Source organism: Ylistrum balloti, unplaced genomic scaffold (assembly GCF_031769215.1).
Source record: "Ylistrum balloti isolate Yb309-2 unplaced genomic scaffold, AGI_CSIRO_Ybal_v1 Utg370272, whole genome shotgun sequence".
Lineage (NCBI taxonomy): Eukaryota > Metazoa > Mollusca > Bivalvia > Pectinida > Pectinidae > Ylistrum > Ylistrum balloti.
The window spans coordinates 1-204491 of NW_026782211.1; the positions used below are offsets into that span (position 1 = coordinate 1).

Here is a 204491-nt window from a genome sequence, read left to right on the forward strand (position 1 = left end):
ACAAAGTGTATAATCAAGTCATGTCATTTTTGCTAGAGGTCACGTGAACATATCCACAGGAAGGATAATTTTATATAACTAAGCAACACTTTTACACTTCAATATAATCTTCAGTTCATAAATAATTTATTTACAATCTCTGGTCTAAACAACTACCCGGCAAAGAAGAATGAATCCATTGTAAAATTAAATGAAAAATCGAACAGATAATTTCAGACAATGAAAACCATCTTTATGTAAGTGTGAACCATTATTTAAGAATGTATTACTAGTAAACAGCTGTGTTTCTGTGTGACAATGGGACATGACTGAGTCCTATACATCACGGTGCACATCCTAGGAGCTTACAGAGCGGGTTAGGTGTCTGACGACAACGCCAACATACGACTTGTCTCGGAATGGAACCACCCAGACCTTTAACTGTGAAAAAAATGAGCATTAGCGAAATTAAAATTTCTCATTTCTCTTTGTACTAACGTACATGCAGTAAGATATGGTAAACAAAGTGATCTGATTTTATTTAAATTCCATGGCAGTTCTACAGATCTAATCGATATCATCAGCACCTTTCTGATCTCAGTAAAAGTTGCAACGATAGCTATTGTTTCCTAGGACCATAAAACTAAAAAAAAAAACTCCAGTGTGATCATTTAAATCAGGTTTTGAGTAATCCGCGTAAATATATATCCACGAAATGATTAACACTATTCATCGTTTATAGTATCAGTGTATTTCCTAATATTTATTCATGTATTCATGTTAAATAATTTTATCGCAAAACAAGTAATTTCTGATTAAGAAAACCTATATTGCAGTATGTCAAGCATTCAGTCTAAATGCAATATGGTATTTCGTCAAAACTCTAGGTATAGGTGTGAAGTATAGATCTTGTATTTATGCAATAGTATTCTCTTTGATGTTTCCTTCGGGTTGGCAAGAAAATATATATATAGAATAGAAGTTCTCATATCACAAATGATAAGAAAATTGTGTGAAGTTTCGAAGACCAAACTTTTAACCTCTTCTACTGTTTTGAAAGAACATTTTAATTTCTCAACAATTTTTCTTGCTTTTAATACCGAAGGAAAAAAATGACAACAGAAAGACTTTTGATCTTGTAGTCAGTATTCATGGTCAACCAAGAAAAAAATATGGAGGAATATTTTATGTTCTACAGTTTAAGAAGCTGGGATAATAATGTCGGTTTCGTACATACGAACACACATCCATTGTCTAACAAACACATATCAATAAACTTGAAAATATCACACGGAACGATGTGATGATATACTAACGGAAAAAAGAAACGCAAGTTTTTGTCCGGTGGTAAATATTTCAAATGTTTTATGGATGATCATGGCATGGATAGCGTTACGACACACCCTGGCAACGTGCGGCCTCGCATTATCCTGCTGCAACGTAAGGTTTCGCGCTTGGATTAATGGAAGGACATGAGGAATGAGGACCTGATCCCGATATCGGACGGCTGTAAGATTGCCTTGAATAATCACGAGAGGTGTTTTCACGCCAGGAAAAATCCCCTCTCAAACCATAACAGACCTTCCCCCGCATCTGTCGTTTTCTTTAACGCATGCGTCAAAATATCGCTCACCGCGACGTCGACAGCAACGTTTTCGTCCAACTGACCTGTACAACGTGAAACGAGACTCGTCCGTGGATAACACACATCTCCAGCGGGCCAAACTAAACCGATTTGGTGTATGTGCACGCAGCCATTGCATTCGACTTTGACGTCGCCTGGGTGTAAGTTGCGGGCCAACGTAGGGACTTCGTGACCTTAAATTCAACTCCCGTAACCGATTCCTAACTGTTCTTGGACACACACGGCGACCATGAGTGCCTACAATATGACTTACCGTCTCCGTCGCTGTCTGAAATCGGTTACGTAGGTGTGAGAGACGTATGCCCTGATCTTGACGTGGCGTCGTAACGCGTGGACGTCCGCTCCTGGGACGGTCAGCTAATCTTCCGGTGGCCCTGAGACGCCCAACTAATCGAGCTATCGTTGAATCATCGACTCCAAATTGCTGGGCGACGAGACGTTGCGATTGGCCCTGTAGAATTCAGGCAATAGCCCTATCCCTATCAACTTCGGACATTCGCCTTAATCACCTTGGAATGAAATGTTGTGCACTGGATGTGTGCTGTTCAAAACTTGGATTTGGTATGGTTTCAAGTTGTTAGCACGTGGTAGGGCTACGGACGCACGCTTTGTTGGAAAATCTGTTCAAATCGTGCAGCGTCGCCTGTGGTCACGGTTGACCGAATTTAAACCGACACTTGCGTTTCTTTTTTCCGCTAGTATATAATATAGGATAAACAAACATCAGTTTCGGTAAACCTTGTGGACGAGATCGATTAAGATATCAAATATCTGTACATATTAAAAAGAGTGAAATTTACAAATACAATACAAACCTCCTGGTGTCTGACTACCGTATCCTAGCTGGTGATGACGATTAACAGACGAGGTGACGGATGGTGCAAAATTGATACCATAGAACAGAAATATTAGTAGTGAAAATCTCCACATCTTATGAAATTGGGACAGCATTCTGCTCATTACCTGTTTCATCTGACAAATTTTGGACTTATAACTGTGTGTATTGTAAATTTGTTAATGTGATGGATTATATCACCAAGTGCTCGATCACGGACTTTGCCAGTAATTGATGACAAAATTTTCAGAGCACAACTTAATGTAGGCTATAGAAAACAAAACAAAAACAAAAAAGTGAGATCACAAAGTTATCCGTGAAGTGTAAATGTTTTCATCTTTAGTGTTGTTTGTTCTGTCTACAGTTGGAGTTTTTACTTCACTACGCTGTTTCTGTAATGGCCGAACATATGAAAAAGCCGCTACGTCTTTGTAGACTCGTGCCTGGGGCTAGGAATGTTATTCACAATTTAGTCAATGCGTTGGCATTTTAATGTTTTAACAATGTACCTATATGCAGCTTTATATTTGTTTGATGCACTATATACATGTATATGCTAAATATATACCTAACCAATGTTCTTTTGCGCCTACAAGTATATCTACATTATACAAATTCAATCTGCTGTTGTGTCATTACACAATACTATAAAATCAAGAGACTGCCAACATGTCCATGTTGTGTCTCAGTTGGATTGGAATTTTAATATCTTTATTCAAACTTAAAATCGAGTACAAGTATAATGGCTAGGAGATTCACAGTACTGTGCACCTACTTCTCTACAATTATCTGTGGTCGCACCATAGAAACATTTCATTTTCAGCAGGCGGCAAAACTGAAAAATGAAACTGTATATCGTTTATACATCTACACCTTAAAGATATAAGTTAAAAATCCCCCAGTTTGTTTTAACTTTCTCTTGAATCCTAAACGATTAAAAAAATCAGCTCATCAGTATATAAAGTTAGTCCTAAACACAAGCACATCAATAAGTAAACCCGTAAAACAATCTAGGACATTACTTTGTCTTAATTAAATACATAGTTTCAACCATGCACTGTGGTGATAAATGATCAAAATTAAGTATTATTAAATTCCGTCTGAAATCTGTAGTAAGGCAGATGTGCGTTCAAAATCATATACAACGCCATATTGATGTATCATATGTTTATTCTAATAATACATTTCAAAACAATGTTCATTATATCGCAATATAAGCACAAGAATCAATTACTGTTTATATGCATGTGTCTCTATTGAATATGAGATTAGAGACGAGTTTCTGTTTTTTTTTTTATTTTTCCGAGCCCTTGTGATGTAAAAGGAAACACGTGTAAACTCAGTACGTTTCTTTAATGTCATTGAAAATAGCAGCAAATATAAGTTTCTATTTGTAATATCACTTCTGAATTTTCGCAAGAAATGCAAATGACACCATGTTATGACGTCACAACTGAAACAGCGATGCCCCTAAGTCAATAACAGGTCCACTATGTGTCATTACAGGTATGATTTTATCAAATTCATATAACGTGTGTTTTCACACAAATACTAGTTAGATGTAAAAGAAATATAAAACAGAATATACTAAATCCCCTCAGGTAGTTCTTCTGGTGTTGACAATGGCGAGTAAAACACTGGTCATGGTATTTTAATGCCCAGTAACATAGCTGCTCAATGTTTCCTACTCGCTGTACGCTTTCTTCAATCACTTGTCACGAACTTAATGTATTCTGGAACAAAGAATCGTGCGGTATTATATACATTTAAGATTTGTTTTGTTTTACTCCCTACTGATATATGTGGTCAGTTAAGGACGGATCGTAGAATGTTCTAAAACTTAGATTAAACAAACGTAAGATCAATATAAGATTAAAACAAACACGTGTTGTACATATATCACAATTATAGGATTTGTACCAACGCTGTAACCATGATAAATTCAAGCTTTTTAAGGTGAACTCATGTATTAGTGTTTAAGAAATAAGCTCACCCTGGCTACCTTTAGATGTCTGGTTGATTCAGACGTATTTCTATCTTTATAAACTCTACAATTGTAATATTTTGTTCAGAGATATTTTGATTATTCAAATTACTCTTCGATGCTGCAGCAATGAACGCTATGATATTGTCATTAGTGTGTAGGATGTTGTTAAGAAAAATTAAGATCGATAATTCGATATAGATTTAATCAGATGATTAATAGTATGGCTTGTGAGTACCGACATTGTAACAGTACACCAATAATGATACCTTTAATGTCTACACAATAACCGTAAATTTAATTTCTTCATAAATACTACAAATAACTTAAACAAATACCTAAAATATCATAATAAACGGTTGACTGGAGAAAAAGATCCGCGTCGTTCTTATGTAAAAGTAAGTTGTCATAATTGTGTATAGATCGTCACTGTAAGCTGATATGTACATTTATCATCAACATTCATTGGACAACTATGAAAGGTACACGTGAATAAACATGTTTAAGGAATATTTAGTGTTAAAAACCAAACAGCTTAAAATTCCCCAGGCAGACTCTCCTGGTAGTAGCTAGTGTCTCTATCACTTAACACACTTAACAACGGCCTGTCACATTCTGTGAAACTAAAACCTGTAACATGTCCTGGCAATCGAAAAATCCATCACATTCCTTGATCCCTGTTTCTTTTTAGAAATACAAACCTCCTCACGTACTTCTACGTCATAGCTCATTATATTTATAATGAAAACAACCAATGAGAAAAGAGTAAGGTACTTACCCTTACTGCGAATGACTCCACCCGCGCCCATCTCTGTCATTAAGTCCTTGAACTCTTTTTCAGTTAGCCGATACTGCCCTTTATGTACCATGATCTGTTTGAACTCGTCAATGCTTAGCTCTCCATCAGTATCAATTTCATCAAACGCTGCCCTTAAGGTTTTGTCATCTTTAGGTTGTTTTTCGAAAACTACTAGAAATTCTTCATAACTTAAAGAGCCGTTCTCTGCAATTCAATAAGGTAAAAAAAAATAGTGTATTTATATCGTATGTAATAGTGTGTTTACCAAGGACAGAAATATCAGAATCGGCATACTGATATCACCATTTATGTTGTCAGATTTCATGAAAGTGTGAAGAGATATCTTAGTGCTATCCTGCACTTTGACCAGTGTTATGACAAATTAAAGAGTCGTTCTCAACCACGATATCGCATTCTCATTATCACACACAGTGAAAATTGTCATGACCTTTTGTAGAGACTAATTCTCTCTGTCTAGTTAAATTGACCTACATTCTATGTCATGACAAATGCTACTGAGCTACTGTCACTGGAATAGAAGTTCTTATAACACAACCAGTAGAAGATTAGACTGTGACGTTTCGATGACTACACGGTCACCTTCATCTTATAACACAACCAGTAGAAGATTAGAGTGTGACGTTTTGATGATTACACGGTCACCTTCATCTTATAACACAACCAGTAGAAGATTAGAATGTGACGTTTCGATGACTACACGGCCACCTTCATCTTATAACACAACCAGTAGGAGATTAGAGTGTGACGTTTCGATGGTTACACGTCACCTTCATCTTATAACACAACCAGTAGAAGATTAGAGTGTGACGTTTTGATGACATCACTGTCACCTTCATCTTATAACACAACCAGTAGAAGATTAGAGTGTGACGTTTTGATGATTACACGGTCACCTTCATCTTATAACACAACCAGTAGAAGATTAGAGTGTGACGTTTTGATGACTACACGGTCACCTTCATCTTATAACACAACCAGTAGAAGATAAGAATGTGACGTTTTGATGACTACACGGTCACCATCATCTTGTAACACAACCAGTAGAAGATAAGAGTGTGACGTTTCGATGACTACACGGCCACCTTCATCTTGTAACACAACCAGTAGAAGATAAGAGTGTGACGTTTCGATGACTACACGGTCACCTTCATCAGATTAATGTTGTGTTATAAGAACTATATTCAATTGACATAACCACCTATTGTAAATGTTAAATGATAATAATAATAATAATAATAATGATAATAATAATGATGATAATTATTGTAGTAGCCACCGGCATGTTTTGATTTCTCCAGGTGACTTACTATCCTTATCTGCCTGTTCCATGAACGTTTTCATTTCCGATGGTGTTTTTGATACTTTTAATAGGTATAGTAACCTTTTCAGTTCATCTGCGTTTAAAAATTTGCTACCATCCGTGTCAACATGGTTGAATTTTTCCTTCACGTCTGAAATATAAGAGATAAATATTTAAGTATTTATGTCAGGACGAGTTTTATGTGTGTCACCTGTTCTCCATGTCAACAGGATAAAAAAACACACGCGATTTTTTGTCTCGCGTGTCCTCACTTCACCATATTTTCAGGATTAAGCAAATATGTAGAAATACATGATTTAAGTTCCATGAAGAGCTAAATGGAATACTTTAACATTATTCAATTAATAAACAGAATCCAGTATACGGATCTGTTAATTACTTGAGCCGTGTGAAAGGTTACCCATAAAATATGAATATATTTCAGGTTTGGTTATGACAGGTTAACGAGAGAAATAAAGCTGAATACTGAACTTAACAGATAAAAACATGTCAACATAATCATAATCCAAACCCAAATTCAATAAAACTAGGGCAACATATAAACAAAAGAAAGATGTACTCGGAGGCTCCTTAAAAACATAAGGAAATGAAGATCAAGTATTTAACAAAGAGATACTCATTGATTGACTAAGTGAAGATCAGAATGCAAATCTGTGATTGGATGGTTTTATATAGAGAAATTGAGGCAGGGGGGGAGAGAGAGAGAGAGAGAGAGAGAGAGAGAGAGAGAGAGAGAGAGAGAGAGAGAGAGAGAGAGAGAGAGAGAGAGAGAGAGAGAGAGAGAGAGAGTATAGAGAGAGGGGGAGCGGGAGAGAGAGAGAGAGGGAGAGATAGAGGGGAAGGGAGGGAGGTAGATAGAGAGGGAGAGAGAGAGGGAGAGTAGGAGGTAGAGAGAGAGAGAGAGAGAGAGAGAGAGAGAGAGAGAGAGAGAGAGAGAGATCTGTGTTAATTGTACACTCACCATTCCTCTCTGCCTCGCTTAGTGTTGACTGAAAACATAAAAGATATAACATTAATGGGTCTGTGAGGAAAGAATTGTATGTTACAAATTTTAGTAGTTATATCTCCAAATAACCAAAATTCCTAACGTAAAAAAATATTGAAATTTAGAGTCTAGATATAAACCAATCTCAAATATAAGCCTTACTTGGTCTGCAGTTACACACGTCTTGAAAGTTAGGCTAAATGTATTCCAGTCACAAATATAAGCCTTACTTGGTCTGCAGTAAAAATATCTTGAAATTTACTATCTAAAATAATATCAATAACAAGCTTGAAGCAGTAGATAAGCCACGATTGAAGGAAACACTGTCAACACCAAACTGGTAAAAGATCCTATCCTTTCATTTCCATTATCTTTCTGTTTCTATCATTTATCTTTCCGTATCCATGGCAACCAGTATTTCAAAAACGAAATCATTACAACGGAAACAACGGAAAGACATTAATGAATATGCACGAGAAAAGATATATGACAAGAGAAAAAAACTAAAACAGTAAAATTTTCTGACACACTTTTCTGGACGTACAGTATACCGCCAAACAGTAAGTGTATTTACCTGATCGTTCACCAACTGGTTAACCTGTAATCAGTATCAAAATGAAAAAAAAACACCCAGACATACTGATCGTCCTGTTACGCACTATTTTTGGTGCGTAGTTAAACTAACCATGGGGTCGATAACATACCACTTCGCTTTATCATTATTTTTTTTTTAAATATGACAGTTGAGGGACAGATAAACTTGCTCCACAGTAGTACAAACTAACTCTCACTCCTTCGTGAATTTTGTTCCGAAAGTAGACGAGACAGCGTCACCACACAGTAATAATCAAGATCTTGAACGCTCACAGCTTTAAAGACATTGTCCCAATTTATATTGTATTGAATGGAAATCCAATAAAAAGATATAAAACGCACGTGTAATACGCGCTACATTGATTGTTTTTTATTGTTTGTTTTTTTGTTGTTTGTTTTTTTGTTGTTTGTTTTTTTGTGGTTTTTTCCCTCTACGGTCTCCAGTTCAGCACTGCTTCACTGTACATTCATATAACCGATAAATCTGTAATATCGATCCCTCAAAGGATCGATTTTGGGTTTTCGATATCAGTTTCTGAAAACAATAATTTTGTACGATGATAAATTTAAGGGGTAGGTAAAACAATCGAAAGGATAAATTAGAACTAAGAAAGCCAGTTGATGGAATAAAGCTGATGTATAAATTGTATGGTACTGAACATCCGTATCGTTCTACATGTTCCATACATAAGAATATCACCGATATGCGTTCATTGTGGCTTGAAGGTTAGATCTATGCTTTTCAATCGCTATATTTATTGATATCTTGGAATGTTTCCAGAAGTGCTGTAGGGGTGAGTGATCAGGGTAACGTGTGAAATAATTGCGATCAGGTGTTATGAATGGAGACAAAAAATTCCCACTATTACACTGTGCCAAGCCTTTTTTGAAACATCAGAAAAACTGTTAAACAGCCGTGAAATATTGTCAAAAGACCCGCATGGAAACCCGAAGACAATGGACAAAAATGTATAGAATGTGTTTACTTGTCATATAATTCATTTGATGATACAACGTTGGAAATTCTTGATAGTGCTGAGAACAAAATTTCATATCACTTACAGGGCAGATAGCTGTATCTACCAGGGCAGATATCACTTACAGGGCAGATAGCTGTATCTACCAGGGCAGATATCACTTACGGGGCAGATAGCTGTATCTACCAGGGCAGATATCACTTACAGGGCAGATAGCTGTATCTACCAGGGCAGACATCACTTACAGGGCAGATAGCTGTATCTCCAGGGCAGATATCACTTACAGGGAAGATAGCTGTATCGACCAGGGCAGATATCACTTACGGGGCAGATAGCTGTATCTACCAGGGCAGATATCACTTACAGGGCAGATAGCTGTATCTACCAGGGCAGCAGTGGAAACTACATCTTGAGAAAACCATTTTTTATAGAAGGTTGAAGAAGCGGCAAATTCGTTTCGTAAACATTATCTGTAATGGAACTATATGTAAGGTCTTTAGCTTGAAATACCTCGTCAAATAATGTCACATTTATCTACCAATCATCACAAAATTTCTCAAATCAAAATATAAGTAAATAACCTATATTCGAAGGATCAAATCCCTTTCCTATAGATAACACAGAATAGTGTTAGATATAATCTCGCTTGATTATTACAGCCTAAAATGCCTGACAATTATTAAAATTCGTTTTTTTATTGAATTAGTTGACAAAAGAACATTTGATCGAGCAGAAAACATTTCGGGAGACAAATAATTTATTGTTACTTCTACCTATTTCTGAGAAGGCATTGCAAGATCGATTTGTTTTTCTTCAATTTTCATGATTACAAGAATTTACCAGAAAAATACTGTTATTTACGGAAACTGGAAACTATATACAGTAATATGTACAATGAAGAACTCAACTTACCATCTTCCTTGACACGAAAAGTAGTTCTCCTTTGGAAACTAAAACACAGTGAAATATGCTCAATTGATTAAAGTCTTATGAAGCATAATCATTGAATCTTTCCACCAGAATACCAGCCTTCTCGTTGTTAAAACAGTCACCATAAACATTAGTATAATAACTCTGTATATCTATTGTAAATAACTGAATGCCTAAAATACATACACAGATACCTTCAGATCAATGAACTTCGTGTCCTGATAACAATCACACGGACGCTTAAACAGTACACATATATACACTTATATACACACCTTATACTACCCCGGTCCCTCTACATACACACCTTACACTACCCCAGTCCCTCTACATACACACCTTATACTACCCCGGTCCCTCTACATACACACCTTATACTACCCCGGTCCCTCTACATACACACCTTATACTACCCCGGTCCCTCTACATACACACCTTATACTACCCCGGTCCCTCTACATACACACCTTATCATATGTTTGCTGCTAAACTACCAATCAAAGTTATCACATTTGCTTCAGATTTGCAGAATATAAATTGTCAAAGATAAATGATATATGTGATAATTATAAGATAATAACAAAATAGGATTCTGCTAATTTATAGCAGTAGAAACAGATTTATTGTCCCTCTCTTGTTATCTGCTTGAGACATTGCAAATAATGTCATCTGCTGGAAAAAGTGTAATCTTCTACTGCCTGAAAATGAAAACCCCCAACACTATTAAGGGCATCTACTGAGAGATTTTGAGACAGCACTGCTTCTTGCCAAAGTTCTTTATGTCATAAATACATAAGCTACTGAGAAAGGTCATAAAAAGCATAGTCCGCCCAATGCGAAGAGGAGCAGGAGACGACCTTAGAACTCAGTGTAGACGCTGGTCTTCCTCGTAACTGTCGGTGTCGTATTTTTTTTTAAAACATATTGACAAAATTCTTCATTGCAATTTGATTATTTGTTGTTTTGTAATTTTGATGTGTCACATAATCGTATTTTGCCCGAGTAATAATCTTTAATCATTATCTAAATGTCGGATTACGTTTATACGCAATCCATTAGACTTGCACAAGTTCTAGTATCAGCAGATTTCGATTTGCTCAAAATATTGAAAACAGAAATATAATCATTGAATCTTGCTTTTGTCGATTTCATGGGGTAATGAACTGAGTTGCTCTTGAGACAAATTTAACATGGACTGCTTTGCACTTAATTAAATTTGTCTCGAGAGTAACTCAATTCATCACTCCGTGAAATCGACAAAAACCAAGATTCAATACATAGTTAAAACAGACAACTATGTATGAGGGTTTGAAAAATTATTTGAAACTATCAGGAAAAATTATCTGAAACTATCAGGAACACTGGACAAGATTTACACCGACAGGAAGTGTCAGAACTCTTGTTGCCCCTTACGTTCATCAAAATTTTTTTTATACAAGTGACAATTTAATAGGGTACACAGAGTTATGATATGAACACTGAATTAAGGTTCTTTTTTCTATTTATACTGAACATATTTCAGTGATGGCATACAGTACCTGTGTAATCGACCTTTATCTGAAAATCAAATTTTAACTGCTTAATATAACAAGTTATAAATCAATACTCGTTTATCGTTAATTCTCTCGTATTATTGGTAAGCAATACGGATATGTTTTTAAATTTATATATTGTATTTCTCAGTTTCCTTGTGAAGCAAATCACATTTCGATATACCATTCAGAGTTTTGTTGTAATTATGTACAGCAAACAGTTTGGCCAATATGATAATCCGGCCTCCTCCTCTACTGGAACATCTAGGTAGGATGATCCCTTTGCCCCCACTGCTGTAAGTTTCTGTTTTCAGAAGATTAAAGAAATACTGCTACGGTTGTCAGTTTTCTACTGCTTGCAATCTTCATGTAGCTTATGACTGACATACTGGTAAACAGTAATAATCAAATCTTTTCTTGCAAATAAATCGTATAATGAGTTTGATGGTTAGATTTTCTATTTACAAACTGACCATTCTATGACGACATGTTTGGAAGTAGTAGGTGATAGCTTTGTAAGAGAATGTTTCCCGTCTGACTTTTTGAACGCCACTGTCTTGGCTGTTCATTTCTGAGACTGATGTAGTTGTTAACGACCTGAAGCCAACATGTGTAATGTGTAGTCCTCTGTTTAATATGTAGTTGTACGATTATCGATCAATATCGATTAATGATCAATATGTTCATTCCTCTACCTCATAGTTTGGTTGTGAGATTATCCACATGAACATCAACATGTTTGATGTTTATTCCTGTGACTGGTGGTGTGGTTGATGCTAACCTATTTGTTACTTTAAGAACGAAACTTTGTTTAAAATGACCAAATTTTACCAGACGAATTCCGCTGATAAAAAAACCCGCCTACATCTCTAGAATATATACTGCCTTCATATCTTGTAGTTCTATAGTCTCCATACAGGTATTCTGTTTTTCCCTCAATTGAATTTGAATTAAGTTTTTCTTTTAATTTAAATATTTCATTCCTATGTAAAGCATTTTATTGGCTGCCTTACACGACAATATCCTGTTTAACTATAAAACAGTGTTATGATATAAAACATTTATATTCATTGGAGTTATCGCCCCTTAGCATCGAACATAAGCTTTGTATAATAGAAATGACCAACTCCAAAACAGACACCTGCGAATGATTGATAACAAATCAATATTTCTACTAGAGTATATACGTTAAAATCACAAATATAAATAATGATAACATATACATCACGCATTGAAAATACTATGTCTGGATAGTGTTACAATTTTACCTGTAATCTAAAAGTTTATTGTATATAGATATCGGAATAATTTAAGTCTACCAATGTCTGCGTGTGATAATAGTTTATTTATTGTAGAGTGTATGAAGTGTGTGACATGCTCACTTCATGAGTTACTTCCCTTTAGCTTTTGTGTTAATCTGATATAGTTTGTGTTTAATTTTTTTTTCAAACGCCACACTAATTCATGAATTTGTTTATCACGGTTTATTCCACTTTTGTTATTTGATGGGGACATGTTATATAGGATTCACCTGTAATTCTATCTTAGGTCATCTTATCATCAAAATAAATATACAAATCACATATATTATAGCAATGGCACCAGTAGAAACATAAGTTTACGATATGATGATAAATAAAAACAAATTGATTGACTGATGATATGTTCTCGATGTTGAAGGTATACAGCAGACACTTTATAGTGTACATATACTGTTAATGATAGGTGTAGTCACTGTATATTTGTATTGCTGAATCCTATTCATAAGATACGATATGTTTTGTAAATAGTTTACAACCTAAAGAGAAACAGTTACCCACAGAAAATTACGTTTGTTTACTTTGTTTAATGAAGGCGATTTTAAGTAAACAGTAAATAATGTTATTATCCAAGTTGTATTGACGTGAATCAAACATGATAAAAATAAACAATTAATTGTCAATCTCATCCACATCCATTCTTTAGATTCCAATCGCCCAGCTGTATACAGTATGCTTGATATATCATCAGTCGAGGGGTCTCATACGTATACTGTTAAATTTTCATATCCCTCTCTGGAAGATAAAGAAGAACATATCCTTTATTTTTCCTTAACTCATAATTATGCAAATTAGCAATTAATATAACTAATTAACTCATTAGTGTTAATTGGCAAATTAGTGTTACTTTAATTACCGATTCCCTGTATCATTAAACATTCAGAGGAACATGAGGAATAATTATCGTTGTTCATGTCATCAAATTACAGGTGATAATTATTGCGGTAAACTGAAATACGGACATATTGTGACAACAGATATGTATATTTTCTGTTACATACATGTGTATGTGGTAGATATCATTGATTAGCAGTCGTTAGTATACATCGGCATGAATCATGGGAGTACGAAAATATTCAAATACCGCATTTCTTAATTTATATTGTCTTACCTCTCCCTAGGTATGCATCATTTTCACAAATTCTGTAATATAAAAATAAATATATGCATCAGAAGGGAAATAACTCTAGATATTTTAACTTCCTCGGTTGTTTACAGGTAGAAATAATGCTATCTATACATCGTACAATACACCGATCATATTTTAAAGACATAATCTTCCTTTTTTTCATTGCCGATGACCTTCAAATTTAATAAATATGTCATCCTACACTTAATGTGATATACTCAAGTTATGAGATTGTTGTCCATATACAAACACTTCTTAAATTTGAAATCTGAATCTGAGTTCCTTTTAAAATTGTAATAATGATACTTTGGAATGAAATTGTTTACACAACTGTATTTAAATGAAGATGCGCCTGTTGTACGACATCAGATGTCAAACATATTAATGCTAATTTATATACAACCCATGACTTACTAAAGTAACACGAATCATAAAAATCAACCGGTTTCATATCAAGTGGCAATCATACCTTCATAATTGACTTGACCATCTTTATCGATATCCGCCTCTCGTATCATTTCTTCCACCTCCTCATCCGTCAGCTTCTCCCCGAGGTTTGTCATCACGTGGCGTAGTTCTGCAGCACCGATAAACCCATTTCCATTAGAATCAAACACTCTGAAGGCCTCTTTTAATTCTGCATCGCTGTCATCATCAAATATCTTTCTTGACATCATAGTTAAAAACTCTGGAAAATCTATCGTGCCGTTTCCTGCAAAAGGGATATCAAGAATGAAAAGTGCGATGTGTTGAAGTCTTGGCGCTTGTATTGCATAAATAAAAGAATTGACTTCATAAAAAACGCATTACAAATTCACATCTGTTTAAAAATTATGCAAAACATACACATACTTAAACGACACACAATTGTGTTTTCAATCTTGAAACATATCACACTTTAAGTTTAAAATGTTGCATGCTTCTGTTGAGCTGAAAACAACATAAAGGATGTGCTGGAAATAATTCGTTTTAAGGTAGAATTCAAATCTAGATTATATTTATAATGAAATGTATTTATCTTCCAACATTTACGAAACAAGCTTTAAGCATATATCAAACCCGGACGCCAAGGTGAAAGGCGAACAGGATATCATTGCGCCACCTCACCACCCAAATCTAAAATGCTTTAAAATACTGAAAGAACATATGCAATTATTATTAAAAAATATATATTCAGTCATTCAAGTACCCATTGAAGTAAAGCTTGTCTTCATTGGTAGGTAACAATAGTTTCACATCATATTTTGGTGGAATAAAAGCATATTATAACCATTGTATGATATGACCGTCACATCTGCTGTAAAAATTGGATTTCTAACCCCTATGATTAAGATTCTAGCAGAATACTTTACCAATACTCCATTTTTGTACTTAAGTTTTCAATAATTACCATCAGTATCCACTTCATTGATCATATCTTGTAGTTCGGCTTCTGTTGGATTCTGTCCAAGGGACCTCATCACTGTCCCTAACTCTTTAGAAGATACAAAACCGTCTCCATCTTTATCGAACAAGCTGAAGGCTTACATAATATTTATATATAGGTGTATAGGTGTATGTATATAGGTGTATGTATATAGGTGTATAGGTGTGTGTATATAGGTACATTGTATATGGATTAAAAATATATGTATATAGTACAGCATATAGGTGTATGTATATAGGTATATATTGTGATGTAATGTCAGTATATATGTTGATGATACATAATATTTATATATAGGTGTATAGGTGTATGTATATAGGTACATTGTATATAGGTGTATGTATATAGGTATATAGGTGTATAGGTGTATGTATATAGGTATATAGGTATATAGGTGTATGTATATAGGTATATAGGTGTATAGGTATATAGGTATATGAAAAAGACGTACATATATTATATAGGTATATGTATATAGGTGTATGTATATAGGTACATTGTATATAGGTATATAGGTGTATGTATATAGGTGTATGTATATAGGTATATAGGTGTATGTATATGGTATATATTGTATATTTAGATGTAATACAAAGATCAAGTAAATACAGCTTGATGAGTTTATTAACGTCTTTAACCAGAATGATGATCATTATAAAGAAAAGTAATACATTACCTTCAATATGCTGTTCTGTCATTTGATCTGCCTGTAAGGGAATTAAACAATTATAGTAAGTTAATATGACGTTTATTTCATATTAATAAATAGGTTTTCCAAATCCTGATAAGTCTTATAATAGATTAATTATATAACAATGCTCACACGTTTACACGCATACAAACTGTAAATTCCATCCACGCATACAAACATAAAAGATTAAAGAAACACTCACATAAAAGAATTAATCAATTATATATAATTGTAGTCAAAGCAATGTTTACATCAAAACAATAGAGATACATTCAGCGTGACCTCACAATACTTATCATGTAGTGGCTGTGAAATAACTGACACTATTATAAAAACAGTATTTAAACACAAAAGATATTTTTGTTCCAAGAAATCAGAAAGGCTACTTGACTCCCTTTGATATCACGACAGAGGAACTATTTTACGACTTCATGTTTTATTTTAGGAGACAAGAATAACTCTCTTGATGATTTGTATTCAAATGAAAAAAACGTATTTCTATTGTAAATTTATATTGAATTATAGCTCCATGTGTGATTCCACTTTTCGCTATCTGTAAGACGTAATCTTTGACATGTGTAGCTCCACATGTCGTCAAAAATGTTATCAACATATTTCTTCTTATTACAAGTAGTGTTGAAGGTCAACACTGTTTAATTAACGATCTAAATATGACAATATCATTTAAATTAACATATGTTATGAAATATAAACAGAATGCTTACCATATTTATTGTGGAGACGGCTTCCGCTCAATGCGCAAACAGGATAAATATTTGTACAGGTTAGCGCATGGTTCAGTTGTTTGTGTTAACCTCGACATCTTCCGTTTAAAACATGTTTTGATTTGCAGCAAAGTTACACATTGGGTTTGGTGTCGCTACGGTATACTGGCGATATGAAGACATTGTTTCGATAGCCACTCAATGAGAACGCCTTAAGGTCGATCGGGTTGTTGTTAAAATGTACCAAAGTCCGTGTATTTTATAAACCAGAACAGCCTCATGGCATCTCATATTTCTAATGCATATAGGAAACGACATTTAACATAGATGAAACATTTCTAAAAAAAACGATAAAAACTCATCACACAGCCGATCCTCTTCTGACAAATGCATGTTATTTAAAAGTAAAGTCAGTTGAAATTTTCGGACAAGGAAAAAAATAACCCCGATTTTATTCAGTAAACCGTTACCAGTGATAGAGTCAATACTATTATAATAACTAGTTATGCCTATGGTGTTTAAAACAAGAGAATTATATTGAACGTATATTCAATCTGACACATCATTCGCCTTAAATCAGACACAGGGGTCGTCATGTATAATTTGGATAATGCATTATGTCCAACTGTTTGATATGCAAATAAGTTATTAAGCTTAATTGAATTTAAATATTCCTACTGTAGAGTTCAACGAAGCTACATGTCAAAACCTTTTTATTAAAAACAATGTTTAGCTTGTTTTAAACCTCACGTGTCCATGAGACACGTTTCCGTACATCAACACATAAATGATTATAAATGTATTGTTATTCTTGTTCCAAATAGATAAACGGATTAAAGATCCCCTACTTGTAGCTGAACGCGTACCAGCTCGACCCTAATGATCTATTTGAAAGGGTAGTTTAGTTTGTTCATTTATCATTGCCTGCTATCTTCATGGTCTGTGACTGTTTGTGAGAGAACAATATTGGTATGGTAGGGCCATCAGCGTGGAATCTATACGGGTGTCATAGAAGGAAAGACAAAACAACCTTAACCTCGGTGGAACATGCCGTCTCCGCATGATCAGATACTCTACCTTATATTTCGTCGTTCATATCAAATTCGGATGTCTTTATCTACTTCGTCTCTGCTCGTTATACGTATAACAATTATAATGTACAGTAACACTTAATCATATTTTGTTTATTGTTTAAAGTTTATAGTTCCGCTTCCAGTATGTAGTATGAACTTTTTTTTGGATTAGAGTCACGTGTTTATTATAGAAAGCACAAAATCGTTAGTCTTGAGAATGACTTATCAATAACATTTTACAACAATTGCGAACAGGCTATCATAGATCACACAAATCACTCTTGTTGGCCGTGGGGGACTTACTGTAGGAGGAAACCGGAGTATCCGGGAAAACCCACGTGGTATCGCAGGTTACCCCCTACCTTTTCACTTACGCTCGGAAATCGAACCTCAGACGTCTTAGTGAAAGGCAAGTGCACTACTAGGCCACCAAAATACGTACTTCCAGGGTTTCCATGTGATTCAGTGTTGTTTCTTTTCTCCCGTCTTTCGTCGAATTTGAGCCCAGGTTAAACTTTTCTGATTTTTTGTTTGTTTGTTTATTTGTATATTTTTTTTGTTTATTTGTATTATTCATAACATATGTTATGTATGTATTCACATATAAGATCTTACCTTTATGTCCATTACCTTATCATATCGGATTTTGGAAACGATTCTAAGAATTTTCTGAATCTCGGTAAAATATAACATTGGTGACAAGTGTCATAAATTTCCTTTGAAACTAAAAAAGTTTGTAAAACCTCAACAGAGTCCATCAGTAAAATATCACAATGGTATATGCATTGAATAACACAACAATTTTGTTGTGAATAGACAAACGGTACTATACTGATATACCTTAGTTCAGTATTAGGCCCCACGGCTAATACATACTGAAAGGTACTATTCAACTGTATGTCTCTTACAGTGGAGCGAGACAATAACTCTCGTCTAGAAATATGAAAGGCTTATCAATGTCTACATCCAGGATATTGAAATCACCCTGAGTATCCTGAAACGTCTGTTATAAATGTTACAGTTTTTTCCAAGACGTCTTTATATGTATGTCACCTGCCACAAGCATAGACTAAGCTGTCATAACAGCGACTTTCTAATATTTCAGACACGGACCTAAACTCATGTTTGACGTTTCGCTTGCTCAATTATACAGAGATGCTCGCTCAATAATACAAAGAAGGTCAAACAATGATACAAAGACGGTCAAACAATGATACAGACACGCTTAAACAAGTACACAGCCACGTTCAAACAATTACAAAGGCACGCTCAAACAATTACACAGACAAGCTCAAACAATTACACAACCACGCTCAAACAATTACACAGCCACGCTCAAACAATTACACAGCCACGTTCAAACAATAAACACAACCACGTTCAAACAATTACACAGACACGCTCTAACAATTATACAGCCACGCTCAAACAATTACACAGACGCGCTCAAACAATTACACAGACACGCTCTAACAATTATACAGCCACGCTCAAACAATTACACAGCCACGCTCAAACAATTACACAGGCACGCTCAAACAATTACACAGTCACGCTCTAACAATTATACAGACACGCTCAAACAATTACACAGATAAGCTCAAACAATTACACAACCACGCTCAAACAATTACACAGCCACGCTCAAACAATTACACAGATAGGCTCAAACAATTACACAGGCTCGCTCAAACAATTACACAGCCACGCTCTAACAATTATACAGCCACGCTCAAACAATTACACAGACAAGCTCAAACAATTACACAGGCACGCTCAAACAATTACACAGCCACGCTCTAACAATTACACAACCACGCTCAAACAATGACACAGACAAGCTCAAACAATTACACAGCCACGCTCAAACAATTACACAGACGCGCTCTAACAATTACACATACCCGCTCTAACAAGTACACAGACACGCCCAAACGATGACACAGAGCAATTTATCAGATGTGACTGGATGATGATGCTGTTTTTCATGTTGACATTTGTTAAACAAATACAACAAGGACACTTTTACATTATGAAAGTATACTGACTTTATATAAACAACATATAAATAAAATATGAGAATGATTCATGAGTATTCACAGTATATACTTGACCTGCTTCAAAGGCTTCTGTGTTCCTTTAACCAATTTCAAAACACACTTGTATGATAAAATATGTACAAATGAAGATTTCCAATGGATACTGGTTTTAAAACTCTGCTACTTAAATAGCAATCAATATGATATAGAAAATCCAGAACACCTTAACACTAGACATTCCTTAAATGGCCTTGATGTCCATCATTTTGATCGTTACGGTATACGATGGACGAATGCCGTATTATATAATCAACATCGTTATTGAGCGTTGGGTGTTTAGTAAGCATTTCTTAAATACCAATTTGTATCATGGCTGACGTCTGTTTTAAATCCAAGTTTGTCCATAGATTCACACACGTATTCGTAGTCCTGGCATTAGTCCTGTTTATCTGGACGGGTCAGTTCCTCAGGTCTATAAATAGAAGAAATGTAAGTAGCATGATTAAATAACGATATATTTCGTGGAAGTCAGTTTTAATGCTTTTTTTTCCCAAAAATATACAATTTCGTGGTCAGTTGATTTCACAGATAAATAAATCTTAATCAGCTTAATCATATTCATTTTAAACAGATTTTTGACATTTGAATTTGTGGATTAAAAGTTTCCTCGAAATCAACGAAAATAAATCCCCCAGGAAAATTTTTAATTTTACATTAATTTATAATTGTTAAGTGTATGCTTATACTGCCCGTCCATATATTCAAAGAAATAGATATTTCACGTTTATTTCGATTTGATCAGTGTCGTAGCATCTGCGCATGCTCAGTCATATAGGACAAAAATAGTGTTGTCATGATACCGAAGGCGTCTTTAAGAAAATGTGTCACGATATTTATCACGCCATGTCGACTTAATAAGACGCCTTAACACGATATTACATGTTTCATGACAGGTCGTGTTACCATGACGACTCGTAGCGATAAATTACCATGCCAACACAAGTAGGTGGCAGTTGCATGCAACCACAGAAATGAAACAACAAATAAACAAATGTAAAAGAGCTTCAGTTTTATGTCAATCACAAGTTTTAATAGACTTACAACATCCATGATTATACCTCAGGGAACATGGTTTTATATACATATGTACAATATACACACTCTGATGTCACTCTGCTGTCCATTTAAAGGTTCATTTAATTGTTATATGTGTACATTATCATTGTACTTTCGGGTACCTATAAGCCTCAGATATTTTGTTTCACAAATAAATTGAACAATGAATATGTATGAGCGGGTGAGTGTATGCTCGTTCGTGCGTGTGTGTGTGTGTGTGTGTGTGTGTGTGTGTGTGTGTGTGTGTGTGTGTGTGTGTGTGTGTGTGTGTGTGTGTGTGTGTGTGTGTGTGTGTGTGTGTGTGTGTGAGGGTGTGTGTGTGTGTGAGGGTGGGTGTGTGTGTGTGCGAGTGTAAGCGTAAATGAGTGGAAGTACATATATATGTATTGTATTACATATGTTTATGTATTTGTATTGCTTTTGTGCCTATGAGTCGTATGGCTCACAGCAAATAAAGAATCTGAAGTTCAGCGTTTCCCTTGAGCGATTGTCGGAGGAAAACTCAATGGGGACAACAAATGTGACGTCATTGTGGAAACAGGCCCCAACCCCTGAGAGCTTGTTTCAAACCAATGTTCCAGGGTGAGTGGTCTAAAGCTAGTTATACAGTCACTGAATTGGGTCACTGAATTGGACTGAATTGGGTCACTGAATTAGGTCACTTACGTGATCTAGGTGTTAACATGAACACAGATTATCATATGTTTATAAAAAATAGCACACGTTTGTGTCAGAATACCGAGATATCCATTAGCTGTAAGGTGTATGTATAACAAATCGTGCTTTTATTTTTCTGCAGAAATCAACTACCTCGTATATTTGTATAACGCTCCCGCACACTTTGGATAAAAAACTTCATACCAGCTTCAAAGCACGCTCAAAAGACAAATAAACAGATGATTAAAAAAACCAAAATGTTGATAATATAAAACGTTGAGGCAATATGTAAGTTTGGTGAAAATCGCCTGTCACTAGCAGTCAGTATTTTCTTCATTAATGTTGATAATTTTAGGGACAGAAGAATTTTTGAATTAAAAATGGAGTATAAAAAGAATCAATGGATTTGTTTCAGACTAGATTACAATGAAAAGACTTACGTCGGTTTCTTTATGAACCTGCCATCATTTTCGCAAATTCTGCAATATTAAACAAAACAAATCCATTACGTCACTTATATACAGCGTATAAGAACATACGTCATAGTTGGAAGGGTCACGTGTGTTACATCTACTTTGTTTGACCATATATGGAATTACCGGTTTTATTTGAGCAATTAAATCAGAAAAAACATATGATCTATGACAATAAGTATATTGACTGTACTTTACTTTTGTGATAAGACAAACATTATTTACCTTCATAATTAATTTTTCCGTCCCCATCAACATCTGCCTCCTGAATCATAGAGTTTATTTCTTCATTGGTGAGTTTCTCGCCGAGGTTAGTCATTGCATCGCGCAGTTCATCGTGTGTGATATACCCGTTACCGTCGTCATCAAATATTTTAAACGCTTCTTTAAGTTCTGCCATTTGAGTTTCCGAACTTATATCCTTTGTATATCCTTCCATCATTTTAAGGAATTCCTGAAAGTCGAGCTTGCCGTTTCCTGTGTAAATTTTTTATTTCGTTTAACATATATTTCTTCGATGATCTTGTTTATGCATGTTTAAAGAAATCATGTGCAGTTCCCATGTCACGGTTCAAAGCATCTTTATACATTCAAAACTAACATTAATATAAAATAGCATTCGCCTCTCATTAATTAAGTATTGCAATGAAGATACCTGTATATTTACCGCATCGATTACGTATCATATGTGTAAACATTTCATATTAATTCTATCGCTGGTAACTACTTGGAAGAAGATCGAAACTTACTATCGATGTCAGAATTGTTAATGATATCTAATAGATCAGCATCCGTTGGATTCTTTCCCATCTGTCGCAGAATTGTACCGAGTTCCATCGCGTCGATCACACCGTCCATGTTTTTGTCGAAAAGAGAGAACACGTCTTTGTATTCTGGAATGTGAATCAAGAAATGTCAGGGGGTGTACCAAATGAAATGTTCTTATAACACAACCAGTAGAAGATTAGAGTGTGACGTTTCGATGACTACACGGTCACCATCATCTATAACACAACCAGTAGAAGATTTGAGTGTGACGTTTCGATGACTACACGGTCACCATCATCTTATAACACAACCAGTAGAAGATTTGAGTGTGACGTTTCGATGACTACACGGTCACCATCATCTTATAACACAACCAGTAGAAGATAAGAGTGTGACGTTTCGATGACTACACGGTCACCTTCATCTTATAACACAACCAGTAGAAGATAAGAGTGTGACGTTTCGATGACTACATAGTCACCTTCATCTTATAACACAACCAGTAGAAGATTAGAGTACCTTGATAATCTATTTTTATGATCCTTAAAGGATCTAATGCATTTCCGAATATACTCGTGACGTTATATTGTTTGATAACCGAGATCCATGGACTTTACAATGCCTCCAATAGGAATCTAACCTGGGATTTCCAGCTTGCCAATCTTATCCTGAATCGATCGAGCTAAAGATGAAATATCTCTTGCCGAACGGTATATAACGACCAACGTTAATCAGGTTCCAATCACAAAAACCAATGTGTAACATACAGGTTATTTACATAACAAAGACAACAATGTGTAACATACAGGTTATTTACATAACAAAGACATAATGTGTAACATACAGGTTATTTACATAACAAAGACAACAATGTGTAACATACAGGTTATTTACATAACAAAGACATAATGTGTAACATACAGGTTATTTACATAACAAAGACAACAATGTGTAAGATACAGGTTATTTACATAACAAAGACAACAATGTGTAACATACAGGTTATTTACATAACAAAGACAACAATGTGTAACATCCCTGACACCTGTGTAACAAACACAAGAGCAATTGACATCCCTGCCATCTGTGACACAAACACAAGAGCGAGTGACATCCCTGTAATTTGTGTAACAAACACAAGAGCGGGTGACATCTTTGCCATCTGTGTAACAGACACAAGAGCGGGAGACATCCCTGTCATCTGTGTAACAAACACAACCTCGGGTGACATCCCTGTCATCTGTGTAACAGACACAAGAGCGAGTGACATCCCTGTAATTTGTGTAACAAACACAAGAGCGGGTGACATCTTTGCCATCTGTGTAACAAACACAAGAGCAATTGACATCCCTGCCATCTGTGACACAAACACAAGAGCGGGAGACATCCCTGTCATCTGTGTAACAAACACAACCTCGGGTGACATCCCTGTCATCTGTGTAACAGACACAAGAGCGAGTGACATCCCTGTCATCTGTGTAACAAACACAAGAGCAATTGACATCCCTGCCATCTGTGTAACAAACACAAGAGCGAGTGACATCCCTGTCATTTGTGTAACAAACACAAGAGCCAATGACATATTTGCCATCTGTGTAACAAACACAACCTCGAGTGACATCCCTGCCATCTGTGTAACAAACACAACCTCGGGTAGTGACATCCCTGTCATCTGTGTAACAAACACAAGAGCAATTGACATCCCTGCCATCTGTGACACAAACACAAGAGCGGGAGACATCCCTGTCATCTGTGTAACAAACACAACCTCGGGTGACATCCCTGTCATCTGTGTAACAGACACAAGAGCGAGTGACATCCCTGTCATCTGTGTAACATACACAAGAGCAATTGACATCCCTGCCATCTGTGTAACAAACACAAGAGCGAGTGACATCCCTGTCATTTGTGTAACAATCACAAGAGCCAATGACATATTTGCCATCTGTGTAACAAACACAACCTCGAGTGACATCCCTGCCATCTGTGTAACAAACACAACCTCGGGTAGTGACATCCCTGTCATCTGTGTAACAGACACAAGAGCGAGTGACATCCCTGTCATCTGTGTAACAAACACAAGACAAGATCTGTGTAACAAACACAAGAGCGGGTGACATCCCTGTCATCTGTGTAACAAACACAACCTCGGGTGACATCCCTGTCATCTGTGTAACAGACACAAGAGCGAGTGACATCCCTGTCATCTGTGTAACAAACACAAGAGCAATTGACATCCCTGCCATCTGTGACACAAACACAAGAGCGGGAGACATCCCTGTCATCTGTGCGGGTGACATCCCTGTCATCTGTGTAACAGACACAAGAGCGAGTGACATCCCTGTCATCTGTGTAACAAACACAAGAGCAATTGACATCCCTGCCATCTGTGTCACAAACACAAGAGCGGGTGACATCCCTGTCATCTGTGTAACAAACACAACCTCGGGTGACATCCCTGTCATCTGTTTAACAAACACAACCTCGGGTGACATCCCTGTCATCTGTGTAACAGACACAAGAGCGAGTGACATCCCTGTCATCTGTGTAACAAACACAAGAGCGGGTGACATCTTTGCCATATGTGTAACAGACACAAGAGCGAGTGACATCCCTGTCATCTGTGTAACAAACACAAGAGCAATTGACATCCCTGCCATCTGTGACACAAACACAAGAGCGGGAGACATCCCTGTCATCTGTGTAACAAACACAACCTCGGGTGACATCCCTGCCATCTGTGTAACAAACACAAGAGCGGGTGACATCCCTGTCATCTGTGTAACAAACACAACCTTGACATCCCTGTCATCTGTGTAACAAACACAAGAGCCAACGACATATTTTCCATCTGTGTAACAAACACAAGACAATCCCTGCCATCTGTGTAACAAACACAAGAACAATTGACATCCCTGCCATCTGTGTAACAAACACAGACATATTTGCCATCTGTGTAACAAACACAACCTCGAGTGACATCCCTGCCATCTGTGTAACAAACACAACCTCGGGTAGTGACATCCCCGTAATTTGTGTAACAAACACAAAAGCGAGTGACATCCCTGTCATCTGTGTAACAAACACAACCTCGGGTGACATCCCTGCCATCTGTGAAACAAACACAACCTCTGGTGACATCCCTGTTATTTATGTAACAAACACAACCTCGGATGACATCCCTGTCATCTGTTTAACAAACACAAGAGCGAGTGACATCCCTGCCATCTGTGTAACAAACACAGAAGCGAGTGACATCCCTGTCATCTGTGTAACAAACACAAGAGCCAATGACAAATTTGCCATCTGTGTAACAAACACAACCTCGGGTGACATCCCTGCCATCTGTGTAACAAACACAACCTCGGGTGACATCCCTTTCATCTGTGTAACAAACACAACCTCGGGTGACATCCCTGTCATCTGTGTAACAAACACAACCTCGGGTGACATCCCTGTCATCTGTTTAACAAACACAACCTCGGGTGACATCCCTGTCATCTGTGTAACAAACACAACCTCGGGTGACATCCCTGTCATCTGTGTAACAAACACAAGAGCCAATGACAAATTTGCCATCTGTGTAACAAACACAACCTCGGGTGACATCCCTGTCATCTGTGTAACAAGGTGACATCCCTGTCATCTGTTTAACAAACACTAGCGCGAGTGACATCCCTGTCATCTGTTTAACAAACACAACCTCGGATGACATCCCTGTCATCTGTGTAACAAACACAAGAGCCAATGACAAATTTGCCATCTGTGTAACAAACACAACCTCGGGTGACATCCCTGTCATCTGTGTAACAAGGTGACATCCCTGTCATCTGTTTAACAAACACTAGCGCGAGTGACATCCCTGTCATCTGTTTAACAAACACAACCTCGGATGACATCCCTGTCATCTGTGTAACAAAGTGACATCCCTGTCATCTGTGTAACAAACACAAGAGCGAGTGACATCCCTGTAATTTGTGTAACAAAACACAACCTCGGGTGGTGACATACCTGTAATTTATGTAACAGACACAAGAGCGAGTGACATCCCTGTCGTCTGTGTAACAAACAAAGGAGCGGGTGACATCCTTGCTCTCTGTGTTTCAAAATCCACAAAGTGTGACATCCCTGTTTTCTTTGTAACAACATATGACATCCGTGTTATCTAATGAAGGTAAGTTTGGTATTGAAGGCTATTTACAAAAGTTCTTTTGTTTTAACAAATTTTGACATAGTTATATAAGTATTTGTGACACGTCTGTCTTTGATAGTGTTGTCAGAAGATGAGATCACGTACCTGCAATCTTTTCATGTGATAAATTCTCCACCTAAAACAATAATAAAATAATTAATTGCGAGAATCTGATCGTCGATGTGATATTACATTTACGTAATATCAAGACTGATGGTTGTACTATTTAAGAAGGAAAAGAAATATTACAGCGGTACTCTAGTAAGATACTGTGTTCCGCTTCATTGGTTGTCGCGATGACGGAACTCTAGGCCTATAAAAAATACATCATCAAAATTCACCTTGCAAAAATTTCGATATTTTTGAATGTTTTACATAAAAAAAATCTTTGTTAGTTTTGCTGATCTTACAAGAGAATTCCTGTTAGAACGGCACATTAAAACTAGAAAAGAACGTAAATGAGAAGGGCGAGAGATGTAAACTGTATATATTACAGAGCAGTATATAAATTATTTACGTGGTGTTTTTCAATTCTAAGATAACTGCAGTTTATTCTGAATGAAATTTAGTCGTCTTAAACATGAACATGTTGAAATGCAATATATACATCCAACAATTATATTTCGTGTAGATGTGTAATTTCCTAAATAAAATAAAAAATCTCACTAAAATCAACTCTATGAGAAAATCTGGGTGTTTTGTCCTTTTATCAACACTACAGGTACCACTACTAGTGAACTTTGAACTTTAAATGATTTATTTCATTTAAAGTCAACAATGTCAGATGCTACAATGCAGTATTTGTAGCGTAATCGAGTTAAATTTTCAAACACACAGATACGTGTATCAATAATGTTTAAACTTACCATTTCTATGGATTTATAAGCACAGAAACCTTGTAAAACCAGAAGCGGATATCATAAAATAACAATATATTGTAACTAAAATCGCACGGGGTGTAATGAGCACGACCATTTAACCGACATACCATGCAATCACTGGCGCGAGGTAAGCTGAACAGTAGTAATTGTTTACAATTCAGTTACAATGTATTCGGTCAGATGTTGATACGTGTGACAAAAGAAACAAAGGAAATAGTGAACAGAGCTTGTGTTGCCATAAATAACGACAATAAAACACATCTAGATACTTACAGTAAACAATAGCAATAACCATACTTAATTATGAACCGTTGACATGATTATTGAGAAAAGCTCTACTCCTGAGATATACATAAGTTTTCAGTACTGGAAAAAGAAAAGGTTTAAGCAATATGTATCATTTAGTTTTCATTCATAAAACAATACCAGTTACCAACAGTTACTGTACCGACGTTCCACCGTCATAAACGCAACGTCGATGTTTCGGGCACTCTAAAATCTAACGATTCATACTGACACGTGCATAAAGATTGTACCAAAGACTCATAAAGTGAATAACACCTTTTAACACAAACTAGAATAGGTTATTAAGACAAACAATAGACCATACTGCATCGTACAGCTGTCTCGTCCTTCTAAGACTCAATACATCATACATCTGTTCCGTCCTTCTAAGACTCGTCAGTGATGCTAAGGGCTAAAATTTTAAACCTAGGAGGCGACTAAGAAAAACCCAAAGTTATCGAAAGAAATATTAAAATCTAGATTGGAAGGTGCACTAATCTTCTAATTCAGTGATTTTCGTAAGTTTCAAATACGTTATAATTTTAGAAGAACGTCAGATATATATGAATATATTCTGAACATTCCCACAAATATGGATGGTTAATCATCGATTTCTTATTACATAGTTTCAAATAAATAATAATTACACTGCTGTATCAAAGAACGTTTACAGTGCGTGAAATAATTCTACCCTCTAAATATGTGTGTTATTAATCATAATGCATTGCTTTGTTATGTAGACACAATAATAAAACATGTTATGACTTTACTTGACGGTATTAGTCAGCTGACACTTGTTTGAGACTCGGTATATCATGATATGCCCTGTTATTCCTGATTGGTTATCTGATTTGATCGATTTTAGGATCGATTGACGAGCCTCGTTGTCAGAAACAGATCCGCTCCTTCAGGTCAGCAGGACGGGAAGGGCTTTGTTTCAAACAACATAATTAATCTAATGAGCTTGCTTGTTTTCCTAAGAAACAACAACAACAATACTAGTTAAACGTTAGCCCACATATTTCATTCGTCGTATTTCAATATGCTGGTAAGTCATTTGATTCAGGAATAAAAACAATGAATTGAAATTCAATAAGCATTGTAACAAAAAAAGAGTAAAGCTACTTAACAACGTTTGATATCTTATTTAAAAGTATTCGAGATATAACACATTTAACATGTAATAAATGATTGGAATAAATTTAATTTAGTTCCTTATCTAATAAATTATGTTTTTGATCATTTCGGAGACGAACGATGAGAGAAAAGTGTGTTATACATTAACAGATTGCACTAAAGACACACAAGCGAAGGGCACTATTTAGCATAATTCAGACTCAAAAACAAAAGTGACAAATATGAATTAAAATGAATTACACAGCTGTTTTGTCCCTCTGTGGCTAATGATAGGAGCTTTATCGTGAAAACGTAGGAGACGACTGGTGGATTTTCATAGCGATCGAGTCAACATCTAGATAGGGGGGTGCACTAGCCCCTTGTTGCAGTAGTTTTTACAATGTTTGATAATTTCAGCAGAATTTCAAGTACTAGTTTATGTTCTGTCATTACGGAATATTTTCCAGCTCCTCGTTGATGACTTTGTGAAACATATGAAATTGATTCCACGTTTATCCAGTGAAGAATGTTCTATGCCAATTACGACCATAAGACGATAATATTTGGCCTACATTTTCATGACACCATAAAGTATTACTGAACCGTGAGTCTGCTATGTGATAGGACTTTAATATTGTGTATATGTGCTTGTGTCATTCTTGATATCACAGGGCCATATCATAAAACCTTGAAGGGAAATAATAATCAGTTCTTGTTTTTTTTTCAAGAGTGTCTTGTCTTTATTTCCACAAAGCAAATTGTAATTTTGAGATTTAATTTCGGTTTTCCTGCACACGCCGACATTGACATACATTACATCTAATAGAGATTGATTTAAGTTTTGATAAGTTATTCAGAATTACATGTGGTAAAATAAATTTAGAAATATGAATTAATAAAAATAATTTCAATTTAAAAATCTAACACATTTCTGAATTTCGTAATCTAGTACGTCTCCAAATCTAGTAATTTCGTACTTTTCCGAATTTTGTTATCTGTATATCTCTAAATTTGGAAATCTAGTACGCCCCTGAATGAAGTAAGCTAGCCCATATTTGAATTCAGTAATGTAGTTATGTCTCTAAATTTGGAAATATAGTACATGCCTGAAATAAGTGCATCTCTGAATTTAATTGAAAACCCTCTGAAAATAAAGTTAAAACTCCATTGGCACTGAAGATTCAAAACGCTTCGATGGGTTCAACAACACTGTCAGTGTGCTCAACATGGACCCAAAAAACGTCACGATATCAGAGCTGTGAAGTCTATTCCTCACTGTTTGTGCAGAAATTCTTTTTCCAGTAGCTTGACAGAAGTCGTTATTCAACCTGATTTCGCCTAGCAAGGGTGCTTAAATAACGACTCTGACGGGCTGTCGTACTCCATAGTCTACCTGATCGAGGTTTCTCGGTGACGTTTCCGGTCATCTGGAATCGATTCCACAATCGAGAAATGACACTCTATAATACATTGAAGTGTGTAGCCACAATTTGTTGTGATTGTTCTACTTGAAGAATCCCGACTTCTCGACCAGCCTCTGCAGCTGTTATGGGATGTCTCAAGTTATTAAATGTTCAAAGAAGGGTGCAAAATGACAGGACATTAAAAAGAAACACACAATTTCAAAATTTAGTGATTGATTTGACGTTAAGTCTACAAAGACTTTCACTAAAACCACAATTGACACTATAATTCTAACTCTGTGTCACATGATTTCTTGCCGCACGTTTACTGTAGGTTGCACGGGTAAATCGTTACTGGATAGTTATTGTGTATAAATTGGTGATAACAGTGGCCAAGGAGTGTCAAGCTGAATTTATTCTAATGACAGAAAAAAATCTATATATCTATGATGCTTAACTTTTTGAGTCCCGTATATCAAGACTACTTTTCCGAGAAATAAAAAAAATCCAGTATCAATTTTTTTTCTGAATGTGTTTTTTGAAAGGTTTTATTTAGAAAGTAGATTAGAGGATAAACAAAAAACTTTTTTCCGGTACAGACGTCGTAGTATGTGTAAAAGGAAACTATTCATTTCAATATACCATTATCATTTTTTCCTGATACAAATGATACAAAATAATATTCAATTAAACTATGACAAAATATGAGCAAAAGAAAGATTTACACGGAGACTCATGAAAAAGTACAAGGAGAATAAGACCAGGTGTTCCCAGAGAGTAAGCGTTTTTGTTAGCTACGCGTAATGCTCAATGTTAGGAGTCGTTAATGTCAGAAAAATATCTCATCAATAATGGTGGTGGAAATGAAACTACAGCACAAAAACTATTAGCTGAAACAGGATAACAGAAAATAGACACATAAGGTATTATATGAGTTTTTTATTATTGTTATAACAGTTCAATAACTTAGTAACAAATTGCTGCATTTGCACATCGAAGTTGATCTTCTGAAATGACGTCTTTCTCCATGATTTGAAATCCATGCTTAATGAGGAGGAGGAGGAGTGGGGCCTAAAATACATAAATAATTCATTTCAGTCACATGACATCCAGTATTGTTGTCCATGGTTACTTGAGTCACTTTCTGTTTGTGTTGGATTTATTCAATGAATTAATGAAGTAAAATTATACATACTACTCACATACCCTAGTATGTGAAATGGAACTGTTGTTTATTCTCTTTTTAGTCGTGTTACCTTTCAGTACTTGATTTGACTGGCTGTTATCATCTTCGCGAATTCTGAAAAAAAATAATGAAAAAAAGAAAAAAAACTTGTATTAAGTTTTCGAAGTGGTGTGACATTGTGTTTATATTGTTAAATGATCACGATATATCATATTCGTTGCTCGTATTTTTTAACAGATACTTTTAAATTATACGCGATACTAAATTAGCATTATCAATTCAATGCAGCATTAATGTATCAGGTGTATGCCAGGTGTGAACACTATAAACAGTGTATTTGACGTTATCCAGCACAGCAAAAAAGGTAAACAAAAACATACAGAATAAGCATTTACCACAAACCATTATCAAAACATCGGCTACTGTTCGTAGTGTATGAAGTCAGTATAACAATCTTATTGTGATTCTGGTTTCTCAAGAAGCTGGAATTGATGAACCACTAAATACTTCTTCCGCTTTGTACCCTACCAGACATCATTTTAAACTAAAATAAAATTTTCCTTCTTTTATTAGGACAAATTTCTTTTCAAACATTGGTGAACGATTTGGTTGTAAACTATACGGACGGACATGTCGTGAGAAAATTATGTCCGGGTCAATCGAGAAATGTCGAATTTCTGGTTTAAAAAAAATTCTTTAATTATGGCGGTTATTTTTTCCAACACACCCTGGTCATAGCGAGGGGACAAAACAACAAAGAAAGCACCAACATATCAACATAATTACAATTCAAATTTCATAAAACTATGTTGAAATATGAGCAAAACGGAGATTTACACTGCGACTCTTGAAAAAGTACAAGAAGAAGAAGACCAGGTGTTCCGGAAAAGTAAGCGTCCTTGGCTTTATCGACGACACCCGATATGTCTCGTTCTCAAATGAGAAAAAGGTATACAACAATGATACCAACAGGCAAACTAACGAGCATCAATCACGTCCAGCTTCATGTCACACAAAGAAATATTTCTCACTGAGATCACTATGGCGACCATAAATATCACGTATAGTCCATCACTGTGTGAGTTCACATAAGTATAACGATGACTTCTTCTCTTAAACCACAGTTGTATTAACAATGCCCATTATATGTACCAAACAGAAATAGAAATTTCAGCGATACCAAGAAGGAAAATTTTCCACCAAGCTGTATGATAAACATGATAATTTGTGAAATTTCCATTTGTGAATAGTTGCATGCCTTCATCCCCAACCCATGGTATTTACGATATCACGATTTCCATGCAAAATGTCAGCAATTGACAGACAAAGTCACTACACATCGTTTCGAAAGACGAAAGTTGACGAAGAATATAGTGGAGTTTTACGGTCGCCATGAGGTTATTTTACCGTTGTGCGATGAGACGTCGGACGTGTTTGGTGCCCGATAGTGTGCCTGGCCGTTCCGTTATTTTACCGTTTTCTTATTTGGTCACGACATAACTTTGTTCATATTTGCTCCTAGTTTCATCGAATTATACTTTGAATTAAGAAACTGTCTGTGTTTTCTTTGATGTTTAACGATATTTTTTTATTTTCCTGAAGAAAAAGTCGCTTTCGGTCTCAGGCCTCCTTGTAGGACGACCTCGTCTCCGGCGTTTGCTTTACTTATGGTTATTTCATCTTCGTCTTTTGTATCATAAAGCATAACTTGAATATAACCATTCAATGAAATAAAATGTACATCTTTACTTGGGTAACAACAACTTACCCTCGTAATTTATCTGACCTTCCCCATCCACGCCAGCCTCTACTAACATCTCGGTGATCTCTTCGTCCGTTAGCTTTTCCCCTAAATTTGTCATAACGTGTCGCAACTCGGATTCTGCTATGAAGCCATTGCCTTCCCTGTCGAACACTTGAAACGATTCATGCAGCTCCTCGTTCGAGTCCTGTATTCCTGCTCGTGACATCATGACCGATTTAAAATCCGAAAAATCTATCCCGCGACCTAAACAAAATGTGCGAAAGACATAAATGTGAAGAACATCTACAATGCGAATTTGAAATAGACTAAATATAGCCCAGTAGTCCTTCTAGGATTCGTCAGTGAGGCGTCAGAGGGAGACACCTAGGAGAGTACTAGGGAAATTAAGAATTGATAGTGAAAACTGTCAAAACCAGGTGCACTAGAAGTAACTAACTCACACTTTGATTTTGTCATTTATCAACATGATATTTTCCTGACCAAGACAGACCTTCAAAAGGAACCTTCATGATCATTGTTACACCTATGTTATATGCAGATATGTATACCAACACATGACATAAATCTACACATTCTTATTTTGGCAAACTGTTTCTGTGTTGAAATTGCTATATATCTAAATATACATTATAACAGGATCACAAAAACCTATTTTACTACATTATATTTTTCAGTTTGATGGAACACTTCACTCACCATCCGGATCGACTTCGTTAATGCAAGCCATGACCTCTGCCTCTGTAGGGTTGTGACCTACGGAACGTAAAATCGTTCCTAGTTCTCTGGAGTCAATGGTACCACGTCCATCTTTATCGAATAATGAGAAGACTTCCCTTAATTCTGCAATGTAATGAAAATACGTGGTCTGTAAGTGAAACCTTTGACCATCGAGATACTACATGATTAACGACGATAAGTTAGAGGAGTCTGACTTCTGGTCAATTATAGGGACGTAACTGTATATATAAGCATTAAAAGCCAACGATTCTTGCATTTGTAAAAGAGATGTTACCTGTCAAGTGTTCTTCACTCATCTCCGCCTGTTAAAAGAAAGAAATGCGAGGCACATTATTCATTTATCAATGATAATAGAGCGAAACAAAATGCCGACATATTTATAAAATCTTAATTAATTCAGACCCAATATCGATGAAACAGAAGCAAAAGAGAAGACATAATACATGGAGAGGTTTGGTTTTCAAATGAGAATAAGACTTCTGATATTTCGTTATTGAGTCGAATGCTGTTTGTTTTAATATTCAATATGGATATTCATTTTACTTTTTCCAAAATATGTTAACAGCAACACTGTCCTCCTTTGTTATAATTATCATAAGATATATTGTCATCTTTAAACTCTGTCTGCTTTATCCGTCTGTTTTTCTTCTTTCATCACTCAATAAAAAAAAGAAACATCATTGATATATATGTAATGTTAAACGTATTGGTGACATTTGTATACAATTTCCCTAATAATGTGAACATGGTTGACACTTATATTACAGACGTATTATTCATATCAATTACATTGCTACATTCTATACGAATATTTTTCATATTAATGATATGTGTACATTGTATTATTTTTCAATTCGTATTGGTGACATATGAATGGAAGCCATTTCTTACGAATTGCAAAAAGCGGTGAAACTATTCTAGACACATCAACAGGTTGAAAACCTTGCCTTTCACTTCCACACTAATCACAATAATATTGTATACAATGTAATATAATTACCCATTTCCATGTACTTAAAATGAAAAAAATAACATTGTTTAGCAATCAATATTCTTGTGTTGACAAAATATTTGTTCAAAGAGTGATCGTTCATATTTCATGAATTATACTATTCCCTTTGAAACTTACCACATTAATATTCAGTATTCTACGAGCACATTTAGGTAAAAATTGATATATGTTGAAAACATTGGGAGCCTACACAAATATGGCATACGAATAGTGCACTGGCATTCAAGGATATAAACTTACACGTGCTTACAATACTTAACAGGAAAGATCTTGTCTCGTGAAAAAAACCAGATATCATACAAACCGATATCAGATGTCACACCTCATATAATATAACCAAAATATAATTTGCTTAAATTCTCACCCGCACCCCAAGCTAACACAGTTCCTTTCTAATTCAATTCCTTATTACTCAGTACTTTCAGACTTATAAAATCAGTACCTTAGAGTTATGTTATGCTAGTGGTGTGTATTGATATCTATATGGAAGTAATGACAAGGAAATATTATCATTATTTAAATATTAAAACATCTCTCACGTGAATTCTATATATAGTAATCTCGTACCTGTTGCATTTTGCTCCTGTTCCTTTTAGACAACGTGAACTCGATGGTACCTTCCAACCTGTGTCGATAACACTACAGGGGCTCATGTGGGGTAATTTGTGTGTCGATAACACTACAGGGGCTCATGTGGGGTAATTTGTGTATGTATATAACAGTAAAAACAATAGCAAACTAAGTTCTAGTTTATAAAATATCAAGTTTTAGCTAGATGTAAGTTGTCTATTGTCAAATCTTGTCATTGTTTATATACTCGAACAGATAACAGGGAGGATTGGTGAAAATCATTGAGTGTAAACAGTAATATAGAAAGATGTTTGAACATTATCCACCGACTTCTGCATGAACAACAACGACCCTTTGATAAAATAATAAGTTAGCTGTAGTATACCTTTTGTTTGAGATGTGTTTGCCTTATTATTGAGATGAAAAGTCAGATATGTTATTTCCACAGATCCATGTGAAAAAATAAGTGTTATTTGTTTTTTTATCTGTTTGTCTTTTCTTTCTTTTTTGTTTGTTTGTTTTTTGTTTTTATTTTCCATTTATTTGACATCATAATTTATTTTGGTTTACAAACACAAACACGTGTTGTAAAGAAGCTTACAAAATCCCATTATCCAGGAGATCGCATTGTTAATAACTAGCTAGTGCGGTGTAGTCTTTCGTTAAAGTTTACGCACAGAATCAAACTTTGACCTCTCATACAAATTATTGCATGACTGATTCTCTAAGATGTTTGAACCACTGTTCGTTTGTCCGCATTGCAGGTAAACGATCGGATTGTCAATCAAAGTCACCAAATCACGTGGATTCTTACATGTACCTATACATATGTGTCAGACACCCTTCCTCGGCGACACCCACATACACATGCGACACTCAAACGTTTATTTGGAGATATAATGCTTCTTGACATAAAGAAAATGAGACCAAATAGCTACACGTACATCACCAAGTACCGACTGACGAATGTGTATCAAAATGTTTCTAGCTTATAAAATTATAAATGTAATTAAACAACATAGTACAGAGATCTTATTGTAAACAATCATTAATATAGAGGTTTGTCTATGATTGTTACTTATATTTTAATACTTTGCATATTGATGGCATTTTATACGTAAACGTTTACACGTTGGTAACATTTACAGATTTATAAGTGTGTGTATTGAGATAAGGGTTGGATTCCTACATTACAATGTTGAGTATATTTATCTATTTCTTAATTTCTACAGAAGGTTGGTAATCAGTCGTAAATTTTCTGTTCAATCTTTGACATACATGCATGGTGGCTTATTGTTGCCATTTCGACTTTTCGCCTTGCAAAATGGCACAAATCAGCCACCATAGATTTCACTTTCATATAAAACTCTCACTCTTCTTCGCCCAATAAACGTTTGGTAAATTCGCCCTAATATGCATAAACTCAGGCCCTCAGCTAAAAAAAAGTGTAGCTCAGCTTGAACACATGTACCTCAGCTGAAACACAGGTATATCAAATTATACACACGCATCTCGCCCTAAACACACGTATCTCAAATCAGACACAGAATCCCTGCTTAAACAAGGGTATCTCTGCTTACACACAGGTATCTTACCTTACACACAGGTATCTCAACTCAAACAAGTATCTTACCTTACACACAGGTATCTCAGCTTACACACAGGTATCTTACCTTAAACACAGGTATCTCAGTTCAAACAGGTTTCCTAGCTTAAACACGGGTATCTCAGCTTCAACACGGGTATCTCAGCTTACACACAGGTATCTTACCTTAAACACAGGTATCTCAGCTGAAACAGGTGTCTAAGCTTAAACACAGGTATCTCAGCTTACACACAGGTATCTCAGCTCAAACAAATGTCTAAGCTTAAACACATGCATCTCAGTTTTAACACATGTATCTAAGTATGAACACATTTATCTCAGTTTAAACTTTGGAGATGACACAGTGTTCAGAAAAAAACAAGTCAAAAGTGATCAACGTTTTATTGTTATTTATTGGATAAGTTCAATAAATCCTTGTTTGTGGAAGGTGAGACACTTCCTCTGCATAACAACAATATCCAGCTTATAGTTTTACCAATATACATAGAAAACCATGTATTCTATTGGTGAACCTTGAACTATGAGGATTCGAAATGTTCATTGCCGCGGGCATAAGGAATAGTATGTGTTAGGCTGCATACGTACATCTGATGCTTTGGTATTCTGAAATAAAAACGAAAATAAGATATCAATAACGTCTCATTTGTGAGTTAATCTTTATTGGTGTTTTATTTCTCATTTATTTATTGTTTTATTTATATATTTGTTTATTTATTGTTATTTTTTTTAATTTTGGAAATTTAAATCAGTTTCATCACAAAGCTGACCCTTTGGACTGTTATGATAGGCCATGTCATAATATCGTAAGACATGTGTAATGCCACTTATCTCGATATTGAAAATCGTGCCGTCAACGTTAAAATTAATCCTTTTCTTTCTTCGAAATGAAGATTTTAAAATGCTTGAAATAGTTGCATAATCAATCCAACTTCATGCTAAAAAACTGAAATCATAATACGTTATTTCTTAAAAACATTAACTTAGTAAATAAATATGCATGATTTGTGTTTGAATTTCCTTTGGAAGAAAGAGTTATCAGTATAAATAAGACAAAAAAAAAAAAAAAAAAAAAAACAAAACAAAAAAAAAAAAAAAAAAAAAAAAAAAAAAAAAAAAAAAAAAAAAAAAAAACAAAAAACAAAAAAAACAAAAAAAAAAAAAAAAAGCCCAATGCTTCATTAATAGAATTCCATCCGACTGATTCACAGTATATTATTGTTATTATTAAATTTAATATTTAGGAATGACAAAGTGAGAGGGATATGTGGTTCTTTTGTTTTCAAGATAAGAAGATAAAGTTCTACACTGCCTTACCTCATGTCTACTTCATTGACATCATAGTGACAAAGGCTGGAATATAGAATTATATACATACACTATACATAATTAATGCAAACTAAATATGATTTAGTAGAAGATTTATTGCACAATTTTCTATTCTCTATATTCAATCAGTAGTAAACATTATCGTTCTTTTTTCACGTTATGACATCATAGTAATTCAGTGTGAAATTTGAAATGGTATAATGTTTGATCAGTAAACGGAAGCATGCACCTCAATATCAAACCACTGTACCCGCCGTAACAAGCTGTTTCCTCACACTTCACACAACTTTCCCCGATGTCATTAATAGGCCACTCCTTGCGACATTACATAAATCTCCCCACCGCAATTAATCAGAATTTTTCTAACCTTATCACCCTCTCAACTCTCAATATTATAATTGATCAGACTTTTTCTAACCTTATCACCCTGTCAACTCTCAGTGTTATAATTAATCAGACTTTTTCTAACCTTATCACCCTGTCAACTCTCAATATTATAATTAATCAGACTTTTTCTAACCTTATCACCCTCTCATCTCTCACTATCATAATTGATCAGATTATTTCCATTCAAATCACCCTCTCTGATCATTCCTCACTATCAAAGTAAATCGTCAAACCATCTCTATCCAGACCAGCCTCTATGGCCAACGTTTAGCTTCACCGTTTATCAGACAATTTCCATCTAGATCAACGTCACTGATTAATTCTCACCATCATAAGCAATCAGACCGTTACCATCCACACCAGCCTGTCTCATCAACTCTCACCTTCACAATTATTCAGATCATTAACATCCACGCCAGCCTGTCTCATCAACTCTCACCTTCACAATTATTCAGATCATTACCATCCACGCCAGCCTGTCTCATCAACTCTCACCTTCACAATTATTCAGATCATTTCCATCCACGCCAGCCTGTCTCATCAACTCTCACCTTCATAGTTTATTAGACCATTCCCATCCAGATCAGCTTCTCTTATCATCTCGTCAACTTCCTCATCCGTTAGTTTGTCCCCTATCGATGTCATCACGTGACGAAATTCCACAGCATTAATGAAACCAGTCCCTTCCTTGTCGAAAATACGAAAATTTTCTTTCATTCCCTCTTCATCTTCATCGTCCTGTTCTTCTAATTTTTTACTCATCATTACCAGGAAACTCGCAAAATCGACCATCCCCGTGTCTGTAATATACAATGCCATGATAAATGATAATGGACAATCACCATACACAATATATTGTTCTCCTAACAGTTTATGCAAGGTCTATTCTCATTAACAACAATTTTAAGCAATCCCACAACATCTTCTCATGACGTCATCATCAAGTCGAACGAAAACGGTCTTTTCACTTCACTATTTTTGAATCATTTGAACTCTTACGCACGAAAGAAACACCTGCCAAAATAACAGATATGAACAAATCTGCTCGACTGAATGTCGATAACTTCGTCATCTTAGTTTAAAAATGAGCAAAGGACTGACTTGATTTCCAGCACTGCCCTAAACGTGAGACTGCCGATACAGTATAAGGAGGAGGCTAATAAACATTGGATCTCATCTTTCTATTCTCACATAAGAATTGCTTTATCTGTCTGATGTAAACTTCAAGTACCACTGTAATTCACATTAGCCGCATTTCTCAATCTTTTCCTCCCTTGAAATCGCCAAACGTTTTGATAAGCGTGGTGATTTTAGTTTCCTTATTGTGAATTTTCCATTTCTGGTTAGCAACTTGCCTGCTTCCCCAGTCTATGGTGTTTACATGTTCAGGGTGATTCGATATTCAAGGACTTGTTCCTATTATCACGATCCCGATTCTGGGTTCCTAGTTCCAAATTTATTACGTAGGCGGTAATAGTGATTAGATTTTATGGCTTAACACTGGTTCAATCAACTTATTAAGCACTTTAAAGAATTATTATCTCAAAGTAAATATTAAGCCATTATTATTCCCATCAATATTGTTTAGACTTCAAAAAAAATCCTGGCACCAAAAACACATTCATGTTACTTCGAGTTTTACTGGTTTGGTTGATTAACAGGACATGCTTAATCTGTGCCCTTGATGCTGTTTGGTCAACATGAACAGATATGGGGATACAAATGAGATTTCATACTCACTGTCCCTGTCTGCCTCTCCCAGCCATACTGTTAGCTGTGTAAGTGTTGGATTCATCCCTAGCGATCTCATCACTGTTCCACAATCTTTCGACGGAATGGAACCTTCACCAGCATCAAACGCCGAAAAGGCGTCTTTAAACTCTGGAATATCATTGAAAAAATGATAAACATTGTACAATCAAACAGAACTATAATATGTATATATATATATATAATCACATATTTGTCCATTACAAATCTATATAAATTAGTTAACTGCCGATGTGTAGCTAGAAATAAGAAAATTGAATTCATAACACTTATCATATGGATTCATGGAGAACTACCGTACCTAAAGTTTGCATAAGTTAACACGGCGGGTGTCATTGATGAAGCAGAAGATGCTTACTCTTCTGGGACACCTGGTCTTATTATCCTTGTACCTTTTCATCTCTGTGTAAACCTTTCTTTTGTTCATATTTTGCCATAGTTTCATGGAATTTGAGTCGATTATAGTTGTGCTGCCATGTTGTTATTTTCTTATTATTTTTATTCATTTATTTATTTTTTTGTAACATGTTTGGAGGAGAAAATGGTCCACGTGGAAATAATGTAACTCACCGTTTACCTGCTCCTCTGTCAAATTCTCCACCTGTAAATAGATAAGTAATAAATCTAATCACAGTTTAATCCGCGCAGATCAATGCCACCTCTCACTGGATACAAAATTGTTGACATCGTGAACTTGACATTCAAGAGCAATAACAAAAACATAACAAGTAAAGACCATGTAATACTCTCTTTTGTCTAATCTAGTTATAACGTACAGAACAACAGGAATTAGCTATGGTCTTTGATATGTATGTACTTACACCACACAGTCCACATGTAAATCGAAAGTCAGATCATTTATTTACCTACAGAAGAATTTAAGGTCAAATCTGGAATCGGGTTTAATCATGTTTATGTCAGGTTTCATAGAATGTGATAACGGTTCTTCATTGATAAAATCCAGGAGTTTAATAGATTACATATTTGTACAGAAAATATGGTACGTACTTAAGTCAATCTGACGACATCACAAGATACCACAACACTGTACAGTACACAAACCTTAGCTATCAGTTATTCTATGATAAATGTATAAACTGTTCCAGCACATACCATTTTTAGTCGTTTGTAGTATCTTCATCCACGTCTTTTACTTCGTTCGGAACACTGTAATCAATGGCGGTAGTGTTTTGATTTACGAAACAATGACGTTTTAACTAACCACTGTAGGGTAGGCGGTGCGGCGTCTTTCAGGGAGTAGCTTGGATAGATTATTAAAAAACAATGTTACTTCACCTTGATGGCGCTGAACTCTAGATAACTTATTTCTACGTATTTTATACAAGTATACACATAGAATTAATATGATACTTTAAAAGTCATTTTGTTTTCCTTGAAAATATTTTTGTTTTCTAAAAACAGGTTTTTCATTTTGATTTTGAGATTAAAGTTTTAAAAAAATGTTCCAAATTAAAATGCTGCAACTATTTTCTTCAATTTCGTTAAAGAACAACGTGTTAAAAACATTTTTTTTTCTTAATGAAATGGACGCGATAACCGGTTAAAGCAATGGCGTACGTACTTGTACAATTTAACTACTGGCGACTATTCGAGGTGAGGACTCAGAAAAGGACGGTCTGTGCTCATCTGGTCGTGACTTTGAGCTAGACACTTACTTGCTTTGAATTCGAGGTGACAGGATTCCCGTATACTGTTCAGTGTGGTAGTCACCATATTCACTACCAGGACATAACGCCTTAAAATGACACTGGCTGTTGACGTTGGGTTGAGGTTAAACCAAGGAAACAGCTTCATAAAAAACATCTATAACGTATTTCTATCTGTGTTCGCGTTACTTAACAAAGGCATCAGATCAATTAATGTTTTAATATAAAAGTACAATATAATTAGTTATATGTTTCAGCTTCTTACTTAACTGCATTTGGTACCAATATATTTTTTGCGGATATTTGTGACTTAAAATTTACACTTCAACGTTAGCTTATTGTCGTGATCCAGTAGGATACCGGAGATAGGGCGTCGCGGGTTGAGCGAATTGAATTCTAGAATGCAAAGAATTTGGGATATTCTGGGTCCTTACCGTTGTTCATCAATGCACTATCATATATATAATGTGTAGGATTGAATAAACAATGAACTTAAATTAATGTTTTTTGGACATCTTCATTTGCAACCGAGCTCACATACATCAGTATTGACACATGGTTTGATGTGACAAAAGTTAGAGAGACATTAAAGTGACACGTTCCATGCCTGCCTTCCTTGGTATTTTACAAGCAGTCCCGAATTTCTCAGTTAACGGGGGATATGAGAAGATAAGTTTGTGATAATGGGGTATAAGTTCTGTCAGGATTTTAAATAAATTTTATTGTATCCGGAACAGACACTCGTGAATGGCATGTTTAACGAAGTAGACATATTATCTACCGTCGTTCTATTGTTCAACACAGTTTGTTTGTCCGGGTCCTTTAACTACTAAATGGTACGCTTGTATATTACAGGGAGGCCATTTTATAACTAAATGCTGTGATACCAAGGCCTTGTCACCAGCCAAACATGTCTCTTTCAAATTAACTAAAAGGTCAAATAAATAAAACAAAAACGGTATTCGAGATCAATTAAGAGTTTACGACAGAAACATTGTGATAGCCAAGCTTAGTTATATTTGACAGATAAGCACAATAGATTGAAACATAGCCTAGTATGTTATCCTTAAAATTTAAAATTCTTTCAAAATTTTAAATAAGAAAGGGCTTTTAGTGATATCGCCCAAACTACACATGAGGATGAAATATGCAGTGACATTGTTTTTAAAACCTACTCATCACTACCTCCACTTCGGATCCCGCTACGTCAATACTTTATAATGTAGTGTGGAGAACTACAGGAAGCGAAACCTCAGTGAAACGTTTAAATCAGGTGAAATCATACCACAACGGTACCCTCCTCATATCATACAAGATGGGATTAAGAAAGCTTTACATCTACAAATAAAGCTAAAATCATTTATTCACCAAGAAAAGAAAGCCAAAACTAATTTGTAATAATATTAATAACAACTCACAACACGTGATATAAAAGCCTCTCTGTTACAGTACACCAGATGCTGGAATTATTCAAACAGGATGAAGCATTGAATGAAGTTTGAAAGAAAACCATATTTATCGACAGCAGAAGAGAATACCGATATGTACTTTTTATCATTTTTTTTTTCAAGCACTAAACTACAATGTTTCAAATGAATAATTATTTTCCATTAAATTATGACGTCACATTGCTGCATTTGTTATGACGTCACAAACAGTGTCAAGTAACAATGCATTAAAACAAATTGTGTAATTAAACATCATAGATATGCAGAAATGAAAACGCTAAAGCTTAAATACACCAGTTTTTTCAAGTTTATTTTGAATTGAGGAAACAGTCGCCTGAAGATGGCCTCTAGGCCTGAACATGTGTTTATTCCGTATTATGTACGTGCTATATTGTTGATTGTGACGTCATTAAGATATTAAAAGATACAGAAATATACAACTATCACTTTAGAGAAATATATTTGGATATAACTAACTAAATAAGTTTATAAATATTAGGAATGTTATCGTTATAACATGTGGAATGAACAAAGAGAGATAATCCATTTAAATGTAGAATAATAATTTAACAAAACGCAGAGAAATGAGCACTGCTGTCCAGATTCGCGCCAAACTGTCACACCAGCTTCACGAGATCCCACGGTGTCTACGTCACATTGCGTCTGTAGTTACCACCAAGAGACTGACCATCAGATCGTTAGAGGTGTTCCGCTCTCCACAAATTCCATGATCAAAAGACAAAGCCTTGGTGAGTAAAAGTGTAAGTGGCCTGGCCTCCCTAACACAGGTTCCCTACAAGATGACTGATCCCTGTGGGAAAGGCGGCTTCCATCCCCCCCACCTCCAAGTCTATCGCGAGGGAAAGTCCCTCCTACCGTTCTCGTTCAACGTCGTCAAATGTATCTCGGACTGATATGACGTGTCGTCAGGACTATCCCGGAGTAATGGCTGTTGTCCTGTTACGACGTGTCGTCAGGACTATCCCAGACTAATGGCTAGTGACCTGATATGACGTGCCGTCATGTTTATCTCGGACTAATGGCTGGTGTCCTGATATGACGTGTCGTCAGGACTATCCCGGACTAATGGCTGGTGACCTGATATGACGTGTCGTCAGGACAATCCCGGACTAATGGCTGGTGTCCTGATATGACGTGTCGTCAGGACTATCCCGGACTAATGATCTGGTGACCTGATATGACGTGTCGTCAGGACAATTCCGGACTAATGACTAGTGTCCTGATATGACGTGTCGTCAGGACTACCCGGGCTAATGGCTAGTGACCTGATATGACGTGTCGTCAAGTTTATCCCGGACTAATTGCTGGTGTCCTGATATGGCGTGTCGTCGGGACTATCCCGGACTAATGGCTGGTGACCTGATATGACGTGTCGTCAGGTTTATCCTTACTTTGACCACTTACACTACGCGATACTCGAAATCAACCTCTAGACCTCAAAGGTTTTTGGGAAATCGGTTTAGTTGAAATTTAGTATCCTCATTCTGGGTTTAACATGAATGAAGGCGAATTGTGGTTAGAAATGGTCGTCGGCGGTAGTGAAAACGTCGCGTCTGTGCAGTTCGATCCCGGAGCATTGGCGAGACTGCATATGAAAGCAGGTTATTATTCGACTGTGAAAGGCCTATTGGGATATCTGAGGAAAGGAATGGTATCATGTTCAGAATGAATGTCGACGATGTTGTTAGCAGAGTTACGTTAACGATATCGGCTAGCTTACGCATCGTCGTAAGCGAAACATCAGCGAAATTGTTAAGTTTCAAGAAAAGGAGATTTTCAGAAGGAAAACACAAAGAATTACATGACAGACGTCAAATTCTTTTCCATCTACGTATTGTGTGCGTAAGTAGAACCCCAAATGGTAGGTAATATTGCTTACGTTTCTTATTCATTAATTCGTATGTTAATCCCTTCAAGAATGAAGAATAATATGGATCATGGAAAAATAAGTAGATGAAAAATTGATATATTTACAAAATAATGTAGTGACTGAAAATGTAAGCTTGTCACAAGGTGCAATGTATTGAATAACATAGCCACCCAGTAGGACACAAAAATAACAAGAACTCGTGTTTTACTGAAAATGTAAGCTTGTCACAAGGTGCAATGTATTGAATAACATAGCCACCCAGTATGACACAAAAATAACAAGAACTCGTGTTTTACTGAAAGGAATTTTGAACAAGATTGAAATAAATGATGGTATTTGAATATTCTGTCTCGCCTTCTCAAGAATAACACAAACGTAAACAGATCAGTCTTGGATATATTTAGTGAAGACATGCTGCAGAGGAGGCTGGTCAACATACAACGAGTAACTGCGTCGGCTACAAGCTTATTGCATTATGCACATGCTTATTCACAATCTGGAAAAATAAGAAAACATTTTTAATAAAAGCAAAATAAATGAAGGACTGATATTATACTACAGATACGTACATCTAGTGAGGTCTTTGCTGAGACGCTGTCTTCAGTCACGTTATATTTACACAACATAACAATTTCTTTTGATGTTGCCGTATTTGTTTAAGAGGACCTATCTGGTTTGTAGGAAGGTTAACATTACACCGTGTAATCCATTTATTTCAAACATTTGTAACAAAACGCATTGATGAATTCTTAATTATGTGTGAAAAAGTAGAAGCATGAAAATTTTTTCCTGAAGTAAAGTATGTGTCCAGTCCTTAGGCCTTTAGAATGTATTGTCTATTTGTTATTATAATGAGTATACATAGACTCACAACGCTTTATATCTAATTATATAAAATATTTCTCATTATAAGGACGGGCTTAGATAAAAGATATTTGTCATTAAAGATATTTTGTCTCCAAACATTGGATTAGAAGTTCATTCCGTGCTGCAGTAAAAGTTCCGGCGACCAGCTGTTCAAAGTGATCACACATGCAATTTGTTGGCTTTGTAGGGTATTTTCACCAATTACGTCACCATAAAGTGCTCGCGATCAGGTATTTATGATGCACTATATATTTGTACATTAATGAGACTTTAGATAGGACTATATTTGTTTTATCGCGGTCACAAACTTTTCAACAAAACAAAATCCCTCAGTTGATATAATGATCTCCATCAGTCTCGTATGAAGTAATACACCTGTTATCTGTCAGATCTCCTCTAGAATACCAAATGCCTGACTTCGAGTCATGGCTGATAAACAACATGGACCCTCTCAGCAGCGCGTGCTATATCTCTTCAATACATTTGTAACACTGTATCATTATGTTTTCCATATTTTAATTCAATACAATTATTGTTACCGAAGAAAATCACCATCAAAACACAGTTCAAGACATGTTTAGGTTAAAAATGAACAGGATGATTTTTAACGCAAGTTTCATACATGTATGCTAGGTCATGAATAAAGACCGGTACTTGGCACAAGTAGGTCAATATCTCTTCCCGTATGGAATGTCAGATTGTCATTTGAACCTTACCCACTTGGGATATCAATGCAGCTATATAATTAAGTGTACCTGTATATGCTACCAAGATTTCGTAGATGCTGCGATAGAATGACGCCACTCTCCGTGTAACAACTTACACTGAAAAATAACTGGTAAGTACATATCACATTGCTTTATACCAGGACTATACAGATATTCTGGTTTTAGAATAAAATCTGTTGCTTGAAAAAATGGAAAGGAATTGGTCACCGGTAATGACAATTTAGATTTTGTTCATTTCCGTCAATATTAAACAATGGAGTGTATAAACATCTATTGTATAACATTCATTTTTATCACGTAATCCGCCTGTTATCTAGTAAATTCACCCAATACATACTTTGTATATGGAACTGGTATATCCTGATATGTTTTGCATTTGTTGCGTCAGTCCGAAATCAATTATGATGTCACAATGTGCACAATGACATTACGTCACGAACTGAAATGAACAAAACGGCTTTGTCCTTCACAATTTTGCTTTAAACCAGCAAAATGTAACTTTTCTGAGTTATGTGATAAAATATATCTTAAATTTGTTTCTAATAAGATTTCTTTTGAATCTTGTATCGAAGTTCGATTGTTTGCTAGCAAAAATATAAAATTCATTATTTATTTTTTTCGATAGTGGCATGGTTCAGAATATATATATTTACTGTTTTTTTTTTTAATTTACCAGATAATGCAAATTACACAATTCATATCCATGTATCGAAGTGTATTGGCATCAGGTTGTTTTCAGATTGCCCAGTCTTTGTAGTAACATTCCTCCTTCACTGACTTTGTGTAACGTGATGTTACACTTTGTCATGACTCCATTTCTCACCTTTTCAAAGAGACATTACTTGATTTGGGGAAAAACGTAAGATAGGTGACGTCGCCGACAAAGATGCCTGCCTCTCCAGAACAAGTGACATCTGTGTACATGTCGGCGTTCGTTTCATTTGACAGGTTTTTATAACAAATCATGGCCGAACTGAAGAACATTACTGGAACTATAAACTCAGATGTCCAAAATGACGTCATGCCGTCTAGTGACGTCAAAGATACTGAGCAGGAAATGAAAAACTTGGAGTCGACGTGCAGCAAGGCTTTAAGGACAGTTGTACTTGTCTGTGTGTGGATATCAATGGTGAATATGATTTCTTTATCTATAATATCTAATTTCTACTGTGGCTGAGAAGGATAAGGGAACACATCGTATTATTTCCGTGACTTTGTAGTATTTAGTTTAAACCCAATAAGATGCCACCACATTGTACGTTATCTAGTAGTTTCATTCCTTGCGAATTCATGCGACTACACCACAGGAGATGAGAACAAGCTGTAGAAACACCAAATTATACAGTTAGGTCTAGACAGGCTACCTAACTTCTGTCGAGAACAGTCACTGAGCGGATATAAGTTCCTGTCAGATAATTGTTTATTGAAGGTAGAATGTTTTTGTTTCTTCCCCTAATTTGTTCTAAACAAAACATACTCTGGAGGAAAAACACCTTTGTTTCAATCCTATTTCAAACGGTTAACTAGCAATACCGTTCACACATAATAAAATGGATTCTTTTGTTATATGACCTAGATGTACATCAAAATTGAATCTTGTATTAATATGGTGTCAACAGTTTCTTCAACTTCGATGTCCTTTCCCAGCCACCGTTGTTTTTTTTTTATTATTTTTATTTATTTTTTTTTTGGGAGGGGGGGGGGAGAGGGGTGTTTTTTTGTTTTTGTTTTTGTTTTTCTCTTTTTTTTTTAAGTCTCATCAAAGCAGAAAATGACATTGTACGTGACATCATTTTCCATGGTCATAAGCAACGGTTAGGGTTTAAGAAATATCTTTCGAAAAATAAATGAATAAAAACCAAATGAATCTTCATGAACCGACAGTCATAACCATTTTTGTACAGGGAACATATATGGAAATAAATGGACCAACGTTAAAAGACTTGATTTTGAGAACAAGAAGTAGTTACGAGGATGTCACAAGTGCTGTTTCCGGTCGTAGCGTTGGGAAATTTGTTGGTGTGGTGATTGGTGGGTTGATAACAGACAGATTTGGCCGTTACTCTGATCTCTTCATTGCTCTGTCACTGACTGTAGCGGCAATAACTGTGGCCATTGTTCCGTGGATCAACCACACTGATGTTCTCTGGGCGTTCTACCTCCTTCTTGGCATTACAATTGGAACCATCGACATTGGTGAGACAAACACTTAGCTCTAAGACACGTCCTACTTGTTACAGTGTAACACAATTTTCATGCCAATATTACGTATCATTTTGTGACTTATTTCCAAATTATTCATTTAAAGATTGATTGTTTTAAAACAGCATAGTTTAAAAGTGATAGCGTCATACAAATGACATCAGTCAAATAATACCCAATGCTCTTTTATGAATTACTCAGCGACGCTTTATATTATGTTTTAATAGTGTACTAGAGATGTAGCGAATTCGACCACCTAATATTCTTTGGTCTTCGTTGCAATTTCAGCTGGACAGAGAATAGTGTTGGTCAGTTGGAAAGAAAAAGCGGCTTCTCCAATGCACATCGTCCACCTGGGCTACGGCGTGGGTGGATTTGTCGCTCCTCTCATCGCAAACCCCTACCTAGCTGTCACAGAGACTGTGGGTCCTAACACCACAAACTCGTCTATTTCAAACACATCCATGATACCGACTACCACTATCCCAACCACCACTACAACCAGTGTTATCTCCCCTTCTCGTATAGAATATGCCTACGCCATTGTAGCTGGAATAGCTGTTGTTGTAGCTAGCGTTCTTTACGGATATCAATGCAGAACCTCTCTTTTAAGCCGCAAGCATGAGACAATGAAAAGTGACAACCAGAACCTCACCAGGACTAGAAAATGGCGGGAAATGTTAAACCCGGCCTCCTGTGCTGAAGGTCACTTTTGCTTTGGGTTTCTTATACTGGTTGCGTTGTTCTTGAAATATTTCGTATACACAGCCTGTGACAGAATGTTCTCGACGTTCATTAGATCGTATTCAATCGACCACCTAAACTTCAATAATGATGATGCCAGTTATCTTAACACATTGTACTGGATCTTTTACGCTGTCGGTAGATTTGTAGGCTTCGTGTCCGCCAGATGGGTCAGTGTTAAGGTTCTACTGATGGTTGAATCAGCCTGTTTGTTAGGTGTCAGTGTAGGCCTATATACAATAGCAACCTATTCTCAAACAGCGCTCTGGGTGTTAACAGCAATGGCAGGGTTCTTTATAGGACCCATTTTCCCGTCAGGAATAGCATGGGGTGACCTCCACATTGAATTGACAGGACTGGCCATCACATGGGTTTTACTTGGAAGTTCCTTTGGGGGGCTGGCTTTTCTAAGATTCGGCGGTTATGCCTATGATCATCTTGGCAACAAAGCTTTTGTGTTTATGTTTATGATATTAACGATAACAGTTCTCTGCGTTGATATTCTGCTAACTGTCCTGAGTTTGGCTAAGAAACGTATTACTGGTCGGAAGGGTTAGGGCGGATCCACAAACTTCTGGTGTTTTATACGTATGATTAACCAACTAATGTACAAAATAAAAAAAATACAAAACATAAAATAAGAAGTTACGACGACGTTCCTTAAGATACAAAGATTTTCTTAGGATTCAGTTAAGAAATAATGGTAGAGTGTCGGTGTGAAATGTTTACACATGGAGTAAAATCAGAATTACTGGAAATGTGTTTTTATATATGGAGCAAAACCGTTTGAGCTACAACGAGGAACTGACATGTTGGATATTGTATATTATACGTACAACAAAATAAATTGTAATGGTCCATATTACACAGAAAACATGAACAATGTCTCATTTTTATATCAACAGCTCGATGACAGATCCTGACATCGCATTACTTACATAATATATACAATGTATATTATTGGTGTATCACGTGACATCAAATGACATACATGTGTACCACGTGACATCAAATGACATACAGGTTTACCGCATGACATCAAATAACATACAGGTTTACCACGTGACATCAAATGACAAACAATTGTGTATCACGTGACATCAAATGACATACAGGTGTACCACGTGACATCAAATGACATACATGTGTACCACGTGACATCAAATGACATACAGGTTTACCGCATGACATCAAATAACCTACAGGTTTACCACGTGACATCAAATGACAAACAATTGTGTATCACGTGACATCAAATGACATACAGGTGTACCACGTGACATCAAATGACATATAGGTTTACCACGTGACATCAAATTACATGCATGTAATATATACAATGTATATTATAAGTGTACCACGTGACATAAAAATGACATACACGTAATATATACAATGTATATTATTAGTGTATCATGTGACATGTTGTGCTACCCAGTAGGAGTAATAATGATGTTTATGTTAATATCTGTCAGCTATACCAGTGATATATGGAATACTGAATGTTAACTTGTCTGTCAAATTTGATACACTGATAATTCTGATCTATTATATTTTTTGTTTTTATTCTGCATTTTCATATGTCGGAACAAGGTCACGTGTTCTACGATTTTTATTTATATTGCACTGTAAACTAGATAATTTATCATATCGCACCGCTTTTTAATAAAACAATATTTTTAATAAGAGGGAATTTCTATTCACGTCACGCATCTTTTTTAACCAATTAAAAACAAAAAAAAATCTTCAGCGCCCATCATTTGTGATTGTAAACATGGAGGCAGACGACTGGCAAGTTTTCAATGGGATTCGCCGAGTTTCTGTAATGTTTGTTAAATATGAGATTGCGGGGTGAAATAATCAAATGAAATGTAATACAACCATTGATTCAATATGAGAATTGATTAATATCGACCTCGGTCGGATGTAAAATACTTTCTCATATATCAACAAATGAACATTGGGTGGTGTCTGTGACAAATAACTCAGTATATAGAAAAAGGGAGTTATCTGTGTCTCTCTGCTATGTATAACTCGCCCTAGAGCCTATATAAATTACATTTGTATATTTTACAACAAAAAGAGCAACATGACTGATAATCTTGTTTTCCTGTGCAAGTCAGAAAGATTGTCAGAAATAGATATATGTTAAAAAAGCAGTGTTTAAGAAAAAAAAATTCGAAAATAATAGAAGGCTTGGGTCTGAAGTTGGCGACTGTATATACAATTGTAGAAAGGTTAGAACCATTTGTTATTTTAACCTCCCCGTCCAAGACGGATGCCAGCTAAAGGTCAATATTGTTGATTACCTTACAGTAAAACAAGATTACAACAACACCGGTATTAGGAGAGCCTTGCATTCCTCAACAGATTCACCAGTAACCGATTAAAATGCATCTCATTAGCAGTTTCCTGTTGTAAACCCATGATGTCAAAGGGGGGTAACTCTTGCTGCCCTATCAAACTAACGATTAAAAATGGAAAACACGGAAATTAGTTAAGTAGATTGAATTAATAAGACAGCATTAACAGAATGGGGCACATCTAGCTGTGCTTAATGATTTAAATACTAACCCATTATTTAACAAAGTTTATGTCACGATCGGTAATTAATTTTATTCAAAATTACCTAAAGGTGCTGTTGTACTTGGCGATGGTGGCGTTAATACGCGTAACTACAACAGAAACATGTAAATGATATAATGTACATATAGAAACGGTTTCTGTGGTCAACACTTCTGTCGTAGAAGTACTTAAAGCAGGTCGTTAAAATTATATTTCGTTTTACTACGTTGTAAATTACCAAGTCTCTCGATTACACTCAGATTTAATCCTTCTATTTCCCTCCTCAAGTTCAATATCTATCCCCTCCTAGTTCAATCTCTCCATTACCCTTCTTCCATTCAGTATCTCGACCCCCCTCTCCCATTATCCCTTAGTTCAGCCTCTCGATTCCCTTTTCCTAACAATGTAGTTCAGTTTCTCTATTCTCTAGCCTTAGTTCAGCCTCTCGATTTCCTTTTCCTAACAATGTGTTTCAGTTCCTCTATTCTTTGGCCTCAGTTCAGTTTCAGAATCCCCGGCTTTTGTACAAATCTCTCTTTTAGTTGCTTAATACTCTCCACTTTTCCCATCACTCGATTCCCCCCTTCCTGGTTCAGTCTCTCTAAATCCAATCTCGCTACCCCCCCCCCCTCCCCCCACCCCCCCCCTACCCCACTCCCCCAACTCATCCTCACACTTCCCACTTCCCTTGATTTCCTTCCTTTTGATATTCTCTTCCTTTTTCCTCCATGCTTCAGTGTTAGGATTTACTCAATCTCTTTACAATCGAAAGTCTGACCAGGCGTAAAGCCGGACAAGTCTACCAATTAAGCTAGAGAAGAGGGGAGCAAATTATACACCAGCGAGCTAGGTAAACAACAGGGCAGACACCTGATAATCAGCTGGCAAACTGGAGCTTCAATGGAGCGTAAAAGTATGGCAGCATAATTCACCAGATGATTTTTTATATATATTAAGCGGTATGTCCGTGACACAGTCCTGTCAGATGAAATGATAAGTGGGCGTGTCTATAGGGAGAGAACTGGGATAATATGCAACATATAAAACTTTATTCCGAAAGATAAAAATAACCATACAAATGAAAATAAAATCTTACTCGATGAATTCTCCAGGAATGAAGTATTATTAAAGATTAAGGCATTTTTCTCCACTTCACGACGTGTGTAATGTAATTAATAGATAAATGATAAGCTAATAGACTACACGGTTCTTGTAATCTACAATGCATTTATTATTCAGGTCGTTATGTATATATCGTGTATGTAGCGAGCGTGACGTCAGTCTTATTATTATAACCTCAAATTTAATAGCAAGGGGCGTGTATTATCAAGGTCAGGGGTCACTGCAAAGCGTTACGATGACTATAGCGAGAGTCTATATAGGCTAAAATGTTTTAAAGCACCCTATGTACGGAGGGGAAGCCGGGTTTAGGCAGGGCAATGTTTGCAAGAAAATCGGATGATTTTGTCAAACATTGACCACTTGTTTCGTGTGAAACGTTGTAAAGTGAGTGATTCATTCAAAAGATTGACCATAACATTAGCTGATAAATCAGTATTAAGAACGCGTTATCTTATTCAAAGTTGAAGATTTTTATCTTGGAACGCTTGGAGTACTTTACATTTCTGTCCGAAGTGAATTTACCAAGATGCCACATTGGAATAATGAAAACGGTATGCAGAGGGACAGCAAGCTTGAACTTACGTCTGTAGAACTAAGGTAAGGATTTCTTAAGTTGACGGTAACACTTTCTAACACAACCGTGGCAATAAGACGACGAGATAGCTATGCAGATTGAAAATTAAAATAAGTAATAAAACCAGAAAATATACGATAGTGAGATAGATAGACAGGCGTAAAATATTTCTTAATAAACAGGCGTAAAATATTTCTTAATAAACAGGCGTAAAATGTTTCTTAATAAACAGGCGTAAAATATTTCTTAATAAACAGGCGTAGAATATTTCTTAATAAACAGGCGTAAAATATTTCTTAATAAACAGGTGTAAAATATTTCTTAATAAACAGGTGTAAAATGTTTCTGAATAAACAGGTGTAAAATGTTTCTTAATAAGCAGGTGTAAAATGTTTCTTAATAAGCAGGTGTAAAATGTTTCTTAATAAGCAGGTGTAAAATGTTTCTTAATAAGCAGGTGTAAAATATGTCTTATTAAATAGGTGTGAAATGTGTCTTAATAGACAGGTGTAAAATGTATCTTAATACAGGGGTGTAAAATATGTCTGAATACACGGGTGTTAAATGTGTCTTAATAAACAGGTGTAAAATGTGTCTTAATACACAGGTGTAAAATGTGTCTTAATACACAGGTGTAAAATGTGTCTTAAAACACGGGTGTAAAATGTATCTTAATACACAGGTGTAAAATGTGTCTTAATACACAGGTGTAAAATGTGTCTTAAAACACGGGTGTAAAATGTATCTTAATACACAGGTGTAAAATGTGTCTAATACACGGGTGTAAAATGTATCTTAATACACAGGTGTAAACTGTGTCTTAATACACAGGTATAAAATGTGTCTTAATACACGAGTGTAAAATGTATCTTAATTAACAGGTGTAAAACGTGTCTTTATAAACAGGAGTAAACTGTATCTTGATAAACAGGCGTAAAAGGAGTCGATACGATAATGAGATAGACAGGTTCAAAATGTGCCTTAATAAACAGGTGTACAATGTGTCTTAATACACAGGTGTTAAATGTGTCTTAATAAACAGGTGTACAATGTGTCTTACTGTAATCAGTAAAAACAGCAAGTACAGGATAGTCGGATAGTTATACGAGTGGCATGTGTCTTAAAAACAACAACTGAACGATAGTGGTACACAGTATTTATGTAGGTGTAAAATGTGTGAGATACTTGTGACTCACATGAGAATATCAGAAAAAAAAAATTGATATATTTTTTTCTGTATCTTACAAAGTCATCACCCACATAATCTAAGACGCGCGGTATGATTGTCATAATACACTATACGACATAGTAAAAATAAATTATGCGCGACTATTTATTTCTGGAAAGTTGACACATTTCATCTCTACACAGGGAAATCCGTTATTAAAAAGTTATGCATCAATGACCCACGTTATACATAATTATGTCTATTTGTTGTCGTTACCTGGTTTTGATATGTCTGACAGTTGTCTCGCACACACGGCTTCCTTCTTTCTTAATTAATATTCAGCTTGTCTCTAGCGGACAGGATGAAAAAGATAGCGAGCTCATCACACAATCACGAGCGCACCAATACACGTGGTATCATCACATAATCACGAGCGTACAAATACACGTGGTATCATCACATACTCACGAGCGTACAAATACACGTGGTATCATCACATACTCACGAACGTACAAATACACGTGGTGTCATCGCATACTCACGAGCATACAAACACACGTGGTATCATCACATACTCACGAGCGTACAAATACACGTGTCATCACATAATCACGAGCGCACCAATACACGTGGTATCATCACATAATCACGAGCGTACAAATACACGTGGTGTCATCACATACTCACGAGCGTACAAATACACGTGGTGTCATCACATACTCACGAGCGTACAAATACACGTGTTATCATCACATACTCACGAGCGTACAAATACACGTGGTATCATCACATACTCACGAGCATACAAATACACGTGGTATCGCGAAATAATCACGAGTGTACAAATACACGTGGTGTCATCACATACTCACGAGCGTACAAATACACGTGGTGTCATCACATACTCACGAGCGTACAAATACACGTGGAGTTATCATATACTCACGAGCGTACAAATACACTTGGTGTTATCATATACTCACGAGCGTACAAATACACGTGGTATCATCACATACTCACGAGCGTACAAATACACGTGGTATCATCACATACTCACGAGCGTACAAATACACGTGTTATCATCAAATACTCACGAGCGTACAAATACACGTGGTGTTATCAAATACTTACGAGCGTACAAATACAAGTGGTGTTATCACATACTCACGAGCGTACAAATACACGTGGTGTTATTACATACTCACGAGCGTACAAATACACGTGATAACGTCACATACTCACGAGCGTACAAATACACGTGGTATCATCACATACTCACAATCGTACAAATACACGTTGTATCGTCACATACTCACGAGCGTACCAATACACGTGGTGTTATTACATACTCACGAGCGTACAAATACACGTGGTATCATCACACTCACGAGCGTACAGATACACCTGGTGTCATCACATACTCACAAGCGTACAGATACACCTGGTGTCATCACATACTCACGAGCGTACAAATACACGTGTTGTTATCATATACTCACGAGCGTACAAATACACGCGGTGTTATCATATACTCACGAGCGTACAAATTCACGTGGTGTTATCATACCACTCACGAGCGTACAAGCACGTGGTGTCATCACATACTCACGAGCATACAAATACACGTGGTATCATCACATACTCACGAGCCTACAAATACACTTGTTATCATCACATACTCACGAGCGTACCAATACACGTGATATCGTCACATACTCACGAGTGTACAAATACACGTGGTATCATCACATACTCATGATAGCCACCTTCAGTGATGCTTTTGTAACATCGAACCACGATAGTGCACGAAATGTTTCGGATACTTAGAAAAGTAAGTTGTTGTACCATGTTAGAGACGTGGGAGTTGGAATGCTGGGAAGAGAGACACTGATAACGAACGCTTCTGTGTGCGACCTCTACTTAATATATGTCTGAGGGAGCGATATTTCCTGAAATATTTTAAGTTAATGACATTTGTCTTCTGAAGACGGTTCGTGATTCGTGTCACCTGATCACAAACACCTATCATTGGTTTTTAAATAATGAGGTCTTGAAACACTCATTAGTACATATGGTTGGAACTGAATTCCGAAGATATTAGAAATAAAGTAATTCTAAAAAAATATAAGTAAATAAAACAAAATAAAAAAAGATGAAAACAATAATTAATATATGTGATACTATTTATCGTGTGATCGGATATCTGACAGAATTTGGTCCTAAATGTTAAAAGCATTTGAAATAAAACGTTTTTACCATATCGAGTTATGTCTCATGTCTTACTTCCGTTCAGTGGCAGACATATTTACATAGGACTACGATATGCGGTTTTTGATTCCATGTGTTGGTGTCTACCAGTCAAATTATTGCAGAAATTTTGTATTAATTCCCAAACCTAAGGTTGGAGATTTTCCTAATTTGTTTGCACATTACAACTCCTAAATCGTGTTTTATCCATTCAATCTAATTAAACTTTAGATTCATTCTCAAAACTTTGTATAAAGTAACATATTCTTATAAGGAAATGTAACCCAGTGGATTGTTCATCGTCAGAAACAACCAAATGCACTTGTCTGTTGTATGATTCTCTTGTCAAAATTACCAACTAGTCACGACAGAGAAAATGCCATGCTGACAGGATCGTTGAATATCAAGATCCAAAATGTTGTAGTGGGGATATCAGTTTGCGACCTGGACTTGGACAGTTCCAGAATAGGAACGATTCACACGCCCCAGATCTTCACTTGGGACTACAAAGTTCAACGCTCTACCACCTGAATAATCACGATCTTTCCTTAAATCAAAATGTGACACTGTACTTAATTATAACAAACGATTAAACCAGAGAGACTCTCGCTAATTAAAATTGACAACATGTCACAATTTTCACACCTAAGTGTCAAAGATATTTACACATCAAACAAAATAGGGGGGGGGGCGCTCTAAAGCGCGCGATTTTTTACTGAAACTTTCATAACCGGCGATGATATTTCTATCTCGGGGTAGTGATTCACTGCAGGAAAACCTTTATATCTAATCTTCTCTTAATGCACAAAGAAGTACATTATGTAAAATCAGTGCCGTGTATTTTGATAAAAAGAAGAAATTGCTGTGTTGGGCTCGCTCTTTTTAGTGAATTATGTAAACAGTATTTGTCCAATTCACCCTTTTTAATGACAATTTTAATGCTGTGATATTTCACAGCGGAGATATCACATCAGAAATTACGGATGTCGGACAAAGACGGACACCCAAAAATAACATATAATTGACAAGTAATGTAAGCCTATACAGGACAGACGGACGCATATCTTCATTTAATTTTGTCAATCTTGAATTAATCAATTCAAAATACCGGTCTACGTATCCTTAACACTGATCCTTAATATAAATGTAAATTTTAACAAATTCCAACTTTCAGTATTTAAAGGAACATAACATATACTCTTCTACAAAAGTTGGGTTTTTTTTATCATTGTAAGACGATAATTTCTTCCTGTGCCGAATGTGATCTCCATGTCCATGTACATAATGTACATACTACTATTGGTGTGTTTATTTAACCTACTCCACGCCGGGTTATAAAACACAAACAGACGGAATAGTTGTGTTTCACTTGTGACCTTTTTAAAGTATTTAATACGAGAAAGCAAAGTATTTCCTATTTGTGACATTTTAAAATAGATAATAAAAAATCTTTACTGATTAAATGAAACAAAATGATACATATTTGCATCGTCAAGTCTATCTTAGATGTAAAGTATTTGATTTGATATGAAAATATTATGTGTTTTCAGTTTACCACAATAAAACGTGAACACCGGTATTGTCTTCTATTTATCATTATTGATCCAAACTTTAAAGTACGGTATTTAATGTACTGTTCTAAGATAACAGAGCTCTCAGTACGTGACCAGAATAATAGAACCGAAGAACCTCCAAGTACCTGAAAATTTATTTGATCCGGTTCTGAATAAATTACCATACTAAACAGAATATACCCGCCCTAAGTATATGCACTCTCACTCACTTGAGCGTTTCTTCAATGAACATGAGTAATACCAATTACGTGTTTACTTAACGTGTTTATAATCTGTTGTATGTGTATACGTCTTGTCCTGATATCTCTGCATAAATTGCATGGTCACATGCTAAACATGCCTGCATTTTGTGGTGACTTACATTTAGAAATAACACTGTCATGTGGTGACTTATATCTAAATATGACTGTGTCATGTGATGACTGATGTTTAAATATGGATGTGTCATTTGATGACTGATGTCTAATTATGGATGTGTCACGTGATGACTGATATCTAGATATCACTGTGTCATGTGATGTCTGATATCTCGATATGACTGTGTCACGTGATGACTGATATCTAGATATGACTGTGTCACGTGATAAATGACATCTCGATATTACTGTGTCATGTGGTGACTACTATCTATATATAACTGGGTCACGCGGTGAATAATCAAACAGTATGATGTGGTTTTCCATACGTAGACAAAATTGTAGAATAATTAATGTTTAATTAATCTTGGTTACACACAATCTGTATAACGGTAACATATAAATATGGAAATGAGCCGAAACGATCTCGTGAATATTTTTAAATGAATATACCATTATGATAGTATGAAACGATAATCAACCCACAAAGTATCAACAAATATCACCAACAGATTGATCATATTCAACACTAATTTAATGGTGATATAGGGAACTACCTGAGTTTGCTTATATCTATGAGAATGTTTACAAGACGTACAAGTATATAACACCTTCATTTACAACTTTAGAACACAATGGATCAATACAATGAATTAAATTGTATCCTACAGCTACTTGGTGTTTACTAGACTCGTTAGTAATGGTAAATATCTAAATATTGAACCCTAGGTATAAGGGGATGTACACATTTTCAAAGATCTGATAATTTTAGGTCCACCCCATGTACATGTGCTTATTATCCGTATGTATGCTATTATACAAAACTTGGACATTCTTCAGAAGTCATACCTAGATATATCAGCGAACTATGGGGTTTGTACGTCCCTCCCCCGTCAACACCCTCACTTCGCCATTCTTCAGTAAGCCTATAATTTTCAACTGGATTTATTTTGACAATGTCACTGCATTACTTGTAGATCATATCTAACTAGAAGTTAGCATATCAGAAATTCAATTGTAACTAGTTCCTTTGTGACTTATGCGTATGTGACCCGTATAAGTGTGACCCACACCAGTATGACCCACACCAGTAGTGTGACTGATACATGTAAGACCCACACCAGTAGTGTGACCGATACATGTAGGACCCACACCAGTGTGACCCACACCAGTGGTGTGACCGATACATGTAAGACCCACACCAGTGTGACCCACACCAGTGGTGTGACCGATACATGTAAGACCCACACCAGTGTGACGGATACATGTTAGACCCACACCAGTGTGACCGATACATGTAAGACCCACACCAGTGTGACCCACACCATTAGTGTGACCGATACATGTAAGACCCACACCAGTGTGACCCACACCAGTGTGACCCACACCATTAGTGTGACCGATACATGTAAGACCCACACCAGTGTGACCCACACCAGTGGTGTGACCGATACATGTAGGACCCACACCAGTGTGACCTACACCAGTAGTGTGACCGATACATGTAAGACCCTCACCAGTGTGACCGATACATGTGACAAATATATGTGTTACCTGTACTTGTTTGACATACGTGAACCGAACTTGTGTTGTCCATACCTGAGTAGGTAACGTGTTGTCCGTATGTTGTTGACCTGTAAGATCCCGTATGGGCAATACACGTGTGACCCTCAGTGACCATCATGGCTGATCCCATGTGAGCTATACATGAAAGATACTATGTGACTCATACTGTATGATCCTGTGTTAGTCATACATGTGTGACTCATACTGTATGATCCCGAGTTAGTCATACATGTGTGACTCATACTGCATGATCATGTGTGTTATGTGTGTCATGTTGTGTTACATGTGTGACTTATACTGTATGATCCTGTGTTAGCCATACATGTGTGACTCAAACTGTATGATCCTGTGTTAGTCATACATGTGTGACTCATACTGTATGATCCTGTGTTAGTCATACATGTGTGACTCATACTGTATGATGTTGTGTTAGTCAAACATGTGTGATGATCCCGAGTTAGTCATACATGTGTGACTTATACTGCCATACATGTGTGACTCATACTGTATGATCCTGTGTTAGTCAAACATGTGTGACTTATACTGTATGATCCTGTGTTAGCCATACATGTGTGACTCATACTGTATGATCCTGTGTTAGCCATACATGTGTGACTCATACTGTATGATGTTGTGTTAGTCAAACATGTGTGACTTATACTGTATGATCCTGTGTTAGTCATACATGTGTGACTCAAACTGTATGATCCTGTGTTAGCCATACATGTGTGACTCAAACTGTATGATCCTGTGTTAGCCATACATGTGTGACTCAAACTGTATGATCCTGTGTTAGTCATACATGTGTGACTCATACTGTATGATCCCGAGTTAGTCATACATGTGTGACTCAAACTGTATGATCCTGTGTTAGTCATACATGTGTGACTCATACTGCATGATCATGTGTTAGTCATACATGTGTGACTCATACTGTATGATCCTGTGTTAGTCATACATGTGTGATGATCCCGAGTTAGTCATACATGTGTGACTTATACTGTATGATCCTGTGTTAGCCATACATGTGTGACTCAAACTGTATGATCCTGTGTTAGTCATACATGTGTGACTCATACTGTATGATCATGTGTTAGTCATACATGTGTGACTCATACTGTATGATGTTGTGTTAGTCAAACATGTGTGACTCAAACTGTATGATCCTGTGTTAGTCATACATGTGTGACTCAAACTGTATGGTCCCGAGTTAGTCATACATGTGTGACTCATACTGTATGGTCCCGAGTTAGTCATACATGTGTGACTCATACTGTATGATCCTGTGTTAGCCATACATGTGTGACTCAAACTGTATGATCCCGAGTTAGTCATACATGTGTGACTCATACTGTATGATCCTGTGTTAGCCATACATGTGTGACTCATACTGTATGATGTGTTAGTCAAACATGTGTGTCTCAAACTGTATGATCCTGTGTTAGTCATACATGTGTGACTCATACTGTATGATCCTGTGTTAGTCATACATGTGTGACTTATACTGTATGATCCTGTGTTAGCCATACATGTGTGACTCAAACTGTATGATCCCGAGTTAGTCATACATGTGTGACTCAAACTGTATGATCCTGTGTTAGTCATACATGTGTGACTCAAACTGTATGGTCCCGAGTTAGTCATACATGTGTGACTCATACTGTATGATCCCGAGTTAGTCATACATGTGTGACTCATACTGTATGATCCTGTGTTAGTCAAACATGTGTGTCTCAAACTGTATGATCCTGTGTTAGTCAAACATGTGTGACTCAAACTGTATGATCCTGTATTAGTTATACAATGCAATTTTAACATCTTTTCATTTTGCACCAGACTGATGATTTGTTTATTTCCTGCAGAGTTCAGGGTAAATATAAAGAATATTTTTATCACTAGTTCTATTTGCACTACCCAAGTGGACCATTTAGTGACTGTGATATTTTACACTAGTGTTGTTGTACCTGTATGACCTGTTGTGGTGATACCTGTCTGGTATTATGTAATCAGTATATTTGCCAACATTCACATCTATTAGATTCACTACCTTATCTGTGTAGATGTTTTTAGTAAACATTTGATATATCTTATTGCGTTATTTTTGCAGTGTCCTTTTATTTCCATACACCATCAGCTTTTAACACAAGGAGTTAAGCTGTGAAGAGACAGGAAATGTTTTGAATTTAAATATAATGCAGGAATATATTTTCAGGTTCTAGAACCTTATCCTCAATTTCTTTCAGCTGAATACTAAATACCCAGACCTCATCTCCTATAGTCTGTATTTGAAATATCACGTTTGCAATTGTCTCGTATTTAATCCACGTTAATTTCAATTTAAGTATAGTATTTTTCGTTAATCATTTTTTCCACAAATTTAGAATATATATATATAAGTGCCTGTTTCATGTCCGTCTCTATATATATCTTCATTTACCGTACTTTAAATCAGGTACGGCCAAAACGAGGGCACAGTTTGGTCAAAAACATACATATATTGTATGGATCCTGTTACACTGCATATTTCCTGGATTAAATCGCTGTTCATACATTATTTCAAAGGATTTCGTAAACATCCATATATAATTAAATTTCAACAAATATCTCAATCACATCCAAATGAGGCAGATGTAAATATCACCCCACCCTGAAGGCGCCGTCAACGTTTTACTACAAACTGGTGACATGGTCGTCCCATTTAAAGGACACCACAACCACGTTCCTAACAATATGTGGTACAGACCAGTTCTCGTATGTTCATACTTTCTTTAGCGCGTTTAACTGATATATTTTAAAGAAAACATTTGAAACTAATTTGCTGGAAAAGTACATAGACTAAACGAATGTCGATGAGAAAGAAATGCTTCGGAATATATAGTAAAGAAATCCAAGCAGGATCTTTTATCCGGAAATTTTCACTTTACATACTAAACACACTGACAATCCTCTTACCCCGGATTTTATATCCTGGAGTGAATATTTTTTTCTGTTTACTCTCCAGCTTACCTCCACGTGCCCACGTATATCAGCTGAATCATCTTCAAAAGCGTTTATATAGATGTGTGGTTTAACATACTTTTACAATGGTAAATAAAAACCTTAATTAATGAACTTCTGTTGTTTACTTCTAGTTACACATATTATCATTTTTTAACGATAAGAACTAACATAAAGATAAAAGTCATATACGAAGCCCCGGGTGTACATTAATGTTTACTCTGATTGAAGCCGCACCTTCGTGTAACAGGCTCACATCGTTACTTAAAAAATGTTTTTTTTTAAATATATATATCTATATATATATCAAGGCATGTATATATGTTACAAAGTTTTCAAACTCTTCACCCCTTCGACATGGGTCCGAGGATAATTGTATTCTGACGCAGGTTTTGAGGGTTCCCGTTAAAAATACGAGTGAAAAAACTATAGTTTTTTAAAAGTCAAGCCGCCTTGACACAAGCATTTAAAATTTGTTCGTCGTGTAAAGTGTTTTGTTAAAGAAAGTTAAACATTTTTTAGAGTATGTTTCTTTTAGATTGACTTCTGAAGAAGCCATAACGCTAAGGGAACACGTTGCTCTCTTCATTTTTCGACATTTATATGTCACTGCTAGCTACATTATACGAACCGAACACTAAATGTACATGACTACAAACACAGGACGTGATATCATCCATGTTTTCTAGTTCATTAATTAATTAATATATACAGGTTCAAAAGTAACTATATGTGGTTCTGTCCTCTTATTCTCACCAAAACGAATCACTTTGTCTCTGGGTACGGATATGTACAGTCATCATTGTCACGTTTTGTTTCAGTTTTGAAAAGAAAGGATGGTTTGGGAGGCGATCGGTGATGGAGAAGGTGATGCTTCTTCTCTTGTTCTGTCTAGTGGTGACGGTCATAGTTCTAGCAGTGGTACTAGCTGTCAATCAAGCCCAGGATGACGATAAACAAGGTATGTAGATAATGATACCTATATACAGGGTCATTTCTCGTTAGCGACATACCAACTTATTTTCTGCACGGATTCTGGTCAAAATCTATACACACGTGAATTTATAAAATGAAAATTTCTTGACCAAGTTAAGTTTCCATGTCGTTACGCTCAGCGTAAGTATCATCGTTACTATTTTTTAGAAACACGTTGTTAGCCCTGAATTGTAAAATGGATCATTAGTTTACCTGAACAAATAATAAGATTGTACAGAACAAGTGAACAGCAGGTTTCATATCAGTATATCTCTGAATAATAAGTAAGGTTGCGTAATACAATATTTCGTACTTCTGGCACTTCTCAGTGATGGGACTGAAATAGAAATATTTCTTGGACTGCGTGCATCCATAAATAGAGGGAAAAGACAATCCGCATCGCTAAGAGATGTAAATCTGTTGAATTTTCTCTACCATCTGTAATTCTATCGTACATGTGTCCGAACTCATAACTACACACGAGTATGAGACGATTGTGAATTAGACACCCTCCACCCCCCAAACGCACCCCCCACTCCACCCCACCCCGTAGCAATAGAAAAAAGATGATGACGTAAGAATTTTTTTAGTGACGCAATGGAGGTTGGTCATACTGAAACAGAATGTATCTATAGCGTTGAATCTTTTGCCGTAGAACACCTTATTTTTTCAAACTTCATTATGGAGTCAACATGTAATTGAATAATGACTTTTGGCTTTGGGCCCCCATTTTCCCACTTAAAGGTCGCAAATAGTTCTTGTTCATATCCGTGAATTATTTTGAAGGGATAAGATTCCTACATACACAAGTATAAGTTATGATAAACATGATGAAACATTTTAAATGTACACGATTATAAAATTATTTTAATATGACATGATGCTCATATCATAAAATATTTTAAAGATGGTAGATATTTTGAATTCTTTTGAAAGATGGAGGCTATCTCGGACTCGCAAAATAATAAAACATGATTTGGACTCAAGATCATTTCAATGGTTGACTTAAAATTCTACCAGTTTAATTTAGAAAAAGTTAAGAATTTTAAAAAAAGTTCTCATTTCTAAATAAGAAAATAATAGTATTATTTACTCTAGAGTGGTTAAATGAGATTTTGAATATAAACTGACTTACAATAACGACAGAAGCCAAACTAAGCTATATCTAAAGGTTTATTCGATACAAAACAAATATTTTTAAATTAACAAAAATGCTTCTTTATTTTCTGTACTCAGTACCAAGCTGTGTAAGTATTGTGATAAGTAATCTGCAGTATAATCCTACCTCGTCAAGAATATGACCCAAGTTCTGATTAATTATCTCCCCTTTTTATGGAACCGTATTTTCCCATTGGATCAATGTATTAACGTAATTAGTATTTCACATGAACGTATACTGCGTAACCAGTAGATATACAGTTATCTACATCGTGATATGTAATTAAAACACATATTTTAATGAGTTAAAGATTTATGATTTCACTCTCCTCGTTCACTCAGAGTCTCTAAGTAGCGCGGACAGCTAAGAAATGTTCGTTTTTTCAGACTAGTAATTCATCAAAATGATGAATCATGCAAATTTCCAAACGAAAATTACATATTGATAACTTGTTGAATATATTTTAAAGCTAGGATTAAATATAATCATTGTGTAATTCGGTTTTATCATATATATACTTATGTACATCGGAACATGGTTAAAATGACCAAAAATGACCACCTTTCAGTTTCAGTATAAGTTGTACACGATTCCACATCTGCCGAGTAATGAATAATTTTGAATTTAACAGTTCTTAATTTTCAATTCAATTCAATGTCCCTTGTTCTTTGCTAGTTACAGAGTAATATGAAGATAACTAACACAATACATTTTAATAAGAAACATTACATATACATAATTATAAGAATATACTTCGATCTTATTTGAATCCCCTGTCCCCAACTCTAATGACTGATTTGTTGATAACCAAGAAGGCTATACAAATGTCCTCCTATTTCGGCATCCAGTATATAAGTACTTAGTCTATAGCGCATGTGATAGGATTTCCCAACTTGCCGGTTTAGATAAAAACAGAAGTGATCTTCATTTTAAACCACATGATATTTTTACACAACCTTTTTATTGCCTGGTTATACTATTCAAGCGGCGCGTAGCCAGTTCCTAGATTGTGGCCACATATTCCAACTTTTATGAATAGTTTTCTTAAGCTGTAGTTTGTACATTTCAAGTTTCTAGTTTGAAAACCGTAAACGACTCTTATTATCACTATTTCTTGACAAGCACCCAATGAATATTTTTTTTTCAGATTTTATGTCTAGCTTTCTCGTTGGTCCTTAATCTTGCACTGCCACTTTTTGGGAATGACAGGCAACCGTCTTAGATTTTGACTATTAAAGTTTGTCATTGCTATTTCTGCAGAAGAACCGGATGAAATTTTCAGAGATTTAATCAGCAGTTTGCCCACTGTCCCTAGTTGTCCTCCATTGACTGATCAGAATATACAAGCGGTGATCCTGGGTCAGTGAAAGTGTGATATTGTTATTTATTTTTCATATTTCAAGCTCCCCTTTGGTCCCTAGTTGTTCTGTTTATTTTAGGACGGATCAGAAAAAATATCGACAGAAAAAAGTGACAATTATCTTTGATTTTACAGTTAAACTTGATTGTCACTTTTTCTTAAAAGGAATTTTCAAAATTCATAATCAAAAGCAAAAACAAAGTAAAGAAAGAAAAAAATGTCCGACAAATAAAGATCAAACAAACGGATGTTTTGTTGTTGTAATAATTACAGTAAACAAAGGCCATTAATAATTAGAGTAAACAAAGGCCATTAATAACTACTTAATTATTACAGTAAAAAAAGGCCATTAATAATTACAATACAGAAAGGTCATTAATAATTACATTAAAAAAATGCCATTAATAATTACAGTAAACAAAGGCCATTAATAATTACAGTAAACAAATGCCATTAATAATTACAGTAAACAAAGGCCATTAATAATTACAGTAAACAAAGGCCATTAATAATTACAGTAAACAAAGGCCATTAATAATTACAGTAAACAAAGGCCATATTTACTTTGTAGATAAGTAACCAAGTTCAGAAGGGCTTGATTTATAAATCTAGTTTCTGGACAAAGTATGATGTTTGTGAATTTTTATGGGAAATGTGGCGACAGACTTAAATTTCCGACATGAAGGGACAAGCAGAATCTATTTGCTCCGATTTCAATTTGACCAGCTCTTCCCGGGATTATAAACACGATTTGATACCTCATCTGAGTCGGATGAAGTAAGAGCTACAGGTTTTAACAACCACTCGTTGATAGCCATCTTCGAAGAACAGTTCACCGGGTTTAGACTTACTCAAGTTCGGGAAAATAAAAGGAATTATATAACGAGTATAGATGCTATCAGATTTTGCTACACCATTGAAAACATGCATCACAGAATCTGGCAACTTTTACGAATAATTAAGGGAAAGATGTTCGTCAGATTTAGGTTCACTAAAATGCCTCTCAATATATATTTACATCTTCATTAATAAAATAAAACCAAAGAATGATGATAATGATAAAAAAAAACCCAAAAAACAAAAACAAAACAAAACAAACAAACAAACAAACAAACAATAAAACAAACAAACAATAAAACAAAAGCCACAAGTGCTCTTTTGTTTCAGAGTATGAAATTTGCATATAGTCCAAACACTGAAGTATTTCACTACAGTATCGAACAGCTGCATTTCAACTCACAGGCAGTACTATGTGTTTAACACAAATTAGGCTTGTTGTCTTGATCTTCTGAAAGTTTGTCGGAGATGCGGAATATGACAGTATTTTAAAGAGGTGAAAGGCTATTGTTTTTATCAGTAAAATGATTTCAATCTATATCGTTTTATCTTTGATAATATCAATTGAAATACCGGATTATTAGGTACTAAGATCTATTAAGGTCGCGTCATACATCAATATTGTTTTATGACGCGCAAATGAAAATTGATATATCACATTGACAGGTATTGATAGAGAATACATCACTGTCCTTATCATTTTAATAAAATTGTTATATAACTAGAAATTGTTGGCGAACAATTCGACGGACTTTTCACTTGCAATAGGAAAGCAAACTAAAGTTGTTTGTCTAGTGCACTGGAATGTACTATAAAAGTGAATTCCAGTGCACTAGTGTGTGCTGTAGTGTCAAGTAGTTCATTAGATTGTGCACTCGAGTTAAACATTGCAGTGCACTCGAGTTCACTAGCTCATGCACTGGAGTAATACATTGTCATACACTCGAATTCATTATCTCATGCACTGGAGTTGACATTGTCATACACTCGAGTTCACTATCTCATACACTGGAGTTGACATTGTCATACACTCGAATTCATTATCTCATGCACTGGAGCTGACATTGTCATACACTCGAGTTCACTATCTCATGCACTGGAGTTGACATTGTCATACACTCGAGTTCACTATCTCATGCACTGGAGTAACACATTATCATACACTCGAGTTCACTATCTCATGCACTGGAGTTGACATTGTCATACACTCGAGTTCACTATCTCATGCACTGGAGTTGACATTGTCATACACTCGAGTTCACTATCTCATGCACTGGAGTAACACATTGTCATACACTCTAGTTCACTATCTCATGCACAGGAGTTGACATTGTAGTGCACGTGAGTTCACAAGCTTTTGTAATACAAGCAAAATTCAGAATAGATCTTGTACAAAACAGTACAGTGTATGTTATTACATGTTATTGTAGGTCTACGTATACAATGGGTTTCCCCCTGGACCTGCTTTATCTAAATACACTTTTTGTCAAAATAGTGATCTAATCCATCTGGGACACAGAAAACTGGGAGGTTCAGCTACATTTCATTTTAGCGCCAGTTACGTTTTGCACATAATTTTTTTTTTCATTTTCTTACTATTTTTTTCATATATGTTTTTAAGTTTGATGTAAACGGAGGAAATAAATCTATGTGCGTATGTTTGATATTTCCACTCATTCTAATTAAATAATAAGTAGGCGTGTATCTTGTTAAAATCTTGCAAAATTTAAGAAAATTTTAAACAACCGCTCCAGCGATGCCACGAATCATGCAGTTCAAAATGGTGATTAACTTGTTCTTACTCTTAGGGAGTGTAAATTTCATTTTATTGACAATTTGATTTGACAAAGTTTGTGTTCATATATATACCACTCGACTTACTAAGTTGATGTTATCGTTGTCATTTACTCACACCAATGATTTTGCTGAAAGCAATCGGCGACAAGACTACGACAATCATTGTGTTCATATATATGTTATGTAATACTGTTTTAACCAAATGCCTATATCTCTAAGGTAATGGTAAATATATCTTGAACATCTCCAATTTCACCCATACATACTCCCAATACTTTTATTTATTTTATTAATTTTTATTCATATATATTTTTTAATTTTAAGTTGTCAACATCAAGTGCAGCCGGTCTTCCTAATTTTCCTCATTATGAAATAGGCAGATTGCTTTTAAGACCTGACAAAAGTGTACTTAGTAATGTCTTGGATCTTGGTGTTTTGATAGGATATCGGTATTGGAGTAGACCACTTGTATACTTACACAAATACAAATACCGATATATCATGTTGAGTGGGCGGGGCTATTTATTTGAGACACGTACTATCATGCAGTGGCTATCCGCGTTTGTCTATATATGATGTTGAGTGGGCGGGGCTATTTATTTGAGACACGTACTATCATGCAGTGACTTTCCGCGTTTGTCTATATATGATGTTGAGTGGGCAGGGCTATTTATTTGACACACGTACTATCATGCAGTGACTTTCCGCGTTTATCTATATATTTGAGACACGTACTATCATGCAGTGACTTTCCGCGTTTGTCTATATATTTGAGACACGTACTATCATGCAGTGACTTTCCGCGTTTGTCTATATATGATGTTGAGTGGGTGGGGCTATTTATTTGAGACACGTACTATCATGCAGTGACTATTCGCGTTTGTCTATACAGATTGCTTATTTAATTATTCAATAAGGTATTTTTCCACAGGGAAAAGCAATGAAAACAGAGGTTGTAATGTGTATGCTGAGCCACCTAATTCCTACCCTATTATTTCTTTATCAACTTTATTATTTATTACTAAAAAAAAAATCACCTTTGCGTGCCTCTTGGTTATTGAGAAGAAAAAACTATTAAGGATTTTTGACAGAATTGATTGCTGTGACCATAGAAGTGGGTCAAGGTTATTAATATTAACAAACTTGATAGTAAGTCACCAGATCATCCTAAATTTAAAACATCAAGACCCTAGGCCTTGCAGATCCCAATTAAGAACAGGGAGTTGAAGTTTCAGACAAAGTTTTATAAATACATTTAATAGGAATTTATCACGGTATGATACTGACAAAATTTCATCAACTTCATTGAGAAAGTGATATTTAAAGATTTTGACAAAAGTGTATCTTGTGTCTGTGAGAGTCATTATTACACTTGATAGCCAATCATCTGAAAAATTCATTTGACATTTTATGAAAAATGTATATTGAGAAATGTTATTTAATTATTTAGTTTTTTGCGTAACGTATCCAAAGATGAATTCAATACATTTAGGCGTTAATGAGATATGGCAATCAAAGATGGCGCGCAACGGTCACGGTAAGTGCTAAGGAAAAACTGAAGACAAAAATTAAATACATTGTAATGACATTCTGCATCGATCTGTAAAAGATCTAACAGCGAACTTTTTTATTTGACATATTTCGAATTATTGTGTAACGGTCAAACGTTAGATATGGAAAGTATCAACTATGATATAATAACACAAACACTGTACAATTAACGATGTTCGAGTTAGGGCTATTTTAAAGTTTTTCCCGTATGACGTCATGACAGCCATATTGGAATACTGACATACATAAAAGAAGAGACAATGACACTTTCAGATAGTACCAACTATATACGATATAGTCTACAAACGTATCTCTTAAAAAAAAAACGATTTAGAGTCCACAAATCTTATAACAATAATAATAAGAAGAAGAATAAGAAACATAACAATAACAATAAGTCTTTAACCAGATAGTGAAAAGTCTGATTAGACAACCAGATAGTGAAAAGTCTGATTAGACAACCAGATAGTGAAAAGTCTGATTAGACAACCAGATAGTGAAAAGTCTGATTAGACAACCAGATAGTGAAAAGTCTGATTAGACAACCAGATAGTGAAAAGTCTGATTAGACAACCAGATAGTGAAAAGTCTGATTAGACAACCAGATAGTGAAAAGTCTGATTAGACAACCAGATAGTGAAAAGTCTGATTAGACAACCAGATAGTGAAAAGTCTGATTAGACAACCAGATAGTGAAAAGTCTGATTAGACAACCAGATAGTGAAAAGTCTGATTAGACAACCAGATAGTGAAAAGTCTGATTAGACAACCAGATAGTGAAAAGTCTGATTAGACAACCAGATAGTGAAAAGTCTGATTAGACAACCAGATAGTGAAAAGTCTGATTAGACAACCAGATAGTGAAAAGTCTAATTAGACTACCAGATAGTGAAAAGTCTGATTAGACAACCAGATAGTGAAAAGTCTGATTAGACAACCAGATAGTGAACAGTCTGATTAGACTACCAGATAGTGAAAAGTCTGATTAGACAACCAGATAGTGAAAAGTCTGATTAGACAACCAGATAGTGAAAAGTCTGATTAGACAACCAGATAGTGAAAAGTCTGATTAGACAACCAGATAGTGAACAGTCTGATTAGACTACCAGATAGTGAAAAGTCTGATTAGACAACATTACCAGATAGTGAAAAGTCTGATTAGACAACCAGATAGTGAAAAGTCTGATTAGACAACCAGATAGTGAAAAGTCTAATTAGACAACCAGATAGTGAAAAGTCTGATTAGACAACCAGATAGTGAAAAGTCTGATTAGACAACCAAATGAAAAAATACACCACACAACCAGATAGTGAAAAGTCTGATTAGACAACCAAATGAAAAAATACACCACACAACCAGATAGTGAAAAGTCTGATTAGACAACCAAATGAAAAAATACACCACACAACACATTGTCCTATTCCTATTTATATACTTATTGATAGATATTTTTTTTCTTTGAGAAAACAAAAAAGTAGGCGAATGAAAACTACAAAATAGAGAGTCTGATCTATGAGCTTGGGTGACCTTGACCTATTGATTGTTTTCACACAGCAACCAGAACGTGAAAGTCATCTTATTGAGTTTATTTGGGATATTTAGATAATACTGCATGTAAAATAGTAACGCCCATGATAGTTACTCTTATGTTTAATAGGTACAGTATCTTGTGCATTAAGTATTTCTTGACGTTTTGTCAAACCGATCTAACACACTACTGCATTACGTAGTTCACATTATACTCAGCTGCGATGATGGTAGCTAGAGGAAAATTTATTGGAAAATAAGAAGACAGTGTCAATGTTAAATAAAAATCGCTGAAAGATGTGGATTATTAAATTTCACTCAATTTCGTATTATTATGAAAAGAAGAAGTTTTTTCAAACTTTTTTTCAACATTTGCAGTAACGGGCGTTCTTCTATCGTAAAATCTAAAGTATTTCAATATAAAAATTGTTTAAAAAGCTCATTGTATTCAATAAATAATCTTATTTTATTATAATATTTATAAATAATATTAGACTCTAATCAAGTTACCTGCTAGGATCTCAGAATACTATTTAGGCATTAGTTTATAATGGTTGAATTGGGGTTCGATGGAAATTCACTCGATTCATTCTCGCACATTTTTCTTGACCACTTTAATTTGATAAGCGTTATGTGTTAGACCCTTTTTATCAGCCGCTTGTAGTTTCCAACACAAACCTGTTACGTCATCAGCAGGAAGTGGTGGCACATTCTTTTACCAAAGGAGACTACCCACTAGCACATGGATTTCCCACTACATATATTGTACATGCTGAAAGTGCGGTAAGCTTTCAGACACATAAATTTGTGTTACATATTTCGGTCAATTGATAGTCATTAAATCATTTCTTTTTCGTTACAGCAAAAAATGGAGAATACAGAAGAAAAGGAATATTAACTAGACACGACATTGTTATTATTTTACAAACAAACATTAAATTATTCGAGTAGTTACATCTGTGGAGCTTGATATGCTTTACACGTGAAGACAATAGCCTTGGGTATCGCTTCACATCTCTGACCGTATTATCTAACCATCGTAATTTGTGTGATATGAAAATAAATCATAACGAGAAATAATGACACCTGCTCTTAAGGTAAATTAATTCAAAATATTAGTTTTTGCTATTTCATGATATAATTGAGTTTACAGCGGGAATGGAACAGATTTCATTTTGACCATGAAAAGGGTTTCATGAATTCGGCACCAGCGGTTTCGATAAGTATGTAGCTTTGCTATTTAAATATTTCAATTCCGAACGATATTACGTTTTCAAAAGTAGAATTAAGGCATTTAAGATACCGCACAATTATAAAATAAGGTTATTTTGGTTGTTGTTGTTGTTGATTTAGCCATGCTCTCAAATTCTCCGTTGATAACAAAACTAACACTTGTGTAGTCTCTTGTTTTATTATCTGTTGGCTTAGTCAAGTGTCTATGTGTAAATATTTGTTTTATATCAATGATTTAATTGTTTTTGACATGGAATGAAGATTTCGTTTACGTGTCAAATTTTCTCGTGACCCCTGAGGAAATGATATTAGATTTTAAAGAGCCAGCCAAGAGCAAGGTAAATATGTAAATAAGTCAATTATGCAAAATTTCTAAATTTTACAACAGGCAAATCGACATTTTCATTCCTATTTTATATACATCTTACTAATATACCGTTCTGTAGTGTTACATTTAGCAATAAAAGAGTGTCTGGTGTTCCTGAATTCTTGAATCCATGCCCTTGCTGATAATATATTATTTTAATATGTAAATATTGTTTATTATTATGGTATTGTAAATATGGATGGAGATATAGGTGGCGTGTGTACCTTGTCTTTCTTTTGATATCAATATCTATAAGCTGTATATCTAACACGTAACAATCCCTCGTCTTTAGTTTACCCAGATATATGTCGTGTTTAGTTAACCCAGATATATGTCGTGTTTAGTTAACCCAGATATATGTCGTGTTTAGTTTACCCAGATATATGTCGTGTTTAGTTTACCCAGATATATGTGGTGTTTTGTTTACCAAGATATATGTCGTGTTTAGTTTACCCAGATATATGTCGTGTTTAGTTTACCCAGATATATGTCGTGTTTTGTTTACCCAGATATATGTCGTGTTTAGTTTACCCAGATATATGTCGTGTTTAGTTTACCCAGATATATGTCGTGTTTAGTTTACCCAGATATATGTCGTGTTTAGTTTACCCAGATATATGTCGTGTTTAGTTTACCCAGATATATGTCGTGTTTACGTCTTTAGTTAACCCAGATATATGTCGTGTTTAGTTTACCCAGATATATGTCGTGTTTAGTTTACCCAGATATATGTCGTGTTTAGTTTACCCAGATATATGTCGTGTTTAGTTGTTTAGTTTACCCAGATATATATCGTGTTTAGTTTACCCAGATATATGTCGTGTTTAGTTTACCCAGATATATGTCGTGTTTAGTTTACCCAGATATATGTCGTGTTTAGTTTACCCAGATATATATCGTGTTTAGTGTACCCAGATATATATCGTGTTTAGTGTACCCAGATATATATCGTGTTTAGTGTACCCAGATATATGTCGTGTTTAGTGTACCCAGATATATATCGTGTTTAGTGTACCCAGATATATATCGTGTTTAGTGTACCCAGATATATGTCGTGTTTAGTGTACCCAGATATATATCGTGTTTAGTGATACCCAGATATATATATGTACCCGTGTTTAGTGTGTTTACCCAGATATATGTCGTGTAGTGTACCCAGATATATATCGTGTTTAGTTTACCGAGATATATGTCGTGTTTAGTTAACCCAGATATATGTCGTGTTTAGTGTACCCAGATATTAGTTTACCCAGATATAGTTTAGTGTACCCAGATATATCGTGTTTAGTGTACCCAGATATATATCGTGTTTAGTGTACCCAGATATATATCGTGTTTAGTGTACCCAGATATATGTCGTGTTTAGTGTACCCAGATATATGTCGTGTTTAGTTTACCCAGATATATACCCAGATATATATCGTGTTTAGTGTACCCAGATATATGTCGTGTTTAGTGTACCCAGATATATGTCGTGTTTAGTGTACCCAGATATATGTCGTGTTTAGTTAACCCAGATATATGTCGTGTTTAGTTAACCCAGATATATATCGTGTTTAGTGTACCCTGATATATATCGTGTTTAGTGTACCCAGATATATATCGTGTTTAGTGTACCCAGATATATGTCGTGATATATAGTGTACCCAGATATATATATGTCGATATGTTTTAGTGTACCCAGATATATGTCGTGTTTAGTGTACCCAGATATATGTCGTGTTTAGTGTACCCTGATATATATCGTGTTTAGTGTACCCAGATATATATCGTGTTTAGTGTACCCTGATATATATCGTGTTTTGTGTACCCAGATATATATCGTGTTTAGGTTACCCAGATATATGTCGTGTTTAGTGTACCCAGATATATGTCGTGTTTAGTTAACCCAGATATATGTCGTGTTTAGTGTACCCAGATATATGTCGTGTTTAGTGTACCCAGATATATGTCGTGTTTAGTGTACCCAGATATATGTCGTGTTTAGTGTACCCAGATATATGTCGTGTTTAGTGTACCCAGATATATGTCGTGTTTAGTGTACCCAGATATATATCGTGTTTAGTGTACCCAGATATATGTCGTGTTTACGTGTTTAGTTAACCCAGATATATGTCGTGTTTAGTGTACCCAGATATATGTCGTGTTTAGTGTACCCAGATATATATCGTGTTTAGTGTACCCAGATATATGTCGTGTTTAGTGTACCCAGATATATGTCGTGTTTAGTGTACCCAGATATATATCGTGTTTAGTGTACCCAGATATATGTCGTGTTTAGTGTACCCAGATATATGTCGTGTTTAGTGTACCCAGATATATGTCGTGTTTGTACCCAGATATATGTCGTGTTCGTGTTTAGTGTACCCAGATATATATCGTGTTTAGTACCCAGATATATGTCGTGTTTAGTGTACCCAGATATATATCGTGTTTAGTGTACCCAGATATATGTCGTGTTTAGTGTACCCAGATATATATCGTGTTTAGTGTACCCAGATATATATCGTGTTTAGTGTACCCAGATATATGTCGTGTTTAGTGTACCCAGATATATATCGTGTTTAGTGTACCCAGATATATATCGTGTTTAGTGTACCCAGATATATGTCGTGTTTAGTGTACCCTGATATATATCGTGTTTAGTGTACCCTGATATATGTCGTGTTTAGTGTACCCTGATATATGTCGTGTTTAGTGTACCCAGATATATATCGTGTTTAGTGTACCCAGATATATGTCGTGTTTAGTGTACCCTGATATATATCGTGTTTAGTGTACCCAGATATATATCGTGTTTAGTGTACCCAGATATATGTCGTGTTTAGTGTACCCAGATATATATCGTGTTTAGTGTACCCAGATATATGTCGTGTTTAGTGTACCCAGATATATATCGTGTTTTGTGTACCCTGATATATATCGTGTTTAGTTTACCCTGATATATGTCGTGTTTAGTTTACCCTGATATATATCGTGTTTAGTGTACCCTGATATATATCGTGTTTAGTGTACCCTGATATATATCGTGTTTAGTGTACCCTGATATATATCGTGTTTAGTGTACCCAGATATATATCGTGTTTAGTGTACCCAGATATATATCGTGTTTAGTGTACCCAGATATATGTCGTGTTTAGTGTACCCAGATATATATCGTGTTTAGTGTACCCAGATATATATCGTGTTTAGTGTACCCAGATATATATCGTGTTTAGTGTACCCTGATATATATCGTGTTTAGTGTACCCTGATATATGTCGTGTTTAGTGTACCCTGATATATATCGTGTTTAGTGTACCCTGATATATATCGTGTTTAGTGTACCCTGATATATATCGTGTTTAGTGTACCCTGATATATATCGTGTTTTGTGTACCCTGATATATATCGTGTTTTGTGTACCCAGATATATATCGTGTTTAGGTTACCCAGATATATGTCGTGTTTACGTCTTTAGTTAACCCAGATATATATCGTGTTTAGTGTACCCTGATATATATCGTGTTTAGTGTACCCTGATATATATCGTGTTTAGTGTACCCAGATATATGTCGTGTTTAGTGTACCCTGATAGAGATCTTGGGGTCTGGTTTATTGTGCTGATTTAGATGCTCCTAATCTTATTGATGAGTTTCGAGGACTAGAACTGAGTGTTAGCAACATTTAAAATTAACATATGCAAACAGAATTTAGAAGTCTTTATCAAGATCTTGTCTGACTTGTTTACACAACTATTATAAGATACCTGAGATGTACATAAACACAAGACGGACTGGAGTATGTACAATTTGTTTGTTAAAAAATCTTCTTTAAGAAATAACATGTTTGTTTTGAAATGCTCTGTTCGTGACTAGGAGTGCATCGCCCCGTTTATATTCTATACTTGTGGTGGTGATTGATGGATGGATGGGGTGGGGGAGAGGGTTGGGTCAAGGGAGATTACAAAAGCCCGTTCTATCCTGCCTTCCAGCACGTCATGTCCCATCCTGTCTATTCAGGTGTCAATAGAGCTCAAGTTTGTGTCTTTTTCCGAATAGATGTTACATCTTGTAATCAAATTTGGTTTATATTTACACCTATCACATTACATCAAGTTCTACACCTGATTTGATTCTCTAATTTATTTCTATTTCTATGTCTCTCGTCACTATTTTATCAGCTTTCATCGAGGTATAACGCCATCAAAAGACTGCGCATGCGTGTGTACGTACATTACGTCACGTGAATGCTTATTGCATTTTTTAAATATCAGACGTACAGTCAACAGGAAAGTATTCTAGGTCAATATCAGACGTACAGTCAACAGGAAAGTATTCTAGGTCAATATCAGACGTACAGTCAAAAGGAAAGTATTCTAGGTCAATATCAGACGTACAGTCAACAGGAAAGTATTCTAGGTCAATATCAGACGTACAGTCAAAAGGAATGTATTCTAGGTCAATATCAGACGTACAGTCAACAGGAAAGTATTCTAGGTCTTTATCAGACGTACAGTCAAAAGGAATGTATTCTAGGTCAATATCAGACGTACAGTCAACAGGAAAGTATTCTAGGTCAATATCAGACGTACAGTCAACAGGAAAGTATTCTAGGTCAATATCAGACGTACAGTCAAAAGGAAAGTATTCTAGGTCAATATCAGACGTACAGTCAAAAGGAAAGTATTCTAGGTCAATATCAGACGTACAGTCAACAGGAAAGTATTCTAGGTCAATATCAGACGTACAGTCAAAAGGAAAGTATTCTAGGTCAATATCAGACGTACAGTCAAAAGGAAAGTATTCTAGGTCAATATCAGACGTACAGTCAACAGGAAAGTATTCTAGGTCAATATCAGACGTACAGTCAACAGGAAAGTATTCTAGGTCAATATCAGACGTACAGTCAAAAGGAAAGTATTCTAGGTCAATATCAGACGTACAGTTAAAAGGGAAGTATTCTAGGTCAATATCAGACGTACAGTCAAAAGGAAAGTATTCTAGGTCAATATCAGACGTACAGTCAACAGGAAAGTATTCTAGGTCAATATCAGACGTACAGTCAACAGGAATGTATTCTAGGTCAATATCAGACGTACAGTCAACAGGAATGTATTCTAGGTCAATATCAGACGTACAGTCAAAAGGAATGTTTCATAGGTCAATATCAGACGTACAGTCAACAGGAAAGTATTCTAGGTCAATATCAGACGTACAGTCAAAAGGAAAGTATTCTAGGTCAATATCAGACGTACAGTCAAAAGGAAAGTATTCTAGGTCAATATCAGACGTACAGTCAAAAGGAAAGTATTCTAGGTCAATATCAGACGTACAGTCAAAAGGAAAGTATTCTAGGTCAATATCAGACGTACAATTAAAAGGGAAGTATTCTAGGTCTTTATCAGACGTACAGTCAAAAGGAATGTATTATAGGTCAGTGAGAGATTATATCGTTGAATCCTTACTAATGTAAGATTAATGTTTGAAACAAGATATTTTGGAGGTCCTTCAACCCTACCTTAATCCTTACCGGTGCCTCGCAACCCCTGTGCACTGATTAAGCCTTGTTCAGAATGTTATTCATGAGTTAGTAACATTTAAAATTAACATATGCAAACAGAATTTAGAAGCCTTCTTCTAGATTTTGTTCGAGTTGTTTACCTAATTATAATAAGATACCTGAGAGGTACATAAACACGAGACGGACTTGAGAATGTACAATTTGTTAGCTAAAAAATCTTCTATAACAAGTAACATGTTTGTTTTGAAATGCTCTGTTCGTGACTAGGAGTGCATAGTCTCGTTTTATTAATACTCTGGGCTAGTGAAAATGAAGCTTAAGTTGGTCAGCTTAAGTTCGTGCCCCTTCCCTATTCAATGGTATATCTTGTGAATCATTCAACAGATTTATCGGGGTATAGCGCCATCGAACGACTGCGCATGCGTGAATACGTGCATTCTGTCAGGTGAATGCTTTTTGCATTCGTTTTAAATAACAGACGTGCAGTTAAAATGAAAGTATGCAAGGTCAATTTCAGACGTACAGAAATGACATTTCAATTTTTCACTCAATGACAGTAAAAGTTTTTTGAGAATGGATTTGAAAATCTGAGCTTAATGAATGATGATTGTGTATCTCTGTTTTTTTTATTTGCCATTGATTGTTATTCCACGTATTGACATTGATTGGTATTCCACGTAAATACGTATTGACATTGATTGATATTTCACGTATTGACATTGATTGGTATTCCATGTATATTCAGACGTACAGTCAACAGGATATTCCAATACGTCAATATCAGACGTATTATTGACATTGATTGATATTTCACGTATTGACATTGATTGGTATTCCACGTAAATACGTATTGACATTGATTGATATTCTACGTATTGACAATGATTGGTATTCCACGTATTAACATTGATTGGTATTCCACGTATTGACATTGATTGGCATTCCACCTAAATACGTATTGACATTGATTGATATTCCACGTATTGACATTGATTGGTATATCCACGTATTGACATTGATTGGTATTCCACGTAAATACGTATTGACATTGTTATTTCACGTATTGACATTGATTGGTATTCCACGTAAATTTGTATTGACATTGATATTTCACGTATTGACATTGATTGGTATTCCACGTATTGACAATTGTTATCACGTATTGACATTGATTGATTGGTATTCCACGTATTGACATTGATTGTTATTTCACGTATTGACATTGATTGTTATTTCACGTATTGACATTGATTGATAATCCACGTATTGACATTGATTGATATTCCACGTATTGACATTGATTGGTATTCCACGTATTGACAATGATTGGTATTCCACGTATTGACAATGATTGGTATTCCACGTATTGACATTGATTGGTATTCCACGTATTGACATTGATTGGTATTCCACGTATTGACAATGATTGGTATTCCGCGTTTTGACATTGATTGGTATTCCACGTATTGACATTGATTGGTATTCCACGTATTGACATTGATTGTTATTCCACGTATTGACATTGATTGGTATTCCACGTAAATACGTATTGACATTGATTGATATTCCACGTATTGACATTGATTGGTATTCCACGTATTGACAATGATTGGTATTCCACGTATTGACATTGATTGGTATTCCACGTAAATACGTATTGACATTGATTGATATTCCACGTATTGACATTGATTGGTATTCCATGTATTGACATTGATTGGTATTCCACGTATTGACATTGATTGGTATTCCACGTAAATACATATTGACATTGATTGTTATTCAACGTATTGACAATGATTGGTATTCCACGTAAATACGTATTGACATTGATTGGTATTCCACGTATTGACAATGATTGGTATTCCGCGTATTGACAATGATTGGTATTCCACGTAAAGACGTATTGACATTGATTGGTATTCTACGTATTGACATTGACTGGTATTCCATGTATTGACATTGATTGGTATTCCACGTATTGACATTGATTGGTATTCCACGTATTGACATTGATTGGCATTCCACGTAAATACGTATTGACATTGATTGTTATTTCACGTATTGACATTGATTGGTATTCCACGTAAATACGTATTGACATTGATTGGTATTCCACGTATTGACAATGATTGGTATTCCACGTATTGACAATGATTGGTATTCCACGTAAAGACGTATTGACATTGATTGGTATTCCATGTATTGACAATGATTGGTATTCCACGAAAAGATGTATTGACAATGATTGGTATTCCACGTATTGACAATGATTGGTATTCCACGTATTGACAATGATTGGTATTCCACGTAAAGACGTATTGACAATGATTGGTATTCCACGTATTGACAGTGATTGGTATTCCACGTAAAGACGTATTGACATTGATTGGTATTCCACGTATTGACATTGATTGGTATTCCATGTATTGACATTGATTGGTATTCCACGTATTGACAATGATTGGTATTCCACGTAAATACGTATTGACATTGATTGTTATTTCACGTATTGACATTGATTGGTATTCCACGTAAATTTGTATTGACATTGATTGTTATTTCACGTATTGACATTGATTGGTATTCCACGTATTGACATTGATTGTTATTTCACGTATTGACATTGATTGTTATTTCACGTATTGACATTGATTGGTATTCCACGTATTGACATTGATTGTTATTTCACGTATTGACATTGATTGTTATTTCACGTATTGACATTGATTGTTATTTCACGTATTGACATTGATTGGTATTCCACGTATTGACATTGATTGTTATTTCAAGTATTGACATTGATTGTTATTTCACGTATTGACATTGATTGGTATTTCACGTATTGACATTGATTGGTATTCCACGTATTGACATTGATTGGTATTCCATGTATTGACATTGATTGGTATTCCACGTATTGACAATGATTGGTATTCCACGTAAATACGTATTGACATTGATTGTTATTTCACGTATTGGCATTGATTGGTATTCCACGTAAATTTGTATTGACATTGATTGTTATTTCACGTATTGACATTGATTGGTATTCCACGTATTGACATTGATTGTTATTTCACGTATTGACATTGATTGTTATTTCACGTATTGACATTGATTGGTATTCCACGTATTGACATTGATTGTTATTTCACGTATTGACATTGATTGTTATTTCACGTATTGACATTGATTGTTATTTCACGTATTGACATTGATTGGTATTCCACGTATTGACATTGATTGTTATTTCAAGTATTGACATTGATTGTTATTTCACGTATTGACATTGATTGTTATTTCACGTATTGACATTGATTGGTATTCGACGTAAATACGTATTGACATTGATTGGTATTCCACGTATTGACATTGATTGTTATTTCACGTATTGACATTGATTGGTATTCCACGTAAATACGTATTGACATTGATTGGTATTCCACGTAAAGACGTATTGACATTGATTGATATTCCACGTATTGACAATGATTGGTATTCCACGTATTGACATTGATTGGTATTCCACGTAAATACGTATGGACATTGATTGATATTCCACGTATTGACATTGATTGGTATTCCATGTATTGACATTGATTGGTATTCCACGTATTGACATTGATTGGTATTCCACGTAAATACATATTGACATTGATTGTTATTCCACGTATTGACAATGATTGGTATTCCACGTAAATACGTATTGACATTGATTGGTATTCCACGTATTGACAATGATTGGTATTCCGCGTATTGACAATGATTGGTATTCCACGTAAAGACGTATTGACATTGATTGGTATTCTACGTATTGACATTGACTGGTATTCCATGTATTGACATTGATTGGTATTCCACGTATTGACATTGATTGGTATTCCACGTATTGACATTGATTGGTATTCCACGGAAAGACGTATTGACAATGATTGGTATTCCACGTATTGACAATGATTGGTATTCCACGTAAAGACGTATTGACAATGATTGGTATTCCACGTATTGACAATGATTGGTATTCCACGTAAAGACGTATTGACAATGATTGGTATTCCACGTATTGACAGTGATTGGTATTCCACGTAAAGACGTATTGACATTGATTGGTATTCCACGTATTGACATTGATTGGTATTCCATGTATTGACATTGATTGGTATTCCACGTATTGACAATGATTGGTATTCCACGTAAATACGTATTGACATTGATTGTTATTTCACGTATTGACATTGATTGGTATTCCACGTAAATTTGTATTGACATTGATTGTTATTTCACGTATTGACATTGATTGGTATTCCACGTATTGACATTGATTGTTATTTCACGTATTGACATTGATTGTTATTTCACGTATTGACATTGATTGGTATTCCACGTATTGACATTGATTGTTATTTCACGTATTGACATTGATTGTTATTTCACGTATTGACATTGATTGTTATTTCACGTATTGACATTGATTGGTATTCCACGTATTGACATTGATTGTTATTTCAAGTATTGACATTGATTGTTATTTCACGTATTGACATTGATTGGTATTCCACGTATTGACATTGATTGTTATTTCAAGTATTGACATTGATTGGTATTCCACGTATTGACATTGATTGGTATTCCACGTATTGACAGTGATTGGTATTCCACGTAAAGACGTATTGACATTGATTGGTATTCCACGTATTGACATTGATTGGTATTCCATGTATTGACATTGATTGGTATTCCACGTATTGACAATGATTGGTATTCCACGTAAATACGTATTGACATTGATTGTTATTTCACGTATTGACATTGATTGGTATTCCACGTAAATACGTATTGACATTGATTGTTATTTCACGTATTGACATTGATTGGTATTCCACGTATTGACATTGATTGTTATTTCACGTATTGACATTGATTGTTATTTCACGTATTGACATTGATTGGTATTCCACGTATTGACATTGATTGTTATTTCACGTATTGACATTGATTGTTATTTCACGTATTGACATTGATTGTTATTTCACGTATTGACATTGATTGGTATTCCACGTATTGGCATTGATTGTTATTTCAAGTATTGACATTGATTGTTATTTCACGTATTGACATTGATTGGTATTTCACGTATTGACATTGATTGGTATTCCACGTATTGACATTGATTGGTATTCCATGTATTGACATTGATTGGTATTCCACGTATTGACAATGATTGGTATTCCACGTAAATACGTATTGACATTGATTGTTATTTCACGTATTGACATTGATTGGTATTCCACGTAAATTTGTATTGACATTGATTGTTATTTCACGTATTGACATTGATTGGTATTCCACGTATTGACATTGATTGTTATTTCACGTATTGACATTGATTGTTATTTCACGTATTGACATTGATTGGTATTCCACGTATTGACATTGATTGTTATTTCACGTATTGACATTGATTGTTATTTCACGTATTGACATTGATTGTTATTTCACGTATTGACATTGATTGGTATTCCACGTATTGACATTGATTGGTATTCCACGTAAATACGTATTGACATTGATTGGTATTCCACGTATTGACAATGATTGGTATTCCACGTAAAGACGTATTGACATTGATTGGTATTCCATGTATTGACAATGATTGGTATTCCACGGAAAGACGTATTGACATTGATTGGTATTCCACGTATTGACAATGATTGGTATTCCACGTAAAGACGTATTGACAATGATTGGTATTCCACGTATTGACAATGATTGGTATTCCACGTAAAGACGTATTGACAATGATTGGTATTCCACGTATTGACAGTGATTGGTATTCCACGTAAAGACGTATTGACATTGATTGGTATTCCACGTATTGACATTGATTGGTATTCCATGTATTGACATTGATTGGTATTCCACGTATTGACAATGATTGGTATTCCACGTAAATACGTATTGACATTGATTGTTATTTCACGTATTGACATTGATTGGTATTCCACGTAAATTTGTATTGACATTGATTGTTATTTCACGTATTGACATTGATTGGTATTCCACGTATTGACATTGATTGTTATTTCACGTATTGACATTGATTGTTATTTCACGTATTGACATTGATTGTTATTTCACGTATTGACATTGATTGTTATTTCACGTATTGACATTGATTGGTATTCCACGTATTGACATTGATTGTTATTTCAAGTATTGACATTGATTGTTATTTCACGTATTGACATTGATTGGTATTCCACGTATTGACATTGATTGTTATTTCAAGTATTGACATTGATTGGTATTCCACGTATTGACATTGATTGGTATTCCACGTATTGACAGTGATTGGTATTCCACGTAAAGACGTATTGACATTGATTGGTATTCCACGTATTGACATTGATTGTTATTCCATGTATTGACATTGATTGGTATTCCACGTATTGACAATGATTGGTATTCCACGTAAATACGTATTGACATTGATTGTTATTTCACGTATTGACATTGATTGGTATTCCACGTAAATTTGTATTGACATTGATTGTTATTTCACGTATTGACATTGATTGGTATTCCACGTATTGACATTGATTGTTATTTCACGTATTGACATTGATTGTTATTTCACGTATTGACATTGATTGGTATTCCACGTATTGACATTGATTGTTATTCACGTATTGACATTGATTGTTATTTCACGTATTGACATTGATTGTTATTTCACGTATTGACATTGATTGGTATTCCACGTATTGACATTGATTGTTATTTCAAGTATTGACATTGATTGTTATTTCACGTATTGACATTGATTGGTATTTCACGTATTGACATTGATTGGTATTCCACGTATTGACATTGATTGGTATTCCATGTATTGACATTGATTGTTATTCCACGTATTGACAATGATTGGTATTCCACGTAAATACGTATTGACATTGATTGTTATTTCACGTATTGACATTGATTGGTATTCCACGTAAATTTGTATTGACATTGATTGTTATTTCACGTATTGACATTGATTGGTATTCCACGTATTGACATTGATTGTTATTTCACGTATTGACATTGATTGTTATTTCACGTATTGACATTGATTGGTATTCCACGTATTGACATTGATTGTTATTTCACGTATTGACATTGATTGTTATTTCACGTATTGACATTGATTGTTATTTCACGTATTGACATTGATTGGTATTCCACGTATTGACATTGATTGGTATTCGACGTAAATACGTATTGACATTGATTGGTATTCCACGTATTGACAATGATTGGTATTCCACATATTGACAATGATTGGTATTCCACGTAAAAACGTATTGACATTGATTGGTATTCCACGTATTGACAATGATTGGTATTCCACGTAAAGACGTATTGACAATGATTGGTATTCCACGTATTGACAATGATTGGTATTCCACGTAAAGACGTATTGACAATGATTGGTATTCCACGTATTGACAGTGATTGGTATTCCACGGAAAGACGTATTGACAATGATTGGTATTCCACGTATTTACAATGATTGGTATTCCACGTAAAGACGTATTGACAATGATTGGTATTCCACGTATTGACAATGATTGGTATTCCACGTAAAGACGTATTGACAATGATTGGTATTCCACGTATTGACAGTGATTGGTATTCCACGTAAAGACGTATTGACATTGATTGGTATTCCACGTATTGACATTGATTGGTATTCCATGTATTGACATTGATTGGTATTCCACGTATTGACAATGATTGGTATTCCACGTAAATACGTATTGACATTGATTGTTATTTCACGTATTGACATTGATTGGTATTCCACGTAAATTTGTATTGACATTGATTGTTATTTCACGTATTGACATTGATTGGTATTCCACGTATTGACATTGATTGTTATTTCACGTATTGACATTGATTGTTATTTCACGTATTGACATTGTTTGTTATTTCACGTATTGACATTGATTGTTATTTCACGTATTGACATTGATTGGTATTCCACGTATTGACATTGATTGTTATTTCAAGTATTGACATTGATTGTTATTTCACGTATTGACATTGATTGGTATTCCACGTATTGACATTGATTGTTATTTCAAGTATTGACATTGATTGGTATTCCACGTATTGACATTGATTGGTATTCCACGTATTGACAGTGATTGGTATTCCACGTAAAGACGTATTGACATTGATTGGTATTCCACGTATTGACATTGATTGGTATTCCATGTATTGACATTGATTGGTATTCCACGTATTGACAATGATTGGTATTCCACGTAAATACGTATTGACATTGATTGTTATTTCACGTATTGACATTGATTGGTATTCCACGTAAATTTGTATTGACATTGATTGTTATTTCACGTATTGACATTGATTGGTATTCCACGTATTGACATTGATTGTTATTTCACGTATTGACATTGATTGTTATTTCACGTATTGACATTGATTGGTATTCCACGTATTGACATTGATTGTTATTTCACGTATTGACATTGATTGTTATTTCACGTATTGACATTGATTGTTATTTCACGTATTGACATTGATTGGTATTCCACGTATTGACATTGATTGTTATTTCAAGTATTGACATTGATTGTTATTTCACGTATTGACATTGATTGGTATTTCACGTATTGACATTGATTGGTATTCCACGTATTGACATTGATTGGTATTCCATGTATTGACATTGATTGGTATTCCACGTATTGACAATGATTGGTATTCCACGTAAATACGTATTGACATTGATTGTTATTTCACGTATTGACATTGATTGGTATTCCACGTAAATTTGTATTGACATTGATTGTTATTTCACGTATTGACATTGATTGGTATTCCACGTATTGACATTGATTGTTATTTCACGTATTGACATTGATTGTTATTTCACGTATTGACATTGATTGGTATTCCACGTATTGACATTGATTGTTATTTCACGTATTGACATTGATTGTTATTTCACGTATTGACATTGATTGTTATTTCACGTATTGACATTGATTGGTATTCCACGTATTGACATTGATTGTTATTTCAAGTATTGACATTGATTGTTATTTCACGTATTGACATTGATTGTTATTTCACGTATTGACATTGATTGGTATTCGACGTAAATACGTATTGACATTGATTGGTATTCCACGTATTGACATTGATTGTTATTTCACGTATTGACATTGATTGGTATTCCACGTAAATACGTATTGACATTGATTGATATTTCACGTATTGACATTGATTGGTATTCCACGTAAATACGTATTGACATTGATTGATATTCCACGTATTGACATTGATTGGTATTCCACGTATTGACAATGATTGGTATTCCACGTATTGACATTGATTGGTATTCCACGTAAATACGTATTGACATTGATTGATATTCCACGTATTGACATTGATTGGTATTCCATGTATTGACATTGATTGGTATTCCACGTATTGACATTGATTGGTATTCCACGTAAATACATATTGACATTGATGGGTATTCCACGTATTGACAATGATTGGTATTCCACGTAAATACGTATTGACATTGATTGGTATTCCACGTATTGACAATGATTGGTATTCCGCGTATTGACAATGATTGGTATTCCACGTATTGACATTGATTGTTATTTCAAGTATTGACATTGATTGGTATTCCACGTATTGACATTGATTGGTATTCCACGTATTGACATTGATTGGTATTCCACGTATTGACATTGATTGGTATTTCACGTATTGACATTGATTGGTATTCCACGTATTGACATTGATTGGTATTCCATGTATTGACATTGATTGGTATTCCACGTATTGACAATGATTGGTATTCCACGTAAATACGTATTGACATTGATTGTTATTTCACGTATTGACATTGATTGGTATTCCACGTAAATTTGTATTGACATTGATTGTTATTTCACGTATTGACATTGATTGGTATTCCACGTATTGACATTGATTGTTATTTCACGTATTGACATTGATTGTTATTTCACGTATTGACATTGATTGGTATTCCACGTATTGACATTGATTGTTATTTCACGTATTAACATTGATTGTTATTTCACGTATTGACATTGATTGTTATTTCACGTATTGACATTGATTGGTATTCCACGTATTGACATTGATTGTTATTTCAAGTATTGACATTGATTGTTATTTCACGTATTGACATTGATTGTTATTTCACGTATTGACATTGATTGGTATTCGACGTAAATACGTATTGACATTGATTGGTATTCCACGTATTGACATTGATTGTTATTTCACGTATTGACATTGAATGGTATTCCACGTAAATACGTATTGACGATATTCCACTTATTGACATTGATTGGTATTCCACGTAAATACGTATTGACATTGATTGATATTCCACGTATTGACATTGATTGGTATTCCACGTATTGACAATGATTGGTATTCCACGTATTGACATTGATTGGTATTCCACGTAAATACGTATTGACATTGATTGATATTCCACGTATTGACATTGATTGGTATTCCATGTATTGACATTGATTGGTATTCCACGTATTGACATTGATTGGTATTCCACGTAAATACGTATTGACATTGATTGTTATTCCACGTATTGACATTGATTGGTATTCCACGTAAATACGTATTGACATTGATTGGTATTCCACGTATTGACAATGATTGGTATTCCGCGTATTGACAATGATTGGTATTCTGCGTAAAGACGTATTGACATTGATTGGTATTCTACGTATTGACATTGACTGGTATTCCATGTATTGACATTGATTGGTATTCCACGTATTGACATTGATTGGTATTCCACGTATTGACAATGATTGGTATTCCATGTATTGACAATGATTGGTATTCCACGTAAAGACGTATTGACAATGATTGGTATTCCACGTATTGACAATGATTGGTATTCCACGTAAAGACGTATTGACATTGATTGGTATTCCACGTATTGACATTGATTGGTATTCCACGTATTGACATTGATTGGTATTCCACGTATTGACAATGATTGGTATTCCACGTAAATACGTATTGACATTAATTGTTATTTCACGTATTGACATTGATTGGTATTCCACATATTGACATTGATTGATATTCCACGTAAATACGTATTGACATTGATTGTTATTTCACGTATTGACATTGATTGGTATTCCACGTAAATTTGTATTGACATTGATTGTTATTTCACGTATTGACATTGATTGGTATTCCACGTATTGACATTGATTGGTATTTCACGTATTGACATTGATTGTTATTTCACGTATTGACATTGTTTGTTATTTCACGTATTGACATTGATTGGTATTCCACGTAAATACGTATTGACATTGATTGTTATTTCACGTATTGACATTGATTGGTATTCCACGTAAATACGTATTGACATTGATTGTTATTTCACGTATTGACATTGATTGGTATTCCACGTATTGACATTGATTGATACTCCACGTATTGACATTGATTGTTATTCCACGTATTGACATTGACTGGTATTCCACGTAAATACGTATTGACATTGATTGTTATTTCACGTATTGACATTGATTGGTATTCCACGTAAATACGTATTGACATTGATTGTTATTTCACGTGTTGACATTGATTGGTATTCCACGTAAATACGTATTGACATTGATTGTTATACGTATTGACATTGATTGTTATTTCACGTATTGACATTGATTGTTATTCCACGTATTGACATTGATTGGTATTCCACGTAAATACGTATTGACATTGATTGTTATTTCACGTATTGACATTGATTGGTATTCCACGTAAATACGTATTGACATTGATTGGTATTCCACGTAAAGACGTATTGACATTGATTGGTATTCCACGTATTGACATTGATTGGTATTCCACGTAAATACGTATTGACATTGATTGGTATTCCACGTAAATACGTATTGACATTGATTGGTATTCCACGTATTGACAATGATTGGTATTCCAGGTATTGACATTGATTGGTATTCCACGTATTGACATTGATTGGTATTCCACGTAAATACGTATTGACATTGATTGGTATTCCACGTAAATACGTATTGACATTGATTGGTATTCCACGTATTGACAATGATTGGTATTCCACATAAATACGTATATTTGTAGATATGATTGTCGTTAATATTTTTGTAACTTCATTGAATACTTGGTAGCTAATTGGTATACTTCTACATTTTTAAAATAGGCAAGACTTTAATAAATCATTTTTATCTCACGTAGATATCACGTGATAGATAGATCGATGATTTGCATGTTGAGAACGGAAAGTCACCTTGATCAGTTGTATAATGAAATGTATTATCTGAATGAACCGTGTCACGTTTCCCTGTTATTTTTCTATAATCGATCTTAAAGCTAAGATATGCCATCATGACCCAGATAGCTTTACCTCTATAACAGAATACAATGCTTACATCAATCAGACATCGACTAAAGACCCAGTATCTATTTAACATATTTCATTGTTCACTGACCCTGGGCATGTAAAATAATTCCATTCATTAATTAGCATTCTCAGTACGACTACACGGACGCATTCTGACATCTGTCAGAAACGTAATACATATTTACACTGTATTCTGCTGTACACATGATATCATTGTTAAAGAGGGGAGAATATGATTAGATACATTTATTTCAAAGATAATGTAATTAGACCAATAAAGATGACATGATATTGATAAACGGCCAGTGATTTCAGATTAATGGATTTTCTCTAAGACATATGTGTATGTAAGTCTCGTCGTCCTATCTCTATGTTAATCAAAGTCACTTTGTTTTGTAGGTCAACGGTAGTATTAATTAACGCTGCGTCTACATAGGTTTGGTAGGTTTTGATAAAGTCCGGCCTCACTTCGATCTTTACAATACGGAAGTATTGAATATTTGAAATCAAGAAAGAAAAACTTGGCGATGAGACGAAATTTCGGGTTAATAACATTTAAAGTCGATTTATTTGTACTCGAGTGCGGTTAAACCGTCCTTTTTACCGACAAATTTGTTTTCACGTTAATTGCAAACAATTATACAAAGCCTAGTTTTCAGATTTTTTTTTGTTTAAATGTAGATGCTTTATTTCACGAGACTGTCAACGGTTTGATATACCTATATATTATTGTATTCGTATGTCAGTGAGCATACTTATAGGAGAGAAAATAATTAAAGGTCACATTGCTGTTAAGTCATTTGGTAAACCGCACCAACAAAGCGGAAGTGTGCTCACTGTCAAGTGTCCGACAAAGCAGTTTTCGTTAAACAATGGTCACCGTGTTGGATGGCTTATTTACGTAAATAAAGTAAAAGTTTCTTCAAAGCGACCGGAAGATGCAGGGACGACATATGGGCTAGTTATTCATTTAATGCGTCATGAAATTAATAAGACACCATACAAATCCACATAGTACATCTTTGTCAAATTAAGAGCTCAAGGGGGCTTTCGGTTGATGATTGTCATAGATTTTTGTGTAACCTTTGGCAGCGGACTAGCTTCATGTAAATCAAACAGGCATAATACTAGTAGATGTAAATGCAATATTACACAGAAATTTTATTTAGTGATTGGCCAAGAGGTCTTCAGTTGTAAATCTTTTCGCTGCAGGATTTTCTAACCTTGTACCATTTTACCCGATTTCGCTCCATTTTCATTTCGCCCTCTGAGGACTAAGTTATATATAAGCGAAACAAAATTTCGCCCATTTCAAATTCAAGGACGAAAATAAAACGAAAATTTCATCGTATACAGTATCTGATAATAAGTTTATGTTGTGGAAGGTGATTCGTTTGAGACGTTTGCCTCAAAGTATACCAAAACTTCAATCAGGATTTTTTTCATCATAAGTGACTCTCTAAATAGATGGACGAGATTGTCAAATCTTGCAGTAGAATGATTATGTCATTATTTATGTGTGCTGACTCTATCAGATTTGTGTTTCAAGACATTACACAGATAATCACAGGTTGGGGGAATGGTGTCTTAATTACCGTCGCTGAAGTTCATGTATATGAAGACATGTACGCTGCACAAATGTTTTTGTCATCAGCTGTTTCCCTCCTATACAATACTGTGTAATTAATTCTGAAATTGAATGGAAGTGTATTACTCACCTGTGTATCTTTTGCAAAGTCGTTGATATAATGTAGCTTATTATAATTTCAATTTCTGTCATCCTGCTGATGTTTTCCCTGTTAACAGTAAACGTTTTGTTATTGGGATCTGATACATGTCTACTACTCAAGTGAGATTTAACTTCTTAACATACATTCAAGTTTAGTAACTGCTTTTGCATGTTTTCGTTTTTTGTTCGGTTCCTCTAAAACGGGCTTAACTATTCACCCTTTTCATTCGTTGTTGATTCGTTTAGCCTTTCCTGTGATAAGTTTCACACTTGTTAAGCGTATTTCCAATCCAATATAGATCTACTTCAAGTCCCGATTTTCCCTTCTATTATCGACTTGCTTTCGTCCCTGTCAGAACAGAGATTTTTATCATCTTTTCTAACAGAACCGTTGTCATCTTGTTTTTGATGTACACATCTTTGTTAACATATTCATTAAAACGTGATTTTGTATGAAACGAAAATACGACGCCATAGCCACGTGATTGCTGCACGTTAACAATATATAATCACCTTGAATGGGAAAGTCACCGAGGCAAATGGCAGTAGATTTTTTTTTATTTATTTATTGATGTTTTGATGGTATATATACAATACATTTGATTAGAAGAATACAGATTTTTCTGGAAAAGTGTTTATTAAAGCATGAAGCTAATTTTGTCATAGTTTCGTAAAAGAACTTTTCTTGTATGACACTCCGTTGCAGTATACCGGTTGATAAGAATTCTAAGAAATTTTCTAATTGTTATGTTTAATTTTACAGATGTCTGCCTAACCAGGGATTGCACGGAGTCAGGTAAAGTCTGTATTTACATATGTGTGTAAAAACTCACAAATATTGAAACAACCCGTGTAATCCTTTAACTTATTGTATAAAAAAGACATGTTTTAATGATGAAATGGTAAAACAATAAGTTTGCTATATGATAATTTGTACCAGAATCCATTATCCGTAGAAAGCCCATACAAACATACGTGTAGTGTTATAGATAGCAACCACGGGAAATGATATTTTACAAGTATTAATAAGATACTTAAGATTCAAACTGTTCCCCTAGTGCCTGTTGTTTCGTGTTTTGTTCAGAACTCATTATTACTACAGTATTCATTGTCTGTTTGAGAAAGACACGTGTGAGATCTTTTCTTCAAGGTTGAGAAATGCTTTAAATTGTAGCCGCTAGGATGTTAAACAACCTTGACACCACTGTGGAACCGTGTGAAAACTTTTTCGATTTCGCGTGTGGGACATGGAGAAAACAGAACATCATCCCTGAAGACCGCTCAAGTCAAGATGTATTTGGAATATTACGAGATGAAGTAGAGGTTGTCCTTAAAAGTAAGTAGATAACACAGACTATAATGTAAGTGTGCATATCATGATCAATAAGTAATTCAATGACAGGTGTGTTCTTGTGCTATTCTCATCACTATAAACTCACTATAAGTACCTCTTTTTGCATGTTCAGGTTATCGATTTTTGTCTGTGAGGAAATGTATCTGTTTTTTCTTGCAGATCTCCTAGAGGCCCCCATCACAAATGATGACATAACGGTTGAGAAAACCATAAAAAACATGTACAAGTCCTGCATGGATCAAGGTAAGTCCCCGATAGGATTGGGCAGTAAAGGTAACCTTAATGAAATTTCAACTATCGCACTACAGAGAAACTTGGCAAATGAAAATGTCAGAACAGTCTGCTTTGAATTTGCTATAGTTTGGCATGATATAATCAAAATTACAAAGAGATGTGTCACTTTTTCCTTTTACAAAATAAGAAAGAATTAAAAACGATTAGGTACATATCATTATCACATTAGATAGAAGGAATGTCTTCCTGGTTGTATCAGATGTTACATCCTGACATGCTTCAAATGCATTATTCATTTTTGTCATGAGTGACAGATATGCTTAGACCATCACCAAGATTTCTGACAACTTAATGATCCATGATTAAACAAAGGTTCTATACAAAAACGACAATGTGTTAAATAGCATTAAGTATGATTACACCTGACATCAATCAATCATGGACGCTGTAAATACACTTGTTACAAATCACCGAGTCATGTACATTTCTTATCACATGCATGTTGATTAAGTTCGATGTCAAAGAGTGCGAAACTTCACCACTCTGACACACGTGTATTACGTTCAATACTAGAAAAAGTGTATATTAAGAACCAAAAGTGCATTTTAGATTCATATAAAATGAGAATTGCTTATAAAATTTCCCTCCCGAAATTTACATGTATGAACTCCATCCCATTGTTTATGTTTTCATTTACGGACAAAAAATATGCATTTTTTGTAAACAAATGTTGGATATTATAGTAAACAAACAGATATATAAACATCAATGTATTTACATATCTCAAATGTTTTCAAATATTGAAATATTAGGATTTCCGTTTCTAAAACAAAGATACCTTCGGTTGTCGAATGATATAGATTGCAATAGTACATGAGGAATTTGTCATCAGGATCACACTGTGTACTGTAATAATCTTGAGCGATATAAGAAATTCGATTTTAATTTGGTTTTCACTTTGAGAACATGACTTTTTCTTTTCTTGTTCTTAATTTCCATTTTCAGTTAATTTTCTAGAACGCCAGACGAATATTACTATTCGATTTTCAATAGGGTTTTAAGCTTTATTTGGACTACCTCTACAAATATTTCAAAATATTTTTAATATATATATATATAAATCAAGTACGAGAAGAGAAAAGGTCACGTTCTCATAGTGAGAATCGATTTTGTTAAATTCTAAATTCTTTCTATACATGCCTGTACTCAGCTCGATTAAACATGCGTTTCTTGTCTCATATCCGCTTTATATATCATTTGCCTGGAATTTGCTAATGATCAAATTTTGATCTTGCACTTTGTTAGATTAGACCCGGGGCTACTTGGAAACATTGTTCAGTGATGATAGAGATGATGGATGATCTTTTTATGCATTAAAATAAACGTATATCCATACTTCCTTGATAATCGACTTATTGGATATTTTCTAATTTCATCATACGCCTGCAGCTAAACCTGACAGCTGTATGTTTATATACTAAACTCAGATAATTAAAGTAGCAATGTTAGTTTGTTGATAGGATGTAGGTTTTATCTAAGTGCTATCAGTCGCTATGATATTTATGTTAAATCTGGGGCTTTTCACTGCTTTCTTCATCGGTGTGCACAAGATGAAATTTGGTATTGGATAATACGTCTAACATAGAAAAGAATGGGGCCATCGTTTCGTAAATATAACTATATTGATATCTAAATTGTATAGTCTAACATAGAAAAGAATGGGGCCATCGTTTTGTAAATAGAATTATATTGATATCTAAATTGTATAGTCTAACATAGAAAAGAATGGGGCCATCGTTTCGTAAATAGAACTATATTGATGTGTAAACTATATTGTACCGTACCAACACAACCATACGATTGAAAAGGCACACAACTACTACTGATCAAAGTAAAACCGCTGGACACATAAGTGACACTAAGGGCAAAACGTAATTCAAGAAAAATAAATTATCGAATAAAAAACGTATTGGAAAGAATTTCAAATGATTTTATGAGTTATGGATTTTGGGTAGTTTAAAAAGCATGCCATGGCCGTTTGTATTTTCTGAACGAGTGACAGTATTCTTGAGAACTTAAGAGTGACACTCCATGCTGGTGCCCGCCTGGGGAACAAGGAAATCCACCACAGAAATTACTATCTAACGTCTTCAAAATCATTTACACTTGGATTAGGTCAGATCTGTTGAAATATGTAACGTTAAACCAGAACTGTTAATTTGCCTTTGTATACATCTGTAGCATATGAAACTATTGATCGTGTTTCCGGCCACTGGCCAATTATTCTGTTCCATGGCCATCATATGTTGTTTTTTTATTTTAATGTTGTCAATTATACTAGATTTTTTTTTACTTGTGTAGATCTCATTAAACAACGAAACATTTCGGTAGCATTCCCTTTGTTAAACGACCTCGGAGGTTGGCCGGTACTGGGTTCGAAACCAGGCGGTAACTGGAATGAAAGCGATTACGACTTGACTCGGTTGCTGATTGGCCTCATCAAGTACAATAACAAACCGCTTATACAGATGTATGTTTATACAGACGTGAAGAATTCCACAGTCAGGATTATTTATGTAAGTAGATATCAGATTTAACTCGTATACTTTACTTACTTGTAACATGACTTACTTAGTAACACGGCAGGTGTCGTCGGTAAAGCCGATACTAAAAGCAGATAGAGTTTATCCTTCTAGAACACCTGGTCTTGTTTTCGTTGCTGGTATTTTCTCTGATGGGTAAATTGTGTGGTTGCCATAGAAATCTCATAAAGAAATATTCTATTTCTATGTGTGATATGAAGCTGAACGTATCTGTTGCTCGTTAGGTTGCCTGTTGGTTCCGTTGTGTGATATGAAGCTGAACGTATCTGTTGCTCGTTAGGTTGCCTGTTGGTTCCGTTGTGTGATATGAAGCTGTACGTATCTGTTGCTCGTTAGGTTGCCTGTTGGTTCCGTTGTGTGATATGAAGCTGAACGTATCTGTTGCTCGTTAGGTTGCCTGTTGGTTCCGTTGTGTGATATGAAGCTGAACGTATCTGTTGCTCGTTAGGTTGCCTGTTGGTTCCGTTGTGTGGTATGAAGCTGGATGTTTTTGACGCTCGTTAGTTTGTCTGTTGGTTCCGTTGTGTGATATGAAGCTGAACGTATCTGTTGCTCGTTAGGTTGCCTGTTGGTTCCGTTGTGTGATATGAAGCTGAACGTATCTGTTGCTCGTTAGGTTGCCTGTTGGTTCCGTTGTTGTATACCTTGTTTTTATTTACGAATGTGACATTACTTACTTGGATTGACCAAGATTTACATGGCGGATGTCGTCGAGAAAGCAGAAGACGATTACTCTTCCGGAACACCTGGTCTTATCCCCCTTGTACCTTTTCAGAAGTCTATGTTCAAATCTTTATTTTGTTGATATTTGCCCACAATTTTATGGAATTTGAGTTTAGATAATGATTATGTTGACATGTTGTATTTTCTTGATGTTTATTGTTAATCTTTCTTTGTTCATCTTTTGCCATCGTTTCAAGTTTAATTAAGAATAAGATTTTTTCCCGTTCTCCACCCATTAGGTTATGAAACTGGATCAAACCTATCCATGATTCAATGATTGTCAAAGTTAAGCTACACCATCTGGTTTGAAAGATATATACTGTGTTACGGATATATTAACTGTTAATAAGTTCTGTGCTGCCGACTTTACATTTCGGGTAAATATAGTTACAATCTCACCACACTTCCTTAGCAAACCGTTTCAATAACGGGAAAATATTTCCAAATATATGAGGTAAATCCTCCCGCTGCTCAAGTTTGAATATGCAGAAATAAAATGCTTCAGTATATGTTTCCGATTGCCCATTATAAAGGATCATTAATTGCTATTGTCATCAGATCGACCAACCCGGTTTTGGCATGCCTGGCCAGAAATACTATCAAAAGGGTCGTGATGACGTCATGGTGCAAGCGTATGAAGAGCTGGCTAAATCTGTCGCCCTAGCATTTGGTGCTTCCGAAGATACGGCAACAAACGATGTGAAAGACTTGATTGATTTGGAATTTGACATCGCGAATGTAAGTTAACGTCATCAGTATTATTGTTTATCTAGCTTTCGTTTACAACACATTGTTAAAGGAATATAAGTTTTTTTATAAGAAATTCTACATACTATCTATTCATACAGTTTCCATTGTCGTATAATTTCACTTCAGGTTTTGCTTGATAGTTCAGTGTTTTCAAAAGACTCGATTTTTAAGTCTTTTGTATCTTACGAAACTAACAAACTAGTGTTAAATAAACTGCCTGTGTCTTAATAAAATTTCGGGTTATTTCAGAATTGCCTTCATAATGACATTTAAATTATACCCTGCTCAGATAAACTGTCGCTTTTAGCTGAATGTTTTTTCTTTTCCTTTTTCCTTTAAAAATTGTTCTTAATGCCAAAATTTCTGTACTTCTTTTCCCTCCAAATCTTATATTGAAGATACAATATACATGAAGTATCAGTAAGATTAATCACCATGTCTTTTTCTCCTCTGTATTCTGAAGTTCGTGCACCAGTAAGACACGTGACATTACAGCGATACACGTGACTGTTTCAGATCTCCATGGCTTCCGAGGAGAGGCGAGATAGTAACGTCCTTTATAACCGTATGCCATTGTCTCAACTTTCAGAAAATTTCACGGAACCGGGAGATGTGAGTACAGCACATAATATCCTATCATCTTGTAAATAAACAAATGTATTTTAACAATCTACTGTGATTTTTGTTAGTGTTTGATATGATTTCTTCGATGTTCATATTTTTAGATAATTCATATGGGGTATAAGCTTCCCTATGACTATGTTTCTGGTTTCATTAAGATATATACCACGAGAGTACACTGTACCATATGATTCTATCACTGATTTACATCAGTGTTAGGTTAAAACACAAGCGGAGTATACGGTGCATCAGAGTCAATGTTATATAACACCTTGCTAGTAAAAGAACGATATCAAATAGAGGTATAATCATTAACGGCCATTCCCAAGGAAGATAAATATACAGAAAATACCACACATATAATCTTGTCATCCGTTTAATTATTTCATAAAAACAATTACATCAATTTTTCTCTTCAGTTGTGATAATTCGAAAATTCAGTCTAGTTTTGATTTGAGGATAAATGTTGTTGGTGTTGTGGATATGAGACAGAAATACTTTTTATAAGGTGTACTGTAAAACACTCACCCTTCGCCGATGGTTTAGTTAGTTAATTGATATGACTCATTGCCTAATTGAATCTAAACGAGAATACTATTCCAGAGAAATAATCTTCGTTCTCTAGGTGATGTTTAGCTGGGAAGATTATATTACTGGGATTATGCTAATGGAAGGCGTTAACATCACTGTGAATGCCAGTGAACCAGTGGTTGTTCGGGCAGTACCTTACTTTGAAAAATTATTCGGCATCCTACAGAAACACGGAAAGAGGTAACACTTTTTACTGATCTATGATTTAAAACTTAATTCTCGTTCTTATGTGTATTATGTGTAAAAATATCAATTTCAAATATTCCAATATTCAAAGAAAAAATGTGATGGTCAATTTGCTTGTTTCATAGAACTGTTGCTAACTACGCCGTTTGGAGAATAATGAAGAATAGAATATATAACTTGGACGAAACGTATGAGGAACTGATCACCAAATATAACAAGGTAATTGATTCCCAAAGTGTTACAATTTCCTACTAATATACCTAGTAATATCTCCTAGGTTTATACAGCGGTACAGGTATCAGCTACAGTTCATATTGTTGTCCTCTGTTCAATTCTACTATTCTTGATAACATCATATATTATAAAACACTGATATTACATCATCACACATGAATGTCGTCCTGGTAACGTCAAGACACTGCATGTTTACTAAAGTTCTGATTTAAAAAAAAAACTCTTTCAGTAGATAAAGAAACTAAATATACAAGATCTTTAAACTTTTACATTTCGAAAATATTGACAAGAAGAGCGTTAGAAAATATTTTTTCCAGTTAGATATTTAACTGTTTGTGCGCAAACTGTCTAAGCTTCTACACCAACATTGTTTTTTTTATATCAAATTGCGCACGCGTGTTGCTTTGGTTATGTTGTGACATATTTGCGATCTGTTCAAGGTCAGTGATCACGGTTGTTGATGCTGACGCAATCAATGTGTGAAATATACTGGCAATATGTATAGGGAGGATTTTATACAAGTGGAAGGTATTAACACGTGTGTGTGATGTAATCACTTTGTCCTATACTTCATAATTAAAGAATGAGAATCACGTATGCCAAGGTCACAGATTGCTATTTCTAGACAGCTTCTTTAATGTAATTCTCATTTACAAATTCTGCTTTCAATCTTACAAAACAATAAATGTGATGCCTGATGGTGTTCTTTGTGATGTTCATCCTCAACGTTTGATTGTTTTAGGTGCTATACGGAACCGCTGTCCCGCGTGCAAGATGGCGCACGTGTTCCTCTTACATCAATTCTAACCTTGGCATGGCTTTAGGTAGACTGTTTGTAAAGGAGGCCTTTGACGAGGAGTCCAAGAAAGATGTAAGGCAACGCATTCATTGTCATAGACACTGACGTGAATTGTGTAACATAAAGAGGTGCTGGTATAAAGCGTGTCTGGGTGTGTTTTGGTCGGAGGGTGTATCGTTGGTGTTTCTCTTATAAAATAATAAATATATCTATAATGAAGTAAATGACATCTTTCTTGTCTAAATGACCTTTTATTATCTTCAAAATTGATATCAGTATCCAATTTTTATTCATATAAATTTCCCAGTTAAAAATAAAGTGTAGCAATTGTTGAACGTCTTCGGTGATGCTTAAGAACTCAATTGTTAATCCCTGGGGGCGATTTAGGAAAATCCAACGAGGACGAAAAAAAAAGTCGAAACCTAGATGAGGAGTTGCAATAATCATGGAATTTAATAAAATTTGAAATCAGAAAGATTTGTAAATTAAAAACTTTAGGTGAAATTTGTTTTGTTATGCAGTGAAGAATCACAATCGATGTAACAAATATGTGTTCCACATTACAGACAGAAGAACTGATTAGACGACTCAAAATAGCCTTCAACGAGCTGGTGGGCAGTAATGATTGGATGGACGACGTTACTAGGGATCTAGCTAGGGAGAAGGTTCTCATTTCTCTAAATCTAAATAATCTATATAAATAAGTATATATTTGCAAATGTAAAAATTCTTCAGTAATGACCGTGATTATATGTGATAATCTTTCCTATCACAATGTTAACGCTTACGTTACTTACTTCCCGTTGTTTTCTTGAATACTGATATTCACATCATTAACACATATGTATCTCTGGTTCACAGGCAAATTATATTAAACAAAAAATTGGATACCAGGATATTATACTCAACGACAAGGAAATCAACAAATTATATTCTAACGTAAGTATTTGACACTGTGTACAAGATGTGTACTAGTGGTGTTTTGTAATGATACTGCGAATAACGAGTATACTAACAAAACCAGTCCATTCCGAACGATGACGAAAAATGCCACGGTTTCCTTCTCACGAGACTCCTGTGGACATCAACAATGGATGTTAGAAAATGGGGCGACATATAAAATGTTTTATGATGAAATTTATCTATAGGTGTAAGAATAGAGTCAACATACAGGTGTAATAATAGAGTCAGCATACAGGTGTAATAATAGAGTCAGCATACAGGTGTGATAATAGAGTCAGCATACAGGTGTAATAATAGAGTCAGCACACAGGTGTGATAATAGAGTCAGCATACAGGTGTGATAATAGAGTCAGCATACAGGTGTGATAATAGAGTCAGCATACAGGTGTGATAATAGAGTCAGCATACAGGTGTGATAATAGAGTAAGCATACAGGTGTGATAATAGAGTCAGCACACAGGTGTGATAATAGAGTCAGCATACAGGTGTGATAATAGAGTCAGCATACAGGTGTGATAATAGAGTCAGCACACAGGTGTGATAATAGAGTCAGCATACAGGTGTGATAATAGAGTCAGCATACAGGTGTGATAATAGAGTCAGCATACAGGTGTGATAATAGAGTCAACATACAGGTGTGATAATAGAGTCAGCATACAGGTGTGATAATAGAGTCAGCATACAGGTGTGATAATAGAGTCAGCATACAGGTGTGATAATAGAGTCAGCATACAGGTGTGATAATAGAGTCAGCATACAGGTGTGATAATAGAGTCAGCATACAGGTGTGATAATAGAGTCAGCATACAGGTGTGATAATAGAGTCAGCATACAGGTGTGATAATAGAGTCAACATACAGGTGTGATAATAGAGTCAGCATACAGGTGTGATAATAGAGTCACAGGTGTAAGAATAGAGTCAGCATACAGGTGTGATAATAGAGTCAGCATACAGGTGTAAGGATAGAGTCAGCATACAGGTGTGATAATAGAGTCAACATACAGGTGTGATAATAGAGTCAACATACAGGTGTGATAATAGAGTCAGCATACAGGTGTGATAATAGAGTCAGCATACAGGTGTGATAATAGAGTCAGCATACAGGTGTAAGGATAGAGTCAGCATACAGGTGTGATAATAGAGTCAACATACAGGTGTGATAATAGAGTCAGCATACAGGTGTGATAATAGAGTCAGCATACAGGTGTGATAATAGAGTCAGCATACATACAGGTGTGATAATAGCATACAGGTGTGATAATAGAGTCAGCATACAGGTGTGATAATAGAGTCAGCATACAGGTGTGATAATAGAGTCAGCATACAGGTGTGATAATAGAGTCAGCATACAGGTGTGATAATAGAGTCAGCATACAGGTGTGATAATAGAGAGCATACAGGTGTGATAATAGAGTCAACATACAGGTGTGATAATAGAGTCAACATACAGGTGTGATAATAGTGTCAGCATACAGGTGTGATAATAGAGTCAGCACACAGGTGTGATAATAGAGTCAGCATACAGGTGTGATATGATAGCGTCAGCATACAGGTGTGATAATAGAGTCAGCATACAGGTGTGATAATAGAGTCAGCATACAGGTGTGATAATAGAGTCAGCATACAGGTGTGATAATAGAGTCAGCATACAGGTGTGATAATAGAGTCAGCATACAGGTGTAAGGATAGAGTCAGCATATAGGTGTGATAATAGAGTCAGCATACAGGTGTGATAATAGAGTCAACATACAGGTGTGATAATAGAGTCAACATACAGGTGTGATAATAGAGTCAGCATACAGGTGTGATAATAGAGTCAGCATACAGGTGTGATAATAGAGTCAACATACAGGTGTGATAATAGAGTCAACATACAGGTGTGATAATAGAGTCAGCATACAGGTATGATAATAGAGTCAACATACAGATGTAAGAATAGAGTCAGCATACAGGTGTGATAATAGAGTCAGCATGCAGGTGTGATAATAGAGTCAACATACAGGTGTGATAATAGAGTCAACTTACAGGTGTGATAATAGAGTCAACATACAGGTGTGATAATAGAGTCAGCATACAGGTGTGATAATAGAGTCAACATACAGGTGTGATAATAGAGTCAGCATACAGGTGTGATAATAGAGTCAACATACAGGTGTAAGGATAGACTCAGCATACAGGTGAAAGGATAGAGTCAGCATACGGGTGTCAGTATAGTCAATATATACAGGTCAGGATATAGTGTAATATATACAGGTCAGGATATAGTTAATATATACAGGTCAGGATATAGTGTAATATATACAGGTCAGGATATAGTTAATATATACAGGTCAGGATATAGTGTAATATATACAGGTCAGGATATAGTGTAATATATACAGGTCAGGATATAGTTAATATATACAGGTCAGGATATATATATAATATATAGTGTAATATATATAGGATATAGTGATATATACAGGTCAGGATATAGTGTGATATATACAGGTCAGGATATAGTTAATATATACAGAACAGGATATAGTGTAGTATATACAGGTCAGGATATACTTATGATGGTGTTAGGAGACAATGATATAGCTGTCAGAATAGAGCTCATATATTGGTTTCAAAAGTAGAGTTGATATATAAAATATATGTGTGATGAGTCGATTGCTATCTTATCGGATTGTGTCGATATATGTGTGTCAGGGTTGGGTGAATTACCCATCTATAAAAATTAGGCACTTTCACTTGATGAAACGTCCATCTCTCATATCCGATATTTTCTTGTGAAAAAGAAGTGAGATGATGACAGTCGGACAATGCAATGATGGTGATATTGTGGTTTGTGTCCAACAGTACACAGTACAGGCAGGCGAATACTTTGAAAACGTGCTCGGGATCATCAACAGAATTTCTATCGATAGCGTGAGATTGTTGCGCACGGCTGTTGACAAGACCTGGTGAGTATGGCGTGTTTTATGAAGTAATGTTTATTTGCAATTCATAAAGAAAAATAAGAAAGATAATAAGTTCATGCTTTTCTTTGGAACAACATTTACGCAGAATCTAAATTCGAAAAGGTACCTTTTCATGTCGAGATTGGAAAATATGAAATTGTAGAATATACTTACACAAACACATGCTCCCTTCCAGTGGATATGATCAATATTGTGGGATAATCTGTGATGTAGTGTTTATGAGTTATGTGATATGTGTTGTGGAGAAGTATGGGTGCCACTTTCTCTTTCTGTACTGTTTCGGACAGGTGGACGACAGCTCCGGCCACTGTGAACGCTTATTATAACTCAGTCCTAAACAGAATAAGTAAGTATCGCCAACACTTCTACAGATCCGCATTGCGTCGTTTCATAAACTCCATGGATGAAGAAGTAGATAGCGTAATATTTTGTTTGTGAATAAAGGTTTCAAATCCATCATCAAATGTGGAAAATAATTGGGCGACTTTCCAGACCACACGATGTTTTTTTCCGCATGCAAGATTCCTCCCAAGCCATGCACATGTCACTTTCATTATTAAGTTGAAGTTTTTTAAAATCAACGTGAAGGACAGCCGGTTGATTACATTTGATCGTCTGTCCCCCCATGTACGGACAGATGCAGTCACTATCACAACAGCATCACCAACTATATTTGAGCAGAGAAAAGTTACATAATACAATAGACATCCTCATACTCCAGTGGCTACTATCACTTTCACACACACTCTCGCCCCTGGAACATGTCATGGCGAAATTGAAGGCACAAGCGAAGTAATTTGATTGGTTCCAGGAAAAAAACTGACCAATCATAGGCTGATATGGCCCTTTTGAAGATTACGAACGAGCGACACCCAATTACTATTATAGTAAGCCGTTATGCGACCACGAAATTCGTCTGATGTACATCAAAGGATCAAACGAGTTTCTCCGTCTTGTCCACAAGGTGTCGCACATGGAACCTTCAGTTTTGCCATGACATGTTCCAGGGTTGTAGAGAGCGAAAGTGATCGTAGCCCTTGGAGTACCAAAGATTAACGATAAAGTGAGGGTACGGGATTTCGCACATTTTTAGTACATATTTATATACCTTTCTATCGTATTTATTTTGAAACGATAAAGATTGTCCGACATGGTTCAATGCACAAATACTCAGTAATATGCAAGTACGTAACCTGGTTTGCGCACGCATATTACTGTACATGGGTGTTGTTATCAACCGGTGTTTACTCCTGGCTAGAAGACGAGACGGAACGTAATATCGCATTCCTATCTAGTCTCGCCTTATTTTTGTATTAATCTACTTCAACTAGCTGTACCCACAATAGGTCACTTCAACTAGCTGTACTCACAATAGGTCACTTCAACCAGCTGTACTCACAATAGGTCACTTCAACCAGCTGTACTCACAATATGTCATTTCAACCAGCTGTACTCACAATATGTCACTTCAACCAGCTGTACTCACAATAGGTCACTTCAACCAGCTGTACTCACAAAAGGTCACTTCAATTAGCTGTACTTACAATAGGTCACTTCGACTAGCTGTACTCACAATAGGTCACTTCAACTAGCTGTACTCACAATAGGTCACTTTAACTAGCTGTACTCACATTAAGTTACTTCAACTAACTGTACTCACAATAGGTCACTTTAACTAGCTGTACTCACAATACGTCACATCAACTAGCTGTACTCACAATAAGTCACATCAACTAGCTGTACTCACAATAGGTCACTTCAACCAGCTGTACTCACAATATGTCATTTCAACCAGCTGTACTCACAATATGTCATTTCAACCAGCTGTACTCACAATAGGTCACTTCAACCAGCTGTACTCACAAAAGGTCACTTCAATTAGCTGTACTTACAATAGGTCACTTCAACTAGCTGTACTCACAATAGGTCACTTCAACTAGCTGTACTCACAATAAGTTACTTCAACCAGCTGTACTCATAATAGGTCACTTCACCTAGCTGTACTCACAATAGGTCACTTTAACTAGCTGTACTCACATTAAGTTACTTCAACTAACTGTACTCACAATAGGTCACTTTAACTAGCTGTACTCACAATACGTCACATCAACTAGCTGTACTCACAATAAGTCACATCAACTAGCTGTACTCACAATAGGTCACTTTAACTAGCTGTACTCACAATAAGTTACTTCAACTAACTGTACTCACAATAGGTCACTTTAACTAGCTGTACTCACAATATGTCATTTCAACTAGCTGTACTCACAATATGTCACTTCAACCAGCTGTACTCACAATATGTCACTTCAACTAGCTGTACTTACAATAGGTCACATCAACTAGCTGTACTCACAATATGTCGCTTCAACCAGCTTTACTCACAATAGGTCACTTCAACTAGCTGTACTCACAATAGGTCACCTCAACTAGCTGTACTCACAATATGTCGCTTCAACTAGCTGTACTCACAATAAGTCACTTCAAGTAGCTGTACTCACAATAAGTCACCTCAACTAGCTGTACTCACAATAAGTCACCTCAACTAGCTGTACTCACAATAAGTTACTTCAAGTAGCTGTACTCACAATAAGTTACTTCAAGTAGCTGTACTCACAATAAGTCACCTCAACTAGCTGTACTCACAATAAGTCACCTCAACTAGCTGTACTCACAATAAGTCACATCAACTAGCTGTACTCACAATAAGTCACATCAACTAGCTGTACTCACAATAAGTAACCTCAACTAGCTGTACTCACAATAAGTCACATCAACTAGCTGTACTCACAATAAGTCACATCAACTAGCTGTACTCACAATAAGTTACTTCAAGTAGCTGTACTCACAATAAGTTACTTCAACTAGCTGTACTCACAATAAGTCACATCAACTAGCTGTACTCACAATAAGTCACCTCAACTAGCTGTACTCACAATAAGTCATCTCAACTAGCTGTACTCACAATAAGTCACCTCAACTAGCTGTACTCACAATAAGTCACATCAACTAGCTGTACTCACAATAGGTCACTTTAACTAGCTGTACTCACAATACGTCACATCAACTAGCTGTACTCACAATATATCGCGTCAACTAGCTGTACTCACAATATGTCGCTTCAACTAGCTGTACTCACAATATGTCACTTCAACTAGCTGTACTTACAATAGGTCACATCAACTAGCTGTACTCACAATATGTCACTTCAACTAGCTGTACTCACAATAAGTCACTTTAACTAGCTGTACTTGCAATAGGTCACTTCAACTAGCTGTACTCACAATAAGTCACTTCAACTAGCTGTACTCACAATAAGTCACCTCAACTAGCTGTACTCACAATAAATCACATCAACTAGCTGTACTCACAATATGTCACTTCAACCAGCTGTACTCACAATAAGTCACCTCAACTAGCTGTACTTACAATGAGTCACCTCAACTAGCTGTACTCACAATAAGTCACCTCAACTAGCTGTACTCACAATAAGTCACCTCAACTAGCTGTACTCACAATAAATCACCTCAACTAGCTGTACTCACAATAAGTCACCTCAACTAGCTGTACTCACAATAAGTCACCTCAACTAGCTGTACTCACAATAAGTCACTTCAAGTAGCTCACAATAATACTTCACAATAAGTCACATCAACTAGCTGTTGGAGAATTTTAACAAATTTTTGATATCACATCAACATAGCTGTACTCACAATCAGTTACTTCTAGTAGCACATTTTATAATACGTTATCACAATAAGTTACTTCAACTAGCTGTACTCACAATAAGTCACATCAACTAGCTGTACTCACAATAAGTCTTTCAACTAGCTGTGTCACAATAAGTCACCTCAACTAATCACCTGTAACTAGCTGTACTTACAATAAGTTACTTCAAGTAGCTGTACTCACAAGAAGTCACATCAACTAGGTATACTCACAATAAGTCACATCAACTAGCTGTACTCACAATGAGTTACTTCAAGTAGCTGTACTCACAATAAGTTACTTCAACTTGCTGTACTCACAATAAGTTACTTTAACTCGCTGTACTTGCAATAGGTCACTTCAACTAGCTGTACTCACAATAAGTCACTTCAACTAGCTGTACTCACAATAGGTCACTTCAACTAGCTGTACTCACAATAAGTCACTTTAACTAGCTGTACTTGCAATAGGTCACTTCAACTAGCTGTACTCACAATAAGTCACTTCAACTAGCTGTACTCACAATAAGTCACCTCAACTAGCTGTACTCACAATAAGTCACCTCAACTAGGTGTACTCACAATAAGTCACCTCAACTAGCTGTACTTACAATAAGTCACCTCAACTAGCTGTACTCACAATAAATCACCTCAACTAGCTGTACTCACAATAAGTCACCTCAACTAGCTGTACTCACAATAAGTCACCTCAACTAGCTGTACTCACAATAAGTCACCTCAACTAGCTGTACTCACAATAAGTCACTTTCATTAGCCCTTTTTCCTGATACTTACATTTTCAGATAGCTAGAACAGAAAAACTCCCTGTTGGAGAATTTTAACAAATTTTTGATATCTGAAATACTTATATTTAACATCAAGATAGATATGGCGCAGTCGATTTATTCACTTCGCTCTGGCGCTAGGAGTACATTTTATAATACGTTATAGACTTATTACACTTGGCCCGGCCACGTTCTTTAGATAAACACCAGAAACATCTACTATGCTGGTGATGATGACAAACTCAAAGTAGGTCATTTCTGGCTACAAGTACCGACTTTAAATCTTTACAGCATTGTCTTCCCTTTTTTATCTTAGTGTTTCCAGCTGGGATCCTGCAGCCGCCATTTTACGGAAAATCGCAACCAAAGTATGTAAACAATTTTTGATAACATTCCATTTACATGTAGCACATGTTTTTTTTTCAGATAAAATTGCTTTGAAACATAAAGTTAGTAAAAATAGGTTGTTATCGAAAAACTAATATCCGCTGGAGGGCTAAGTAGCTATAGAACAGTGTTGTAATATTTTCTGATAAAATGTAATTCTAATTGGTTCTCCAGTATGACTTTACTGTATGATAGTGATAAAAGACGTAAGAGATGCCTAAACTTGTAAAATGTTAGCATCAGTTGTGGTATACTATCATTCATTCATTACACACTACAATACTACAAAACATATATGAAAATATATGAAATTTGCACCTCACAGACTTGAACACAATATAGTCAATAATGAATTAAACTCCATCATACAGCTGTTCCATCATTCTAGGTCTCGCCAGTGATTCTAGTCCTAAGGACCTAAATAATGAATTAAACTCCATCATACAGCTGTTCCATCATTCTAGGTCTCGTCAGTGATGTTACATCATACAGCTGTTCCATCATTCTAGGTCTCGTCAGTGATGTTACGTCATACAGCTGTTCCATCATTCTAGGTCTCGTCAGTGATGTTACATCATACAGCTGTTCCGTCATTCTAGGTCTCGTCAGTGATTCTAGTCCTAGGGACCTAAATAATGAATTAAACTCCATCATACAGCTGTTCCATCATTACAGCTGTTCCGTCATTCTAGGTCTCGTCAGTGATTCTAGTTCTAGGGACCTGAATAATGAATTAAACTCCATCATACAGCTGTTCCATCATTCTAGGTCTCGTCAGTGATTCTAGTCCTAGGGACCTAAATAATGAATTAAAATCCATCATACAGCTGTTCCATCATTCTAGGTCTCGTCAGTGATGTTACATCATACAGCTGTTCCATCATTCTAGGTCTCGTCAGTGATGTTACATCATACAGCTGTTCCGTCATTCTAGGTCTCGTCAGTGATTCTAGTCCTAGGGACCTAAATAATGAATTAAAATCCATCATACAGCTGTTCCATCATTCTAGGTCTCGTCAGTGATGTTACATCATACAGCTGTTCCATCATTCTAGGTCTCGTCAGTGATGTTACATCATACAGCTGTTCCATCATTCTAGGTCTCGTCAGTGATGTTACATCATACAGCTGTTCCGTCATTCTAGGTCTCGTCAGTGATGTTACATCATACAGCTGTTCCATCATTCTAGGTCTCGTCAGTGATGAATTAAACTCCATCATACAGCTGTTCCATCATTCTAGGTCTCGTCAGTGATGTTACATCATACAGCTGTTCCATCATTCTAGGTCTCGTCAGTGATGTTACATCATACAGCTGTTCCATCATTCAAGGTCTCGTCAGTGATGTTACATTATACAGCTGTTCCGTCATTCTAGGTCTCGTCAGTGATTCTAGTTCTAGGGACCTGAATAATGAATTAAACTCCATCATACAGCTGTTCCATCATTCTAGGTCTCGTCAGTGATGTTACATCATACAGCTGTTCCATCATTCAAGGTCTCGTCAGTGATGTTACATCATACAGCTGTTCCATCATTCTAGGTCTCGTCAGTGGTTCTAGTTCTAGGGACCTGAATAATGAATTAAACTCCATCATACAGCTGTTCCATCATTCTAGGTCTCGTCAGTGGTTCTAGTTCTAGGGACCTAAATGATGAATTAAACTCCATCATACAGCTGTTCCATAATTTTTGACTTATCAAAGATATATGGGAAGTGATATGTTAGGAGGCGACTAATGAAAGTTGGCTAAAATCAATGCCAGAAGATGGATACAGAGGTGTACTACTGACTAAAGCATGTGTCCTGTTAGAGAGGTCAGCACTGCCACTTAAGTTATCACCAGAGATTTATTAGTTGTTCCTTTTACATATCTTATTTACTGGGGCTTTTTTTGCAAGGTAAAAATAAATCTTTAAATATCATACCTAAAAGAAAAACTTTAAAATTTCATTGAAATGACAGAGCCAGGTTAGTTCCTGGTACTTTAAACTAAAGGGTTTGGTTTGGTAGGTTCGTTGAGTCAAACAAACATTTTCCGCCCTACGGGTCACAGCGCATCAGATATTATATAGACATGTTATCTCGGCCTAATTAACTGAATGGTATTCAAGAAATGGGTGCCATATCAGATCGAAACGAACCGTTACTGTGTGCTGAGGTCAGCCCAGAGATAAAGTACCCAGTGACGTGAGAAGTAATCACTCTCCCTGATAGTAACACGTCAGGCCTACAGCACAAACACTAGTTATCATAACAGCAAATTAATACATTTTTCTCCTATCTCAGAGCTTTCCAAAATATCGTTATAATGCAAAATAGGTATACAGTGATCGCGTGCTTCGCTGGTACTAAGAAATAGGGCAGACATTATAAAATGGTAAAGTAAACAACATTCACTAAATTTGAAATAAATCATGAGACATACCATAGAATAATGCGAATTCTTCCAGAAATGTACAAAGTGACGTAGCCTCACAATGAACAAGTTCGTCTTCCGTATACAGTGACTCGACCTTGACGCTAAGGGCTTTTAGTATGGAAAGCAATAAATCGGGTAATTGAAATTAAACTCAGTCGAAATATAGGAAATGAACAACATACGAGAGATACAAAAGAAGCACAGAAACTTCAAAATGGAAAAACAACTCCAAACATTGAGCAGAAAGTATCAAAACCGAACTCGAAGACAAATACTTCTACACAGAATACAAGCGTTATAATATGACCGAGACAAGAAAGGGAAAAGGGTAGACATAGGCCAAGGCTATCTGAAATTATCAAACAGGCTCGAAATCAATAACTTTACAGAACAAAAAAAAAAGATTAAAAACAAAATGTCAAAACTGTATAACAGTTATGAGATTATAAAATACAGTTATAAGAGAGCATTACAACTTAGAAATCAGACCAAAAAAACGTTCAAATATTTCAGAAAAAAAAGTCAGGAAGGATGAAACAAACAAGAAGTTTTAAAATAAAAACTAATGAAGAGGTCTGAACTCACGATGATTGAAATAAGAACTTATTTTCAGAGTATAAGTCCACAAAAAAACTACTGAAATATCAGGCACTATGTTTTACTGTGCTTGAAATATATTCCAAATTCCAAACCAAATATCATGAATGTAGCCCCGGATGTGACGTACGCCGAGGGACCGAAACAGCACATGAACTCATACAAAAATTGTTAGAAAGATGTAAATAACTTGTGTGTCTTTTGTACAATTATGAATATATATATATATATATATATATAGATACAATCTTGCACATGCGTAATATGAAAGTATAGCAATTAATTTCTTTCAGGTACAGACAGTAAGCTGAATATCGCCTAAAGCGACACTTTAACGATGCTTATTTTTACGTTCTATCATACATACAAACTTCTCGGCCTTCTTTACCTCTTAATGCAAACATCGTTTATATTAGTGAGAGAACTTAACGTTTCTTAGAATTTCAGCGATGACGTCACACCGGTAAAATTCTTTATAACCCGTGACATCGCCTGACGCGATACACAACTAAGGACCAGACAATGAGTATTTAATTACTACAACATCAGTGAATCACTTTATAGACTTTATATCAGCGTTACACACCTGATCAGACTTTATCACAGAATAACTTAATTTCTAATTGTACTTGCCTTTATATCAGAGTTATCTCCCCTCCTGTTGTATGAATTTGTTTTAAATGCTATTTCTTGATATTTTGATCTCATTTATGAGTAAGAATTTTATCTTAATGGGTTCGTGCTTTTTTACTTGATTGTTTGCTTACTTTATTGTTTGCTTACTTTATTGTTTGTTTACTTTATTGTTTGCTTACTTTATTGTTTGTTTACTTTATTGTTTGTTTACTTTAGTGTTTGTTTGTTTACTTGATAGGTCTATGAATTACGGTGGTATAGGAGTCGTTATCGGGCACGAGATTACACACGGCTTCGATGACAGAGGTAGTATACACATTCTGCCTTGTACTGATGTTCATTAACACCGTAAAATAAAGTGATTTAATCAGTGTATAACATAAGTAGTATAACCTCGTGTACACTTGTTAATGGTATAACTACGTGTACACTTGTTAATGGTATAACCTCGTGTACACTTGTAAATGGTATAACCCCGTGTACACTTGTTGATGGTATAACCCCGTGTACACTTGTTAATGGTATAACCCTGTGTACACTTGTTGATGGTATAACCCCGTGTACACTTGTTAATGGTATAACCCCGTGTACACTTGTTGATGGTATAACCCCGTGTACACTTGTTGATGGTATAACCCCGTGTACACTTGTTGATGGTATAACCCCGTGTACACTTGTTGATGGTATAACCCCGTGTACACTTGTTGATGGTATAACCCCGTGTTAATGGTATAACCCCGTGTACACTTGTTAATGGTATAACCCCGTGTACACTTGTTGATGATATAACCCCGTGTTAATGGTATAACCCCGTGTACACTTGTTAATGGTATAACCCCGTGTTAATGGTATAACCTCGTGTACACTTGTAAATGGTATAACCCCGTGTACACTTGTTGATGGTATAACCCCGTGTACACTTGTTAATGGTATAACCCTGTGTACACTTGTTGACGGTATAACCCTGTGTACACTTGTTGATGGTATAATCCCGTGTTAATGGTATAACCCCGTGTACACTTGTTAATGGTATAACCCCGTGTACAATGGTATAACCCTGTGTACACTTGTTGATGGTATAACCCCGTGTACACTTGTTGATGGTATAACCCTGTGTACACTTGTTGATGGTATAATCCCGTGTACACTTGTTGATGGTATAACCCCGTGTACACTTGTTGATGGTATAACCCCGTGTACACTTGTTGATGGTATAACCCCGTGTACACTTGTTGATGGTATAACCCTGTGTACACTTGTTGATGGTATAACCCTGTGTACACTTGTTGATGGTATAACCCTGTGTACACTTGTTGATGGTATAACCCCGTGTACACTTGTTGATGGTATAACCCTGTGTACACTTGTTGATGGTATAACCCCGTGTACACTTGTTGATGATATAACCCCGTGTACACTTGTTGATGATATAACCCCGTGTACACTTGTTGATGATATAACCCCGTGTACACTTGTTGATGATATAACCCCGTGTACACTTGTTGATGATATAACCCCGTGTACACTTGTTGATGATATAACCCCGTGTACACTTGTTGATGGTATAACCCCGTGTACACTTGTAACCCCGTGTACACTTGTTGATGGTATAACCCCGTGTACACTTGTTGATGGTATAACCCCGTGTACACTTGTTGATGGTATAACCCCGTGTACACTTGTTGATGGTATAACCCTGTGTACACTTGTTGATGGTATAATAACCCTGTGTACACTTGTTGATGGTATAACCCTGTGTACACTTGTTGATGGTATAACCCTGTGTACACTTGTTGATGGTATAACCCCGTGTACACTTGTTGATGGTATAACCCCGTGTACACTTGTTGATGGTATAACCCTGTGTACACTTGTTGATGGTATAACCCTGTGTACACTTGTTGATGGTATAACCCTGTGTACACTTGTTGATGGTATAACCCTGTGTACACTTGTTGATGGTATAATCCCGTGTACACTTGTTGATGGTATAACCCTGTGTACACTTGTTGATGGTATAACCCTGTGTACACTTGTTGATGGTATAACCCTGTGTACACTTGTTGATGGTATAACCCCGTGTACACTTGTTGATGGTATAACCCTGTGTACACTTGTTGATGGTATAACCCTGTGTACACTTGTTGATGGTATAACCCCGTGTACACTTGTTGATGGTATAACCCTGTGTACACTTGTTGACGGTATAACCCTGTGTACACTTGTTGACGGTATAACCCCGTGTACACTTGTTGATGGTATAATCCCATACACATATGTTGATGATACTGATTTTTATTGACGTTTAAAGATGTTATGGTCACACATTTGGTGCACATGTTGATGATATGAAATATGTATTTGGTTATTTAACTTCTTGCCTTTATTTCTTATATAAAACTTAGATAACGATTATAGGTAATAAGTATGTAAAATAAAACTTCTTCTAGTGTGTGATGTTGATTATAATATAGACACATTGATTATGAGGTATTAATTATCTTAAGTAAAACTGGTAGATCTGCTGTGTGATATTGAGTATGTTTGCTCCTAATCTCTCGACTTTATATTACACCACAAACACAATAAAAGTGAACACTGTTAATGTTGTAATTACTACACAGGGCGACAGTACGACAAGGATGGCAACCTCGAACAATGGTGGTCAGATGAAGCCATCACACAGTTCAAGGTCAAAGCTCAGTGTATCGTGGACCAGTATGGAAACTTTTCACTTCCAGAAGCGGACGGAATGAATGTAAGATATTTTCCACAATGTATATCACTTCAAAAATGAGTATTCACAGTAGAAAGAACGTTTGTGTATGGGCAAGTAGCCTACATGTGATCGTGGATTTATTATGGAACCACGAATTATCAAAACAAAAGGCACAACGCAAAATTGTTATTCCCTGGAACATCAGTGATACAGTATACATACCATTAACATCAGGATCGGAATATCTGATCAATGGAGAGCGAGGGAATTACTTATCAGGTCTCTCCAATAACAGCTCTCAAAGTTAACCAATTCTGTAAAATGAAATTAATTCGGCACGGGTGTTTTCTGTTGTAATCACAATTTGCTTCAAAATGCTCTATTCGGGTATTTCGTTGTCTTCCCCTGCACGACCTCAACAAGGCAGAAAAGAACAAAACTACCATTTAATGTAGTCAGTTGAACTTCATTTTATCATTAGGTATGTTTCTTACACAAGTTTACGGGAGTAATATTTTAACAAACACCTGTTGATGCTCGACCGTGTTTTTATTTCAGCTGAATGGCATCAATACCCAAGGAGAGAATATTGCTGACAATGGCGGTCTTAAACAGAGCTACAGAGTAATGTGATTTATCCTATTTTGTAGAAATGTTTCACAAAGTGTAGGGGTAGTCATGAATCAATATATCCAACATTCATTCTACGTTAAAGGTACAGTTTGGTGTATATGTCGCTATCTTTGTTGTCAGCTCTGCTACATCTACGTTGTACAACTGTATCTTATGGGGTTAGTCGACTTCACATCTACTTCAGTAACACATCTATATATCTACACACTATAATGAGTCTCTGTTGGAGTTATTACACAGATTCAGAAAAACATTAAAGTTTGAAGTTTATTTATCAGAATATGATATCAATACATATATAAGGAATCATAGCAAAACATTCATCGAATTATCATATTTTATAATATTTATAGAAATATATCAATATGTTTATCAAAATATCGTTTTATAATATCATATCAATACATTTATGAAAATATCATATTAATATAAATATATGTATTAATACATTTATCGGAAAACCACATCAGTACATTTTGAAAATAGTTCTTTACTCGCCCGAACAAAAAAATCCTGCAAAACTCGTTGTATTAGAAATTTGCTTGTTGTTATTCACACATAATCGCGATGATTGTTTCTACAGGATGTCAATGGACATGATAAGGTATGGTGAGTGAGAATAGGATATGCGTGACGTTCTGTAATACATACAATGTACTGATTTATAACGTTATAATCAATCGTAGGCTTACAGAGACTGGGTCAGTGACATTCTGTATCGTAGGCTTACAGACACTGTGTCAGTGACATTCTGTAGGCTCACAGAGACTGGGTCAGTGACATTCTGTATCGTAGGCTTACAGAGACTGTGTCAGTGACATTCTGTGTCGTAGGCTTACAGAGACTGGGTCAGTGACATTCTGTATCGTAGGCTTACAGAGACTGTGTCAGTGACATTCTGTATCGTAGGCTTACAGAGACTGGGTCAGTGACATTCTGTATCGTAGACTTACAGAGACTGTGTCAGTGACATTCTGTATCGTAGACTTACAGAGACTGTGTCAGTGACATTCTGTGTCGTAGGCTTACAGAGACTGGGTCAGTGACATTCTGTGTCGTAGGCTTACAGAGACTGGGTCAGTGACATTCTGTGTCGTAGACTTACAGAGACTGGGTCAGTGACATTCTGTATCGTAGGCTTACAGACACTGTGTCAGTGACATTCTGTATCGTAGGCTTACAGAGACTGGGTCAGTGACATTCTGTATCGTAGGCTTACAGAGACTGGGTCAGTGACATTCTGTATCGTAGGCTTACAGAGACTGGGTCAGTGACATTCTGTATCGTAGGCTTACAGACACTGTGTCAGTGACATTCTGTATCGTAGGCTTACAGACACTGTGTCAGTGACATTCTGTATCGTAGGCTTACAGAGACTGGGTCAGTGACATTCTGTGTCGTAGACTTACAGAGACTGGGTCAGTGACATTCTGTAATACATACAATGTACTGATTTCTAACGTTATAATCAATCGTAGGCTTACAGAGACTGGGTCAGTGAGAGAGGAAAAGAAGAATCACTTCTACCTGGCGTCAGTTACAACCATAACCAGATTTTCTTCATTAACTTTGCACAGGTAAAATGGTCAAATACAAATACCATGACACCAATGTCATTAAATTGAAAATTAAGTTCTCTAAGGACCGTCAAGCAAATAAGTTCTACAAGGTCAGGTGTTTGCGTCATAAATGCAGTGGCAATTTAATTTCAATCGAAATGATAAAAACTATTAAATACCTAATGAATGTTTCTTTAATTCAGAAAGTGAATGTTACGCTTTAATTTCTATATATCTACATGCGACATCTGTTAGCCTGGTTTTGTTTCTATGATGTCATACCTTATGTAAGAAATAATTGGAATGCTTAAACACAATTTCTGCACTGTCTTTCACGTGATAGGATGATTCGTTAAAGAAAAATCGCCCTATAGTATATTGAAACTGATTATCTTTTTTGTAGACCCTAAATCGTTAATAAAATGGTAATATTAAAAATCTTTTTAAGTAAGAAGCATGTGCAAACAGATATGTCTATTTTAATTATTGTTGTTAAAATACGCGGCTGGTGTCGTCGATGAAGCAAAAGAAAAAAATCGTTATATTTTTAAAGTGTCTCAGTGTGAATATCTATCATATTTTTGTTCATATTTCGCTCTAGTTAAAAAGAAAAGGATTAGAGTTTGATTCAAGATTCGATTAAGATGACATGTCGAAGTTGTTGTTTTTGTAGATCTGGTGCTCTAACATGCGCAGAGAAAACGCAATCAACAGAATCCTCGCCGGCGTACACAGTCCTGGGCGCTTTAGGTCTGTCCTTGAAATGATATATTTTATTTGGATAATATATTAATTTCGATTGATTGTAATTTCCGTACTGTATATTCCATCGCGTTTCTGTAGTACTCTGTAAAGTAACCAAACATTTGTTTAAACTTTCAGGGTCGTAGGAACGTTGCAAAATTCTCCCGAGTTTGCTGCAGCGTTCAATTGCCCTAAAGGCAGTTACATGAATCCAAACAAGAAGTGTGGTGTGTGGTGATCAGTGTCTGTACGAAGATGATGCGGAAAAATTCGTGCTGATAAACACAAAATAGGCAGTGCTCTTTTGAAAAATGATTGAAAATGAGGTATAAGTATGAAGTATGCCGTAAAATAAAGTTCTGAAAAATATCAGTAATTCACATATTTCAAAAATGTGTATATGTTTATAACTTTTTTTCCTTGAAAAATCGTCTTGGAATTTGTTTATCATTGTTACAAGAAATGAACTTTCTTTAATACTGATAAAGATATGAATCTCTTTACATATTTAATGATTGTAGTTTCCCAAAGTTTTCGCTTCTTTTAAAAAACCAAATACAACTTCTTTGCTAACGCAGCTATGAAAATATTTAACAGGATTTTTTTTTTTATTTTTTGAATTTTCATTAAATGGCAGAAACTGATTGATAAGCAAAAATATTGATCATTATCACATTTAACAAATACGCCTTACTTTATGTTCGTTTTAAAACCATTTTTATATTGAAATGTATAGAGAATGATAGAATATGCTTACATGAGTCACGTGTAACTTATGTTGTAATATATATTGAAGAGATAATGTCATCTCTTTCATATGTATAACTTTCAGTTTTTTTTCTTAGCTTGATTCATATCGAGATTTGATTTTTTTTATTTTCAAATTTTAAAAGAAATCACAACTTTTATTTTTGTATATTTTTTACGAGACGTATACCTCATGTAATCTATATAATTGTTGAATCGTGTGATTATTACTTCAGTGATGATGTAAACTAGTAACATCTTTAAGGTCAAAGTCCCGTTACATTGTTAAACCGGTTATTGTGTTTTGCATATAAACATATATATATATATCATATATAAAGTTATGTCTCTGCCATTAACCTTGACGGATCTGTTTAGTACTTATTTGCTTTGTCAGTTTGTTCTTTAGCCACTCGAACTGATATTAATGTCTGGTAATTTCATTCTATCCATCAACTGCATTGATAAGTCAACTTTCTGCTAAAAACAATATAATTTATGAGTTAACTCCCTTTTAACGGTTTGCTATGAATTGTAGATCTACAAGTTATGACGTCGCAGTTTATAACCACCCTCTATCATTTTATTGTTTGGGAAACATCACTGTTGTCTCCGTCTTCCTTGGTGGATTCTGTTTATCACAAAATAGATTTCCAGACTTTCAGGATGTTTTAATGTGATAATGGCCGCATGTTAAGCGCGATAATCAACCTGTAATAGGGAGCTAGTTATAACACCCCCCCCCCCCTATTTCTAATTGATCCTAAATGCGTTTATATGTGAAATCTCGACAGAATATTCTATATTAACCGCTTACGTTTTGTAACAAGAACAGCCTTTTTTCAAAGCTGAATGATAAGGGTGAATTTCGAATTTTCCATTTTCGAAACCAACATCACTGCATCCCGAACCTATGGTGTTCACATGGCGCGGCAAACTTCAATATTTCATGACCTGTTCCCAGTATCACGATTTCGTGAAAAGTGTCGGCAACTGTCAAGTTCACAGAAAAGGTTCGAGAAATGTAGATTGATGAAGTGTATGGGGAAATTTTACGGTTGTCATAATGATCTCATCAAGAAATATTCCTTTATCGTTTGCGATAGGAAGTTGAAGGTGTTTGAGGCGTTGGTGCTCGATAATATACCAGGCGGTTCCGTTGTTATTCACCAAGCTCTGATTTAGGAATGTGGCAAGATTTACATGGCGGAAGCAGACGACGCTTACTTCTCCTGAACACCTATTCTTATTCACCTTACACTTTTTAAGAAGTCTCATTGTAGGTTTTTCTGTTTTTGATGTTTTGCCCAAATTTGAATTAAAAGGTGCTTATTTACTTGTGTGTCTTTTGTACAAACTTCGTCGAATTTGTGTTTGAATTTTCTTTGTTGTTTTTGTATCACAGAAGTATATGTTCTTCAAGTTGACTTCTTCCTTGGAGGTTTGGAATTTTATATCCTTATATTTGAACCATTCTACATTGAAATGTGTATTCACATTCCATCTCTGTTGTATATACTTCATTTGTAATGTAAATATTAATGATTTCCTGTTGCGAAACTTGTTTAATCAGCAATTTACAATTCAGAGGCAAGGGTTATTTTGTGATATAGTATATCTACTTTGGAATGAGATATAGGAATCTCGCGAGACCCAATACAGAGATTCTTAAGGTGGCCAACCTTTTATAGTCTGTCCCAGCGGCGGGATCACACCTAAGGTACCAGAATGAAAAAACAGCATCCATATCAAGGACATTTGCTAACATTCATCACAATAGCAACTATAACTATTTGCTAATTAAACCATATGTCATGAATATTTAAAACATTCAAGGTTTGAGTGCAATATGTGCTTTATGGTCGGTTTATGATTTGGCTAAAGCCCCTTGCACAATTTTAAGCAAACCTTCAATATGCAACATGATAAGGATTTCCCCAGAATTTATTTTTGGGTCATTCGGGTGATTTGATATCTGAATATTTGAATATTATGTCAAAGATTATCAAACACATAATAACCATTTGTTTCGAGATTTGAAGTTTATATCAATGAACTAATTAACATTAATTATCATTTTAAGTTTGTCACTCTTTTATGGTTATGTATTGCCAGAGAATCGAAAACAGCATGAAAAATGGATGTTCGGCGATAGTTAGTTTGAACCTAAGAAATATGAACACATTAAAGCGATCCTGTAATAGTTTAAGTACGAGTACATATCTGTATTTCTTTTGTCTTTGTTACTATTGCACTCCTTTCCTGGTTGACACCAAGTTTGAGATTGGAGATGACTAATGGAGTGCTTAATCTGTAATATATATATAATATGTTATATATGTAAATATATGTAGAAATATAAACTAGATTAAATGTTTCACATCTAATGTTCTGTTTGTACATTGTTTCTTTATTAATTTATTTGCCTTATCGAAAACATGACGGAATAGTATAAATAACATATATAAAGGATGTATTTGTTCCGTAACGTGCCCTAGCTGGTTTCGCCGTTAGTATTCCAAATGCCTCTCAGGAATAAAACTAATTTAAATCTTGCAAGGTACAAGATGCTGTCGTTAGAAATAGCTTGCTTACATTAAGGTGTTTTCTTGCCTTTATCTTTATATATGCTTTGTCCATATGATAAACTTGTGAAATATTGGATAACGTTACATGATCCGGTTCAGCTAAAACTAAAATATTCGTAAACTGATAACATCTGTCCTAGAATAAACCCGTGAAATATCGGGTAATTTATAGCATCTGTCCTAGAATAAACCCGTGAAATATCGGGTAATTTATAGCATCTGTCCTAGAATAAACCCGTGAAATATCGGGTAATTTATAACATCTGTCCTAGAATAAACCCGTGAAATATCGGGTAATTTATAACATCTGTCCTAGAATCAACCCGTGAAATATCGGGTAATTTATAGCATCTGTCCTAGAATAAACCCGTGAAATATCGGGTAATTTATAGCATCTGTTCCAGAATCAACCCGTGAAATATCGGGTAATTTATAACATCTGTTCCAGAATCAACCCGTGAAATATCGGGTAATTTATAACATCTGTTCCAGAATCAACCCGTGAAATATCGGGTAATTTATAACATCTGTTCCAGAATCAACCCGTGAAATATCGGGTAATTTATAACATCTGTTCCAGAATCAACCCGTGAAATATCGGGTAATTTATAACATCTGTTCCAGAATCAACCCGTGAAATATCGGGTAATTTATAACATCTGTTCCAGAATCAACCCGTGAAATATCGGGTAATTTATAACATCTGTTCCAGAATAGAATCAACCCGAGAAATATCGGGTAATTTATAACATCTGTCCTAGAATAAACCCGTGAAATATCGGGTAATTTATAACATCTGTTCCAGAATCAACCCGTGAAATATCGGGTAATTTATAACATCTGTTCCAGAATCAACCCGTGAAATATCGGGTAATTTATAACGTGAAATATCGGGTAATTTATAACATCTGTTCCAGAATCAACCCGTGAAATATCGGGTAATTTATAACATCCAGAATCAACCCGTGAAATATCGGGTAATTTATAACATCTGTTCCAGAATCAACCCGTGAAATATCGGGTAATTTATAACATCTGTTCCAGAATCAACCCGTGAAATATCGGGTAATTTATAACATCTGTTCTAGAATCAACCCGTGAAATATCGGGTAATTTATAACATCTGTCCTAGAATAAACCCGTGAAATATCGGGTAATTTATAACATCTGTTCCAGAATCAACCCGTGAAATATCTGGTAATTTATAACATCTGTCCTAGAATAAACCCGTGAAATATCGGGTAATTTATAACATCTGTCCTAGAATAAACCCGTGAAATATCGGGTAATTTATAACATCTGTCCTAGAATAAACCCGTGAAATATCGGGTAATTTATAACATCTGTCCTAGAATAAACCCGTGAAATATCGGGTAATTTATAACATCTGTCCTAGAATAAACCCGTGAAATATCAGGTAATTTATAACATCTGTCCTAGAATAAACCCGTGAAATATCGGGTAATTTATAACATCTGTCCTAGAATAAACCCGTGAAATATCGGGTAATTTATAACATCTGTCCTAGAATAAACCCGTGAAATATCGGGTAATTTATAGCATCTGTCCTAGAATAAACCCGTGAAATATCGGGTAATTTATAGCATCTGTCCTAGAATAAACCCGTGAAATATCGGGTAATTTAAAGCATCTGTCCTAGAATAAACCCGTGAAATATCTGGTAATTTATAACATCTGTCCTAGAATAAACCCGTGAAATATCGGGTAATTTATAGCATCTGTCCTAGAATAAACCCGTGAAATATCGGGTAATTTATAACATCTGTCCTAGAATAAACCCGTGAAATATCGGGTAATTTATAGCATCTGTCCTAGAATAAACCCGTGAAATATCGGGTAATTTATAACATCTGTCCTAGAATAAACCCGTGAAATATCGGGTAATTTATAGCATCTGTCCTAGAATAAACCCGTGAAATATCGGGTAATTTATAGCATCTGTCCTAGAATAAACCCGTGAAATATCTGGTAATTTATAACATCTGTCCTAGAATAAATCCGTGAAATATCTGGTAATTTATAACATCTGTCCTAGAATAAACCCGTGAAATATCGGGTAATTTATAACATCTGTCCTAGAATAAACCCGTGAAATATCGGGTAATTTATAACATCTGTCCTAGATTAAAACAAAAATGTGTAGACAATATAGTATTTTTGATGTTCTTATTTCCGGTCACATGTTTTGCCGAAGACAGTATACGTGACGATTATTTATGACTTTTGATGTTCTTATTTCCGGTCACATGTTTTGCCGAAGACAGTATACGTGACGATTATTTATGACTTTTGATGTTCTTATTTCCGGTCACATGTTTTGCCGAAGACAGTATACGTGACGATTATTTATGACTTTTGATGTTCTTATTTCCGGTCACATGTTTTGCCGAAGACAGTATACGTGACGATTATTTATGACTTTTGATGTTCTTATTTCCGGTCACATGTTTTGCCGAAGACAGTATACGTGACGATTATTTATGACTTTTGATGTTCTTATTTCCGGTCACATGTTTTGCCGAAGACAGTATACGTGACGATTATTTATGACTTTTGATGTTCTTATTTCCGGTCACATGTTTTGCCGAAGACAGTATACGTGACGATTATTTATGACTTTTGATGTTCTTATTTCCGGTCACATGTTTTGCCGAAGACAGTATACGTGACGATTATTTATGACTTTTGATGTTCTTATTTCCGGTCACATGTTTTGCCGAAGACAGTATACGTGACGATTATTTATGACTTTTAATGTTCTTATTTCCGGTCACATGTTTTGCCGAAGACAGTATACGTGACGATTATTTAGGACTTTTGATGTTCTTATTTCCGGTCACATGTTTTGCCGAAGACAGTATACGTGACGATTATTTAGGACTTGTTTTGTTACTAATGATTAGAACAAAAACCGAGAATGAAACTAATTGCATGATAAATATACTGAGAGGGAAAAGAAAGGCAATTAGCAGAAATTTAACATTGTAAATCAATCCTTGATATACACCCTTGAAACTTGACAAATGTGTGCATTTGAGTTAGGTCCCTATGGTACCGTGTTAAAATCACTAATGCATACCTAAACTGCGCAGGCCGCTTGTACAAAAGAATAAGAGACAAAAGCAGATATCTCGAACCCAATATAAAGGATTGGTTCAAAATCTGTGTGTGCGAATCTTGATTTCCCACATTTTAAGCATAAACGGTTCACCGTAAAAAATGCCACGACTGTCCGAAGTTGACAGGGGTCGTGCCATTGCACTTATTATGCAAGGTAACCCGCGAAATCAGGTCACTAATCAACGTGGAGTCCATCCATCGAACCGTAAGACGCTTCCCAATGCAACGTTAGAGAAGGGTCCTGTTCTCAGATGAGTTCAAGTTTTCACTTTACCGGGCAGACGGCCGACGTCGTGTCTATAGACGTACCCACGAGCGCTATGCAGATACTTGCGTGATAGAGAATGACCGCTTTGGAGGAGGATCGGTCATGGTATGGGGAGGGATTGCGCATGGTATCACGACTCCTCTAGTCGTTATTCAGGGAAATCTCACGGCCGTCCGCCATAGAGATCAAGTTGTAGCGCCGCATGTTGTTCCTCTACTACAGCAGCGTCGCTCAAATGAGTTTGCGCTGGATGAGGAATGGAAACATATACCAATGAGGAGGGTTAATACCCCGATCAAAAGAGTTCGTGCAGTTACTGCAGCTCGCGGGGGCACAAAAGATGCACTTCATTTTGAGTGGGGTACTCTTGAATCAACGTCAAATTTGAAAGGTTTACTTAACGTACACGAATGAAATTCTCGTAGATGACAGAGTTGGCAACTATCTTTCAGTTACACCATAATTATATTCTAAAACTCTTTTCTATTTCCCGTAGTTGACCTGGAAATTCCTAATTGCGTTTCTTTTTCCTCTCAGTATAGCACAATAATTGAAAGCAGTAAATAAAAAATGACAACACGCTTTGTACGAATGCCTGCATTTTTATCTGTGATAAGGATTGGTCAGATGCATAACGAATAAAGTTAAGCCTCAAACTTTGCAGATCGATGAGCAGATCGATGAGCAGATCGATCACTTTCAGTGTTATCTAATACGATATTAACTTTACAACACACGACAAACGTTTAGAACGTCCCCTTTTATTTCATTTTGATAGAAATCGTTTTAACTAGAGATCATTATTACATCAGATATCTCACACACAGACATCTAGGACATTACCTATGCTATTGGTTTTGTTTATTAGATGGGAAAGCACGAAAACGGCGCTGGAAGTTACTCCCACGTGCTGATGACGTCATTTTCTGTTCTTGATTTGTATTGAAGGACGAGCGCGTGCGCTGTCCTTGCTTAATCGTTGCTGGAACAAGTCGTCTCTCTTGTTTACAGAAGCATGCGTCATATTTTCGGCATTTCTCCGTTGACAGCTTGTGACAATACACTGTCAGTAGGTAAATGCGCGCATGACATTCACAGCTCTCCAGTTCGTCGCTACCATTATACATTCTTTCTTTCCGTCGTATTGTGGATGGTTCCTGATCAAATTGAGGAAAAACAACATCTTGGCTACTTTGAAATGGCGTTTGGAGGGACGTCTGTGTCAGGAATGCTCCCCCCGATTGTGAGATTCCGTTGACAAAGGACCGCTGTGTTGGGATCGTCGCGAATGCATTGTTGTTTTGTAGTATTTGTTGAGAAGCCATGTTGAACCCATTGGTAGTTACAGGGATATTTGGTGTCGCAAACAAACTGTTGCCCCAAAATGGTTGTTGATTGAATGTTGGAACACGTCCATCAACGAATGGCGTTTGGAGGGACGTGAAACCAGTGTTTGTATTTGAGAACGGCTGTTGAAATACATCCATACTGGGACCACCAACTCCAGACTGTGGCAACGGAGTAATCGCTGTGTTTAAGGATCCCGGTAGGAAAAAACTATTTTGTGAGAAAGGAAAAGGCAGGCCTCCAAATCCAGGTTGACCCTGAATAGTACCACTATTTAAAACCTGTGTGTTGGACAAAACACCGATATTTTGAATTGGTGTGTTAGCTGCAAATGACTGCGGGAACGAGAAAGTTCCCCCGTTCAAAACTTGTGTATTTGGCAATCCACCGCTATTGAAAACTGGTGCATTAGGTACTATTGACTGTGGGATCGACGTGGTTGGGCTCATGTAATTTTGATATGTCAAAGGCGTGGAGAAAATACCAGGTGGCGCTGATGGTCCGAATACCGCATCCCCTTGTGTCAGCTGTTGTTGTGATAGATACATGTACAAGGCGAATAGAAGCAACGCTATGCCGATACCGTTATTTCCTGCGAGTACATTAGATGTTCCTACTACAGCAGGCAACACCACCCCAACTGGTTCCACGAGCTTTTCCGAAGTTTCTGGAGGTTCACCGCTATCATCACTGGTTGAAGAATTAGCCGAGGTTGTTCCATCTGGTATCACTGTTATCACAGGGATAGAACTATCAGGCGATGTGCCTGGAAAAGAATTACCACCTGGATTTACAATGGGAATGGATCCACCTACCAGTGAAATTCCGGGAATCGATCCCCCTAGCGACGGTATTGAAGATGGGGTTGTTGCACTTGGTCTCAGTGTTATCGCGAGATCAAGGGAGGATCTTGGTACGTGTATACCAATACCATGGTCATCCGTGTCCATGGGATCGAAAATACTTGAATAAGCATCATACCTTGGATGATCAAAGCCATCTGGAAAAGGAACCCCCGCACTGAAGATCTGCACGTCAGCACAATTGGTTACGGTTTGTTGGCCACAGTTGCTACTACCAGGTGGGTCGCATGTGGAGGATCCATCTGTACAGAAATGTGAACGTGATTAGAGACTGATCACAACCTGATCCTATTCAATATAAATGTATGTTAAATAAGGTATTGATCAATATATGCTAAAGCATAGAGATCGGGTGTTCTTCACTCAACTATAGCGTCTACAATGTATATGCATTTAAATATCGTATGATGAGTGCAGTTCGGCGATTTTGTTTTAAAGTATTTTAGGCAAATATAACGAAAGGCAATGGTGATGTTTTAATGTTGAAGTTAGCTCAAAATCCGTTGACTGGGTTATCTTAAATTGTAACTTTAACTTTACTTTTCTAATCAAGGAACATTGCGATAATGTTAAAGAAATATGCACAAACAAGTTATGTTGTATCAAAACATCCTTTTATATTCTTAGCTACATGTGTAAAACTACCCACTCTGACGTAACAAATGACAATGTTTGATCACATGACAATTTACGGGAGCAACAAGATTTCAGTCTCAAAATAGGAATATAAATTAGTACTAGTTAGGTAGTTGAACAGACATTAAGAAATATTTATCTGTATTGTCCCGTTACTCATTAAAGGCAATGCAAATAGGATCGAAACTAAGGTACATGTTTGACAATTTACAACTTAATTCCTATACTAATTATGATCATATAGATATTGTATTTAGGATTGAGATGTCATTTGTCGAATTGTGAAAATTCCTACTAGTGATCTGGTGATTTTCAACACTAGATGAACATGTTTAATGATAAAGTCAACCTGTACTCACAAGATCGGGGTGGAACTTATATGCTGAAGTTTATATACTGTTGTAGCTATAATATTGGAGGGCTCTATTCTCACTATATTCGGGAATGGATTAAATAGTAAAATGGAATGAAAAAAACATTAATACAACCGATCCATAATCGTTTCGTTTTTTCTATTTCCCTTTTGCTTTGATTGAAAATGAACTGAAAGCGTTAACAATAATCAAAAGCTTTACTCTGTTCTTAAGTAGAAACTGTATATAGAATTGAATATTTTCTGATTAAAGCCATAACACTTTTACAGTAAAACGCATCATAGGTAGTGATCACTTGTTACTGTTATTTAATACTCACAACTTCAATCATATAAATTACTCTAATGTTTTACACAACCGCGAAAAGGTGTGTGTTAATGCCAGGAAGTGGCATTAATATAAATCATTTAAGGATCATCAACACTGCGGAGTTAACCCATACACACTTAAACATTATTTGATGATGCATTATTCTTGTGATGTTTTACCGGAATTAGTAAGGCATAATTCGATTTAAAATGAATTCCAGCATTTTTGTCTTTGTGTTCTTATACACTTCATTATCTATAGTTGTACTTACAAACTCAAAAGGGCGATTTTTATGACTTTTGAAAATGTTTAGTTTGTGGACATTTGTTGTCGACGGCGTGATTAAATTAATTCAGGCTTTTCTTTAAGTACAAATCTATAGGTTTTGGGTAGATTTCAACTACATTTTTCATGAATTATCACCACAAATCACCAATTTCTATTTCTTTATCTCCTTATTGGTAGATCAATTTCCCGGATTTTTAAGACCTGAAAAATAATATTATTTCTGCTTTATTCTTGACCTTCAAAATACTGGGTATTTGCGTGAAAATTGTAAAAATTAAAGCAGGGAGACAACTTCTTTTTAATCATGTAAAATCCTTATCCAAACATAAAATCTTGCATTATTTTTATTCAATACTATAAAGACTGTCAAATAAACGAATAAAGTCATTTTGAACATTTTCATTTTTTAGTTTCTATGCAGATTAAATCTCCTTTAATCAGATAAAACATATCATTTTCACACCATTGTTTTCTTAATAATCAAGGGGCATGTATACCCTTTCCTTGTAATGAAAGACGAAAATTTATTGTAAAAATAATAGAGAATGTCTGTTATTCAGGGAAAAATAGAATGATATATGAAATTATTTTCCCTTGTTACATATATTCTGATGTCTGTACCGGAAAAAGTAGTTCGGAATATATTGATTTTTATTTTTTTAACCTGCTTTCTAAATTCAAACCTATCAAAAGTTCATCGTCAGAAAAAAAGCTTAATACCGGAATTATCAAAACATCTAAGAGGTGTACATCCTTAACTGAGTGATCATCTGTTGACAATTTCTGTAGATTTTACTTTTCCTTATCTTTTTATATATGATGTGTACACGCTTCAGAATTGTTCAATGTTGACAATCATTCCTATGATAAACTATAAACGATTATGGTGTCGATAATATCCATGCGAAAATTTAGATTATAGGGTCATCGTCTTCTAAGAAAGATATATCCACAGCTATTAAGTGTGGTTACGGAGGAACCATCTTATCATACATACATTTGAACCCCATTGACAACCTACTTTTGGTTGGGAGTGACCTACTTCAGTTCGGAAGTAATAAGGTACGTTAACCTACTTTTTTTCGAATACATAACCGTGTTTGGCGACCTAATTCTATTCGAAAGTATGAAATGAAACGCTGACCTATTTACTTAATTACGACTGTAAATTACCTCTCCACAGCCATTGTACAACACAGTTCTCACAAATGACTCCCGTGGGCAGCTTCAGGGTGTATGTCGCCAGACCTTGCTGTTGAGGTGCAGGTATCTGTGTGATTTGTGTATTTTGCCAGCGCAATATGTGTTGTTGAAAACAGGAATGAGACACTTTCGTGGTTTTATCCGTTACACACAGTGAGAATTGGAATGTGCCTCCTGGATTTAAACTTCTGATGTCCACAGAGACGTTGACATATTGGCTCTCGCGATACCTTGCTACCACTTTGCCGATGGAGTATTTTCCACCGTGTTCATTTGGCCTGTTAGAGTTAGCGGCATCGCCACAGGGACTACACTTTTGTTCGTAATCTGAGTCAGTCGTCTGGAAGAAATCGGTTGAGAAATAAAGACCATCAAGTATCAAGTTTTAATGGATACAATGGTACACACAAACAAAATATTGATTTCATTAGTACATTAAGATATTAATATCATATTAATACAGAGAACAGTTGTTCAAAACTCATATAATCTACATATCTCTTGACAGATATTCTATACAGGCTACAACGTAAAGATGATCATATAAAGTCAATTTCGAAAAGATGGCACTTGTGCTCAGAATTCTCACAAACTATATATGTGCAGTGTCATCAAAGGCCATTGCCAAAACCAATAAAATAAAATTTCATATAAACGTGAAGAGTTTTAGAACTAAAATGAAAGAGCATACAAGGTAGATCCGCAGGATACATAGAAACTGGAGATTATTATCTCCGTGCACACTGGAATGACATAAACTGATGTATCAAAGATGACGACAATGTTCTATAATACCGGACTGGAAATTGACTGAAATGCTACTAATATATGATAAACTGATTATTGATAATAAAATGATAAATGACACTCAATTAACAGGCGAGAATTTAACACAAACTTGTCGACCTGGCCTAATAACTTTATATAGCAATGTGGTATGTTAAGGAGGTCATGGAAATCCATCGTTTATTGTCCCCGTTGTGATATAATTCCAGTAAAATGGTATCGAGGAATAACTCCTACATGACATTGTCATCACGGCGTTCAATAGTTTAAATCAGTGTAACTTTAAATAGACCTAACCCATACAGGTTCTAATAAGTTGGCATGTCGCCACAAAATACACCACATATCTTTGGTGCCATCCGCTGGAATTTAGAGCCCGCAGGACAAACACTTGTAAGGCTATGTGCGTCGAATGTAATTGACTACCTCAAGTTAACTAAGAAGTTTCTTCGAAAATGATTCAAACATTCTTATCAAATCGTGACATGTTATGTAGATTTGTCGAGGTAGGCTCCATAACAAACAACAAAACAAGCCCAATGGTAAATCAGAATCCCTAGTGCATCGTTGTGCTGATAAACTCTGTAAAAGTATTTCACTTCAATATAACTTCGAAAATCCCTAAAGGTCCTATGATCCGACTCTTCTTCGAACATTTAACTTTACACTACTAACATTTCCAATTCATCACAAAAGCAAAATTATCAATTTATCATCATAACAAATTTCAAGTTTCATTTTGAAATATCTTTACAGATATGAATATATTGAACATCTACCGATGTAAATTCTTTCCACTTAGATGTAAGATAATCGTGGTGATTTCTATCGTGGACATTCGATGTTTTGACAGTTCATTACGATACTGCCTCAAACTATGGTGTTTACGTCACATACTATTTGCTGGTACAAGTTCCTGACATCAAACCTGGTAATATTTGTCGACAACTGACAGAAAACACTTACAGCACAGGAGCTCAAGGGATGCAAATTGAGGCTATAAGCAAAGGTAACAGTCATCATGATCTCATTGGGTAAAGATATTGGAAAACCTGGAATATATTTGTCCTGGTTTACTACATTGGAGACAAGGCAATATTAATAGGACGATAGCCCAATTTTTGGAAGCTTGGTTATGTGGAAATGAGATAACAAAAAGACATGCTAGTCTCAACACTGTAATTTGTATGACAGGATATAGCATTTACTGACCACAACAAGACCAGTTGTACTTGAATGGTGCACTAGAAAAGGGACCTACTGCCATGGAAAAGTTATTATCCAAGTTACCCAATGAGAAAATCAGATTTTTGTACTTATTTGTGAATAAACCTTAAATTTTACTATTAAGTATCCGGCCGTAGTTTAAGAAAGCACCTCGTCCTTAACCGTAAAGCACACAAACACCTCGAAAGCTATATCCAAAGCTTATGAGATTTAATGTCATGAAAATAACATCGGTATAGGAAGCAGAGATGTTGCTACCAATAAATGGGAACCTCACAACAGGAAAAATTGTGTATTTGAACAGCCAAAAACATATCCTCAAGCAATGAAATATGAATATTCATGATGATGACCATTGTGAAGAATTATTAAACAGAACGAAAGATCGATGCCTTTTCAGGAAACATTACACTAACTGTAATAGGCTCTATGTATCTATATGGAGTCTACAACTGTCTTCCCTTTTCGCTGTTATGAACGATCCATGAGTTTCATTATGGACAACTGATTAACAAACATAAACGGATTCTTGAGATTTACTTACTCTGAGTCCGCCACAATTTAATCTGGTGAAGTAGTCATGGTTGACGGCTTGCCAAAGTTGATCGGCGTACGCAGCATTCCCTAGGTATGCCCACATGGCAGATCTCATCACTGGGGCTATCATAGCCCCTTCTAATGGCTTCTGGCCCCATATAGGAACACTACGAACGGCCAGCAGCAAAAGCAGCCCAACCGTCACAAAGCTCATAGCTCCCATAATATCAAGTACCTACATACCTACATCAAAATATTATTATTGTAAAAAATGGCTTCTACATTAGGAGTGATTTGAGCTATGTATGATGGAGTGGATCCCTGTGGGAAGTATATGTGATTGACACGGGTGAATTACTCAACCTATCATATAGCCAAGGAATCGACGACACCCTGGGATCGGCATTACCATAAGTATATGTGGCGAGTTTGTGGTAAGCACGTGTATATTACGATATGCGTGGGAAAACAGCGACCAACTACCGGATGTAATGCAAAAGCATGGCATAAACATATTTTCAGACTTTTAAAAAAATAGCATGGTGACCTGATCATACAGGTTATCAGGTGCAAAATCATTCTTTAAGATTAAGATGAAGAATGATGTATTTTTACTAATCCTTGTCTATTTTTCTATATATAAACATGTACAAATTGATTATATTAGGTATTCAGCCTAAGACATATCAATACGTTAAACCGTGTTTTGTTTTTTTTGAGTGGTTGAACGATTCCTGAAATATCCATGTATGCATTAAGTCAGTAGATCTGGATAATGGATTACAATTATGTATGTTGTCTTTAGGTCAAAAACCGATAGTCACGGAGATCTAGACTCTAATGCGGAAGTGGTCATGTGATGACGACCGTTCCAGCACAGTTATCTATAATCAACAACTTAAGTTAATGTAAAGAAATAAAACATCACAATGCCAAGACAAAATCACATGTCGTCACTAACATTACATAGCAAATCTAGCTGTGTGATGCTGATGTAGTTTTGTTCATTGTTGACTCTACTGTGTCTTATTTAAATTTGTATAATTGTTGTACAATGTTGTCCTCATTGGCAACGAGATATTACTTATTTGGATTAACCAATATTTACATGACGGGCGACGTGGATGACGCAAATACCAAGATGAACCTCAACCAAACGACAAGAAGGTAGAAAAGCTGGATGGGATGGGACCACCCTCGACGATTTAATGTTGATCAGGCCGTCAGTTAGTTGGTGATTACAAGCTGGTTCAGATAGGACTACATCACGACGATAGACATGGTGATCAGACATCAGTTAGTTGGTGATTACAAGCTGGTTCAGATAGGACCACATCACGACGATAGACATGGTGATCGGGGTCAATTAGTTGGTGATTACAAGCTGGTTCAGATAGGACTACATCACGACGATAGACATGGTGATCAGACATCAGTTAGTTGGTGATTACAAGCTGGTTCAGATAGGACTACATCACGACGATAGACATGGTGATCGGGATCAGTTAGTTGGTGATTACAAGCTGGTTCAGATAGGACTACATCACGACGATAGACATGGTGATCAGACATCAGTTAGATGGTGATTACAAGTTGGTTCAGATAGGACCACATCACGACGATAGACATGGTGAACAGACATCAGTTAGTTGGTGATTACAAGCTGGTTCAGATAGGACCACATCACGACGATAGACATGGTGATCGGGGTCAGTTAGTTGGTGATTACAAGCTGGTTCAGATAGGACTACATCACGACGATAGACATGGTGATCGGGGTCAATTAGTTGGTGATTACAAGTTGGTTCAGATAAGACCACATCACGACGATAGACATGGTGATCGGGGTCAGTTAGTTGGTGATTACAAGCTGGTTCAGATAGGACTACATCACGACGATATACATGGTGATCAGACATCAGTTAGATGGTGATTACAAGTTGGTTCAGATAGGACCACATCACGACGATAGACATGGTGAACAGACATCAGTTAGTTGGTGATTACAAGCTGGTTCAGATAGGACTACATCACGACGACAGACATGGTGATCGGGGTCAATTAGTTGGTGATTACAAGTTGGTTCAGATAAGACCACATCACGACGATAGACATGGTGATCGGGGTCAGTTAGTTGGTGATTACAAGCTGGTTCAGATAGGACCACATCACGACGATAGACATGGTGATCGGGGTCAGTTAGTTGGTGATTACAAGCTGGTTCAGATAGGACTACATCACGACGATAGACATGGTGATCGGGGTCAATTAGTTGGTGATTACAAGTTGGTTCAGATAAGACCACATCACGACGATAGACATGGTGATCGGGGTCAGTTAGTTGGTGATTACAAGCTGGTTCAGATAGGACTACATCACGACGATAGACATGGTGATCAGACATCAGTTAGATGGTGATTACAAGTTGGTTCAGATAGGACCACATCACGACGATAGACATGGTGAACAGACATCAGTTAGTTGGTGATTACAAGCTGGTTCAGATAGGACTACATCACGACGACAGACATGGTGATCGGGGTCAATTAGTTGGTGATTACAAGTTGGTTCAGATAAGACCACATCACGACGATAGACATGGTGATCGGGGTCAGTTAGTTGGTGATTACAAGCTGGTTCAGATAGGACTACATCACGACGATATACATGGTGATCGGGGTCAGTTAGTTGGTGATTACAAGCTGGTTCAGATAGGACTACATCACGACGATAGACATGGTGATCAGACATCAGTTAGTTGGTGATTACAAGCTGGTTCAGATAGGACCACATCACGACGATAGACATGGTGATCGGGGTCAATTAGTTGGTGATTACAAGCTGGTTCAGATAGGACTACATCACGACGATAGACATGGTGATCAGACATCAGTTAGTTGGTGATTACAAGCTGGTTCAGATAGGACTACATCACGACGATAGACATGGTGATCGGGGTCAGTTAGTTGGTGATTACAAGCTGGTTCAGATAGGACTACATCACGACGATATACATGGTGATCAGACATCAGTTAGTTGGTGATTACAAGTTGGTTCAGATAGGACTACATCACGACGATAGACATGGTGATCAGACATCAGTTAGTTGGTGATTACAAGTTGGTTCAGATAAGACCACATCACGACGATAGACATGGTGATCGGGGTCAGTTAGTTGGTGATTACAAGCTGGTTCAGATAAGACCACATCACGACGATAGACATGGTGATCGGGGTCAGTTAGTTGGTGATTACAAGCTGGTTCAGATAGGACTACATCACGACGATATACATGGTGATCGGGGTCAGTTAGTTGGTGATTACAAGCTGGTTCAGATAGGACTACATCACGACGATAGACATGGTGATCAGACATCAGTTAGTTGGTGATTACAAGCTGGTTCAGATAGGACCACATCACGACGATAGACATGGTGATCGGGGTCAATTAGTTGGTGATTACAAGCTGGTTCAGATAGGACTACATCACGACGATAGACATGGTGATCAGACATCAGTTAGTTGGTGATTACAAGCTGGTTCAGATAGGACTACATCACGACGATAGACATGGTGATCGGGGTCAGTTAGTTGGTGATTACAAGCTGGTTCAGATAGGACTACATCACGACGATATACATGGTGATCAGACATCAGTTAGTTGGTGATTACAAGCTGGTTCAGATAGGACTACATCACGACGATAGACATGGTGATCAGACATCAGTTAGTTGGTGATTACAAGTTGGTTCAGATAAGACCACATCACGACGATAGACATGGTGATCGGGGTCAGTTAGTTGGTGATTACAAGCTGGTTCAGCTAGGACTACATCACGACGATAGACATGGTGATCAGACATCAGTTAGTTGGTGATTACAAGTTGGTTCAGCTAGGACTACATCACGACGATATACATGGTGATCAGACATCAGTTAGTTGGTGATTACAAGCTGGTTCAGATAGGACTACATCACGACGATAGACATGGTGATCGGGGTCAGTTAGTTGGTGATTACAAGCTGGTTCAGATAGGACCACATCACGACGATATACATGGTGATCAGACATCAGTTAGTTGGTGATTACAAGCTGGTTCAGATAGGACTACATCACGACGATATACATGGTGATCAGACATCAGTTAGTTGGTGATTACAAGCTGGTTCAGATAGGACCACATCACGACGATAGACATGGTGATCGGGGTCAGTTAGTTGGTGATTACAAGCTGGTTCAGATAGGACCACATCACGACGATAGACATGGTGATCGGGGTCAGTTAGTTGGTGATTACAAGCTGGTTCAGATAGGACCACATCACGACGATAGACATGGTGATCAGACATCAGTTAGTTGGTGATTACAAGCTGGTTCAGATAGGACCACATCGCGACGATAGACATGGTGATCAGACATCAGTTAGTTGGTGATTACAAGCTGGTTCAGATAGGACCACATCACGACGATAGACATGGTGATCAGACATCAGTTAGTTGGTGATTACAAGCTGGTTCAGATAGGACTACATCACGACGATAGACATGGTGATCAGACGTCAGTTTGATGATGGATTACTTGTACAAGGAAACACGCCATACGTTAAAGCTAATGCATTGTAAGCTTATCACTATGACAAGCAATGTTATTGAGGCTAATTGTATTCCTATGGAGTATGAAACCAGGGTAGTATGTGAAAAATCAACTCACAAAATAATATTTTAATTATGGTTGGTATTGTTTTCATGTTTAGAGAAGAGTTACATATGATAAATCCTCGTATCATATCTAGATTATGTGTCGAGAATTGGTAATTCATTCTATGAAGTATGTTACTACAAGTGTACACATACCTGTATTTTTAACTATGTATACTGTATAAAATACACAAGTGAATGACATCGTTCAATACATATTTGGAATAAGATACAATACAGTCAAATACGGAACTAACCTGCATCACCTAAATAATGTTATATTAGTTTTATGTCAGTGAAATGTCACTGGTCTTACAGATTTATGTTCAGTGAAATTAAATGCTTGATTAATAATATATATAACTGGATTGATATGTCTCATACTGTCAACCTATATCTAAGGTTCATTTCATTAAATGGTGTATTGCCATAAACATATTGATAGTGATGTGTATCTTTAATACAAAACAGTTGCCCGCAGTAAAGGACTGCACTATACCTAAATTGTGGCCTTCAAATGTTCTTGAAAATCTTTTTTTTTATCTTTTTTATTCTTTCCTTTGTTTTTGCCTTTAAGTATTTGAAAATTTCTTAGAAACAGCAATGATCGTCTTTACCTGCCAAATCAAAATTTCTACCTGGAAGCCATTTTGTTTATTCCTATCGGTCTCAAAATCAAGCGAGCACAAAGAGACTTCATAGGAAAGAGAAATAATAATCTTTACTTGGCAAAATCTAAAATGGCTGCCTGTCAGCCATTTTGATTTCCTGATCAGTCTCAAAATCAAAATTTCACATAAAACGACCAAGGGGATGTACATATGACATTTGAGAAAGGTCCACTATGTATCTCACAAGAAATATCGATAACAAACTTTCATCATAATGAGAGATAGGTTCCTTTTAGCAATGGGCCAGAAGCCACTTTTCACAAGCATGTCTCACACCAAATTGGGACAGAAACAGGGCATTCCTGCAAAATTTTAAGTATTTGCCTATTTCCTCTGTTGGGCCCCGTCAACCCCGCTATCCAGGGCTGAGATCCATCGTTCCTACAAAATAGATACCTCTTCACCCAAGCATGGATTAGGCAAAATGTGGACAACATCCAGATATTCATACAACTGTTACTATACCACTGTTTTTGCACGATATGACATAAATATGACACAACATAAACAAAGCAAATTATTACACTATATCTGGATTTGTGTATATTGTAACTTGAATGGACAAAATATCCGGAAATTTTATTATTGATTTATTTGTAATATCCTAATCTAATTTTAGTTCAGAAACCATTTTCGATTTCTATAAACAGAAATACAACACTCTTCATTAAAAACAAAAATAAATAAAAGAAATGGATCTAGGGGAAATAACTCTCTATTGTGCGTATCTATCGCTTAAATGGATTATAATGAGCATCTACCATATCTATTGAACAACTGTATGATGTCATTGACAATTTAAATAAAAACATTTAAGTATTAAGTATAATTTTGTATCATCGGTCCTGCTTTTTCATTATGATTAAACTGCAAAATATCCTCAATTCATTTTTTTTTCATCACAAAAAGCCTCAAAGCTTTCAAACAAATTTTAATTAACAGCTTGAAAGCTAGCAATTTTGATATTAAGTTATGTTTACACACTATTGCATCGTATAATATTAAATGGATTTTTGTTTTGTTTTCAGAGTTATCCCCAAAGGTCAAACAACATTTTATCCCATTAAGATCATGCTCGTTCCAAGTTATGGCAAGAACCTTTTTTATGATATTTTACTTATTTACTTGTTTAAACAGGATTTCAAACCATTAACTCTAAAATGAATTCCCTGTGGCATTAAGATTTTGTAGTTTCTTCTTAAAAATGTGAATATTTCAAGGACACACGTTATTAGTCAAATCGTTTGATAGCCACGTTTACGGACAGCATATTTTTCAACACATCTTATCTGTCGACAACACGGCGAAAGTTACATACCAACGTTTTTCGGGTTCCCTCATGAAATTACCCACAAATGTTTGAGCCTAAACCAGCTTGATTCCTATACTAAATTTTTCAACATTTGTGATGATAGTAGTGTATGTGTAGCAGTTTTCCACCTCCTCCTGTGTGACTCGGGTCCTGTGCTCAAGTCAATGCACAAACTGGTCCTGAGCAATTCTGCATATCACAACTCTACTACCTCGAGTCAAATACAGATCAATTCTAATCACCCAACTGTGAGTGACTTAGTCAGCAACACACCACCACCCGTTGGTTCGCCTTCAGGCACGAGAACTTGGCATTGCCTACCTACAGGTAATGACAATCTACCTTCAGCAATCACGATATCACACTGAACAAAATACATGTATGTACTGTGCTAGTTGTTGTCCAGGTGATGTTAATAGTACTAGCATTACACATACACATCACTTACATGATTCCAAGCTTTCTCATGATCATAATTTTATGTTTTACCTGTACAAATTGCATATGTTAAAGAAAATGCATTGATATAGTCTGATTGCAATATAAATGTGATATCACAGACATTTTACAATACCAAAAAAGTGTAAATCTTTGTCACTTGAACAGCTCTAACAGGTTGCAGACTCCAGATATTTGTGTTACTACACCATTTGATATATGTGAATTAGTAACATATTTTGTCAGACACTTTTCACTCTGTTATTACTGGGTCACTTTTTTGTCATTTCATACTATGGTTTTGAACTTTAGTTCACGCACATATGACACTACCAAGGAGAAATATCAGATGTTAATGTTTATTTCTGACTAGAGTTATCCCTCCTGTCCATAAGTCTAGAGCAGTGCCTGTACAGATCTAAAACCCTAACCACTCCGTAATTATTGTACACAAAGGCAATACTGATGTATAGAATGTTTCATAAGTTATCTCGTATAATATTGTTTCGAATGCATCACACAATCAAGATGACAAATGTGGCCAGTCTGTTATGATTCAATTTAAATTCTAAAATACATGAACGTTTCCTTCACCCAGAATCGTCATGATCTGCCGTTTTGAAGACACAAAGTCCTGCTGCATACAAAAGGAAATTTATATATATAAAAAAGGCATGTACATATTTCTATTTTACACTTATACATAAAACAACAAGACTGACATATTTAAGTGAATCAATATTCCCAGGATGAACATTAGAAAACAAGTTTTGATGGTTTTAGGATACTGGGGTGCCTTAGATTAATCCACTTTCTCTTCAAGCACTAGTATGAGTCAGAAGCTGACGACCGATACACAAAAACTCTTGACATTTCCATGTTTATTTTAATACCAGAAGCCCGATCATATTTTCCAAATTAAAAGTTTTATTTGACTAAGTCAACACCCGAGCAGACTTGAAATTGAAATGCCAATCGTTTTGTCATTACCCCCCCCCCCATTCCCACCCCTCCACACCAAAGTCAGTGGGGGATATTCAAATGGGTTCCGTCCGTCTGTCCTTCCATCCTGATTTCCTCATGATATATTTTGAAGCTCTTGTGGAGACATACTTGTGAGGAGATATACCTGTACATATTTGACTTCTGATGAAAACTTGACTTGTGCATTGCACCTGGTATAATAAATGCCGAAATTGTTTCGGCGGACAACCGACTTATAAAATCAAAAGTTTAGAAATGCACCGCAGATTAGACAGATCAAGGACAGTCAATCACATTTTTGGACACGAATCTCCTCGGATTTTGAACATGTCTTCAGAATGACTTGTTTTTAGGGTGTCCTTTGGATCTTTCATAGCAGGAGGCTGATAGGGGGGCTAACATTGAACAGATTTCCATCGGCGTGAAAGCTGAAAGTTGAAGAACTGCATTATTAATTAAAACCACGAGTATTAATACTAAGATGATAGTAAGATCAATTTGTCATGTGTTATCTCTTACTGATATGTTATCCTCATGTTTAAACGTGTTTTGTTAACTGTCAACATCAAATTCAAAGAAATTGATCACGACCATCTGGAAGATCTACTTGATTGTCGGCGACGAGGATAGTCCCATCTCGGTATAGTAGACAAGGTTTTACACCGAATGGGTGTAACAAACAAAGCGATTTAACTTCTCAAAATATGAGAGACGACTTTTTAATTTATTGCCTTCAATCTATGGAAACTCTTCACACTGTTGGGTACAAACAAAGAGTTAAACAAAAAAGCCATTTTGAGGGTTCCCCAATTCAACTGAAAATAATATATTATAAAAACATAGTTGAAAACCATGGGAAAGAGTCAGAAATGTGAAGATTTCAACGATGTATGTATATTTTATATTTACATTTCAGAAACTTTGAAAAAATAACCTTAAAAGCTCACTCCATGCATTTTGGTAAGACATAAATTTAATTTGAGACAAAATGACACAACATCAGAACTTCAAATATCAGATGTTAGCACAGCAGAGGTCCCAATATCAGATGTCAGCACAGCGGAGGTCCCAATATCAGATGCCATACAGCAGAGGTCCCAATACCAGATGTTAGCACAGCAGCGGTCCCAATATCAGATGCCACACAGCAGAGGGCCCAATATCAGATGCTAGCACAACAGGGATCCAAATATCAGATGCCACACAGCAGAGGTCCCAATATCAGATACTATACAGCAGAGGTCCCAGTATCAGATGCCACACAACAGAGGTCTAAATATCAGATGCCACACAATAGAGGTTCCAATGTCAGATACTAGCACAGCAGGGTTCCAATATCAGATGCAAGCACAGCAAACGGCTTCGTTATCATCTTACCCCAACGAGAACAAATCTCGTTATCATCACCCCCAAGAAGAACAAACCTCGTTATCATCACACTCCATGGAAACAAATATCGTTATCATCACACCCAAACGAGAACAAACCTCGTTATCATTACATCCCCCAACGAGAACAAACCTCGTTATCATCACATCCGCCAACGAAAATAAACCTCGTTATCATCACATCCGCCGAGAACAAACCTCGTTATCATCACATCCACCGAGAACAAACCTCGTTATCATCACACTCGCCAAGAACAAACCTCGTTATCATCACACCCGCTAAGAACAAGAAAAACAGGGTAAAGAAAGCTCTCCTAACTAGAGAACGAAGGCGTTCCTTCAGTCTAGAAAGCGGTATGGCAGTGTACAGAGTGGAAAATTAAATGTTCAAATGGAAGAATTTGTTTCAGAGGAGGCGTTGAAGATTGGCCAAAAGTTCTTTGGAGTTCTTTAAAATCCACAGAACAGTCAGAATCCTTATCATTTTTAAATATCCGATCTAAATGATTGTGATACCGAAGTATGATTACCCAGTATTTCGCCGTTGGAAAGATAGGAAAATTTATCGGGAATAAATATTTACATGTCTTATCTTAATACACAAATACACAATGGAAAATAATTGAACTTATGAAAAGAAATTCTTTATACAATTGACTATAAACAGCACTTATGGTGATACTTCAGGTGACTAGATAAATACGTAAACATGTAGAACACAAATACGAATTCATAACAAATTAGTTTAATGAGAGCAGCATTAATATTATACATGGTACATAGTATGATGGAAACATGAGAACATTTCTTTCCACAAATATAAAGTTATGGATGGAAACATTGAATACGTCCACATATTTGTCTCTTAAAATTCCACTTAGGGAGGCTATGATTGACCTGAATATCTAGAGGGTAATAACAGGTAACACTGTAATTCTTTCCTATACAATCTGCAAATATGCCATTATATCTCGTAGATATGCTAATCGCTAATTGACCGTTAATTTAGTTTCTCTATCATAGTAATGTTTGGAGAAAACGATAGGTATAATATATCGTGTAATATAGGGAAAAACAGTACTTATAGAGAATATATCATAAAATGATATTGTAAACAATAGTTCCGAAAGGAAGCACGTTATATCCCATAGTGAACCATGGTGAATAACTATTTACCTGTATTGTTCGGAGACAAAATTGCTCAACATTGGAAAATTAATTGAATTTGTAAAGTAAAGAGTTAATGAAATCGGTCATAACAAGTCATGTATTTAAAAGTAAAAAAACATTTCCCGATACGTGATTCAGAAAAATAAATACGAGTGTGTTTTCAGTATGGATGAAAAATATCTTCTTTTAATTCTCTTTTATTAATTGTATTCTTTGAAAATGAAATCTACCCATAGTTATAAAATGATATTGTGGCAAGCTCTGATGTACAGCAGGCCAAGTTTACGGGCTTATTTCATCCACGCCAGAGACCTACGATCTTACAACTTTTCACAGTGTGCCAGAGGATCGTATCCTGTTCTGTACAGCACGGTATGCCACACCCTTCCCATCAAGTAAACCCAACCCCTTACATACTTATTGGTGTGTTTTAATTTTGACAAAGACTGAACAGTGAAGGTTATAGATTAATTCAATATCACCGTTGAGGAAGCATTCACCAGTTAAAACAATTGTAGATAAAAGATATAAATAGTAACAATAGTATTAACAAATGTAAATCAATTCCATTAACAACTGTATATATTAATGCTTTGTTATGTAAAATAGACAGTAGTAAAAATAGAATAGCACATTGTATAAATATATGAGTTTATATGTTTAAAGAATTTTCACACAGTCATATTATCACATCTTGAAATATTTCCCGATACGTGATTCAGAAAAATACGAGTGTGTTTTCAGTACGGATGAAAATACCTTGTTTTAATTCTCTTTTATTAATTTTATTTTTTTCAAAATGAAATCTACCCATAGTTGTAAAATGATATTGTGGCAAGCTCTGATGTACAGCAGGCCAAGTTTACGGGCTTATTTCATCCACGCCAGAGACTTACGATCTTACAACTTTTCACAGTGTGCCAGAGGATCGTATCCTGTTCTGTACAACACGGTATGCCACACCCACCCCATCAAGTAAACCCAACCCCTTGCATACTTATTGTTGTGTTTTAAATTTGACAAAATAGCCTTAATAGTGGAAGTTATAGATTAATTCATTATCACCGTTGAGGAAGCATTCACCAGTTAAAACAATTGTAGATAAAAGATATAAATAGTAACAATAGTATTAACAAATGTAAATCAATTCCATTAACAACTGTATATATTAATGCTTTGTTATGTAAAATAGACAGTAGTAAAAATAGAATAGCACATTGTATAAATATATGAGTTTATATGTTTAAAGAATTTTCACACAGTCATATTATCACATCTTGAAATATTTCCCGATACGTGATTCAGAAAAATAAATACGAGTGTGTTTTCAGTACGGATGAAAATACCTTGTTTTAATTCTCTTTTATTAATTTTATTTTTTTCAAAATGAAATCTACCCATAGTTGTAAAATGATATTGTGGCAAGCTCTGATGTACAGCAGGCCAAGTTTACGGGCTTATTTCATCCACGCCAGAGACTTACGATCTTACAACTTTTCACAGTGTGCCAGAGGATCGTATCCTGTTCTGTACAACACGGTATGCCACACCCACCCCATCAAGTAAACCCAACCCCTTGCATACTTATTGTTGTGTTTTAAATTTGACAAAATAGCCTTAATAGTGGAAGTTATAGATTAATTCATTATCACCGTTGAGGAAGCATTCACCAGTTAAAACAATTGTAGATAACAGATATAAATAGAAACAATATTATTAACAAATGTAAATCAACTCCATTAACAACTGTATATATTAATGCTTTGTTATGTAAAATAAACAGTAGTAAAAATAGAACAGCTTCTAGTTGTATAAACACGATAACGAATAACAATACAATCTTTTGGAATGAACAATTAAAATATTTGGCACAATGAAAGAAATTTTCTGTGGTTTGCTGATTTCCTGTTGAAACTGATCGAAGTAGGTAGCCGGTATTTAGAATGTTCATTGTTGATATAAATCAGATTTACGTAATTCACATCAAATCCATCAAATTCCTCACGACAGCAGGTAAGCAGGGTCGTTGAGCTGGTTCGTGACCCATGCATTGACTCACAATGTTTGCTAGTTTGTCTATCCGAAACAGAGCCATTACAAATCCCAGACTGTAAACATCAGAGGAAGCCGTGGTCGGTTCTCCTGCTCTGACTTCAGGAGCTAAGTGAGTGCATCTGGCATTCGTTGTGGCATTGCCACCGTACCGCTTCTCAAATCCACATGATGCGTGCCCGAAGTCAATAAATCTGTAATATCAAGCATAAGAACGAAATGGTTTTTATCTGAAGTTACCATGGATTTTCAAAGTGACTCACTAGAACTCTAAGTTTGCAACATTGCAATCAAATGATGCTTTGCTTAATAAGTAGCACGTACATATCTTAATGATTCAGTCTGATGTCAGTAATATTGGTAACAAATTCTACCATCATTTTGTATTACATTGACAATCATAACTAGTATGTGAACTTCTTTTTATTGAAACGAACTGTTACAAATATTTAAGCATAATACTAACTTTGCTTGGAACTCGGTTCCATTTAACGAATAAACAATCACATTGTCGTCTTTCAGGTCGTTCAACAGAACGTTCTTATCATGAATGGTGTGAAGTCCTATACTGAGGCGCAATGATATCGATAGCTTCTGCCTTTCAGTAAGGGTGTTTTCCTCAATCTTCTTCCTCAAAGTTATGCTTGTTCCAACCATTTCCATGGCAATAAGTAGATTTCTGGGATCTGTTGGGTCTGGCAATAACCCATACAGCTTTGGTGTAAATCTTGTTTGCGACAACAATGCCATTATCCTTGCTTCAGCAACTACTTCTACGGTTCTCTCGTCTCCATCGTGTTGTAATTTTAATGCCACCGTTTCCCCTGATGGTAGATGTGTTGCTGTGAAAACCTGAAAAATTAACATAATTCAGATATAATCATTACATTAGAGACAACTGATTTCTTTGTGATCATTTTACAATAGCACCTACATAGACATTTAATACCATATTATACTAGGTTGTCTTTGATTAACAAGTTGAGTCAGTCGTCTCATAAACGTTATTGTCCCTAGCATCACTAGCGGATCGTTGAAGAGTCATAGAACAATCTAACAGCTCTGTGGTACGGTTTATAGTTCATGGGTTGGCTCTACCTAATTCTTAATTTGTAATGTATGTTGTCATTCACTCTTGTCTCTTTTGTGTCCTCCAAAAATCGTTAAATGTTTTTCTTCAGAAAGCCTGAGAGTGATATCTTCTAAAGGCAATGTAGCATTTCTACTCACCGAGCCGAACACTCCGGATCCCAGGATATTCATCATTCCTGTCGTGGGGTCAGTTTGAATGATATAATGTAGATTTGACAGGATATCGATTGAACAATCCACCGTTTGTATCTTCTGTCCAACAATCCGATAATTGTAATGATCCTCTTCGAATAAGAAGATTTCACCTTTTGCAATTAAAGAGAAAGAGCATCCAACAAATTAACACTTTATACTCAGAGGATTGAGCATACAAGCAAAACATTGATAGTTGATAGCACGGGTCATGTATACATCCACAGCTTTTAAACTTACCATTTTCGTTTGCTCTGTTAGGAAGAAGTGCAGCTCTCATACAGGCGCCTGGAGGAGGCGTGACTACCCGATAGAGGGGCCTTCTTCTTGCTACTCCCATTGGAAGGGGAGGCGGCTGGTCTTCGTTTGATTTGACCATAGCAGTTAACTGTGCCTCCAGTGACGCAAATCTACCGCTGTCCGGCCTGGTTGAAGAAGGTTCAGCGATATGCAATGGTGCACCTGCAACTGAGGCTGTAAATTCGGTGTTGATTGCCAGTCGCTGAAGTGGAGATTCAATGGTCTCGGTGATGCTTATCATCAGCTGTTGTCCCCAGGCTGACGTACTTGAACCAATATTTACCATTGCTGAGCAAGACCAGTTTTGAGGTACAAGTGGTGACATTGAAGATGATTGTAGATATATGGATTCAGTTAGAGACAAGCTTGATGACGTGATGGCTGGTACAGCTTGTGATGTAGACATAGTGGCTTCTGCAGACATTCTCCTTGCTCTACAAATCAGTGCTGGGGTCATTGTCACCTGTAATACAGAAGGAAAACAACCCTGTTTTTATTTTGTAATGTCTTAGAATGAAAATGCAAACAGAATGTAGAGCAAATTATTGTTCAACAATGTACAATAAGATTTCTTTTTTATCATTCATATGAATTAATGGAGGCATGATTCAAGGAATGAATGATACTGTCCGAACTTGCTGCAGCATTGACTAGATTTGTCGATGTTGATGATAATGATGCAGGTTGAACTCCCGATAAAATAACTGGGAGTGATGGTGATCTCTGTTGTAGGACGGCTTAGATTGTAGGTGTTTTCACAAATTATTGTTATTTTAATATTGTTAAGAGCTGTCTTTGTATATATATATATATATATATATATATATATATTGTAGACATCAGCCATTAATGAGCTTTTATCACAGCTCAATTTCACTGTGATGTTTGTAAGAAGTTCCTTCATGTTTGTTCGGTTTCCGTTAAGATAAACTCTCCCATTGGATTAATCTCTCTTACCGGATATAGACTTGGTGGTGAACAGGTGGGTGATTCTGTCCTTGGTGAATACCCTTGAGACAACATTGGTCGAGTGAGACGCTGGACTTCCTGTGAAAAATACAGTGAAAATTTGGTAATAGTACATGTAGGATTTTAGTAAACACAACTGAAAATAACAAGAAAACAAAACATCGATTAATATTATGTATATCATGTGAAGAGAAAACTGCCATTGTATCATTAAATAGAAAATTAATATAAAAAGAGATTTAGAATAAAGAAATACGACCAGCAGTTTTGTCTGTGATAAGACTTCATTTTTAAGATATCTTTTAGAATTTAAAACATCAACATAATAAAAATCGTGTACCAGGCCAGGTGAATGGCTGAGACTGTAGAGATTAACTTCGATTAACATCGTTGATCTCAAATGCCTCGCTTCGTGAATTCTATCAGAGGACGGAATATTTTTCTCCACTTCAGGAGAGGCTGATGGTTTTGTGGGAATGTTTCCAAATGTACCAGAACACAACAGGTCACAGATATCATCACGCTAAATGATAAAATTTAAACATGAATTTAAACATCAATCTAGAATTAATGTTATTGGACATCGGTATTTATATCTGATAATAATGAAATATAATTTATTGATAACACAGATATCAGATCTTGTTTCGATACTCAAATTCTGATATGATTAAAATATATCAACAAACCTTTCTGGTAAATAAACAATGATAAGAAATGATATTTACAAGGGAGATAATTACACTATAAGCAGACCGACGGATGAGTTTGATATAGCGTAATAACTGATCTTACCTTAGCAGTATTAGTTGGTTTGTTAAACTGATCGAAATTGTATTGCGGACGAAACGTTGGCCTACAAACCAATGTCATCAGTTTTTCTTGAATCATGTTCCTCTGGAACTAAACAAAGACATCGTTTTTGTTACTGATCAATAGAAACAATATTATTAACAAATGTAAAATCAACTCCATTAACAACTGTATATATTAATGCTTTGTTATGTAAAATAGACAGTAGTAAAAATAGAATAGCACATTGTATAAATATGTGGGTTTATATGTTTAAAGAATTTTCACACAGTCATATTATCACATCTTGAAATATTTCCCGATACGTGATTCAGAAAAATAAATACGAGTGTGTTTTCAGTACGGATGAAAATACCTTGTTTTAATTCTCTTTTATTAATTGTATTTTTTAAAAATGAAATCTACCCATAGTTGTAAAATGCTATTGTGGCATACGATCTTACAACTTTTCACAGTGTGCCAGAGGATCGTATCCTGTTCTGTACAACACGGTATGCCACACCCACCCCATCAAGTAAACCCAACCCGTTACATACAATGTTATAACAATCTAACAGCTCTGTTGTACGGTTTATAGTTCATAGTTTGGCTCTACCTAATTCTTAATTTGTAATGTATGTTGTCATTCACTCTTGTCTCTTTTGTGTCCTCCGTAAATCGTTAATTTTTTTTTCAGAAAGCCTGAGAGCGATGTCTTCTAAAGGCAATGCAGCATTTCTACTCACCGTGTCGAACACTCCGGATCCCAGGATATTTATCATTCCTGCCGTGGGGTCAGTTTGAATGATATAATGTAGATTTGACAGGATATCGATTGAACAATCCACCGTTTGTATCTTCTGTCCAACAATCCGATAATTGTAATGATCCTCTTCGAATAAGAAGATCTCACCTTTTGCAATTAAAGAGAAAGAACATCCAAAAAATTAATTAACACTTTATACTCAGAGGATTGAGCATACAAGCAAAACATTGATAGTTGATAGCACGGGTCATGTATACATCTACAGCTTTTAAACTTACCATTTTCGTTTGCTCTGTTAGGAAGAAGCGCAGCTCCCATACAGGCGCCTGGAGGAGGCGTGGCTACCCGATAGAGGGGCCTTCTTCTTGCTACTCCCATGGGAAGGGGAGGCGGCTGGTCTTCGTTTGATTCGACTATAGCAGTTAACTGTGCCTCCAGTGACGCAAATCTACCGCTGTCCGGCCTGGTTGAAGAAGGTTCAGCGATATGCAATGGTGCACCTGCAACTGAGGCTGTAAATTCGGTGTTGATTGCCAGTCGCTGAAGTGGAGATTCGATGGTCTCGGTGATGCTTATCATCAGCTGTTGTCCCCTGGCTGACGTACTTGAACTAATATTCACCATTACAGAGCAAGACCAGTTTTGAGGTACAACTGGTGACATTGAAGATGATTGTAGATATATGGATTCAGTTAGAGACAAGCTTGATGACGTGATGGCTGGTACAGCTTGTGATGTAGACATAGTGGCTTCTGCAGACATTCTCCTTGCTCTACAAATCAGTACTGGGGTCATTGTCACCTGTAATACAGAAGGAAAACAACCCTGTTTTTATTTTGTAATGTCTTAGAATGAAAATGCAAACAGAATGTAGAGCAAATTATTGTTCAACAATGTACAATAAGATTTCTTTTTTATCATTCATATGAATTAATGGAGGCATGATTCAAGGAATGAATGATACTGTCCGAACTTGCTGCAGCATTGACTAGATTTGTCGATGTTGATGATAATGATGCAGGTTGAACTCCCGATAAAATAACTGGGAGTGATGGTGATCTCTGTTGTAGGACGGCTTAGATTGTAGGTGTTTTCACAAATTATTGTTATTTTAATATTGTTAAGAGCTGTCTTTGTATATATATATATATATATTGTAGACATCAGCCATTAATGAGCTTTTATCACAGCTCAATTTCACTGTGATGTTTGTAAGAAGTTCCTTCATGTTTGTTCGGTTTCCGTTAAGATAAACTCTCCCATTGGATTAATCTCTCTTACCGGATATAGACTTGGTGGTGAACAGGTGGGTGATTCTGTCCTTGGTGAATACCCTTGAGACAACATTGGTCGAGTGAGACGCTGGACTTCCTGTGAAAAATACAGTGAAAATTTGGTAATAGTACATGTAGGATTTTAGTAAACACAACTGAAAATAACAAGAAAACAAAACATCGATTAACATTATGTATATCATGTGAAGAGAAAACTGCCATTGTATCATTAAATAGAAAATTAATATAAAAAGAGATTTAGAATAAAGAAATACGACCAGCAGTTTTGTCTGTGAGAAGACTTCATTTTCAAGTTATCTTTTAGAATTTAAAACATCAACATAATAAAAATCGTGTACCAGGCCAGGTGAATGGCTGAGACTGTAGAGATTAACTTCGATTAACATCGTTGATCTCAAATGCCTCGCTTCGTGAATTCTATCAGAGGACGGAATATTTTTCTCCACTTCAGGAGAGGCTGATGGTTTTGTGGGAATGTTTCCAAATGTACCAGAACACAACAGGTCACAGATATCATCACGCTAAATGATAAAATTTAAACATGAATTTAAACATCAATCTAGAATTAATGTTATTGGACATCGGTATTTATATCTGATAATAATGAAATATAATTTATTGATAACACAGATATCAGATCTTGTTTCGATACTCAAATTCTGATATGATTAAAATATATCAACAAACCTTTCTGGTAAATAAACAATGATAAGAAATGATATTTACAAGGGAGATAATTACACTATAAGCAGACCGACGGATGAGTTAGATATAGCGTAATAACTGATCTTACCTTAGCAGTATTAGTTGGTTTGTTAAACTGATCGAAATTGTATTGCGGACGAAACGTTGGCCTACAAACCAATGTCATCAGTTTTTCTTGAATCATGTTCCTCTGGAACTAAACAAAGACATCGTTTTTGTTACTGATCAATAGAAACAATATTATTAACAAATGTAAAATCAACTCCATTAACAACTGTATATATTAATGCTTTGTTATGTAAAATAGACAGTAGTAAAAATAGAATAGCACATTGTATAAATATGTGGGTTTATATGTTTAAAGAATTTTCACACAGTCATATTATCACATCTTGAAATATTTCCCGATACGTGATTCAGAAAAATAAATACGAGTGTGTTTTCAGTACGGATGAAAATACCTTGTTTTAATTCTCTTTTATTAATTGTTTTTTTTTTCTAAATGAAATCTACCCATAGTTGTAAAATGCTATTGTGGCATACGATCTTACAACTACAGTGTGCCAGAGGATCGTATCCTGTTCTGTACAACACGGTATGCCACACCCACCCCATCAAGTAAACCCAACCCGTTACATACAATGTTATAACAATCTAACAGCTCTGTTGTACGGTTTATAGTTCATAGTTTGGCTCTACCTAATTCTTAATTTGTAATGTATGTTGTCATTCACTCTTGTCTCTTTTGTGTCCTCCGTAAATCGTTATTTTTTTTTTCAGAAAGCCTGAGAGCGATGTCTTCTAAAGGCAATGCAGCATTTCTACTCACCGTGCCGAACACTCCGGATCCCAGGATATTTATCATTCCTGCCGTGGGGTCAGTTTGAATGATATAATGTAGATTTGACAGGATATCGATTGAACAATCCACCGTTTGTATCTTCTGTCCAACAATCCGATAATTGTAATGATCCTCTTCGAATAAGAAGATCTCACCTTTTGCAATTAAAGAGAAAGAACATCCAAAAAATTAATTAACACTTTATACTCAGAGGATTGAGCATACAAGCAAAACATTGATAGTTGATAGCACGGGTCATGTATACATCTACAGCTTTTAAACTTACCATTTTCGTTTGCTCTGTTAGGAAGAAGCGCAGCTCCCATACAGGCGCCTGGAGGAGGCGTGGCTACCCGATAGAGGGGCCTTCTTCTTGCTACTCCCATGGGAAGGGGAGGCGGCTGGTCTTCGTTTGATTCGACTATAGCAGTTAACTGTGCCTCCAGTGACGCAAATCTACCGCTGTCCGGCCTGGTTGAAGAAGGTTCAGCGATATGCAATGGTGCACCTGCAACTGAGGCTGTAAATTCGGTGTTGATTGCCAGTCGCTGAAGTGGAGATTCGATGGTCTCGGTGATGCTTATCATCAGCTGTTGTCCCCTGGCTGACGTACTTGAACTAATATTCACCATTACAGAGCAAGACCAGTTTTGAGGTACAACTGGTGACATTGAAGATGATTGTAGATATATGGATTCAGTTAGAGACAAGCTTGATGACGTGATGGCTGGTACAGCTTGTGATGTAGACATAGTGGCTTCTGCAGACATTCTCCTTGCTCTACAAATCAGTGCTGGGGTCATTGTCACCTGTAAACAGAAGGAAAACAACCCTGTTTTTATTTTGTAATGTCTTAAATTGAAATAGCAAACAGAATGTAGAGCAAATTATTGTTCAACAATGTTTGATAAAATTTCTTTTTTTATCATTCACGCGAATTAATCAAGGCATAATTCTAAGAAAATTAAAGTGCTCTCTCTCTCTCTCTCTCTCTCTCTCTCTATATATATATATATATATATATATATATACTGTAGACATCAGCTAGTAATGAACTTTTGTCACAGCTCAAGATAATGTCTCCCATTCTTAGCATTGGATTAAACGTCTCTTACCGGATATAGATTTGGTGGTGAACTGGTGGGTGATTCTGTTCTTGGTGAATACCCGAGAGACAACGTTGGTCGAGTGAGACGCTTGACTTCCTGGAAACAAACAGTGATAACTTGGTAATAGTACATGTAGGATTTTAGATAAGTACAACTGAAAATATTTAAGCAACAAAACAGGAGATTTCTATGTTTGAAGAAAACAAAACATCGATTAACATTATGTATATCATGTGAAGAGAAAACTGCCATTGTATCAGTTAATAGAAAATTAATATAAAAAGAGATTTAGAATAAAGAAATACGACCAGCAGTTTTGTCTGTGAGAAGACTTCATTTTCAAGTTATCTTTTAGAATTTAAAACATCAACATAATAAAAATCGTGTACCAGGCCAGGTGAATGGCTGAGACTGTAGAGATTAACTTCGATCAACATCGTTGATCTCAAATGCCTCGCTTCGTGAATTCTATCAGAGGACGGAATATTTTTCTCCACTTCAGGAGAGGCTGATGGTTTTGTGGGAATGTTTCCAAATGTACCAGAACACAACAGGTCACAGATATCATCACGCTAAATGATAAAATTTAAACATGAATTTAAACATTTAAACATCAATCTAGAATTAATGTTATTGGACATCGGTATTTATATACATGGATGAAAATAATGAAATATAATTTATTGATAACACAGATATCAGATCTTGTTTCGATACTCAAATTCTGATATGATTAAAATATATCAACAAACCTTTCTGGTAAATAAACAATGATAAGAAATGATATTTACAAGGGAGATAATTACACTATAAGCAGACCGACGGATGAGTTAGATATAGCGTAATAACTGATCTTACCTTAGCAGTATTAGTTGGTTTGTTAAACTGATCGAAATTGTATTGTGGACGAAACGTTGGCCTACAAACCAATGTCATCAGTTTTTCTTGAATCATGTTCCTCTGGAACTAAACAAAGACATCGTTTTTGTTACTGATAATAGGGAATTTGAGGTTGATTTTAGCAGAATCGACGAAATGTGGTGTCCTGTTATGAAAATGGTTCCTGACTTATGGAATCTATTGATAGTCATAAGTTGAACGTTTTGATGATATTTGTAAATTTGCTACAAATAAAGCAACATTAAAGATTTCCCGTCTATAGATTGTGTTAAAACAAAAAGAGAAAAAAATGTGTTAGACAAAGGTTTCAGGAAATGATAAAATATAGAGGTAAGATTCTATACAACTGAATCAACCAGGTAAAACACTAGCCGCTTCTACCGACTCCGCTAGGGAGGGTTTCTGTTTTACTCAACAGATTGACCATAAGCTTAGAAAGAAAAAGATCTGAGTTCGAACCTACCACAGGCGTGAGTAAAAGATGATTTCCTTTACAGCTGAATAACAGTTTTTGCTGGTAGGAGGGTATATTATTGGATGCGCGTTTTGAGGAAATTGAAAAATTATGCAGGTGGGAGATCGTTGAAGATTATTATTATTTTCAAATTACCTTGTATCGATTGAATGTACATTGTCTTGGTTCTTTGTGGTTGAGCTTCCAATGACCAAGGTCAAGTGGTGGCTGGGTGAGTTTCAGAAAACCAAGGTCAACTGGTGCCGGATTCTTCGTCGGTTGGCAGACTAAAACCATGACTTTTTCCTGGATCCAGCTCGATTTACGGACGAGGGGTTCTTCATTCTTTATAGTGACAATCTACGTATATAAAATGCATGGTAGGTCAGAGTTACAAACTATTGTAGTCCTAAGTTGGATCAGAAAAAAAATTGAAAAGTTTAAACATTTTATTGCAAAAATATTACAAATTGATTTGGCACAAGTCATTGCAACTTGTAATCGCACTTTCCATAATACTTTGATATATAAATACAAATTACAGAGAGAGGTTTTTTACTATTCAGGTAGATAAAATTGCTTAAGTTGAACAGGAATAATGCATATCACAAACAGTGTCCCAGTTGGTATAAATACATGCTTTCTACAAGTCCACCTGATTCCGAAAAAATAACTTTTTTCTCTCTACATGTGGATATTTTGTATAAAATCTATAGTAATACAATTAGTTAGCTACAGATCATATCACTTATACTTTTAATGTAAAAGATATTCAAGCAATTTTAATTCCCGATTCTATACTTATAAGTCAAACTCTAAAATCTATGAAATATATAACTTTCTCACCGTATTTTGTCCGTCGCACTTGTTGGAAAATGTGGAAAGATTGTTGCTATTGAAATTAAACTTAACCATCTTTGTTTTCGCGCAAAAACTTCATGATCCCTCTTGCGGTCGTTAAGCTTCTTGTAGCTATGACGTCATGTAATTATCCAACGAGACCTTATCACGTGATAGCTATCCGCGGACGGATATTTTTCCAGAGACAGCAGTGCGGTATTTAAAATGAAAACAAGAGACTGGTCAAATGTGAATATTTAATTCCTTTGATCCTGTAAATCTAATATGATTAACTTTTTAATAAGTCTGTTAAGTCATTTTAGTAGAGTCTTAAATCTTGGTAGAGAGATGTAACAGTATTAGCTTAGCCAGTTTCTCATTGGTTATCGCCCCTATAAAGGTTTTAATTACCTAAAATTGGTCCTCTCTAGTGTCTTAATAGTAAAAAAGTCAGTCTCTGTCCGCCAGGAAGTGAAATTTTCGAAGAGTGGAGTTGTGTTTGAACATCTTACGACCCTACAGCACAAAAAGGGTTCGTGACACGGTCATGTCTGCCATGATATCCGAATAATTGTTATACAGTTTATAAATATATATACATGTAATGATGATGACCTGTAATGCAAACAACAAATATTTCAGGAAAAAGCAAATACTGTTTATGCTACCTTAGCACACGGTAACTATTTCTAAAATGCACAACAACCTTCCTAGATGTGATCAGATATATATATATTGTGATAACTGTGCTAGTAACTATTTCTAAAATGCACAACAACCTTCCTAGATGTGATCAGATATACATATTGCGATAATTGTTCTACATAGAGAGTAGAGGAATATATCCTGTCACCCACAAACTGTGTTTTAGCTCAACTGGCCCGCAATACCCAGTGACCTTGTTATGACACACTGCAGTGTCCGTCTTCCGTCCGTCCGTCCGTCAACCGTTGAAAGATTGGGAAGGGTAATGAATTAGTTACACAAAAACAGGTTTGTCAATATGTAATAGAATAAATGTATTTCACTTTCAAGGGCCTTGTATGTATGACATGAATATACAAGGCTTTGGAAGATTGCAGTCAAAACACAAGTTGAATTAATTCCTTGAAGCAATCATTAGTACATGTATAACACCATATCAAACTGTAGATATTGCAAGTACTGACAAATACTGTGTTCACTGTAGTTAGTGTCCTGGGAACTAAAAAATTCTTTGCAATGAGAAGGTTTGCCATGTGGATGCGTAAGATTTCATGACTCGGTGGAGAAAGTGAAAGGTGTTAAAAAAATGTACCATACACTCCTTTTACTAGATCAATGTGCATGAAGGTTTGCTTTTAAATAAGTTATTGTTATGATTAGTATGAATTGAAATGTAATTAATGTAAGAAGAAAGGGGAGGTAATTACGCCAAATATACTGGGGTGGGGGGGGGGTGGATGACGGATCGCTTGGATCCGAAACATGTAAACAACTCTTAGCATGAACTAATAGTGAATTGGACTGGAACTGCTTCGTGTTGTGCCTACTCTCGACGTCTATTCGTATAATGTTTGTATGAAATCTACAATTACTTGATAATGCCATTTGTAACCTTTAACAACTGTGTAAATTCATAGAAAAAATATATAGCATTAAACAGTTTATATGTGTGGCCATGAGTGATATTTTTGGTCGTTAGATTACCTCATAAAAATTTTGATTAAGATTTTAGAAATAAATCCTTGCTAAAATTAGTCATGTCATGTTTTTTCAGAATGATATTTTAGCTTTTTGTGTCGGAGATTACTATTTGGGAAGTCTTGAGTCTGTGTCTAGGCACCAAAAACTAGCTTTACGGGAAGTGAAATTTTCATTCTGTTTACATGTGGTCATATTGTGAAGGATGTCCAAGTTGGGATTTGCTGAAATGTAAATAGTTTGTTACCATGACAGTTTTGTTGATTTTAAGACAGGTGTTCAGAAATAAATTTCTTCATTAAAGTTGTAGTGTTAGGTTGGAATTAGCAGTATTTTTGCTTTTTCAGCGTTTTTTGAGTTGGTAACCAAGGCAATCACATGTCAGAAATCAGAGGAAATTTTTGATGTACACAAATCTTATCTCTCTACTATTAATGTTATTATCATGTAGTTTACACACACATATACATGTAATGATGTTTTTTTCATAACCAAACTACTGTACATGTATATCTCAAACATGACAAATGATTTCAAGAAAAATACTAATTATTTTTTACCTGCTACCTTATAGCACGTCAAAAAATAAACTTTATGTAAAATGTGCTTTAATTGAAATTAATTCTATTGATAATTGCTATCAATACATAAAAAAAACCATACTGAAACTTGTTCATAATGTTTTTATTTAAATTTCATCTGGGGTGCATAAAGGGAGGAAATTTTGGGTGTTCTTTTGGATGAGAATTTCAACTGTTTTTAAAGGATCAGTTGGAAAACTGTTTTACAGCAGGTAACAGGTTAATAAATAGGTCAGGAACAACCTTAGAATGTATTGACTAAATTTCAGGGCAATTTCAATAGTTTAATGTGTAGTATCCATGGTAACTTATAAGGAAAGTGTTTGTTTTTGAATTTGTGATAAATTATTTGGTTTGATCATTTTTACTCAATAATGTTTGTGTATTTCTCATAGACTGAGCAAACAATTATGTCAATTTTGTCATTAAATAACATTTCCATAGTTACAGCTGTAAAAAATACTATTTTTCGAACAGTGAGTTTCTGATTTCTAGCTTTCACTATGACATCACAGTGCATTGTTGAAGCCATCATTAGCAATTGATGACATCATAGTACTGATGACATCACCAGTTACTATGACATCATAACTAAGACTTTAAGAATATATATATATGTGGTATCACTCTACTTTTCAGATATGTAAATTCACAGAAGCAAAAAAGACTCAATTCAATTTCAATTGCAACTTTATTAAAGAAAACTTGAGGCTTATTGAAATCTTAATTTTTCAAATTACCTTCATTTATTCCTAATTTGACAGCAGAATCGGTTAAAATACACCGTATGGAAAAATTTATATTACTTGAAAGCTTTTCGAGATACACAGAGATATTTATCGATTTGTTTGTCTGATTATTTTTAGCTCATCCGTCTGGCTGTCTGACATCCGTCCATCGTCCGTCAACTTTTTATTTAAACAACTTCTTCTGAAATACCAAAAGGCGTAGAGTTATCATATTTGGGTGGAAGGGTCCTTTGATGAAGCCCAACAAAGTATGCAAAAATAAATAACCTTGACCCATATTCAAGGTCACAGAGGTCAAATGTGTTAAAACCTTTAAGCGACTTCTTCCAAAATACTGGAAGGCCTAGAATCATTATATATGGCTGGAAGGTTCCTTTGATGAAACTCATAACAGTTTGCAAAAAGAAATGACCTTGACCCATATTCAAGGTCACAGAAGTCAAATGTGTTAAAACTTTTAAGGGACTATTTCCAAAATACCAGAGGGCCTAGAATCATCATATTTGGCTTGAAGGTTCCTTTGATGACGCCCAACAAAATTTGCGAAGAGAAATGACCTTGACCCATATTCAAGGTCACAGAGGTCAAATGTGTTAAAACTTTTAAGCGACAACTTCCAAAATGCCAGAAGGCCTAGAATCATTATATTTAGCTTGAAGGTTCCTTTGATGACGCCCAACAAAGTTTGCAAAAAGAAATGACCTTTACCCATATTCAAGGTCACAGAGGTCAGATGTGTTGAAACCTTTAAATGACTTCTTCCAAATTGCCAGAAGGCCAAGAATCATTATATTTGGCTGGAATGTTCCTTTGATGAAGCCTAACAAAGTTTGCAAAAAAAAAAACCCTCAACCCATATTCAAGGTCACAGAGGTCAAATGTGTTAAAACATTTAAACCACTTCTTCCAAAATACTGGAAGGCCTAGAATCATTATATTAGGCTACTATGTTCCTCTTATGGTTTCCTACAAAGTTTGCAAAAAGAAATGATCTTGACCAATCTTCAAGGTCACTGGTGTCAAATGTGTTAAAACGTTTAAACAATGTCTTCTGAAATATCAAAAAGCCTAGAATCATTATATTTGGCCAGTGTGCTCCTTTTATGAAGTCCAAGAAATTAAAAGAAATGACCTTGACCCATAGTCAAGGTCACAGGGGTCAAATGAGTTAAACATGGAACATGTGCACAGATATAGTAATGTTGGTCATAAAGATCCAGGTGAGCGATACAGGCCATCTGGGTCTCTTGTCTAGACACACAGAGGGATTTTAATAAAATTCAAAAAACCGAATGTGCTGTATTATGTCGAGCTTCAAATATTAATATAATTAGCATAAGTGCTAAGTAATAACATATCCTGATTAAGTTGCATGAGTCCTTTGAGGAGAATATAGCACATGCTGAGATGACCTCATCTTTCACTGATTTTTTATTGTAATGTATCATTTTTCAAGTGACATCACTTCAGTCATGCTAATGGATATTTAAATTGATGTTTTCAAGATTTTTATTTTATCAAAAAATCAAATTATACCCTTTAACAGTTGATTGGCTGAAGGCATGAATACAGAACCATCATGTTCAGAGTCTCCAGGATGTACAAGGCTGTGGAAAGGATGCAGGTAAGTGCAAGTGTTTGAAAATAAATGTTTTCTTCAAGACAATTTACCTTGTCTTGTAGAAAATTTTCTTTCTTGACCTACAATGGTCAGTTTACCAAGTTTGATGACTAGCATCCTGAGTAAGGTAAGTCTATCTTACAAGCTGAGTCAGCCTCAGATATCAGAAGACAACAGCCCTCAAAATCATTATTTTTGTCAAGAAAAGATAACTAAAAGCAACCTAGATTTAAGATATTTAATAAGCACGACCAAAAATATTACATCAAGTTCAAGATATATTTATTAACATAATTTTCAAAGCACACTAATGAAAGATTTTTCTTAGCACATTAAGTTCTTAGCACATCTCTCAGCTCAGTTCTTAACACATCTCTCAGCACAGTTCCTAGCACAACTCTTAACACAAAGTCTTGGGATTGTCAACTCTAGATTTAAAGGTAATATTGGGAACACATGCTTTTGCATACATGCACTATCCTCTGATCCTGTGCCGTTCTCTTGTCACTCTAAAGGCTAAGTGTCTTTGACGCTGTTTATGATATATCTGTCTCTTTCTTAGGCACATGATTGGTCAGACAACTTATGATCCACTGACCAAGGCACTGCTAATGGCTTTTAACCTCAACGTCACAGAGTCCGCAATATCAAAGTTACACATATGTACAGTGATGTGGAGACTTGCAGAGAAGTTGCAGGAACAAGTCGTCGTCTTTGGATTTGTTTTCTGCAGCATGCGGTTGAAAGATTCTGATCTGTGAGTACTGGTAAGTAACTTTATGCTGTCCAGACACTCTGTGTTACTTGAGGTATGTAAGTTCACATTGTTTGAACTGATGCTCATCTTCAGCTCTGAGGCAAATCACTGTCCCCTTTTGGCAGAAATATCTTATTTCAGTGGCTGAATTTGATACTGATGCAGCCTTAAGTGCAGTCTGTATATCCATGTTTAGTTGACTCCTTTGACGGCCTCTCCTCAGGATCTCATTTATACAAGGAGTATATTTCAGTTGATAAAATTTTGTATGATTCAGTTGTATGGTTAAGATTAGACAAAGTAATGTTTGAACACAGTAAAGATGTCTTTATGGCAGGAGTTTATATCCCGCCCAGTAGATCAAATTATTATGCAAAATATAATTGTGATTTATTTTTTGAAATTGAAACCTCTATAGCCGAGTACTCAAACTTGGGTGAGGTCATTTTGATTGGAGATTTTAATAGCAGAACTCGAAACGATGATGACTTTATTGAAAACGATAATTTGGTTAAAAATTTGAAACATGGCATGAGCACAATTGATTATCTTATAGCGAACCCTGTACTTTTCCCGCATATTAAAACTTTTATTGTATGTAACTTCAATGAATATTCTGACCACGCCCCCCTGCACGTGGAAATACGTGTGAGGGCATCGCAGGACGCGCCCATCACAGACGAGTCAATTGGTGTAAGTAGACCAACATATAAATGGAATGAACAATGCAAATTACAATGCTTAGTTGCAATCAGGGAAAATATAGACAAGATTAATCAGGTTGCTACTATTGACGGGGAGACAACACAAGAGGCCATAAATTCCAGTGTTTACAAATTCACGCATGAACTATTACAAATACTATCACCGTTTACTACGAGGTCACGCGGGTCATCACGTGACAGCGCGACAAGGTCATCGGACAAATCCATTCCACGTGCACGAGTTCACCAAGATAATAAGCCCTGGTTTGACAGGCAGTTGCGTGCTTTGAGGAGAGAATACCTGACTGCATTGAATAATTTTAATAGAAATAAATGTGATGTAACCCATGAACTTTTAATACGAAGGAAACGGGAATACAAACGTTCTGAAGCCGCATGTAAAAGGCAATATAGGAAGTTCAAGGGAGATATGATGGAACACTTACGGAAAACCAATCCACGGTATTTTTATAAAAAATTCTCAACTACAAAATCCAATGTTTCAAATGTGTCGTTGGATGACTTTTTTAATCACTTCAAGGATTTAGCCATGAATCTTGACCCGCCGGATAATGAACGTTTAGAGGATAATGTTGATATGAACACCGTCTTTGATGAGCTTGACCGTAGTATATCTAGGGACGAAATTAAAAGCGCTATTAAGCATCTAAAACGTGAAAAAGCGCATGGTTTAGACGGTTTATTAAACGAATATTTTATTGAAGCTGGTGACATTTTACTACAAGCCTTACACACTATTTTTAATAATGTATTTAACTCTGGATGTTTCCCTGAAGAATGGTCTAAAGCGGTGATGGTCCCGGTGTTTAAAAATGGTGATAAAAACGATCCTAGTAATTATCGTGGAATAAGTCTCCTGAGCTGTATGGCGAAACTTTTTACATCTGTACTGAACAAAAGACTAGTAGACTGGTCGGAGGCGAATGACATTATCACAGATGCACAGTTTGGCTTTCGTCCTGGAACAAGTACGGTTGACGCCATTTTCGCGCTTCATACCATTATTACAAAATCTCTAAATGATAGTAAACGTTTGTATTGCTGTTTTGTTGACTACAAGAAAGCGTTCGACTCTGATGATCGTTGTAAATTGTGGTATAAATTGTCAAAATTAGGAGTTCGAGGAAGGCTGTTATCAATTTTGAAAGCTATGTATAAAAAAGTTAAGACATGTGTCTCATCTAAGGGAAGATGTTCCGATTTTTTGGTAAACAATATGGGTCTCGCCCAAGGGGAAATTTTATCCCCAATTATGTTTTCAATGTATGTAAATGATTTTGAAAATGACTTTATTGCTAACGGTATTAGGCCGTATGATTTTGGAGAACTCAGTCTCTTTTTATTAATGTATGCGGATGATTTGGTGCTACTTGCAGAATCAGCCAATGAACTACAGAATATGTTAATTAGTTTGTCTATATATGCGAATTCATGGAAATTGACCGTTAACACGGCAAAAACTAAGATTGTTGTCTTTAGAAATGGAGGCCGCTTACGTAATAACGAGGAATGGTTCTGCGATGGAAACAAATTAGAAGTCGTTGAACAGTTTACTTATTTAGGTATCGTTTTTAAATGGAACAATAAATTTAATGTTGTACAAAAGCAATTATCTGGGCAAGGTCGAAAGTCAGTATTTGCCTTATATACAAAATGTAAAAATTTGAATTTAAACTGCCATACCTTGATTAAACTTTTTGATACATATGTTAACAGTATACTGTGTTACGCATCTAAGGTATGGGGCTCGTGCAAAGGCATAGATATTGAGAAAGTTCACCTGGAATTTTGCAAAAGGATATTATGTGTTAAGAAGTCAACATGCAATGTAATGATCTATTTTGAATTGGGTAGATTTCCAATTGTACATACCAGACATTATAATTTAATTAAATACTGGTTCAAGCTTTTAAATACTAAGAACTGTGTTCTTAAAACTGCTTATGATGAACTCATGTTTATGCCACAGCGAAATACTGTTTTTAATTGGGTAACTTTTGTGAAAGACAAACTTTTTTTACTCGGTCTTGGCGAAGTGTGGTTGAATCAACACAATGTGAACCCGTCTGTTGCCCTGCCAATTGTTAAACAGAGAATCTTTGATAATGCACGGCAAGAATTGTTTGAAATATTAGAGAATTCCTCGAAATGTTTTTTGTATAGACATTTAGTTAATAATTTAACATTGCAACAATATTTATGTAAATATATACCAAAGCGAAATAGAATTGCTCTAACTAGATTACGTTCATCAGCGCATATGCTGTATAGTGAAACCGGGAGATACCGAAACATTGTTAGAAATGAACGTATATGCAGAATTTGTAATTCTGAAGATATTGAAGACGAATATCATTTTTTGTTTATTTGTCCATTTTATCAAGCTTTAAGAGAGAGACGTATAAAATTGTATTACTGGAAAAAACCATCAGTTTTCAAGCTGATACAATTATTGAGTACAACGAACTTTAAAGAATTAACTATGTTAAGTAAATATATATATGATGCCACCCAGTTGAGGAATAGCATGATATAATGTTAAAATATATGTAACTACATGCATTTTCTGTCCATTCTCCACTGCGGTATTGCATTGCCTGCCACTGTATTTATATGTATTGTGTACATACTGATGAGCTGTAAAGCTCAAAGTCAATAAATGAATTTGAATTTGTATACCCATGTTTAGTTGACTCCTTTGACGGCCTCTCCTCAGGGTCTCATTAACCACTCTCCTCCTTATATAGCTTCTGGCCTTTACTGACATCTCCACATGTTTGACTGTAAAGCTGTTCTGTCCAAAACCTTCCCCACTGTCTTGAGTTCATCACATCAAATCTGAGATAGCCTACAATCTACCAGTCAATATAGGTTGTATGTATAGCTGTCCTGATGCTGATCCAAGGCTCCAAGCAGGAATCTTTAGCCTCTTTTTGTCGGTCGACTATTACTATACCACTGTTACAATATAGGTTGTATGTATAGCTGTCCTGATGCTGATCCAAGGCTCCAAGCAGGAATCTTTAGCCTCTTTTTGTCGGTCGACTATTACTATACCACTGTTACAATATAGGTTGTATGTATAGCTGTCCTGATGCTGATCCAAGGCTCCAAGCAGGAATCTTTAGCCTCTTTTTGTCGGTTGACTATTACTATACCACTGTTACAATATAGGTTGTATGTATAGCTGTCCTGATGCTGATCCAAGGCTCCAAGCAGGAATCTTTAGCCTCTTTTTGTCGGTCGACTATTACTATACCACTGTTACTATATAGGTTGTATGTATAGCTGTCCTGATGCTGATCCAAGGCTCCAAGCAGGAATCTTTAGCCTCTTTTTGTCGGTCGACTATTACTATACCACTGTTACAATATAGGTTGTATGTATAGCTGTCCTGATGCTGATCCAAGGCTCCAAGCAGGAATCTTTAGCCTCTTTTTGTCGGTCGACTATTACTATACCACTGTTACTATATAGGTTGTATGTATAGCTGTCCTGATGCTGATCCAAGGCTCCAAGCAGGAATCTTTAGCCTCTTTTTGTCGGTCGACTATTACTATACCACTGTTACAATATAGGTTGTATGTATAGCTGTCCTGATGCTGATCCAAGGCTCCAAGCAGGAATCTTTAGCCTCTTTTTGTCGGTCGACTATTACTATACCACTGTTACTATATAGGTTGTATGTATAGCTGTCCTGATGCTGATCCAAGGCTCCAAGCAGGAATCTTTAGCCTCTCTTTGTCGGTCGACTATTACTATACCACTGTTACAATATAGGTTGTATGTATAGCTGTCCTGATGCTGATCCAAGGCTCCAAGCAGGAATCTTTAGCCTCTTTTTGTTGGTCGAATTCAGAGAATCTTCATATCAGTTGCTATACCCTCAGCATTGCATATTGTTAGAATTACTGAACTGTCAGTTTGAACCCTGGGTTCGAACACATCCTGAGGTAGCGTGTTAATAGTTACTGAGGATGGTCTAGAGACTGATGTCTGTGTCTGTCCCTTGTTTTTTTAAATGTTTTTTTTTTTATTATTCAAGCTTTTCTCCATAATCACATACAACTATACAATCTCACCTCACAATGATCCAAATTTGTGTACACACATACTTTTTAATAGTATACTGTACTATACAACTTACACACAATGATATAAATTTGTATACACACATACTTTTTAATAGTATACTGTACTATACAACCTACACACAATGATATAAATTTGTATACACATACTTTTTAATAGTATACTGTACTATACAACTTACACACAATGATATAAATTTGTATATACACATACTTTTTAATAGTATACTGTACTATATAACTTACACACAATGATATAAATTTGTATACACATACTTTTTAATAGTATACTGTACTATACAACTTACACACAATGATATAAATTTGTATATACACATACTTTTTAATAGTATACTGTACTATACAACTTACACACAATGATATAAATTTGTATATACAGGTACTTTTTAATAGTATACTGTACTATACAACTTACACACAATGATATGAATTTGTATATACACATACTTTTTAATAGTATACTGTACTATACAACTTACACACAATGATATGAATTTGTATATACACATACTTTTTAATAGTATTGTACAATACAACTTACACACAATGATATAAATTTGTATATACACATACTTTTTAATAGTATACTGTACTATACAACTTACACACAATGATATGAATTTGTATATACACATACTTTTTAATAGTATACTGTACAATACAACTTACACACAATGATATAAATTTGTATATACAGGTACTTTTTAATAGTATACTGTACTATACAACTTACACACAATGATATAAATTTGTATACACATACTTTTTAATAGTATACTGTACTATACAACTTACACATAATGATATAAATTTGTATATACAGGTACTTTAGAGGTACACATATGTATATTGTACTTACGTCTTACACATAATTATATAAATTTGTATACACATGTAGTTAGTAATATACTGTATTTTCACAAAAAAAAAACGTGCATATATCTGTATGTCAAGTTGGTTGTATAATTTTTATTTTAATCAGCAGATTATCTTAACTTAATAACTGGTTGATAAAAATCCATTTGTTTTTTATCTTTTCTTGTTAGCCCACCATCTAATAGATGGTGGGTTATTCAAACGCCCTGCGTCCGTGGTCCGTCCTCCGTCCGTCTAGGCATCCGTCCGTCCGTAAACAATTCTTGTTACCGCTATTTCTGGAAAAATACTGGATGGATCTTTCTCAAATTTCATATGCTGGTTCCGCTTAGTCCCTAGTTGTGCATTGTACCTTTTTATGCCCCCACCATTTATGGCCGGGGGCATGTAGCGTTGCCCATGTCCGTCTGTCCCGTCACGTTGCGTCACGTCGCATCCCAAATCAGTATATACCACCTAACAACTTCATTCGGAAGGCAATTTTCATGAAACTTCATACAAATATCAAGTATGGAAAGACCTCATGCAGTGTTGAATTCCTCGGCATTCTAAAAAAGATGGCCACCAGGGGGAGATAACTCAAAAAAGAGGAACATCATCTTATTTCTACTTAATTTGGTACTTGTGGGTTTTAAGGCATAGGGAACTAATATACTCCCTCATTTTTTCCAGAGAACAAAATTCCAAATTCACGTACGTTAAATCAACTTGTCAATTTAAGTATGAAACTTAAGTTGTACATAGTTGCATACAAATTAACAAAATCATCTCCTTCGGACCTTTCACTATTATTTCACATCGGGGAGGTGGGGGGGGCATTCATGTCATACAGACATTTTCTAGTTTGAACTGATTCGCATTCAAGATGGCCGACAGGTGGCCATCTTGGATTTTGGAAGTAAAAGGTTGTTACTGCTATTTCTTGGAAAGTACAGGATGGATCTTCCTCAAATTTCATATGCAGTTTCCCCTTGGTCCCTAGTTGTGCATTGTACCTTTTTTGGACTGATTCGAAATCAAGATGGCCGACAGGCAGCCATCTTGGATTTTGGAAGTAAAAGTTTGTTACTGCTATTTCTTGGAAAGTACTGGATGGATCTTTCTCAAATTTCATATGCAGGTTCCCTTTGGTTCCAAGTTGTGCATTATACCTTTTTGGACTGATCCGAAATCAAGATGGCTGACAGGCAGCCATCTTGGATTTTGGAAGTAAAAGTTTGTTACTGCTATTTCTTGGAAAGTACTGGATGGATCTTTCTCAAGTTTCATATGCAGTTTCCCCTTGGTTCCTAGTTGTGCATTGTACCTTTTTTGGACTGATTTGAAATCAAGGTGGCCCACAGGCAGCCATCTTGGATGTCGACAGTAATACAGCACAAGCATATTGTCCATTATCCACCTGTAACTGACTGCTATCTAATAATACTTTGGGATCTTTTTCAAATGATATTTGCTAATAGGTGCTTAATAAAAATATCTTGTGCCATCATTGAGTACATTCAATGAAGACCAGTTCATGAACATTTACAACACCTGTAACAAACAAAAAAAAATAACAAATCTTCAAGAACTGAAAACAGATCCTCAAATGGTGGGTGCCAAGATCCCTCTGGGATCTTTTGTTTTTTATATGTATATGCATATATTCCCTATATTCTTCTATTTTATTATAATGGTTAATGTATTTTTTCCCTTCAGAAATTGTAGGTACCGTATTTTTCAACTTACAATAGTAAATAAAGTATCTCATGAGAATTAGTAAAAAATTAATTTCAAATCGGTGTTCCATATCTACATCTGTTACACCAAAAATAAAGATTTTTGGATGCCTAAGTAAGGTTATTTGGTATATGTTTTCTAGCATTTCCATCAACAAAAGCCAAAATGTTTTGACAACACTACATTCCCAGAACAGGTGAATAATAGTTTCCCTCTCATTTATACAGAAAGTACACCTTTCATTTTCTGTTAGTTTGCATTTCATTAACTTTGTATTAGTATACAATATATTGTGTATTATTTTATACTGAAAGTTTATATTGTATGATCAGTTACCTCCCTTGGCATGAGATTAATCAGTTCGCAAGTTTCTTCGCTGATATCAGTAGTGAGAATTTCTTGCCATTTTCTTTGACTACTTATTGGCTTTTCAGAAAATAAATGAATAAGAATATGATAAAAGTATTTTGTTACTTTATCATGTGTATTGAGGTGATTGATTAATTTATATTCAACAGTAGGTGTATCAACATTTACATTCTGCAGAATTGCTTTCCAATTTCTTGGTATGGCATTAATAACGCCATTGTAATCTAAATAATTCACATCAATGTTATACTTAATAGAGAAATTATCATAAGACATAAGTATATTGTTTTCTAGTAAGTCAGAAACAAAAAATATGCCCTTTTTACACCAATGTTTATAAAAAAAACCATCAATTGTCTCTTTTAATAAAACTGTTAAAAAAGATAGGCTGTGATACCACCTCTTCAGGGGTTGTGGGGAGGCTGTGATACCACCTCTTCAGGGGTTGTGGGGAGGCTGTGATACCACCTCTTCAGGGGTTGTGGGGAGGCTGTGATACCACCTCTTCAGGGGTTGTGGGGAGGCTGTGATACCACCTCTTCAGGGGTTGTGGGGAGGCTGTGATACCACCTCTTCAGGGGTTGTGGGGAGGCTGTGATACCACCTCTTCAGGGGTTGTGGGGAGGCTGTGATACCACCTCTTCAGGGGTTGTGGGGAGGCTGTGATACCACCTCTTCAGGGGTTGTGGGGAGGCTGTGATACCACTTCTTCAGGGGTTGTGGGGAGGCTGTGATACCACTTCTTCAGGGGTTGTGGGGAGGCTGTGATACCACCTCTTCAGGGGTTGTGGGGGACACATTTTCCTGTATAGAAGCCCAAGCGGTAAACACTTCTCTCCAGAAAGTATTAAAATGCTTTGATAATTCTGTTAATCCTTCTTAGGTCATTTTAAAGATATTATCACCTCCAACACCCTCCAATTCATCTATGAGTTGTATTTTCCATGCTGAATGGTTCAAGGGATCAATGATTTTTTTGATCCAAGACATCTTGAGAGAATGACAAAAACTTAAAACATGTGGAAGACACAATCCCCCATTTCCATAGTCACTATACATAATATTTCTCTTTATTTTGTCTGGCTTTCCATCCCACGAAAAAACAAAAAACGTTTTTGTAGCTCATTTGTAATACATGAAGGTAAGTCCGGAAGGACAGTTAATGTCTGAATAAAAATAGACAATGCTAGAGTTCGAATGATTGCTACTCTTCCAATGTAAGATAAATTTCTAAAAGACCAATCTTTCAATAATTTTTGAACTGCTTTTAATTTTACAATGTAGTTATCTTCAAATATGTTCGTTTTTTGAAAATTATATTTAATACCAAGGAGTTTAAAAATACCTTGGTGATTCCATGATAAATTTCTTTCAGGTAAAAGTTCCAACCCACAACCCCGTCTTGCCCCAATCCAAATTGCCTCAATTTTTTCAAAATTTATTTTAAGTCCTGATACTTTTCCAAAATCTTCCAAAATATTTAATATTGTTTCAAGGGACACTGGATCATCTGAGAGTGTAAAAGATGTATCATCTGCAAATTGGTTTATTAAATATTCTGAGTTGTTAATAGAAATGCTGTTTATATCTGGATTAATTTTTAAAGCTGAACTTAGTAGTTCTACACATAAAATAATATATAGAGACTCAAAGGGTCGCCCTGTCTTACCCCACGCTGTACATCAAAAAAATTCTGAACAATGCCCATTGTTTAAAATACAACAAGAACTATTTTTATACAGAGCTTTAATCCATTGAATAATTGAAGGCCCAAAACCTTAAAAATGTAAAGATTGAAAAATAAAACCAAAATCTAAAGAATCAAAAGCTTTTTCAAAGTCAATCAATAAAAGAAGTCCTGGAATATTACTTTTTCAGTATTTTCTATTATGTCTGCAACCAATCCAGTGCACTCTCCTATATATCTACCTTTTATAAAGCCTTTCTGTGTATCACTAATAAGAGTATCTAAAACTTTCTTTATCCTATTCGAAATAACAGATGATGCAATTTTATAATCTACATTTAAAAGAGTTATGGGCCTCCAATTTTTCATATACAACTTAGACTTTCCTTCCTTAGGGATACATGTAATTATACCACATCGTTGTGAAATTGAAAATTGCCTGGTTTAAAGACTGTATAAAAAATAATGAATATCTGGCCAGAAAAAATTATAGAACTCTACAGTGTATCCATCAATACCAGGCGATTTATTGTTCTTCATACTTTTTACTGAGAAGAGACACTCTCTGTATTCTAATTTACCTTCTAATTGATCGATTTGTGCGACAGACAATTTTTTTATGAATGGATTTGTATCATCAAAAAAATATGCTGATTTCCTTCTGCTGTATTTTTTGTATATAATTTTTTGTAGTAATGTTTCTGTTCTTGAATAATCTCTTCTAAATAAATTATCTCTTGTCCATTATCTTTTATAAGTTACGGAATTAGTTTTTCCTGAAAATGCCTCTTCTCCAGATTACAAAAATATTTGGAACTTTTTTCACCTTCTACTTTCCACATTGATTTTGCCCTTAAAATAATACCATTTATTTTCGTCTCCTTGAGTAGTTTTAGGTCATTCTCTACCTCTCCAATAAGTTCTAGCTGTCTATATTCTGCTTTTTGTAGTGTTTTTAATCTGGTTTCTAGCTGTTTTTCTTCCCTTTCCGTCCTCTTTTTTTCTGTGCTGTATAAGCAATAGTTTTTCCCCTAAGAGTAAATTTCATGGTTTCCCATAATAAAGAGTCACTGATACTAAATGTCAACAAGTCTTTGTTTTCTACCTCAGGATTTTCTGCATATTGATTAACTACTTCATTTATACATCCCTTTACTAAATCTATATAGTCTGGATCTCTCAGCAAACTATTATTAAACTTCCATGTTCCCTTTCCCCTTTTTTGTTTGATAAATTCTAACACTATTGATATTGGACTGTGGTCTGATCTATAGCTTATGCCTATGTCACTTTTTGTTACAGCAGAGATTAAATCAGAGGATACCAGAAAATAATCTAGTCTTGCTTGTTTCCTATATGGACCATGCGAAGTATAAAATTTACATCTTGATGCTGCTCTCACCAGATATCTACAAGATCAAAAGAATCCACAATATCTATAAGTTTACCTTGATTGATTACATTATTTCTATTGGTGTAATTCTTAGTATCTTTACAATAATTCTGTGGTGCATTCCAATCCCCACCTATAATGATTGACATATTTTCACAAAATTCAAGGTGGTGAGAGAGTTAATGATAAAAGTTTACATCTGTGCTGTTTGGTCCATACACTGCTACTAGAGTTAAGTTCTTATCGCATGAGTTTAAATGAATATTTTCCATTAAAGAATTACCATTTGCATCTTCTTTCCTGGACAACAAAGAGAATCCGAAAGAATTTTTAAACAAGATTGCTACCCCTCTACTGTTTGATACATATAAACTAAACCAGGCCTCATATCCTCATTCTATTTTCCATAAGTTTTCAACCTTTTTAATAGTATGTGTATTAATAAGGAAAGTTATATCACAATTTTTCCCACATTTGTCAAAAAAATCCCTGCGCTTTATTGGATCTGAGGACAACCCTCTACAATTTACACTTCCAATCCTGAGACCTTCAGCCGTTAACTAAATATACAACTATGATTTTTAACATCCATAGTAAAATGCTAATATCACACATGTAAGAACAGATTATATGGTCCATTGACAGTTGACAGCATGTAAAAATGTATGAATACATGAATGATATTGTGATGTAAGACAATACAAAATTTCCCCTTTCCCCCCAGCTTCCCTCTCCAACTTCAATAGAGAATATATTCTCTGTTCCACTAATCTGACTACAAATCATTTCAATTATTAAAAAATAAGAGATGTTCATTGTACTTCAGTCCACTTACAGGTGTCTCCTTTACAGCTATAGACATGAAACCAACAAACATACTAAACTAACTTGCCTTCAACTAGCTTACATTTCTGAATTATATTCTATGTTTTAAACACAAAAAATGTAATAAAAGAAAAAAATTGAAGAGTGCAGGTCTGGTCTAATTTTGTCTGTACTCGACTTGTACATGTAGTAGATAATTGAATAGTACGTACATGTACATCAATTTTAGTAGTGATCTAATTCATTTACATAATGCATATTGTATCTTTTTAGTTTTTCAAATAGAGATAGTAAAAAAAAACCCAAAACACTCCGGCAAAGATGACGAATCATGATGGAGATTCACGATTGTTTGGTTTTGTTGTTAAACATATTCTTGAACAACGAATTTATTATCTCGTATTCGTTGAATTTTTAATAATAACAGATGACATTGTGACTATATGTGTTGCATTTGTTATTTGTTACCTTCAACATTCGGCGAGTCATGTGTTGTTCAGTGGAGACTGCCATTTTATGTGAAACTGCGCAAGCGCAAATGTGAAGTATCTGTTTCCTGTTTTAAGCGGCCTTACTACATACTTTTTATATGAAGCATTTCAATTGGCCTTGATACTAAAAAAATACAAACATTACAATACTTTAGAATTGTAGTATTAGAGTTTGTTACCAGATGAGTAAAAAGCTATGGAGTATTATCTTTATATTGTAGGCAAGATAACTTTCACATTTTTTCAGTAATTAGTAACTGGGTACGATATTTTACTTTATATTCTATACATTACTTGTATACACGGGTTTAGACACCAGTAGCAAAACTATCCATAGAAAACACACACACTCGGGTAGTTGTGGCCGTGAGGTCAGTCTATAGAATTTAGTGTCATGCACATGCGATTGGAATGTGTTAGGTCATCCAGTTCTCTTTATTGTACATGTACACCATGGAAATGGATTATAGACATAAAATTAGGTTATTACTTACGACATTAAAGGCACTTTACAGGTGTTATTCTCACAAAGTATAACACAGATATCGTAAGCATTCCAAGCGTATATAATCAAAAATCATAACTTGTGACCAGAGATGCATATAGCATCTCATTTTGGCTACAACAACCTGGGTACACTAAAAATATTTACTTACAGAATTTGAAGGTGCACTGCAAAAATTACATTTACTTCATATACACATTTAGGCTTTTATAAACCCTTTACATGATAGTATCTAATAGTAAATGTATATATATATCAAGTATACTTGTACACAACTGTATATATATTGTTTTTAATTGATAACCAATGAATCTAATCATTTTCACTGTCTTTTCTTGATATCAACACCATGTCTCGATCTTTTCTGTACTGTACCACGTTATCCATGTATGTATACATACTTCTATACTGTCCTTGTATGTTGTATGCATACACACCAGAAGTATATGATATACATGTGTAGAAAAGTTACTTTTTTTCAAGTGCCAGGAAAGGCGCGTTTTTCAAATATACCAGTTTGGTCTTCCTCTTCTCATATACAGGGAGGTTTTTCCTTTTACCAAGTAATTCTTGACTGAGTTTGGCCAAAGATGGTGGTAAGTCAGGTACCACTGCGAAACCCGACCCTGATTTAAGTTTGGACATAGCCTGTTTGAGGACAAAATCCCTGTCCATAAGGGCCGAAAAATGAACAACAATGTTTTTCTTTCTAGGTTGACCACTGGGCAATCGATGAACAGCTGTAAATAAGAGGTTCTTAGTAACCTCATCATTAATTTCAAGACTATCTTTCAGAAAATCCCTTACATGTTTTAGGGTGGTCCGTGGCTATTTCCTCACCTCCCCCTCAATACCTCGAAACACCAGGTTCCACTTGCACCCCCACAACTCAAGACTAAGCCTTTCATTTGTTTCTGCAGAAATATCACTTTTTATGGTGGAGATTTCCTCATCCACATGATAGTAACTGCATGTGCAATGACACGTATACAGGTAAAAATACAGGTCGTTAGACAATACGTACAAACCAGTTCAAAAACACTGACGAAGCCACTCAACAGTACCTCAAAAGTCAACTGTTAGAGTGATCAAACCAGTCAAGCTTCTCTTTGATATAGATTTATTTAATTCCTCAGCATCACTCTTAGGGGTTGCCTATAGCTGACCTCCCCTTTAGTTTTTTTAGGTACATCACAATACATATATATACATTCTACCCGTACCTGGCTGAAGACACCTACACTGCACTACCCTGTATGTATGCAGCATCATCAACTAACAGCAAGGTGTGTTTCTTACTGAACAACATTATTATATGGTACACTGTTACAGATACAAGTAACTTATATAATGAATACAACAGAATGCATTCTCTAGTTTATAATGAAGTCATTAAATCTATACTTAAGACACATATTTATATGTAACTTTAACTAATTTAAGTTTAGACTGTTTTACATTACAAATAACTGTGTATATCTTTCAGCTTACAGGTGAGTTTTTAAATATAAAAACAGTGTCAGGAACTACTCATTATGTACATTCAAATAACATAAACATGGTTTTACAAATAATAATAATTAACAAGATACAAAACAGACTATAAAACAAAAACAACTACCCACTGGTATGTCAAGATAAGGCCAGCTAGGTCTCCTTGGGGTGTCTCCCAACTGACCAGGCCCTACAGCAAGAGGGAGCTGACCCAGCACGACACTTCCTAACTACTATATACACTGCCACACTTCTACTCAGTTTTGTGAAATGTTGCTTGTTTTGGAATCCATATGTTTTAGAAAATTTTTCCTCACTTTCTGTCCATATTTCAAATAACTGCTGGTTGTGGAGATATTAAGTCTTATATATAGCAAAAGATACATATCTGCTGTGATAGAAAAGTGTGTTAGTGTTGATTGTTTACTCAGGTAATTGTCAGTTTATGACATTATCTCACCACCTTCCCCATATAAGGACTGTCTCTAATCCTGCCTAAGTGGCAAATAACAAATAACACCATATTACTTTTACTATAAGGGTCACATATAGATACATGTACTGCTGATCCACATTTTGACAATTTTATGGAATTAAACATTTTGTTAATTTCAGTTAATTCTTTTATAAAACATTGTTACTATACCACTGTTACTATATCCCTGTTACTGTACAACTGTTACTATATCCCTGTTACTCTATCACTGTTACTATACCACTGTTACTATATCACTGTTACTGTACCACTGTTACTATATCACTGTTACTATATTACTGTTACTATACTACTGTTACTGTACCACTGTTACTATACCACTGTTACTATACCACTGTTACTGTACCACTGTTACTATATCACTGTTACTATATCACTGTTACTATACCACTGTTACTATACCACTGATACTGTGCCACTGTTACTAAACCACTGCTACTATACAACTGTAACTATACCAATGTTACTGTACCACAGTTACTCTAGCACTGCTGCTGTACCACTGTTACTATACCACTGTTACTATATTACTTTTACTATATTACTGCTACTGTACCACTGTTACTGTACTTCTGATATTCTGCCTTTGTTACTATACCACCGTTACTGTACCACTCTCACTGTACCACTGTTACTATACCACTGTTACTGTACCACTCTCACTGTACCACTGTTACTATACCACTGTTACTATATTACTTTTACTATATTACTGTTACTGTACCACTGTTACTCTAGCACTGTAACTTTACCACTGCTATATTACTTTTACTATATTACTGTTACTGTATCACTCTCACTGTACCACTGTTACTCTAGCACTGTTACTGTACCACTGTTACTATACCACTGTTACTATACCAATGTTACTGTACCACAGTTACTCTAGCACTGCTACTGTACCACTGTTACTATACCACTGCTACTATATTACTTTTACTATATTACTGTTACTGTACCACTGTTACTGTACTTCTGATATTCTGCCACTGTTACTATACCACTGTTACTGTACTACTGTTACTATACCACTGTTACTGTACCACTCTCACTGTACCACTGTTACTATACCACTGTTACTGTATCACTGTTACCGTACTGCTGTTTCTATACCACTGTTACTATATCGCATTTACTTTACCAATGTTTCTAATGGTGATGTGTGATGAAATTGATGTGTAAAGATGCTGATGTTGACATAATGTACTGTATACTGATGATAATGATGACTGTTGCCTTTCTAAGAGGTGTAATATGTTGCTGATACTGATGTGTGATCATGGCTTGCTGCTGTGCTGATATTGAAGCGCAATGGTGCAGATGATAATGATGACTTTTGTTTTTCTCAGATTACCGAGGAGAGCACAGCTGGAACACCATATCAAGTCCTATGCACCTCATACAACAAAAGTTCATGCCATGATTGGATCTGGTAAAACTTTCGAAGAAAAAGTATATTTGAAGAAGTCTAACTCAGCACAGGAGCTTATGGAAGGGATACATTTCACCGTCTTTGCAAAGGAGGATTCAAACAAGATATGGCTCTCAAACGCAAAGGTCAAATGTCCATCACCCCTCCAGGAACCTGTTGTGTTAATGCCCTCTTTAGAGGATTTTGATCTGTGTTGGAGCCCACAGAAGGTAGTAAACCTGACCAGCCTCATAAGGCAAATGAGAACTGTTCTGCTGAGCTACCATCCACAGCTCAATTCCCCTCATGGGCTTCCTCATTGGAAACATTAATGGAGCAACCGCAGGCTGTTATGGAAGGCCAGAGTAAACTCCTCGTGGACATTTCACGTGATTTATATTATACCAGGAAGGAGTTGTCTAGGTTAAGGAAATGGTGAAGACCATTCATGTTAGGAGGGAAAGGAAACACATTAAGTGACATTACACATTTGATGTATATATCTAGAGACACTATTCATTTTAGAGCCAGTTGTTGATACAAAATAGTTTAATAGCTGAAATACTACAGTTATCATTGATACTAAATAGCGCTAAATCAGTGTTTAAGATTATTTATATACATAAGAAAGACTTTTGTAAATCTACCAAGTATAAATTATAGAAGTAGAAGTAATGTAGTAATTATGTTATTATCAATTGTGGTTATGAGATCTCGAGATTCCAACAGATAAACCGACGGTAGAACATCAGCATATGAAAACCAACCCGTGTCTGTTGGTCTTTTTCAACCGGATTCAGTTTGGCAGTAGTTGTCAGCTGGTACAGGTGTGTGTTGTATGTGTACTGTTGTACTATACGCCGGGTAACTTGGTGAATTCCTAGTCCCAATGCGGTCTGTCTATTGTCCTGTGAATGTTGGGGGTCGGTATTACTGATAGGAATACATTCATTTAAGATCAGTTTTAATTTTTTTCAAATTATTTTATACTTTACAATAATAGTTATGGTAAATGTACTAGGACCGTAGTCAGACTATTCGTTCTTATAGGGATGGGTGTGTGGTATTTTTATCCCTGAGTAATTTCTAATTCTCCGTCTGTGGTTACCTTATAAAGTGCTTGACAGGAGTATGTTGGTTTATTTTGTACTAGGCCTAGTAGTGAGAGAGAGATATTTGAGAATTAAGTATTAGGATTGAATATTTGAATTTAACTTTTTTTATCTCCCTTTCAAATTCGATCTGATCGCTGCATATCATTTTAATCCTAGTGCTTGTGAAAACGATAAAAAGCGTAGTTGATAGACGAAAAACTTTAAATGATTACATACAACAGACTGGTTTAAAAAAAAATTAATTTAATTTAATTTAGTTGATCACAGTCACAAACGTTCAAAACCAATATACAGTGTACATGATTATAATAGTAACGGTAGATTGCAGCAAGCCGAACAGCATAATCATATAATGTCCATTTTGTAAATCTTATTACGTCATTGTATTATTTGCTCCAGAATTTATGTACTTCAGGGAAACATTGTGAGTGTAAGACTGTCCCGTCAAAGACTTCACAGGCGAAATTAGTCAACAGTAAAGAAACTTAAAACTTACCATCCCTGACTTATTGTGTCCTACCACCTCCCTAGATTCCTTCTGATTAATGTGTTAATTATCTGCCTGGAAAGCTAATATAATAGTAATAGCTAAAGCCACAATAATATTGTCTTCCTTAATTGTAAAATATGGAGTTGTAGAAATTTAACTATTTAAGTGTGAAATATTGTGTGAGTCTGATGAAATTATTAATTTAAATTATGGGATGCGTTGCCTAATTATGAATATTTCTTACAATCTTCTGGTTTTCTTCACAACCGAGCTACATATTTAGAAATATGTCCAGGTCAAAGTAATGACAACAAATGTCAAGTCCAGGTCAAAGTAATGACAACAAATGTCAAGTCCAGGTCAAAGTAATGACAACAAATGTCAAGTCCAGGTCAAAGTAATGACAACAAAGGTCAAGTCCAGGTCAAAGTAATGTCAAGATCAGTTTGAATTAAAACGGTTTACCCAGAAATATACCAATTAAACTGGATTACCTGGAAGCTACGGAGAGGAACATAATAGTCCTGAACGCAGATGGAATGAACATAAAAACCTGACGAAAACTTTCATCATTATTTATCTATTGGGTAAACCCTTCATATATTGTAACAGCCTACACCCTACCATGTTGTATAGATCTGAGACTGATTCCAGATCACTATGGTGTCACAATACCTGTTAAACATTGTAGCATTTTCTTTTGTTTCTTCTTGAAGTTACAGTAAAATAGGAATTACTTGCATCTATGTTAATTATTCGCTATATTCATCTATATTGTATTTCCTAGTTCAAAAGTTAACCTTGTATTCAGTTGAAAACAAAATTAGCCCAGAAGGTAATTAGAAGCAGTTAAAATGATTCCAATCTGCTTGCTGTGTTACAACACAAACCTCCAGACCATAATATCAGCTGACCTCATTAGAATGTGTGCACAAGGTTTCATGATATCAACTGATTTCTTTCATATTTGGAAAATATCATTACAGTTTACATCTTGACATAGTTGAGAAGAGTAATGATGAAATAGTATTGGAGATTGTTAAAGATGTCAAAATGATTTGACCTCGGATGATTGAGGAATCCGCTGGCTCCGTATCTTTTTATTTTTATTTTTTAAGATTGATGAGTACATGTACAGAGCATAGGACAGTTACAAACACCCGCATATACTCATGATGATGTCATGTGGATGACATCATTATCATCATCATTCATCTTTCACAAATCATCATTATCACCATATACAGAGTGTATTAACATCATTCATTTTCCACACATCCTCCTCCTCATCATCTCCACAGCATTTGCTTACAGAAGTAGATATATATTTATAAAGCCTCATACTTAACTTGATTAATTTAGTCTCGCACCTTTACACAGAGAGACAGAAAAAAGTGCCCTAATTAGATATATTTGATACAAATAACTGCTATCAGATACTCCATACATACCCAGCAGACGAAAGAAAGATTGCCAAATATGTGTCCACTTAAATATCGCGCTACAAAAATAAAACTGTGGTAGGTGTTTACTTAAATATCGTGTTATAAAAATCAAACTGTGGTAGGTGTCCAATTAAATATTGCGCTATAAAAATCAAACTGTGGTAGATGTCTACTTGAATATCGTGTTATAAAAATCAAAACTGTGGAAGGTGTCCACTTAAATATCGCGTTATAAAAATCAAACTGTGGTAGATGTCCACTTAAATATCGCGTTATAAAAATCAAACTGTGGTAGGGGTCCACTTAAATATCGCGTTATAGAAATCAAACTGTGGTAGGTCTCCACTTAAATATCGCGTTATAAAATCAAACTGTGGTAGATGTCTACTTGAATATCGTGTTATAAAAATCAAAACTGTGGAAGGTGTCCACTTAAATATCGCGTTATAAAAATCAAACTGTGGTAGATGTCCACTTAAATATCGCGTTATAAAAATCAAACTGTGGTAGGGGTCCACTTAAATATCGCGTTATAGAAATCAAACTGTGGTAGGTCTCCACTTAAATATCGCGTTATAAAATCAAACTGTTGTAGGGGTCCACGTAAATATCGCGTTATAAAAATCAAACCGTGGTAGGTGTCCACTTAAATATCGCGTTATAAAAATCAAACTGGTAGATGTCCACTTAAATATCGTGTTATAAAAATCAAACTGTGGTAGATGTCTACTTGAATATCGCGTTATAAAATCAAACTGTGGTAGGTGTCCACTTAAATATCGCGTTATAAAATCAAACTGTGGTAGGTGTCCACTTAAATATCGTGTTATAAAAATCAAACTGTGGTAGGTGTCCACTTAAATATCGCGTTATAAAATCAAACTGTGGAAGGTGTCCACTTAAATATCGTGTTATAAAAATCAAACTGTGGTAGATGTCTACTTGAATATCGCGTTATAAAATCAAACTGTGGTAGGTGTCCACTTAAATATCGTGTTATAAAAATCAAACTGTGGTAGGTGTCCACTTAAATATCGCGTTATAAAATCAAACTGTGGTAGGTGTCCACTTAAATATCGTGTTATAAAAATCAAAATGTGGTAGGCGTCCACTTAAATATCGTGTTATAGAAAAATCTGACTGGTAGGTGTCCACTTAAACATCGGGTTATAAAATGTAACTTTAAATTTCATCATTTTAGATGCTGTTTTAAACATCGCGTTTTACGATATCGTAACCCGAAAACCACAGAATTGGTCTAAGTCATCACACTGTAGCATGAAAAATATGTAGTATTTCATTTAGAACAAACAAGTTATGCACAGCTAATATCACGACCAAGCTTGTTTCACGGGCAAACTTACGAACATCAAACATCTTCATATCTCGCAAAGAAACAGAATATTTCTCAATGGGATCACTATGACGACCGTAAAACTTCCCAATAACATTCATCAATCTGCATCTTTTGAAACCGTGTGTACAAGTTTGTCTGTCAGTTGACGACTACTTGCACGAAAATAGTAATGATGGGAACAGGTTCTAGAATATGGAATCAACTGTGATATGTCAACATCATAGGGTTGGTGATGAGGGCCGAAGTTGCCAATGATATCCAGATAAGGAAATTTGAAATCGTCACGTTTATCACACAGCCTGGTGGAAAGCTGTCCTTTCTAGTTTCATAGTAGGAAAAGACCTAGACATTAGTAGCTGATGTTGAAGAGTCTGTCGTGTCTTGAATTTCCAATTCTGGTGGGTATGTAAGATGGACGTGGTCAATAAATTTCTTGTTATTTAAAGTCAAGACGTCATCAATATGTCAGAAAGTGAAATTAAACGACTTTGCAAAATAATTTTAACTTGCTTTGATAAGCTCTTCAATAAATTCAGCCTTGTCTGAAAACAAAAATAAGTCAGCCAACAGTTGGGCGCAATGTGTTCCCATACGTATGCCAATATTCTTTTGGAAGACCTTACCACAAAACTCGTCGAATATGTTGTCAGCCAGAAACTCAATCATTTCTATGATTTTGTCCTCCGTATATTCCTTCTTTGATTTGAACGTATCTTTATTTATAATGAAATACACTTGTATTGATACCGCTGTTCACATCTCTTGGAAAAGGAAACTCTCCTAACAAGATAACGAAGGCATTCTTTCGGTTAAGATTGGGGTATGGTGATGTACAGGGTGGAAAAATTACTTGTTCTCTCTGAAGTTCTTTAAAATCCACAGTCTTGATACATAAATACACCATGGAAAAGTAATTGAACTTGTCAAAAGAAAATCTTTATACAGTACTTATGGTGATACTTCAGGCGACTAGATAAATACGTACACATGTAAAACACAAATACGAATTCATGACACATTAATTTAATGAGAGCAACATTAATATTATACATGGTACATAGTATGATGGAAACATGAGAACATTTCTTTCCACAAATATAAAGTTATGGATGGAAACATTGAATACTTATTTGTCTCTTAAAATGCACTTAGGGAGGCTATGATTGACCTGAATATCTAGAGGGTAATAACAGGTAATATTGAAACTCTTTTCCTATCAAATCTGCAAATATGCCAGTGTATCATAGATATGCTTATCGCTAATTGACCGTTAATTCCTTTTCTCGATCATCGTAATCTTTGGAGAAAACGATAAGTATAATATATGGTATGATATAAAGAAAACCAGTACTTATGGAGAATATATCATAAAATGAACTATAGTGAAATGCATGTACTGTTCAACATTGGAAAATTAATTGAATTTAAATTGTTTATGAAATCGGTCGTAACAATTCATGTATTTAAAAGTGAAAAATCTTGTTCAACTCAATAACCATTTTATGAATACACCAGTAGATTAAACCTGCATTACTTATAAATACTAAAAATGTTATGTAAAATGAACAGCAGTAAAATCAGAATAGCACCTTGTATAAATATATGAGAATTTTCAAACAGAGTCATAATATCACATCTTAAAATATTTCCCGATACGTGATTCAGAAAAATAAATACGAGTGTGTTTTCAGTACACATGAAAATACCTTGTTTTAATTCTCTTTTATTAATTGTATTTTTTCAAAATGGAATTTACCCATAGTTGTAAAATGCTATTGTGGCAAGCTCTGATGTACAGCAGGCCAAGTTTACGGGCTTATTTCATCCACGCCAGAGACTTACGATCTTACAACTTTTCACAGTGTGCCAGAGGATCATATCCTGTTCTGTACAGCACGGTATGCCACACCCACCCCATCAAGTAAACCCAACCCCTTACATACTTATTAGTGTGTTTTAAATTTGACAAAATAGACTTAATAGTGGAAGTTATAGATTAATTCATTATCACCGTTGAGGAAGCATTCACTAGTTAAAACAATTGTAGATAAAAGACATACATAGTAACAATAGCATTAACAAATGTAAATCAACTCCATTAACAACTGTATATATTAATGCTTTGTTATGTAAAATAGATAGTAGTAAAAATAGAATAGCACATTGTATATATATTTGAGTTCATACGTTTAAAGAATTTTCACACAGTCATATTATCACATCTTGAAATATTTCCCGATACGTGATTCAGAAAAATAAATTCGAGTGTGTTTTCAGTATGGATGAAAATACCTTGTTTTAATTCCTATTTATTAATTGTATTTTTTCAAAATGAAATCTACCCATAGTTGTAAAATGCTATTGTGTCAAGCTCTGATGTACAGCAGGCCAAGTTTACGGGCTTATTTCATCCACGCCAGAGACTTACGATCTTACAACTTTTTACAGTGTGCCAGAGGATCGTATCCTGTTCTGTACAGCACGGTATGCCACACCCACCCCATCAAGTAAACCCAACCCCTTTCATACTTATTGGTGTGTTTTAAATTTGACAAAATAGACTTAATAGTGGAAGTTATAGATTAATTCATTATCACCGTTGAGGAAGCATTCACCAGTTAAAACAATTGTAGATAACAGATATAAATAGAAACAGTATTATTAACAAATGTAAATCAACTCCATTAACAACTGTGTATATTAATGCTTTGTTATGTAAAATAACAGTAGTAAAAATAGAACAGCCTCTAGTTGTATAAACACGATAACGAATAACAATACAATCTTTTGGAATGAACAATTAAAATATTTGGCACAATGAAAGAAATTTTCTGTGGTTTGCTGATTTCCTGTTGAAACTGATCGAAGTAGGTAGCCGGTATTTAGAATGTACATTGTTGATATAAATCAGATTTACGTAATTTACATCAAATCCATCAAATTCCTCACGACAGCAGGTAAGCAGGGTCGTTGAGCTGGTTCGTGACCCATGCATTGACTCACAATGTTTGCTAGTTTGTCTATCCGAAACAGAGCCATTACAAATCCCAAACTGTAAACATCAGAGGAAGCCGTGGTCGGTTCTCCTGCTCTGACTTCAGGAGCTAAGTGAGTGCATCTGGCATTCGTTGTGGCATTGCCACCGTACCGCTTCTCAAATCCACATGATGCGTGCCCGAAGTCAATAAATCTGTAATATCAAGCATAAGAACGAAATGGTTTTTATCTGAAGTTACCATGGATTTTCAAAGTGACTCACTAGAACTCTAAGTTTGCAACATTGCAATCAAATGATGCTTTGCTTAATAAGTAGCACGTACATATCTTAATGATTCAGTCTGCTGTCAGTAATATTGGTAACAAATTCTACCATCATTCTGTATTACATTGACAATCATAACTAGTATGTGAACTTCTTTTTATTGAAACGAACTGTTACAAATATTTAAGCATAATACTAACTTTGCTTGGAACTCGGTTCCATTTAACGAATAAACAATAACATTGTCGTCTTTCAGGTCGTTCAACAGAACGTTCTTGTCATGAATGGTGTGTAGTCCTATACTGAGGCGCAATGATATCGATAGTTTCTGCCTTTCAGTTAGTGTGTTCTCCTCAATCTTCTTCCTCAAAGTTATGCCTGTTCCAACCATTTCCATGGCAATAAGTAGATTTCTGGGATCTGTTGGGTCTGGCAATAACCCATACAGCTTTGGTGTAAATCTTGTTTGCGACAACAATGCCATTATCCTTGCTTCAGCAACTACTTCTACGGTTCTCTCGTCTCCATCGTGTTGTAATTTTAATGCCACCGTTTCCCCTGATGGTAGATGTGTTGCTGTGAAAACCTGAAAAATTAACATAATTCAGATATAATCATTACATTAGAGACAACTGATTTCTTTGTGATCATTTTACAATAGCACCTACATAGACATTCAATACCATATTATACTAGGTTGTCTTTGATTAACAAGTACCATAAACGTTATTGTCCCTAGCATCACTAGCGGATCGTTGAAGAGTCATAGAACAATCTAACAGCTCTGTTGTACGGTTTATAGTTCATGGGTTGGCTCTGCCTAATTCTTAATTTGTAATGTATGTTGTCATTCACTCTTGTCTCTTTTGTGTCCTCCGTAAATCGTTAAATGTTTTTCTTCAGAAAGCCTGAGAGTGATATCTTCTAAAGACAATGTAGCATTTCTACTCACCGAGCCGAACACTCCGGATCCCAGGATATTCATCATTCCTGTCGTGGGGTCAGTTTGAATGATATAATGTAGATTTGACAGGATATCGATTGAACAATCCACCGTTTGTATCTTCTGTCCAACAATCCGATAATTGTAATGATCCTCTTCGAATAAGAAGATTTCACCTTTTGCAATTAAAGAGAAAGAACATCCAACAAATTAATTAACACTTTATACTCAGAGGATTGAGCATACAAGCAAAACATTGATAGTTGATAGCACGGGTCATGTATACATCCACAGCTTTTAAACTTACCATTTTCGTTTGCTCTGTTAGGAAGAAGCGCAGCTCCCATACAGGCGCCTGGAGGAGGCGTGACTACCCGATAGAGGGGCCTTCTTCTTGCTACTCCCATGGGAAGGGGAGGCGGCTGGTCTTCGTTTGATTCGACCATAGCAGTTAACTGTGCCTCCAGTGACGCAAATCTACCGCTGTCCGGCCTGGTTGAAGAAGGTTCAGCGATATGCAATGGTGCACCTGCAACTGAGGCTGTAAATTCGGTGTTGATTGCCAGTCGCTGAAGTGGAGATTCGATGGTCTCGGTGATGCTTATCATCAGCTGTTGTCCCCTGGCTGACGTACTTGAACCAATATTTACCATTGCTGAGCAAGACCAGTTTTGAGGTACAAGTGGTGACATTGAAGATGATTGTAGATATATGGATTCAGTTAGAGACAAGCTTGATGACGTGATGGCTGGTACAGCTTGTGATGTAGACATAATGGCTTCTGCAGACATTCTCCTTGCTCTACAAATCAGTGCAGGGGTCATTGTCACCTGTAAAACAGAAGGAAAACAACCGTTTTTATTTTGTAATGTCTTAAAATGAAAAAGCAAACAGAATGTAACGCAAATTATTGTTCAACAATGTACAATAAGATTTCTTTTTTTTATCATTCATATGAATTAATGGAGGCATGATTCAAGGAATGAATGATACTGTCCGAACTTGCTGCAGCATTGACTAGATTTGTCGATGTTGATGATAATGATGCAGGTTGAACTGATAAAATAACTGGGAGTGATGGTGATCTCTGTTGTAGGACGGCTTGGATTGTACGTGTTTTCACAAATTATTGTTATTTTAATATTGTTAAGAGCTGTCTTTGTATATATATATATATATATATTGTAGACATCAGCCATTAATGAGCTTTTATCACAGCTCAATTTCACTGTGATGTTTGTAAGAAGTTCCTTCATGTTTGTTCGGTTTCCGTTAAGATAAACTCTCCCATTGGATTAATCTCTCTTACCGGATATAGACTTGGTGGTGAACAGGTGGGTGATTCTGTCCTTGGTGAATACCCTTGAGACAACATTGGTCGAGTGAGACGCTGGACTTCCTGTGAAAAATACAGTGAAAATTTGGTAATAGTACATGTAGGATTTTAGTAAACACAACTGAAAATAACAAGAAAACAAAACATCCATTAATATTATGTATATCATGTGAAGAGAAAACTGCCATTGTATCATTAAATAGAAAATTAATATAAAAAGAGATATAGAATAAAGAAATACGACCAGCAGTTTTGTCTGTGAGAAGACTTCATTTTCAAGATATCTTTTAGAATTTAAAACATCAACGTAATAAAAATCGTGTACCAGTCCAGGTGAATGGCTGAGACTGTAGAGATTAACTTCGATCAACATCGTTGATCTCAAATGCCTCGCTTCGTGAATTCTATCAGAGGACGGAATATTTTTCTCCACTTCAGGAGAGGCTGATGGTTTTGTGGGAATGTTTCCAAATGTACCAGAACACAACAGGTCACAGATATCATCACGCTAAATGATAAAATTTAAACATGAATTTAAACATCAATCTAGAATTAATGTTATTGGACATCGGTATTTATATATGAAAATAATGAAATATAATTTATTGATAACACAGATATCAGATCTTGTTTCGATACTCAAATTCTGATATGATTAAAATATATCAACAAACCTTTCTGGTAAATAAACAATGATAAGAAATGATATTTACAAGGGAGATAATTACACTATAAGCAGACCGACGGATGAGTTAGATATAGCGTAATAACTGATCTTACCTTAGCAGTATTAGTTGGTTTGTTAAACTGATCGACATTGTATTGTGGACGAAACGTTGGCCTACAAACCAATGTCATCAGTTTTTCTTGAATCATGTTCCTCTGGAACTAAACAAAGACATCGTTTTTGTTACTGATAAATAGAAACAATATTATTCACAAATGTAAAATCAACTCCATTAACAACTGTATATATTAATGCTTTGTTATGTAAAATAGACAATAGTAAAAATAGAATAGCACATTGTATATATATGTGAGTTCATATGTTTAAAGAATTTTCACACTGTCATATTATCACATCTTGAAATATTTCCCGATACGTGATTCAGAAAAATAAATTCGAGTGTGTTTTCAGTATGGATGAAAATACCTTGTTTTAATTCTCTTTTATTAATTGTATTTTTTCAAAATGAAATCTACCCATAGTTGTAAAATGTTATTGTGGCAAGCTCTGATGTACAGCAGGCCAAGTTTACGGGCTTATTTCATCCACGCCAGAGACTTACGATCTTACAACTTTTCACAGTGTGCCAGAGGATCGTATCCTGTTCTGTACAACACGGTATGGCACACCCACCCCATCAAGTAAACCCAACCAGTTACATACAATGTTATAACAATCTAACAGCTCTGTTGTACGGTTTATAGTTCATAGTTTGGCTCTACCTAATTCTTAATTTGTAATGTATGTTGTCATTCACTCTTGTCTCTTTTGTGTCCTCCGTAAATCGTTAATTTTTTTTTCAGAAAGCCTGAGAGCGATGTCTTCTAAAGGCAATGCAGCATTTCTACTCACCGTGCCGAACACTCCGGATCCCAGGATATTTATCATTCCTGCCGTGGGGTCAGTTTGAATGATATAATGTAGATTTGACAGGATATCGATTGAACAATCCACCGTTTGTATCTTCTGTCCAACAATCCGATAATTGTAATGATCCTCTTCGAATAAGAAGATCTCACCTTTTGCAATTAAAGAGAAAGAACATCCAAAAAATTAATTAACACTTTATACTCAGAGGATTGAGCATACAAGCAAAACATTGATAGTTGATAGCACGGGTCATGTATACATCTACAGCTTTTAAACTTACCATTTTCGTTTGCTCTGTTAGGAAGAAGCGCAGCTCCCATACAGGCGCCTGGAGGAGGCGTGGCTACCCGATAGAGGGGCCTTCTTCTTGCTACTCCCATGGGAAGGGGAGGCGGCTGGTCTTCGTTTGATTCGACTATAGCAGTTAACTGTGCCTCCAGTGACGCAAATCTACCGCTGTCCGGCCTGGTTGAAGAAGGTTCAGCGATATGCAATGGTGCACCTGCAACTGAGGCTGTAAATTCGGTGTTGATTGCCAGTCGCTGAAGTGGAGATTCGATGGTCTCGGTGATGCTTATCATCAGCTGTTGTCCCCTGGCTGACGTACTTGAACTAATATTCACCATTACAGAGCAAGACCAGTTTTGAGGTACAACTGGTGACATTGAAGATGATTGTAGATATATGGATTCAGTTAGAGACAAGCTTGATGACGTGATGGCTGGTACAGCTTGTGATGTAGACATAGTGGCTTCTGCAGACATTCTCCTTGCTCTACAAATCAGTGCTGGGGTCATTGTCACCTATAAAACAGAAGGAAAACAACCCTGTTTTTATTTTGTAATGTTTTAAATTGAAATAGCAAACAGAATGTAGAGCAAATTATTGTTCAACAATGTTTGATAAAATTTCTTTTTTTATCATTCACGCGAATTAATCAAGGCATAATTCTAAGAAAATTAAAGCTCTCTCTCTCTCTCTCTCTCTCTCTCTCTATATATATATATATATATATATATATATGTACTGTAGACATCAGCTAGTAATGAACTTTTGTCAAAGCTCAAGATAATGTCTCCCATTCTTAGCATTGGATTAAACGTCTCTTACCGGATATAGATTTGGTGGTGAACTGGTGGGTGATTCTGTTCTTGGTGAATACCCGAGAGACAACGTTGGTCGAGTGAGACGCTTGACTTCCTGGAAACAAACAGTGATAACTTGGTAATAGTATATGTAGGATTTTAAATCAACACAACTGAAAAGACTTAAGTAACAAAACAGGAGATTTCTATGTTTGAAGAAAACAAATCATCCATTAATATTATGTATATCATGTGAAGAGAAAACTGCCATTGCATCATTAAATAGAAAATTAATATAAAAAGAGATTTAGAATAAAGAAATACGACCAGCAGTTTTGTCTGTGAGAAGACTTCATTTTCAAGTTATCTTTTAGAATTTAAAACATCAACGTAATAAAAATCGTGTACCAGTCCAGGTGAATGGCTGAGATTGAAGAGATCAACTTCGATCAACATCGTTGATCTCAAATGCCTTGCTTCGTGAATTCTATCAGAGGACGGAATATTTTTCTCCACTTCAGGAGAGGCAGATGGTTTTGTGGGAATGTTTCCAAATGTACCAGAACACAACAGGTCACAGATATCATCACGCTAAATGATAAAATTTAAACATGAATTTAAACATTTAAACATCAATCTAGAATTAATGTTATTGGACATCGGTATTTATATACATGGATGAAAATAATGAAATATAATTTATTGATAACACAGATATCAGATCTTGTTTCGATACTCAAATTCTGATATGATTAAAAGATATCAACAAACCTTTCTGGTAAATAAACAATGATAAGACCTGATATTTACAAGGGAGATAATTACACTATAAGCAGACCGACGGATGAGTTAGATATAGCGTAATAACTGATCTTACCTTAGCAGTATTAGTTGGTTTGTTAAACTGATCGAAATTGTATTGCGGACGAAACGTTGGCCTACAAACCAATGTCATCAGTTTTTCTTGAATCATGTTCCTCTGGAACTAAACAAAGACATCGTTTTTGTTACTGATAATAGGGAATTTGAGGTTGATTTTAGCAGAATCGACGAAATGTGGTGTCCTGTTATGAAAATGGTTCCTGACTTATGGAATCTATTGATAGTCATAAGTTGCACGTTTTGATGATATTTGTAAATTTGCTACAAATAAAGCAACATTAAAGATTTTCCCGTCTATAGATTGTGTTAAAACAAAAAGAGAAAAAAATGTGTTAGACAAAGGTTTCAGGAAATGATAAAATATAGAGGTAAGATTCTATACAACTGAATCAACCAGGTAAAACACTAGCCGCTTCTACCGACTCCGCTAGGGAGGGTTTCTGTTTTACTCAACAGATTGACCATAAGCTTAGAAAGAAAAAGATCTGAGTTCGAACCTACCACAGGCGTGAATAAAAGATGATTTCCTTTACAGCTGAATCAAAGTTTTTGCTGGTAGGAGGGTATATTATTGGATGCGCGTTTTGAGGAAATTGAAAAATTATGCAGGTGGGAGATCGTTGAAGATTATTATTATTTTCAAATTACCTTGTATCGATTGAATGTACATAGTCTTGGTTCTTTGTGGTTGAGCTTCCAATGACCAAGGTCAAGTGGTGGCTGGGTGAGTTTCAGAAAACCAAGGTCAACTGGTGCCGGATTCTTCGTCGGTTGGCAGACTAAAACCATGACTTTTTCCTGGATCCAGCTCGATTTACGGACGAGGGGTTCTTCATTCTTTATAGTGACAATCTACGTATATAAAATGCATGGTAGGTCAGAGTTACAAACTATTGTAGTCCTAAGTTGGATCAGAAAAAAAATTGAAAAGTTTAAACATTTTATTGCAAAAATATTACAAATTGATTTGGCACAAGTCATTGCAACTTGTAATCGCACTTTCCATAATACTTTGATATATAAATACAAATTACAGAGAGAGGTTTTTTACTATTCAGGTAGATAAAATTGCTTAAGTTGAACAGGAATAATGCATATCACAAACAGTGTCCCAGTTGGTATAAATACACAATCGATGCTTTCTACAAGTCCACCTGATTCCGAAAAAAAAACCTTTTTTTCTCTACATGTGGATATTCTGTATAAAATCTATAGTAATACAATTAGTTAGCTACAGATCATATCACTTATACTTTTAATGTAAAAGATATTCAAGCAATTTTAATTCCAGATTCTATACTTATAAGTCAAACTCTAAAATCTATGAAATATATAACTTTCTCACCGTATTTTGTCCGTCGCACTTGTTGGAAAATGTGGAAAGATTGTTGCTATTGAAATTAAACTTAACCATCTTTGTTTTCGCGCAAAAACTTCATGATCCCTCTTGCGGTCGTTAAGCTTCTTGTAGCTATGACGTCATGTAATTATCCAACGAGACCTTATCACGTGATAGCTATCCGCGGACGGATATTTTTCCAGAGACAGCAGTGCGGTATTTAAAATGAAAACAAGAGACTAGTCAAATGTGAATATTTAATTCCTTTGATCCTGTAAATCTAATATGATTAACTTTTTAATAAGTCTGTTAAGTCATTTTAGTAGAGTCTTAAATCTTGGTAGAGAGATGTAACAGTATTAGCTTAGCCAGCATTGGTTATCGCCCCTGTCTACCTCTCTAGTGTCTTAAGTAAAAAAGTCAGTCTCTGTCCGCCATTCGAAGAGTGGAGTTGTGTTTGAACATCTTACGCCCTACAGCACAAAAAGGGTTCGTGACACGGTCGTCTGCCATGATATCCGAATACTGATCGTCTGGTGATGAAATGCCAACAAATATTTAGATACGGATATGCAAGCACACGGTAACTATTTCTAAAATGCACAACAACCTTCCTAGATGTGATCAGATATATATATTGCGATAACTGTGCTAGTAACTATTTCTAAAATGCACAACAACCTTCCTAGATGTGATCAGATATACATATTGCGATAATTGTTCTACATAGAGAGTAGAGGAATATATCCTGTCACCCACAAACTGTGTTTTAGCTCAACTGGCCCGCAATACCCAGTGACCTTGTTATGACACACTGCAGTGTCCGTCTTCCGTCCGTTGAGAGATTGGGAAGGGTAATGAATTAGTTACACAAATACAGGTTTGTCAATGTGTAATAGAATAAATGTATTTCACTTTCAAGAGCCTTGTATGTATGACATGAATATACAAGGCTTTGGAAGATTGCAGTCAAAACACAAGTTGAATTAATTCCTTGAAGCAATCATTAGTACATGTATAACACCATATCAAACTGTAGATATTGCAAGTACTGACAAATACTGTGTTCACTGTAGTTAGTGTCCTGGGAACTAAAAAATTCTTTGCAATGAGAAGGTTTGCCATGTGCATGCGTAAGATTTCATGACTCGGTGGAGAAAGTGAAAGGTGTTAAAAAAATGTACCATACACTCCTTTTACTAGATCAATGTGCATGAAGGTTTGCTTTTAAATAAGTTATTGTTATGATTAGTATGAATTGAAATGTAATTAATGTAAGAAGAAAGGGGAGGTAATTACGCCAAACATACTGGGGTTGGGGGGGGGGGGGGGTGGATGACGGATCGCTTGGATCCGAAACATGTAAACAACTCTTAGCATGAATGAATAGTGAATTGGACTGGAACTGCTTCGTGTTGTGCCTACTCTCGACGTCTATTCGTATAATGTTTGTATGAAATCTACAATTACTTGATAATGCCATTTATAGCCTTTAACAACTGTGTAAATTCATAGAAAAATATATAGCATTAAACAGTTTATATGTGTGGCCATGAGTGATATTTTTGGTCGTTAGATTACCTCATAAAAATTTTGATTAAGATTTTAAAAATAAATCCTTGCTAAAATTAGTCATGTCATGTTTTTTCAGAATAATATTTTAGCTTTGTGTCGGAGATTACTATTTGGGAAGTCTTGAGTCTGTGTCTAGGCACCAAAAACTAGCTTTACGGGAAGTGAAATTTTCATACTGTTTATACGTGGTCATATTGTGAAGGATGTCCAAGTTGGAATTTGCTGAAATGTAAATAGTTTGTTACCATGACAGTTTTGTTGATTTTAAGACAGGTGTTCAGAAATAAATTTCTTCATTAAAGTTGTAGTGTTAGGTTGGAATTAGCAGTATTTTTGCTTTTTCAGTGTTTTTTGAGTTGGTAACCAAGGCAATCACATGTCAGAAATCAGAGGAAATTTTTTATGTACACAAATCTTATCTCTCTAATATTAATGTTATTATCATATAGTTTACACACACATATACATGTAATGATGTTTTTTTCATAACCAAACTACTGTACATGTATATCTCAAACATGACAAATGATTTCAGGAAAAATACTAATTATTTTTTACCTGCTACCTTATAGCACATCAAAAAATAAACTTTATGTAAAATGTGCTTTACTGTGTTTGATTAAGTTTAATCCTTTCCATAATTGCTATAAATACATAAAAAACACACTGAAACTTGTTCATAATGATTTTATTTAAATTTCATCTGGGGTGCATAAAGGGAGGAAATTTTGGGTGTTCTTTTGGATGAGAATTTCAACTGTTTTTAAAGGATCAGTTGGAAAACTGTTTTACAGCAGGTAACAGGTTAATAAATAGGTCAGGAACAACCTTAGAATGTATTGACTAAATTTCAGGGCAATTTCAATAGTTTAATGTGTAGTATCCATGGTAACTTATAAGGAAAGTGTTTGTTTTTGAATTTTGGATAAATTATCTGGTTTGATCATTTTTACTCAATAATGTTTGTGTATTTCTCATAGACTGAGCAAACAATTATGTCAATTTTGTCATTAAATAACATTTCCATAGTTACAGCTGTAAAAAATACTATTTTTCGAACAGTGAGTTTCTGATTTCTAGCCTTCACTATGACATCACAGTGTATTGTTGAAGCCATCATTAGCAATTGATGACATCATAGTACTGATGACATCACCAGTTACTATGACATCATAACTAAGACTTTAAGAATATATATATATATATGTGGTATCACTCTACTTTTCAGATATGTAAATTAACAGAAGCAAAAAAGACTCAATTCAATTTCAATTGCAACTCTATTAAAGAAAACTTGAGGCTTATTGAAATCTTGATTTTTCAAATTACCTTCATTTATTCCTAATTTGACAGCAGAATTTGTCAAAATACACCGTATGGGAAAATTTATATTACTTGATAGCTTTTCGAGATACACAGAGATATTTATCGATTTGTTTGTCTGATTATTTTTAGCTCACCTGATCATTTTTAGCTCATCCGTCTGGCTGTCCGACATCCGTCCATCGTCCGTCAACTTTTCATTTAAACAACTTCTTCTGAAATACCAAAAGGCGTAGAGTTATCATATTTGGGTGGAAGGGTCCTTTGATGAAGCCCAACAAAGTATGCAAAAATAAATAACCTTGACCCATATTCAAGGTCACAGAGGTCAAATGTGTTAAAACCTTTAAGCGACTTCTTCCAAAATACTGGAAGGCCTAGAATCATTTTATATGGCTGGAAGGTTCCTTTGATGAAACTCATAACAGTTTGCAAAAAGAAATGACCTTGACCCATATTCAAGGTCACAGAGGTCAAATGTGTTAAAACTTTCAAGGGACTATTTCCAAAATACCAGAAGGCCTAGAATCATTATATTTGGCTTGAAGGTTCCTTTGATGACGCCCAACAAAATTTGCAAAGAGAAATGACCTTGACCCATATTCAAGGTCACAGAGGTCAAATGTGTTAAAACTTTTAAGCGACAACTTCCAAAATGCCAGAAGGCCTAGAATCATTATATTTGGCTTGAAGGTTCCTTTGATGACGCCCAACAAAGTTTGCAAAAAGAAATGACCTTTACCCATATTCAAGGTCACAGAGGTCAGATGGGTTGAAACCTTTAAACGACTTCTTCCAAATTACCAGAAGGCCAAGAATCATTATATTTGGCTGGAATGTTCCTTTGATGAAGCCTAACAAAGTTTGCAAAAAAAAACCCCTCAACCCATATTCAAGGTCACAGAGGTCAAATGTGTTAAAACATTTAAACCACTTCTTCCAAAATACTGGAAGGCCTAGAATCATTATATTAGGCTACTATGTTCCTCTTATGGTGTCATACAAAGTTTGCAAAAAGAAATGATCTTGACCAATCTTCAAGGTCACTGGTGTCAAATGTGTTAAAACGTTTAAACAATGTCTTCTGAAATATCAAAAAGCCTAGAATCATTATATTTGGCCAGTGTGCTCCTTTTATGAAGTCCAAGAAATTAAAAGAAATGACCTTGACCCATAGTCAAGGTCACAGGGGTCAAATGAGTTAAACATGGAACATGTGCACAGATATAGTAATGTTGGTCATAAAGATCCAGGTGAACGATACAGGCCATCTGATGCTGATCCAAGGCTCCAAGCAGGAATCTTTAGCCTCTTTTTGTCGGTCGACTATTACTATACCACTGTTACAATATAGGTTGTATGTATAGCTGTCCTGATGCTGATCCAAGGCTCCAAGCAGGAATCTTTAGCCTCTTTTTGTCGGTTGACTATTACTATACCACTGTTACAATATAGGTTGTATGTATAGCTGTCCTGATGCTGATCCAAGGCTCCAAGCAGGAATCTTTAGCCTCTTTTTGTCGGTCGACTATTACTATACCACTGTCACTATATAGGTTGTATGTATAGCTGTCCTGATGCTGATCCAAGGCACCAAGCAGGAATCTTTAGCCTCTTTTTGTCGGTTGACTATTACTATACCACTGTTACAATATAGGTTGTATGTATAGCTGTCCTGATGCTGATCCAAGGCTCCAAGCAGGAATCTTTAGCCTCTTTTTGTCGGTCGTATTCAGAGAATCTTCATATCAGTTGTTATACCCTCAGCATTGCATATTGTTAGAATTACTGAACTGTCAGTTTGAACCCTGGGTTTTAACACATCCTGAGGTAGCGTGTTAATAGTTATTGAGGATGGTCTAGAGACTGATGTCTGTGTCTGTCCCTTGTTTTGTGAAATGTTTTTTTTTTTATTATTCAAGTTTTTCTCCATAATAACATACAACTATACAATCTCACCTGACAATGATCCAAATTTGTGTACACACATACATTTTAGCAGTATACTGTACTATACAACTTACACACAATGATATAAATTTGTATACACATACTTTTTAATAGTATACTGTACTATACAACTTACACACAATGATATAAATTTGTATACACATACTTTTTAATAGTATACTGTACTATATAACTTACACACAATGATATAAATTTGTATACACATACTTTTTAATAGTATACTGTACTATACAACTTACACACAATGATATAAATTTGTATACACATACTTTTTAATAGTATACTGTACTATACAACTTACACACAATGATATAAATTTGTATATACACATACTTTTTAATAGTATACTGTACTATACAACTTACACACAATGATATAAATTTGTATATACAGGTACTTTTTAATATATACTGTACTATACAACTTACACATCATGATATAAATTTGTATATACAGGTACTTTTTAATAGTATACTGTACTATACAACTTACACATCATGATATAAATTTGTATATACAGGTACTTTAGAGGTACACATATGTATATTGTACTTACGTCTTACACATAATTATTTAATTTGTATACACATGTAGTTAGTAATATACTATATTTTCACAAAAAAAAAACGTGCATATATCTGTATGTCAAGTTGGTAACTTAAAGTATAGTTGTATAATTTTTATTTTAATCAGCAGATTATCTTAACTTAATTACTGGTTGATAAAAATCCATTTGTTTTTTATCTTTTCTTGTTAGCCCACCATCTAATAGTATGGTGGGTTATTCAAACGCCCTGCGTCCGTTCTATCCGTCTAGGCATCCGTCCGTCCGTAAATGTATTTTGTTACCGCTATTTCTGGAAAGTACTGGATGGATCTTTCTCAAATTTCATATGCTGGTTCCGCTTGGTCTCATGTGCATTGTACCTTTTTATGCCCCCGCCATATGGCCGGGGGCATATAGCGTTGCCCATGTCCGTCTGTCCCATCACGTCGCGTCACGTCGCATCCCAAATCAGTATATACCACCTAACAACTTCATTCGGAAGGCAATTTTCATGAAACTTCATACAAATATCAAGTATGGAAAGACCTCATGCAGTGTTGAATTCCTCGGCATTCTAAAAAAGATGGCCACCAGGGGGAGATAACAAAAGAGGAACATCATCTTATTTCTACATAATTTGGTACTTGTGGGTTTTAAGGCATAAGGAACTAATATACTCCCTCATTTTTTCCAGAGAACAAAATTCCAAATTCATGTACGTTAAATCAACTTGTCAATTTAAGTATGAAAGTTAAGTTGTATACAAATTAACAAAATCATCTCCTTCGGACCTTTCACTATTATTTCACATCGGGAGGTGGGGGGGGGGGGGGCATTCATGTCATACAGACATTTTCTAGTTTGAACTGTTACTTTATCAGATGGCCGACAGGCAGCCATCTTGGATTTTGGAAGTAAAAGTTTGTTACTGCTATTTCTTGGAAAGTACTGGATGGATCTTTCTCAAGTTTCATATGCAGTTTCCCCTTGGTCCCTAGTTGTGCATTGTACCTTTTTTGGACTGATTTGAAATCAAGGTGGCCCACAGGCAGCCATCTTGGATGTCTAGACAGTAATACAGCACAAGCATATTGTCCATTATCCACCTGTAACTGACTGCTATCTAATAATACTTTGGGATCTTTTTCAAATGATATTTGCTAATAGGTGCTTAATAAAAATATCTTGTGCCATCATTGAGTACATTGAATGAAGACCAGTTCATGAACATTTACAACACCTGTAACAAACAAAAAAAAAATAAACAAATCTTCAAGAACTGAAAACAGATCCTCAAATGGTGGGCTGCCAAGATCCCTCTGGGATCTCTTGTTTTTTATATGTATATGCATATATTCCCTATATTCTTCTATTTTATTATAATGATTAATGTATTTTTTCCCTTCAGAAATTGTAGGTACTGTATTTTTCATCTTACAATAGTAAATAAAGTATCTCATGAGAATTAGTAAAAAATTAATTTCAAATCGGTGTTCAATATCTACATCTGTTACACCATAAATAAAGATTTTTGGATGCCTAAGTAAGGTTATTTGATATATGTTTTCTAGCATTTCCATGAACAAAAGCCAAAATGTTTTGACAACACTACATTCCCAGAACAGGTGAATAATAGTTTCCCTCTCATTTATACAGAAAGTACATCTTTCATTTTCTGTTAGTTTGCATTTCATTAACTTTGTATTAGTATACAATATATTGTGTATTATTTTATACTGAAAGTTTATATTGTATCATCAGTTACCTCCCTTGGCATGAGATTAATCAGTTCCCAAGTTTCTTCACTGATATCAGTAGTGAGAATTTCTTGCCATTTTCTTTGACTACTTATTGGCTTTTCAGAAAATAAATGAATAAGAATATGATAAAAGTATTTTGTTACTTTATCATGTGTAGTGAGGTGATTGATTAATTTATATTCAACAGTAGGTGTATCAACATTTACATTCTGCAGAATTGCTTTCCAATTTCTTGGTATGGCATTAATAACGCCATTGTAATCTAAATAATTCACATCAATGTTATACTTAATAGAGAAATTATCATAAGACATAAGTATATTGTTTTCTAGTAAGTCAGAAACAAAAAATATGCCCTTTTTACACCAATGTTTATAAAAAAAACCATCAATTGTCTCTTTTAATAAAACTGTTAAAAAAGATAGGCTGTGATACCACCTCTTCAGGGGTTGTGGGGAGGCTGTGATACCACCTCTTCAGGGGTTGTGGGGAGGCTGTGATACCACCTCTTCAGGGGTTGTGGGGAGGCTGTGATACCACCTCTTCAGGGGTTGTCAGGGGTTGGGAGGCTGTGATACCACCTCTTCAGGGGTTGTGGGGAGGCTGTGATACCACCTCTTCAGGGGTTGTGGGGAGGCTGTGATACCACCTCTTCAGGGGTTGTGGGGAGGCTGTGATACCACCTCTTCAGGGGTTGTGGGGAGGCTGTGATACCACCTCTTCAGGGGTTGTGGGGAGGCTGTGATACCACCTCTTCAGGGGTTGTGGGGAGGCTGTGATACCACCTCTTCAGGGGTTGTGGGGAGGCTGTGATACCACCTCTTCAAGGGGTTCAGGGGTTGTGGGGAGGCTGTGATACCACCTCTTCAGGGGTTGTGGGGAGGCTGTGATACCACCTCTTCAGGGGTTGTGGGGAGGCTGTGATACCACCTCTTCAGGGGTTGTGGGGAGGCTGTGATACCACCTCTTCAGGGGTTGTGGGGAGGCTGTGATACCACCTCTTCAGGGGTTGTGGGGAGGCTGTGATACCACCTCTTCAGGGGTTGTGGGGAGGCTGTGATACCACCTCTTCAGGGGTTGTGGGGAGGCTGTGATACCACCTCTTCAGGGGTTGTGGGGAGGCTGTGATACCACCTCTTCAGGGGTTGTGGGGGACACATTTTCCTGTATAGAAGCCCAAGCGGTAAACACCTCTCTCCAGAAAGTATTAAAATGCTTTGATAATTCTGTTAATCCTTCTTAGGTCATTTTAAAGATATTATCACCTCCAACACCCTCCAATTCATCTATGAGTTGTATTTTCCATGCTGAATGGTTCAAGGGATCAATGATTTTTTTTATCCAAGACATCTTGAGAGAATGACAAAAACTTAAAACATGTGGAAGACACAATCCCCCATTTCCATATTCACTATACATAATATTTCTCTTTATTTTGTCTGGCTTTCCATCCCACAAAAAACAAATAATCAATTACATCAGATCAGCGTCCCATCCAAGGGGATCAACCTTATGTATTATGAAATTTAAGATATTTGATGTGATTTTGTCGATTTACAGCTTGATCACTCTTGAAGTAACATTAGTTTTAAATCAGCTTGTATTGACCTAACTGCACTGTTCATCAATCAGTAACACTGATATTAAAGAGGTAAATTAAATAGCAGTAGAACTTTTTGCAAAGCTTGCATCAAGATCTTTCAATAATGATGACCATTTAGGTTTTCATATAACACAATGAATAATATCAGTTTTTTTTTTCTACCAAACTTGACAGTCTCCCATTCCCAAAACGTATCCAAACCCAAGCAACAATTAACTTATAAATAAAACAATAAATTCGAATCAGTCGAAAAAAGGTACAGTGCACAACTAGGGACCAAGGGAAACCTGCATATGAAATTTGAGAAAGATCCATCCAGTACTTTCCAAGAAATAGCAGTAACAACCTTTCACATCCAAAATCCA

The 204491-nt window shown here is 35.6% G+C and overlaps 5 protein-coding genes across 5 annotated transcripts; 2 read left to right on the plus strand and 3 right to left on the minus strand.

Annotated features, from left to right (window-relative positions):
• Positions 1–5221: 5221 nt before the first annotated feature.
• On the minus strand, positions 5222–12171 carry LOC132552711 (uncharacterized; the record flags this gene model as incomplete). The annotated part of the gene is made up of 7 exons (XM_060216904.1): positions 12076–12171; positions 11609–11627; positions 10053–10090; positions 8144–8167; positions 7546–7573; positions 6571–6714; positions 5222–5446 (listed from the first exon to the last, which is right to left on the minus strand). Coding segments are annotated over exons 1-7 (574 nt in total), but the record flags the coding sequence as incomplete, so codon positions are not given.
• Positions 12172–14038: 1867 nt separating this feature from the next.
• Positions 14039–42989, minus strand: LOC132552712 (calcium-binding protein LPS1-alpha-like). Its single transcript, XM_060216905.1, has 13 exons — positions 42932–42989; positions 42126–42145; positions 41826–41856; positions 41226–41366; positions 40037–40285; positions 34543–34686; positions 33850–34089; positions 23022–23143; positions 22577–22731; positions 16153–16190; positions 15441–15572; positions 14520–14762; positions 14039–14064 (listed from the first exon to the last, which is right to left on the minus strand). The coding sequence occupies exons 1-13, from the start codon at positions 42987–42989 to the stop codon at positions 14039–14041; spliced, it is 1599 nt and encodes a 532-aa protein (XP_060072888.1).
• Positions 42990–48820: 5831 nt separating this feature from the next.
• On the plus strand, positions 48821–51359 carry LOC132552714 (sodium-dependent glucose transporter 1B-like). The gene is made up of 3 exons (XM_060216906.1): positions 48821–48985; positions 49761–50052; positions 50347–51359. The coding sequence occupies exons 1-3, from the start codon at positions 48821–48823 to the stop codon at positions 51357–51359; spliced, it is 1470 nt and encodes a 489-aa protein (XP_060072889.1).
• Positions 51360–54805: 3446 nt separating this feature from the next.
• LOC132552716 (neprilysin-like) lies at positions 54806–122061 on the plus strand. The gene is made up of 22 exons (XM_060216908.1): positions 54806–55086; positions 65793–65932; positions 96269–96301; positions 96680–96841; positions 97019–97102; positions 99455–99669; positions 100978–101157; positions 101686–101781; positions 102416–102561; positions 102693–102786; positions 103544–103672; positions 104167–104265; positions 104462–104539; positions 107409–107512; positions 107818–107876; positions 112339–112390; positions 116304–116371; positions 118690–118823; positions 119343–119408; positions 120896–120994; positions 121650–121726; positions 121859–122061. The coding sequence occupies exons 1-22, from the start codon at positions 55016–55018 to the stop codon at positions 121956–121958; spliced, it is 2286 nt and encodes a 761-aa protein (XP_060072891.1). The 5' UTR covers positions 54806–55015; the 3' UTR covers positions 121959–122061.
• A 7251-nt stretch (positions 122062–129312) lies between these two features.
• LOC132552715 (uncharacterized) lies at positions 129313–136257 on the minus strand. Its single transcript, XM_060216907.1, has 3 exons — positions 136042–136257; positions 133455–133824; positions 129313–130916 (listed from the first exon to the last, which is right to left on the minus strand). The coding sequence occupies exons 1-3, from the start codon at positions 136255–136257 to the stop codon at positions 129313–129315; spliced, it is 2190 nt and encodes a 729-aa protein (XP_060072890.1).
• Positions 136258–204491: the final 68234 nt, after the last annotated feature.

Coding starts and splice junctions, on each gene's coding strand:
- LOC132552712 (XM_060216905.1), bottom strand. CDS start 42,989: ATGGTGACTACCACACTGAACAGTATACGGGAATCCTGTCACCTCGAA. Junction 23,144..33,849: donor AGGTCAGATAAATTACGAGG/GTAAGTTGTTGT, acceptor TTCACATTCCAG/AATACAAAGACGTGTTCTCT. Junction 16,191..22,576: donor ATCACACACGATGAACTGCG/CGATGCAATGAC, acceptor TTGTTTAATTCC/CTTACAGGCAGATCAAATGA.
- LOC132552714 (XM_060216906.1), top strand. CDS start 48,821: ATGGCCGAACTGAAGAACATTACTGGAACTATAAACTCAGATGTCCAA. Junction 48,986..49,760: donor TCTGTGTGTGGATATCAATG/GTGAATATGATT, acceptor ATTTTTGTACAG/GGAACATATATGGAAATAAA. Junction 50,053..50,346: donor AATTGGAACCATCGACATTG/GTGAGACAAACA, acceptor TTGCAATTTCAG/CTGGACAGAGAATAGTGTTG.
- LOC132552716 (XM_060216908.1), top strand. CDS start 55,016: ATGCCACATTGGAATAATGAAAACGGTATGCAGAGGGACAGCAAGCTT. Junction 96,302..96,679: donor CAGGGATTGCACGGAGTCAG/GTAAAGTCTGTA, acceptor TTTAAATTGTAG/CCGCTAGGATGTTAAACAAC. Junction 103,673..104,166: donor ACGAGGAGTCCAAGAAAGAT/GTAAGGCAACGC, acceptor TCCACATTACAG/ACAGAAGAACTGATTAGACG.
- LOC132552715 (XM_060216907.1), bottom strand. CDS start 136,257: ATGGGAGCTATGAGCTTTGTGACGGTTGGGCTGCTTTTGCTGCTGGCC. Junction 133,825..136,041: donor TAAATTGTGGCGGACTCAGA/GTAAGTAAATCT, acceptor GATTTCTTCCAG/ACGACTGACTCAGATTACGA. Junction 130,917..133,454: donor TGTACAATGGCTGTGGAGAG/GTAATTTACAGT, acceptor ATTTCTGTACAG/ATGGATCCTCCACATGCGAC.